Source organism: Lampetra fluviatilis, chromosome 4, assembly GCF_964198595.1.
Source record: "Lampetra fluviatilis chromosome 4, kcLamFluv1.1, whole genome shotgun sequence".
NCBI lineage: Eukaryota > Metazoa > Chordata > Hyperoartia > Petromyzontiformes > Petromyzontidae > Lampetra > Lampetra fluviatilis.
The window spans coordinates 8,696,734-8,920,144 of NC_136278.1; the positions used below are offsets into that span (position 1 = coordinate 8,696,734).

The following is a 223,411-nucleotide window of genomic DNA, read 5'->3' on the forward strand; positions in this document are numbered from 1 at the left end:
ATTAAACAAATAGATTCTTTATTATCATTCTGTAATGGTGTGCAAAACACAAAGATAAAATACAAAAACAGGGGGCTCACTTGGAATTTATTTGGAGGGAATTTATTCTTCTTGTAACAATTAATAATGTTACAATTTTAATCAGCCTTTCGTGAAAAACAAACATTTAAAATTGCATGAAAATCCATGTCGCCTACCCAGCGTTATAGACAGCGTGCAAAGTCAGGCATCAGATCACCAAAACTATATGAATGAGTGTATGCTGCTATGTGAGTATAAGTGTGTGCTGTGTATGTGCTATGTTATATGTATGCGTGCTGCGTATGCTATGTATGTATGTTGTGTATGTGCTATGTGTGCGTGCTATGTATGAGTTTGCTATGTGTGCTGTGTATGTATGTGCTATGTATGAGTGTGCTATGTGTGCTGTGTATGTGTGCTATGTATGTGCTATGTATGTGCTATGTATGAGTGTGCTATGCATGTGCTGTGTATGTATGTGCTATGTATGTGCTATGTATGTGCTGTGTATGTGTGCTGTGTATGTGTGCTATGTATGTGCTATGTATGTGCTATGTATGAGTGTGCTATGTATGTGCTGTGTATGTATGTGCTATGTATGTGCTGTGTATGTGTGCTGTGCTATGTATGTGCTATGTATGTGCTATGTATGAGTGTGCTATGTATGTGCTGTGTATGTATGTGCTATGTATGTGCTGTGTATGTATGTGCTATGTATGTGCTGTGTATGTGCTGTGTATGTGTGCTATGTATGTGCTATGTTTGAGTGTGCTATGTATGTGTGTATGTATGTATGTGCTATGTATGTGTATGCTATGTATGAGTGTGCTATGTATGTGCTATGTATGAGTGTGCAATGTATGTGTGCTGTGTATGTGTTGTGTATGTGTGCTGTGTTGTGTATGTATGTATGCGATGTATGAGTGTGCTATGTATGTGTGCTATGTTTGCGCGTGCTGTGTACGCGTCCGCCACGTGCGCGTGGTGGTGGTTTCTGCTTCGCCTGCCGCTGCTCCCGCGTCACGACCCAATCACTTCCGGGTTCTCGGCGCCCTCCACCACCGCCTCCTCCTCCTGCCGCCTCTTGCCGCCCTCTCCGCCGTCTCTCTCCTCGACCCCCTCTCAACTTCTACACTTCTACAGGCGAGGAAGAACAACAACAACAGTAACGATACACGAAGGAGAGCGACAACGAGCCGCGGAGGAGGATAGAGGGGATAGAAGCGAGAGGGCGAGAGGACAGCCCCCCCCCCTTGGGCCTGCGCCGTTCGCACAACGCCGAACAACCACAACACAGCACACACGTGTTTGCTTAAGCCGCCTCGCCTCGCGTAGCATTCACAGAAACACACAGCACACATCACAGGCGTGTTAAAGGAAGCTTTGGTAATCGCAAGCAGCAGAAGAAGAAGAGGCGAGAGATGGCTGTTGTGCAAGACGCGGCGGGGCCTCCCCTTGACAGGTGAGTTGTGTGATGTGAGATGTTCATGGCAGAGGGTCCCATGTGTTGATGTGTGTGTGTCTGTGTGTTACAATAGACAGCACAGCTGGGCACAGCTTGTGTTTGCAGGACAGTAGCAGCTGGATATAAGCACACCCTGAGATTTGGGAGCGAGGCAGGGCCCTGCTTCGTGTCGGAAGTTGCCTTTTTGCCTTCCCCGCCACCGCTTTAATTGTGCCGACGTCGTCACGAACACACAGAGAAGCTTGTGCTTGTGCTGTATTCGGCGTTGTTTATTAGGATTATAAGATCGCCGTGTATAGCGCGAACAGTTCAAACGACGTTGCGGGGTGAGTAAACTGCGTGCTAATTGCCCCACGGTAAGTTTATCGCCCTATGAAGAAGTGTTGTGGGTCGTGGCGAGGTTGTTTGTGACACACAGACACACAAAACAACAACAACGACGAGTCAAGGATGCAACGAGACGTCGTGGTCTGCGACACGTGCGTGCGGCATTGTGAATGCGGTCATGATGTCATTGCACACAGAGCGAGCAGCAACACGTGCTTGTGGACATGGCTTACCATCGACTACACACACACGTGTGTTACTCTACACATATACTATTGTAAACACAAGATACCGATGCCTTTATGCGGAATACAACGTCGCGTGGTGTAGTGATGATCCGTAAAGTGTACACGTGAGATGTGACAGCTCCGTTGTTGTGTGGCAACAACACTCACACCGTGTGATTTTGTGCTGTACGGATACTGCATTAGAGCATTACACATTGCTGCTTTCGGGAATAGAGTTTACACCTTTGTACACACACTGGCATTGCAATGACATGTAATCTCATGTACATCTTCTTGGTTATTTCGGTAAAGTCACGTAGAAGGGAAATAATACAATAATAAAAATGTTTTATTACGGAAATAATAAAATAATAAAAATTAAACATATTATGTTACTATGTTTTATTATTTATTATTTTATTATTTCCCTTCTACGTGACTTTACCGAAAGAAACAAGAAGATGAATCCCTGCAGTCACGAAAGCTTTAAATCGAAATCTCATGTACACTCTTAATGTGCATCATTATCATATATTATTGAATCCACTGCTGGATGAAGGGCTCCCTAAGCCATACATAATCCTTGATATCCATACCTGTCAGCCCCTTATCAGTGCCCTAACTTACTACAGACCAATTCAGACCTTACTGGTCACCCCGTGCCCTTATAAATCTCAACGTTCATCCTACAAAGCCCCATCATAAGGGAGAAACACAAATACATGTACTAATATATCTTTTTTAGCCCGTATTTAAACGGATGTATGCTGTATGGACCTGAAAACTAAATTTTCCTGTACAAGAATACTGGTAAACATGTGGGTTGACAGCTATGGATATCACTCCAGCGAATGGGATCGTATACTCCATCAAAGCATTGCATTCGACTGCACTCTGGTATTTTTTACACTTAAATCCTAACAGTCGTACAATTTAAGTTTATGCAAAACAGCATTGCAAGGTATTGTACTGCAGTCCGGTATGTACGACTGGTACATTTCAGTGCAACAGTATGTAACGCTGTAAAGCCTTTGCAACATTCTTACAATACTGTGTATACCATAATTTGGTTGCGAAATACTGTAAACAATACCATATACCGCCGTGGTATTTTTTGTGTATAATATATCTCACGCGTCCATATAATATGTAATACACAAAGCCGTAAATAAATACATGACGAAATTCTATCATATTCTTTGGGTCTTTCGGTAAAGTCACGTAGATAGAAATAAAATTACAAATATCACGACGTTTCGATCGCAACGCAGGCAATCGTCATCAGGCGCAAGACGATTGCTTGGGTTGTGATCGAAACGTCGTCATATTTTAATTTCTACGTGGCTTTACCGAAATACCCAAAGAATATGAATTCCTGCAGTCACGAAAGCTTTAAGTCAAGAAATTAGATTGCATGTACAACATGGTATATTTAAATCATACTGCATATAATGATCCTGTTAATGTCAAATGACACAGTATGTGTACTATGTGTACCATACACCACGAAATAGTACGTACACTTACATATATTACATGATATCCATTGCACTAAAGTACAATGCATGCAATGCATTGAGGTTTGTATGAGCTGTCCAAGTGCTGAAGGTCTGAAGTGTGCTTTTATCCATCATACAAGAAGACCTCTAATTACAATGTGCAGTACAAAACTCTCCATGCAGCATTGATTTACTCCTGCATTGTGGGTTGTTAAAGTACTCTACTTGTGTAATTTCCACGTGTTGTATTTGTTTTATGGCAAATGCTTCGTTCACTACAGCACTGGCAGAACGTGTGTATGCAGAGGTATGCCCTTACAATTAAAACGCCTGCTATCTTACCCAATGTGTAAAAAAAAAGAAAGTATGTTTATATACAGGGCATACTAAACTCCTGCGGCATGGGCCAGAAACGTGGTCACAAACAAAAAACGGAATAAAACCTGAAAAATGCACAAGTGTGGTGAGACGTTTGCTTGGCATTGCATCGAGAGATAAAAAGAGGACACATGCTTTAGATAACATCGTTATGTGTGTTATATTCACTGTTTAGAATGTTAAGTGGGCTGGAGCTGAAACAGCTCGAAAGTTTGGAGAATGGTGGATGGTCAAGACTAACGTCAGATTGGTAGCCAGAGGAGGGAACGCACCCAAGAGCATGTCCACTCCAGAGATCTCATGGTTCTGCTGAATCTCAGAACCATGAGAGATGGCGACGGCTTTAGGAGGCCTTCATCCAGCAGTGGATGCCATGATCATGCTCTTGAAGAGCCCTGCTATGTCCTGGCCACTGTGTAGATATGTAATTTATTGTACAGGTAGTCCCCGAGTTACGATGATCCGACTTACGATATTTCGATCTTACGATGGCGATAGCGATACTACAAAATTGTAAAATATTTTAAATTTCGCGCGGCAGGCAAACGCAGCAGCGTACGAGGTCCGATACGTTCAATGCATGTTAAAAGTTTTTATAGCAGATAGGATTGTTTCCTATTAAATTGCAGTACATATAGGTAGGCTAATAATTTATCATGTTTTATTACTTTACATTTTGCAGTGCAATACAGTATTGTAATTAATAAATACATACAGTATATAGTTTATACAATACGGGACTGTAGATTGCTCTGTTTTACTAAATTATCACCATTCTTTAAGACTCCTGGGTATGCTAGGCCATCTTCGACTTAGGATATTTGTGACTTACGATGGGGTCGTCGTAACGCATCTCCTTCGTAAGTAGAGGACTACCTGTATATTGTATATCCATGCATGCATAAAGCTTCATTAACCATCTTCTTGGTTCTTTATTATGTTTTATTTTTATTATTGTATTATTTCCCTTGTACGTGAATTTACCGAAAGAACCAAGATGATGAATCCCTGCAGTCACGAAAGCTTTAAATCGAAACTTCATTAACAATGTTTTTGATTTGTTTACAATTCATCTGTGTTCAGCATTCTAACATAACATCAGTTTTGGAACGAATTGTCACGATTCAGAGTACTAAAATATGTTTTTAGTTTTGTTATTTAAAACATTGTGGCAATTTACGTGAACCCAATCATCGTCAGCCACTGGCTATCCACTGCTCGATGAAGGACACAATCGCGCTCTTTCCATCCCTCATGGTCTGGTGATTCCACAATCCATCTCACTGCTGGGCATGAACTCATCCGATTGCACCATTGATGTGGTGGTTGCCCTCTCATGCGTGTTCTGTCCTTTGGTTGCCATTCCATCACATATTGTCAATCGGCCATCATCCCTCCGAGCAATGTTTTCGGTCCAAACCCACTTACTTTCCGTAACAATCAATACGATGTTTGTGATTTTGGATTCGTTTCCAGATCTGTGTGTTCCTCTTTCTGTGCCTCGGTTGCACTCAAGCACACACGCCTCCACGTTTCTTTGTACACTTTTCAGTTTCTGTTCCGTTTTTTTGCCATTGTTAAGTTCATGATCCATACGTCACATCGGTTAATATGCACCGATTGAAAAGTTCTTCTTTAGACAAATTGGAATTTGTGCTGCTCGATTAAGCTGCTTTCCAAAAGCACTCCAACCATATGCTCTTATTTACCTATTTAATCATTGTATCCCGATATGCTTCAATAACTACCCGAGGAATACATACTCTCACGTGGGTTTTCATATATTACAAACATCTAAGACTCAATATTTTATACAGTACGCAATGCATATGTCATGAGCTTTAGAATTTGTATTAAAATATAAGTTGATGAATGTTTTCACCCGAAACATCTTGCGGTTCGAGAGAATGCGCCACTGTGCATCTTGTTAAGAGAGGGTGCACAGTGCCTGTGAGTGTTTACTGATGGCATTATAAAGAGCACTGCCTCCAGTCCTCTTTCATGTAATTGGGATGCACTAGTGGGATCCTCGGATTACTCATTGATCCTGATATTTACCATGGGACTGAATGGGGAAAGGTAAGTGAACATTTCGATTGACAGGCCATACTCAATACCCACACAAGACAGAACTCTTGAGAGAGGTCTTGTTGAGAATTTACTGTAATGCATTTTGAATGCACAGATATGTCCGTTGTTTAATCTTCAGTCCTTTGTCAATCCACACCGGTGTTGGTCACGGTTTTATTTGTTATCATACTTCACGACGCACGTCAGCGCAGATTGATGAAGTGGGACCCATGGGTGGTGCAGATGCCACTCGCTTCTAATGTTCGCCGTGGCTTGGAATTGCGTTCAGGTTGCCTGGCTGAGAGCCCAGTGCGCTAACCACTGTGCCACCACTCTAACCCCTGAATTGTACTATGCTGTAATTACACTGCTGCCTCTCGAGGTTTCGTAGTGTTGTTTTTATATCAGGATAGTGTGCTGCTCAATTAAATGCAATTATGATAATGTATACCGTATTATGCTAAACTGAGGGCAATTTGACCCATTTCAACATCAGCTGTTGGTGCATAATGCGCATGTTGTCTGTTGCTGGCAATAGCAACTTGTGCTCCAGGTCCGCTTGATGGGGTTCACAGTTTATGATAAATGGACAGCATGATTCTTTCACACCATAATTATCTTTGTGAGCCCTCATTTTTTTCTGTGTGCCGCCTTTGGCTTGAATACAGTAATTTTTCAAGGAAATTACCAAGTGCAGCCACAAACCGTCAGGGAAGGCAGCGTGACACATTGTGAATTAAAAGGGTGGTTATGTATGGGGTGTAGATAGAGTGTGTGGTGCACAGAACTTAATTTTTCTTCTTTGCTGTATTATTGAACATACCCATTAAGCAAGTACATGACTCACACAATTATATTGGCTTCTGGAGTTCCACTTTCTCAAAAAAAAATTCATGACATTGATACATATTTTAGAATTTTAAGAAGTTTTTTTTATACATTTAATGTTTGCTGCTCAGTATCTGCCAATAATAAGCTAATGTCTATCCGTTGACTTTTATTTCAGAGCACCACAATAAGAAATGTGGTCTATAAGTTTATGAAGACAGAAAATTTTCAAAATATTTTGGTATATAATATATGGCAGGAAAGCATTATGATTCCTGTTTAGTCATAATACATTATATACATATATTTTCCTTGAAATTTCTGTTCTCTTCTTGCTTTTTTAAAATATATATTTGTGGTCTTTTTCTGCATTGAGATTTTTGTTTACCATTCTTTGTTTGAATTGCAAGTCTCCCTTGCAGAAGAGACCAAGGTGTCAGTTGGCTCTTACCTGGTTATAAAGTATATGTCTATGACTCATTCTTTCTAACATTTCTCGGTTCAGAACAAGGACCATTGCCCAACACGTTAGCTTACTATATATCCTGCAAAAATGGATGAGGTGTCATTGTGGAGGATTGTTGGAAATACTACTATAGAGGACTTCTGAAAGGCTCTTATAATTTTGTTGACTGACAAATGGACAGACAAATGGAACACCGGGCTTTTATAATAGCTTTGTATTTGTGTATATATATATTGTTATGTTTTTTAAGAGAAGACAAGTTTTGAAAAATATTTTTTTTTCCCAAAGCCAGGTACTTCCTACTCGTATCATATAAAATAAAATCACATTTTAGTCTTATTAGCCAATGGGCCTTTTCGACCGCTGTTTTCTTGCATCATTTAAGCAGGCAAACTCTGGATCGGTTTTAACTTTTTACATCCTGAGATTGATCAACAAAGTCAGACCTGACTGCCGATGACACTAAGGATTCACAAGGTTAACTTGACCTTGATTTCTGATTTAAGACCATTGTGACCCAATAAATGTGTGGTCCTAACAGACAAGCAGACACAACGTTGCTTATGAAACGCTGAAAGAAAAAAACTGGTTTAGAGTTTTCTTGATTAAAACATGCTGCTGTAAAGCATTGTGTCTAGGCTGTTGAACCAAAATGTTATTTTAACTTGGAGATACAGACGTTTGTTTATTAGTTAAATCACCCATACTCATCCACGATGACACAGATTTTTTGTACAAATGTATCTTTCGTCACGATGACACAATGATTTTTTGTACAAATGTATCTTTCGTTTTATAAATGTATGTATACGGGAGCTGCACGGTGCAATGCAAAAAAAAGCATGGAGAGATGCATGCTTGGAGTTACATTGGGAGACCATAAGAAAGCCATATTACTGTTTAGAAAAGTAAAGGGGGCTTGGGCATAATACATCGCGAGAAGAGATGATGGCCGGTGGTTGAGACTAACGATTGCGTGGCAGCCAAAGGAGCTAACGCACACGAGGAGACATTTACCGAGAAGATGGAGCAACGAAAGCCGTTTGTGTGCAGGTGACAGATGGATGCCTACGTCAACGATGGCAGCGGATTGGGGAGGCCTTCATCCAATCGCGGATTGATTGTGGCTGGTAATGATGGTGAGCAGCATAGGTTTTGGTGGATAGCTCTTGCATATAATGGAGCGTTTTATTGAACAGCTTGAGACTGTTGATGAGGCTCAAAGTCAAAACTGCTCCAGAGTTTGTGCGATTAAATGCACAGGAGCTGCTGGACTAAAATGTGTTTGATACTCTTTTGTTCTTTCGGCAAAGTCACGTAGGTAGAAAAATAAAATAAAACAAAAAATAATATATCACGACGTTCCGATCGCAACACAAGCGGTCGTCCTCAGGCGTAAAAAATAATCCAGCAGTGGATCTGCTGGACCAGCGAGAGAGCTGTTACAGCTGTGGCTATCGAAACATCGTGATATATTATTTTTTGTTTTCTTTTATTTTCTACCTACGCGACTTCACCGAAAGGACCAAAGAGTATGGATTCCTGCGGTCACGAAAGCTTCAAATCAAGATTAAATTGTGTGTTATTATGTTCATTAAGTTGTGAGATCGATCATGAATGATGATTGTGCAAACACAGCCCCTTTATATGTTTTTTTTTAAATGGTAATATTGTTACTATAACCCAGCATGGTGAGGTCTTGTCAAACAAACCCCCATTACTGACATCATCCAGCAGTGGATTTACAATTGGCTCCAAATAATTATTAGTTCATTACTCTTGCAGCGCAGTGGTTTTATTTAATTTCTGGTCTCTCTGTGCTCTAGGTGAGACAATCAATGTGATTGGCTCATCATGCGGCTGTGTCACTTTGAGTCGTCAAGCTTGAGAAACCTACATTTTGAAACTGTCGTGCAGACTAATATGCACGCTAGCACCCACACACTGCAGCCGTGATGCCACCCAACCAATGGCATACTTGTTGCCATAGTAATCCATTATCGCTGGTAGCCTGTCTGCCCTTGGCTTCGTGCTGTGGTTGAAAAATCTGCCGAGTGTAGCGCTCGAGTGGCTGCTGTGAATATACTGTACCACGTAGACAGAAGAGGGTAGGCACAAAGCAAACACGGCCGCATCACTTTCCCTTCCTAAGCCAAATGTGCGATAGCGAGGCGCGAGGTTAACGTGACCTTGATTTCTCTGGCCCAAGACGATTGTGACTCAATGGATACCGCGAAGTGGGACCAGGAAAAAAACCATATGTGATTCAAATCCCACCACCTATTGTAGTATTAGATTGTTTCGTGTTTAATTATATCCACATTTTGCCATCGGCACGGTCATGCCAATAGAGTCACATGTTCGGTTTGGTAATGACCCTGAAGTGGCATAGACCTGTGCCCTAACATCCTTCCAGGATGTAATAACATACAACAACCTTGAGACTGTGCTCTTCACTTGTGCAATTTTCTGAAATGGTTTATGGTTTCCCATCTCCAAAACCATTCGTGGAAAGGGCAAATTTTTTTTTTTACATGAGCAGCAATGTGTGTGTGTGTCTAGTCTGAGCCAACCAAAGTGACTGTGAGGACGTCGTTTAATCTCAAGTGACTGCCCAGGTTAGAACCCAGCGTCTCGGCGATTCCGGCTTAGTGCCACGATGCGCACATAAGCGCTTTGCCCTAGAAACGGCCAGCCTTGCTGGGAAATATGGTGTTGTTACCGCTCGGGGAAGTTGTGCATCATTATTGTCAACGTATAAACTCATTGAAACCAAACATAATGTTTTACGCATTACGTATTCAGAAATACGAATACTTTAATAAAAAGAAAACTAAAGTAGACACATTTATGTGATGTTTTCTTTATGATTTGTGTTTTTTTATGGAACCACAAACATACTAACATATATGTTCACCCCAATGGCTACCCCCATTGGCTAGTGCTTTACTAACCCGCCGGCCTTTCCTGATCTCCCCTCTGTCATCACTCATCCTTGCTGCTGTCACAGCTCTTTATCGTCACTGTCCTGCTCCACTTGTTGTTGCTGCTGTTTTTGCCAACTCCTCACCCTGTGTCTCGTCCCATGTCTCTCACCCGCGCTTCTCGCCACGTCTCTCGCTCTCTCTGCCCATGCCTCAATCACCTGGCTCTCTCTCTCGCTCGCTCAATGTGTCTCTCGTTGTCTCACTGTGGTCTCACTCTCGTGTGTCTCCCTTCCACGTTTCACTCGCCCCATGCATCTTTCAACTCCCTTGTCCTGTGTGCCTCTTGCCCATTGTCACTCTCGCCTTGTTTCTCCCTTACCCTTTGTCTCTCTCACCCTTTTATCCTGTTGTCCTTCCCCCGCACCTCCGATTAGCACGGTTGGCTACGTACGGTGGGAAAGATGTTCAACGTACATACGTACATCTCTCTTCTCTTCGTGTCTTATAATTTTTTCTTTCTCTTTCTCCATGTGTCTCTCGCTTCGGGGTCATTATCCTCAAACATGTTCTAATAGTGGGGTACAGCAGAGGGAAATGTAGGAAATTGCATTGTTGTACACTCTGTTGTACTTCAATGCTTCCGTGTCGATGCTACCCACCATCACCAACCCACGCTGACCATCATGTTCAAATAACCCCTATGAGACCCGCACAGTGTGGGGAGGCCCTGGCCCAGCAGTGGTTTGACAAAAGGTTAGGACTCACACATTCACAGAAAGGGGGGGGGGGGCATCTTCATATGTGATGCAAAGTGACTCTCCAGCATTTGTGATTATAGTTGGGGTTTTCCTGTTTGGTATTACTCTGCAATACATGCATGCACTTTTTTTGTTACGTATTTATACAATATTGCATGATGGTGTGTGGGAAGTTTATTCTTGTAAATGGATTTTAAACACGGAAATTAATTCAAGAAATACATGGCAAATGGGCATGTGTCTAACGCTGCAACACAATCACATTTATTTGTAGATTAAGGAATCCTAAGACAGTGATTACATTTGGGGACTCAATCGTGAACCGCTGTGGCTTGTTTCCTGGCCAAATAAGACTAATCCAATTCGATGTCACAATTTTCCAGTGTCATCCTTATTTTGTTTTCCAGCCCCATTGTTTATTTTTACACGCGTTACTCATTTGCTGTGCCTGTAAAGTTGAGCTTTTCCATACTTCACATGGAGAAACCAATCAATGTTCACCGCTGGAGAGAGAAGCTTAGACGATAAACAAAGTTCGATGCTATTTGCCGTCTCGTTTCATTCTACTCTCTTTGGGATCATATTGTGACCGGAGTGCACATCTGATGTGAATAATAGCACATGCCATGAATGGAATGGAGCGTTTCAAATGAACACACTTGGACTGCCCCCCTCAACACTCCCCTAATTTTCAGCAGTCCACATGCAACGTTGCCCAAATTATCTGCCCATCTGTCTGCTCGTATAGCTGTTGTCTATTGATTTATATTCTTTCGCATTCATATGGCTGTCTGGTGTAACAGTGTCTAGCCTTCTGTCTATCTGTTCCTTGTGCATGCATCTGTTTTTTTAAGTATTATCAATTCATATCTGTCTTTATAGTAATTCCAAGGTACATATTTATGTAGTTGTGATACTGTATGGAGTTAGTTATGTATATGTGGAGCCTTTTTTGGTTGAAGGTGGACGAACATCGAGGTGGGTGTGGAGAAGTATAGTACAACAGTGAATTCTGCTGCCTTGCCCTCTGCTGCCCACTGTGTCGAGTAATTAATTTTAACCATTTCTGAGTTAATTAAATTTTCCAATGTAGATTTCGAAGTGGCTTTAGTGGTATCTGGCATTTTATTTTTATATTTCCGTGTAAATTGCATCTTATTTCCAAGATGCTGCTCCATTTAATCGTATGTAACGTAAGGATACGTTCTGTTAGTCAGCACCTGTGATGGTCAGAATGACACATGACCACCTTCATCTTTAGTGCTGACATTGACACATTGTTCAAATTGCGTACTCGTTTTTAGTTTAGCCCAGGCAAGCAAAATATAGTCGATGCATTTTTAACCACGGTCAGGAATTGAACTTGGCTTGCATGCATTGCAGTGCAGAGCTTTAATCACTGTGAAATGGGCTTCCTAGATAAGAGACATTGCACCCACCCACACAGATGTTCACTGGAAGGAGCCTGGTCACATCGCTTTAATGTAAAATCCAAGGATTTTTTTCTAAATATCAACTTTAATTATGGCTTTGTTCTCTACATGTCAAATTTAATTGAAATAAAGTTTGACGTATGTAATGAATACCTTCATATGTGGGCTCTTTCATGATAGACTAGGATGGGCTGTTAACATTATGAATATTGCTATCACCATTTATTACCAATGAGATGCTCTCCGTGTTCCATTATGGAGCTGTCTTAATCACAGCTTTCTGAAGGGTGAGGTCAAAATAAAACTTCAAATCATCACAACCTTCCCTTGGCTCCCAATCGACCTCAGGACTCATTGAGAGGATTGCCCTCTTGGTCTTCAAGGTCCGACAAGGCCTCATCTCTTCCTCGCTCACCTCAATGCTCCTGCCCTTTCCGCATTATCCGCTCCAGCAACCACTTCCCCCTCCCCCCCCTCTTGCCAGTTTCCCCTTCACTGGCCTCCAATCAGAGGGTCATCACTGCTTCTCCATCTATTGCCCCCACTGTTTGGAGCCCTCACTATATAGCAAATAGTGCAAATGGAAACTTGACAAACCTTGTCTCCATTTGCCATGGTCAACCTCATACACCACTTGGCCCACCATTTTTCAGTCCACCCTATTCTGGATTTGAAGCTTTCGTGACTGCAAGGATTCATACTCTTAGTTTTTTCGGTAAAGTCACGTAGGTAAAAAATGACATTAAAATGTTATTGTTTTATTTTTATTAATTTTTATTTAATTTTTTACCTACGTGACTTTACCGAAAGAACTAAGAGTACCACCCTATTTAATTGATGTAAGTAATAATAATGGCATTGCATCGGTTTGGATGGTGAGATCTCAAAACACTTAGAGTATGGGAAGGTGATTAACTTCTCTAAAGGATATCATGATGTCGGGTGGCTAAGGAAAGCCTGCATGGGCTAACTGAGCTACTTTAATCCGCTATGAATCTACAATTGATAGTTCTCCTCACCAGCCCTACCGCCTCTGATATTTACACTGCATTTAAAGGGTAAATTATGCATGACCCCTCTCATCCACCTTCCTATTATAATTCTTCCTCATATCTCTGCCCCTCAGGATTCTTTAACCGGTGGCCCATAGGCCATATGAGGCCAGCAAAGGGCCAAAGGGCCTTTGCATGACCTCCCAAGCAATGGCTCACTGGGAGATATATAGCTTTCCAAGATATCGAGAGATACAGATTCGTGAGATGAAATATGGACAGATGAGGGGATCTGTAGATGAGAGATTAACAAGAGCCAGAGATGGGGGACCTGACATGCAGACTGCTAATCAATCTACAGAAAATATTATAATCTGCGCGCCAATTCATCCTGTTACAAGTGGATATTAAGCATCATCCATAAGCGGTCCCAAATTCATATATCTGTGCATCAGAAGTGGTCTCCCATAAACACTGCATTCAACCTACTATCCGTGGCTTTTTCGATAGCAAAAAAGGGGCGGCCCGAAAGTGGTGGCAAATGAATGCTGCTCTGTTATCCGCTTGCCGCGTGGATTGCACAAGTAATTTCTGCGGATGAACGCGGATTATAGGATCTTTCAATAGTGCCCCTTCCTCCACGTCAGCAGATCTGCTGTTAATTGAACAGTTTTTGTCCACTATTTTTTTGAATGGTGTACGTATGTTTATGGCCTGTTTAATTTGTACGTGCACACAGCCATCTCTTGATGGTTATGATGGCGACTGATAAATAAACTTCATAGCCAAGAGACCATTGGGAAAAAATGTCTCCCAAGACAAACAGAGCACGGTGGACATGCAGAGTATACAGTTCATAAATGTATTACTCATTGCTCAAATAATGTTGTTGCGAGTCTTTTTTGTGCATTTCTTTGTGCATCTCGAGATATCCATGGATTCAGACATAATTCCAAATTGTATTGCAAAATTTGGTACGTATTTTGACGATTTAGCTGCCCTTGATGATGTTCCAAGGGAAGTTAAATGTGGCGCCTAGCGTTTAAAATGAAGGGATAATGGTACGCGTTGGGTACTGCTCTGCTTGTTTAAAGTTTTTATTGCGTTTTTATCACTTTAGTATTTTTAATAAATATTGTGCTGCGCAGGTACACTTTCAAAAGATCTTGATCCTTTTTACATAGGGCATTGAATGTATCATATCCCCATTATTATTTTCGTGATCCCTCGGCGCGCATTTTCTATTCATAGAAGCACCGATACAGTGTACGTTTAAAAAACATTTTCCTTTGTGTGGGTATAAATAATGACATGGCGTATACAGTAGGTACATGAAAAACATCGTAATGTGTTTCCTTGCTTGAGTAAAAGCTTATGGTAATAATGGGAGCAGATGAGAAAAATACATTCACTAGCAATGTTCATGCTTAATAATAATAATGCACCTAAAACATGAGATTATAAGCTACTTTGAAAGAATGCTGTATAACATCATGTGGCAGATGGGTGTCACGTATGATTTAATTGTCCTCTGACAATTCCAATATCTTCAAACTATACAAAGGAGCGATTAAAAAAAAACTAGCTGCATCAAGATGGAGTGACCTGTTAGCTTTTATTTTATGGGTTCTGGTAGTAATTGAAATACTATGAATAAATGCAGTACACACTTGCAATCCAAACACAGCGGTCTGTATCCCATTTTTTTGAGGCTACGGGGATGTGAGGTCTCATTTTCAAGATCAGTGGTGTGAAGCTGTCTTATGTCGCTAGGACACATATTTTCCAGCCACTTCTCGCATGTTACGCCTATTCACATATTTTCATTTGCCGCTAAGGCAATATACGTCTTAATAAACAGTTAAACAAGAATTATTGCAAAACATGAAAAATACAGTGTGGAAACTCAATGGCGTATTGGGAACCCCCCCCCCCCCCACATAATATCCACTCGCTAGTTTACCAGATACATCTTTATATGTTTCCTTAAAATAGCTACGATTTGAAAAAGCAACAAATGTCTATACTACTGATCTTATGGCCTGACCTATACTAGGTTAAAGGAAAACCTTTAGAAAAACCTTTCAGAATCTGCATTACAGGGAATTGATTAAACTTCAGGTGGCTGTAAAAATAATAATAGATTAATGTAATGGGCATACATAAACGCGCTTGGTATGGGTTTTTTTTAATAATAGGAGAAAGGTTATTTTTTAACGAATGTCAGTGGAGCAAGAGTGTTGCCCCCCATAGGGCTCAGAGGTCCATGTTACAGGAATAATGGAAAATGTTACAGTGGATGGGTAATAATGAAATATTGAAATGTGGTGGATGAACAAAAAAAAGAAGTGGGAATAAAGTTTGGCAGTCAGTTTCAGGGAGTAATGAACGATGTGTCAAACTCGGCGTTTCCAGTTTTAATATGTGGATGTCCCAACACCCGCTGACGTGTTCAACTTTTGAACATCCCTTTTGAACTTTGTGCTGGTAAATCGCTCGTGTAACTTATCACAGTCATTTACATGTGCAGACTTCTCTTTCACCTTAGCCAGCGACAAAACGGAAATAAATTATAACCCTGTTTGAGGGCCTGCATTGTTGTCTTGGGAAATGCAGCTGGTAAAACTGCATTGGTTAAAGGTGCACGCCTGCAATTGCTTGCTCACATCGCGTCTGGCCAAAGGGTCTCCGTTAGAGGGAACTGCAGAGAACCCATTTAGACAGTATTTTGTCTACTCTTCCATGCTGGCGAGATGTTTTACATGAGGTGGGAGGACCCACACTCTTACACACATGCCGATTGACTAAACTTGCAAACACGGGATGGACAGACGCGGGGCGGCGGGGGGATTTTAAGAAACTTACCCAATGTTTGAACCCCCACTTTGGAAGACCGAATTAAACCAGTGCCCTCTGGATTGCAAGTTGTGTGTTAACCATTCACCCCACGGCATCATCCCATGCAAGCTTTTCCCTTGTGCAGGCTGCCTCATCATAATCCATCGGGCGGGTGTGTCGCTTACACGTTGATCTGAGCATGCTCAACCAGCCCAGCTCTGAAAGTGGTGGATCACACACAGGTGGCCGCAACTCTGCACGTTTGTTTCGGTGGTGGGAGAGTCGGTAACAAGCGCAGCGGGAGGAGCTTGGTGGCGTTTTGGGGAAACACGACGTTCCGTGGGTCAGGTTTTTAGTGCTTGCCCGTTGGACTTCTCGACAACATTTATTTTTAAGCTCGCACAGTCGAGACATCCCAACTAAGTGTCACGTGGGTGGCGGCTGGACACGATGTGAATGTCGCAGAGGACACGTGTTAATAAGCAGCTGAAGCAAGACCGTAAAAAACGTTGCTGCACATGGGATCTTTCCAATCAGTCATCCCTGGTTGGTGTCAACCCAGGATGCCAGTGGTTACTTCTGGGTGTACGACCATAACTTTGATGGCTCCAGAATTCAAGTTGCTTCCTCTTTTACCGCATAAATGAGAGCATGCCCAGTGTTGCTTTTCGCAAAGGGCACAAGGACCAGTGCTGCTAATGAGCACTTGTTTCTTGGCCCGGCTTCTATCCTCGGCAAAAAAAAAATGTATTTACCCTTCCCTCGTGGTCATGCCAGGTTGCTGCAGATAGTGGAATCTTTATATTGAAGGTTCCATACTGGTTTTAAACCAATTACACGAATTCCTTATGTTTCCAAAGGTTTGTCCTTGGTGAGTGGAATCAAACCCAGGTTGCTGTGTTTGGAGCATCGAGTTTGCTTCGAATGACGGCAGCCTCTCTTCACTTCTGCCTGAGCACGGCGATTCGTAAACCCGTCCCTTCTCTCGCAGGGCATTGCCAAGCCAAGCACGGAGCTTTAGTGGGGGTAGGTCAGCGTCCAGCTATTTGAAGTGGCTGGATGTGGGCCATTGGTATGAGGTTGTGTAACTAAAGCCATCAAGTATAAAATCCAATGCGGGTCCCCAAGAACTACAAAAACACATGTTGGGTCATCTCCAATGCACTCCATCAAGCGGGACTTGGTACATTAAGTTTCAACGAAGACAGAATCTAAAAATGTGTCATTCAGTGTATACTCTTAGGTTTTTTCGGTAAAATCACGTAGGTAAAAAATACAATTAAAAGTTAATAAAGTAATAATGGAAATAAAATGAAATGATAAATCACGACGTTTCGGAGGCAACACAAGTCTCGGTCATCAGGTGGGACCGTCACAGCTAAAATTACTGCATCAAATGCAGTAATTACTTTTATTAACTTTTAATTTTATTTTTTACCTACGTGACTTTACTGAAAAAACCTAAGAGTATGAATCCTTGCAGTCACGAAAGCTTCAAATCTATAATTCATTCAGTGTATGTCTATTCGAACGTGTGCCATGTTGTGATTACTAATCGTTAACAAAATGAATGTGTTGAAGAAAAGCTCTCCGATGTGTTTTCGGGTTGTACCGCGTGTCGTTCTACACGGTGTTGTCCGACGTTCCGCTCCACGTGGCGGTTGGGAGCTTCTTCATTTGAGTTCCTGGTACCTCAAAAACGCATCAGAGAGCTACTGTCACAATAAGTTACACAGAAGTATGTTTAATAAACGTTACAGATAATTAAGTTGTGTTAGTTGAATTGCTTTGTGTACCAGTAGTTATTCTTGGAAAAGAGACATTTGTTACGTACATGATGCACATTTTAAAATATCGAACTATTTTGCAAATGTAAATTTTTATGGCAGCAATGTAAGGAAATGTGCATTTGTTAGCTAAATTTAAGCAAAACTTTGAATATTGTCAGGTGAGTTGTCGTATAGAAAAAGGAAAACAATTATCTGATAGTAATACAAGCCTTGCAAATAATAAATCATTAACTAAGTCTCCTATTATCACTTGGGGTTTTTAAAACATTGTCAACGCATGGCAGCGTGGCTCCACGAAGTGAAGTACTGGACACATTTAACAACCCGGAGTGGCACGAGAGAGCCGTGGGGATAAAACTCGAGCGTGTTGCAGTCTTAAAATTCTTCTTCAGATAACACCTAGTTAGTTTCAGCCGGCTTTTTGGCCCTAACATTATCTGTACATTATAGCGAGCTTGTTGTGCACTCACGGAGACTTCCGCTCGAACGGTGATGCATTTTTAATGGGGTCTCCATTACAGGCACATTACATCATCATATCACCTCTTCTGTTTCATCCGCTCAAGCTTATTCAGCTTCCACCAACCTCCTCGAACCGCAGAAAGTTGACAACTGTCAGCATGTTCAGGATTTAGTTTTTTTAATTTATATAACTTTTTGAGAGAAAACCACCCCCCCCCCCACACTTTTTTTACGTTGAATTCTGCCGGTGTTATAAGTTATGTGCTCTGTTGGTGATTTACTCAGCTGTGTGTTGAGCATTAATCATTGTACATCCATCTTGCAATGTGTCTTGACCGAGGAGTGCCAGCATTACTTTTATAATCATCTCCAAACTTCGTACGGCCTCAATGTTAAAATGAACATAAATACTGAAATGTTTTAGGCTGGAGCTGTGGACCAGTGGTTATCGCGCTACCCTAAGTACCTGGCGATCTGAGTTCAATTGCCAACCATGGCTAACATCCGTGGCGAGTGATGTCTGAACTGGACCTGGCTTGTCCTGATACCAAACCGTACTAATCAGTTTGGTCAAGTATGGTGAATCAACTCTGTGATCGATGTGGCGTACAGTGCCTTTCGTTCAGCAGCGGATTGTAAAACGACTATGTTATTAATGGCGACTAAGTTATTAACACATGGTTCGCGCACAGTAATATTTAACGATTCAAGTATGTGCCACTGCTGATATGCAAAATGTTTAAACGTACGAGTTTGACAATTACGTAAAAATGTTTCAATGTCGACACTAAATGGCACCATTGTGAAGGCTGTTTATATTTAAGTAAAAAAAAGGGTCGTGTGTTTTGACTGGCATGAGTACCCACTGAGGTCCTGAGCCTTTTAAAATTAACAATTTATTGACGGACGTTAGTGTTGCCATATGCTCTTTTTGCAGCTGACCAATCACACTTTCCTGTGCTGGCATTCTCCGGTGCAATGTCAGCATTGACCCAGCACATTTGAAACTAGGAAGCTGGGCTAATAAAGGAGTTTGTGGGGAGGAAAAAAAAACATTATGATACGTATACGTACAATAATTGAAAGTGACACTTGGGAACAGACAAAACCGGGGTGGGGGGGTGGTCGTGGCTTCGCTTGTTTGTATTGTGAGGTTTACTCCACCGCTTCCCAAGGCACAAAGACGCCTGCCAGGTGTCTTCATTTAAGGCACCTCGGTCCCTCGCGCTGACTCGGCAACCTTGCCTCCATCTGATGCCGTCGTTACGCCCACTGGTCTGTGATGTTTTATTAATTAACCCGGGCGGTTAGGCGAGAGGCTTTTATTTCATCCCGTTCACAGCTGCGTCTAAGCTGGGCCTCGTGTGCTGGCTCGTGCGTGCGTGCGGGACACGTGGCAACATCGGAGCGGCGCTTCACGTTTGCTCGCTGCCGGCGGGGTTGAAGGAGGTGCTCGTTAGGGCGAGGATGAGTAACGCTGGATAAAGCGCCCGATTAATGTTAAACCTCTGGCTCGGTGCATCTTCTTCCCACGTGAGACCAATCCCGAACGGGGCCAGACGTTTTGAACATCACGTACGCGTCAATGCGCAAAAAAAGAAAAAAACAACTCACAGCCTGCCTGTGCCTCCTCTTAGCAGCAAAGTGGACCTTGCCCGTGTCTGCATCTGAGCATTATTTATGGATGAGGCTGGTATGTTGGACGGATGCCTTACGAGGGGCAACTGATGACCACCAAAGTCTAACAGTGCCGTGGGTTTTCTGCGCATTATACGGCAGCTCGCTGTGTTGCGAGTGTTGAGCTCATGAGCACAAGCTCCTTACTCGTGATGGCGAGCCATCACATGGGGTGACCCAACTAGAGCATTGCTTGGCCTACTTTTACCTTCTTGGAATCGGGCATTCTTCAATGGATTACTGCCTCTCTGCAAGATGCTCACCGTGCGCAGCGTCCTGAGATGCTGTCGCATTGAGGAATGCGCTATGAATTAAACTTGCATTGTGTTGCCTCGTGGAAAAATGTTGAAGGCTTATGTAACATGCTTATGCTACGCAGTGATACTGTGTTATTTATAGATGCTGCCACCACAGCAAAGATCTAGTGACACTTTTAATAAGAGGGTTATGCCCCTTAGGTGCTGATGTAATGGCCTAATTGTAGATCAGCCACAATTAAATTTCGAAATTCATCATCTTCATGTATCGTGGTTTGTGCATATCATTGCTTAATTGAAAAAATATGTTTGTACATTTGTGCATCCAAAAAATGCTTCAGTGCATTCACGTAAAACTTCAAAACCCCCTAAACCATAAAGCTTACCGCACAGATTATTATTAATACCAGCATGGTCTTTGGACAATACCAGCATTATTGTCTGCAGACTATACTGGTCTTTGAACAGTAATGGCTCTGAAACACTTTTGAAAATATGTTGTAAATGAATATTCTGGGTACCAGCAAGATTAATGGGTACTCACAAGTCGACAAGTATCTGGGTGCTAGGGTATGCAAGTGCACTCCGCACTTTGTACTGTCCCGCAAAATCCCCTCGCAACAAAGAGGCTGCCTTCATAGAGACAGGCCTCGGCAGCTTGTTTGTTCATTATGTCTCCATTTAATACACTACAATTACACACCGCTACTACGGTCATCAAATTATATGCCGACATATAAACGCGGAAGCTTCATATTAGTTGCGTGTGTAAATCACGCGAAAACGGCTGTGAATGCTAAAATGTTGAAATGGAGTGAAACTCTTGCCACCTGCGTTTGTTTCTTGGCTCCGTGTAATGTCAGCCGCGAGTGATATTTGGAACCAGTTCTGGAACTTCCCGTTCACCTACCCTCACTGACCAGCGTGGTGAAGTATGGTCAAACAGCCCTCACAAGCGATGTGATACTGGGAGGCCTTCGTCCAGCAGTGGATTGACAGAGGGCTAAACATTGATTACATTTATTATGAGAGTAAAGTACAGTCGTGTCCCATGCTGGTACTATATTGCACAACCACATGGATAGCAATCCCTAATCTGCTAGGCTGTGATATCAGGTAAGTAACCAATCACAAATGCCAATTTAATCATGCAGTCAATCATTTGCTCTTCCAATGGATTTCTATTGTTCCCTCACTTAACTTCATTTATAAATTGTTCAATGGCAAGCCTCGTCGGTTTCACGTAACCCTTGTAGGCCGAGCGAAATGAGACCTCAGTAGTCTAGTGAATTATTTGAATAATCAATAGCCTCACAATGAATTCAAAATACATACAATACTGAGAGTGCGTTCACCGAGGACATGGAGCTATGTATTCCGCTCAAGTGCTGGGTAGGTTATGACGCTTGTTTACCCAGGAAAGCAGATGGGAGGAAACTGGAGAGAGCCTGGAGCAATACCGTGCAGAACAAGGGGAGACCACACAAACTACATCCAGAAAGGCATCCGAGTGAGGAATCGAATGAAGGCCCTTCTTGCCATGATGCACAAGTGTTTTTTCCCACTGTGCCACCCTGCCGCCCAACTAATCTGGGAATTGGAATTTTTTGATCCGGAAGCGGGGATAATCTCATCTCGAATTTAAAACTGTCAAATCCAGCCCCCACTGCACAGGCTGCCCATGCTGGCACTGACTATAGGCACCAAGAGAACAATATTTAAACGTCATTACACACTGTACCAACCTCTAATCACGATATTATCGAGGCCGACTGAAAGCGAATCACAATTATCTTGCTTTTAAATGGTGCTCGTGCACAAGCTTGATTGATTTTTTTTATCACCAATATGAAACCCAAATAAAAACCTTAAAAGCGACAGTGGTCCGCCACCCTTAAACAAGGTGCGGGACGCAATTTTACACACCTCAGTGTCCATTACTGAATGGACATTGTGTATTTAGAGCGGGCTTGCCTTCAAACGGTGCCTTGACCACTGGGCCACCCGAAAAGCCGTAAGCCTAATGACTGCAGCTGGGGACAATTTAGGCTGTAAAAACCATCATGGGCCCCCCCCCCCCCGCCGGATGGCCCGTTTCAAAAAGACCTCTCCCTCAAGATATGGTAACGCAGCATAAATGGGTTCAGTTGTCACATCTCAAAAAATGTCACATTTGTCGGTTGCTCGGCAGGCAAAGTCTTGATCCTCGTGCAACTACATGAGTGCCGCTACTGTGCCATGTAATAGACCTGTGGTCGTCCATTAAACGGCACGGGTTTGGTGAGACGTTTGGCTTGGCTAATTGTGCACTTGCGCACCGTGCCCACCCAGCAGTCATCATCAGCCATGGTCGGTCCACTGCTGGCTGAAGCCATCTCCAAGCCGACGCTGTCGCTCACGGTCCTGCTGTATAATAATAGTCATTGCTTGTGTGCGTGGCGTAGGCGGACTGTTCGCTTATTTGCAAAACTTGTTTGATTATATTATATCAGGTTTTGTTTTTAATGCGTGAAATGTGGTATTGGATTTACAGCATTCTTCTATACAGCCACTGTATTGCTCTGTTAAAAATGCATTACAATTCTTTTGAACATGGTGTAGAAATGCAAAGCTCTTATCGCATCATCTTTGAAGGAGTCATTGAAGTTAAGCCATTAGTTGTGATGGGCTCTGATTAATTGCTTTCGTTGGTTAAACATTCCTCTTGGGGTAATTTTTGCATCGTTTTTAATTTTTTTGTCATTTAGAAAACCTGAAACGTCAGCCAGTTGTAAATCATGGCAATTCCATAAAGTTACCAGGTCTGTAATTTCCTCCATCTGGCAATTACCCAGTTTCATAAGTCACCTCCAAAATGACAGAACTGAGCATTTTTCAGAAACCCGTCTGGCATTATGGTTGCTGTAGGTCACAGTATTATATTGTTTGTTGAGAGTGGCTTAGCCTTGAAGGGAAGAGGATACGGGAGACAGTTTGACATTTTATTCAGCCCTCTTGATGTGCTAATGCTCGTGCCTATCGGCCGAACATTGAAAGGCCTGAAATATAGGACACACGTTCCCTGAAAGGTGGGCCAGAGAAACTCCATTGTGCCTCTGGTAACTGTGCTAACTAGAAGGATATATATTTTTTGTACGTGGCACGCGGTTTTGATGTGAAGGTCGGCTGTGGCTTCTTTGGTCAGTGTGTGTCGACCATGCAGGAGAGTCCTTCTAAGCGGCAGTACTAATCCTTGGGTAAGGGGCATGGCCACAGGACACGATATTGGCAGGTGGTGGTGGCAGTTGTTTTGACTAATGGTGGGTCAGCTGTCCAGTTAGTGTGGTCGTACGGGATGGTGCGTGTGGCTTTGGATGGTTGGGGGAGCATGAGAGTGCTCTAGGCACTGACCAGCTGCCCGGCGTTAGACTCTGCTATTGTCTAAAATCATGGCCTTATTAGGATTTGCCAGCTTATTGTCTGGCATCAGACGGGCTTGGCTGTGGGGAGGGGGGGGGGGCGGTGGCCGTCAGACAAAAAAAGACATGTGTCACTTTAAGGTTGATTTCACATCCACTGGGTAGAAGAGAAAGAAATTACTTAATAATGTAGAATATGAAATTCTGAATATTGTTGCTATTTGTGTGGGCTATGGAACTTTACTTAATGCTGGTTCATATGTGTTTATGAACATAATTTATATGTTCTTGCTTACAGTGTATATGCTGTGTTGACAAGGACTGTTGTCAACCATTTTGTTAATAACCCATTCTTGTTGGTTGCTTGCAGAATGCTTTTCTACTTTTTGTTGTAAAATAAAGTATATTGGACAGTTGCGTTTAGGCCCCAATTCACATGTTGGCAAATTTAGGGTTGTTTTATTCCAACATTTTTTCGTGAAAATGTGCTGATGTCTCCATTACCAACAATGAGGCAAATTAGCATATCATTGTGCTTTGGCCATTTTGTCAAAGATATTAATCTGGTTGTCAGTGTAAATGTCTGACATTTGTGTTTTATTTCTTTCACCCCAACCGATAAATATAAATTAGTAAACATCCTTAGCAAGTTAAATTAATTGAAAACTTCAGCATACCATAAAAAATATTTTTACCTTTCAAATGTATAAGCACACAAACCAGAACTTGACTAAACCGTTATTATTAAATGTATTCAAGAAACTAAAATAATATTAGTCCTGTATTTACAGTTGTCCAGTACATTTCATTATTTATTTTAAGACATGATGCATTTATTTAGATAACATTTTTTACTTATGAATGTTTCAAATGGACATTCCAAAGTAAAACGAAATGCATGGCTTGAAAAAAAACCCTCCAAGTCATTGTTATCATTGTAAATTTTTTAAAATGCTTGTACAATGTGAACCAACTAATGCAACTTTATCTCAAGCTTTGCATCGCTGGTCCCTTCAAACGAGTTGTTCACTTTGCTTGCGTCGATACAATCAGAACCAATGAGAGCCATCATGGGGCAAGGGTGGCTGTTTTGTCCAATACAGTGACGTGCTTTTTTTTTGTAACAAGGAGCCACGTTCCTCAGAGACTGTTACCTAAAATAAACTCTGTGTGTTGACGTGTAAAGCATCGCATGAATTTGTGCAATGAAAGGGGGTCAGGGACAGCGGTGTTTGCGTATGAGGCATGCCCATGTGTTGTTCCTTTTTTTGTCCCGGACTCTAACGATGACACAATGACGTGCGGTTGGGCAGGCTCGCTGTCTGCCACTCTTCTGAATTCCCTGCTGGCCTTTGTTAAACCACAGTCTGATAAACCCCTGCTGTGCTGCCCTCACGCCTGCCCTGTCTGATTGCTGTTTGTCCCTCTGTCACAGGCGCACGGATCGCGCAGATTTACATCGAAAACCTCATTCCGCACGCGAGCCCGGTGTCTTTAACCGTCGGGCGCGCGTTTTTGGAAGTGGCAGCTGTGCGATTGTATTTGAAGAATGCGTGAATAGGACGGGAGGGGGGGCACGCTATGAAGCCGCCCCAAAACACGCGGCACACTCGTGTGTGTTTTTCCCCTCCCGATGGTGTGGGCAATTTTTTCCAAGTGCAAAAAATACGCATTGCAGTTTTCGTGCACAACAGTTTTTTTTCATGCCTTTAAAAAAAACTAAATTCGATGGAAGGGATTACAGACCCACAGATTTACACACAATGCAATGCTGGCGGGACTCTTAATAATGTGGATGTTTATTTGTTTAGAGCGTTTGGGTCAGGAAATGCTCGCCCACATTCAGTGAGTGACAGAGGCTATATTCATTAAGACGTCTGAGCATCTGTACGAAGGCTTTCCCCCACACGTTTGTGAGTTTTGTGTGGAGTCGTTCTACATTTCAACCTGTGTAACCCTAATCCAAGACCCACATGCAACCGCAATTGACTAGATGGCGCAGTGGCCATAAATTATTGATAATTTAGTTGGCGAGGCTTGCGTATATAAACACAAATGTTTTACGTAATGCCTCTCTTCGAAGAAAGGCCACCGCCCAAAATTATATTTTCGTTTATTTTTCATTTACGTGGCATTATCAATGAATGCTTACATTGATCATGATAACCATGACAATGGAAACATAATTTTCAGCCTGCTTTAAGGGTTATTTGACTGTGACGTAATGTGTTTTTTTATTAACACAGAACATAATTTTCCAGTAGGAGTAAGTGGTTTCATCAATAAACTTCCCAGCCTTGTTGCTCTTGCAAGGCACGTGGCCGACCATTTTGTTACTGGTTTTCCCCGTTCACTTTTCTCTGTTCTGTACCGGCACACTGATGCACATTGGGTAGCTGCGCTGGCTTGGTCTCTTGTATCACTGCAGCAGGATTTGTGACGAAACTAACCATATGATTGGCTGCCACTGTTGGATGCATCTCGCGAGTCATTGGTCGGCAGGACACTGGTGCTACACTGCTCGGAGCGGTTTGATACGTTTTGCCGTAGGGCATTTTGGGTCTGCCCGTGGGTAATTACGCATTATGCTATGTTTATAAAATTTCTAAAACAGAAATACAGCTGCTCAAATTGTAGTTCTAAGCCGGAATAGAATAATGTGGTTTTACATAAATAAAAATTACAGGCGACAAAAAAGATGTTTAACTGAATATATTTTCTTCGGTTTTTTTGTAAACAAGTAGGCAATGGACTTACGTTTCATATATATAGGAGCCAAAATGGTATTTATATTTAACCTGCAATGAAGATGTTCATCGGCCACCCCAAGGAACAAGGTATTTTGCTGCAGTTTAATCCAGCAGAGTAGAAGACCTAATTATAAATGTCTCCCGATGAGTTTTAAAAACCTGTTAACTTCTTCATCCTTGGCATCATCATCTGCAATAAATCCAAAGCTGTATGAAGGACTCCGCCAGCCTGCATCTTGCACGGTCTCACAATGCAACAATACATCCAGCACATGTGTTGATGTTATCGGTCCCGTTGACTTATGAACGTCAAATTGGGTTTGCCTATTCTCATGTATATTTGAGTCTTCTTTGGCTTTCTCACACACGCAAACATAGTCAATCAAGAATTATCCAGACATTTTTCAAGACCCTCTCTTGAAAGAGAGTATGAAGGGTCAGTGTTGAAAGAGAGTATGAAGGGTCAGTGTTGCTTCGTACATTAACAAAGACGCGAACGTTATTTCTACTTATAACCGTATCGTAACAAGAGCCTGTTTGCTAGGCATTGATTGGTCCTAACACATCAATTGGCCTCTGCTATTTAGTCTCAACACATTGGATTACAACAAACCCTGTGTTATATTTTAAAAAGGCCAAACATGTTGCATCTGACTTGTGCTTACGCAGGTTGATTTTTTGTTTTAGTTGGATTGAGCGGGAGATGACTGCGTGTTTTTGGAAGGCGTTGTGGGCTCGTCCAGCCATTCCGAGCTCTCAGAAGACACATCTTGAGCTGAATTCGATCGAATCGTTTGCGTATTGATTGCACAGCATCAGCTGATGCATTCTTCCATGGTGCATTGCAAGGTCATGTGAGTTTCCTGTGAACACGCGGTGCTATGTTTAGATTTAATGGGATCGCAAAAAATAAAAATACAGAAAGGACGAAACGGTCTGTTTTAGTCGCCACAATACAGCTTATTTAAGCCGCCATTGGTGATTGTTGTTTACAAGAATAATCCTTTCTGCTCCAGTTAAAGAAGGGTTACATGCCGTGTCCAAGCAGGTTTTTAACATGTCCTCTTATAAAAAAAAAAATCAAGGTCTGCAGTACTTGCCCAGACTAAGTTAATACGCCTCCTTCACGCTTCTATTCCGTCCCATAAATCATAAAAGTATTGTTTACACATCACATCATGCCATGTCTAAAATAAGAGGGTCCTTGCATATGAACACCTGGCAGTTTACCAACATTGGTTCAAGCAAGACTGATTCTGCTGATGAGACACGATATGTCGAAACCGGTCCAAAGTTGACTTGTGTTGACCAATATGTTGCCGAATTTGCACACTTCCAGAAGACCCTGTGGCTAATTGGCTGTGCAATTTTTTCGTACGTGAAGGGGACAGAAGCACGATGGGAGTGAATTGTCTGCTTATATATTTCGTTACTTGCATTCTACACAACGACGCGAAGTATCACTTTGTGTCACAAAACTACATGAGGCATTTAAAAGCAGTTGCCACACACGCGTGTTAAATTGGACGGATAATATTGCGCGTAAATACACGATCGTTAAAATTGCCGGTATCGGTATAACCTCATTGTAGCTATAAGGGACTCGATTGGTTGTGTCCATGCTCCCATTAACAAAAGCCAGCCCCGCCCATCACCAGTGCTTCATTGAAAGAGGCGACTTACGTTTGGCACATTTTCATCACACGTGCATTGTGTGTCGGGCAGATACCATCTGACATGGGTTCAATTTCCAAAACAAAACCCGGGCGGATCAGACCGCCCTTTATTCTCTCTCACGTTTTGTATAAACTCAAGAACTTTGCCAGTAAGGCTTGTGTTTCATATTTGTTCTCTCCCGCCCGGTCAAGTATACAATGCGTATTCAAATGGGCATAGCAACAAAGCCAGCACGTGGTGCAATGGCGCTTTATCCCATGCCTCCTACCGGTATCCCGTATTTATGATCCCATTAATTTGTAGCTGTGGAAAAAAAATGCAACCTGGGCGCAGTTTTGCCAGAGCGCAGAAAGCAGGTTGATGTATGGGCCTGGAGAAAGTAAAATTTTCCTTTCCCATCTAAATATATTCTCCTTTTATTCCCAGCAACAAAGTCATGCACAATAGTTTAGTTTTTTATACCTTTCTCACAGTGACCGTAAATTTTCGATCACGTATGAATAATTATAAGTCACACAGTATTTGTTCGTGACTTCGATATTTTGTAGCTAATGCAACTGTCACGAAGCGTTTTTCCACACCACCAGACTCGTGTTGTTGTCTGTGTATTGACTTCATTGTAACTATAAAAATTCACAACCCTTTGTCAATCTACTGATGGATAAAGGCCTCGCCCATGCCCTGTTGGTCATTGGGATTGTTTGACTAAAGTAAACCATCGTGGCCAGTATGGACGTGGAAGAGGAACTGGTTCAGTTCAGATATCATTCACCGCTGATGTCAGTCATGAGTGTGAATTAAATTCAGGTCGCCGGGTTCATAGGGCGCCGTTATTCTACCGCTGCACCCCATTGCCTTAATTAAGTCGCACTATTAGTAAATCCGTCGTCTCGGATGATGTTGTTTTGCTGGTTAAATGACAGGCGTTTTTTGTTGTGATTTCATATGGAACACGGCTTTTAGATTAATCTGTCTAGACTTGTTTGTGGGACGCTGATGAGGGCGATGCTGACCCAGTTGTAAGCCAAGGCGGCAGCAGCGTGGGACACCATGCTCAGTGTTGCTGGAACATGGTGGGTGCTTGTGGTTATTGTACGAGAAGTTTTTATTGACTTAAATATAAAGATGTTGTGGGGATAAAACGTAGTAAACCACCTTTCAAAATGGGAGCTTTTTATTGTGTTGGAGCTTGCGCAGAGCTCCACGCAGTAAACACAATTATATCCGCGTGATATTTGTGCCATTGAAACGGCCCTGATTAGGTCATCTAAGTTGTCCCGTTTTTATAATGGAAATTGTACACACACCCATGGATGGGTTGAAGAGTAATGGTGGAATGATGCATTGATGAATCCATTAATATCGATTTTTAAGTGCACGATACACGCGCCAAAACGTGTGTCAAAATCAATATCTTTCGTTTTGTGTCATCATCATGATCGGCCAATCAACTGCTGGCCTCCACAAGTCATTGCAATCTCTTACGATCCTGCCATGTAGCACTCTGTTTCCGCTGTTGTATTTAATGGGTTCGCGTTACCCCTGCAGCTACCGTTTACCGTATTGGTAAAATTATTGATTCTTGAATGGCGTCGTGATCCCGAATCGACCGGGGAGAATGGTTCCATACCTTTTGTACAGTATGAAATGGGCAATAATTAACAATTCATTGCTCCTGAACAATTCACTTTTGAATAAAGTTTTGTTCACATGTGATCCAGCATGCTGGAGAAAGGGTAAGTGGATCGCACTGAGATCATGGGAGTGAGCCACCTGCCCGCAGTCCAAAACGGTGATTGTAGAAGGTAGTACACGGAAGGTTATTGAATTGTGTTTTTGTTCTCCACACTTGCCTCTTGTTTGTTTCCGCGTACTCAAGTTACTTTTTGTGTTATATCCAAAACAATGAAACGAGAACTGGCCAAATGTGCCAAGCAAGGCTCTACTGGAAAACATTTTAGAGCCTAATTTTTTACCTTTCTGTATATGTGCAGAACATTGTTTTATCATCCTATTAAATTATTTGTTATGCCTCGCGATGCCCTGCTGTTTTATTCTGTTCTCTAGATTGCGCATCTTTAGCGGCAGTTCTCACATCGTATATAAATTCCCTTCCACGGTTGATCTCAAAGTCACTTCCTACCCTTGACTTGTTGTGAATGTGTGTAATGAAGGTGTAGGGGTCAGGAGCAACGGGTTGCAGGAGGTGGCGCGATGACTTGGAAGCTCCAGCTGGCAACATTGACATGGCCTAGCGTGGTGGCGCATTCGCAGACGCTTCACGGTTCAAATCCAATCGCCGCTGTGATGAATGCTGCAGGTGTAATGCTATAATAATATACGCCGCCTGCTTAAACAGCGCACGTTTAAAGATCCCCCCGACGTCATTCCAAAGAGTGGGGGCCTCTGTGTGCGCCAGCGTCAGGGGTCAAATTTGCCAAATTAGAAAATTACAACCGCAAATTACTCAATCGGGAAGCACCCATAGCAATCATCACCGCCTCATGGCAGAAAAATGAGACTATCCTCGTCCCGATCTCTTGAGCTTCTCACCTGGTTAAGCAAAGTAAACTGTGAACTCGAAGGTGTTTGAAAATAGAGGCTGTTGTGCCACCCTGCCCTTGAAGACGTACACCAGCCCTGTTGTACTTGTTACAAAAATAAGGGGGAGTGGGTTGGGGTAGGCTTGAAATGTATAAACGCACGCACCACGGCAATGACTTTGGTTGGTGTGACGGTCACATTTGCTTAAGACCTCAGCCGTATTCTTTCAGTGACGTTGCCAAGCGAACGAAACCCGGACACGTTTCCAGGATACTTGTGGGGCCGCCTCCTGTATGACCGGCAGTGGCAAATGAGTCGCTGTGTCATCTCTTCTCAAAGAGGAGGAAAGAAATGAATTGCATGCGTGTTGTTGTTGTTGTTGATACGTGTGTTTATATGTGGCCGTGTATATGAATTGGATGTAAATAAGGTCAATTTAATCACGTTGTGCTAAGTTTGACTCCTGGTTGGTACACGTCAGGGGCGAGTGATATGGCCCTACCCCTGGGTAAACTCTGTATTCAATTGGTTACCTGGTTCTACGTTAGGATTGTTACTGGGAGACAATGGGAGCCAGGCATGGTGGTGTTGGCTTTATCACACAAATGTGTGCCATGCCAGCCATAATAGAAACCCACTGACAGCACTTTCCCCTACAGTCCGTAAAGCTTAACTGGTCATGTTTGCACACTGCACACAGTATGTATAAACACCCACAAAGATTCCGTCTTGAGATTTAAACCCGTGGTGTATACACAGTTGGGACAAGTGCTGTTTGCGAGCGCCTATGAAGACTGGGCACAGTGCATGAGCAGAGGGTTCGAGTCACCAACGCGCACCATCTCAGTTTATCCACCACCCGTCTTCCCAGCGATGATGATGATGTTGACACCGCTGTACTTCAGGCTGGGTTGACCTCGGGGGAGGCCCAGGTCACCGTTTGTGACGCACCCACCATTTGCTGCAACGCACAGAATTCCGGCGAGGCTCATTACGGGCAACGCCTAATGCCTGCGTCCAGGGGTTGAGAAAATGACGCCCATTACCCACCTGTGCACGACACTTTTTTTGTTATTGCAGGTTGCGTCTCTTCAGGTGGCGGGATAGATCTTGCCCTCCTGTTGGACATCACGGGTCTACTCTACTCATAACTTACGGCTGGTTGGAGGGGTGGGGGAAATCGTTAAATTCTTCTGCACACAATGCTTTTGTCGTAGCGATAGCAAAACTCTGTCCGTTTTTAGGGGGGTTCCCGATGAAAGGGGAATTAGGGATACGGAGACAAAAGATTCCCCCTAATCACGTGTCGGTTTTACAAGGATCCGCCGCTGTATGACTAATATCAAAACATTACAAGGGATGGAACACACATTTCCAGGAATTCATTGCGTCTGCCATGTAAGCACACACACACACGCATACGTTTCCAAATTAAATACACATTTACAGCGTGCGTAGAGACAGGGACTTTCCACAATGAAGATGTGGGACCGGGGGTGGACTGTGTTTAGGTCAACTCGGCTACAAAATGAGTGCCTGGTGCGGTGTGTAAAGATCGCCACTGGGGAGACAAAGGCGTCTGGGCGTGGTGCTGTCCACCCACGCCCCCGCGTGCTGTTCTGGCTCTTCATAGGTGCTCGCTAACAGCACTTGCCCCAACACTCTTTTACAGGCTATAAGGAAGGGGGGGGGGTCTTTAAAAAAACACCGACATCTATTTACTTGATTTGTAGCTTTCGTGACTGCAGGAATTACTCTTTGGTTCTTTCGGTAAAGTCACGTAGAAAGAAAATAAATTAAATAATAGAATACGACTCTTCGATTGCAACACAAGCAATCGTCATCAGGTAGAACTGTGTCTCTGTGTTGTCTCTCTCTGCTTGTGTGTCTGTCTGTGTGTCTATGTTGTGTGTCTCTCTCTGTGTGTCTCTGTGTTGTCTCTCTCTCTGCATCTGTGTCTGTCTGTGTGTGTCTGTTGTGTGTCTCTCTCTGTCTCTGTGTTGTCTCTCTCTGCTTGTGTGTCTGTCTGTGTGTCTATGTTGTGTCTCTCTGTGTGTCTCTGTGTTGTCTCTCTCTCTGCTTGTGTGTCTGTCTGTGTGTCCTCGTGTCTGTGTTTTGTCTCTCTCAAATTTAGTTCTACCCGATGACGACTGCTTGTGTTGCAATCGAAACCGTCGTATTCTATTATTTAATTTATTTTCTTTCTACGTGACTTTACCGAAAGAACCAAAGAGTAATCTCTTCACTTGTTTGAACATATTTAAAACGTGCGCTCAGACGCGAAGACCCGGGCGGAGGATCCGCATGCCCCCGCCGGACTGTCCACAGGGCTGGTCCAGTCCGTGCAGATTTCGGGGCTTGGCAACTGACCACGGATGGTGGTGATTGGCCCACTTTCACCGTGTCCGGGGTCGCACGGCCAGTAAGCAAGTCAGTGGGTTGCGAGACCGGCGCTGACCACGCCTCGAGGCCCTCATGTCGTCGCCTGCTCCCCACCACCACCACAATAACAACTTGTTGACACGAGCACGCAACTTCTGCCGTCCATCATCATGTCCGGGTTGTGGGCCGTTTGCAGGGCGAGCCCACCGCTGTTTTTCAGATGAAGCCACGCCGCGTGCGGTGGGTTAAACTGACCAGAAATTGTGGCTTACTATCCATTACTGCTATTAATGTGATCCACCCGATGCAATGTTTGCAGATCTACGTGAAGTAATACAATAAATCGGCAGACATGAATACGCAGTCCTTCACATATTTGGCCCTTCACACATTTTATTTTACACATCCCATCGGATCGGCCTTGTGGCAGCACGTACATTCTGCAGCATTGGTTCCACACAATCAAGCTAGTTTTCTGATCCGTGTGGGTTTTTGGAATGATGGTTAAACTCTCGTTTTTGAGCACTTCCATTTTCTCCCACGTGCAACGTCCGTTGAATAAATTGTAACTCTCATCAAATAGGCAACGTCAAGTAGATATTCAGTTTGCTTTCATATCGTTTCATATTTAGATTACAGAGATAAAAGGCAATGGATGCGGGTGCAGTCACTGCACTATGTGCAGTCACCGTATACATTTGGACCCCTCTTATCCGGGTTGATGTGAGAGTCGCTCGTGGTGGATTCTATTATCTGCATTCATCCATTAATCGATATAGTGTAGGATGAATTTAGTACTCGCGACGACTTCATCATGTTGCAACAACAGCTTGACAATGATGACAATCATCAACTATCATAATTATCATCATCAGCAGCAACTCGAATAGCTGCAAATAGCATGATCATCAATCATCATGATCAGCTGCAGCAGTGGTGGTGGTAGTCCCCGTGGTAGTATTGACCAGAATTGCGAGTGTAAGGTGTGGCCGATGTAATCCGTTGCACTCGGCTGGCCGAGCCCTATGGGCCCCCCTTTATTACCTCACGCCAGGGTTCACAGAACCCCCAAGATTCCACGATTATTCATGATGGTGACCAACACGCTGCGATCATATAAACAAAACTATTTTTTTTATTTTACCAGATAAGGCCCACTGAGCTATAATAGGTCTTTTTCAGAAGCGACCTGGCCACAAATGATAGCTCAACAAAGTCGCTATCACGTGGAAATGTATAGCAGCCAAATACTCAAAACGCACGTTGATTTCAAATGTGGAGGGGAAAAAACTGGAAAAGTCGGAGATAAATCCACCCGACTTCGGGGAGAACACGCAAACTCCATATATACAGGTGTCGGGATCGAACCCACAACCTCCTGTATACCAGGCGAGGTAGTTCACATCTTGCGACCATGGTGCCACCATGTACATTAGAACAGAGTATGTCGTGAGCACTTATGAAAACTAGATTTAACTTAAGTACTAAAATATATTTTCCGCTGATCGCACAATCTCGATTGGAAGCGTATTCGATTCCAAGAGCGAAATCGCCATTCAAGGTTCGATTAGGAATCGTGAGTTTTAATCGATAGACACACCAAATTAGACAGCTTAAAACGCATCACATGAAGGCATCTTTGTGGATTCTCGCGTTCATTTTAATAGTGCACTCACAATTTTCTGTATTGGCATGGATGAGATAAACCACGGAGTATGCAATATGGAATTTGCTCAACATCCCAGCACGACATCCTCCGGAAAAAAACTGCTGACACTCATTATGATGCTTTCTAGATTAAAGAAGCAGTCGTTACATTGAAAGTAAAATTGTATTATAATTAACCAAACTCATAAGACGTTTTTAATTTTCCATGAGATTTTTTGTTTTGACAAATTTAGTCGAGAAAAACAAATCCTCCAAACAATTGGGATATTAACGGAGTGTAATGTGTCATTGTTTAAAAAATGCAAGCGGGAAATGGTGAAAGCCCCAACAATGCATGCAAGCCAGAAACGCGTAACGAAGAGTTTGACAATGACAATGATTCACGGTGGGGTTGTTTTTTTTATAGCTCAAACGAGCATTGAGATGGTGCTCATCCCTACCTCATTTACAGCCCCTCAGCCTGTGAAAGAAATTCCACTTTCATATGGCAAGGGCAAGTCTATTCATATTGACCCCCTCACACACTAATTTTTAGGCTGAGTCAACCCCCAACCAGGCTTTAACCACTAAGCCGCCAGGCCGCTTACGTTATTACTCTGCACTCACTTATGGGTCACGCTTCGACATATCGTATATTGCTATTATTACTACTAAACTTAAGCCTCCATGACTCTTGTTCAGGAGGGTTCTGTCAAGTTTTCACAGTAGGGGGTGATGATTGCTACGTACAGTATGTTAAAATTGAATCATTTGTGGGGTAATTTGTTAAATTTGGCAAATTTGGACCACCAGCACGTTGAATTTCCTGCTCTTACAACATCACGGGACCTGTAACATTCGCTGTGAATCAAACGGCGTGTAGAATTTTGAAGGTTAATACACCCGCAGTATTAATCGGGGCAGCTGCTGGATTCGAACTGTGAACCTCCACAACAAGAGCCAAACTAAAACTAAACTTTTTTTTATTTTACCAGGTAGAGCTCGCTGAGCGACATCGCGCTTTTTCAGAAGCGAAGTGGCCACAAATAATAGCTCACCAAAGTGGCTTATCATGTGGAAGTTTAAAGCAATCCGTCGATTAGCCGAGGTATGCCTAGCTCTGCGATCTACATTTACTTGCAAATTCCATCTCTAGCTCCGCCCACTTACCCTTGGGTTTTACCCACCTCAAACCTTTATAACCTTTGACTGCAGGAGCTCTCACGCTACATTTCTTTCTGCCTCAGCAGTCCGCCTGCTGTATTGTTTCACCTGAAGATGATTGCTTGTGTTGCGATCGAAACGTCGTGATCTATTATTTATTTTTCTATCTACGTGACTTTACCGAAAGAACCAAAGAGTATGAATTCTTGCAGTCACGAAGGCTTCAAATCAAGAATGTTTAACAAATTCCCCCCAAAAAACTATTGGTCAAATGCTCGGTGGTGAGTGAATTTACATGTTCCATGGTTCTTTCGGTAAAGTCACGTAGATGGAAAAAAATAATAACAATACATTTCGATTAAAAGCTTTCGTGACTGCAGGGATTCATCTTCTTGGTTCTTTCGGTAAAGTCACGTAGAAGGGAAGTAATAAAATAATAAAAATAAAACATAATAAAATAATTCTCACGACGTTTCGACCACAACGCAAGCAGCCCTTCTACGTGACTTTACCGAAAGAACCAACAAGAATAACAATAAAATTATAAAAATGAAAATACGGTGAATAAAAAGTAATAAATTGACATGGTGACGCGTGAGTGGGAGATTGCTGCAAAGCGGTTACCGCGAGATGGGACGTGGCGACTGTATTTGCTTTTCTCGTTTTCATAGATAAATAGTCACGAGATTGTTTAAATGTCACTGTTGTAATGGATTATGGAAATGAGAGCATAAAATGAAAAGCATGCGGTAGAAATATTTGTTCGATTAACTTTAAACAAATTTTAGCACAAGTGATGGCACATTGATGACTATCAATGTTATTTATTTTATTTTACATTTACACTACTTACTTGGTTTAAGATTTAAACGTGCGTAACCTTTAAATTGTGATTAGCCTCTTCTTTAAATTGGTTCCTGGTAAGGTCACACATTCATCATTAAACTCTTTTAAGTTGGATAACGTGTAAACTTGTAATGCATTGTAATGTAATTTCCATCACGGCGCTCCTCTTCATTGTTGAGGTGTGCCCGCTCGGCCACGTTATTCCACTCGGGGTGTTCTAACGAAGACAGCTCAAAAAAACTGCCGTTACGTCTCGTCAAGAGCTAATCTTATTTTAGACACAATTGTTCAAGCTCACAACTGGAAAACATTTTTTTTTTAAAGACCGAGCAGTTCCAACGCCTAATAATAGCGGTGTAATTTGCATGGCTGGGCGATTGCTCGGTTTACAGATATACCCAGCATGCCACCGTGGACATGGCTGTTGACTAAGTTATTAATGGCCCCAGCCCCGCACCGTAAATGTATATGCTCTGTTGGACATAATTTAATAACCTGACCTTTTTTTTAATATACCAGAAGTAATTGTTACACGCCGGTGTTTATTCATAAGCTGTATAGGCAGTGTTTTTTTATATCAAAGATAATGTCGAGTGAATTTGTTAAAAAAAGAAAGTTAATTTTGTAGTTCAAATGGTGATATGTTTGAATACTGCCCTATATTAACGATATGGTGTGCTGAACTTGAAATATAATGACCATATGTGTTGAGTAAGTAGATGCTGGTCTTACTCAGATAAGTACTTGCCATGAAAATGAATGGATTGGGTATGCGAACAATTACTTGTTATGGACTCCTTGCTTTAGTCAGCCAGCTCGAAAGAGTAATTTTAAAACCTGTATAAAGAGTAAATTGGAAAACAATGATTTATCATTTTTCAGTTGTTAAACCAGTAATTTAATACCGAGCTTTATGGAGGTTATTTGTTTTTAGCCAAGTGCATGGCCTCTGTTTAGGACACTTGCTGTAAATGTTTTTCTATGTGAGTTTGCAAGAATACATAACAATATATTATACGCAATTTCTACTTGCGTTGTGGAATTAATCATTTTAAACTAACGAGCGAAGTATAATTTACGAATTAACTTCAGAAATAACAATACTTGTGCATGGATTACAGGCCCTAAAATACATATTTTTTCCGTTTTGTATTCTGCTATATTCTCATGTATGTGGTGCAGTCGATAAGTTATTGCAATGGGATTCCATCGCATGTCACACTGACCTCGTGCAAGGCTTACGTTGAGGCACTAAATCTCTGTCCTTTGTAATGATGGACCGGCGGGTGAGATTGCATGTAGAAAGTAACAAAACACAAATCAGATGAGCCAGGAGGCAAAGAAAGTAATGTTCCCACCAAGGCTATTCATAGTAACATTAAAATATGTTTTCTGAAAATGTTGTATTGGTGAAATAAAGGCTTTGGCATAATGGAGAAGGTCTCAACCATCTTCAGAATATTGTCGCGACCAAAATGAATGGACTGCAGGATGTTGTTGAAGACCTTGGCAAGTTGAAGTTGAATGAGCAGAACAAAAGTTTTATCCGACAGGTTCGCTGAACGAAAGAAAATTATATTTGTATGGACACCGCTCAGACACAGTAGATTCTAAGACAAATATGACATGAAGAGGTGAGCAGGAATAGGTTGGAGTGTTTTTTTTAAACTTGCATTTGTGCGCCACAGAGCAAAGTTGTAATCACTCCAATATTGTCTTCTATGACATGGACCTTGTAGAGATACAAGCTGAGAATTACATTGCACGACATCGGAACATATAGATCCAAGAGCAAATGCATATCGGAAAACATCATGTTGCGTTTAGAAAAACAAGTGGGCTTTGGCAGGACACATCGCGAGAAGACGTGAGATTGTTGACAAAATAAACTAAATTATTTTATTTTGCCAGGTAAAGCCCACTGAGAGCTGTAAGATATTTTTCAAAGGCGACCTGGTCACACATCATAGCTCAACGAAGTGGCTTGTAATATGCGGGAATTTAACAACAGCCAGATAATCTAAACGCATGTTTCTAAAATGTGGAGGGATAAAGCGGAGGACCCGGAGAAAAAAACCACACGACCACCACGGGGAGAAATCGCACGAACCCACGACCTCCTGCGTACCGGGCGAGGGAGATAAGATCTCACCACCGCGGCAACCAAAAGAGAGAAGACGCCTGCGAGGGCGACCACCATGAATATGGAGCAATGAGATCAGCTCGTACGCAAGAGCGAGATGGATTGTGCCATCGCAAGACAATGAGGGGTGGATATGGCAGGGGGAGGCCTCCATCTGGCGGTGGAGAGATCAGAGCTGCTGATAATGATGAAATCTGTGTTACATATCACGGTACATCTAGTAACACATGATGTGTTTATCAGCATGTTGTTCTCCTCTAATCACTATTTTGTTCAGGGAACTTGTTGTATATGACCAGGGATCGGCAACCAAAATAACAAGAAGAGCCATTTTTTTTTTCGAAATCGGTACAACACCCAGTATTTCAAGAGCCGCAATTGCACGTGAATATGGGACGGTGGTCCTTAACAAATAACGTCACTAAACGGTCCTCAAAGAGCCGCATACAGCTCCAGAGCCGCGGGTTGCCGACCCCTGTAACGTGACTTTTGTTTTACGCGATTTTAAGCCTTCAGTTTTACGTTTTTCAAATTTTCCCTTCATTTTAATTGGTTATAATTACTATCAGCTAACTTGACAGGGATAATACTTCTGGCATTTATCTACATACTTTTATTTCTCCATGCAATTTTCCTATAATACCTTCAGCTGTCACTGTCGGTCTCCACTTACGATTTGTATCCTGTTAATTTCCTTACGTAGTCTTGGTGTCATCTGTCATCAAAGAAATGGGAGACCAGCCGTTGTCACATTTATAGACCTATTTATTGAATGTTTGTGTACATAAATGAAAGATGGTGTACCTCAAAGCACTATTATATTCAAAATGGATTTGAGGAATTACAGGCCCATTCGGGTCTCATCACATGGATGTCAAGTGTTCATGGAAATGATAGAGAACCGAATAATGGTCACTTTCGAGACCAACCAACCACTGGAGCAATCCGGTTTCAAAAAAGGTTTCTCTACCATTGTCCACATACATTCAGTACTATCAATCATATATTAGGGAAAGCAAATAAATGTCAAATACGATATGCCCAGCTTTTCTAGACTTTGAAAAGGCATCTAATTCAGTGGAAACATGATAATTGGTTCTTTACCCTTCTATCTGGCAACAAAACTGACACCTTTTTACAAGGAGTCATGTTTGCATAGACCGCAATACCTGCAGTCATAATACAAACAAAAGAACATAACTCTGATAATGTGCACTGTCCTTGAAGTTGATTGGTCCACACCCGAGACAGCTTTCCTTAGAGCCTAGTCTCATATGGGTTGGACCAGATGACGCCAAAAGGCGCACAACTCAAGGACAATGCACCATCAGAGTATGAGAGCTCCGGGCAAGCATCTACACTATGGGAACCTCATTTGCCAGTTAAAATATGATAATTGGTTCTTTACCCTTCTATCTGGCAACAAAACTGACACCTTTTTACAAGGAGTCATGTTTGCATAGTCCGCAATACCTGCAGTCATAATACAAACAAAAGAACATAACTCTGATAATGTGCACTGTCCTTGAAGTTGATTGGTCCACACCCGAGACAGCTTTCCTTAGAGCCTAGTCTCATATGGGTTGGACCAGATGACGCCAAAAGGCGCACAACTCAAGGACAATGCACCATCAGAGTATGAGAGCTCGGGGCAAGCATCTACACTATGGGAACCTCATTTGCCAGTTAAAATATGATAATTGGTTCTTTACCCTTCTATCTGGCAACAAAACTGACACCTTTTTACAAGGAGTCATGTTTGCATAGACCGCAATACCTGCAGTCATAATACAAACAAAAGAACATAACTCTGATAATGTGCACTGTCCTTGAAGTTGATTGGTCCACACCCGAGACAGCTTTCCTTAGAGCCTAGTCTCATATGGGTTGGACCAGATGACGCCAAAAGGCGCACAACTCAAGGACAATGCACCATCAGAGTATGAGAGCTCGGGGCAAGTATCTACACTATGGGAACCTCATTTGCCAGTTAAAATATGATAATTGGTTCATTACCCTTCTATCTGGCAACAAAACTGACACCTTTTTACAAGGAGTCATGTTTGCATAGACCGCAATACCTGCAGTCATAATACAAACAAAAGAACATAACTCTGATAATGTGCACTGTCCTTGAAGTTGATTGGTCCACACCCGAGACAGCTTTCCTTAGAGCCTAGTCTCATATGGGTTGGACCAGATGACGCCAAAAGGCGCACAACTCAAGGACAATGCACCATCAGAGTATGAGAGCTCGGGGCAAGCATCTACACTATGGGAACCTCATTTGCCAGTTAAAATATGATAATTGGTTCTTTACCCTTCTATCTGGCAACAAAACTGACACCTTTTTACAAGGAGTCATGTTTGCATAGACCGCAATACCTGCAGTCATAATACAAACAAAAGAACATAACTCTGATAATGTGCACTGTCCTTGAAGTTGATTGGTCCACACCCGAGACAGCTTTCCTTAGAGCCTAGTTTCATATGGGTTGGACCAGATGACGCCAAAAGGCGCACAACTCAAGGACAATGCACCATCAGAGTATGAGAGCTCGGGGCAAGCATCTACACTATGGGAACCTCATTTGCCAGTTAAAATATGATAATTGGTTCTTTACCTTTCTATCTTGTAAAAAGGTGTCAGTTTTGTTGCCAGATAGAAGGGTAAAGAACCAATTATCATATTTTAACTGGCAAATGAGGTTCCCATAGTGTAGATGCTTGCCCCGAGCTCTCATACTCTGATGGTGCATTGTCCTTGAGTTGTGCGCCTTTTGGCGTCATCTGGTCCAACCCATATGAGACTAGGCTCTAAGGAAAGCTGTTTCGGGTGTGGACCAATCAACTTCAAGGACAGTGCACATTATCAGAGTTATGTTCTTTTGTTTGTATTATGACTGCAGGTATTGCGGTCTATGCAAACATGACTCCTTGTAAAAAGGTGTCAGTTTTGTTGCCAGATAGAAGGGTAAAGAACCAATTATCATATTTTAACTGGCAAATGAGGTTCCCATAGTGTAGATCAGTGGAAACATGTAGTCTTCCAAGCTTTCGGAGACAACGGGCTTATTAAAAATATATAGAGATCCGGGTGGGTGAATGTGGTCACAAATATAAAATATTAAGCTTCACTCTGCGTGGTTTACATTTTCAACTTTCAAATATTCTTTGCAACTTGTACTTTTGCATCAGTGTGTTTGCTGAGCTCAACTTTATAAAATAAACGAGTGGTTATCTGCGGAGAAGGCCTCAACCCCCTAAACGTTTCATTTCATCATCAGCCGTGATCAATCCACAGCTGGATGAACCCTCCTCCAAGTCGCTGCCACCTCTGACAATTCTGCGGTGCAACAATCCATCCAGCAACTGCACTTGAACTGATTTCATCACTCCATCTCCTTGGGGTCATCCTCTCGGACGCGTACCAATCTTTGACTGCTGCCCTGCTATCATTCTTGAGCATCCGTCATCCCTTCGAGTGATGTGTCCTGCCTAATCCCATTTACTTTTCTCAATAGTTGGTGATTTGTCATTCACCTGCGTGTGTTCTCTAATTCATGTGGTCCTCCTCTCTTAATGTAATTCCAAGCTTGCATCTTTCCATGCTTCTTTGCATACTTGTCAGTTTATTTATTTATTAACGACCACGTTTCTGAATAATATGGGTAGTATGCGCTGATGAAAAACTGTCTTCTTTCGGCACTTGGGAATGTTACTTTTAATTGTGTCACATCAAAATACATCGAATCACATTTGGTTTTCAGCAGATGTTTACTATCATCTGAGGATATAGTGCACGTAGCTTCTTGTGCCATGAATATCAACGATTTGCGAGGTGAACGTGCAGCTGTGCCTCCAGATGTACTTATTCACATATTCATGCAGTCGTGAGCAAGATACTGAAAGCCGAGTATGAATTATAGTCTTTATAGCGTGAATCTAGACACGTCTATTTGCAGCTGACTTTGTGCGATGGACATGGTTATTAGAGCCTTATTTTGGCTGCGCTCATTTTGCATTTCTGAGAATGGATGTCTAAAATTTTTGAGCCGATGCCATTTGATATTGGACTAAATGTTTTTTGAAATGGTGTTGATGTTTTGCAAAACTGAGGTTGCAAAAACATGTTGCTTTAAAGGGACCGTGAGCCATGTTTTATAGGTCAACTAGCGGGAAGTACCCAGTGTTGCCCGGGCAAAAAAGACACAGACACATCGACTTACACACACACAGACATCGACCCACAAACACATCGACTTACACACACACAAATGGACTCAAACACACATCGACTCACACACACATCGACTTACACACATTGACGTACACACACAGCGACTCACACACACACACATCGACTGACACACACATATCGACTCACACATGCACAGAGAAGCCACACACATCGACTTACACACAGACATATCGACTTACACACAGCGACTCACACACACACACTGACACACACACATGGACTTACACAGACACACACACATCGACTTACACATCGACTCACACACACATCGACTTACACACACACATCGACTTACACACACGCACATCGACTTACACACACACATCGACTTACACACACACATCGACTTACACACACACATCGGCTTACACACACACACATCGACTTACACACACATTGACTTACACATACATAGACTCACACACATCGACTTACACACGCACACACAGCGACTGACACACACACATCGACTTACCCATACATCGACTTACACACACACATCGACACACACACACACGGACAAACACAAACACAGAGACTGTCAGACACACATTAACTCACACACACACACACATCGACACACACACACATCGACACACACACACCACGCACACGCATATATGGACTCACACGCACACATCGACTTACACACATTATTATTTTTATATTTACTAAGTTTTTAAATCATAGTTTTCTATCTACGTGACTTTAGCGAAAGAAACAAGGAAGAGGAGAAATGCACGCGTGTATAAGTAATTAAGAGCGATGACGATCATGTTCCGACATTTTTGTTCAAAAATCTCCCGTGAGCAAAAGCGGTAAATAAATTAAAGTAAACGAATAATAAATGAACTTATCCTACCTGTAACTATGAGCAGATGCGCACCAATTAAGCGTAATTGACGTAACGTCACTACTCAACCCCCGTACTGAGGGGGCAAGTGTAAATATGTTAGAATGAAGACGTAATATCATTCAGTATATTTATTTGTTTGTCCCTGTGCAGTAAGTGATATTGCGTGGCTGCTGATGCCTCAAGAGTACAGAAAAAGGCTCTTCCCCTAAAACGTGGTTTTTGTGAGCAGGACAGTGATATTTAGAAATGTACCTATTTTAAAAGAGAAAACGTGTACATAAGTGTCATTTCCTCACACAAAGACGTGGTCACAAACGCAAAGTTTGTGTGGAATAATATCCATTTTGTACATAACAATTTTAAAGTAGCACAGAGTACTCGGGGAGAAATTTTTTTTGCTTAGATTAACTATTTTCAAACATTGGTTAATCCCTATCATTTAATATTAAATAACAGTAATAGTAATGAGTAAACATTAATGGTAATACATGTTTTAAGGGAGCTGTAAATCTGTCTTACCTTATACAGTGTCCACACCGAACGCGTGCGCTCGGAGGCGCAATGTAACACATAAATAACAATAAACAGCACAAAATTCCTAATTAAAGTACTTTAAAGGGGACGGACGCGAAATCGGAATAGCTTCTGGCTCACCACGGGGCTTATGCCGTGCTACCTGGGTATTTTAAAAAAATGTAAACCCCACGGTTCGCAAGCCAAATCCCTCTCAAGTGTCGGCCCCACACAGACAGACAAAAATGCCTTTTCTAGGTAAGAGAAGAAGATTTGTACATGCCAATTTTAAAACAATAAGAATTACTATTATTCTAAGTGATTGCAGTTTTGTGTTGTAATTGTATAAAGTATTAATTCACTGCATTGGGCTCATAGTCCAGCAGTAATTGTGGCAATGAGTTTGGTTCCAGACAAAAACCTTGGAAACATGAAGCAAGTTTCTTTATTCACCATTTCTTCTGCCAAACCTGTGGTAAAAAGATACGCCTGTAAAAAGGTGAGCCAGTTGTTTGATCGTTTGCGGTGTTTGGCAAAGTAAATTGTGGCCTAGAAGAATAAAAGGCAAAAACATCCGTTGAAAGAGGGAAGCTTTCTTCTGTTGTAGATGTCAAAGGTGTGCCTTTCATTGACTTTTTCCTGTCTTTATAAAGACGTCAGTCTTCCTCTGCCTCGAGATCCCACGAATAACAGGGGTGAAGTGTCGAGGGCGGTTGCCCCCCAAGAGAAACAGAAGACCTCGGTCAACTAGATACGCATTTGCATAGGGCCTTCTGGGGTCAAACGGATGCTGCTGCAGCGTAGATTTTCGTGGTTGTGCTGCATAGCCTTCCGATGTGTGTATGCGTTGGACCTCGTGTTTGTGTTGCACGTCCTGGTATTGAGATCTTAACTACCTTACCTGGTTTCCAGGAGGTCATGGCTTTGATCCCGACCCTGAATCCTGTATGTTTGGCGTTTGCGTGTTCTCCCCGTGGTCACGTGGATTTTTCTCCGGGTCCTCATTTAGAAACATCCGTTGGAGTATTTGGCTGATATAAATTTCCACGTGATAAGCCACTTGGTTGAGCTATCATTTGTGGCCAGGTCGCTTCTCAAAAAGCTATATAGCTCAGTGGGCCTTACCTGGTAAAATAAAAATAGTTTTGGTTTTATAGTTTCGCCTGGAGTTTGAAGAAGCTGCTGCCGAGGTAAGGGAAGCGAATCATCGCACGGTGTGCTGAACGACCACACGGCATGATCCAAAAACACACCGGAGTGCCACTTCCCCAGTGATGGTTTGGGAAGTTCGAAGTGGAGGAATCGCAATGTAAAATAAAATCGGAAGGAATACATTGGTTATTTAATTCATTGTGTCTCTTAGATGTTTAATTGTTTAAAAATGTCAAACAGCATGGAAATGTTATTCCTTTAGCTATTGATTTTATTTCGCGTGTACAGATGGACATGCCACGCGTGGAAATGTCACAATTGGGTATTTAGCCTGACAATCTCATTCTGTGAACTTCTGCTGTACTTTTGCGTCAAGTAGGTTGATGCTCGCAAATTATGGATACGTTTTTAAAACGCCTCTGCTCACCTGTGCAAGTTCAAGTTACTATACTCGTTATATTTGACTGTTTCTCTTTTAATCCAAACCACATTTTTTCGCGCTGCTTTATAGGCAGTAATACAGCTACAGTCGAGCCAGCCTTTAAACTTTCAATACTGTTTTCCACATAACATGAATATAATCACAAAGTGCGCTAATAAATACGGAATTAAATGTTAACTTACCAAAGGGCGCTTTAAAAAAAAACATCCACCTATGTTAAGATGCATATTCTTAGGTTTTTTCGGTAAAGTCACGTAGGTAAAACTACGTAACTTTACCGATAAAACCTAAGAATATGAATCCTTGCAGTCACGAAAGCTTCAAATCTAGAATTATGTTAAGATGCCTTCTCGCCAGGTAAGGCCTTCGCAGCGCAAAAATAACCCAACCCCTTGCTTTTAATTAGCCTCTTCAATAATGTTTTTATTTGATGCACCAGATACAAGGGTACATTTAAGATTTGACATTTAATTAGCATTTGTTGTGAAGACTGCTGGGGGTTCACAGAGCAACGCAAGGTAACCTTGGAACGCCCTCAATGCACAGCGCATGATATTAACATGATTAACCCATCTGTCCTACCGCAGTCCCCCCCTACATACCTAGCCGCCTTCCTCGCCTGTTGCCACGGTGACACCTGGCTCCTCTCGGTGTTGCCAATAACGCTGAGTTTACCTGTCAGCAGTGGAAAATTGGCTTTGTTCAAACATGGGGCTTGGTCCCCCCCCCCGGCTCAATCTCCCTCCACCCTCTCGCCTTTCCCCTCCCCCCTTCATCCTAAGTCACCCCCAGCCCTTCCTCCTGTCCCCACTCTCTTCCCCCTCAATCTGCCTTCTTTAATCCAATTAAATAGCCATGGAAAGAGAGCTGCCTTCCTTTCCATCCCAGGGCTTGCCCGGTGCAGTTGTTCAGCACCCCATTGTCGGCTGTAAATAATTAACTTTGGTTGATTAGCTGTTTAATATTCTCAAAGTCGGGCGCGGTCCTTTAAGGGTTGTTTTGCCGTTTTGTTGGTTAAGTTTGGTGTCTGTGATGAATTCAAGTGTCATTATTATAATGTTGATGGTGAGTGATGGAGAGCATTGTAGACAATTCAAGAAATAGGACTGCTTCTTAATTGTCACTTTTATGTACGGGAACATTGCTATAAATAAATGTGTAAGTAAGGTAATTGAATATATTGTGATTTTTGTTCTGTACACTCGGCATTAACATGATTTAGTAGGACAGCAAGCTCGTTGAGATGCGATGGTGAGCATCAATTTACCTGGTTATCGTGATTGATGGGGCCGTAAGGAAAGATACATAGAAATGTTTGACATGTATCGCATTCGACTCCTTTGACTTAATCTCTTTCAAATAATGCGCATTGTTACAGAGATGCTCCATTTGTGAGCGCGAGATGAATGCGAAATGTTCTTAACGCGTGAAACAATCGCAGCCTTCCTGCTCACTATTTAAAAAAAAAGTAGTGAAGGCTGATGTACATTTCATGCTCGCCAAGAAAATAATTATAATTAAGGAGAGAGGAATCGTGGCAGAAAGCAGAACACCTCGGATATATAAAAAAAGCATTAAACCCAGGACCTGCAACATATCGGGACGTGCAGTACTGGTGCAATACATGTTCAAAGAAGGGACTGGTGCAGGTGTTTTCTTTACACATTTTTTGTGTCAGTTTTCCCGATTCTTGCCGATGGGATATTGAGCATTCCGCTAATTGAAAATACGTCCGTGCGTCGGAGGGGGCTGGGCTCGCGCGGCACGAAATGCGCGTGCGTGTGTGTGGGTAGAGGAGGGGGGGGGGCACAGCTGCTCTTATGTGTGGCCGTGTCACGTGGCAGATGGGGGTCCTCCGCCGTGGTGCACATGGGACCCGAGGGCGGGGGGGTGGGCAGAGTCGGCCAAAGCTACGGCAGGGGAGAGGGGGGTTATGGGGAAAAGCGCACGTGGCCATGTGGCAGTTCCCATGTTGTGAATGTGCGTCTGGGCGCGACGCTTAGCTTAGCGCACGGCGACTCGAACACCGCTACCCGAGTTCAATTCTCGCCGCTCGCGACCCAATAAGTGTGGCGAATATTTAAACTGGTTCTGGGTTGACTCAGCCTCAAATGAGTACCAGGTGTGGTGTGCAAACATCATCACTGGGGAGACGAAGGTGGCCGGACGTGGTGTTTTGGCACCCACCCCATCATTTGCCATGCCAGCCATCATCGGTGGTCACTCACAGCAATGACTCAACAGCCTATTATAGGCTATATGGGAATTTTGCCTTTTTTGTATGCACAGTCCCTTTAACCCACGGAATGATAGGTGGGACTTACCCGTGTCGCTCCTTACACATTTATGTAGCTATTTGCTTAACTTTAAATGTCGCAGTTATTGAAAAGTGTACCAAAGCGAAGTCTGTAATAGTTACCAGCAGTATGCCATGTAACAACACTTGGGCCTGTCCTGCGATGTCAGTGTCATTAAAGTGCACCTAGCCTGGTGCAAGAATTGTAGTGATGTCACCGCCACGTATTTACAAATGCCAGTTGTAATGTTCAACACGCGTGTGGTTTTTATACACGAGTGTTTTTTACGACTATCCTTTATCCGTATGTGGCATAGATGTTCACAGACTGTGCCCATGACACCAGCAACCTGGGTTGGATTACCAACCAAGCATATCTGTGGCAAGTGGTATCTGGGGCTTGGCTAGGAGGTCAACTCAGCCTTGAATGATGGTGTGGTGTGGAAATAGCCAGCAGTAATCAGAGGTGGCTGGGCTTGGTGCTGGCCACACCACCCCCATTGTGCGCAGTTGTCAGCCTTGACAAGTGCTTGCTAACGGCACTCAACCGAAAGGTTTATAAAGCTAAACGAGCGATCTACGTCTTCTGAGTATTTATGCATTCCCCAATACACTGGTTTATAGACTGCGTTTATTTTACGAACTTTAAAAGACTTTATTATTTCCATATTATATAATAGAATTTCCAGATTAATTGGAATGTATATACGTAGCTTATTTTGCACTTTTTTTCCCCATATGCAGTATGTAACAAGTAAATGACAGCCCTTCGCCTATTGACTGCTGGATGAGGGCCTCCCCACACCACACGGATTGTTTGACTATACTTCACCACGCTGGTCAGTGTGGATGAGTGAAGGAGAGGAATGGTCGGCAGGAAGGGTCGTTAGTCAGGGCCAGGAATTGAACTCGGCTTGCTGTGTTCTTTTACAGCGCGGGTGCGCGCTAAGCACCGTGCCACTGCTCCGCACCCAATATCCGTCATACATAGCGAAACGTAATTCTACAGTAAGTAACCGTGCCGTTAATCTTGGGACTCATCGTGTTTTTTTTAATTGATGCCGTTCTTGACAAGCTGCTTGAGGCGCTGTGACGAATCCGCTCCAGAGTTTGCGTGTAGCCGGCCAATGCTGCTGAAGCCCCTGTGCACTTCCCAGGAAGCCTTTGTGTTTGATGGAGTGTTAAAAATACTTGTATTCTCGAAGCGGACAGATATATTAATGAGATGTACCGTTTCCGTGTTTATTTTGTCACTTGTAATTCTCTCACAATGATGCAGATGTTTATGGTGCGCTTTTATCTTTGCATTGTTGACACAGCTATGTAATACTCACTGCTGTCCGTGGCTGCGCGTCCCCGTTGGAGTAATTTTGCATGTGACAGGAAACTGTAGTTCCCCGGGAATAGCCGGGTATTTGAAGGGAAAAGATCAACCTGTGTGATGCTAGTTTCTCCACTGCTGCTGCCCTTCATTGTCCTTGAGGGTGATTGTATAACACCCAAATATTTAATTTTATTTTACCAGGTAAGGCCCCACTGAGCTATATGGCTCTCTTTTCAGAAGCGACCTGGCCACAAATGATAGCTCAATGAAGTGGCTTATCACGTGGAAATTGACAGCAGCCAAATACTCTAAACGCACGCACGTTTCGAAATGCGGAGGGAAGAACCGGAGGACCCGGAGAAAAATCCATGTGGCCACGGGGAGAGAGAACATGCAAACTACAAATAAACCGGCGTTAGGGTCGCGATCGAACCCACAGCCTCCTGTATACCAGGCGAGGTAGAAGCTGTCTCAGCTGTGTGATCCACCAGCTCTAACACTTACCTTCGTGTGGTTGATTGGAAACATGTGCTACCATACCAGACATTATATACTCCTGCTGACATGACATCCATATTTTGATCTTGTGGTTTATATTGAAAACAAAAACACTTACCACCGTGAACTCGGGTGGTGGGGGAAGAGGTGGGTGACAGGATGGGCTGAGAAACTGTCACGTTTTGTCCTTTTATAATTTACCTGTTCTGAACTGTGTTGAAAGAAGCCAGGACAGTTTGTTTTGTGATTACAGTAAGTCCCCCTCCCTCATTTGTAATGCAAATAATCGATCTACGGGAGCATTAGGCAACAACTCTAAAAGTACGGTACGGTTTGTTTGTTTTTCCCTGTCTGCTGCACACTACTTAAAGTATTGTTCCCTGTGTAAATGAAACAAGTGAAAGCTCGCCATACATTCAAAACATCCTATTATCATTCTTAAACTGCTTCAAGTTCTTTTCATCCGCATCATGGCAATCAATAGAGTTAATGAGACTCTGCAGCCTTCTGTGCCGATAGCATCCTAATGTGATGCAAATGAGAGTGAGTGGGAACTGCTCTGTGTTTTGATTTAATCAGTTGCTGTCAGGCCGTGATTAGGAACCGCTTATTGAGCACAATGCTGCGACTGATTTGTAAATCCGGACTTTGCTGCTGTCGGGAGCGATCGCAAATTGGGTAGCTGGGCGTTCGCAGAATTAGGGCGCGTAGAATCCAATAAGGCGGGATTCTCGCAGAGGCAGACTAATACATTTTGACAGAATCAAGGGCGGACAACCCAACGAGACGATGGGGGGAAAAAATAAAGTTGAGATCGGCGTCGTTGGCAGATTAAGACGGATGGCTACAAGATGACAACGACTCGTACCCTCTGCCTGGCGCATCGGTTTGTTTTGGGTGTCTCGGACGTGCTCTAAACGATTTGCCACCTCTGCGGTACACAACAAAAATACCGGATATATCGTGGGAAGAAGAATACCTGGCAGTACCGGAAGAGTGGAGACCGACTTGCTTTATATACTCTTTGGTTCTTTCGGTAAAGTCACGTAGGTATAAAATAAAATACATCACGACGTTTCGGGCGCTACGCAAGCGTCCGTCATCAGGTCGCGTATTGTTACTTGACCGACCAAAGCTGGGACTTTCAATGTCCCCGGGAAGACTCGCAAACTTCCCAGGAGAGCCCCCCTGAAAAAGAGGAAGATCCTGGCAAAGACCTGACCAGGTGGCAACCCGCACGCAACGGCCTTGGTTGCTTGCGCCCACCTCGGTGCCGTGAGCCCCCCCCTCCCACCGCTGTTCTTTGTGCCTGTGAGAGCAATGAGAGAAGACGCTTGAGTGAGTGCCACACGCCTGGCGCGGACTGCTGAGAAGTGACTTAATGGAAAAGAAGACCGCCTAATAGAGCGCACGTCCTTGGCGTCCAAGGTGGATCACGGCATTTTGTTACGCGGCGACTCATGAAATACCCTGCAATTTGTGCCGTGAATAGATCTGACCCTTTGTGCCTAATGTTTGTTGTAATTTATACAGTTTAAAGTCGGTGTGGATTACGCAGCCTGTCCGGTGCTTATGGTACACGTTGGTCGATCTGCTACCGGGTCTGGGCCTTCATCATGCCATGCAGTCCTTGCTAGTTAGTTTGACCGTACATCACCACACTGATCAGTGCGGGTTGGTGAAGGCACCTCTGATTATCGTGGTTGACTACGTACGGTGCGAAAGAAGTTCTCACAAAGTGCAGTGCAAGAGTGGATTTTTGCTGCACTGCCCATGGTAGCATACAGCGCAAGTTGTTTTGCACGGTGGTCACCCACTCACAGCGCTATCCGGGCACAACCCCTGCTTAGCTTTCGAGATCTTACGATATTGGGCGCACTCCCGGGAGATTTGGACATTTGCCGCATGCGCACGGCTGTGCATTGGTGAAACGGCGCCGTTGATGCTCTCTGCACCAGTGAGCCGTGGTGGAGTGTGTGCGGCTTGCTTTTAGCTGCATCCTCGCAAATGTCTGCAAGCCTGAAAACAAAGGGCCTACGGAGCATCCTTTTGTATTAAGTCGCAAAACAATAACACCTGGATATCTGCGTACTACAAAACCAGGATATGTGCCCCTGTGTAACTTCCATGGCTTTAGTTACTGCCGCACTGTGAGTCCTAACGCCCACATTCGATAATTATTGACGGTGCACAGGGAAATTGGTACCAAAGCGTGACTTGCCCCCCCCCCCCCCACGAGGTTGACTCTGTGTAAAATAAGAGCGTGGTACAATGTGTGCTACATCTGCAACTGGAGAGGCAAAGGTGGCCAGAACTGGTGTCGGTCATACCCCACCCCTTGCACGTGCTGTGTTGGCGTGAGCGAGTGCTGGGGGCTAACGGCCCGAGTCTCAACGGTGTGAGTCTGTAAAATGTGGTGGCTAAGCACGTGGCCTGCATTCCACCTGATGACGATCGCTTGCGTTGCGATCGAAACGTCGTAGTTTTTTGTAAAAAAAATGTTGAACCTATCTATGTGAAAATCAAAATCTATCTACGTGACTTTACCGAAAGACCCAAATAATATGAATTCCTGCAGTCACGAAAGCTTTTAAGCCAGCAAGTATGGACTCAATCTCAATCAGTCCCATCTGTAATAGGGACATAGTGTTGCCCCTCTTGCAGATTTGTTTTTTTTAGTGATCTGGTTTTTTCTCACATCTATAAACACTCATTGATTGGCTGAAAATAATAATTTAAATATATATGTATTGTGTGATGCAATTGCAAAAATTACGCCGTGTAAAAACGAAATATGCAACGTGTAACTTTATGTATAACTGCGACAACACTGTGCTTATAACACACTTGTTATATTAATTGCAGTTTTCTTTTAAGTGCAGATAGCTCTCGGCACTATAAATATGAACAGATTCCAAGTGTTGCATTAGCAATGGCATATTAATGCTTGAAAACAGTTATACCTCCCTGTTTAAAAAAAACAGTGACTCTAATACTCGGATATGGTGAGAACTAGCCCACATGTTAACCTGCACACCGAATAAATAATTAATTCGAAAGGCTCTCGTGGTTTTGCGCACCCTTCGTACGACTGACCTTGCAGAATTCTAAATACAGTGCGGTGGAAAGATAGCCTTGCGAGAACACAGAACAACGCACGGGCCTCCCTCGCAAAGTACCACTCTCGCGTGGACGTCAATCCGCCTCGTGCTGGAACAGCTTCTCCCCAGTACAGCGAGCGGTCACGCACGGGCACTTGGTTTCCATACGCATCGGAATAACGCAGAAATAACAGCGTTGCCAAACATTTGGGTGGCAGGGTGGTAACGCTTGTGTCGCCTCCCCCCCCACCTCACGCAGAGAGAAGGCTCCTGGGTTCGATGCCAGATTGTGTGCCTTTCTTTGTTGAGTTTGTATGTTCATCCCCGGTTCCGCATTGACTTCTTCTGGGTTCTCTGGTTTCCTCGCATCAGCGGAATCTCCCCGCCGGCCTCCTGCTCATTCAATGTAACTGGAATTGGACAAATATCCCAGTGCTCGAAATTTACTTGGATATTATTCCATTGGCATTGCACACAGCAGTGACATCGCGCACCCTCCACACCCTCTACTGCGAATATTTGGCAGGACTCTTTTGAAAAAAGGGTCTTGAGACTCGGTGAGGCTTTCCTAGGCAAATAAGCGGAATGATAATACCGGTCACAATAACACAGAAATAGTCACGGTACAAATATATTTTCCGTTTAGCTTTAAATGTTCTGTAACAATTTGAAATTCCCCAAACGGTATGTTCTTTTTACCCTTGCAGCTGTCTCAGGAACGGTCTTTAGTTTACTACGTTTATTGATAACGTTGCTGCGATAAGTTGTTTGCTGTGGTTTGTGATTGCGATAACAAAAAACCCAATTGTTACTGAATCTAGCCTGAGAATGCTGGGAATAACGGCATGGGATGCATTAAAATAGGTTATGAGAATGAGGTACAGCACTGGGAAAAATACACAGACCCCAATCTAATATTAATCTTATTTTCAAGAGCAACTTCACATGCCGATTGTATAAACGAATTAGTGCTTTGAAGTTGGTGGGTCCCTTCTTTGAAAAATAAAGTGGTATCATGTGCGACAGCCTACGCATACCTTTTTAACATCCCGTTTTCAAAATTGTTTTACCACCCCTCCCCACCACCACCATCATGACCATCCCACCACCGGATCGCATCCCACAATGCTGCCCCTCCATCAAATCATTTTGGGAAAGTTAAAGAAGTCAAAATAGTTGCGCGTTGACCGGCTTAAAAAAAACTTCCACGATCGACAAACTCAATGTTGGTACAAAGTTTGACCACAGCCGTCAACATCCAAATTCTCTTCTCACTGCCGTCAAGTCCCGCAAATGTGCAAACACCCACTCCCCTCCTCCACCCCTCCCGAGGGCCGCCAACTCTTTATACGGCCGTACCACGCGCGCCGGGCACAGCGGCGGACTCTCTTTATAAATCCCGAGGAACGGGCTGCGTTACTTAAATCACTCGGCCACGTGCACCTCAAGCACGTGCGCTCTGAACCCTGCGACGACTGGGTGTGATTAAGAATGCCACGCTGGGCATTTAATATTCTCCGGGACTGGTAACTCTCACTGAGCCACGACTGCGAAATGTGTTAGCTTTGTATCGTACTGACACGTCTTTTGAATTGTAATCGGTTTACGTGTTTACTTTTTTTTCCTCTATTTAAAAACTATTGATTAATTTCAAGGTCACACAACTGAATTTTTTTTATTTACAACGGTGCTGCTCAGTCTCTCTGATCTGAAGAAGAGCCAGTGTGTGAAACGTTCGCCTACAAATGTACACTTTTTTTCAATCTACTACTGGATAAGGGCCCTCCCTATGCCGTACAGGCAGTAAGAGTTACTTGACCGTACTTTTCCACACTGGTCAGTGTTGGTAGAAGGTGGAGGAAAACATAACAACAATGCATTTCACGGTACTGCCCTCTACTGCCCACAATGCCTAGTGCACCTGTTTAGTGTACCTGGGGTCACCCATGCATGCTTTTCCTTTGAACAGTCATTATTGCATTCTTACCGTGTGCCACAGATTCATCATTTGATTCTCATTATAGTTGTCCAAGTGGAATGAAAGGTTAAGTTGATGCTGGCTGGCATTTAAGCTCAGAATCTTATGATTGTAATATTTCAGCTCTGGGCCCCATCTCAGCCTTTGTAAACACAGTACTGTGACACTAAGAAAATAAGTGCATAGGTTCGTGGTCACATGTGCATTTATTCACCTTAAAACCATTTCCGGTGTTTACTCCTTCATGAAACGGACGGACGGGATTAATGAACAACATTTACATGGCACAACTTTCCAAATGCTACTTAATTTACATAGAAAACAGCGTTGCAGTAAAATTCCATTGACATGGTTGAAGTGATTTGCATAATGGAGTTGTGCAACTTTAGCTGAGTTTTTTTTTTGTAACCTTGCCCGGACGTTTTCGACTGTTTTTCTTCTCAGCATTGCATTTAAATACTTGGCACCACGGTCATAGCAGCTCCGGATCTCTTTTGTTCGTTGGTGATGCCTTGCCCACCGCTGTCGATGACGCTGTCTCGAAACCATCGGAAAGGCACCATTTTGTTCACGGGGCCGCACGTTCGTCGCTTAGCATTGGCGAGCGTTCAGATGGCTGGAGAGGAGAGGACTTGTCAAGCCAAACTCTGAAAATGTCAGCCCGGCTATCGCCGCACGTACCATGAGTGGGTGGCTTTTGCCCGTTTTCTCTTCTCCCTCCCCCCCCCTCAGCCTTGCGTATAAAAAGCGCCGGGGCTTCTTCGTGAAGATGCGGCATTGAGCGTGCGAAGACATCGGGCAACATCAGCAGAGTGCAATTAAATCAGGCGTAGGTTTACCCGCGTGCGCCTCGCGTCACGTCAATAAATAAGGGGCCGCTAAGTGCCACGCATGCGCACGGTGCTCATTCGTCTATTAATACCTCGTGGCTGATTTTGGTCAGGAGTAGCTCGCAGACGGGAAGGGTTTAGATGCTTGCATGGAAAGCGGAGAGCAGGTGCATAGCTAATCTGCTTGCTTCAGCCATACCAGCAATTCGCGAGCAGCACTGTGTGTGATCCCTGAGGCCCTGTCACGTCGGTTGTCCTGGGGACCAAAGCGGCTACAGCAGCTGTGCGCGTTGCTTGATAGTTTGGCGGCGGACGGCCGCATTGGCTCAAGCGCTGTGTCCGCAGGCAGTCCTTCCCCCATGGTCGAGTGTGAATTGACGAAGGGGTTGCATGTTTTGTCCAGCGCCACGCGGCTCTCTAAGATGTAGGGGAATTCCGTAGGTGAGCAAGTGCTTTCGGTCGGTGTGCCTTCCTCATTGCCGAATGGAGTCGGTTGTGTGCAGGACAGAGGGAAGGGATTGGCGTGTGATGATCGACGATTTAAAGTAGAGAATGCATTGTCAGCCCCGTGCCCTCTGTGGATGATCACAGTGGGCTGATGAGTCGATTAGAATACGATGGGGGGGGGGGAGGGGGAAGTGATTGCAGTCGTTTGTCTACTTTATTTTGGGGACAAAATATGTATTTTTTGCAAAACGTCACCATAATGCAACTTCTATAGAGCACTTGCAATGCATTATTTTTGAAGCATCAAAAAAATAATGTGGGCTTCAATGAAAATGACTACGGCTGGCCCAGACCTGAATGCCACATGCGAGCACGGTAGCAAATTTATTATTTTCAATTTTGGTCTCGTAAATAATTAGGATTAATTAGGTTGAAATAAAAACAAAACACTGCACGTAAACACCAGCTGATTAAAGCATCGGCTTTAATGCATTCTGTGTGAAAGGCGTTTGAATGCTGCGGCTATAAAACCCGGCGGAGTGCCGTGCTGCATGCAGAGGCCGCATGCTGCGCTTTGGCTGCAGTGCAAAAGTGCGGTCTGCATGAAGACCTGCAGGGCTGATTTAGAGGGAGTGGCTTTCTCTTGCTTTCCGACTACGAAGCATCTGCAACCCCGCTTGCAATTTGTATTTTGCGATAGCTTTTACCGGCACAGTGCCGTGGTTGAAGATGATGATGATGATGCCGCCGCTGCTGCTGTTCATGATGATAGTATCTATGGTGGTGATGATGAGAATAATAAGGGTAATTATGATGGTCCGGATAACAGTGATAATTATGATCATTATGACTCGATAACAATGGTGATAGTCTTTATAATGGTGGTGATGAGTTTTGATGTTATTTTGGTAACCGTGACGATGTTGGTGATAGATTTGATGACACTAATGAAGCTCATGATTATGTTAATATCGGTGATGACAAAAAATATTCTAGGTAAGTGCTAATGTTGGTCCTGGCGATGTTGATTGTCTTTATTAATGGTCATGATGGTGACTGTTCTGGATGTCGATGTTTGTGATCATGACCTATACTCTGAGTAATGCTGACGAGGGTGACGATGATATTCTAAATAATGGTGATGTGCTGATAATAATGACGATTATTACGATTATCATGATTTTAATGATAAAGAGTCGCGCTTTTTTTGCACCACTTATGTTTTTTTTATTTTAAACAATTCAAAGACACCGGGGCAAGGGTCCCCCTCCCACCCAGTCTCTCCCATCCCCTCATCCCACCCCCGCTCCCCAATCTTCCAGTTCCTTATTGCCCCCCCCCCATCTCATTTCTGCGAAGTCATATGACCCCTAGTGCTACAGCAAGGCCCACAGCTGGGCTCTGGGGGGTCGGGGCGGGGCCTCGAAATGAGATTCTGCACCGGCCTCGCAAAACATCTCGCGAAAATAAACCGACACCGCACGCGGGCGCGACGGGGGTGGTGATGATGGCCTTGGGGCTGGCCATCGCACCGCGTCGGGCCCTGCGTGGATACGAACGCCACGCGGCTCCAGCGGCCGGCGGGGAGTCCCTGGGCCGCTCTCTCGCTTTGGGCTCTCTGTGCCGCGCGGCGCTTTGCAAACGCGAGCGCGCCGGCCCTGCCTTCGATTTGCTGCTGCTGCCGCTGCTGACGGCGCAGTGGTGTTTATACGTCCAGAACAATTGGCAGCTTATTCGTGGCCTCTTTATTCTTCACGCACCGGGGATAAATTTGGCATATCCTGATGTAACGAGACAGGCGGGGGGCTGACGTGGCTCTGCGCAATTGTGCAAACACTGTCGCACGCATTGCGCGAGCACTCGCTCGCTGGGCAGAGCGAGCCGCCGCCCATGCTGAACAAACACGGTTAATATTGCAGCGTCGTTTGTGCCCTGCGATCAGCTCTCCATATCTGGCCCCTTATCACCGCGAGGTGCGCATGTTGAAATGTACGGCCATGTGCAATCAAATTCGTCGAATTGCCCGAATAAAATGATTCCATTTAGCTCAGAAATTAAATTGAAAATAGGTTACAATTTTGGCTGAAAGGTTTCCAACTGTGAAAATGTTTCATCCGCCGGTGTAAATGTTATCATTAATTTGCGTTGATATTTGTTCTACTTTAGACCCACATTTTGTAGCGTGCTTAAAAAAAGCCACGCATTAAAAACAAAACAATCTCATATTTAGTCTCAAGTAGGCATGTGGAATTTTTAAGAGGACTGCTTTGCATGCAAGGGCTATGCTCGCTTGTTAATATGCGGCATGCAGTGTGTTGTTTCTTCCTGGCCTTGCTGCTCTCATCATTCTGTGTGGGCTGCTAAAGGCTGCTGAACGACTGATCAAGGTGAAACGCCACCCTTCCCGGCGACCCGCGTCATGACGCCCGTTTTATCTGAGGACGGCGCCATGGATCTCTCCATTGTTTTATTCGCTAATCCATTAAATTTGTCGTCGGTTTGGTTCTGTACTGCGTGGATGTTTTTTTTAACATGCACACAGATATAGTCTGAATAATTCAATTTGTCTTAACCCACGGGGATGCTAAAATTATCCTTTACGTGCATATCAGCTGAGCACGGAAGTTAATATTTAATATGAGACCTGTCTTTGCTAGGGCCTTCTGGGTAATCTATACTACTGAATCATTAATGCGGAGGAAGCAAGAACTGGGCATGAAGCTAATTACTTTCCCCCTGACGTGAGCAGCGTAGGTCAGTTTGACATTGCCGAATAGCACTTTGAGGGCATTTGAATCGCATTGCGGACATATCAGCTGATTGTCCCTCAAAGGCTTATGGGAGCTGTCTGGTTGCCTACAGTCTAGCTCCGGGGTAGAGGAGTGATCGCAGACACGTGATCGTTTAAAACAAATAAACAGGTTGGCCGAAAATAATTACGTTCCCGCTTACTCTAAAAACAATTTTAAGGGGGATAAAGTGTTGACTCGTCGATTAAGCGTGATGTTGTGGCGATGATGACAGTTGGCATATTGTCTTTGTGAGATCTAAATTTAATTCCCCCCCCCCCTCCTTTGCCGCCAACACCTTCTAAACCCGGACAGGAACAATATAAACATTTTTTTAATGTGTTTAAAACATGTGACCCCCCAAGCGCCTCTTTCAATCGACGACACGTGAACACAGGAAGCGCAATGGCAGTCAACAAAAGCAGGACGTGCTGACATGACCATTTTGTGCCTCCTCAGATGTCTGGCTGTGCATACGCCGCACGCACTCGCTCGCTCCAGACTGTCTCGTGTCCGCCCCCAGTTTTTTGCGTTGGAGTTGGGTGACCTGGGCAAGCTCGCTGTACAAAGTTCCTCCCGCCCTGTTGTGGCAAAGGGTGGTGGCGTTTAGGATCCCGACATGCTGGAAGGAAGATTTTTTTGATTGCTCTGCCTTTTATCTGTTCTCTGAGTTTGGAGGTACTGCGCCACTTCCTAGCAGGCCATTAATGTTTGTGCATCAGTGTCAACATGTATTGAGTCTTATTCCCAACAAAAAAAGCACAGCTTTATAAACAAGATTTATGCGACTTAAGTGAGCGAGCGTTGTATGGGGACAGTATGAATGGATTAAATAAATGAATTAACTTGGTAAATAAATGATGTGCCTGTGTTCCAACAATGCATCTTCCTTTACCATTTATTAATGGTACTCGTAATGCCAAGAGAGAAATAAAACATTGCATATAATTTTGATATTGCTTAATCATTAATATATAAAGTCTGGCCTTGGAAAGCCATTCCCATATCAAGTCCGGTACACATGTAGCTAATTTATTCAACTTTATTTTATATTTAAGTCAAATGCTCAGTGCAATATTTGACCTGCTGCCTAAAATAATAACGACACTGTTGTAGTGAAATATAAATCAACCCTTTGTAATGGAATATTAATTCACAGAAATGATGTTGAATCCGGCAATGTGGCTCGCTAACAATGTCAAGTGACAGCCATGTTCTGCCTGCGTATTGCGGTCACATCTTCGGTTCAACGGTGCCTCACCGGGCCTTCAAACGCGCCTCAAAATGTACGGCCGACAACGAAGGAAGCAATGTCTCAGTCCGTGGTCTGCAATGGGGTTTTTTTTGTGTGCTCCCTGTATATACACGAACCGCGCGCTTTATCAGGAACTCGCACGCCCTGATCAGTGGGTGTTGCGGGCTGGCAGAGAGGGCGGAGGAGCGGCTCGTTTCTAATTATCAGCCCCCGTTACGTGAGCAGGATGAGAGTTTGGGGGCCGATGGGAGTTTAGGGGGCGACGCGGAGGTCAGCGGGACTATTTGCTGTGCAATGATTAAATCGGGAAAGGGAGGTGGCTTATGGGAAGGGGGAGGCGCAGGGGGTTTGCGGCTCCTACAGTTCATCTCGGTGCAATGTGCGGAGGGAGGTGGCCGTACCGCTGCAAGCCGTCTCCAGTCAGCCCGAGGCCTGACACCACTAACCTGGGCTGATTGAATAGGCTGAATGGTTTTGTCAATTTTTATATATTTATTTTCCCCCCCTCCCCACCCAGAGTAATCCCAACAGATGCTTTTAAATACAGTAACCCCTTGGTGGTGTTCCAGGTGCTGACTGCAGAGCCCAGGGAAACAGCCATTTGATTTGTTATATATATATTTTTTTTCTGAGCACACGCTCCGGATTATTCAAATGCCGCACATGACTGTGGTGTGTGTGCACACACGCGCTCACCGGCTAAGAAATACGATGTTTTGCGCCACCGCCATGAGTGTGCTTGCGAGTTTGAGGATGTGAAAGTACCGTAAATAACACAGAGCAAAATCCGCTCCACTTTTACCATTAACTTTTCCTTGCAACAGAAAAGTATACAGTGTGCTAATGTTCTCGGGCAATGACCATTCTTCAAAATCCTTTGCCCGAAGAGATAGCTCACAGCATATGTGTTATGCTATAGGACAAACGTGTTAATCGTTCAGGCTGTGAGTTTTGTTCACGCTTGTCCACCACTGCAGGTGCAGTCAGTCCTGCAATGCCTTATTGAGTACGGTTCATGGTAGGGTCGTGGTGCCAGTGGTAACACATGTGCCTCACTGCATGACCAGTGTGGGTTCAATTTCTAACTAGGGCATCTTTCTGTGGGGAGTTTTATCTTCTCCCTCTGTTGATTTCCTCCTAGTTCTCTGGTTTCCTCCAATGGCAAAAACTAAAAAAAATGGTATTTGTTCAACATCACAATGTTGAAAAAATAACCACAAATTACTCAATTGTGAAAACGAAAAGCAGCAACATCGGCCTCATACTGCTAAAACTTGGCCAGGACCCGCCGGACAAAGAATGTTGAGACTCTGTGACGATTTCTTGGGGTGTAAATGTAGTGATAGTGGAAGAAGTAATTTAAAACGTAATTGTTTTATCTCTGTGCTCCCACGAGTGGCATCTTAATAACTGCGTAAGGTATCGAGGCATGGTCCAACCAAAATTGGTTTCCTTGTTTCCCCAGCGGATGCTCTTCGAACATGCGATAGTTAACCTCTGAGTTTCTAGGGTTACTCAATTCCCACAGCAGGGGCACAGGTGGTTATTTAAACAATAGAAAGTTGAAGTTTTTTTTCCCCTCTCGTCACTTTTTAGTGTCTCCATGAATGCGAATGCAAGTGCATATTATTTATGCATTAGGCATACACGCAGTTGTTCCCGTTTAGAACTGAGCTGAATATCTTCTTGTGACGGGAGACATCAGCCGGTGTATTTATTCGCGCGACATTCTGAAATACACTGTCGATAATGAACCAGTGGTGTTTAATGCCCTCACAAAAAGAGAGGCTTGATAACCAGATGATCCTTGATGCTCAAAATCTGGCCCCCTTTGATGGGAATGTGGAATGAGCAACATGGGTTGTTTGAGTTTGGAGATGCTGGACTATTGGGTAAGTTCCACATATTTTGTTCATACAAAATGATAAATATCTTGATACTGGTGAATAGCTGAAACTGCTTAAGCTGAGCTTTTAATGTTTTGCGTTTGCATTGTCCTTTTAGCGACCTGTGGTCAGCACTGGTGAGACAATGCCATATAAGTTGCTGTCTCTTGTGCAGGTCAATCAGTTTCAAGGACAGTGCATACATCATCAAAGCATATTTGTTTGAGTTTTTTTTTACCACAAGTATGTGTGTTTAATGCAGACACAATGCATTGTAATTGGTGTCTATTTGGTTTTTGAAAATCTTCACACCTGTATTTATGCCAGAAAGGGTAAATCCATTCTTTTAATCATTCAACATCACTGTGTTCCTTTACCAAAATGATAGAATTAGAAACATGTATTATAGACTAGCTTAAGTAACAAAAAAACTTGACCGGAGCCAAATGGTCACAGAACATGCAACAGCTACATTAAATGCGCTATTGCACAAACTCTCCAGTTTCCCTATTTGACAGGTTCCTATACCAATGTATGTTTATTGCGTAGACCGTCCTCTAATCCTTTCACATGTATTAAGGGATATGGAAAGGGATCAATATAGCCGAGAGCAGCAATTATTAGGGAATGAAACGATGGCAAATCTCGTGCGCTTGTACCAGCAGACATTGCAGTTTGGCTCAATTCAAATCGTCTCCTGCGCGTTCCCTCCTGGATGATGGAGCTAAGCCACATTTGCATGAACACTTTGAGATTAGTGATACATCACATTTGATTCACACTTTTGCCAGCACACCCTCAACAGGTACAAAATTTCGTACCGCGTAACTTTAACCTTTTTAAAGCCCGGCTTAAAAAAAAATATACAGTGGTACCTCGGTATACGTCGTTAATTCGTTCCAGAAGGTAGGGCTTATACCGAAAATGACGTACAGTATACCAAACGAATTTTTCCCATAAGAAATAAAGGGAAACGAAATAATCCGTTCCAGAGGAAAAGAAATGATATTTTATATGGCATATTATACATTAATGGGGTTGTATAAAATAATTTAGACACTACTTATTACTAAAATGCACTTATAAATTAAAATAAATGCATAAATAAATTAAAATAAATTGAAATAAAAATATAATTTAACATCACTTTACCTTGGTGAGAGGAGTTGATAGCAAGGGTTGTGCACTGAACGAGATCTACAGGCAGACTGAGGAGCGGCGCTTTGTTTCAGTTGTGAACGGGGTCTACGCGGGTACGCGGTGACTCATCCTGACCCATACAAGTTCTAGCAAGCGCGTCGTATCCCAAGCAAGACGTCGTATCCCAAGACATTTTCTCTCTCGTCAAAACACGACGTATACCAAATTCGACGTATTCCAAAGTGGTCGTATACCGAGATATGACTGTATGTACGGTAAGACCTCGCTACACGCATGCTCACACAATGCGTTTTCGCTTTTAACGCTGTTCTTCCATTAGGGGACACTTGGCGCAATGGTGAACGTGCACCGTTACAACGCGGTACGCGCACCGTTATATTGCGGTTTCCGAGTGGTCGACGACAAACTACTCCCTTGAGCTGTGTGACTGAGCGGAATGATGCAGTCATGTGGTGGCGGACCCTCACTTGTTAATCCCGCCATCTCACTGTGTGCGCGTAGTACATCGTATTTCGCCAAACTTTATCATTGCGTTAATTGTAGGGAAATTGTTTTCGCTGAAGGCGACAATTTTCAGAAGCACATCTACTGCGTTTAAACAAGGACTTGCTTTATTCTTTGAATTTAAATACAACTGGCAATTAAGCACACCATTGTCTTCTGACCCTACTGCAACCGAGTGTGAAGTGAGAGGTTAAAATTTATTTTATATTCTTGGTTCTTTCGGTAAAGTCGCGTAGAAAGGAAATATTAAAATAATAATAAAATATTATTTTCTTGCTACGTGACTTTACCGAAAGAACCAAGAATATGAATCCCTGCAGTCACGAAAGCTTTAAATCAAAATTAATTTCATGCTTGGTATTTGGCCGAGTTGAGCCTGGATCATGCCCGGACGGGGCACCCACATGGGCCCCACGCGCTGGTCATCAGAGGGCAGCGCACCAAAAGCGATTGTCATGATACACTTCTACGCTCCCGCATCTTCGCCGTCCTCCTTCAGCCCACACTGATCGGCCTGGCGAAGTGCTGTCAACTGACCCCCACGATCCGTACGGCGTGGAGTGGCCGTCATCCAGCAGTGGACGTAAATCAGGGGGGGCGACACCTATTACGGGAGTAGCTATGATTTGCAAGGTTACAAATCATTTGGCCCAGTCACTTCCAACCCCTTTCAGCCAATCGGCCAATCTTGCCTATTCCAGCTGCTTTCCAATTAGAGCTCTCACGCTCACCACCATTGCTCTCCGAAGCTCCACGTGTCGGTGTCGCACCTTTTTTTGTTTTAACGGAGCACATTTTGCGCGATGTTAAGTTTCCGTCGCGCTCGGCGATGCGTTCTGATCGTCACCGCGTGTGCCTTTTGTAGCGACAGCCCATTCCGGTGTAATACCGCGGCTATTTGGCTCTGATAGACGTGTCCCCCCCCCTCCCTGACTCAGCGTGGGAGATTTTAGCCCCAGCGAGCAGTTGGCAAGGGGACTTTTATTTTTTCTGGGCTTTTTTCCAAAGATGGTTATGACATGTGGGGCACACTGACCTAATCTAGGGGACGTTTTCTGGACATTTCTCTTGACATCGCCACAATTTAACAGATGGTTGATGCACTTGTTTGATAGGGTCTCCGCACCACCTTGACGGGGGGCACGAGTTTGCATTTTAATAGGCAGACGCTCTCGTTCGAAGCATTCACTTACTGGGTCTGTGATCTCCAGCAGCATATATTTTTTTAACAAGCCTAACTCTGCTCGTGAGATACAGAATACCTAAACCAGTCTTAGAGTTTGCTTGCTAAAGCAAAATGCTGCTGGTATAATATTCGTCTGGTAAGCCTATTTTTAGGCAGATGGACTGAAACATTTATTTTTATATTTCTGTGGCTAAATGGAAGGGATTTCCACAACAACAAATAGTCAGAATCATCAGAATCGGTATTTATCCTGGAGAAATCCGATGAGCTTTGATGATGATAATAACGAGTGTGCGTGTATGATGCACTCTGACTTGTGGGGGCCTGCTTGCATCCTCCCACCGTGGGGATGAGGGGAGGGGCAACTAAAGAAAACAAATTTCCTGGTTCTGTACTCTGGAGTATAAATTGTGTGCCTCATGCAACTATCCAAACAGCGTATATATATCATGTGCTCTTTAATCAGCAACCCCACCCGCCGGCTTTAAAACCGAGTGCGTGCCGTGCAGCAATGTGCCGAGAATAATACTGATTCGTTTTAGTTTAAGGATGTTTTTCAGTACGGCTCATCAGCAGAACGTTAAACCGTGAGCAAATATGCCAATGTAAGGCCAGCGCAATTATCAACTCGACGTGTTAAGGTCATTCCCTTCTGGTTTCTCGACGCCACTGTGCTCTGAATGGTAATCGGCCGCCGCTCGCCCACGCTGGAGACTTTCCTTGCTCTCACGAGTCGCGCATCTTTTCATGATTTTTCACACAGACGCTCCCTTAAAATGCTTAAAAGAAGAGGGAGGGGAATGAACATTAATACGCATAAAGCTAGGGGTGATTTAAACTTACGAAAAAATTGATTCCCGAAAATAGACTTTTTTTCAGATGGGTTTGTTCGCGCACAACGTTGTCGCCGATGCCTTCGGATCGTTCCTCGTCTCCTTCTCTCTCTCAGCTCTGTGCCGCGAAACATTGAGGCAGCGTTGCGCGCGCACTGCTCCAGCGAGACGTTCCACCCCCCCCCCCCCCTTTGTTTTAATGTCACATTGGCCGTTTTCCGAATTCTCAAGGTGAACATACCAATGAGCGCTTGCATTAGAGCATTAGATCGTTTTGCAACCAGAAAAAGGCCATTCATTCCTTCTGGGTCGTCCCTTTATGAGCGAGGCTCTTGCAGGCTGCTCGTCTTTAATGCCCAATAGACACAAGAAGCCTTACTGTTCCTCTGCCCGAGTGCGTTGGCCATATCCCCCAAGCAGCCTATTTACCAAGAACAAGTCCTACCGCTTTTTAAATGGTTCTTTTGATTGTCTTCCAGTTTTACTGAGCTGCCCCGACAGACTATTCCATTCATCCGGAAGCCTTTGAGCGAAAAAAAAGCAGAGCAAGCTTACTTAATGTACGCATGTTCGTACACAGCATCTAAACATGACCTCCACTGAAATGTTACCAATTGGGTGCGTATGAATTAAATGCTGTATTTTGCACGTCGCCGATTGATGTGCTGCATAGAGGCTGTGCAGTGACTCCGAGTCAAGGGCCGCTATGGCCAAGATCTGCCTGAATGTTGAACTAATACTCTTGGGCAGCAGCTGTGATAATTTCAAAATCAAAAGTCTTAAGTGCTCATACCAGCATTGGCCCAGGTCTCTTTTGCCAGGCCTGTTGCCTGTGGTGTCGCTGATTCCCCATTCCTATGGCAGTGACCAGTCCATTTAAATAATGGCTACTGCTGTTGGCCTCCCACCAAGTGAATGAGAGAATGTTTCAATCCCCGATAGGGGTTTGAACTAGGAACCTTCCGATAAGTGCCGTGGCATATTACCTCTCTGCTGACAATAGTAGCTATTATAAGCTGTCCTTTTGAACATGTTTTGCATGTCACGTGGCTTAGCCCTGCTTCAGTGATGTCACTTCTCACCTGCACTGTTTCCATCGAAAAAGAGCCCTCGCTCTTTTGGCATGTAATTGTGGTTTTATGATTTTTGCAGTGACACGCTGTGTTTAGGTTAGAAGGTTCTCTGGCTCGATAAAGGCCAATAAATAGCTGATCATGCAGGATGTCATGTGTTTTTTTATTTGAATTAGTAGAGGTGAAGGTTAGCATTGCAGTAAATGATGCAATGTCGGGCCTTTTTTAACACTTGCTGAGGTTGTAATTCTGCCCGTACACTAATATTTACGTAATAATAATGCTCTCTGTTTATCCAGGAAAGCCTCATTGACACTTGAGATTTGTATTCAGTGGGTTCTATACTGGGATGTGTGGCCAAAACAATGAGTGATGTGGGAGGAGATTGGAACACGCAGAGCAAACCCATACAGACGAGGTGATAAACACTTTAATGCTCCGTACAAATGGATTTAATAATTTTTTTGTTCTTCCATCTTCTAGTCACCTTGCATCCCGGGGCATTTTAGCATCGCGAATGTTTAGTTCAAATGTTTACAAGTGCTTAAACTGGGTGCTTATATTAGGTGGTTAAACACAACAAAATTTAATTGTCTGATACTATAGTTGGAAGAGGATTCCCACGATGACATTGACTCAGTCCATTCTTGTACAAGTTTTAAATGCTAGTTTAATTAATATAGTTAGCATATGGAAATATTTTTGTTTGTTTTTAATCTCATGTTCTACAACATTTAAAAAAATATATAGGTTTTAAAATGAGGACGACATGTTGCTAAAGTAGGCATTACGCATTTTGCGTGAATGTGCGTTTGCGAGACACGTGACTTGCTGTCGTCGTGTTGCCGCGTGACGCTCGCGAGGGCATCGCGCCGGCCCCGGCAAGGGCGCTCGCCGTTTCACCTTGGCTCATGTGCCCGCAAGATTTTGGACCAGCACGCAGCACAGACGGGCGGTAACGTTCCGCTGGAGAAACGCGCTCGCTCTCGTCGTGCGTCCGTGGGCAACGCTGCCATCACGCTTGCCTCTCTCTCTCGCGAGCGAGTGTGCGTGTGGAGGTGTGGGTATGCCCGCACCTGCGTGTACACGCTTGCCACCGTGCGTCTCCCATCCCAATGGCGCCTCTCGCCCATTGGCACGAGTGACCGACGGCTCTTCCGTTACCGGCCTCCGCCGCACTTGAGACATCTTTGAAGCGTTGTCCACGATGGATTGGGCCCCATTAAAATTGACGTAATAGCCACGACCTGACTTTACCCTTGCGCTCATGTGCATTTGCGCACGCGCTAGTGTGCGTGCTCCGTATTTTATGTGTGTTCCTTGTTTGTTTTTATGTCGGTAATTGGAATGACGGTGTGGTTTGAGACATGCGTGTGGTGTGTGTTTCTTGCGTGTCTGCCGACGCGCGTTGGTGGGTTATGTGCGCTCTCTGTGTGTTGTGCATGCACTTAGGGGGAGGGTGGCACGATGCTAAAGGCACTTGTACTGCAGGGCCGGCCACCTGAGTTCAATTTCATTGCACAGTGCTCTGAGCCCCGACAACCTGAGTGCGATTCCTGGTCACGGCCTACAGTAATGAAAGATATCTGATCTGGTTCTGTTCCCCTCACTTCACCAACCTGCACTGACCAGCATGGTGAAGTATGGCCATATATAACCCCTACATCCCACAAGGTTAAAGGGGTCCATCGTCAAACAGTGGATTGACAAGAGTGCTGTATAGACACACATGATTCAGGACACCCACTGAAGTTGAGCAGTGACCAATCTATGCCCAGAGCTCACACTTCGTAATACAGGTTTTTTGGGTTAGATCGCGTAAATATATAAATGTGTCGTTAAACCCACCACCGCCCGACACAGCCAATTAGTTAGCTTTATCACGTAAACAGAAAATGCCAATTCGGTACTAGTACAGCACACCGGTGTGTTGGAGAGCAAAGCCACAACATTTATAGTCCGAGTAAGACGTTTCGCCAGTAATTACAACTAGCTTCACTATTATGGATGATATTGGTCGCGAAAGCCTACGTGTTAAACTCACACTTCGATTTTAATGTTTCCATCAGCAGTGTGTCCCCCGAAGCTCTGCCCCCCCCCTGCGCAGGTTGCGTTTGCGCACGTGTGCACACGCGCGTGTGCGCCGTGTTAACGTTGGCGGTGTGCGCCGCGTGCCGTGCAGGAGCTGCTGGGTGTGCTTCGCGACGGACGAGGACGACCGCGCCGCCGAGTGGGTGCGGCCGTGCCGGTGCCGCGGCTCCACCAAGTGGGTGCACCAGACGTGCCTGCAGCGCTGGGTGGACGAGAAGCAGAAGGGCAACGGCACGGCGGTGGTGGCGTGCCCACAGTGCAACGCCGAGTACCTCATCATGTTCCCCAAGCACGGTAACGCCTGCCGCCAACGCAACCGCCACCACCGCTATGCTGTGGCGATGCACCTGCAGCGCTCCTCTTTTACCTTTCCCTTCCCGTGTGTCCCTTCTCACCTCCCTCCCCCACCCCCTACCCCACCCAAATCACGTTTAACCATCTTCCCGAATGTCCCTCGCATATGCACGGTGGGATGGCGGCTGCATTTAGACCCCCTGTGTGTGTGTGTGTGTCTGTGTTGAATTTGTTGTTGGCTTATGGCCCCCTCCCGCCGGTTGACCCCAGACCTGGCGATGTCACCGAGGCACGGGGGCCTGCGAGTCGTGACGCCGCTCGGCTCGCGCGGTCACGCGACCACATTGAAAAAGAGCACGTGGGCAACCTACAAATATACCACGGTTCGTTTAAACGTCGCAATCTACCCTCGTAGATTGGCGAACGTTTTTCCAGCGGGAGGTCACACATTATGTGGACACTTTAGAATATGTGCATGTGTGACCAGGCATGCTGGTTGGGGTCACCTCTGCCCATCATTCCTCCGGGGTAAATAAACTGAGCACCATTTTGTGTGGGAAGTCAACAGTGATTACACAATGCAATGCAGACGCCACTGCAAATAGCATTATATGCAGTGGCGTCTGCAGTTAATGTAACAAAGTTCAAGGGCAACCAGCGCCAAAGCAATTGTTTCCACATGATTACACTCGCCCCCGTCGTAGGAATGTGGAATATCCTCCGGCCTTCGGGCTGTAGACATCAGGATGCCCTTTGTTTTAACCACAAGCAGTTTCTACAATTATCCACGTACGTGTGCACGTCCTGCACGTAAGTATACACGGTGTGTGCGTGAATATGTTGTTATCCCTTGAAAAAAACCACACGGGTCATCGCCATGAAATGGTGCGGTCAAGGTAAGACACCACGAGCTGTTTCTCAGATCAACGATGCGGGTACACGTGAATTTAATGTCGGTAAATAAACATTCACATTGCAAAAATGTGACTCTAAATGCATCGCAACGATTACATATATTTGCATGGTTGTGTACGGCCCTTTGTCAATCCACTGCTGGACCAGTGATACCACTGGTCACTGTTGCTAGCTGTGCCAGGGCTCGTAGTGCAGTGTGCGAACCACTGTGCTCAGAATCTTTACAACTATTAAACACATAAAAAAAAAAATGTTTTACCAGGTAAGGCCCACTGAGCTATGTAGCTCCTTTTCAGAAGCGACCTGGCCACATATAGCTCAGCGAAGTGGCTTATCAAGTGGAAATTTATAGCAGCCAAAAACCAGTGGACCCAGAGAAACATCCACGCGACCATGGGGGGGAGAACATGCAAACTCCAAATATACAGGCGTCAGAGTCAGGATCGAACCCACGACCTCCTGCATACCAGGTGAGGTAGTTAACATCTCACCACCGTGGTGCCCCTTGCCATTTATCTCGTATCTCCACAAAAAAGGACCTGAAATTTCAAACGTTTTCAATATGGCTCTATACTATAGTAATAAATAATCAGTGTTTTTTCTTTGGTAAATATCTTTAAAATGACAAATTTCGGGTTCTTGAGGGTGGGTGGGGGTGGAAATCGCCTCCATTCCCCCCACCCCCCTGAATCCACCACTAATTGTGCCACTGCTCTATCTCGTGTACAAAATAGTCGTGTGTTTCGCATCTATTCGCTGGCCTGTTGTGCGGTCCGACTATAAACCTCTGTTTTAAGTGTGCTTTTAAAATTATTTTGCTCTTTTCGCAGACACTGCATGTACAATATACAGACACGAGAGTGTGACAGCTGGAAATGGCAAAACATAAATATAAAAAAAGCACGAAGGAAACCGAGCAAAATATTAGTAAAGGCAAAATGTTGGCATTTTACCACAGCAGACTTCCAAACAACCTGGGGCAGAAACAGTTGACACTTACAGCGCACTTTTTATATATATATGAAATCCACGATTTTTATATTAAACAAACATTGCAAATGTCTTGCCAGCAGTGTTTGTAAAATAAAGTCATATGTGCATTGTGGAGGATATTGTTTTGTCATGCGATTGAAAGGCCCAACAAGGTATGTTATTTCTAGATTTGAAGCTTTCGTGACTGCAAGGATTCATACTGTTAGGTTTTTCGGTAAAGTCACGTAGGTAAAAATTTGTTTTTATAACAAATAATAGAAATAGTAATAGAAATAAAATAATAAATCAGTAAATCTAGCTTTGACGGTGCCATCTGATGACGGAGACTTGTGTTGCCTCCGAAACGTCGTGATTTATTATTTTATTTCTATTTTTTTTTTTTACCTACGTGACTTTACCGAAAAACCTAAGAGTATAAGGTATGTTATCACGGACGACCCCAAGTGAATGCATCAAATGCAAAATTGCGTGATTGCTCTTGGCAGAGGCTGCTCATATGGGAAATGTTGCCGACTATTGGCGGCGCATTTCCAGTGCGGCAAGGGGGGGGGATGTCGGCGCCTGCTGCCGCGCAGTCGCATGAACGCACGACGGGCAGGAGGAGGACAAATGGCGCTAGTGTAGTGTCTTGCCCATCAGTAAATGAACGGGCGGATCCCTTACTGAATGAATAGACGTATGAATAAATCCTTGGTTTAAAAAAAAAAGAAATCGGCAAATGAATGAATGAAAGATGTCCTGCTCCGGTTTGGCGGCATATTGGCAGGCTCGGCATTATGAGGATTAGCGGAGCGTGACCCAAGCTAATTGTGGACATTGTCGGCACACAATACATCAGTGGTCGCATTAACATGGGCAGCATACTTAAGAGGTTTTCTTCCGCTGCCGAATGTATAGGAACTACTTGTAAATACATGTGCTGCACATTGTACAACCACAGTCCTCCCATTCACAAAATACGACGTTTGAAATATTACACACCAAAAAAAGACATTTACTTTGGTTAATTAATAACAATTTTTTTGCACATTTAAACTCTTCTGATTTAGAGTGTCTCCGTACACTTTTTACGTTCCATGCTGCCGTCACACAGATAACAACGTATGTGGTTCCACGTGCAACGCGAACGATGTGACGCCGGTCATTTTTTCCTTCTCGACCGAGGCACACCACACCTGCTCATCTATAACAAGCGACACATTATAAGCCGGGCGATGTACGTTACTCATCAAAGCCCGCCTGTGTAGTCAGGTTAATGAGATGCTGTGACCATCTGCAGCTCCTGCACGGAGCATCTGGTCGCTCGCTCTTTGTAAACAAGGTCACTCAAGGACGTGTGTGTGCCCACCATACCTGGAGTACGGACGATGGTCAAGTGTATTGTGCGGAAGCCCGTGCTTGCTATTTGTCTCCCAAGCACGTTTCTGTGCTGCGCGTGCGTGCGCATACGTGTGTGTGTGTGTACGTGTAGCGGTTAGCACGCGCTGCGCTACTAATCCGGGGACCCGAGTTAGATTCCCGCTCATGGCCATTGGCAGTGACAATTATCTGAACCGGTCCTGGGCCTCCCCTAGGTTTACTCAGCCTCAAATGAGTACCTGATGGGGTGTGTAAACCTTGCCACTGGGGAGACAAACGCGGCCAGGCATGGTGTTGGCCACCCACATCCTTGTGTGCTGTGCCGGTCTTTATAGGTACTCATACTTGTCAATCCCTTATCAGTGCCTACCTTATTACAGACAAATTCAGACCTTATTGGTCACCCCGTGCCCTTAGGAATCTAAAATGTTTATCCTACAAAGTTCCATCACAAGGGAGAAACACAAATAAATAGACAGAAAAATGTTGTTCAATTTCCCTGAACAAGAATACGGGTAAATTGTATGGGTTTACAGGTATGGGTACTCGCTGACAACACTTGCACCAAAAGTCGGTTACAGGCTATAAGGGCTGTGTGTGAGCACAAAATAATCAAATGCTCAAAATCAAGTGCTCAACAATATCAGCCACCTGGATTCAACGCCACGACTAGCCACGCACAAAGCAATAGCATTTGTGATCAGAACCACGGGTTTACTCAGCTTTAAAACAAGTACAGTACTTGGTGCGGTGCTTCATCATGAGCTCTGGGGAGACAAAGGTAGTTTTAGTTTTGACCACAGTACTCTCTTGTGTACAATATCAGCATTCATAGGCCCTCACTAACGGTGCTTCTCCCAGCAGTCTGTACACCACTCGACCGGCTCTCTGCGTATTGGGAGCAATGGTGTACCGGTAAGGCAATTACATAGGCAACCCAGTGACTCCGGTGCAATTCCTGGTCATGCACTTAAGTGGAAATTGGTGTCTGTACTTGGCATGGGTCTTCTCAAAGGTTACACAGCCTAAAAATGATTACCCAGTTCAGTGTGTCAACATGGGCGCTCGGGGAGACAAGGGCAGCGGCGCGTGACGTTGACCCCGCCAACCCCTCGAGTAGGCACACTGCCCTTAATAGATACTCGCTAACAGCAGCAGCTGCACCGGTCTGATCGGGCTATAACAGGCACCCTTGGTGTATGTGTTCACACGTGCACGATATGCCGTAGGTTTGTAACGTGTATCATCCACTGCATGTGTTGAAGACGAAATTAAAGATGTAACTAATGGCGTCATTATAGACATCAGCAACGACATACTTTTGGCTTTTAATGAAAACAATGTTGGCTTGGACAGGACATCTAATTAGAAAGGATGTTGGCTATTGGTCGAGACTAACGATGGAATGGCAGGCAAGGGAAGCAGCGTGGCCGGCATAACTTTCACCGTGGAAATGGAGCGTGATACATCAGCAGGTTCTCGGTGGAGTTTTACATCACAGGCTCTTGAGAGATGGCGATGGCTTGGGGGAGGCATGCATCCAGCAGTGGATTGATCACGGCAGATGGCGATTTGTATTATATTTTGTTATTAAACAATCTTGAGTGGGCTTGCGTGTGTTGTACCGTAATTAAGCAAACGGGCGGTATAGGCACAATGCTGTGAACGATGGCTTAGTTTTGGTTAATCAGCATTTTGTCAGGCCCGCCCTTAGCAGGATTGAGTGCTGGGAGACATGGGGGGGATGGATTTTTACTGCCCTTCTCGCGTGTTCGCTTTAGTTATTGCGCATTCTCGCCGAATGCCACTGCACAAGATCGGTGAGCAGCTTACATCTCTCCTTGCATCTCCTCGATGCCGTTCTCATCCCCACCCCCCCCCCCCCAGATTCTAATCCCCAACCATTAAGATGCGCTGACGCCGCCGCGCAGAACACCAGCGTGGATCACTCTACCCACCGCCGACCTTTACACTGAAAGCCCACCGCGGGGTTAACCCCTTCGCGTGGCAGCTGATTAATGTTTCCAGCATGCGCGCGTGATGTTCTTCTGTTCACCGCAACGGTGAACAACACGTGATTGGGCACACCACGTGCTAGGCCCGTCGTTGATTGACTCCGCATTAAAAGTGTCTCTTTCTAAACGAGAAATCACTAGGTTTGTTTTTAACTTGCAAAGTATTTAAATTTGAGTCGATGGACAATTCACTTTGTTCCTGTGATCAAGGTAGCATCGATATTTACTCCATGATATTAGTCATCCAGCAGTAGAACTGGCAACACAGCAGCTAGCCGATCGATAGGTTGTGTGTGATGGAGTAAAGTGTGCTGACTCCCACCTCTTCCAAGATGTCTGGCCAGGGTGGAAGAGGTTCTCTCGGCCCTCTTATACCTGTGGCGGTTTGAGCTGCTTGTTGTACGGTGCATTGTATGAATTCAACATGTGAGTGGTAATGGGAATTCTGCATTGTTGGTAGGTAGCCAGTGATTATCCCAGGTTAATCTTAATTGCGTGTTTGCTGGTTGACGCACTTATTTCACATTGAGCATGGCCCTGAGTGAGGTCTCGGCAGAAAAGCATGCATGCACAGTCTCGTCAAGGCCCGCACAACTTGTCACTTGTTTAACCAATCCACTGATTCCTGACATAAATACGATGCCAATACGTTTGCATAAAACCACATTGGCATAGGCAGTTGGGTGACTCAGAGGGCCATAATGCCAGCAACGGAGCGAACAATTTTATGCATGCTGCTGAGATCGTGGGTTCAAATCAAGGTCTTGTTCTTCTTCAAAGCCAACAGCTCTGTTATTGAAAGGGGTTGGTTCCGTGTACTTCCATTCTGTGTCCCTCTTCTATCTTCACATCCACGATCTGCATGTCTCATTCTACCATATCCATTCATCTCACCTTCAGTCTCCCTACCTGGGTTCCAATAAGGCAGTCACCCTTAGTTAAACCAGTTTTGTTCATACGGTGGTCACCGACATGCTCCGGTTAAAGTACTAATGAACTACGTCCCTGTGTCGAGCACCCAGCGTTACTAGAATTTGATTTAATTCATGATTACGTACGCGCAGAGTCTCTATAATCTAGTTTTCCCCAGGAGCACAGGTTTGATAGTCCCAAACCAATAAACTGCTGAAAAATAAAATCCTCATCGAGATTTTTTTTCCCCCTTAATGCGGCCGAGCTCAAAATCGTAAGTAGCAACCGTTACATAACTGGCATGCGATGAGCGCTTTATAGAGCGTGAAGTGATGCCATTGTTGGGTAAGAGAGGCCCATTGAAGTGACTTCAGAAGCATTTCTGTGGCGTCATCTCCAGGGGCCCTTCCTTTGACGCGATGTAAACTATTTATCTTTTCTTTTACCAGGTAAGGCCCACTGAGCTATATCGCTTTTTTTTTGTATGTATGTTGAACTTTTTTCACACCATACGTAGCCAACCGCGCTAATCGGAGGTGCGGTTCAGAAGCGACGTGTCCGTACATGACAGCTCAACGAAGTGGCTTTTGTGGAAGTTTATAGCTGCCAAATACTCTGAACGCGTGATGTTGATTCTAAATGTGGAAGGAAAAACTGGAGGACCCGGAGAAAAATCCAAGCAAAGATGGGAAGAACATGCAAATATGCAGGTGTCAGGGTCAGACATCAAACCCCACAACCTCCTGTATACTATACTCAGTGGTGAGGCAATGAACATCTCGCCACCATGGCGCTCCGATGTGAGGCTGTGCTGACTCAAGACACCAACAGCAGGGCTCCTTTGCGTCATTACATGCGTCCGGTGGCACATTTGGGATGTGATTTGTGAGATTATAGGAAAACATGGGTGGTGGCCTACTTTACAGGATCTGCATTTGAGATGATAACAGTTTGCCCACATGTTATTTGAGACAACTTGGATGCATCGCCCATACTAAGTTACCAACTAATTCTATCAATCAGCATTTCATCTCATAGGCCTTATATCACGACTGTCTGCCGTAATTCCCTTATGTCTTTTGCTAAGTATTAAAAAACAGCTGACAGCCTGTATAAATTAATTACAGTGCGCTATATGAAGAGCACTGGTAGAACTTATGAATATTTCATGTAACGTGCGTTGTCGCTAGATAATGATAAAGGCGTTGACATCAGCATATATTTATTCTTCATCAAACCATCTGTGTTTGTAATCAAGGCATTTGATGTCTGATGGGGGGATATATTTTGATGAGCATACCAGAACTTTTAACTGCATTAACATTCTTTTAATGCAATTAAAGCACATTTTTTTGACAAGGCAGCGAATTCTGGTGACCAGCTTCTAAGTGTATGCCGTATTGACGCGTCCCAAAGCCGTCCGCAATGGCCGTGGTTGTGCCAGTTAGAAGCCGTCAGTATTTAAAGCACGTTCACACTCGCCCACCGCTAACTAACCAAGGCACTGCAGCGCGAACCGGTGCGTGTGCGCAAAGCGACATGGAAACAGATTCATATGGGGTGATCATGGCTCGCGCGCCAAACTCATGGCTGTTTATTATTATGCACGTCCGTAGCAGATAATTACGCTGATTTAGTATGGATATTATCTCCATTATGTCTGCATTCTCACCAGGTTACATAAAGGACACTACAGTTATTATTTACATTGTTTATGTACATTGTTATTGCTCAACAGAAAGGTTATTCCCTGCATGTCATGCTAATGTCAGTGCGAATGTCCTTGCCCTGGTAATTTATTATTTCAGCTTAATATACGCATATATACGCGTGCAAACCCTGCCGATGGTTTTTATTCTTGTTCATGCCTGAAGGCCAGGGGCCGGCTTACATAACAGTAACAGCAGCAGGGAAGCCAACATGAGAGCTATGTTGTCATAAGTAATTTATATAATTTTACAGTTCACATTTGAGATATTTTTCTTCTTCTTCTTCTTCAGATATTGGGCCCCCCGAGAGGTTACGCACGCAGATCAAAGCGGCGGGCCGTCGGTGGCAGCCCCGGTGTTCCCTGTGACCGCAGTGTAAAAGCGGGGGGTGATCTCTCTGCAAGAGCGAATGTCTCCCGTGGCAAAGCGAGCCGAAACGTGTCGCACGCTGCCACGTTTCCTCGGAGCCCTCGCGTGTCTCTCTCGTCGCGCCGCACGTCGTCGCACTGCGCCCAGCCTCGTCCGCGATGCTCGATTTGCGTTTTTTTTCTCAAACGTGCCGTGGCTGCATATAAATTGAATGTAAACGCGAGGCTGGCTCCGTCGAGGCGTCGGCGGCAGGTTTCTCTATTTGACGGTCAAAGAAAAAAAACATGGCGCCACGAGACAAAAGCAAACCGATCGAGATGCGCCGGCTGCGAGCCTGCCCGCCCACCTGCCCGGCCGCCCGGCCGCTCTCGTTGTGACGAACGGTGACGGGGGGAACACGGTTGTGCCGTTTGCAAATGTGTGGCCAAGAATGGAGTTTACAGCCCAGTGCGATTTCACCTGTAGCTACAGCGTCTTGCGGCGGGGGGAAAGCATCGCACCACGTGGACGCCACAACCTGCACGGTCCTCTAATCCTATCAGAGCTATATTTCTGGGGTAGAGCCCTGACAGAATGTGCTGCTGCCCTTTACTTTTGTTTTGCCTCCGCTGCAGATCGTGCTGCTGCTGCTGCTGCATCGCGCTCGCTCTCAAGTAGCCGAGCTGTACACGCTTGCAGGCAGGCTGCTCAGCGTGGGAGTTGAGACACTTAGCTGTGCACATTGCCTGCAGCCCCTCCGCCCGTGTGATCTGCGCCTCCTTTGCTTTTATGCGTCATCGTGATGACGTTGAGAAGCTGAGGTTAGGTGGGGGGGGGAGAAATATTATCGGCGTGCGTCATTCGTATGTCGGCGGTGCTTTCTCGTGTGTTTGCACCATGGAGGTGGTTGAAGAGGCTTTGGCGCGGAGGCGAAATTCGGCACAAAATCGTGATCGGACAGATTTTAGTGTTCGTGGCGCTGGATCCGTCGACTCGGCCTGGCTTGCTCGCAAGATTGTTTGTGTGCCCGCGCTCGTGCACGACTACGGCAGCGTGGTGGAGTGATGGTGCGATGGCACGCGGAGCTGTAATTTGAATAACTCGGGTTAAATTTATAACCACAGATGTGTCGGTGGTTTGACGGTGTCTGTTTGTGCCTTCTCTGGCCTATGAAAAATAACTTATTTTAATATTTGTTTAACACGTAGCAGGCTTTCGTGACCAATATCCATAATAGAGGTTTTTGGGCTAGATTGCGTAAATATAAATGTGTAGTTAAACCCACCACCACACGACAGCCAATTAGTAGGTTTGTCACGTAAACAGAACGTGCCAATTTGTTACTCGTACAGCACACCCGTGTGTTGGAGAGTAAAACCCACATTTAAAATCTGAGTACGATGTTTCGCCAGTAATTCCAACGTGCATCATCAGGCAACAGCTAGATTTGTGGAGAAATCCTGGTTCGGTCTTAAATGCAGGGATAAATGTGATTTCTAGCCGAGGGCAATTTGCTCGTGCCAAACTCTGACAATGAGCACGTGATTGCAAAGCAAGCACACATTTTAAAAACGCTTGTATGTGCAAGCGCTTCATTGCATTGTGGTAGATTATTGCACTCGTATTTGTCAAGATCGTTGGTCATTACTGTATGTGTCCGAATTTTTTTAACGGTGTATGTGTTTTTTTTATTAAATGTAATGTCATCACGTGCGTTTGCAGTTTGGCAAAAGGTGTTGAGCTACCTTCATTAAACGAAGTGCTTTTACATTCGACCACAGAAGCAGGGGTGGCTGCATAGAAAATTTATGACACGAGGCACGGGAGTTATTTTAATGCTTTTTGCATGTTTCTGCATTCATATCTTCGCAAAAACTGTGAGGTGCATACGTATACGTATCGGAAAGGTCACTTTTGCTAATTGCAAATATGACATTTAAAGCTCGTGTGATGTACTCGCATGCAATAAGCGGATTTGTTTCTAAGCCCGGAGTGATTTGTCTTGCATATATCACCACAAAATGAAATGCACCTGCGTGCTTCGTGTGTTTATACTCCACACAGGAATTATATTGCACCTCGTTTCAGCCCTCGCACCGCTGGCCTGTCTCGCACTCACAAAATCTTGGCATTTGGATGAGAAGCTAAAATTACTTTTGGGCTAAAGCGGTGACTCACTACCGGTGAAACTGCGCAATAAAACTAGACACACACATAATGTGTGATGGCATTACCTGAAACTCGTATGAAAAAAAAATCACGTACATGTACTTACAGGGTTTTTTTTTTCTTCTCTGAGATTGGCAGGGCCTTTTTAATTGTACAATATTCCAACGTTGTGATGAGGCACCACTGCCGTTGTCATTACAATGAATGTAGCACCCATGGAATTGCTGCCATTATTACCCTCAAGACCTTTACTGTGTTTGATTTATGTATAAAGGTGTATAACAAACAAACAAGCAAATATCCCCGTCTAGCCTAAACAAACTGTTGGAGCGAGTGCTGTTAGCGAGCACCTATAAAGGCCGGCACGGCACACGAGGGCGTAAGTGGCCATCACTAAGCCCGGTCGCCTTTGTCTCCCCAGTGGCGATGTTATTACACACCGCACCAGGTACTCATCTGAGGCTGAGTCGATCTAGGGGAGGCCGATGACTGGTTCAGATAATCGTCGCTGGTGTTGGCCGAGAGCAGGAATCGAACCCAGGTTGTCAGGTTTGCAGCGCAGCACGCTAACACACACATATTGTACACACACCGGATATAAAAATACTTAAATGTATCAAGAGATATATAAAGAAAAATATATTAAGTATCTATCAAGAAAATAAACTTTCGAGTTCTCTTTTTGTGATATATTCATGAACTAACCACATAATAAGCAATCGCTTTGGAGATAAGTACATTGCAAAGTAAGGCAATATGCCGGAGTGTATACATTTAATATCCTGTAAAACTTTCTAGCCATTCTCCGTGCGTATATCATAATTCTGTAGTCGCTGTCCTTTCGCTGACATTGAATTTTAAGCAGCACGTCTTTGTGCGATCACTGCTGGGCCCGGGAACATTTCTTCAGCAACCTTTAATCACAAAAGTAACGTTGCTGACGGGGCCGTAAATTGTGTACCTGTTGACGTGAAAAACAGTCTGGCCTTTCCACTGACAAAAAAAAGAATTCATGGACACATCCGCAATCTTGTGATCTTCCCTTGCTGAATTATCCCCATGCAGGCGAACCTGCTGAGGATTGAGAATCGCTTGACCATGAGCAAACAATGCAAATGAAAAGGTCGTCTGTTTGATAAGATGTTGGGTGGAGAGATCAGGTTGAACTGAATCCTACACGAAAAATGTCATTGGATTTTTTCAAATTCCCCTTTAGCCATATACGAGACTTGACAGATGATCAAATCTCTAAACTTGCGGCACTCTCATTGAGGATCGGCGTCCTTCAGAAAGAGGTCGTTAATGTGGCGGCGCGATTGACGCGGAGTCGGCTTGCACGGGTTTCACGGTTTGACGCTCGCATTGCAGCTGCTGCAATTACTGGTACACGCTGCTTGTTGTGAGAAAGATGTTGGGGGAAAAACCGGCGTGACTTATTTAACACGTACGTCTTCCGCAGTGCCGCTTGTGTACTGCAGCCTTCGCCACGCACTGCTGCGTGCATCTTCGGGGAGTTAAGTTTGGCTTGAGAGAACAAAATGCTGAACTCACAGTCCAATGTGGAAAACCGTACTTGCAAGACAGTGTGTGCCTCGCAGTGTTCGTTTCGTAACACATTTGTTTTCATTAAAATTTAATGAAATAGATTCCCCCCCTTTCAGTATACTGACATGCAGGTCATCCTCGCCGGAAAATAAAATGTACCTCTCTTGGCACTAATTAGTTCAAATTCAGGACATCGATGCATGTATCGATTTATTGATTATATATGGTCCAATACGACAGTGAACGTTACTCTGAGCACAGGTGATGTTGTTGCACTGCCAGTGGCATTTGCCGATGTTGCTTAATTTGCGACGTGGATGCACGTGACTGACGAGCATTGACTAAACTTGGCACAAAGTTGCCTCCGGTGGAGTGGGTGGGTGGTCTCTGCCGTCCTGTTTATAACGATTGCGTTTGAGTAGACCGCAGATAATGTTATTTTCTGCTGATGCACTTGCCGCAGTGGCGAAAAAAATCAGATGACTCACCGTGCCCATGGTGTCTTGCTCTTGAAGCAAGCAAGGAGGTGGTAATCGTCTCTTCTGGTCGATCTCGGCTCATGGTGGAAATGTCACATTCCTATGGCAGGGGCAAGACTGTCTTTTCGACAAGCCGCTGTTGACTTTGCACAAAGTCAACAGCGGTTTTATGGGCCGAGTCCACCCTCAACCGGGATTTTAACTCGGGTCCTTGCAGCTTATGAGTCGAATGATGAAACTTACAGTGCCATCTGGGCACATCGTTCCTTTTGACATTTCAAGGTTATTGTGAATGACGTAGAGTCCATATCCTGCTGAATTGCCTTGCGTAGTCTCTGGCGTTGCGCATTAACGCGCCACTTCACGTCATCGGTAGAAGCGCATAAAGGAAGGAGACAAAACAAGCAAGGGGACTCTTTTTTTTTGACGCGAGGAAACATTCATTAAATGGTTTCGTGATAACCATCTTATTAAAAACAACTGTTAAGCTAGATTTGAAGCTTTCGTGACTGCGCAAATTACTCTTTAGTTCTTTCGGTAAAGTCACGTAGAAAATCAAATCAAATAATAATAGAATACGACGTTTCGATGGCAACACAAGCAACCATCATCAGGTAAGAATGAATGATAAAACACAGACACGGAAGCAACACAGGCAGACAACATGCAGAGAGAGACACAAAGACACAGCGAGCGAGACACACACCGAGGAAAGACAGACACGGAAACAACATAGGCAGACACACATGCAGAGAGAGACGCACGCAAAGACACACACCAAGACAAACAGAAGGACAGCGAATCTGTGCCGAGGCCTTAAATAGAGAGAGGGGGAGGGGTCGGGGCAGAGAGAGGACTGGGGAGGCGGACAAACGTGGGGACAAGGAGGGAGCAGTGTGGAATTCCGGACCACAGTGGCCAGAGGAGAGACACTGGTTTAGAGCAAGAAAATCGAAAGTTTGAGAAAGCAAATGTATCTTCTTGTTTCTTTCGGTAAAGTCACGTAGAAGGGAAATAATAAAATAATAAAAATAGAACATAATATTTTATTATGTTTTATTTATTATTATTTTATTATTAAGTCACGTAGAAGGGAAATAATAAAATAATAAAATACAACAATACTGTTTTATTATGTTTTACATTTTATTATTTTAGGGAAATAATAAAATAATAAAAATACTACATAATATTTTCTTATGTTTTTATTATTGTATTATTTCCCTTCTACGTGACTTTACCGAAAGAACCAAGAAGATGAATCCCTGCAGTCACGAAAGCTTTAAATCGAAAAGCAAATGTAGTACAATTAAGAAGTGTAATGCAATGCAACACAGAGGGCCGGTTAACACGCAGTCTCTCCTCCTGCCACTGTGGTCTGGAATTCCACACTGCTCCCTCCTTGTCCCCTCGTTTGTCCGGCTCCCACAGTCCTCTCTCTGCCCCGGCCCCTCTCCCCTCTCTCTATTTAAGGCCTCTGCACAGATTCGCTGTCCTTCTGTTTGTCTTGGTGTGTGTCTTTGTGTGTGTCTCTCTCTGCATGTTGTCTGCCTGTGTTGTTTCCGTGTCTGTGTTTTATCATTCATTCTTACCTGATGATGGTTGCTTGTGTTGCAATCGAAACGTCGTATTCTATTATTTGATTTTATTTTCTACGTGACTTTACTGAAAGAACCAAAGAGTAACTGTCAAGCTATGCTAGCGCCTGAAATGTTCATACCTTTGGCATGATGCAAAGGGCCAATACATTAATTCAGTGCACTGTAATAGGCAGCGGCTTGCTCCATGCAATTTTAGAGTAACTGTGTAAATACAAAAAATACAGCGAATGTCATACTTTTTGTTTGCGTTCAAACATGTTTGTTAGTTATCACACAGCACTGCCAATCATGTGGTATATCCTGCAAAGCAAACAGAGTCTGCTATGAGCAGGCATATTCAACTCGCCATGGGCTCAATGTGTGAAGATATGGAATACAACAAAACTTAACCATGCTGTAAACAAGTTTTCTGACACAAACAAGGGATAGCAGTTGTAATTACTTTCCTCAAAATGAATGTTAACAAAGTTATGCTGCTTTCACCTTCGGTAATGCTTTCTCATCAATGTACTGCGCAATAAGAATAGCTTTTGAATGTTAGAGTACATCCATTTAAACATTGTTTTACACTTCACTCGTGTCAGTCGCTTTTATTGTAAAAGGGAAAGGTGCAGCCCTGAAAGCGCTTGTACAGGCTACTGCTGTGAGAAGGGTCCCCCTTGGGCTTCCACTGGAAGAGAAACTCTACGAGAATGTATTAGGCCCTCCGGTTTCACATTGACCAGAGGTCTTGGAAGAGGTGGCAGTACCCCCACCCCTTTTCCCCCACGACACGTGACCTGCCGATCGGCTAACTATGCTGTGCTCATGTTTTTACTGCTGGGTGGACGGAGGCAATGGGGGGGTGGGGGGCTTGAAAAACATTTGCTCATCGTTCCAACTGCTGTGCCGGGGTAAACAGTGAACCAAACGAGTGAGTTCGGGGGTTACAAGTCCAGTGCTGCTGGCTGATGCGCCATGGCACCAGCAGCAGTGCTTTGATTGGAGAGATGTGGCAAAGCGCATTTGGGTTTTTTCCCCCTCCCCATAAAAGTTAAGCATGCATTTTTTAACTACACTTTTTAATGAGTTGTCATAATGGGAAAACTCTGTTCTGAATCTATTTGCAAATGGTGTGAATGTGAAACATTAATGCAAAGTCTTAATCAGTACAGGATAACAAAATCCACCGTTGTGCTGAAATGTAATCCATTTTAATTTAAGTTTATATTTTGATAGATGGGCATTAGTACGTTCTTTTTTGCTGATACATTTCCAAAAGTTCAATTGTATCAGTGTGGTCACTACTTAGTGTAATCACTCATCATAATACTTTTTACACGTGAGTCTGATTGTGTCTCGTGAGTAACAGGCCTGCTAATGTAGCTGTAGCCATCAAATCAGGATGCTGGGCTTCGCATTGAAAGACATTGCTAAACTGAAAGAAAAATTATCTTTATTTTTGTACGTGGCTTAATTGTACTTCCAACATCCAGATACTAAATAGGGTTTCCATTTGCCAGAGTAACATTACCGAATGACCTCAAAGTGACGTCGTGATATGTCTCCTGACATCCTTAAGTATATGCTCGACTTCGTACGTATGTATGTATGTATGTTGAACTTCTTCCGCACCGTACGTAGCCAACTGTGCTAATCGGAAGTGCTCTCCCTTTGATATCATTGCACTGGTGGGGGAACACGTTTCAAACTCAGGGCCTCCATGGAATGTTTTGCGCGATATTTACTCCTAACCATGGTCATTGCATTTGACTCCTTCAGTCACCCAGCCCATAAAAAAAATTGTGGCTTCTTTGTCAGTGACCTTGTGAGAATATTTTCAAACACATGCCCCGCCGGTGGCAAGGAAGTGGCAACGTCTCCAGCTGCTCTGCCGAAGCAACAATAACGACGGTGGCATTGATGATGACGACTCTAAGATGATGTGACACTTTGTTAATGGAGTTTGTTCCTTCCGCGGCTTTCTGCAGTCCCTGATTATAATGTATGCTAGCGGAACAGATGGCAAATCCTCTGCAGAAATTTTGACCCAAACGTCCTCTGTGTTATAGTGTTGTTCTGGAGACACAGAAGCAGTTGGGTACTTTAATCGCCTGGGTGAGTGCCATATTTGGGGATCCATCTAGCTTGTGATGGGCCCTGTCTTTCAGTCGGGTATTGGGCTGGCCCACTTTACACGCATTAGTATTAGAGATTGTATTTTGGGTCTGTGCAGTGCACACTTTAAAATGCAATTCCTATCAAATTTAAACCAAGTTACATGCGCCAATCAATGAACATCAATAATTGTAGGCATGATTCATTTTTATATTTTATTCCCCATCTGTTGAATAAAAAATGTCTTAAAATATTATCACGCTACTTTCTTTTTTTGGAAACAAAATCAAATTCCGCAACAGGACCGCTCATCAATTGATCACGTCATTTATTGATTTACTGTCATCAAAAAGAGGACACAGAATATCCGGAACAGTTAATTGACCTCGGCTGTCATTTTGCAGATTCATTTTTTTGTTATCTTGCGACCTGGCAGGTCCATGGCAGCACGCGGCAGCCCCCCCCCCCCCGACAGGTGACGACCACTGTTACGCAAGTGACAGTTCCTGTTTGCTCGGCCTTCAAAACCACGGGCAAGAGCAGGCGTTTATCTTTTAAGAAAATAGAGCCACGACATTCAGCTCTTCTGCGTGTGGAGCTCAGCGAGGAGGCGAGCAGATTTCGGTATTCGCAGTGGCATGTTCGGCACCGCCGCGGTACAGTGTGCCCAACCGTCTGTACCCCCCCCCCCCGCAGCCCGCTGTGTTGCGATGCGCACCGCGGGCGCATGATGCGCGTGAAAATGAGTTGCGCTGCTAGTGTGCTGGGGTGAGGAGGTGGGGAGGGGTGTTCGAACAGAGCCAACTCTGTTGGCAAGAACGGTGGGCATGGGAAAGTGGGGGGAAAAAAACATCATGTTCATTGGCAGAAGGGAACGGTGGCCTCGATCGCCATGTGCTTTATGCGTGCAAGCGTCTGTTGGGTTTTTGAAAGTTTTTTTGCTCTAGAATATACGTGATGATTCTTCTTCGTCGTGTCAACGTCCACCGCCTGATTTAAATCACGTAATAAGGAAGGACACGGTCCGCGGACATGTAAATTGTACGTTGTATTAATCAACATGCCGTAATGGTGACTTTTGTCGGAGCGATTGGATATTTTAACGGTCAAGGGATTTTTAACACTTGGTCACACGTTAGTAGTGCCCGTGTGCAATTTATCTCCATTTAGATTCCCCCTCCCCCCTGCTAATGGAATTAAGTTTTTCCATGCGTTACAACCAAATGAGGATGATTCGAGAAAAAAATTCAGAAAAGTTGGGAACTTAATTTTTTTAAATGGAAAATCCATTGTAAGTTGCAAATCTTGAAAAAAAATATATCACAATTCATATTTCATTTAGCATGCCTTGCCCATTAAATTAATCTGGCCTTTCCATTACCACTGTGGCCCATTGTTTGTAAGTCAGCACAGCAATTATGCCAGATTGCATAAAAACCCAGCATGCACTGTTGTGGAGGATCATGGGTAAATTAAGACAAAAATCTGTCTGCAATAAAAAGTAAATATATTTTTTCCCAGCACAGCAGACTATGGGCCTTCTGGAACCAAATTGAACAGCAGAATTTTTAGAAGCAGATTAAATCTGCAGCAGTTTTGACTTTCTGAGTCTCTTCAGCATTCAGGTCTGTTAAACAAATGCTGCTGTGTTGCCAGATGTTATTGGCAAGAGTCATTATGCAAGAGCTGCATGCAAAAAGTACTGTGGGTGCTGTGTCGTTGGGCAAAACCATTTTTGGCCAACAGAAACATGTTTGTAAAAATTGTTAAGTTGTATCGGTTGGGTGGTGGGTGGCTACATGGGATGCTGGTTGGTTGGTTGGTTTGATGGTGGGTGGGTGGGTTGGCAGTTAAGTTGGTGCATGGTTTCTGTGGGTAGGTGGATGAGTTTGTGGGGATTGTAATAGGTCGGCAGATAGGTGTGTGGCTGAGTGGGTTGGTGAATAGTTGATTTGGTGGGTAGGTGGACAGGTTAATAGGTTGGTTTGTTGGTTGGTAGGTAGGTGGGTATGTTGGGTGAGTGAGTGGGTGGGTGAATTAGCAGATTGGTGGATTCGTGGATAGTTGGATCACTTGGAGGAGGTGGGTGGTTTGTATAATAGGTGAAAAGGTGGATAAGTTGATAGATATGTTGGTTGGTGAGTGGATAGGTGGTTGGATTTATGGGTAGGTGGGTTTGTGAGTATGGTAGATGGATAGGGGCGGGTCGGTAAGTGGGTGGGCTGGTCTGCAGTTGGGTGGATTGCTGGGTAGGCAGCTGAGCTGGTGGGCAGTTAGCTGGATTGGTGATAAGGATGTTAATAATTATTAATCATATTTCGAATCAATTTTCAATTCCCAAATCCTTTGAATCGATAAGCAGACCTCGTAAAAATGTTCCAAGGATTGAACCGTTTGGCACGCTTAAAACTTTCAAAGGGCACTTTGCGTTCCATTGTGATTGGTCAGCGGCAGTCATAAGTCACCGACTGCAGGGACTCATCACTCGCCACGTGGATCATTCCACCACACACAGGCTGGACCTATATGTTAATTTTTAGACATTTTGATATGTGCGGCAAACTGATAATACCTTTTTTTTTGCATGTGATTATTGCTAATAATCAGAAGAATTGAAATTATCAACCCTAATTGCTGGGGTAGGTGAGTGGGTGGGTGGAGTGAGTTGGTTGGTGGCCTGTGGAAGAGGCAGTGGCTGGCACAAGGGGATATTTTGATGGGAAATGTTTGCCACGCTCTATGAGCATGTATTTATCCTTACAGAACCATGAAAAAATGCAAATGGATGACCGCAATGATTAATTGATTGGTAGATGCATATTGATCTCCTTAATCTCTGGGCAGCAATTCATGATCGCGATGGCCTGCATGGGATTACTGTTTTGTTCTGAAGGTCGAAGGTTGAGAGAGCGAGAGCAAAGGTTGCTTTGCTATGAAAGTCCGTTTTGGCTGTGTGGAGTTGCCTGTCCTAAAATATCCCATGAATGAACCGTTTGACACGCCCCCAGTGCAAATAAAAATTTGGATCGTATTTTCTGAAATGCAGCTCGCTCACAAGCCCGAGGTTGCATAACAAGGCCGCACAGAACTTCGCCAGAGTAGAGAGATCGCACGCAGTTAACGAGAGCCGTGAATCACACGACGCTGGCATTTAAAATGCGCGAGTTGGACGACACCATTCAAGTGGGTGTGATTCTAATACTGTAATAGCTATGTTTTTGTTTACAGCGCTTTAATGGCACGGACATCATGACATTTTGACTCTAATGCCCTTGCATGATGACGTCTATATAATATGGGAGAAATATCAAAACAAAAAAACAGTCCACTCATCCGCCATTAGCGTGCCTGAGCCAAATGAACGTGAATGTAGTAATGGTAATTCTTAAGGGCTGCATGCTCACTCGATTGACTCTTAAAGAGAATGGGCCATTATTCAACAACGGGACCTATGAACAAATTACGTTGAATGCGCCTGATGTCACCAGATCTCAGAAGCTAAGCAGGGTTGAGAGCTTTGATAGTGCTCGGATGGGCGACCACGATATATCACAGGTGTTATAGGCTGTGGGGCGACGAGGTAGGCAGCAGCGTGCCGTGCAGCAAAATACATGATCGCACTGCCCCTCTAAACTCCCACCGGTGCTCCCTGCCTTTACCAACTTGCACTATGTATGGTCAAATAACCCCGGGACATTCATTGCATGGGGAGGGCCTCATCGAGCGGTGGATTACCAACAAGCAGAACGTGTACAACCGGGGGGTTCTGCTCGTGTACTTATGGATTCGTTGCCGAGTGTAACGAAATGCGTACGGCTAGCGTATTAAATGTTTGTTCATCATCATCATCATTAGCCATGATCAATCCATGGCCGGATGAAGGTTTCAAGCTGTCGCCATCTCTTGACGGCCCTGCGGTGTTGAAAATCCACCTGACGTGAAGACACGAGCTGATTTTAATCCTCCATGTCGTTGGTGGGCATCCTGTCAGATGCGTCCCGTTCCTCCATGGCTGCCACACTGTTATTGTCACATATGGTACGTACAGTGAAGAGGAACACCTTCCACTGGCTTAACGTGCACAGCAGCATACCATTGTGATCGTCTGTAATGAGGTATTACATAATTTGTGGCAATGACGCAACTAAAACGATATATTTTTTTCCCAAAGTCAATTGCCAGTGCCCTCAATCCTGTCCTTTACAACTATAATTAAAGTAAACATTTTAGCGTATTCGTATTACGTCTAATTAACCTTTGCTGTAATAAGGAACTGAATGGAAGACAAACTTTGTAAGCACAGAAGTATTGCATGTAAAGAGTAATCTGTGAGTGCTGGGTAAGAAAACACGTAACACTTTATCGAGGCGACAACAGAAATAGTTCTCTGGCATTGTTTTGGAGGGCGGTGCCCCCTTGCACAATGCAACATAATGCTCTGTAGGGAGCTGGAAAGAGGAACACACGGATTCGAGAACATACGCGCATTAAAGACTTAATATCGATCGTAGGTAAAAGGCAAATAGGCTTGGGCAGGAAACGGCGCCAAGAAAGGGGGGGGGGAGGGGGGAGGTGGTGGCTGATGGCGAGGAATAATGATGAAGCGGCAGGCAAGGAATGGAACGTGCATCATTGGATGCTCATCGAGGAAATGGAGTGACCACATCAGCTTGTGTGCAGGTGCGAAGAGGATTCTCATGCCAGTGGAGTGTGAGAGATGATGGCGACTTGGGGGGGAGGCCTTCATCCAGCTGTGGATTGACCATGGCTGCTGATGATGTTGAAGTGCTCTGTGGATTTGTAACGTTTCCCAAAGGAAATTTGTGTTACATGCCTCATCTGTACAATTTGTTTTTTTACAATATTCATCCCACACATCTCATAGGTAAAACATTTAAATACAACTGTATCCATTGAATATTTCTAGATGTATACGGAATGGAAGAGTAAGCCAAATACACTCTGGAGGAGCTCTCCAGCACTTCCTCTCATGGAGGCTCTTCCTCCATCAATTGCTGTTTTACCATTTATACATTAAAAAAATAACAATAACAACTCAATACATGACCTATTGATCGTATTAAAAACCAGTGGTGCTTTAAATATTTTAACTATATTAACTTTTTCATGACCTGCCAAGACTCTTGGCTTGCAGGTGAAGCTTCTAAATATTGATGCCTCATGCCGACATTAATAATAATAATCAAAGAATGACCGCTTTCAGTGAAATGCCATTCATTATTTATTAAAGCAATGGCTTTGAATCAGTAATAACAATGTGTTCACGGTGACCTGAATTAAATTCCACGCCGGAACGGTTTGTGAAATTCTCTCCGCTGAATGAAATGCTGTTAACGGGATTGAAGCCCATCCACAAATTACACTCCGCTTTACGGTTTAATAATCTGGCCTCGTGGCCATGTGGTCCAAGTGCTCGACACAAAATCACAAAGTTGCGAGTTCCAATCCCGGTTGGAGGGTTGACTCAGCTCTTCATTCCTCTGGGGTTGCTCCAAAATAAGCACCGGTTTGTGGGGAAATGAGAAGTGGCAGTTGCATCGGCGAGATGCGTTTGCTGATTGTACCACGTGTTGCTGGGCTTTAAGCCTGATAGTTCTTCAGGAAATGAATTATAACTGAATATGAATTTCCCTCTGAAGTAGCTGCCAGCACATGCAGCGAAACGTCGGTCGTATTGCCGAAGAATGCGCGATACAACCCCGAAAACGGAATTTTAAAAATTATAATTCGGTTCCAGTAGATCAGTGTTCTTAATTGCCACAGGCAGACCCTTTGTGGCCTTTAGTGCGGCGCCCCGACAAGACACAAATGTGCAAACACCCCCATCGTGCTGTCAAACCCGAATGGTTTCAGATGTGTGGTGGCCCTCACACTGATGTCTTATCGGCGAAAGTTCCCCCCCCCCCCTTGAAAATGAGCGAAGAACCCTGGTGATAGACGCTTGCGGAGCAACCCGCCGGACACCACGCGGCACAGCGTGAAACTCACCGAGGGAGCTATGCTGCACAGGCACGAAAAGCCTCCACAACGGTAGTGCTGGCAATTCTATTTGTGACCAATTCGCGTTGCGGGAACGTGGAATCGTTTGCACTGGCTCAGGGGCACCGATGGTGATGAGCGTGGCCCTAATGGTCAATTGAGCGAGAAGGCACTTTAACCGCACTCATTTTTAATTACGTGCTATGAAGAAGGAATGCCGGTACCCAAAGCATCACCAATTCTATTTTTAATTTTAAGGTAATGTTGTCGACAAATACCGCGGTGGCGAGATGTTAACTCCCTCGCATGATATGTAGGAGGTCGTGGGTTCAATCCCGACCCTGATGCCTGTATATTTGGAGTTTGCATGTTTCTCTCCGTGGTTGTGTGGATTTTTCTCCGGGTCCTTCGCTTTTTCTCTCCACATTTACAAACATGTGTTTAGAGTATTTGGCTGATATAAAATTCCACATGATAAACCACTTCGTTAACCTATCATTTGTGGCCAGGCCTGCTTTTGAAAATGAACTATTTAGCTCAGTGGGCTTTACCTAGTTAAAAAAAATAGTTTTAGTTTAGTTTGAATCCGTTGAGACGATTTTTTGTTCATTCTGGTCGTGCACCACTGCCAGCACAGCAGCGTCTACTAATTTTGTTTTTAATATACGTTAGCTTCGGTGGTGTTTACTCCAGTGTAATCGAACTGTACTGTTTTACATATATATATGTTTTACCCTTGACTTCCATGTCAGGCACAAACTGTACTGGTGTCCCATCTGCTGTGCCCGTCACGCGTCATTATAGACGCGTCGCGATGCGGAGATGGTGCGTAGCGAGGGACTCCCGTGCGCGTGGTCTGCCGCCCGACGCGATGGGAAGACGCTGCAAGGGGTCGCCCCGAATTTACATCCCTCATAGAGGCAGGCGCGGGACCTGGCAGGCGGGGTGGGACGGCGTACCTTCACAGATTAAACTTTCGCACACTCAGGATTTGCTAAAGCCCTACTTGAATTGTTGCCACTTTATTGTAAAGTACATGCGAAACAATACATGGCCATTGTTCCTTGAAAATGTAATTATAGCGAATAGGTTTTGTTGTTGTTGTTGTTAAGTTTTACAGATTTTCAGTGGTTGGATTGTTGTGCATTAGCAACAGGATTAACGTGTTTATGCCGCCCTTGTTTGTTGTGATGGCAGCTTTAGTCATGTGACTGCAGGATTGCCACGTGAACACGACATTTAAATGTTCCACTAAAAATGGAGCAATTATATTAAACGTTTGCCTCCAATGTTTTTCCCCTCATGAATGTCTATTTACAGTCCTTTCAATTGTGTGTAAAAGTGCACCTATGTGTGTAAACAATGTGCATTGTTACATACTGTGTGCGTCGACATCACAGTGGAGATTAAGCCCTCACTCGTGTCCTTCCCCATCACCTTGGCCTCGAGTTGCCTGTCCATTTCTCTCAATGCAGCGCTCCACATAATCTGCGTGCTGGGAATATGTTGGTGATGAAAGTATGACTTTCACGTAAACGGTTACATTCAACGTGTTAAAATGATAATACGAATTTTTTTTTTTGCTGCATACCACATGAAATATGAACATTGCCCGAAATGTTTTCTATGCATATTTTTTATTTACTTATTTATATTTAGGCAGTGTTGCTAACAAGTGTTGTTGAGTTTTTTCGTGCATTGTGCTTGTGCTCGCTGCCTATGCAGCATCACCAAATAACCATGAGCAGCACTCCTTGATGGTGTCTGAATTATATCAGCTTTCACTGTCACCCTTACCTAAAATTGTACAAAATCCTTTTGAAAAATTGTATAAATCCATAAAATTGACTTCGACAATTATTGCTTCTCCCCTAAATCATTTCTATAACCATAAAAAGACCTTTATCTTGAAGTACATAAAAGATTTTTACATCTTCGCCAATGAAAAAAATGCAATAAGCTCGTGGCCTAGCGATAGCACGTTCGCCGCTTTTTGCAGAGGTTTATGGTTCAAATCTAGCGGCTGCCCTGGTTGTTACTGTAAGTGTAGTAACCACAAAAATACGTGTCATCTGTTTCACAGTTAATGTTAAAGATCACAATAACCTACTCTTGCTCATGACATAATTCGCAAGAGGAGGCCATTGTGAGCTGACATCAGGTCCAAAACCTTACCTGTAGTGATTTTTATTATTTTATTATTTATTAATTTTAATTTCATTTTTTACCTACGTGACTTTACTGAAAGAACTAAGAGTATGAATCCTTGCAGTCACGAAAGCTTCAAATCTAGAATCATACCATCCTTCCTACCGTCATCCTCATGACCAATCATCACCATAGCTATAACTGCTTCATCCGGGCTGTTAATACTTTCGTGTTGGCATTTTTGTTGTACTGCTTGAACATCTTAACACTTGTATTTATACCAGAAATAAGAAAGCTTTTTTTTATCAGAACCTCTCTTTCGAACACCCGTTCCCCGCTCTCGTGAAATCCGGTTGCATCTCTATGCTTCATAAATCCCAACTGTTTATTGTCGTACGTTCCGGCTTTGCGTGCGTTCCTTAAAGCTGGGATAACTCGTCCTGCCAAAGCATGGGATTGGTGGTAATTGAGGTTATGAGTTGATATGGTGATAGAGCACAACAAGACTGTATAAGTGCTTTTTGGTTCTTTCGGTAAAGTTTTTTTTGCCCACTTCAGCAATTGTTTCTTGCTGTGGTTGTTCCACCTGATGACGGGCGCTTGTGTTGCGCCCAAAACGTCGTGATTAAATTTTTTTTTTTATACCTACGTGACTTTACCGAAAGAACCAAAGAGTATGGATCCCTGCAGTCACGAAAACTTCAAACTGTACGAGTGGCTGGACAAAGTGAGAGCCATAGTTAAGTCGCAGAAAGTAGGCGAAGGAGGAAGTACTGAGTGTTTGTTTCAGCTCTTTGAACCAGATTTGGGGTGAGGAGGAACCACAAGACTCAGCGGATTTGCTACGATACGTATAGGCAGCAAGGGAAAGGTCACTTACAGAAGGCTGAGAATTCTGGAGAGCTTGGGAAATAAGCAGTCCAGGAAGAGGTCGAAACAGATGTAATACGATTGGAATCGGATAAGGAAGTGGGGGTATGTGGTGGATTTGCTGCCGGTTGGCTACATACGGTGCGCAAAAAAGTTCGACTTACATGCACACGTTGGGAGGGGGGAAATGCTGACGGAAATGCATGGGTCAGCTCGCACGCGTTTCGCTCTACGTGCTGCTGGTACCTTCTGCCGGAACCCAGCACTCGGAGCAAAACGTCGGCACTGTGCCACACAACACGCTGTACATCCCATTTCCCGCACCTCCGATTATCATGGTTGGCTGCGTACGGTGCAATGAAAGTTCAACATACATGCATGTGAACAGTCAAGTAAAGACAATTTATTTTTGGTTAACGTATGGTGCCTTTCTGACACAAATGTGCCACCCAAAGCGCCATTACATGATTCAAAATAAAAATTCCATACATTTGAACAAAATTAAAGTAAGTTATGGCTGTGAGTTGTAAAAACACCAGGGAGCTGTCCAGCACAACTGCGAAAACCTCCGCGGTAGTGCTGCATGATCAACAAGTCGGGAAATCTTGGTTAATGAAAGCTGCCTGGAGTAGAGAGTGCCATAGAACAGTTAAATGTTATCATTGTACCATCGCATAGTAAAGGGGATCGATAGATGAGATGTGCTAAACCTTAATAAACTTGCGTTCAATAAAGAAAGGAGTAATGCATATGCGGGTCAGTGTTCTAGGCCGTAACAAGGAAACTAGAAAAATTATCACCCGGCTTTTGAGTACAGTTGTATGCTGGGGATACTAGGATCTTAACAGCATAAAAATGAAAATAACTTTGAATTTTCAGAACTCATTGCGGCAGGTAAGCGTTGGCAACTTTTAATCGGGAAGAGGACGTTCGAGTGGATGAAGCGTGCCGTATGCAGGGTTGGAGGAGGGCCAGGTCACAGAGACGGGCATTCCAGTGGCACCCAGAGATCGGCGACGGGAGGAGAAGAGCTAAAGCCACGTGGTGGGGTGAGATAAAAAGCAGACATCGGGGGCGGGGGGCTGGTGTCGACTGGAACAGTCGTGAGATCTGGAGGAAGGAAGGAAAGGGGGGGGGGTGTAGGGGCTATTGAGATGTGGGGACAGAAGTTTTTCACTTACACTTGACATGTGCAAGGTATCACCACATGGGATTTTACTGGGCCCATACCATTACCGTAATATAACAGCAGAACATGACAACACGCCAGCGAATAAATTAATCGATGTCAAGTCAAGCCTTCAAAACATTCATATGCCTATGTCCCACAATCTAGCCAAAGAACCATGATTATGTATTTGTTTTAATATAAAGACACAAATGCCTCCTAAACATTTTTTTTCTCTTCTGCCTACGCTCATGGAGCACAATTGCAGCCACATTGCTGTGGTATATTTTACCGTGTGCCCTGCAATATTTCACAAAAGCGTTAAAAGATTACCGAGGAAACGCCGTGCTTGGCTGCGGCCCCTGAAAATTATTGACAAGCGAGGCTTTGTGCAAGTCAGATGCCTCTGCCACCTCCCTGTATTTTCTAGACACTTTTTAATAACACATTTCTTTATTTATTTCGCAAATTGCTTGTCCTCCCATTGCCTCTTTAATGGCACCCCATTTTGTATAATTATTGAGTTTAAAAACGCTGACACTGCGGCAAAAAAACCACGTTGTCTTTGCCAGTCATGTTTTTAGCCTGCTAGGGTACAGTGATAGATAAATACAACTTTTTTTGCATTCGTGCTTCCGAGTGCTTACGCCACTGATTCTGGGCGAACTATCGCTTTCATCCTGTCCAGCCACCGTGCACTTTTCCGTAAACAACATGGAAGTTTTGAAGCCCATTGGGGTTTTTTCCCCCCCTTTCTCCCGTGCCTAAAGTTTAGCGTCTGGACACTTTGCCATGTGTAGTTTCACACAGCCCCTGCAATGGTCGCAAAAAAAACACTGGCATCAAGCGTTATGGTCATCACTCGCACAGGAACTGCTCTCCACCGGCAGAACGGGTATCAGGACATTGAAGGTGCAAGCCTCTGTTTTACGAGCAGCAGACGCGCGCTCGACTCTTGATGAGTGTCGGTGTGCAGCGGCGGGTTCGAGAGCAAACTGGGTTGCGATGATTGTGGCCACTCAGATTAAATGTTGCCTCCGTGCGGGCAAACACCACCGAGTGATTAATCTGCCTCCCTGCTGCGTTCAGACTTGAGCAGTTTAATTTATATCAAGTTTGCGACTTGTAACCGCCAGCAGCCTGCTTGGATGGCTTTTTGTTTCTCCTCTTCCTCTCTCAATTTCGTATGGATTGACTACTCATCCAGGGTATGGCATTCGTATTCATTTATATGGCACCGAAGGTTTGTTTACTTTTTTATATCCATCCCAGGATTCTCGGAGGTAGCTGGCAGGAAGTGAGCTTCAGTGAAATCCTAATTACACTCTGCTATTGTGTGCATCGGCTTAGCGCGGATCGTGTGTGACAGGTCGTGACATTTACGAATGCATCTGCGCGTCCCATTATGCTTTTGTTTACTCTAAAAGCTGGACTGAATGCACCTCCCGCATGTAGTGGAGTAGCCACTGTGACAGGCATGCACAAATACCTCCACTGCAGCATGCGGTTGGTTGGCGGCTGCATAGTCACATGTATTTTTTTAGATGGAACTGACGAGGGCTTGTAAAATCTGGTTCACGCTACTTACTCCCCGCCCGAAGCGAGCTGTGCAGATTGCCAAGGTCAGGTTTTTTTTACAGTACAATTAATGCCCGGTTTGGATCTCACAACACAGCAAAACATTCACTTGCCATATTTACAGCACACGCAATGGGAACAAGTCCGAGAGTACGTACAACGTGGAGATGGAGCAACGAAATCAACTTGTGTACAGATGTTAAATGGCTCAAAGGGCCATGTAAGATGGTGATGGATTTAGAGAGGCCTCTCACCAGCAGTGGACTGATCGTGGCTGATGATGGGTATGGCTTTTATATTACTTGTTGTGGAACGAAACGACACACCCTCTTGAAACTTTTGAAACATTTTGAAGAGAGCCGTAGTCGCCGGCCCTATGCTGCACAGTATTGGGGATGAGTTAAATAAACATATGCCACTGTTGCGAGGACTCACTGGAGCCATGTAATGCTTTATAAACAATGCCGTCCTGTGGACATTCTGAAACTGTGGCTCGGGGAGACCACGAGGGTTTTGCAGGTCGCTGTTTGCTCAAAGCACAGTCGCTCGTTTTGTCGAATCTGCACTCTGGTCCACAGTCCTGCGCCAATTGAGCATGCATGTGCTTCAACCCTCCCCCTTGCCCGAACGGGGATGGTCAATTATAAACCTAGTGGCCAAACTCGTGAAAACATTGTCACATGACGGCCCCACTCCCCCCCCCATTCTTTACAAAAGCTACGTTTTCTCTCTGGGCCCACTCTGCCTTCAGCGCCTGCCCAACCTCTCATCCCTCACATCCAGCCTCGTTTCCGAAGCCTGCCACGGCTCTTACTGAACCTCCCCCCCCCTCTGCTTGGGCACCGTGGTGGCGAGATGTTAACTACTTCGCTTGGTATGCAGGAGGTCGTTGGTTCGATCCCAACCCTGATGCCTGTATATGTGGAATTTGCATGTTCTCCCTGTGGTCGCGTGGATTTTTATCCGGGTCCACCGGTTGTTCCCTTCACGTTTATAAACATGTGTTTTAGAGTATTTGGCTGCTATACATTTCCACATGATTAGCCACTTCTTTGAGCTATAATTTGTGGCCAGGTCACCAAGACCTATTATATCTCAGTGTGCCATATCTGGTAAAATAGAATTAGTTTAGTTTTGTTTATTTTCTGACATTTCCTGATTTCTTTTCTCCAACCAGCTCATTCCAATGAACTCCTGCAGCCCACTCTCCCTTCTCTCCCAGCAGTTTCCCCAATAACCCTCGAGCTTACTTCCACCAACTACCGTGCTTCACCATAGCAGTGCACGTTATATAACGGAAGATGTATTTTTTTTATGCCATGTGCTTACTTCAGCAGTCGGCTCATTGGAGAATGATTTATTTTAATATGTATGCAGAATTCCTAAGCGCAGTTGATTTGAGCCAAAAAAACATTACTATCACTCTTAATATTCAATCTCGCTGAAGACAACTTTGCTGCATTCGTTTTGTAAGCTCATTCATGTGATAAAGATTTCTCATACTCTTCCACAGAATGGCACCTGGACATATTCGTTGTTTCCTTTGTGCTGATAGACAAAGACAAAGTTCCCTTGTTTTAGCCTTAACAGGCTGTTGGGGCAAGTGCTGTTAGCGAGCACCTACGAAGTCCGGCACATGCACGCGTACACACACCAGATCAGGTAAAACTATTTTTAGACTAAATCAACCTCGGACATGCCCACGGCTGGTTCACATACGAACCAATTGCCAAATGCTGTGCACGGCCTTTAATCAAATCTGGGTCACCAAAATGCTAAATCGGTGCGGTAACTACGGCACCATCACTCCCACGTATAGGCACAAGTGTTAGGACACAAAGCACTGTGACGTGTTGTTATAGGACCTTGCTGATATGAATGTGATGTTGTCGGCAAGAGGTACATTCGTGTGATCAAAACGGTGCGACCCCGTGCGTTTGTGTATCTTGCTTCTCACTGCTCGAGAAGGAATTGTTACGCAAAACATTAGGAAATGCCTTTGATTGAATGCGGCAGCGCCGCTTTGTCCTTGTTCCCAGCACCCCGTGACGTCCCTGCATGTGACCTTGTTGTTGCGGCAACGTCTTAACGTCAGCGCCACTTACCGTCATTCGTTTTTGGAGCGCCCGTGAGAATTGAAAAATAAAAATGTCCCAATCTATTCCAATAATAACGATAACGTAGCGGGGTCACGCTTGCACTCCGCGGACACGATCTTCGTTGAGTCTGTTCGCGCTATGCTGTCCGAATAATAGCCTTCATGTTACGAGAGTAACAACGTGGAATGCCGCTTTGCTGTTGTCGTATGCTGGTGAGAGTGTTTTCATTCTTCCAGGAAAGCCCGTGTCAGTCTTGTGACTCTCTGACATGAGGCTCTTGCTTGGGAGTTGACCAAGATTACCTTTCTGTTTTTTTGTGTGCAGGCAAGCACTATCATACCAGGTGATATCATTAGAACTGTTATTTGAATGTACACGTACAGCCGCTAGTTATTCCACTGCTGGATGAGACCCTCTCCGTGCCATGCAGGCCACGGTAGTTATTTGACCATACTTCACGCAGGTGAAGTAAGACGGGGGGGAGCATAGATGTACAATTAAATAATGGATCTTGCTGCACTAGCTTCTGCTGCCCACCGCATCGTAGTTATGCAGCCTACAACACCTGCTATGCATGCTGGTCACCTATCCAAGCACTATACAGGCTCAACCGTGACTATCTTCCTTTAATGTGATGAGATTTGGGTTGAATTTTGGGTGATTTGGTCAGAGCTTAATTATTATGCTAATACCATACCTTCACGTGCATCGTGCTCTCAATTGCATGTTAGCTGAGGCAGGCGATGACAGATTCGGCGACGGCGCTATGGGTATCCTTGCGTGTGTTTACCACTCCAAGTGTGTCACTGCCACCGCCGCCCGCACCCTGTAATTTGTGACACTTCCTCGGGCGTCCTGCGTAAACAGGGACGGCAGGAGTCTCCCTGGCCCCTGGCAACAGCTTGCGGCCTCCTTCTGCTCTTTCCTCTCCTGCTCCTGGTCCTCGTGCATCTCCCATGCCAAAGCGTGATATCCCCTACCACCGTCATTGCCACAGGCGTTGTGGTTGTGTTGATGACGTGAGGAGGAAGTGGGGGGGGGCACTGCTAGGAGCTGGTACTTATTTTTCTGGATCCTCCCAGATCGTGCGAGAGGCTTAAAACAGTCTCATAAAACCCCGTGAACTGCATTTGATTGCATTTTTGTGCAATGCCAAATTAATTGGCTTCGTGTTGCACACCGAAGCGTCTGCATTATCGTGCCTTGCAAACAGTTTGTGATCTGTGAATGAATGAGTTCCTTTATTTTTTGAGTCAAGTGTGAACACGTCGATATGCAGCAGTAGGAGTGGCCTCGTTTATTTCGCAAGGGAGACCGAAATTAGTATTTTTTTTTAATTGAGAAATTATAGTGCAAGGATACTGACTTGCATTGAGAAAGCGACAGAAAGTAAAGTACGTATTATAAACAAAGATACGACAGTTCATTATTATTACAGCATATTCATTAACTCATCAGCCAAAGCTCGGTGCTTTGTTGCTGCATCAAATAACAAAAATATTTCAACGAGAGCTATCAATGTCTTGTTTGTCACATGAGCATCTATCTTCAGCAGTCAATCCTACTGATGTCACATCTGCACGTGTTTGTACATTTTTGCATGTGTGGGCATGGGTCTGCATTGCATGCAGGGGGGGGGGTGACGATGGTATCAGGGAGTGCGCTGTTAACCAGAAGGGAAGCAAAGACGGTTAAAACACATGTGCGTTAAGAAACAGCTTGGCCCTTTGGTGTGTGATTTCACGGCAAAATGTAACGTCACGATGTGAAATGAAGACCAACCTTTGCAGTACTTAAAATATTTACTGTTTGACTTGTTTGTATATCTTCACTATGGACTAAGACCCATGATAATTCTCTTATGTCAATGTTCACAGCTTACTCTTAATCACCGAAGCAGGAATGCACAAAAGTATGCAAACAAAAACCTGTCTCGTGACTTAATGGAAAGCTCTTGGGCAATCCATACTGACCAGCGCGGTTGAAGTATGGCCAAACAACATCCATAACGGACAGCGCGAGGAGGCCTCCATCCAGCAGTGAATTGAAAAGCTACAAATTGTTAAAATAATGGAAGTGGTGAAGCAGTGGCGTAGTGGTTAGCGCCTTGTGCTATGAACCTAATTATCCGAGTTCAATTCCCGGCCATGGTTAACATCAGTAGTGAGTGAAGTATGAATAGGTTCTGCCCCCCCTCCTCCTCCCAGACCTTCACCAGCCCGCACTGACCAGCATGGTGAAGTATGGCCAAACAACCCCCATGACCAACACAGCACAGAAGGGGGCTTGCGGCCTTCATTCAAGCGCTAGATTTAACATGGCCTCAAAGTGAACTTTCGTTTTCTTTATTCATGGCAAACTAGACAGCTGCTTAATAAAGGGTGATCCAATTATAGATACACCACCTCCCTCTAATGACCACCTTACGTTCTCCGCGACAGGCCCATTGGATATTGTGAAAGCGATGGCGCCCATATCTTACAACAACAGGACTTGGAAGGGAGGTGACAGCATGGATAGAGACCCACGGAGCCGTGGCGCACGAACAGCATCTATTTCAGGAGAGATTAGGACATGCACCACCACAAAGGAAAATAAGTCACGAATCGTGTCACAGATTCGAAAAATATAAAGAAAAACGGAACAGTGTCTCAGAAAAGAATGTGTTGCGTGCACAGTATCCCATGCCTAGTGGTCCTCAATTGCAATCTATAATGGTATAATTTCTCACTGTTATGTTGTTTGTGGGTTATATAAAAAGGATCACCCTGTATTATGTGCACCCACACGATACTGCATCTTCATTAGCTGTGTCTGACCCCTTTCTTTGGTTTTTGCTAATGGTGTCAAAGAAAAGCTTTGCATGTTCTGACATTGGACAAAAAAACCCACCATAAATTCAAGATCATGCTGTACTGACATTAAAAGGGACGTGTCCTCTATTTGTGCTTTGTTCTTGCTGTCAAGTCTAATCAAATACTTTGTGTGTTGATATGATTGCCCTAAGTACACGCGCGTGGGTGTGTATGTATGTTATGTATGTGTGTGCTTCAGGTAGTCTGTGCTTTAAGATCAACTGTAATTGGATGAGCGCGGTTTGAAAATACACCTTCCTATATCGTACGTGATGTCGTATATCTGCCCTTGATAGATTCGACATGCATTGGAAATTCAAGGGTGTCTAATTCATTTGGACAGCTGGGTAGTTCAGCGGCTAGCGCAAACACCGGTGAGCCGGCTTGCGTGGAATTCACGCCGATTCCTGCCCTTGCTTGGTTTTGTGTGGTGGGACAGTACCACAGCGTGCAATCTGTTGTAAAGTAGACGTGGAAACGTCAGAGACTTAGGTTGTAATAGTAGGCCATTGACCGTCATTTCCAAAGTCCCAAATTAGAAAATTGCTTCCAGTTCATCATCATCATCATCGTCGTCAGCCATTGCCTTCCATTGCCAGATGAAGGCCTCCCAGCCGTGCACCAGTGAGACTGTGGCTTCACGAACCATTAGACACGGTGAAGCCTCAGTCTCACCGTTGCATGTGAACTGATCTCATCTCAGTCCTTTTGTTGCAGTTCTGTCGCCAGTCTCTCGTCTGTTAGGCATCATCCCTGCTAGCAACGCGCCATACACACAAAGTCAAATTACTTTCCTTAACAGTCCATGTCATGTCTCCGATTCGTGTTTGCTACATGATCCACGTGTTCAGTGTTCTGTGTCTCCATGTAATTTCCAGCGTGCAATTAATAGCAGTCGTCAATGTATAGTCAAGTATGCATCTATTACTGAATGGATTTTCCATTTAAATATGTTCTCACCTAGCTTATAAGGCATAACAAAAATTATGATTAGATTTTGTTATTCATTTGACATGTGCTGAAGGTTTGGTGGTGATTGGTAATCCATAATTAATCACAGTTCAAAAATAACGTTGTACTCATTCTAATGCACAGACATACGGCATAATGTACCCACCATGTATTGTACGGATGTAAAAAAATGATGTGGGGAAATGCAAAAGGAATATTATATTTATTTCAACAAAATGTATGTTGTAAAGATCCCCCGAGATGCATAAATCTCATTTACAGAGATACTAGGCCCGTCAGGGATAGCACTTGCTTTGGAGAATTATCCAAGAAGGGCAAATTTCGACACACCGGAGACATTAGTGAAACCGTGGAGGTATTTCAGCACAGACAATTGAGCCTTTAACACTTCAGTTAAATATCACATTGTGACCAGGTTCTTTAATCTCTGCACCTCGGATGGGTCCCCAGTTTAGAGTTGCCGTTTGAAGAACCATTGCGGAATATATATCTTGCCCCGAGCGTGACAGAGGGCCTTTCTGCTGGCCTGTCACCCACACGGGCGATTGCTGCAATTGTTCTTCGAAGAGGAATTCATCACTGGCCAGACAGGGCAAGTAATATTGTGGCTTGCCACATTACAAAACGTCAGTGTCCTCCCAGCTGACGTGTGCATAGGGTAGCGCGTTTCTCTGTTGGTAGTCTTGAGCCAATGTTGGCAATTCCACATTACACATGCAATAGCCATATTCCATGTAGGTGAACCACTGTTGATTTACCACGATGTGGTTCTCGTTTTTATCAGTTCCGAAGATATGATGGGGTTTGGTCGACATCGAATTGTAATTTGAACTTGCAACCTGTGTATTGTGAGTTCGGTGCTCTTAACCACAGCACCACCCAGTCAGCTTTACTCGTATTACAATCAGGGCTGGAAAGGGGAAGAAATTACTGGGGGAACTCGTCAGTGCCAAGCGGTGATTTGAACTTGCAACCTCTGTATTGTGAGTCCGTTGCTCTTAACCACAGCACCACCCAGTCAGCTTTACTCTTAGTTACAATCAGTTCTAGAAAGGGGATGAAATTACTGGGGGAACTCGTCAGTGCCAAGCGGAAGCGAAGTGGATATGTTCATACCCAGGGTTGAGAGACTCCCCCCCCCCCCCCACAAAAAATACATCTTTATTCATAAGGGCTTCTATCGAGAGACACCACGTTTTACAGGTGCTTCCTTTGAAATTACCTTTTAATAGAGCCGTTACAACACCAGAACCCTCGTCTCATCCAGTACAGAACCATTGCATCTACAGTTTGCGCACTATTATAACGTATTTTTAAATCCTTTATTTTAAGTTTGCTTGCTTGCTTAGGACCGTGCAAATCTTTCGGTCGTTTTTTAACCCACTTCCCGTGATCCAATCGAGCTGACATTTTGCACACAGACTCGTTGTGCGTGACAATGCATTTTCGTGAAAAAAAAAATTCCTAAATTTTACACTGTTTAGAGAAATTTTTTAAATATTTAATTACCAATTGTTTAATGCTGCCAGACAATCATCTGACCCATAGGTGGTAGCCATCTCAAGCCAGAAGACGAGATGACTCTAGCCGCCCCGATGCCACGCATATAAAGGATTTATAGTGAAAAACTTTGTTTTTACGGGTTAATTTTTTAACTCACGTTGTTTAATGGCCATTGCTAATCCACGCTATCATTTACAATTGGTTATCTCAGTTTAACACGTAGGCTTTCGCCTACGTGTTAAACTGGCCACATGGTAAAGATACACTTAACGATTTTCTAAATCATCTCAATGCACAAAACCCGGCCATTCAGTTCACCATGGAAATGGAGGTGAATAACACACTCCCGTTCCTGGATATTTTACTTGGGCATGGCCTAAATGGTAAAATAACACACAGCGTTTACAGAAAGCAAACGCACACTGATGCCTATCTGAATGCGAAATCGCATCATCACCCAGCTCAGAAATCCTCTCTAATCAAGACGCTCATACATCGGGCTAAAACAGTGTCAGATGATGAAAGTCTAGTGAGAGAGATTAAACATGTTAAAGAAGCACTAAGACAGAATGGCTACAATAATGCTCAAATTGACAGAGCACTAAATGGCAAATCACGATCGCAAAGCAACACTGCTGAAAGCGATCAGATTATTAAAACAATAAAAATACCATTTATCTCAGGAGTAACTGACAAATTAGCCCGTGTTTTGCAAAAGCAAAACATTACAGTAAGATTTGGTACAGTACACAAAATTCAACAACTAGTAACGTGCACTAAAGACGAATTACCTAAATTATCAACAGAAGGTGTATATCGGATTAATTGTGTATGTGGCAGATGCTATATTGGACAGACAGGGCGTAACGTTAGTGTAAGACTAAAAGAACACCAGAGAAATATTAAACTATCGCAAACACAACTGTCGGCAGTGGCAGAACATGCTTGCCAACAGGGACACTCAATTGATTTTGACAACGTTGAAGTGTTGTGTAAAACTAGTTACTACTGGCAAAGACTAATTAGAGAATCCATTGAGATTGAGAGAAACAGAAATAACTTTAATCGCTCAGACAGCTACAGGCTTAGTGCGGCCTGGAAGCGTATTATTAAATAAGATGCATTACAATTCCTTATAAGGGAGACAAGCACTAACTGATTATTAATGTAGCACACATTCCAAATGATTACTAATCTACAACTCGCATCGTAACAATAGCCTTATTACTAATCAAGTATATCATTACAATAACCCCCCCCTCAAATCTTTGCACCTGATGAGTTAATGAGTTAATGATGACGTCACCCTGCTGCTGCTCTATATAAGAACGGGAGACACAGCAGAGCCTCACCATTCTGGCGAATTGCCCGATGATGCTGGATGCAATTACCAGCGAAACGTCGTACTCAAATTGTAAATGTTGTGGTTCCACGCTTCAACACACCGGTGGGCTAAAGCAGTGAACTATTTGTCTTTTGTCAACGTGACACTTTTTTACTGATTGGCCGTGTCGGGTGGTGGAGGGTTACGACACATTTATAAATAACGCGATCTAAACCCAAAAATCGTTGATTATGAATTGGTTATCTGTTGGCAGAATATTTTTTGTAACAATTCTCGCTGCTTTGCTCTCAATTCTAAACTATTACATTGCTGCACAACTTTACGTTAAATTGTATTCACGATTTGTGACGAATCATCTTTCCACCCATTTATAATATAACATCCATGAAACCTAGTTATTTTACCTCCTAATTTATAAATTACATTCTACAACACATTCTAACGTATGTTTCGGTTACTTTATGGCTTTGTACAATTTCTACAACACGAACAATTTACACAAATTACAGTCGTATTTTTTATGCCAACGTATCTATTCATAGTTTTGTTGCGCTCATGAAATATGCGTTATCTTTAACACGCTTGAGACTTTGATCTCAATGGGCTTTCACCTGCGTCTCAATAAATGTCTTGAAATGCGAGTAAGGTGCACAGTCCATGCCCTCATACATTAATTGTTTGTTTCTGAATGAGCAATATTTATGCATATCAACAAAATATGGGTAGAACGCTTCAATACCCTTCTCCATTGTCGTGATTTATGTATTACCATTGGCTGGTAGCACCTCTGTTGGCTGCAGGGGTAATATAAACCCATTGCTTACAACATAAACATACATTAATAATATTACACGGATTCTTATTACAAATGTTATGTTGATATTAAAAATAAATATAAATCGAAGCATTATTCCACCCCTAATAAAGAGGCACCACTTTCCATTCGAGGAGTAATTCCCGTCAAGACAGGTGAAAATGAAAACAGCATCCACACAAACTGCAAAATATGGCACCTGGGGTTTGCAAAGTCGTCACAACAATGGTAAGGATATTTAAGCAGAGGAAAAGTGCCTTTTGAAAACAGACAATGCTTTCAAAATAGAGCCTTTTCACCGTACCACAAAGGCTCAAAGGTAAATAAACTAAAATAGCAGGTAATGTTTTTGGCGAATGCTATGAATGACGTGTCATAGCAGGATCAGCAGTTGTGTTCCAGCTGTGCTAATTGTGGGTAAGGTGAACTCCCAGAATGCACCTCGTCGCGGTGCCTTCGTGTTTACTCCGCACGGGGTGAATGGCTCCGCGCCTTTTGTGAAGGCAGCGAAATGACGGTGCGCATGCAATAGGCTTATTTTAATGTGATTACATTATCAATAAAGTAGGCTCTTAACAATATTGAATGCAATATGTAATCGTGTGAAATATTATCTTGCGAGTCTCTCTTTCTTTTGACTCCGTTATGATCGCACGGCTTGGTCCTGTGGAGCCAAGGATAACTTTAGTTTCTCGTTAATCACGAAGGAGTTTAAAAACACCAAGATACTGTGAGCTGTTTATATGATTTACATTGTAGCAGCATTGGATGTCGAGTAAATGAAACTCAACAGTATTCGCTTGTTAGAAATGCTGCAAGTAAAAAATTAACACAGCGCGTGCCTTCGACCGCAAAGCTAGGCACGTGGCGCCATGATCCCATGGCTAACGTACAAATCATAATCGTAGGGGACGGTCACCGTAACCTCAAAGCTGTCTGCTATCAGATAGGATCGGGTCAGCACCGCCAGTGATTGTTGCTCAACGCAACGTATACTTTTCCCCGGGAAATTCGAGCATTTTACAATGGAAAGTGACCAGAAGCAGCTGCTTTGTCCTTTTCATTGATCTCTCAGGTTTCACGTTGGTAAATCGTTTTTTTGTCTAAATTTCACAGTGGTGTAAAAAAAGTAATTTCAATTCTGCAGTGCTACTGACGGGCATTTTTATTGGTCGATTGCACCCCTGGTGTCAAGGCCAGTGTCCCCCGACATGGCATATAGGTGGCTAAGCTATTGCATTGTGTGAAGTATCTCTTGTTGGGTGCACAGGCTCGAAGCAAAAACAGGCAGTGCAATCGATAAAATATACTTTGGCCATTCAGATACTGTATATTATCTCAACAAAAAGAGGAAGAAGAAAAAACCTTGTGCTGTTGAGATTGGTAAAAAAATTACAGTGAACTCAACAGGAAAAAAAACGAAGGCTCTGGCATTATTTGTATTAATTTTGTGTCACGTGGATCCCCGGGGCACCCACTCACAGTGTCATCATGGTGAACCGGGAGTCGAGGGGGCTGAGGGATTGGGGAACTGGTGTCCACGATTGCAACACAAATTCCAATTCCACTCGTAGGCGCTCGGACTCTCTTTCCCGTTATTCTCTGCGTCATGGCTCTACCATCCTGACGTTTATTCGAACCCGTTTATCTCAAATTTCCATTTGCGAGCAGACAGTGCGCGTTCCTGTTTGTTGCCAAACGGCGCAAATTTCTGCTGGCCTCGTAATTTGTGCACAGAACAGTAGTCCTGTTTATAGAAACGAAGTGTATTTTTAAACGTCGTGGCTGCTGTACATATACCGGCGGTGGAACGACTCGCCCTCTCGCAGCGGTTCGACCAAGTGTCGCGATTCAGGATCATTACTCGATTCGGGAATAGATTAGATTTCTTTTAATATTGCCGTGAGCGGTAGTGCCTCTGGTAGCTGCAGGGGTGACCTGAACTCATTACGTACATCACGTATGAATAACAAAAATATATTGATTTTCACACGTGAATCGATACATGTATGACGAGCTTAAGAATCAATTAATCCACGGATTCTCTGCACCCCCAAGTTCAAAATGTATGTTAAAGTGAATAGGTCAATGTTGTGGTGGTGTTTCAAAAAGCCCCGGGATGCTCATCTCTCTTGGCAGACTGAGCCCGTGGTGGCAATTCCACGTTACCAAGGTTGGGGCCAGTCGGTAATCAATGTAACAAGCTCTTTTGACTTCTCACAATGTAGTGCTTATTTTACCAACTCTGAGAGATGATTTGCTCAGTAGACCCTGACTGGGATTTAAACTCACAACCTTCCATTTGTGAGTGGAGTGCTCTTTAAGGTATATACCCTTATAATTGTTGTTTGCACAGGAAAGCCTGACTGAGAATTAGTTTTTTTTTCAAGAGTGCTCTGCTCAGGATATTTGGCCACTTATTGAGAAGTTTGCGTTTGAAGATTAATTCATCATCGGTCCATCAGGCCTACCAATGTACATGGACTACCCTTTTTATCATATCGGTTAATGAGGACGAATTAAAATCGTTCTTCTTTAGGCACATTGGTTTGTTACTGTTTGCATGATCAAGTTCAGATTTCCAAAAGTACACTTATTCTGACTGATCTCTGCACATGTGGACATCTACTGCCCTTTTTGTCAATTCACTGCTGGATTAGGGCCTCACTACTCCACATGCCGTGCGGGTTGTGGAGGTTAATTGACTGTGCCTCATCACGCTCATCATCGTGGGTTGGTTGAAGGTGGGGAGCGTAGACGTAGGCAGAGTAATCCAGTACAATAATGGCTCTAGCTACACTCCCGATTCGCACGGTTGGCTCCGTACGGTGCGAAGGAAGTTCAACATACACGGGCGTCTGCCAACAAGGTCCCATACGGCCTGTTCATCTTCGGGAGAAGTCTCGCCACTGGGTGTAATCGGTTGTTTTGCCTGTCGGCCGCATCACAGCAGTGGGGGGGGGGGGGGCAGGAACTAGGCCCCCCTCGGCTGGCGACTTGCTGCCACTCGAGCCGGTGGCAGCGTCATGGCGCTCGCGGGGATGCACGCGCACCCAACGCCGCGCGTAACAGAAACGGCTGACCTATCGGAGCGGGACTGCGCACGCAAGGTTAACGCGATGAATTAATACGTTTACGCCTCTCTTTGTTGCCGCAGTTCCATTAGGCGCGTGGCGAATGAATGGACGTTCTGTGCAAGTACAAATGTCACTTTGTTGTTGTTTTTACTTAATTTTCTGAAATTAACCCCCCCCCGCCCCCCCCCCAAAAATATATTATACCCTATGAATGAATAAGTTTTAATTAAAACTGTTGCTAAGGGGAGGTTTCTCATTCCAAAAGATAATGACTTTCCCTTTATGGGAATGGACTGCTTCCATGAATTTCTATCAGCCTTGGAAATGACCTTCAGTGTTTTTGGGAAATGCTTTCAGAAGTCATTTTCTAGTTTATCAGTTGTTGAGGACATTACTCAAACGCCCACATACACCATTGCCAGACGCATGAAATATCAATGAAGTCATGTTTGTCCCAGAGAAGACTAAATCACCCACTGGTGTGTGTGTGCCCGTATGTGTCTTGCGTGTGGGTGCGTGTACCGTGTGTGCTTGTGGGGAACAGCTTCTTTACGTTTATCACTCTGTTCTGTGATTCCAGAGTCCAGGGTTTAATACCTGTCTATGATCCACACCATCAGCAGTAGGAATCTAAGTTTACTCAGCCTGAGATGAGTGGTAGGTTGTATAAAAAAAACATCAGCACTGGGGTGACAAAGATGGCTGGATGGAGTGCTGATGACCAGAATCTCATGTGACGTGGTGGTCTTCATATGTGTTCGCAAACAACAGTTGCCATGACAGTCTGTGAATTATAAATTGGGAATATTTACACATTTGTAAGGAGTGATGGATCTAAATATAGACATTGGTTTCTTTAATCACGTCAACATCTTAAAGTCAGCCTTTTGAGCTTTTGTACAAATCTTTTCTCGCAGAATGCGTTTCATCATTGGCCTCAAATTTTGTATAAAAACATTTTGTATGAAAATTTGAGGCCAATAAAAAAAATGTTTGCGTAGGCTTTTTTTACGGGGTGACGCAAACATTTGCGTGTGTTGTATTTCATCGTTTTATTACCCACAATTCACAACAGCACGTGATATTAAACGTGGGGTAGGCAGCTTTGCTTTTTAATACTTAGTTTTTATAATGACCAAGAAAATAAAAAAGACGGCTCGCGTATTTATTTTGAATTGCTGACCGAGGCTAGCAAACGGCGTCTTTGGTGCATCGTGAGTGATGTGATCAGGCTAAAGGATCAGGGTCTAGGTGCATTCAGATCAATAACAGTGCAGGAAACCCAGCAAAATGGACTGCTTACGTTGCTCTTATAACAATTTAATGTCAATCAGGCCCACGAGCGAGCAAGCCTTATCTGATTTAAATGCGCGTAACTTATACCCAGCACGGACAAATTCCACTACTCAAAGCAACTGGTTTGTGCAAATTCGTCATGTAAGGTTTGCGTGCAACATGTCCAGCTCTGAAATATATTGTTCACATACAAACAGGTGAATTTAATTTTGCGCACAGTTCAAATTTGGCCAATGCTTGTTCTGCAGCCAAAGCTTTTCATCCTGGTGAACAGTGGTGGAGCTGGCCCATTGGGGGCCCTAAGCATACATACATACATACATGTTTTTTGGGGGGGGGGCTATGGGGGGGGGCTCCTTTCTACCTCTAAACTCGTAGTGCGATGAGAGCAGAAACATATACAGGTAGTCCCTGAGTTACGATGGTCCGACTTAGGATATTTCGATCTTACGATGGCGATAGCGATACGACAGAATTGTAAAATATTTTAAATTTCGCGTGGCAGGCAAACGCAGCAGCGTACGAATCTTACAGTACAATATGATACGTTACGATACGTTCAATGCATGTTAAAAGTCTTTTTTTTAATAGCAGCTAGGATTGTTTCCTGAAAAAAACTTTCTATAAAATTGCATTTCATATAGGTAGGCTAAGAATTTACCTTGTTTTTTTACTTTACATTTTACTGTGCAATACAGTATTGTAATTAATAAATACATACAGTATATAGTTTATACAGTACGTTACTGTAAATTGCTCTGTTTTGCTAAATTATCATCATTCTTTAAGACTTCTGGGCAGGCGAGGCCATATTCGACTTACGATATTTTTGACTTACGATGGGGTCGTCGTAACGCATCTCCATCGTGAGTAGAGGACTACCTGTACAAGAGATAGTGGTGTAGTGAGATGAGAGATGTGAACAGAAGATAGAAATGCAATGAGATGAAAGAGATGCAGGTGAATAAAGTTTAGTAATAAAGATGTAGATAAGAGCCAGGGTAGAGGAGAGAACAGAGCTGCAGACAAGATAGATATGAGAAAGATTACTTCGTTATTTTATGTCCATATGTTTTGTTAATTGGAGTGTGAATTTGAGCTGATATTTAGTGCGTCAACATTTTTTCGTCAAGTCCAGGGCCCCTTGAGTTGCCTGGCCCCTAAGGTTGTGTGCCACCGCTGCTGATGGGCCCCAATGGGCACGGCTCCTGCGACGTGGGTGACACACGGGCTCGGCTGAAATTGTTTTAACAATAACCAAGACCAGTTGTCACTGCAGCCAAACAGACACAGCTCAGCAAACTTCTTGGGCAACTAAATTTTAAGTTTTGGACTGAAAATGTTTAACCTACATGCTTCGCTGGAGGCTTGGTAAAAAAAAATTAAAATGTTCCCACATTGACACTTAAGTAGTAATTCACATGCCACTCACAAAGCTCACTCTACCTGCTCAGCAATAGCTGTCTCCAATCCCGGCCCATTCAGTGGTCTATAAAGTTTATATGAACGCAGTGATGTAGAGATGCCATTCAGCTGCCTCTATGCGGCTTTACATGGCATGGTAAATCTCACAATCTTGCTGAAGATCACCCTGTCCTCTGCCTGTGCATTTAAGAGTCAGCCCAGGCACGAGCCCAGCAGAGGAATATCTCACGTGTATTTGACGGAAGCTGTCAAGGCCCCTTTTATTTATTGTAATGCATGTATCATCTTCCCAGAGGGCCCCCTTCCCAATAAATGCAGCTATATAAACAGGCCTCAAAATAACAATTACGACTCAAGTGTTGTACGGCTTGTGGAAATTAAAAGTGCATACCTGTCTTTGGAAATTAAAATATGAGCATGCATGTTGTATTTATTAAGCATAAGCCAAAAAACACCTTGGTCACCATCACTCTGACACGGCCTTAAATCCTAACTACACATAGCTGGTAAGCTTTCAGGCACTTGGCCAGTGGCTCTTCTTAAGAGCAAAGTATGCATTGTGCTGCCAAAACCCCCACTCTTTGCAAGCCACCACATTGGAAAATGTTGTCTTCAGTTAATGTCATTGTGTGTCTCCACCTACAAATGGGTGTTTGGAAGTACTCGTAGCCCTGAGTCAGTGGTGGCCATTCTGCATTCCGATGATTCGCAATATTATAACTGCCCTCCCTCTGCTTTGAAGAGAGGCGATTTCCTTCAATTATCCTATTAAGCCATACCACTGTGTTCATGACTGCAATTGCGAGGTATTTTAGTGTGTCCACATACACTACTGCCAACACAATCACTGACATGTTAATTATCTTGCAACTCGTGAGTTTGCAGTTGAGCATGTGTATCTGGAAGTTATTTCCAGCCATATATTTATATACTTAAAGGATGGGCGATGGCCATGCGATGACCAGGCTGCTGCAGGGCGACGTTGTCAGCAGGGGGGCCATGCAGCCAAACTCATTGTTGTACTGTACTATTCTCCAGCGTCTATGCTGCCCATTGCGACCAACCCCTACCGTTTAGCGTGGTAAACTATGGTCAAATAACCCCGGCAATCCGCACGGCGTGGGAAGGGCCTCATCCAGCGGTGGGTTGACAAAAAGGGGCTGTCCATGTGCATATACACAAATACTATTTACTTTGATCCAATATTTTTTTTCTCGCCATCAGATAGCCCAGCTAAGATGGTGTATGTAGGGGGACACTGAATGGCTCAATGTTAGGCTTAGTATCAAAGTGGCTCCACTGGGGATTGGTGCTCGTGGGAACCCAGGCTTGATTGCAACCCAGGGAGGGTTGATTGGAGAGCATTCCACTCTGGGTGTCTTATTAGTGAACGTCGTGCACTGAGCGCTTGACGTTTTTAGCACAGCCACTCGATATTAGTCACAACACTGTCCCCAAATCTCATTATTCACACTCCATTTAATGTCCTCGGCTGTGAGAGGCTCGCTGAGGGACAGGGGAAGTGTGGATGATCCGGTGGAGGGCATTCGCCGAGATGAGATCGGGTAAAGGCTCAATGGATCGCTGGACATGGAGTGGGCTCCTTCAGTGGCAGCCTATTGTGATGTCGAGGTGAGGCTTGTACTCTTAATAAGTAATAAAAACAATTTTTTTTTACCCAGGAGGGTCTCACAGAATTTTAAAGCTCCTTTTTTTCTCATGAGCATGCCATTGGGATATTTGGCCAATTATTTTTTGCGTGAAAGTTCACACTTATTTGGGAAGAGGAATAAACACATCCATTTGTATAGGTCGATAGCCTTGCTGTGTCCAACGTAACGGTCACTTTACATCCCTACAACGTTTGTTTAACACGCCTGCCTGCTGATGCGACCCAGGAATGTTTAACTGGTCCAGAGATTGCTTGCTTAATTTTTGGTGGATAATTAATGTTGGTCTGGATAGCCCAAGGCTGATGACTGAAGAATATTGTATTTGTATTAAATGGAGACACGAGACGGAGTTCAAATTCATATACGTTATTACCACGATGCTCCACAACAATGCATACTGAGTTTATTTACGTCCTTGCTGGTGAATCTATTGCGACATGTTGATGTCTCTATGATCCACCAATCCCCACCCTCAAGGCGCAGGATTTACAGGCGCTGTGCCTGAATGCCCTGAAACAGAACTTGCAGCGACGACGTAAGCAGCTCCCAACGTTTGTTAATCCCCCTCATCCACATCACATTCACATGCATCGGCTGTAGAGTTTACGAATTAAGACTACTGCGCCTGCGTGAAACAATGCGTCTAGCCATGAATGGCTTCTTTCAGAGACCCGGGCCCAGGGTTTTTGAATTATGAGCCAGTGGTCCCAGAAGCAATAATGTTCCGAGGCCACTTGTCATCTCAGTCAGGGGCCATTTGTCACCAGTCAGGAGCCACAGCGATCCACTCCACGTCCATTACCAGCAGTAAAGTCGATGTGTTCACGTTGGCTTACAGATAATAATGGTGGAAAGTGTGTGGTAATTCCCTATTACATTTGGTAAACTATTTAATGTTTCGTGTGCCACTTTGACCATTTCCCAATGCGAGGCGAGCAGATTGAAATATAAATCTCCTAATTCTTCCGCTTCTGCAAGTGGTCCTTGGGTGTGGAAAATGTAGGCGCCGCAGCCCGCTGCTTCCAAGACACCAGGTGGACAATCAAAACCCGAGCATGAGTGAGGACACAGTGGCCCCAAAAGCCGCACAATTCTGGGGCCATTTGTCATCAGTTAAGAGCCCATTCATCACCAGCCAGGAGCCACACTGGCCCACTGTGTACGTAGCAATTACCAAAGGCTCAGTGAAAGTTTTTGGAACTGGGCTGCAGTGGCCGGGATCAGTGGTGGAGTGTAGCTGCATTGAATTCGGTAACCCTGTTATTTATGTGCTGCCCTGGAAAAAAATGAGCACTGTGCTGTAGTGTGCTAAAATGGGGAAACAAAAAAAATACACCTTTAAATTTGTTTTCCACTAATGGCTCCCTGGGCAATAAGCGTTTATGTGCCACTTCTCATAGGTTACGTACCAAGTGGCCAATGTGTCTTTTCTGGTCTTGGCCTATAGCTGTTTTCATCACTCATTATGCTCAGCTCATTTAATGTAATGTAAATGAGCCTTGGAGTCATAAGCAAGGGTGGGTCCTGTTAAGTGAATGCTACTGGCTGGCCTTAAGTTATACATGAGCGCCATTCACAAGCAATGTTGTGTAACAGGCCACATCCTGCTGATGAAATTGTTAAATTGAAATCATTCAACAGTTTACTTTGTTTAAACAAATGCTACTGATATGCGTTGAACCATAATACTCATTGGTGGTTCGACTAAATGTTATTTTGTCTTGGAAGAAATATGGTTATCTGTTCTGTCTACTGATATTAATTGCGGTGTTTGCACGCGTTGTTTGTTATTGTGAATTTAAGTAATGTAAGGACATTTGACATTTAGCGAAGGGCTTCTCTTGTTAAGCACTGTTAAATGGCAACAGTGGCAAGGTGCTATTCAGTCAGTGGTAGGAAGAATGCAGTCTGAGCACGTACAGAGGTTTTATAAAAGACACGCACATCACACCACACACACGCGTCACCTATTAGACTCGAAGTTTGCAAGCCTCTCCATTTTGGCTACTAACACAATACGGTTTTGAAACAGGAAGCGATACAAGGTAACTTCATTGTCAGCTTGCATTGATTCTTCAGTCAATAGTGGCTGATAACGTTGTGCAGAAGAAAACGGCCTTACAAACGCGTACAAAAGAACCCACGGACAGACCAACACCAGCGGTGATGTGCCAGATGCACGCTCCACTTTGAGCATGCCCCTCTGAAACTGTACCATTGCTCTGCCAAAGAGTGCGCCGAAACCTTGGATGTCTCTTCCCACATGGGTCGGCGCTGAAAGACATCGTACCTCCGTCTGTGGTACATCTCCTCCGCCCACCATTTGGTTTTTATCCCAGTTAGTTAGCTTTATCACATCTCAAATGGGCTCCTGCCACTCCACAGAGCCCCTCCGATTCTCTCATCTCTAGACTCCAGGCAATCCAGGATGTAGCTGCCAGACTCCTCACCTACACCCGTAAACGAGGCCGCATCGCCTCGATACACTCCAATCCCTTCGCAGGCTCCAAAAATCCTGGGTCAATCTCAAGATTGCACTCACCATCTTCCAGATCCTTCAAGGATTCGCCTCTGCTTATCTGTCTTCTCTTAGCTCTCCATACTCGCCTCCACTGCAGAAACCAAGGCTTTTTGTCAACGTTCCTAGTCAACTTTCTCTCAATGGGAAGAAGTCATTAATTTGCCTTTGCTGCCCCTATAGTCGAGAGCTCCTTTCCCCCAGCACTCTGCTCCTGACTCCCTGCCTCCTGTTCAAGTCCAACCTCAAGACTTCTTTTTTAATCTGCCTATGTCTGGCTGCCTCTCTATAAAACAAAATAGCCCCACTGTTTCTGTATTGCAAATTGAGATGCGGTCACATGTTGCTGCTATACAAATCCACTTTTTATTGTGGGTCGGCACAGCGGGTCTGCGTGCACAGGCACACGAGTCTCACGCTGGTATGCGGTGCTGAACTTGGCCTCCTGTAGGTTCTCACCATTTGTCTACAGAACACTGGCTGTGTGTGTATTATAATTTTTTTTCACAACAACTTTGTCCCCAACCCGGCAGTAAAATGTGTGGGCCCCGCCACCCAAGCGAGTGGTCCTCGGGCTCTATGCATCTGAAATGCAGCGCCCAGCCTGGTGTTGTGACATTGCAGGGAACGTGGGCCGTGTCACGCGGTGGAGCGAAGGTAAGCGTGACGTTGTTGCCTGGCGCACCGAAAGCCGTAAGCCGTTCAACAGACGTGTCCCGGGCAACGGCCTCTGTGGCCCTACCTGCAGCACGTCCAGACGTGTAGTGAACACTGATCCCATTGGGGATCACGTTGAAATGTGTATTGACTGCAATGCAGAATACAATATATGTGTCGAGTCACATGTATTGTATTCTACAGCCGAGCTTGCTGGTTGGGTGCTTTAAGGGTGTGCATTTTACCCTCGCTTCGGAGTCAAACAAGATGCTGCTGCGGTGTATTGGTTAGCAGTTCACTCAGTGGTGCAAGTTCTTAAATAGCCCATTCACAGTATTAATGGCTTTCCCACAGTCAGTCGGTCGTATGTGGTGGGGTAAAGTGTGGGTGCTCCCACGTCGTCTGGCCAGTGTAGAAGATGACGCCAAAATACCCTCGAGGGGGCTTCTCAAGAGTCCCCTCTAGTGGAGGCCCTTCTGCAAGCAGTGGTGTGAACAACGCAACTTGTGTGGCCGCACCGTCGTCACCTTTACTATGCACACAGCTAGAACACCATCGGATTAATTTCAATGCTCTGCACCTCCGATTAGCCCGGTTGGCTACGTACGACGCGAAAGAAGTTCAACATGCATAACAAAATAGGTTATATTTTAAGACAGTGTTTTTGTCTAACGGCACAGTACTGTGAGTTACAATTCCACTGCCACCACCTACTTTGCATTTGGGAGCAGATCCTCACGACGAAGTGGTTTCGAGTGCTGTGATTTTACATCCAGCACGCCACGCTTAGAAATTGCGATTACAGATGCGAAAGAAAATAACTGGATTCCCGGCATCGCCGCCCGACAGAATGAACAAATGAGCGATGTGGCGGGGGCGTTGAGAGGCTCTGAAATGAAACCACCCTTTGGCATAACCTTCCCTATATTCCACGGCTCAGTTATGTGTGCATTGAGTAAAATGCCACCCTATGTGACGCATGGGCCCAGCTTCAGTGTAGGCATGAATAATAACACGTGCATCTGCTGTGGGTGCAATGTGTGCTTTGGTTACCAAGGGTCAAATGTTGGTCAAAGGCATCAGGACATAGCGTGAGGGTCTGCAATATTAATCCGAAACCTTTCAAATAAGCTATTGCTGTTAGACCTCAAGTTTTTGTGATTAATGATTCAATATGTTTTGGTTTGTAAATAAATTATAGAGGGTAGGGGGATGGAGGGGAAACATTTATGCGGAGATTTTTTTTTTTACAAAACTTTAAAATTATTGCCGAAACTTCAGGTTCCGGGCTTTTGTTTGTCAGAATGACGTCCGTAAGTAAATTAAGCCATCTACGTTGTATTTTCGATTCGGACATGACAGAGTGGGTGTGGAAGCACGTGACTTTTATTCAGAGATTTTGGTGGTGGCTCACGCAGAGTTCTGGGCCCTGCATTTCTGGTTATGACTTTGTGCCCTTATGGCAGAGTAGAGCACAAGCAGGTTTCCGACTTAGACGGGCCACGTTTGAGTTTAACCCTTTGCATGCACGGATTTTCTCAGGGCACTCCAGTTTCCTACCAGAGCGAACGCTTTCCACAATGGATGGGCCTAACTTGCACATGCAAAACATTTAAAACTCAGTAAAGCTTTCATAGGGATTAACAAAAAAAAATCTATTTTACATTCGGTGTAGTGCTATTTATGAGCAAAACACCTGGAATGCATCCGATCTCAACAGATTTCAGAAGCCATGCAGGGTTGAGCCGAAATAGTGCTTGGATGGGCTACCGTGTGCTAACGCCTTGGACGGTTGTGGAGCTGCTTGGTCAGGGGAGGGGTGTGCGACAAAAATACATTTTTGTACTGTATCATGCTCCCAACGTCTGTGCTCGCTCCCCACCTTTATCAACCTACACTCACCAACGTGGAGAAGCATGGTCAAATAACCCCTGCAAACCCACACGGAGTAGGGAGGCCATCATCCTGGAAATGCGTAGGGAGTCCTATATATAGTAGCTGCATGGAGGCAATTGCATATGTTGGAAACATGTACATGCTAACCTTTTACATATGTTGGAAACATGTACATGCTAACCTTTTACAAGATATATACGCCTCGACTGTGTCGCAATATCTTTTCCGGCAGACATGGTGTGAAGAGACCTCCATGCATTGGTGGATTGAGAATTCATCCGATTTATTTTTGTAATTAATGAAGCTGGAGTGTCTGGAGAAAGATCATCGTGCACATCAGGAGATGAGTGAGAAAGCACTGTCCGTGGCCTGCTTTTGATGTGTTACCTTGCACCTGTGCATGTCATCTTAAATGAATCCATCCAGACTCGCCACGTTGGATGATTCAGAATGTCAAAGTGCAGTGGCACAAGCAGGTCGTTATTGTGCAAAAGCCGTATGCGTTTTTGTTGGAGTTGCCAAAAGTCGAGTAAAGATCCCCCGTATAGCCTGCATGCATCGTTGGGGCAAGTGCATTAGCAAGCACGAATTAAGGCTGACACGCATGCGCAAGAGGGGGTGGTGTGATCAGCACCGTACCAGGCCACCTTTGTCTCCCCAGTGCTGATGGATTTTGTTTTAACACACTGCAATAGGTTACAGTTCTCATTTAAATCTGAATTAACTTCAGAATCAGAATGTTTACTTATCCTGGAGGAATCCGATGCGCGATGAAGCTCGTTTTCATAGATGTTCAGGATGGGCGAGTCAGCCAGTTACAACAAGAAACAAAATAAACATCGGAGTGCAAAATAGAGAGAAGGTAAGCAAGTAGCAAGTCACGAAAATTAAATAGGGGAAGGCCGAGGGTTCATGGCTCCGCTCTAAGTTTCCACTAACATGTGGCTGTGGCTGGGATTCGAGCCCAGGTCTCTTGGTTTGTAGCGCGGTGTCGCAAACCAACTGGACGACATTAAAGACAAAGATACCCCGTATAGCCTTAACAGACTGTTGGAGCAAGTGAAGGTTAGCGAGCACCTACGACGGCTGGCACGGCACACGAGGGGGGTGAGTGGACAGCACCACGCCCCGGCCGCCTTTGTCTCCCCAGATATGATGTTTACACACCGCACCAGGTACCCATTTGAGGCCGAGTTGACCGAGGAGAGGCCCGGGACCGGTTCCGATCATCGTCACTGGCCTTGGCCGTGAGTGGGAACCGAACCCGGGTTTCCATGTTGGGAGCGCAACTCCACCGCTCCCCACAAAACACACACGGGGACAGACACGAGGCGTCGCTGCACCGTGCGCTAAACGTGGAGGTTTAAACACGCAGCTGGCTGCAATAGCAGCAGGAGGAACATGCAGTGAGAAGCAGTGGCGGTAATTCAACAACTGCGCCATCACATGCCACACCAGGTAACCGTACTTAGCCAGTGCAGGCTGCAGCCACATGTAATTGGCTTTCCCATCGGCGAATGATCAACCTGCCAGCAAGTCCTTAACAACCACACCTCATTTGCTGACACGCCGCAGCTGATGAGCCGGTTTCGCTGCCCCCCCCACCACCCCAACCACTGCCGTTGCAAATGAGGACAAACCGGATAGCCCTTTAATCTGGTTAACACACAGTTGTGTGGCCCGTGAAGTCCTCCTCGCTGGGCTGGTTTGGCAATAAGTGCACCTGTGAATGTACACCGCCAGCGGGCGTTTTACATCGTGGGGGGGGGGGGTATCGGGGTCACTGCTCGAACCAATGAAGGCCGCATGAATGCGCATCTTTACTTGGCATTTTGCAAAGCAAATAAAAGCTCATTATAAGCCTTTTAAAAAAGGGGCGAATGTGTGCGTGCGCACGTGCTGTGGACCAATGCTCGTGCACATCACGTGAAACGGTAATTGTCATCGTGGCAAGATGCGGCGGTGGGAATGTTGAAAGGGAGGCACAGAGATGAAGAAGGCAAGCGTGAGGCTCTCTCGGCATTGTGTCGTGTGGCCAGTTATTGTGATTAATCGTCCACGTTGACAACATTTTAATTGCAGTCATTTATGCGTGACAATATATTCTGTAAAAAGGGGCTTTCGATTCGTTACTGGCAGTTTCAAAATGCTCACGTCCTCATTCTCTGTCTGCAATCTCCCCTTTTCTGTCTGTCTCTTGGAATCTCATTAGCTCATTCGCTATTTGTTTCTCCGTCTGCCGCATGTCTCGGTCCCCTTTTATCTGTTTTTGTTTTCGCGGTCCTCGCCGCCGCTCTGGCTGTCTCTTTCTGGCTGTCTCCACGTCTATATCTGTCTCTCCAGCCTTGGTGCCTCCCATGCCCCCACTGCCTCTACATCGTCTGTGTGATTCAGGCTGCATAGCTGGCTAAACATATCTGTGGTGACTCGCGGGTGTTGGTGTCGCGCGGGCTGCTTGTTGTGCTGTTCCATGAGTTGGCAGTGCTGCTGGACAGGCATTTTAACACGTAGGCTTTCGCAAACAATATTATCAATAATAAAGGGTGTTTTTCGATTTAAAGCTTTCGTGACTGCAGGGATTCATCTTCTTGGTTCTTTCGGTAAAGTCACGTAGAAGGGAAATAATAAAATAATAAAAATAAAACATACCTGTTCTTCATCTGAGGACGGCTGCTTGCGTTGTGGCCGAAACGTCGTGAGAATTATTTTATTATGTTGAATTTTTATTATTTTATTATTTCCCTTCTACGTGACTTTACCGAAAGAACCAAGAAGAAAAATAAAAGGTATTTTATTTCGATTTAAAGCTTTCGTGACTGCAGGGATTCATCTTCTTGGTTCTTTCGGTATGTAAATTTTTTGTTATTTAATTATTTCCATTCTACATGACTTTACCGAAAGAACCAAGAAAAGGGTATTTTATTTTGGGTTAGATCGCCAGCGCGACCTTAACAAGAGCCCTGCTCAGCGCTGCCAGCGTCACATTTAAATGCCTTGACTCTTAAAAAGCTATTTTTCATTTTACTAGGTAAGGCCCACTGAGCCTAATAGCTCATTTTCAAAAGCGACCTGGCCACAAACGATAACCAACTTTAGTGGCTTATCGTGTGGAAATTTATAGCAGCCAAAGACTCTTCACGCATGTTTCTAAATGTGGAGGGACAAACCAGAGGACCCGGAGAAAAGTCCTTGCGACCATGAAGAGAGCATGCAAACTCTAAACATACAGGCATCGTCAGGGTCGGGGTCTGGGTCAAACCCATGACCTTCTGTATACCAGGCGAGGTAGTTAACGTCTCGTCACAGCGATTCACTTTTAAACCATCTGCAGAGTCGTCACTTATGGGACCTATTTCATTCACGCAATGATTTTGCAACAGTTGAGAACTCATTTTTATTTAGCATCAACACCAAGCAGATAAATATACATTTTAAATAAACACCCTGATTTAGGTTTTCACAGATACGCATATTTATACCTTAATTATTCGGTCATTGCAACAACAACAAAAAACCCCACGATTTTAATTTTCTGTTCGTTGGAGCATTTTGTGTTGCGGATAGGACGGTGTGTGTTATTGACCAAAGCAAAGCGCAGAAATTACAGTTGTTGAAATGGTGCTCGGCTGCCTACAGACTTGGTAGTTCTGACGCAGAGCACGCACGTGTTCCCAAGCAGATACCGACCCAGTTAGAGATAACACGCATTGAAGTGCCTTCCCCGGGCTGCCCGTGTGACTGCTTTCAGCCGCATTCCTTACCACCGAAAGGTTTGCAGCAAAATATAGCCGCAGTTCTCCTGAGCGCTTCCAAACCGCACGCGTAAATATTTTTTTCTCTCCCTCCATTCGGCTCAAAAACTGACCTTCAAAAGCAAAACGCTCGTTCTGCGTTGCATTTTTTTATATTGTCAATCGCCGCACGCTCGCGTTTCCTCAGTCGAACTGCGCAGTTTTGCTCTCGCGCGCCCGGCGAGCGCCCATCTCGGTCGCGGGCAAGCACACGCAACGTTCTGGAGAATTAACGGCACGATTAATTGCGCCGGCCGCAATTATGCGAGGCGTGTGTTGCAAATGAGCACGGGGCCTGTAACGACGACCAGCGGTCGCGGTCGGCGAATGCAAATTTCCCGCGCGGACAAATAATTCCTTAAAATAATGCGACTCTACCAAAAACGCGGTAGGCGCGCGCCCACACGCACGCACGCACGCGCGTACCGCGGCGGCTGAGCGTGCGCGGTTTCGAGGCGCGGGGCGCGTAATGCAAAATTGACGTGCCACGGCAAAGCAAGAGCATTGACATTTATCAGATGTAATGCATTATCTGCAGCCTTTTGTCCGTCCTTGCCCGCGCTCTGGTGACGCACGCTGCGTGGGCGGCTGATGCCGCAGAAGGTAGCGCCCGCTCCATCCAATAAAAGCAAAAGCATTAACTGCATCCACCCGCGCCTCCCGGCCATGCCTGATTGACGCTCCTCTGCCGCAGTCCCCTCTCCGCCGGCGTGCGTGCGCGCGCATTTGCAATCGTGGCGTCGTCATGGGGTTTCTGTTTACGTTGCTTTTGTAGTTTTTCCCCGCCTCCTGCTTCACCTTGCGTGTGGATGCTGCGCGTGGCTTCTTCGCCGGTGTGGAGGCTGTGGGCGGGCGCGGTGCGCTGCCGCCACTTTGCGCTCAGCTGCAACGCATCTCGAAAAATGTGCAAAACGATTGAAGTTCATGACGGTGCTGATCTGAGAAAGTACATTTATGTGTACACACGTGGCCCACACTTCAGATTAGTATGGTTGACCATGTACATTTGCGAGAGGTTCAACATACATGCATGCATACACACGTCGTGTGTAGTTAGGATTTATTTAAAGCAGTCAAGGTCACAAGGTCATCACAGTTAATGCCTTTAATGCCACCATGCCTGGCCGTTACCTCCTTTATTCCGACATTGCAAAGTCGACAACTGACCTTTGACATCTGATCGCACTCGCAAGCATTCGCCGTTCTCTAGCCGCTGTTGCTTTTTTCTTCTTGGTTCTTTCGGTAAAGTCACGTAGAAGGGAAGTAATAAAATAATAAAAATAAAACATAATAAAATATGTTTTATTTTATTTTTACTTCCCTTCTACGTGACTTTACCGAAAGAACCAAGAAGATGAATCCCTACAGTCACGAAAGCTTTAAATCGAAGCTGTTGCTTTTGTCATAGTTCAGCTCTTTAGTCAACCTTTTTGTGCATGTTCTCATATTCATGAAAATAAGTTCATTCCAAGCAATTACCTTTCCATGCTTTCATCATTTTTATGTTGTACCCACTTATGGATGGAAATCAATACAATGTCTCTTAACCTGCGTATGTTCTCTAATCACGTGTCCTTCTGTGCCTCAGTGTAATTCCAAGCATGTACCTCTCCACACGTCTTTCGCCGCTATTCAGCTTTTGTTCCACTTTTGTTGTTAATGCCGTCTGGCCAGATAATAAGCGTACGACACACACCAACCATATTCGGCTACACGAGAGAGAGGCCGTACCTGGCAAATCCATCGCTCTACGGGACGTGTGGCTCGACACAGACGCGTCACCATTGAGGCCGCGGGCGGACCTCAAGGGCAGGCCGCTGACACTAATCCGACGCGGTGACAGCCTCTCACGTGTTTAAAACTCCCGGGGAGGTAAATCTCCTCAGTTGAATTAATAACGAGAGCTGTGCACAGGGTTGCCGCGCTACTTTTTAGCCACCGATCAAAACGTTTTGATTTGCTACGCGTGTCTCGTCTTGCAATTCCGGTTGTCAAGCACAGTTTGATTTAAACGGCACGAGAACGAGCCGCTAAATCGATGGAACATTAAACATTTGACGTATTGCTTTCATTACAATTGAAGCTCCATTGTGTACTAATGCAATTATAACCCATAATAATACATTTTGTATTCGGAGTTCAAGAGGAAATGCAAAACACAGTGGTATACAAAGCCTGCCGAGAGAGTTGTTGACGATCAATGGCAATCTTGCCTCTCTTCAAGGACAGCTCGCTCTAACCCAAGACCGGGTGATGAACTGCAGAAACTACATCAGACACAGAAACCCTGGCGACTCAAACATTTTTTGTGATCATAAAAGATCCATTGTTGGGAGCAGTGGCACAGCGGTTAGCACACTGCTGTGCTAGATTTACAGCGACAGTGAAAGGCGGCGACTTGTGATGTTCGCACCAGTTCTGGGTGCCCCCTTCACAAATCCGCACTGACCAGTGAGATGATGTACGTTCAAATAACAACGGCACGATTGGCACGCCGTCGGGAGATCTTCATCCTGCAGTGTACTTACAAATGGCTCAAATTTACGTATTGTTATCAAAATACCCATCGATATAACATTGCAACTGATTGGCACGGTTGGCTACGTACGGTACGAAAGAAGTTAAACATACATGCACAATAATTCTCAAAACAGGTTAAGGCACATTACGTATGTATATCTTACAGTGGAAGCATGCTTAAAATCCTGCTAGTTTGGAGCCGTGGTTGATGGTACTGTGCATTTATCCTCATTCTGTTGCAAGACTCACAAATAGCTGGATTTGCAAGATGGGGGAGGAGGTGGGCAGCACATAAAGTGGGATTGTGACTTGTCTGCGAACATTTGAGCGGCTGTTTCCCAAAATGTACGTGGATTGTCTATGGGAGCCACATTTTCTTCCGAACATAAAACGCTCGTCAAAATAAGAACTGTCCAAACCTCGGAACACATTCGTAATCACCTATGATCTCTCCACTGCTGGGTGGTGGCCTCCGCACATCGTTGCTATCCCTTGTGGTCTCGTGGTGCAAAAATCCCCATGTCCCTCTGCACATGAGCTGATTTCATTGCTCCATGTCTGCAGTGGTTGTCGTCTCGGACGTATATCCTCCTTTGGCTGTCACGCCATCATCAGTCTCATCCTCCCTTCGTGCGACATGTCCTGCCCAAACCCACTTCTCTTAACGGTCAATATGTCCAGCACTGTCCTGAAAATGTATTGAGACTTTTTGAGGCTCTGGTGGCCAAATAAAATATTACTATTATTTTCATTATTTTCAAAATTGAAAGCTGTGAGCTATCCCACAGGGCAGAATTGCTGACAGGCAATATCGATCATGTTTTTATATATATATATAATTTCAGTTTATACAATAACTTAAAAATTTAGTGTCCCAAGGCTCTAATGAGCATTGAGCAGTGTTTATCTGAGCTTGGTGGTCATGCGCTAGTGGTGGAAATTTGACGTGTAGGGTTTTCATGATGGTACTCTATAGATTTGAGTACCAGCAACACAAGCAGCAGCCGGCAGCGCTGTTCAGTATAATCAAGAGAGTGAGCCGCTCGATTCCATCCCTGAAGAAGCTAAACTACAAAAATATTTATTTTTATTTTAGCAGGTAAGGCACACTGTGCTGTAAAGCTCATTTTCAGAAGCGACCTGGCCACAAATGATAGCTCAACGAAGTGGCTCATCGTGTGGAAATTTATTGCGGCCAAATACTCTTAAATGTATGTTTCTAAATGTGGAGAGAAAACCCGGTGGGGCCCGGAGAAAAAATCCACGCGACCACGGGAAGAATATGCAAACTCCAACTATACAGGTGTAGTACCGTTGAGGACGCGTGGACACCCGAGTAGAGGCACACGTATTTATTTCACAACAGTCACTGGGGACATACAGTACTGGAGGGGGTATCGGCCCCCTCACCCGGATATCTGGGAACACACGGCTAGCTACCCCTAGCCTGCCTCCTAATCCTCCAAATACTGGGCTAGGGGAAGCTGTCTGGCCCGACACTGGTCAGTCGGGCTACGGTACCCGGAGTCCCAGAGTCCTGGCTCTGGTTCACGGGACCACGCCGCTGGCTCGGTCCTGCGCGGCCCTGACGAGGGCGGCGTCCCAGGGGAGTCCAGGGCTCTAGCTAGGCAGTCTTCGGTCTTCAAGAGTTTACTTAAACATTCCCCCTTTATACTCCACCCCCGCTGAGGGGTGGGCCCCGGGCTGCCTGGTGCGGACGTCGTTGAGAGCACCCCCCCCGTGCACTCACGTAGCCCCGCCCACTGTGTTTGTTTCCCATAAGCTGCCATGCATAACGGCTCTCTCTCTAACACCCCTACACATACAGCTCCTCCGTAACACCCCTACATCACCCCCCCCTGTACAGCTCGCAGCCGTCCCGGCTGCAACCTTGACAATAAAAGTTTATTCACCCCTCGATCCCCCAGCGTGTGCCTCATTTTTACAACAATAACGCAACGAGAAGAACAACAGGAAGGGAAAATAACCCGACGCACCCCACCCCCGAATAAATACGAAATCCGTACAACCAACGTATATACATTTTTTCAGGAAACCCCCCAGCACACACACAACACACAGCGAACACAACATTCGTACAATGCAATGTGCCAGGAGCACACCACCGACGCCGCACACAGTGAGCATAACATGTGAACGTACACAGGAAAAAAAAATATTTCCAAAAAAAAAAAAAATTCTTTTTTTTCCTTTTTTTTTTCCATTTTCACTCCGTGCGTCACAAGAGTCTGCGCATTTTTGCGCGCGTCCTCGCCGCAGGCCCGTCACACGGGATAACCCCGGCCGGCAGGCCGTCGGGTGGCAAGTGTCCATCTCCGAGTGAGTCTGTTGTTGACGTCGCAAGACCCTCGGCATCCCCCGTGGGGGTCGTCGGGCGTGAGCCCGTCACTCCCGGTGCACCTGGGGGCGGGACAGCCGGCAACGCGTCAGGCGAGAGCAGCGGAGACGAACTCTTTGAGTCGGTCGCCCCCCCACATGTTTGGCCACGCGCGTGTGTAGTGGGACCTCGCACCGCAACGAAGGGTTTGAGCCTGGAGGGGTGTACAAACCACCGGCGCTTCCCCCATTTAATGCGTACGCACTGAGGTCTCAGGACCTCAACCACCTCGACGGGGCCCCGCCACGGCCGCACCAGTTTTGAGGAGGTCGCGAGTGGTACCTGGGGACAGTGCAGCCATGCCCTGTCCCCCGGCTTCCACTGTAGCACATGCGGGCGACCCAGTCTGAGGCGCTCATTAGCCCTCTGCCGCATGTCAGAATTCTGCATGGCAGCATCCCGCGCCTCTGTCAATTTTTCCAGGTTAAATTTAACATGTTCGGCCAATTGAGTTTTTCCCTGTGGCGCTGGGATCTGCAGCTGGGCCCGAACAGGTGGGTCAGGTTCGCGGCCATACATAAGGAAGAAGGGGGAAAATCCCGTCGCAGCATGGGCGGCCAATCTGTACGCTGCCAGGACCCCCTGAATTTTCAAGTCCCAATCTGTCTGTGAGTCCGAAACCTGCTGTGACAACATCGACGTGATTCAAGTTTCAAGTTCATTTATTAGGTATAGCCCTGTGAGCCATTCAGCTCTTGAATCGGGTGCAACCGCAACAAACAAAAAACAAAAACATGAACAAAAAACATCTTTAAGTGAATATGTGACTAAGTGCAAACAGAAAATCCAAGAAAAGACATCCCGTCGGTTTGTGGGTGATATGGAGAGGTACGAATCTTTTTCGTGCCCAGGATCTCACAGACCTGTTGGAGCAATTTGCCAGAAAATTTTTTACCCTGGTCGGTCAGCAGCCGCTCGGGAGCACCTTTGTCAAGGACATATCCCTGGACAAAGGCCTCCACGATGGCTGCTGCCGACTGGTTGGCCAGGGACCAGGCCATAGGCCAGCGCGTGAAGTACTCCACCCGGGTTAACAAATATCTATTTCCCCTGGGGGTGGCGGGGAACGGTCCCAGAATATCCAGCGCGACAAGTTCGTTCACCCGGGAGACCCTGATAGACTGCAGGGGCGGGTTCGACTCCCTCGCTGGTGGTTTCCGCTGCGCACACCTAGGGCACGACCCTAACAGATCCCCGACATCCCTTGTCATGCCCGGCCAAAAAAAATCAAGTTGGAGCAAGGCCAGGGTCTTTTGGGTTCCCAGGTGGAGGAGGCGCTCGTGAGCGGCCCACACCACCCTACCCCGTAACCCCGAAGGGACCACCAGCCGGTGTCGATGGGATTTCCCGTCCCAATGCATTAACAACCCACCGAGCATTTCCCATGCGTCGGCATCACCCCTCCCCCGCCCCCGGTCCCTGATGCGGCGGCGCAACGCAAGGAGGGAGGTATCTTCCATCTGCAAACGCCCCCATTCCGTGGCAGGCAACCCCAACAGGGAATCAGATCCCTGTTGTGCGATGGAATTCGTCATTGACGCTGCGTCGTCAGCAGCCGCCAAGACCGGAACAGGCATTTCACCAGGATGCCTGCACCGACCCGACCCCAGGAGGCATGCGCATTCGGGGTGGTTGGCATGCGCGACAGAGCGTCCGCGTTGGTGTGGCGAACGCCCTTACGGTACGTGGTCTCAAAATCAAAATCCTGGAGAACCTCCAGCCATCGAGACAATTGTCCCGATGGTTGTTGGACTCGCAGGGTGTACTGTAGCGCCGCATGGTCTGTACGGATGGCGAAACGCTGCCCGTACAGATATGGCCGGTACTGCTGGATGAAATAGACAATTGCCAGCAGTTCCCAACGGGTGACACAATATCGTTGCTCTGCTGGAGACAACACTCGACTACCGTACGCGACCACCCGTTCCACGCCCTCAACCACCTGGGAAAGCACGCCCCCAATACCTGTGTTGCTCGCGTCGGTATCGAGCACAAAGGGTTTTGAAAAATCGGGATAAACCAGGGGAGGGGCATTAACCAGAGTGTCCCGAAGGGAGCGGAACGCAGCCTCCTCCTCCTGTCCCCAATGGAAGCGGACCCCCTTTGACGTCAAAGCGTGCAGGGGCTTAGCAATGGTGGCAAAGTCCGCGACAAAGCGTCGGTAATATGACGCGAAACCAACGAAGCTCCTGACCTCTCCCACCGAGGTGGGAGTCGGCCAGAAGCTGACGCACTGCGTTTTGGCGGGATCGGTAGCAATACCCGAGCGTCCAACGATGTGCCCCAAATAACGTACCGATTCGTGCAATAAATGACACTTTTGGGGTCTAAATTTCAAATTAGCAGCCCGCATTTTGAGGAAAACGGCCCGCAACCTCTGGAGATGCTCGTCAAATGTTCTGCTAAAGACGATAACGTCATCCAAATAGATTAAACACGAATCCCACTGCAATCCAGCCAAAACCAATTCCATCAATCGCTGGAAAGTCGCCGGCGCCGAGTGTAATCCCATCGGCAACCGGTTAAATTGGAAGAGACCATGTGGTGTACGGAATGCAGTTTTAGGCTTAGATTCATCGTCCAGAGGAAGCTGCCAGAATCCCGAAAGCAAATCCAATGTGGAGAAGAATCGCGCCCCCGCCAAGGCGTCCAGCGATTCATCAATACGGGGAAGCGGGTATGCGTCAGCAACGGAAATTTTGTTGAGGCGGCGAAAATCGACGCAAAACCGCAACGATCCATCCTGTTTCTTAACCAGAACGATCGGCGCTCCCCACGGGCTGGTAGAGGGAGAAATGATGTCGGCGGCTAACATGTCATCAACAGCCGATTTGACATGGTCCTTCTCGGCGGGACTCAGCCGGAAGGGATTTTGGCGTATGGGCGCGCTGTCACCCGTATCAATATGGTGACGCAGCAAATGGGTACAGCCTAAATCGAATTTGTTCTGACTGAACACGTCGGCAAATTCGCGCAGGAGTGTCCTAAGTTTTTGACGCTCTACATCCGACAGGTCCGTCGATCCCGCACAAAGCGCCTCAAGCCACCCTTCATCGGTGTCCGAATGTGGAAGCGGCAGAGTGGCAGTGCCAACGTGATTGGCTACAGGTTCCTCGCAGGGCACCGGCGTTGCGTGAGCAAGCACGGTCCCTTGAGGAATTACCACGGCCTGCAACCCCACATTGAGGACCGCGATGAAAGGGTCCCCGTCCCCCCTTACGATGGTCTGGGCGGGAATTAAATGCGGCCCGCTAACCCCGGCCCTAGATGGCCCCAGCAGGACACCCTGGTCCCCAACACCCTTAGCGAAGGGCCTACGAAGTTTTAGGGGCACCAACATTTGTGCCCCCGGCGGCACGCGAACCGTTTGAACGACAAACGCCGGTACCGTCGCGAACGCCGACCGAGCCGCAGTAGGGGAAGGCAAAAACGCCATCTGTCGTCCCGACGGGAGCTCAATGCAACCTTGATCAATCAAAATCCGAATTGGCATTTTGCCCAAGAAGTCCGTCCCCAGCAGGCACGGAACCGCCAGCGAGGAGGAAACAAAAATGGGGCCGGACAATTTAATATCACCGATCGAAATTTGTGCGCGAATCTGACCCATGATACCCAATGAGCCCCCGTTAGCAGCGTAGAATGGGACATTAACCGGTAGCAAAGGACGACTCTGGACGGGGAGAATGTTGTATATGAGTTCCGAAATGATAGTCGCCGACGCTCCTGTATCGACGAGGATACGCACTTCGACCCGTCAATGTGCCCTACTACGGCCGACGACCCCGACGACGCCGCCACAACGCGGTGGGCCAACACGGACCACTGCCTGGGTTCGATTTGGGTCCCCATAGTGGTGCGTGTTGGCCCGACGGTGCGCAATGTTGGCCCCCCGTTCGTTGCGGTGTGCTTGTGTGTAACGGGTGTGTGCTTTGGCCAAACGTGGGGTGCCGCGACTCGCCGGGTCATCTTGATGGAGCTTGGAAGGAGGAGGAGGGCCGGCGTCCCGGCGAGGCGTCGTCCCCCGCTGTCGAGGAGAGCGGCACCCCGAGGCGACGTGGCCCCGGATGCCGCAGTTATAGCAGCGCGGGAGCGCAGGCGGTGATAACGGACAGTCGGAGCGGCCCGACCCATCTCGGCCCGCCCGTACTCCCACCCTCTGCTGCTGTCGGAAGTCGGCGGCGTAGACCTCCTCCACCGGGGGGGTGACGGCAGCCACCGTACGCCCGGCCGCTGCCCTGCTGGCCTTCCGTCGCTGTGACAGGAGGTTAGCGTGGAGGATCCGCGCCGCCTGGAGGGAACCCATCTCCGTGTCCTCCTGTGCGACGATGGCGATGTCCAGGTCGTCCGCCAGCAGAAGAATTTTCTCAGTGACCATCGCGTCCACGCCTTGGTCATCCATACGAGGGAAGGCCGTCTTTGCCAACGCCAGAAGGGTCGTACGGTAGGCGAGGGGCGACTCCTTTGCACCCCGCTGGCGATCATAAAGTCGCTGTCTGCATTCCGCCGAAGGTCCGTAGACCCCAGCCAGCAACTGCAGCGCCATTTGAAGAGTGGAGCGCTTGTCCCTCGGTGCCGACGTAAGAGCGGCGAGGGCGTCGCCGTCGAGGAGCGCCAGCAGCGCGCAGAGGGCTTCGGCGTCCGACCACCCCGCCATTTCTTGGTGCGCGAGGAAGTGCCGCTGGAACCCCCCCCAGTCGCCCTCCTCAGCTACAAACTCTTTCAGCGGGGGCAGCCTTTGGTGTAGCGCAGCGATCGCCGTGGAGGCCCGCGCTTTGCTGTCCCCGCAACTCGGCTGAGCGTCGGCACGAACGACAGATGGAATCGCCTGTCGCGCTGATGGTGACGCTCCGTCCGTTGGTGGTGACGCGGCAGCCCCTGCGAGGCCGATGTCGGACCCCAGGTTGAGGCTGGCCACGCCCTCGGCAGCTGCTGCGGCGATGGCGGGAGATTCAAAGTTGTAGTCAGTAGAAATGGCGGGAAGGCGCAACGGTCGTCGGCCGTCCTCGCCCCGCGGCGGTCCAGCAGCCCCCAGCCGAGTGATGCTCTCGAGTGTGGCGGCAGCAGCATACAGCAGCTCCGCCAGCCTCGCGTGCGCCAGCCGAAGTCCGTCGGATGGCGACTCCCCTTCCTCCCGATGCCCCGGTAAGGATGCATTCGGCCCCGGCTGCTCGTTGCCTCCATCAGCCGTCTCTGGCACCGCACTTCCCACGGTGTCCTCCGCCTCCTGCACCCCGGCCCGAGCTGTTCGGCGCGTGTCCATGTTCGTTGTTGTTCACTTCTGTCACCAGATGTAGTACCGTTGAGGACGCGTGGACACCCGAGTAGAGGCACACGTATTTATTTCACAACAGTCACTGGGGACATACAGTACTGGAGGGGGTATCGGCCCCCTCACCTGGATAGCTGGGAACACACGGCTAGCTACCCCTAGCCTGCCTCCTAATCCTCCAAATACTGGGCTAGGGGAGGCTGTCTGGCCCGACACTGGTCAGTCGGGCTACGGTACCCGGAGTCCCAGAGTCCTGGCTCTGGTTCACGGGACCACGCCGCTGGCTCGGTCCTGCGCGGCCCTGACAAGGGCGGCGTCCCAGGGGAGTCCAGGGCTCTAGCTAGGCAGTCTTCGGTCTTCAAGAGTTTACTTAAACATTCCCCCTTTATACTCCACCCCCGCTGAGGGGTGGGGCCCCGGGCTGCCTGGTGCGGACGTCGTTGAGAGCACCCCCCCCGTGCACTCACGTAGCCCCGCCCACTGTGTTTGTTTCCCATAAGCTGCCATGCATAACGGCTCTCTCTCTAACACCCCTACACATACAGCTCCTCCGTAACACCCCTACACAGGTATCGGGGTCTGGATGGAACCCACGATTTCTTGTATACCAGGCGAGGTATTTAACATATCGCCACCGTGGCACCCAGCATGTGGAGCGAAACATCAGACATTATGCTGAACAACACTCGGTTTGACCCGAAAGCACGTTGGGAGAGCTCATTCTTATTGTGGGGGTCAACTGTTCTCTTGGGCAACAGCCGTTGGCCTCCCATCAACTGGTGCTCTCTCACTGTGGTGCTATTTTTTTTACGAACCAAAGAAAAATTACGATAATAGGACCAAGTCACAACCTTGGCCATAATTTGTATTCAGGATGTTTCTCTTGGGACATAGTCATCACTATCAACACAAACTTTTATTTATAGAGCATCTTAAGGATTTGTGGCAATAAAACGAACGACATATGTCATGATGACTATGGAATATTTTCTGGGGACTAAGCACAGTGGTTATCGTGCTGCGCTGTGAACACCTCTGATTAGCACGTTTGGCTATGGTGCGAAAGAAGTTCAACATAAATACAGCACGCTGACCTGAGTTTGATTCTAGCCCATGGCTAATATCATTGGTGAGTGATATCTAAACTGGCCCTGGCCATCCCACACTAACCAGAATGGTAACGTGTGGTCAAACAACTTCCATGACCGACAGGGTGTGGTGAGGCCTTCATCCAGCTGTGAATTAACATGTTACTGCAAATTATTTGCGTTACTATTTATTACACGCACATGCAATAGAGTACAGGTAATCACGAAAATGCTATAACATGCATTTAATCAACCAATGGGCCTTCCAGGTCAATCTTTACAATTAGCATTCATTTAAATCGAGACAAACTCTGGAACACTTCCCACTTAACTGAGTCTCATCAGGAGGGTGCGGTCTATTAAATGGTGGCTGCTGACCCGATACAATGGGCGATAGCCATCCGTGATGAACACCATGAGGCCTCATGAATAACGCCAACCTCGCGAATACAGCGGCGTAAAACTGTGCAAAATGTAGCGCGCGGAGATTGACATCTCAAAGCAATTATGAATGCTCACTGTTGTGATCTTGTGTGGGGGTGCAGCTGAAATAAAGGCAGGATTCACATATCTCTGGGCTTGCTCTGCTGGCTTAATCGCCGATGCCCTGGGTGCTGGCCTTGTGTAATGAGCTGTGGCACCGAGGCTGTGTGCTGCATGCGAAGGAGACGTCTGCCCCCTTGAAAAAAAAATCGCTACCGCCCGGTTTTCTGAAAGGTACAAACGGCGACATAATGAAAATGTAAACACTCGGAGGGGTCAGCGCAGGCAAAACATGAACCGATTTCACTCTTGCTGTCCTTCATTATGCGAGCAGGCAGCCTGGATTTCCCAACGTGACATTTTAATGTTAATCGTGGCTGGTCTGTGCACCACATTTTATTCTGGCTTAGGAATTAAAGGTAAAGGGAAGGTGCAGATATTAGATTTTTTTTAAACCACCACTGCCTTCAGGAGAATGACAGATTTTGTTTTTGTACAGTACTGTACGAGCAAAGAAATGGTTATGGTGCAGTCCTGCAAGTGCTTGCTCAGGCCACTGCTGCCAGAAGGAGGCCCACGAGAAGGCGCTCTAGAGAGTCCCTTAAGAGGGTGTTTAGCCAACTCTGCCAAAGTGACCAAATTTCGTGCAAGAGGTTGGAGGTCGCACACTTTTTACCCCACCACGCGAAACCTGCCATCGACGGACTGTGGTTGACACATTTATGCTGCTGGGTGGACAGAGGTGAGGGGACTTTAATAAACGTGACTGTGGTTTCAACGGCCACATCGGGAGATCGAACCGGCGACGACCTCTGGACGACATTTAAAAAAACTTTTTGGCTTTTGAATAAAAAATGACTGAGGAATTTAGCTGTAATCTTCAGAGTTGTTTATTCTCGTACAAAAAGTTGTATTCTTCAAAAGTCTTAAAAGCTAATCAACTAATTTCATTAGCCTATAACATGTCCACAATCACACTGATCCTGTTGAGACTGCATTTGTCTTTTATGTCGTGGTAGAAGCTTGTGCATCGACACACAGACAGAAGCACACAAAAGGCATTTCCTGTCAGTGTGGCTGATGCAATGTGTTTGTATGTGGTCTGCTTTTTTAAAATAAACTAAATATAAATACAAATGAATACAAATACAGCTGAATCGGTTGAGCGGCATGTCGTGATCTTTACAGGGCCGTATGTTAAATTTTGGCTCGGGGGTCAGCTTAACTCATCATCCATTCTGGTTGCTAAAATAAGTATCACCTGGGGAGCACCAAAAGATTGGTACTCACCACAGGAACATTTGGGTTCTTAATGTTGACTCGTGACCACCAGCAGAGAGAAGCACTGCCCAGTGCTTGAAAGAGCAAGAAAAAATATTTACATCGATACATGCCAGCTATTTGTGTGACCATTGGTATAAGAGTGATATGTATTGTATATACACGCACACACCCATATTGGCTGTTCACTCCCAGAAATAGAGGTTTCTGCGTGTTATACCTCTGCACTATACTACACAAGCGTGCAATTTGTTTAGTTAAGTTGGAAAGCGGAGACCGCTTTCCGAACAGTGTCCCACGGAGTAGCTTCTTCTTACCATTTCAAAACCCTCTCGCTGTGGGAGCCTGTGGAGACACATTCAGCAGCTAAAGCTGATAACCTGCACGTGGTAAAACACTGTCCATCAGGCTCTCGGACCTGCACAGGGAAAACATTTTATTCATGCGAGTTGTGGTACGCGTTGTGCAAAGCTTGTGGTCTTAACTTGCCCGAATAACAATGTAGACTACGGTATTACAAGTGAACCTGATCACTGCTAATTATAGCCAATTGGTAGGTTACGACGTTTATACTGATGCGTAAATGATGCGAATAATCTAGGAGGCGATCTGGTTCATAAACTAAGGCAGAACAACGTGCATGTTGTTCTCGTTTCCTAGATATTTAGTTTGAAACATAAAGATGGACGCACAAATGCGCGTGCAAGCCGGCACACAAGCCAGCCGTGTCACCGCATGATATGCTGACTGTTTTTACATTAAACAAATTGAAACCGGACACGTTTCTGGGCTCGCTACAGGCCTTAACGCAAATTGACGGAGAGTGACACGGTGAAATGAAGCAGGTGAAAGGTCGATGTCGCTTTGGATGGGCCTTGATCACGCCACAGCGGGTGGGAGATGAGATGGGATATTTTCATGGCGACAGAAATACATACAAACCGTTAACGAGGCTGCGTTTGTTTTCTCAAGGCCTCGCGTGAAATCGGTGGCTGATTTAACTTCATACTTAATGTTCGGCGTATACATATATCACCGGCGTTTAGAATGTTTTGAGAATGAGGGAATATGAACGTTTTACTCGCTGACAAATACAGCAGCTCAATATTTAAATGTTTCTGTCACGTGACTTCCCAATAGCCATTAATCTATATGTACTAATAGAATACGAATATTAATGTAAATGGGTTGCTGTATTGAAATATAAAGAAGAGTGGGTACTGTACTCTGTGCCTCATTGGCACCACTTTTTGATTAACCAGCATACACATTAATTTCCCTTGAAGGAGCCGCTCGCTTTTGGCACTAATTCTCTAATTGCGTACTGACATTCATTCTTTCTCTGTTCCAACTTTTTATCTGAATATAAAAAGAAAAATTGCACGTTGATGGAATTTGCATTTGCTTGACCCCACATTGTCAGTGGTCACTCCTCTGCCTCATTGTTTTAGCATCGTCCATCTCTTTCGCGCAGACTCTCATTCCTGTTCAACTCAAGGTGTTTATTTTACCAATATTATACGCCGCTGCCGTGTGTGGACACTGGGCCAAAAGCAAATTCGTCGGCTTGGGAAAATAGGGGAGCGGAATTCACCCCTGGGGAAAAAAAAGAACATGAAGGGAAATGTCATTCATCCAAGTTCCACCTCAATTTAACCCCTGCTTAGAATCGTAGTGTTGTGTGGCCATCAGCGTACTATGCTATCAGATGCCAATTTGGCTAAGTGTGGCTTTCATTGTGCTGGTATTTTCTAGTAAAAAAAAGTAACCTCTCAAAGATAAACATCCTTTGGTTCAAAATACAATCGTTTGCTCATAGGAAGCCCTTGTAAAGAATCCAAGAACGCTTCACGTCCAGATTCCATTTAAAGTTCTGAGCGCCAAGTATGGCGCTTTGTACCCGGCCAAAGTCTTAGCGCATGCCGTGTTTATTTTTAAAGGTTTTAACGTTCTTCTCGGTGGAATCGGTAGAAGTGCAGGAGAGATAAAGGCCGCGGATGCCATGAGAAGTTTCATGGTAAAAATAAACAGATTTTGCTGGCTCGTGATTATAGCTCTGCTTGGCAAAGGCTCGATAACAAGCAGCGCATCACAACAATGTTCTAGCCGTAAGAGTGCATGTGTTCGCTTGGCAATTGCAAATGGACTTCAGTGGGCTCTCAAAGTACCCATTTAAAGTATCGCCAACACGTAATTCAATAGCAGGCGTTTACAAGTGCTTTTACCCATACATTAATGCCATTTTGTGCACGTGAAGTTTATGTTTGAATTAACTAACGAAGTCCTTCGTTCAAGTAATCCCATTTGAATTTGGATTCGACCGTACAGAGATACGAGCACATACAAACGGCAGCACACGTTAAGCATGTGAGCTTACGCCGACAAAGACAAAGACTCCCCCCCCTCCATATAGCCTTAACAGACTTTTGAGGGCAAGTGCTGTTAGTGAGCACATATGAAGGCCTACAAAGACAGACACACGTGTTCTAAATCACATACATTGATGTAGCTGGTATGCAGCATAATAAATAAAACATATCTTTTGAAAGTATTTCAGAGCCACTGTTTCCCAAAACGTATACAGAGCCGGGCATTGATATTGAAAAGCTTCATGTTAAGTTTTGTAGCAATTAAATTATGGATTTGGTAGATTGGTTCAAAACCTGATGGATGTTATAGTTAACCCACGTATGTAGCAATACATAGCCCAAAACGTTCCTTAAAAAGTGATCTCAAGTTCTACTTTAGCCCCTGAGCTCTCAGGCTTCGCTAATTATTGAGCCTCAACAGAGGGTACGTTTCAAGTAGGATACATGCTCTTGTCTATTCTGTCTCCCTCACAAGCCATTCAATATTTCCTTTAAAGATGGACAACCTCGTTGTTGTTTAGAGGTGGCCAGTAGGTGGCAGTTACATAAAATAAGCTTCTGACCTGCACTTATGGATCTTTTAAGAGTCATCTCCTTTGTCTGAGCATATTTGTACGCTCAGACAATTTTATACAAGAATATTGGCCGATGATCCCAAGCCATGCTGTCTTGAAAACGTTTTGAAGCTCACTTGTGAAATTCCTATGTAAATCAAGTCAAGTCAAAGTATCGGCCTGTTCAAATGGGCTTTGGGCTGTGCACATTTCTCTCTGTTGGCATACCTGAACTCATGGTGGGAATTCCCCATTCCTGTCGTCAGGACCAATCTGTCCATAAGTCAACCACAGTTTACTGATGCCAGTTAGGTGGTGGACTGGGTGCACAGTTATTGTTAGCAGATCCGTGGGATGATTGAAATGCATGTCGACCGAATAAACAAAATCGGGGGACAAGCGAGTGCTGAAAGAAGGAATGAGGGCGAGCTGTGAGAATCGCTTTATCTGCGTGTGGGTCTTCACAGACCTATATGCCTTTTATTTTAATGTAACTTTTAACTCGCATAAAGTTCACCGCAGGTAACCCTTTCTTTGATAGTGCAAAGAGCCTTTTTTCTCTGACCCGAGTGACCCCGAGAACACATTTTTTCTTGATGTCTCACAGCAGCCGATATTTATTAGAACACACAGCATTATTTATTTTTCTGTCCAGGCTCAGGCATACTCCGGTTATTCACGGTACTTGAGATTTGCTGCTCCCTCATTTTGATAACCGTACACTCTGTGGCATAATGACACCGACGCGAAGCTATTTACCGCCAACATATCAAGACAAACACATTCTGACGTTGCTCTTGGCTGCAGTACAAGTGCCTAAAATGACACGGACCTTATCCGGGATACAAAGAGAACTCTGCAGCACGCTTTTCCTTTTGGAGGCAGGTTTTGTGTCCAATCTCTGTAGCCCGGCAAAGGCGAAACTTTAACCCCGCACAAGGTCACCTCACGAGTACGGAAGGGGAGAAGAGACGGCGGTGGTGCCTTCGTCATGTCTGGCACCCAGAAACAGGGGCTCGCGAAAAACGCCGTCCCGTCACAAACTCCCAAGGGCCTTCAACGCATTCTTCAGCAGGTGTTTAATGTTCTTGACTTGTACGTTCCTTTTTTTTAATCGCTCTTATTTACGCACCCTTTGTTTTGCTTATGTTCACGGGAGGGAAAAGTTTCAGCTTTACAATCGGCCGCCGCATTGTTGAATCGCAAAGGCTAGTGAGAGCCGAGCGGCAGCATTAGCATATAGATGTGCGGTTAAAAATCCACCAAGTGGGTTTTTGGCGACAGGCTACTCTAGACGTGAGAGTAATAATTGGAGGTGTTAAGAGCAGGTTTTAAAAAAGCATTGTAAGTAAACAAAGCAACGCGTTTAATATAAATCAAACTGGCAATGTGATTACACCAAATACAAATTGCGCCTCCAAACGAGTCATTTGGGCCCCCCCCAGTGATTCATTAAAGTTTTTTGCATTGCGCTAAGAGGCAGAAAAACTAAATTTGTTAAACAAACAACCGAGTCTAATTGCTCTTCCATTTAATTATGCTGTAAAACACGATACTCCAATCAACTCGGCTTTGTCAGCAAATGCGTCTTTGTGTGTTCAAGTTTGTGTGCCTTGCTTAAGCAACAACATATTAGAAATGAGCCTGGGCTCTTAATCGACGTTTTAAGTAATGCCAGTACCCAATCTGGTCACTGAGCCCCTTACCCATATACAAATAGCTATTAAATGTAGATTTGAAGCTTTCGTGACTGCAATGATTCATACTCTTTGGTTTTTTCGGTAAAGTCACGTAGGTAAAAAATAAAATAAATGAAAACAACTAACTTAAATCACGACGTTGTGGGTGCAACACAAGCATCCGTCATCAGGTCAGGTGGGAAAGTATGGCCTACTGCTGATGCGGACTGTTTTAAAGGCCTACTGCTGATGCAGACTGTTTTAAAGGCCTATTGATGATGCAGACTGTTTTAAAGGTTTGCATCAGCAGCAGGCCATGCTTTCCCACCTGATGACGGATGCTGTTTTTAACCTACGTGACTTTACCAAAAAACCCAAAGAGTATAGTTATTAAATGATTGAACTGTGTGAAAAATATCCAGAATCTCACGTATCGTTTCATAAACCGAAGTTGACCCATACATTCTGCTGTATTGTGTGCGGAAAACAAGGTTCCAAAGTTGCTATTTGCTTTACTTTGAACTCTTGAATCAACTCTTCAGTGATCACAGACCCTGAAATATATACCTGTCAGTATATTATTACTGGTAGGAACCTCCTGGTTACACCAGCCCACAGGGGATTATTGTGTCTATCGTGCAGGGAGGGGCTGGGTGGGGAGGGAGGGGCTGGGTGGAGAGGGGAGGGTGGGGTGGGGCTGGGTGGGGAGGGTGGAGAGGGGAGGGCTGGGTGGGGAGGGTGGGGCTGGGAGGGGAGGGTGGGGAGGGGCTGGGTGGGGAGGGTGGGGAGGGGCTGGGTGGGGAGGGGCTGGGTGGGGGGTGGGAGGGGTGGGGCTGGGTGGGGAGGGGCTGGTCACCCCGTGGTGCCCTTATAAAACTCAACGTTTAACCTACCCACGCCGGCTTGTGCCCGCCCTCACAGTCGGGCATATTTGCGGAATACACCACGCCGCCGTTGACCCTGGCCATTGACCGAGCAACCCAACGTTCCTACCAGCTCCCTCCGCAGGAATGTGTTTCATATTGTAAATCTTTTTAATTTGCACCACCCTGAATTTGTCAAGCTAAATGAAGGTTCTAATTAGAGCCCAGCATTGACATGAACAAGCGTGTGCACGTAGTCGCTAAACATCGCGAGTTAATTGCGAACACAGAAATTTAAAATGGGAACGCAGAAATCACTGTAAAGGGAGTGACGGTGAGGATCGCCAAATAATGGGAACTCGATTGGGAAGGCGATGCTGCTTGTTTGTGTGCACGCTTGGATGTTAGTGGAGTTGGTTGTTTGTGCGCACGCTTGGATGTCTCTGTAATCTGATACATTTTTGTAATTTGGAGGCACGGCTTTATGGAAGCCTCAATTGCGTTTTGTCTTGTTTCTATTGTCTGCCTTATCTGTCTTGCTGTCTCGTTTGGCCGATTGGTATAATTTTCTTATAGTATTCCTAATACATAAACATAATACATTTACAGCCCCTTGTCAATCCACCGTTGGATGAAGGCCTCTCATTAACATGTCAATCATGGGGGTTGTTTTACCATACTTTACCATGCTGGCGAGTGTGGGTGGTTGAAGGGGGGGGGTGGCTCAGGGTCCGATTGAGATATCACTCACTCATGATGTTGGCCATGGCCAAGAATCGAACTCGGGTGATTCGGTGCATTACGAGAACCACTGTGCTACTGCTCCAAATCATGAATCACTGATAATAAATAATCGAATCTTCCATTTGTGATGAGGCTGGTGGTGATTACCTGCGAAACGTCGTACTCGAACTATAAATGCTGTGGGTTTATTCTCCAACACACCGGTGTGCTGAACTCGTAACGAATTGGAATGTTTTTGTTTACATGACAAACCCTACTAATTGGCAGTGTCGGGTGGTGGAAGGTGTAATGGCACATTTATATGTACATGATCTAACCCTGAAAAAACCTGTGTTACGATTCTTCCATGCCTGATCCGATACACGCACCACCAGTGTAAAAATAGATTTAAATAAATCCATTAATTGTTCCATAGCAAGTGAGTTGGCTCGGTTTTCTTTTTTTCGGAAAGCTGCTCAATTCCTGGTGGCGAGAGTTTCCTTGCACTTGCTGGGTTGAGCAGCATTGGATGACCCCTCTTGGGAGCCACCGTATCCCTCGTAATGTGAAGGGCTTCATTGTGGAGGGATGTTGAAAAGATATTCCAGCTCCTGGGAAAACATCTTGGTCTCAAGATGAACCCGATTGAATATGGAGATGACTGGCTGTGCCAAGTCAAGGGGCCCTGCCACTTCGGTTTGCTAGAGATCTCTCTCTCTCTTGCTTCTCAATTCAGCGTCAGATGAATAACGAGAGGGTTGGCGAAGGATCGTCAGAGCTTCACGCATGTCTTGTGACGTTTGGAACTTTAACAAGGGACATTGCTGTTGATTCGTGCGAACCAGTTGGGGTGCATGAACTGTGCCGAGGGCAACCGTAAAATGTTGTAATCAAGTACAATTTTGTAAATGGCCTTATTGCAATAAACTCTTCCTTGACCTTGAACCATTTCCAAGCCATACTGTCGCATGCTTACGACATTATTAGATAAAGCCTTTTTGTTCTGCGAGTACAGACTGTGTCAGTGATTCTAGGAACATAAATTAAAACCGAATGCAATGTCAACCTCAATGGAGAATTCGCAGAGCGGTTTGAGGTTTCAAACGGCCAAGTTTATTTTTTTTTCGGATAAGCAATAGACTTCAAGGTAGCCAGACAATCAGCAGTGCTCCATTGGTGAGCTGAGTGATTGTGACTCTCCAGACAATAATACATCCTCAATTTCAGAGTCCTTTTCATTGCAACGATAAAAAAATGGCATGTCAGATATCGCACGCACAACTATTGACAACACCGCCAATTTGAAAATCCTTGAGGAGCAAACTCTAAGTTATGATTGTTGGGTGGGGAATGTTTGGCTGATTCCGTATAAATGTCAATGTCAGAAAGATGGTGGTGTGCACTAAATATTCTTCATTAAAGCTGCGATGTTAAAGCACTTTACGAGCCAAATCTGTGCACGGGGGAAAAAAGAGCCAGTGATGTTGAATTGGCTGTGCACTGTCTGGAAGCGATGGTTAGAAAATCAGTGCCACGTTAAGAATGTTTAATTCTTTAGATGTGTCGATAATTGGATATGGGACAGAGAGCTAGACATAAAGTTTGGAGAACAAATGCATGTAAGAGCTGTTGTCCATGTCTTTCAGATGTCTTGCATTCATTGGATTTATAAAGTCAGATAGCAAGAGCATGCATCAGATGATGTCCTCGGTGATGGATCAGAGCAGACACCACTTACTCTAAGAATTTAGAGAGAATTACTTTATTGAGTTGGTCATGTCTCCCAAACGACAGATAGGAGGCTCCCCAAGGTCACAGTAATCGGCAAACCATTGGGGAAAAATAAAATAGCCAAGGCCGTGGTGTAGATGGGAAGATGTTGTTAAAATGGATTTCAGAAAACCGTCTCTTATGGAGAAACCATGAAAAAGCATCCTCGCGTAACCCAAGGGATCCTTTGCATTTCCTACATATGATCTCAAGAGTTTGCATCGAGATTGTGACGGTATAAATCTGCTTTCATAACGACAATGATGATTTAGGATCAAACCACTCATTTTATTTTAGCTTAGGGAATTTTAATTACAATGTTTATTTTACTCCAAACATTGTCTTCTGATTCTCCCCAACACTCTAACAACAGCAATTTGTCAGAATGGCAGAATTTTTGCTCCGACAAAGCACCCAAAAATGTCTGCAATGGTAACGCTCCAAAAATTTTGAATTTCAAATGGCACACGCACAAACATAGGTCCATCCGTAAAGCTTAATCGTTTGAAAAGTGCAACGTGAATACATGCGGAATAACCCAAATATCAATGGCTTTTACATTTCACTTTTTAGCTGGACTTTATGCAAATGCGTGCTCTCAAGCTGCAGAAATGCGTGTTTGCTCGTGATTCTGTTTATTATATACTTGAACGGTTATTCTATTCCATTGTGTCATTAAAGTTATAAACATTAAATGTACTTTATGAGATCTCTTTTACCAGTGGCAAAATATAATAGTAGGTTTTTACCCTTTTAACTGGTACAAAACTGACACCTTTATTCAAGGCATCATGTTTGCAATGACCACAACACAAGTAGTCAAAAAAAGCAAACAAAAAGAAGCAACTCTGATAAGGATGATAATATGCACTGTCCTTGAAGTTGATTGGCCCACACCCGAGACGGCTTTCTTTAGAGCCTAGTCCCCATTGGTGTAGGGCCAGATGACACCAGAAGGCGTACAACTCAAACACAGTGCAATATCAGAGTATTGAGAGCTCGGGGTAAGCATTTACACTATGAGATCTCTTTTACCAGTGGCAAAATATAATAGTAGGTTTTTACCCTTTTAACTGGTACAAAACTGACACCTTTATTCAAGGCATCATGTTTGCAATGACCACAACACAAGTAGTCAAAAAAAGCAAACAAAAAGAAGCAACTCTGATAAGGATGATAATATGCACTGTCCTTGAAGTTGATTGGCCCACACCCGAGACGGCTTTCTTTAGAGCCTAGTCCCCATTGGTGTAGGGCCAGATGACACCAGAAGGCGTACAACTCAAACACAGTGCAATATCAGAGTATTGAGAGCTCGGGGTAAGCATTTACACTATGAGATCTCTTTTACCAGTGGCAAAATATACACCAATGGGGACTAGGCTCTAAAGAAAGCCGTCTCGGGTGTGGGCCAATCAACTTCAAGGACAGTGCATATTATCATCCTTATCAGAGTTGCTTCTTTTTGTTTGCTTTTTTTTGACTACTTGTGTTGTGGTCATTGCAAACATGATGCCTTGAATAAAGGTGTCAGTTTTGTACCAGTTAAAAGGGTAAAAACCTACTATTATATTTTGCCACTGGTAAAAGAGATCTCATAGTGTAAATGCTTACCCCGAGCTCTCAATACTCTGATATTGCTCTGTGTTTGAGTTGTACGCCTTCTGGTGTCATCTGGCCCTACACCAATGGGGACTAGGCTCTAAAGAAAGCCGTCTCGGGTGTGGGCCAATCAACTTCAAGGACAGTGCATATTATCATCCTTATCAGAGTTGCTTCTTTTTGTTTGCTTTTTTTGACTACTTGTGTTGTGGTCATTGCAAACATGATGCCTTGAATAAAGGTGTCAGTTTTGTACCAGTTAAAAGGGTAAAAACCTACTATTATATTTTGCCACTGGTAAAAGAGATCTCATAGTGTAAATGCTTACCCCGAGCTCTCAATACTCTGATATTGCACTGTGTTTGAGTTGTACGCCTTCTGGTGTCATCTGGCCCTACACCAATGGGGACTAGGCTCTAAAGAAAGCCGTCTCGGGTGTGGGCCAATCAACTTCAAGGACAGTGCATATTATCATCCTTATCAGAGTTGCTTCTTTTTGTTTGCTTTTTTTGACTACTTGTGTTGTGGTCATTGCAAACATGATGCCTTGAATAAAGGTGTCAGTTTTGTACCAGTTAAAAGGGTAAAAACCTACTATTATATTTTGCCACTGGTAAAAGAGATCTCATAGTGTAAATGCTTACCCCGAGCTCTCAATACTCTGATATTGCACTGTGTTTGAGTTGTACGCCTTCTGGTGTCATCTGGCCCTACACCAATGGGGACTAGGCTCTAAAGAAAGCCGTCTCGGGTGTGGGCCAATCAACTTCAAGGACAGTGCATATTATCATCCTTATCAGAGTTGCTTCTTTTTGTTTGCTTTTTTTTGACTACTTGTGTTGTGGTCATTGCAAACATGATGCCTTGAATAAAGGTGTCAGTTTTGTACCAGTTAAAAGGGTAAAAACCTACTATTATATTTTGCCACTGGTAAAAGAGATCTCATAGTGTAAATGCTTACCCCGAGCTCTCAATACTCTGATATTGCACTGTGTTTGAGTTGTACGCCTTCTGGTGTCATCTGGCCCTACACCAATGGGGACTAGGCTCTAAAGAAAGCCGTCTCGGGTGTGGGCCAATCAACTTCAAGGACAGTGCATATTATCATCCTTATCAGAGTTGCTTCTTTTTGTTTGCTTTTTTTGACTACTTGTGTTGTGGTCATTGCAAACATGATGCCTTGAATAAAGGTGTCAGTTTTGTACCAGTTAAAAGGGTAAAAACCTACTATTATATTTTGCCACTGGTAAAAGAGATCTCATAGTGTAAATGCTTACCCCGAGCTCTCAATACTCTGATATTGCACTGTGTTTGAGTTGTACGCCTTCTGGTGTCATCTGGCCCTACACCAATGGGGACTAGGCTCTAAAGAAAGCCGTCTCGGGTGTGGGCCAATCAACTTCAAGGACAGTGCATATTATCATCCTTATCAGAGTTGCTTCTTTTTGTTTGCTTTTTTTGACTACTTGTGTTGTGGTCATTGCAAACATGATGCCTTGAATAAAGGTGTCAGTTTTGTACCAGTTAAAAGGGTAAAAACCTTCTATTATTAAATGTACTTGATCAACTTAAACAGACAATGCCAATTCTCGCGAAAGTATTTCAGTGATAAAATTCTATTTATGCTCAAAGTATATTTCTCAATTTTCAGCTTAATATAGTGTTGATAAGGCCTGTGGTTGGTGGCTAAGAACATTTGTACATTCAGCATTGTAACGTAAAGTGAAAACATTTGACATTGAATCACCTGGTCTCTTGGGGTATAAGTTTGTTCGACTATTTTTTTGTACAATCGAGCACTGATGCTAAATTGATGACCACATATGTTTCAATTGTTATTTTGTGGAATTTACCTATCGATTGCAAGATAGTTTATGCAAATGACACACATCCACACGCATATTAAAATATACTTTGTACAATATGCACTTATTCGGTGCTCAATTTTTAAAAGAGGGTATTTACATATGTATTATTTGTTCAACGTCTTAATTTCAAATGTAGATATGTAATGTCAGTAAATGTTATACTTTATATGATCAAGCCTTGCACATGCAGCTTCAAATAGTTTACAATTAAACTGGCATATTCAAGGAATCGCCTTCACACATAACTTAGAACGTGTCCTCATTTTTCACAGCCATAACTGCAAAGCATTTGCGGTTGCATGTGGGAGGGTTTTTAAAATAATTTTGAAAGATGTTGATAAATTAGTGCCTTGCGTCCAGACACTGTAACACTTCTTGTACGGAACACCAAAAAAATATAACAGGGCTAAGTTAATTTCTCATTACAAGCATTTTTTTCATATTTTTCTGAGCCGCTATTTGCCCCACACACAACAGAGCATTTGTCCTCACCGTGAGTGGCGCTCCTTTGTGAGCTCGCATAACCCATCCCCGCCACCGCCGAAGTTGCGCAAAAAGACCACCTAATTGCGCTTGGACATCGCCTCCAGTGCCCGTGCCCTTCTGAATGAACAAATTGGCACGGCCTCACAAGGGCCCTCCCTCCAAACGTGGACGTGTGCGCCAGCGCGTCGCATTCGTGGCCGTCGCCGTTGCCGCGAACGCCGTAAACATTTATCAGGTGCGAGGCGTAATTTACGACTAATGACCCTAATAGCGTGCCTGCTGCTGTCTCTCTGAATTGTTGGACGCGGCCAATGATGGGTTATACTCAGCGGAGGCTGCGAAGAGTAATGTTTTTTTTTGTCTTTAAGAAAAAAAAAATACGAGCTCTGTGTACGCATGCACAAACGAGTGCACCTCATGCATCTGTACATATACACGCAGTATCGTATTCCACTATTTGCTAAGCCGTTAAGAATAGGAGATATAAAAATGAAGGGATTCTGTTGGCAGTATAAGTAAAAAAAAACCCTTCATCACTTTTGTAATTACCGCTACCTTCTAACAAAAAAGCGTATAATAGGGTAATCTTTCAGGTGTTGGCCTTCAGAGCTAATTCCTGAAACTCTAAGCCTCTTATGTATTTTTCTGAGGTGAGTCGTAATGAGGAAGGTAAAAGTGTTTTTATTTATGCTATAAGAAAAGTACTTTTCTTTTGCTAAGTATTTACTATTTTGACTTAATACTGAATGCTATTTTTGTAAATACAGCCACTTATAAAAGTAACTTCTAAATGCGTTTACTTCATATAGATCCATGAGGATTTCATCAGCACTATTGCACGCAATATATTTACTAATAAACAATACAAATGTGTGTTGTCATTTTGCTAATCAAAGAATAGACATTTTATTACCCTGTGCTTTCCATACTTGACGCTGAAATGCTGTTTCAGCAATAACAACATATTTTGAATCGACAGAAAGAAATAAATGATCAAAGCACCCTTTGTAATGGCCATGAACTGAATTTTACGTCCAAGAGATCAATACTGTTTAGTAAACAAGATGGATATGCATGCAGAAGCAGGGTTAAGGCAGTCGCCTGATTTCAGTAATGTATTGACCTGAAATTCTTAATATGAATTCATCAATCATGACAGTTCGGGCCTCGCTGCAAAAGGGCACAAATCTGGGAGCTGTGTGGCCTCAGTGACAGGCAGATATAAAAACATCAGGATCTTCAAGTCCCTTGTTTCCGTGAGTGATCCTTGTTAATTGGATGTGCTTATAAGGGCTCCCTCGAGAAGCCGGGATGAGAAGATTGGATGTGTGGGGAAGGAGATTGGTATATTTTACCACAAAGTGGTCAAAACTGAGAGCACGGATGACTCTCGACGGTGACAAATTACGACCTGGCAACCAGAGCAATCGCTTGTGTGTGTGTGTGTGCGTGCTGACGCAGGTGAAGTGACGTGCGATGCCTTTAGAGCTGAAACACGTGTGCAGCACTTAGGAGGAACAACGAAATCACAATCAACTAAAGTCACACAAAATCATACAAGGCATCAAGTCAGAACAATTTTGCAATTGCGGGGAAATTGATAGATCGCACGTTTGTAATTGGGGATGCCATTTTGGCTGGGGTCAATGGATCGCAGGAGGATGAACAAATCATCTCATCAGGCTGTTGATGTGTGCCTGTGTCTCTAAAAGCATTGTATCAAATGCGTAGATTGTATAGAAGTGAATAGTGGGGAGCGATAACGTAGCTACTAGCACGCTGCGCTATGAAGCCGGCGGCCCGAGTTCGATTCCCGTTTACAGCCAATACCGGGGATGATTATCTAAACCTGTTCTGGAGCTCCCTTAGTTCGACTTAGCCTTAAATGAGTACCTGGTGCGGTGTGTAAACATCGGCACTGGGGACACAAAGGCGGCCGGTCGTGGTTTTCGCCAATCATCCCCTCGTGTGCTGTCCCGGCCTGCATAGGTGCTCGCGAACAGCACTTGCCCCAACAGTCTGTCAAGGCTATATGGGAGATATTTGTCTTAATTTAATTTATTTCACACCGTACATAGCCAACGGTGCTTATCAGAGGACACGTCGCTGGAACGGATGATGGCCCGTGGCTGAGACTGATGATGGAATTGCAGCCAAATGAGGGAGCACGCCCAAGATTACGTCCATTCTAGCGGTGGCGTGGATGAAATTGACTTGTGTGCAACTACTAGGTAGATTGTTATAATGCAGGACCATTAAAGATGGCAAGGGCTTGGGGAGATCTTTATCCAGCAGTGGATGGATCATTTGTGAATAATGATGATGGTGCATAGACATAGCTGGGTTGCTCAGAAGTCATTTAGATTTTTTTACATAATTTGACGAATTCCAGCTCTGAAAATTTAAATATCCCTCTCACGGTCATGCTGCAAATGCCAGTCTCATAGCAGTGTGTGGTAAAATGTGCCCCTATTGTGTGAATATAAAAGGGCCATTTTTAAGGGTTTATCATAAGTTCCGTGAAAATCTATCGCACAAGGTCACACTGGTCTGGAGATTTCCTCGTGGATTCTTTGACTCACGCCGATAGTGCACTGGGAATAAAATTTGAATAAAAGACGCAACAATGTTTAATGACGGTGTCTTATGTGTGTGAGGAATTTATGTATCTCAGAACATGTATCATGTTAATTTGCAGGTCATGTTTGAATTTGGGGATTTTCATTGACGTTAACATACCTCGCAATGGCCTGCAATTTCATGTTGGCCTGATGACCCCAAAAGTGATGGGAGTACCCACACTTTATCCTACCACGACCTGCCAATTTTTACTGCTGGGTGGACAGAAATTTCGACAGAATTTTAAGAAACGCGTCCTTTGCATGTATGTCTGTTGAATTTATTTCGCGACCGTACGTAGCCAACTGTGCTAATTGGAGTCCATGGGAAGGACAACATATTAAACACAAAAAGCAGTTCTAAAGAAATTAGTTTTCAATCTAGATTTATAAAGTACATAACTCCAGTGGCTTCCTAATATCAGAAGGAAGAGCGTTCCAGACGACTGCAGAAGTGTGCATCTGAAAGCGCGCTATACAGTTGACCGTCTTGGTGTGATGACTAGCCAAAAGGCGCTGCGAGGATGACCGACCGGCGTTTGCGTGATGGTTTATGGTCCATGACGAGGTCAGCAAGTTCTTGTGGTTCATTTGTGGCAGGCACTTTGTGTGTAATGAGTGTTTCAGCTGCCGTGCCGGGAGATCAAACCGGCGAACTGCACTGTGCTAACCATTTCACCACGACGGCATCAGCCAACGTTATTAATGCCCACTTCAAAGCGTACCACAAACTTAAAAACAGTCGTGCCACACACATCATTACTGGACAGATGGGAGTATTGAACCACAAAAAGCCCCAGCAAACTGCCTCTGCGGTAAGGGCGTTAACCACAGCCTGTTTGAAGAAAAAACACTGCAGAAATAGTACGTGAAAAAAAATTAATCTTGTAATGAGACCCGTCACCGTGTTTTTGTGATCACCTGCTTAGAAAGACTCACAAGTGACTATGTTTAGCTGGGGATGTCGAGGGGTGTGATATCACTGTGGTCTCACATCTCGGAGGCCGCTGTCATTCCCCTCGTAGACAGCGTCTGCGCTGAGTTGTGTTCAGTCCAGCCCAGGAGCTTACGCCATGTGCTTTATGTTGAAGTCATTAAGCAAGTCCAGCTGCCCTGCTTTCTCTTCTCCTAATATCAGAGTTGCAGGGAGCCATCACAGCAGTTACGCGGTGGTCTTCCTTGAACCACGAGGCACGGCCAGCTCGTCCGCTGCCCGATGCCCCGTAGTTAGCAAAATGTCAAACATAGTGCAGTGTTCCTGCCATAAATCTGGCCGCTTATATAATAAGCACACTTTACAAACATTTGCTTCATTAACCTCACAGGCCTGGATTGAGCCCCACTTATTTTTGCACTCTTGTTATGGTGAGGTGCATTTGCATGTGATCACATTGATAATTGGCCAACGTCGTGCACAGTCGACTCATTAGATAAAAATACACGTCTTGTTAGCAGGTAAATAATTGATTATGCTCACATTTGTTCTCACAGTCGATTAGCTGCGTTTTAGTACATTGCGTGCACGTTTTAAGAATAGCCTATGACCAAATCACCTCGTCTTGTCAGGATTTCGGCACAATTTAGCCTGGATAGTATTTGGACGGGCAACCAACTGAGGCATGACACGCATGCATGTATTGTAGGCTATGTATTGTAGGCTGCTGCGGGGCTACATTGTAGACAGCAGAGGGCAGCACTGTACGTGTATGCTCTCACCTATATGCTACACACCTGCAACCAGTCTGGTGAAGTATGGTAAAAAATAACCCTTTTCAACCCATAAAAGTGTGCGGATGCCCTCATCCAGCAGTGGATTGTGCATGTTCTAAGCAAATAAGACACATACATCACCACATTCTCATTGCCAGGACAGGAACGACTTGGCACTTCGTGCAGTGGGCTTTGTTCATGTGATCTAGACAGCATGTACGCATATATACGTACGTTGATCGTTTATTAACAATATTCATTTATTGGGTTACATAAACGCGCGCGTAGTGGGCGTATGCACTGCGGTGTGTGCTCATTGGAATGCTTTGCATACGCGTGCTTTTCATGCGCAGGCTGGCCTCGCCACAATCCCTGCTGCCGGGGGTTCCTTTCTACACGTTGCCACTGCGGAGATTTGCGCGCAGCCCGGCGTACCAATGGGGGTGCACCGGGGGCCAAAGAACCCTGCACGGAATGCCCTCCGCCGAGCACAGCGCACACACGCAGCCGGCTCGAGGCCTAGAGTTGCGCGGATGCATGAGTCAAATTATCTCGGCCGTGACGACCATTGGGAAAAGGCGGCTTGGCTTTTCGCCTTTGGCCGCGGTGGTGCCGAGCCGGCGGTGGAAATTCCACATTGCCGAGGCGAAGTCCAGTCCATCCATAGGACGAGCGAAGCTTAAATAGATCGGTATATATATAGGCATATAAATAATGAAACACACGGGTGATTCCGGAACAGAAGGCAGGAGGGATACGGAGGGTAATGAAGCCAGACATTGGCGACAGCGGTGTATCACCCAGGAGTATAATCAAGAAGACCCAACCATCCCCACTGCCTACGCACATGCACGCTCGCACACACGCGCGCACTGCGCATCCCACCCCCTCCTACGCAAAAACCCCCCCTCACCATCTTCACAGCACAGCTCTACACCGCCCCCCCCCCCCCCCATTCATTCCTCCTGCTCCTCCCGCCGTCCTCCCAACACCGCCACCCCCGGGGCCCATTTCCATCCCGTTACCCGGCACCAGATGGGCTCTCCGTCGCCCAGCGACTGTCGCTTGGAGACGCGGGCGGCCGTGGAGACGGTGAATCTGCCGCCTGGCGATGGCGGAGGTGCGAGGCGCGTTGGGGGGGGGGGGGGACGTTCAGGCGCGAAACGGCTGCACGGTCCGTCCCAGGTGTGCGTCCGTAATGAATTCGGCAAGGTTACACCGAAAACGGATTATGGCTTGCGGCAAATTGGATTTGTGAATATTTTTTTCTCTTACTCTGCCCCCCTCTTCTTGAATGTTGCTGCAGGTGCGTGTGTTTGCCAAATGGCATTGTATGGCCAAAGTCTGTGTGTGTTTCATTTTGAAGGGGATGCCTCGCCGTTGTGTGTTAATTACCCAGTTCAAAAGTCGCTCCCCCCCCCCTCCTTTAAGTGTGGGAAAAAAAACTGAAAATGGAATTTGTGATGATACTAATGAAAAAGGATGGGTTTTAATGCCTTAATTCTGCCATTGGGATTAAAGGCTGTGCCGCTGAAACAATTTGAAATGCCCGTCGTGCAAAAATATCCTTCATAGCGATTCTGTGCATTCAGCAAACCAAAGCAGAGTCCATTCAGCACTAACCGGATCTGTCACACTAACTTAGCACCTCTTCAGTGAAACGACCGTCGACATTTGTAGTAGGTTTTAATTAGCCGGTGATAATTACATCTAAACAAAGGGAACAAAAACTTAAAGAATACCCAGTTTATTGTGGAAGGTCATGCATTGCCCCAGGGTATTATTGACAAAAATATGAAATGTTACAAGTACTTATTTAATAGCTATTCTTGCAATATTAAATAAAGTTTTACCTTCAGTTTTGTGCTACAGTTGGTATTACCGTATGGCAATAATAGCCACCAACGCAGAGGCACGTGTTTAGGGTGGTCGACAACAAATGTTCGATACAACCACCTTCCAGCCCGCTTTGCCGTGTAAAAAAACAAGATAATTTGAGAGCCTTCAATGAGTAATGAACTTTATATAACCCCCTCCTAACATTTCCATTCCGAGAGGCCCGGCTGCAATGCTTGCAAAGCTCTAAGTAGGGCATCGTTGCGATGTTCGTGCGATGAGATTTCAAAGAGAGCCGTGTCCCTGAGAGAGCGCGCTGATCGCACCCAAGCAGCCAAACTTGACTTGATTCTGTGGCAGAGATAAAACAAATAGGCTCTCTTTTTTTTTGTCTGCGGCTACTTTTGCCCAACAGCTTAAACGATCATCGTTATTACCATCATCATTATCATTGTCGTCATTAATGTGATTTCTTCTCGGCGTAGTGGATTTGCAAGCTCGACATTGATGGCTGTCTTATAATTTTCGGGCACCTTCCCCCCCTCACCCCCTCGTTTTCCCATCTCCGGCTTGAGTCTTCTTTATGGGGGTGCCTTGAGTCCTTACATCTAGTGTCGTGCACCCTCTAACATTAGTTCCTTTGACTTGTTAGGGGAATCAAAGCCCCTAAAGTCATCGCCTCCCTGCACAAACGAACGTGAGGGCAGTGATCATCTCCATTGGTGGCCCGGAGCCAGTGGTGGAAAGTCCTCATTTATAAAAATAAGAGCTAATCGAAAAATTGGTAGAATAGTTTACTCTGGATGCTGCCATGCTGAAATGGCTAGCACACTGGACTTGCAGTCCAGAGGTCGGCGGTTTTATCTTCCGGTGTTTGGAACGGTTAGGTAAGTACGGTGGAAAAGAAGTTCAACATTCATAAAACAATGGACACATTTCTGTAATCCCCTCTACCTCCATCCATTCAGCAGTATAAATGGGTACGCACCACAGTCAATCGTCAGCTCGCATGTGGTGAGATAAAGTCGGTATTTCCACCTCTTCTGACCCATCTGGTCAGTGTGGAAGAGTAGGCCAAATACACTCCAGTGGAACGCTCTAAAGCTCCCTCTAGTGGGTGGCCAGTAGTGGCATAAAAAGCAATCGCACAGTACCTTCAATCTGTACCTTCAACCATTATTTCCCTCCAATACAAACATTTATTATATTTCTTCAGTTTTATTCTTGCACAAATATCGTTGGTGCCTGTATCCCATAAAAAAAAACGACGATGGTGATTGATTTATTCGACAAGTTGCAAGAAACCAACGCGAAGCGATTTGGCGTCGTGCAGCTAATGGTACGGGGTGGATGGGTGCCCTCCTTTTTTGACGGACACATTAGACCCCACGACATTGTATTGAGTGCCCAGGTGTTAATTGATCCACACGTGTATGTTAATCCCTAACACCGCGCAGCCCCGCGGCAAATAATCACCATTACGGTGAACATTTCCTTTTCCCATGTGTGCACGGCTTTGAGAACGAGCCACCACCTCTGGCAGGAAGGGTATTCTAATGCACATTGGCCTTTGACTAAATGACACATTAATGGACTCGGTGAGATGTATTGTTTTATTCACAGCAGTTGCATTTTATAGTTACTTTTTGCAATGCTATCTTTAACACACACACGCCCGCAAAAAAACCTGCATTCGCTCATTCTGATATTGTCGTTCGTGAAGACCGCGATGCCCAAACAATTCTGCCTGTGTTTGTCAGAATAGCCTCGCAAAGTTTGTCTATGTAGAGCATTTGGCCGACCTCCAGTTGCGGGTTGGTCTAATGAAAATGGAGCAGCGGTTGATGAAAGGACATTTAAAAAGAGAGTCGCGTTTTCCGCCGATGGGTGGCCAGTGCTTTCAGCTTCCCCTAAACAGTTTCAAATTACCACTCTCATTTGTGAAGGCGCAGTAAGGCTATTACAGTGTTTTATATGAAATAACAATTTGACGATTAGGCAATTTCCATTTATTACTTTTTAGTTAGATTTATGAACCGTACCAACTGTGTACAGTAGGTAATAAATTCCTCGCCTTTTCATGGGAAGACGGAGTTTGCTCTAACTGAGCACACAGTGTGCTGCTGGGAGCCCAGCGGAGAAAATTAAACGCTTGGGATGTTTACCCTGCATCGCCCAATGGACAGCGTCGCTTGTGATCTGCGTTTAGCTTTCGTTCCACATCCCGCTGCTTCGGGCACGTAGAACACAAAATGCACCACTCTGTACGTGCGTGGCATCAAATGCGCCCTTTATTTAAAAAAAAGCAAGAATATCCTGATGTTGGTGTTGGAGTTTCATCGGTAGGCAATGAGATGCCCTTTTGGAGCTCCTGCAGGCAACGGTAGCCATCACATCAAGCCAAGAAACGGTCTTGGGAAATGTACAGCGTGGACCTGGCTCTGAAGCCACTTCACGGAGCCTCTTTTGCCCAACAACAGGCGAATCCTTCCATTATCCTCTCAGTGGTTCACCGCATATCACCTGCTATATTCACACATTTACATTTCAGACCTGAGCAATACCGAATTAAACTTGAAAAAAACCTTTATGTATTTTTTTTCATGAATTTATCCGAGATCATATAACTCGGCACGCTGATTTAATCACAGATGGCTGGGACCCAGAAATACATTCATGCCAGTGACTTTTGAGATGTGAATTAGCAATGGTGCGATTGTGAGTCTCCATGTTTAATTTCACAAAACCTTGTGTATGGTTTCGCTGCAGTAAGCCATTTCTCTGCGACAGGTTCAGTTGCTCTGTGCTTTGACCATTTATTTGCCTACAAAAACAATCTGTGCTCAATTCCTGCAGAGCCCACCTCTCCTTGATGACAGAGTTCAAGAGATACCGTGGGTAACCGGCATGCACCGAGGGAAGGCTTTGAAGCATTTCTCTTGAAAATCAATCCCTCGTGAGATACACTGCGGCCGTTGGACATCTTTAAAATTCAGTGAAGATCGGTCAAAACTATTACTTTCAATGGATTTCTATGGATCGTTGCATCTGTGATAGGGAACATATACACAGTACGGGCCCCGATGTCCATGGGTTTGCACATGTTCATTTTTGTTTGGTTTTTGGTGAGAATCCGCCGGTCTCTCGTGCCAGCAATGTGACAAATCACCGAGGTGGTTTGTTTGAGGTATATCGTCAATAAGTGAGTCTGACTGAATACACGTACTGTATGGGTTGTAATCAACAACATCACCAGCAGCAGCTGTTGTCTGTCCAGTGTTGGATGAAGGCCTCCACATGCTGCCACCATCCTTCTTGGGCCTGCGATGCCACAAATCGTCTGCTGCTTATGAACTGATTTAGTTCCTATATCTTCACGGTGGTCACCCTATCACTCGCTTTCTTCTTTCGCTGTAATCCTGTCACCAGTCTCGTTCACTAGCCATCATCTCTTGTTTGTGATATCTGTGATTTATGTTTGCGATGTCTGTGATTCATATTTGTAATGTCTGCGATTCAAGTTTGTTCTGTGGAGTTAATTAGCTGTGCCAGTTTAATACGTAGGCTTTCGCGACCAATAGTATTCATAATAAAGATTTTTGGGTAAGAGCGCATAAGTGTAATGTGTCTTAACCCTCCACCACCCGACACAGCCAGTAAGGTTTGTCACGTAAACAAAACGTGCCAATTAGTTACTACTTCAGCCCACCGGTGTGTTGGTGTGTTGGAGAGTACATCCACAACATTTACAATTTGAGTATCGTGATGTTTCGCTGGTATTTACATCAACCAGCATCATCGGGCGACTTTCAAAAATAGTGAAGCAATCCACCTGCTTCCGGTCTTAAGTAGAGCAAGGTGACATCATCACTGTGAGCCAATCAGCTGCGGAGAGGGGAGGGGGGTTGTTGTAATTATATCGCAATAGATTGTTATTCTATGGTTCTTTCGGTAAAGTCACGTAGAGAGAAAAAAATTATAACAATTCATCCCAGAAGAATTTCCTCATCAAAACGCTACAACCATAGAGTTCAATGAACACCTGACCAGTGAACTCAAACACGTACACCAAGCTCTCAAGGCGAATGGATATTCTGACTACACAGTCCGCAAAGCCATCACCCCAACCGTGAGGAAGGAGCCATCTGAAGCTCCAATCAAAACTATCACCTTAACTTACATAGCAGGAATAACCAAAAATATTTCCAAAATCTTGAACAAACACAAGATCCAGGTTCGATTCAACACAGTGCACAAAATTCGTGGCCTGATCCCATCTGTGAAGGACAAGATTCCTGACATGCAATATCCCGGCGTCTACAAACTAAGCTGTATCTGCGGCAGCAGTTACATTGGAGAAACTAAACGACATATCTCGGACCGTGTTCGTGAACATAAGGCAGACCTGAAACATGGCAGGACCAATACTTCTGCTGTGGCTGATCATTACTTTAATGCGGCTGGCTCACATGAAATTGATTTCTCTAAGACGATGGTACTTTGCAAGCCGACTGGCTATCAACAAAGATTCGTTCACGAAGCCACCCATATATACACACAATTTCAACCGAGACGACGGTTTTAAACTCGGCAATCATTGGAAATATGTCGTCAACCACTTTGGGTCATGACTTGATTTGTGTTTTCTTGTCCACCTCCACCGTCAGCAGTGTGGGTGTGTGGAGCGAGGTGCAATGCTTTGATTGGTGTAGACCTACTGCCGGTGTCGGAGACCTCTCCCACATTAACATTAGCTGCCCCGCCCATCTCTAAACCTTTATAAACAGCTCGCCCTCAGAGGCTCACCTCCCTGTTCCCGATGACGACCGCTTGTGTTGCGATCGAAACGTCGTGATTTTTTGTATAATTTTTTATTCACTTTAGTTTAAATTTTATTATTTTTATTATTATTTTTTATATCTACGTGACTTTACCGAAAGAACCATAGAATATGAATTCCTGCAGTCACGAAAGTTTTAGTCAGAATTGTATAGATTGTTAATCACAGTTGATTAGCATGTGGTGCCTTTACAAGGAATACAGTTGTAAGGTGTATTACTTAATACAACGCTTCCAGGTGCACAAATCCTGTAGATGTCAGCGCGGTTAAAGTTATTTGTATTTTTTCGATTTAAAGCTTTCGTGACTGCATGGATTCATATTCTTGGTTCTTTCGGTAAAGTCACGTTATTTGTATTTCTCTCAATTTAAATAAACTCTAGAATTAGTCTCGCCAGTAATTAGTTTTGCACAAGACTTCAACGTTATCAAAATCAATTGAACGTCCTTGTTGGCGAGTATGTTCTGCATCTGGCAGAATTCCAACTTTTGGAAAATGTGTATGGACACATTTGATCTTTTACACGTATGCAGTTTTATGGTTTTGTAATCATTCTCATGCTTTCAAGAGGAGTTTACGGTTCCCTTTAAAACGCCTTTGCCTTGATTGCCCGTAGTTGTTTGTTTTGGAGTTCTGATTTGTACTTTAGAGGCGTGGTGAGCAGGTTGTACCAATCAATCGGAACCATTAACCTATTTTAAAAAAAGTTAAACTCACGTCCTATCAATTGTTTCCTTTTAGCGTTGAAAAAAAATCAATGCAATGACATTTACATTTCTATGGTTTCCATTTAAATAAGCATGAGTCACAACTCCTGACTGTCAACACAACTATACGAATCCCTTTTCTTATTGAACGCTTTTCTTTTCGGTTTTTTTGTTTGCTCCAAAAGTACCACACAACACACACAAAAGGAACTCACTTTTGGAAATTCTGGCAAGGTGCAGGGGGCAGGATATATATAAAAGAGAAAGAAAAAAAAACTCCCACGGACTGGATGAATTCCTGTGAGCTTGCCGCAGAGTTTGGCGGAAACAAACCCCATTGAAGTCGGAAGTTGGCAATGCCAGCTCATGCAGCATAGAAACTGTTCTGTTGCTTGTGTTACGGGCATGCGGTTTCCTTGAAAGGCCGGTATTGTTTGTGTTTGTGTGCCGGAGGAGGGCTCTTGCCAGTGTCAGAGCGAGCACACCATTCCCGGGTTTTGTTTGGCCGGTAGCTTCCGTGCTCAAAAGGTGATGTAATGTCTCATCTGTCACGGGCACCGTGAATGTGATCATTCATTAAATGTTGCTGTAATTTATTTTCGTTTGTGTTTTTTTTATCCTCCCTTTTTTTGTTCTTGTTGTTGTTGTCGTTGTAACGGCAGCGGTGGTTGGTAGTGGTGGTGGTGGTAGGGAGGTCTGGAATGGTCGCATGAAAATTGTGGCACAAAAAGCGTTCTCCAATCCATTGGAACTTGTCAAGAGCGAGTTGAAATCCAGGTCAGCTTGTGCGTTCGAGTCATTTGCATTTATAGTGGCACAACTGCGAGTGTGCAAAACAAGCCGTTAAAAGTTGCATGCTGTTTGAGACGTACAAATGAACCCGTGTGCAGTTTCACATTGCAGCTTTCCCAAGTTTGTGCAGTCTTCATAAGGAAATAAAAAATAAAAACAAGCCTTAATTAAATGCGTGGAATTGCAAGCTAGGCTTGTCCCTGCAGCCTTGTTTTCAAGCGTTGCACGGTTTTTTCTTCTCAAAACAATACTTTACAGTATGATTTCAGCTTGTAGCAGTGCATTCTATTTCGTGCATACAAAAATAACATTTAGACGACAGGAATTAATAATTTGCTGCATGTAATAATAATCTTACTGGGAGGTGCTGTGCCAAAAAAGCTTTCTATCCAAGATTGGAAGATGGTGACTTCAAATCCCAGCGTATTTGTCAGACTGCACAGAGAAATGTGGAATTTGCAGTGAGGGCTTCGAGGTGTATGACCTGCCTTCAAGTTGCACGTTGAACATTTTCAAACAAAGTTTGCGTGTGTCTTATGCAGCGACAGAGCGATCATTCAGAAGCGTTAGAACGGCTCGCAACATCGCCGATTAGATATTCAGCCGAGCGGTGTGACGCACGCGATGTTCGCAGAAACTTTAACTTCCATGACCTCTGCTGGATTGAAGAGGAACTGTGTGGAGGTGAAATCGTATACAGTATTGTGACCTTTGCACGGAAGGCTTTTGACACGTGCACGCACAGCAGCACATACAGAGAGATTTCGGCGGTAAGGGGAGGGAAGGGGGGGTCGCAGAGTGTTAAAAAAAATGCTAAACGGGTTGCTTGGTGGCACGTGTCTACCATGTGACGCTCAGCTGCTGCTTTGAGAAATGCTACCCATGCTCACGATGGGGCGAGTGACAGCAGTGTGGGTGGGGGGGGTGATTTTGATGAGGTAGAGGGGATTGCGAGAGAGGCTTGGCAAACGCCAACTGCATGACCAGAGCACGCAGGGGGGACAGCAACCCAGACTGACACGGCAACGGCATCAGCGCATTCTCAGCCCGTGGCATTGCGTGTCGTCTCATTGGAATTCTCTGGGCAGCGCTGCTCTCAGTGCACTCGGTGTTCTTAGCCGTGCCACATTTTTTTTCAACATTGGACGATTTTTCTTTGGTGACCCAGCGTTTGCCGGGGGTAATTTTATTGGCGTTTCTACTAAATTGTCACACATTTTCCCCAAATCTCACAAATTGCTTGTTTTAGTTGGAGGTCATTTCGGTGTTGTGTACGGGGTACTAACCAGCGTGGCGAAGTATGGTAAAAGATAAACGATAATCCATCACCGAGACAGTGTTGGGTAGGCTTTCATCCATCAGTGGATTGACAAACGTCTATAAATTGTTGTTTATTATAATTATATCAGAGTACCGATGACATTTTCCTATGGATAGACTGGCATCCTGCCATGCGAATGTGGATGTTTCACCACTGGCTCCGGACCCCACCGAGAGACACGAGTGCGTTCCCATTGCTTGTTTGATCAGGGAAACATGTTGACTTTATTTGGCCTGGAGTGCTTTCTGAAACATCAGTACTGGCTGCTGGGTGGAGATATTGATTCTCAACACAGAAATGTGCATTGTTTGTCACTGGAGCGAAGTTGCCAGCAGAGATGACCACCAACAACAGTTCCTCGCGAGTAAGAAGATACTTGGAAATTAGCCCTCCGATGTGTTTTCGGGTTGTCTGTCGCGATGTCCGACATTTCACTCCCCGTGCTGCTGGGAGCTTCTCCACATGCGGGGAGAGGAACGACGACATCGTGCCAACCAACTCGCAATGCAACCTGGGACACATCGGAGGGCTGTGCAGCACAACCGCGAAAACCTACGCGGTAGTAACGCTGGGATATTTAATCCCCGTTGCATTCCTTTTAAAACATCTTTGCTATGCACATGTAGTGTAAAGGCGTATTATGGACACAATATCTGTTCTGTTTGTGTACATGAGCTCCAAGGAATTAATAACAAACACGTAAAATATAAGTTTCATCCCCCATGGGATTAAGTTGAATAGTTAGCGCACGTTCCAAGTGCCATTGACTTAAGTGACACTTTCTGATCATGAAACATTAACATCGTCCCTCTGCCGTGATTGCCCGCCCTCTTGACAATCAAAACTTTCCAGCGTTAAATTACCTGCTCGCCTTATTTGTGCGTAAAGTAGGGCATGCAAAACAAATTGCCCGTGCAAACTCAGAAAACTTATCATCTCCGCCCCAAGGATATAATCCCACAAGGCCGTGTTTCATTCGCATCCCTCAGTTTGGAAAAGAGATCGCATGAGCGCAGTGTTTCAATTTATATGATAATCTGTGATTTAATCAAGCATTGAAAGGCAAACCAAAACCCTGTTTTATAAATTACCGTATGAATTTTATTTACTTCAATTTGGGTTTACGTATATAAAGTATATGCGAACGGCAGTCAAATGTACATGAATTTGATAATAAGCATACATCTAAACTCGCACAGCTTCACTTATATTTGTTATATTGCCATACCTAACACTCATTTATTCTTGGTGTCTTATGTGCAAAGTAACCCTGGTATTAAATACATATATTCGTATAATATTTTTCCCACATCCCTTACCATCATCCCAGCACCCTCACCGTTAACTTAGGCTGGGTTTGAGTGTTTGATCGTCCAGTTGCTGCAGTAGAATGCAGACTTTAGGAAGCCATCGGAATGTCAGAAATAATCGGTGACCATTTGCTCTTCCAAAATATCGATACTGACACGGCTCCTTCAGCTGATATGGCAATAACACGTTGCTGCATGACATAACAGGGACACTGCTTGAATTTATATTGCACCCATAACGTCGCAAAACGTCTCGGAGCACAGTTGTCTGGGGTACCTGCTGATGGTGGTTGTTCCTGTGCATTACAAGTTGACTCAGAACCAGCCTGCAAATGGGCCTTAGTCTGCCGGTAGGGGGGCAACGCCTAATTTGGCGAGTTTAGACAACGAGAGCATCACACACAATGACCTACTGTTTTGGAATGACATCTCAGGATCTTTAACTTTCCCCATGAAGCAGACGGCGCACATCTTCTGGTTAATACACGCGTAGTATTAACCAGGGCATCCTGCCGGTTTCCAATCATCAACCTCTGCTGTAAGTGGCAAATGTGCTACGGCTGGGCCGTGTCCACTGCCTCCTGTATGTTTTTTTAACTCATTTTGCACCGTACGTAGTCAACCGTGATAGTCGGAGGTGTGAGGATGTATGTCCTCATAATGCCGACAAGTGTTCCTCATGTTTGTTTTTCATGTACAGATTGCTGTGTATGAATAGCCATACACAATCGGCGTAGATGTATTTGAGTGTGTTGGGTGCATGTGGGGGCAATGGCTTTGGTTAGTAAGGGGTGAAACAATGAATAGATTAACCAGAATTGATTCTTAAGCGCACACAAACACAGGCATGGAATCATGTGTGCAAAAACTGGATTTTTTCTTTCTTCTAGATTTGGTTATGTTCCATATTTATGATTCACATCACCCCAGCACCCACTGGTAGGTGCTACCAGAACCTTGAATTGCAACAATTAATTACATTTTTGTGTTTGTGTGGGAGCACGGGTGAATTGTTCCACCATTAGTGGTCGTGTATTAAACATCAATTCCATCTCCCCGAGTTAATTTCCGAGCCGTGGTGGCCCAACATCAGTTAGAATACATGTGTAACCGCAATCGGGTGACAGGGTCGGACTGTGATAACATTTGAGCCTCATACCAAGAAGAGCCTTTCTGCGTGGAGTTTGTATTTTCTCCCACTGTTCGTGTTTTACAATTTCCACCCATAGCTAACATACACACAGTGTAACCGGTATTGGCCAAACATCCCAATGCCGAAAACTTGCCTCCAAATAATTCAGGTGGGATTACACGCGGCAACATCACCCACTAGTGTGAAAACTTGGCAAGTCCCTCCTGAAAAAAGTGTTGAGACTCAATTAAGTTTTCCTGGATAAACAAACAATAATTATAATTGTAAAAAGCAAAATAACACCCAAGGACTCTACTTGGTTGGCTCAGACATGGACTTTGCACTGTTGTGTCTCAACACCCACATTGGGAAGACAGAGGTGACTGGAAATTGTGTGGTGCCCATTCAAACCGTCGCATTGTGTACCGTGCTGGCCTTAATAGACGTTCGCTAATGTCACTTGGCTGCAGCAGTATATTCGGGCGGAATGCAGCTACATGTAACTGAGGATCTTTGTCTTTCTGTGCTTTGTATGCGTGTGGTTACAGGCCCAGTGGTGTACATCCTAGACCTGGCCGATCGCATGATCTACAAGGCATGCCCGTTTGCAGCCGCAGGAATCATGGTGGGCTCCATCTACTGGACAGCCGTCACGTACGGCGCCGTCACGGTTATGCAGGTATGTATGTACGTACAGTACATATGTTGAACTTCTTTCTCGCCATACATAGCCAACCATTCTAATCATAGGTGCGGGGGAAGGACAACAAACTAAACACGAAAATCAGTTGTAAAGAAATGAGTTTTCAATCTGGTTTTCAAAGTGCACTGCTCCATTGGCTTCCTAATACATTGAATGGATAATGCATATTTATGGAAAATGTTATTTCCTGAGTTTTTATTTTATATATTATTGAACCAATAGGATGTGTCAGTGTGTTTATATATGTATTTATGGAGGGACAGGGTATTTGTCCACTTGTGTTATCTTGTGACTCCGCGAGTCACTGTACACGTGACATCTGTGCCTGGGTGGTGGTGGTGGTGGCCACGCACGTGGCTGCTGTAACCCAGCACTGTGGAGGCAGCAGCAGCAGCGAGGGTTGGTGGTTCACACACATGTTGGTCCAGATACCGTGCGATTCTAAAAATCACAATTGGAGCAGAAATCCGTTCCTAGTTCCCTCCAGAAAATAATATACAATATCTTTTCCACTGGCCTATTGGCCTTCCACACCAACATTATCTAACATAGTTTGTTTAAGTGAACAAATTCTGGACTGGTTTCAGCCTTCGGGGTCTCATCAGCAGAGTCATGCTTGGTTACCGGGTTATTATTGGCTTGAGCGCTCCATCTAAATTCAAAGCAAAAAAATATGCTTGTGATTGTGGTCTCTGGAGGGCTGGTGACCAGGACTGCATTGGGCTGGAAAGCAAACCTCATGGGGATGGGTCCGAAGGGTCATGGCAAGGCAGGTTCGACTGCACCTGTACGTGGGTGGTGTTCCTTACATGAGTCATTGCGCGTGGCCTCGCATCAGCAGCAAAATGCACGAATCCAGCGAGAGGCTGAACACATCAACACAACGAGTGGTTCTTTGTAAAGCGGTTGCATGGAGGTTGCTCGTTGCAAACGCGTATGTTTTTACATTAAGGTGTACAGAATCTTTTCAGTGCCAGTTACTTTCAGTTCAGCATCATCACATTCTCTCTTGTGCAATGCTGCATGCGCGAAACCATTACAGTAACTGAGCAGTTTAGCGTAAAATAATATAAATATTTTAAAAACATCTTGCAAATTATACAAGGCAGGAAATGATGCGATCATTTCGGGAACAACTCTTCACTTCACACTTCACAACAAGCAGTACTTTGTTATGTTTAAAAAAAATCTGTTCCAACATCATACATACTTAATTTTGCTTAATTGCAAAGGAAAAAAAAAACAGCGTGTGTTTGTTTGGCTTCATTTGCACGTTATAAATAAATAGAGCGTTTATGCTGTCGCGCTGAGGTGTCTGAGCGCTCGGAGTGTGCCAGTGAAAATTCATGGCCGTCACAGCGCTCGGCCCACTTGAGATTTGAGCCCATCTCACACTTGCCAATATTTCTGACAAATTTCTTTACGGGCAGATGGTTTGCGCTATCGTCTGTCCCATCTGCTATTAGCATAGGGGCTTTGCATATGCGGCGCACAGTAATGTCCCTCGCACATTTGCAGACAAAAAAACCTTAAAGCAGATCGCTTCACTGTCTTGGCCTAGCAAGGTCAGCTGCCTTGTCTTAAATCGAGTTTCTCTTTGAGTGCAAAGGAGTGGAAGCCATTGCTCAAGCTGAATTGTGTCACTGTAATGCTAACGTTTATTGGCTTTGTGGCTACGGTGCTAGGCATTCTGGAGCACGATACTCTGTGCGCATGCTGGAAATGGACATACCTTCCTATAATGTATCACTCGATGCACTGCGTGCAGCGGCGGGGATTTACTTTATTTTTTAAACATTCGTCTTTGACTTAGCGTCAGCTTTACTCGTGCAGAGGAACATCGTTAATGTACAGAATTATTTTTAAAAAATTACTGGCGGCTCATTTCCAATCTGCTTTGGAGGTTGAGTTGATAACAACAGTGACTCCTTCGAGGGAGGAATGTAATTTATTGTCCGGGGCCAGGGATGGGTCTGCCCTTTCGTGATGAGGCCTCTCAAAAAAGGCACCGGCAGATGTTGCGCGCGGACCTGCTCTTAGTCGCCACCCTGCGCCCGTAATGAATTTCATTACTCATCCCGCGCAGATGGCCTCGTGCAGTGGCACACGGGAGCAATGAAAACATTAGCTCTGTTAATTGTACGAATCGCAGGCAGAAGGGCACCAGTGCCCGCATTTGATTTGCACCTCCGCGGGCTGCCTCCTCTAGATAAAAATACAGTATGTCAAGAGACTAGAGCGCTTTTTATGATTTTTTTTATTTTGGTTCTCCAGCCTCTTGTCTTTTCACCCCCCCTCCCTGCGCACCACTGCTTCTACTCCCTATTCTTATTAATTTCTGTGCCATCTGTTCGCATAGTTGTGCAGACGTAGGGAGCAAGTGTTCCAAGTTAAAAATGTCATGGCTTTATGTAATGTGTGCATATGCGTACGTATGCAGATTTGTGTTTTGTCCGTATTTTGTGTACATTGTACATACCCACGCGAATATGTGTATATGTAGGCGTGTGAAGTGGCATAATGGTTTGCATACTGCGTTATCATTCTAGCGACCTGAGTTAGATTCCTATCTATGCACATCCTTAATTATTAGAATCTGAATCTTACCTGGATCTCTCAGAGGTTAATTCAGCGAAAAATACTTGAAAATTGGTTTCTTGAGTTCAAATCAGCACTGTTAAGGCAAAGAAAACCTGGTGCACCACTGGTCACCACCACTTCTTGTTCCACGTAGTTTTAATAGGCGCTCACTCTCCGCACATGCCCCAACAGTCTTTGTGTCCCAATGAGGTTCCCTATTTTTGTGTTTTAAGTGCCAGTCTTGTATGCTTCGCTGCTCACTTAAACACAGGGATGTGATGACGTGCCCTGGGGAATGGCTGAACTAGTGCCATGCGTAACTCAAAATAAAACTGAAAACTTTTTTTTTATTTAACCAGATAAGGCCCACTGAGCTATATAGCTCGTTTTCAGAAGCGACCTGGCCACAAACGATAACCTCAACGAAGTGGATTTGTCACGTGGAAATGTATAGCAGCCAAATACTCTAAACGCACGTTTCTAAATTTGAAAGGGAAAAACCGGAGTACCCGGAGAAAATCCACACGACCATGGGGAGAGCATGCAAACTCCAAATAACCAAGCGACATGTGCATGTGTTGGCCGCGATAGGTATTAGGCCACAAGGAGGGGCTGGACATGATGGAGCGAGCAGACCCCCTCTTCCTGCTCATTGGGCTGCCGACGATTCCCATCATTCTCATCCTGGGCAAGATGATTCGCTGGGAGGATTACGTGCTCAAGCTTTGGCGCAAGTACTCCAGCAAGCTCTACATACTTAACTACATCTTCCCAGGTGAGCTTTGGGGGTGGGAGTATTGGCTGTGACGACTTTTTGGTACGCAAACCAGGTGGCGCTCTTACTCACTGCATTCTCTCCCTGCTAGCTTTGAGCTTCTGTCTCAGGATTTTGGACAAATTGATGCTATTTCTTGCCGATTTGACAATTTTTCCACGGATTTCATTTCTGCCATTACAAGAATAATGGATTCATGCAATCAGGATTTATTTAGGTCTAATTACGACCGTATTTCAAGATGTACTACGAAGGGGGACACGAGAATTATGAGGGCTAGGAGGCGGTGAGATTGAGGTCAGGTAAAGTATCAGTAAAACGCAAGCTCCAGAAATTATAAATGTAATGATACAATCTGTCGATTGATAGTGATATGAAAACTTGTGATTAAATTCTCAATTTACGCTTTTGATTTCCTATTGGCAATAAACAATGGATCCCTACTGCATGGACCTAGAGATGAGCCTTTGTGGTGGTTGTCTCTCGTTTAAATTTACCCCGTTGGAGCCAGTCATGGATATTCCCCAAGGATCACGTCACATGTTGACACAAGGTGGCATAAATATAAATTAATATAATTGTTATTTATTATCTGAAAGTTAAGACCACCATTAAGTCTCTTACACACGTGTCCATTGCTGTATGTATATACATACATTGCTTTGGTTGCATCTCTGCAACATTTCCATCGCCAGATTTTATAATCTCACACTCATCGCTTTCACGTCGTCCGTAGAGGAGTAAACCGATCTGCGAATGGTGTCAGCGCACATTGCCCTGTTTTTCCGAGGAAGTCGTGCAGACTCGTACACAATGCTGGTGTCCCTGAGGGTGTTTTATTTTTACTCAGAGCAGCGCCAGCACTTGTGAAGAGTCTGTGCCCTTGATGCCGTGTGTTGTAAGAAAGCGCCGCGTGCCAGTCTCTCAGCGCGCAGCGTGGCGCACACACGTGTACAGATTGCATTGGCGCCGTAAATCAAAATTAGAGGACTAAATAAATAGAAGGTAATGGAAGTGAATTAACAGATGAATAACTAGAACCATCACAGTTGGGCACACTGCATGAGTAATAAATCATTGGTTGTACAAGTCGCTGTTTTCTTGTGGGCACTTCCATTAAAATAAATAAAACACATTTGATATAGAAACGTCGGTTAATGGCTGTGTGTCGATCACCGAAACGTTTTTGGTAATAGCTGCTCAAAATAGGTGTCCTCTGGTGGTGCGGTGATGAATCAAATTTACCTTGGCAATAATGCCTCCTTATTTCCATAATTAAATCGGGCACCGCGGTTATTTAAAAACTCTGTTGCGTACGCACCTGTGATGAATGAAGCTTGGGGAGGGTAATGCAAACTGAAGAGGCGGCTTCGATAAATCAGCCTCGGACCTGTCCCGCATCGAATGGGTTGCTGCGAAACAAATGAGCTGGAGCGGCCCATGAATTCTGCATGGAAATAAAACCCTCTGGAGGCAGGAGGAAATGTTTAAAGCCAGCGTGGGCGGCAGCAAGGGGGGGGGGGATGATTTGTTTGCGAGCTGATCAGCGGAGCCTACGCCAGGAACAGTATTTTGCAATGCATCACCGGTTTGATGAGTACTGTAGAAGGTTTTATTGTAAATTGAGAATTCACTAATATGATGTGTGGTTTGTATGTTTCATTGTGATTAAAATGCCAAACCCTTCCAAAATCAAATCAGTTTGGGGTACGGAGTTGTGGGCTGGGGAAATACTGTGGCAGTTTTGGAGGGAGTTTTTTTTTGCATTGCCTTTATTGTTTTATAGGCATAACGGCAAAAGCAAAATTGACTACAGAAGACACTCAATGTATGGACCCAGACTAATTGGAATTTGCTTTGGGGCAGGCAAAATGTTCAACAGAAGCAAGACCTGGCTCTTATTTAAATGTATGTAAAAGAGCTTGACTTTGAAAAACAATGCATTTCATAATCTCACTCTGAAATCACCTCTCCACCATCTCAATTAACACTCCCAAATAATGTGTTGGAGCAGCAGCCCATCAGAGTATAAGGGGAGATTGAGGTCACGTTAGGGTGCAGGTGTATCTGCCCTATACTCGGAAGCATGCTGGTGAAACTCGGCTCTTGTGATTGACTGGTTGAAAACCAACACCTGCTTTTTTTTTGTTACTGTTGTTATTAACATTTCGCCAATGTGTGATAGGCCTTCAATGCTCCAAGTACTTGCAGAAGAACATTTTATCTCCGTGGACTCTCACCTAGTTCAAAGTAAAATCAATTGACTGGTTCCATCGATTGGATGTTCCACAATGGGTAATTAAAATACATTACCGTACACCTCACAATATAGTACCGTGAGTGTGATTAAAGAAAAACAGTTTAGTCACTGTTCACATGTACTGGAATGGTCACTTGTTGGCACACCTCCTATGACGATCAATTATAATTACAATTCCGAAGCAATGTTAAGTGAAATTACATTTTACAGTGCGATCTAAATTCATAGCAAATTGCACAATTGGTAATGGCCGTAGGTCTGCTCCAGGGAGCCGAGTAAAAGTGCCGCAAGAGAGCGGGAGTGGGCACAACACGTGCAACGCGACGAACGTGGAGGGGCGGGACGCTGGTTCACACGCGGGGGCGGTGATGGTTGATGGCGCGGGCGATGGTGAGGTGATGGTGACGGTGCGGTCGCGGTGAGGGTGACGGTGCAGGTGACGGCGCGGTGTCGGCGAGGAAGACGGTATGGTGACGGTGCGGTTGATGGTGCGGTGTCGGCGTGAGAGACGACGTGGTGACGGTGCGGTTGCCGTGTGCCCCAACGCCGCAGGTGTGTGCGGTCCCGTGCCGCGGATCCCAGCCGAGACGAGCCCCCTGGCCGACCACGTGTCGGCCACGCGCATCCTGTGCGGCGCGCTCGTCTTCCCGACCATCGCCACCGTGGTGGGCAAGCTCATGTTCAGCCGTGTCAACTCCAACCTGCAGAGAACCATTCTGGTGCGTAGCAAACACATTGCCGTGGTGGGGGGGGAGGGGAGGGACTGTGTCCGTAGCTTGAAATGAATTTCTCATTGTAATCATCATCCTCATCATCATCTTGAACCTCATTGACTGTGATCAATCCACTGCTGGATGAACGCCTTCTCCAAGTTATGACAGCGCAGAATCACAATCAGGATGTTTATTCATACTAGAGGAATCCGATGAGCTATAAAGCTTTATGCCACAGATGCCCGGTAGTTGTACAGATGTCCAGTAGCTTCACAGAGCTACTGGACAGTTGGCTACGTAAGGTGCGAATGAAGTCCAACGTGCATACATCTTTCACGGACCTACGATGTAACAATCCATCTAGTATCTGCACAGGAGCTCGTTTCATCGCTCGTGTCTCTGCAGTGGACGGACTTTGGAGCGTCTTTCCTCCGTGAGCTGCCACCCTGTCGCTCGTCTCGTTAAAGGTCGCTTCATATCAGAATCACAATCTTTATTTAGACTGAAGGAATCCGATGAGCTATGAAGGTCTTTTTCACAGCTGTCCAGCAGGGACGGGTCGGAAAGTTACAACCACAACAATAATAATGCAGCACTTTAAAAAGCAAAGTTGGTAGCACACGCAGATTTGATTGTGCACTGTGAGGTGGACCCATGATTGCAGTACAGCAAGTGGGTTCGTGACCTATCCAGTAGATTATTCATCGTGGTTATTCTTTGAATTCCTTTTAATTTCATAAAAATGTTCCTGAACACAGATTTGTCCAACTTCTCAATGCTTGCAAGACCCATGTGATGCTTGCTAACAGCATTCCTGGATAAATGAAGATGCTCTTAATTTATTTATGTAAAAGCACAGCCAACTCCACCCACTTAAAATACCACTGTAGATTGCTCAATATAGACCCATTTACCCTTGCGAAATTCTTTACTGCGCGAGTTTAGTCGCAAACGATTGTTTTTCTTTGGGCAATGAGCAGCAAGCTTGTTAGAGGTGGGACATTTCACACCCACCACCCCAGAGATGTGATCACGTGATTATGATTCGATTATTTTCTGTATTACATTATGGTGAATTGGGGGTGTGCCTCCGAGTGGCAGCAGAGGTTATTTGAACCAGTTAACCATAAAATAACTAAAAACATTGATAATTATTACAGATGTGGTTCCATGCGTGTATTTTGCATTGGCATTAGCCAAGTAATTGATGCATCATTCCACCACTGGCGTTCGTGACTACAGCCAGCTTAAATTTCACTTCATGTCCTGAAAGTCAGTCTATAAATAATGCCGCTGCATATGCCATTAAAAAGTAGACACAAAGAAATTGCCGACTTATAGCCCTTGCAAAATTTAAATTTCATACATGCTTAGCTTCATGTGATAGCACAAAATAGTTGTAAGGAAAATGTTGCAGATGCAATTGAAAATTTGGTTAGTATTACAAGTTTCCCATTACATGACATTTCCCTCTTAATCATATTATATTCGAAAAAGTTTCAAAGTAAAATAATTCACGGAAATAGGAAAGTACAAACAACTGATACGTATTGTTTGTGTTTTTTAAAACAACAAAAATGCATGTTCTTTGGGTCTTTCGGTAAAGCCACGTAAATAGAAAACATAATCAAAAGAATAACAATATTACGACGTTTCGATCGCAACACAAGCAATCGTCTTCAGGTGAAAAAAAGAGGGGGAAATCTGCTGAGGCAGGCTGTTTACAAAGGTTTAGAGATGGGCAGGGCAGCTAAAGTTAATGTAGGAGAGGTTTCCGTAACCTGCAGTAGGTCTACACCAATCATAGAGCTGTTTACAAATGGTTTAGAGATGGGCGGGGCAGCTAATGCCAATGTGGGGGAGGTACTACGAAGCTGTGGGGGGGTGGCCATTGTATTGTGAGAGATTAGCATGTCAATGTAAGACAGCGCAGTGGCAATGTATTTATTATTAAGTTGTAAATTATTCATTTGTAATTTTTTGGTCAACAATTACATTTTATATAAATGTTGGCAAAAGGATTTTCCCCACACAGTTTTAATGTCGATTCCCTGTGCTTGTCGTCGACGATGATTGTCGTGTTAAAGTGCTATTCTACAAACATTTGCAAGAGCCATAAACGGTTTTGAAACAATCAGACGCCAAAAAGGCCAAGCGTCTTCGTGTACGTCCTCAGTGTCGCATATCATTGCCATGCGTGGAGGTGTCAACAGATTTCATTATAGGCCATTGATCGCCTTTTGCCTCTCATTGTGGGGATCAATCCCACGCAAGAGTGATCTGAACTCTCGCGTGAAACAAGGAGATGAACCGGCCGCGGTTTTACAGCCATCTGGTGCGACATGCATGCATGCTGCGTTGTTTGACCGAACATCAATTACGTGTAATAGTTCACAAATCTGCCACAGAATTACTGCACGCTGCATATATATATATTTTGTTGAAAACATTGGACCAACATTTATGATTCTGAGAAGGTAGTAAATAAATAACCTTGTTAGTACGGCCTGAGAATTAGACTCCGTTGTCCCTTGCCGACAAATGTTCAGAAGGACACAGGTTGCAATACAGTGCATAGATTATGTGCTCACTCTTGACTGGAGTGCGCTTTGAAGACGCATACTGAGATATTATTAATAATAAAGTACGTATAGCTGTTTGTAAATCCAGTGCTGGATTACGGCCTCCCCACACCATATTGGTCTTAGGGGTTGTTTAATAATACATCAATGTTGATCAGTGTGGGTGGCTGAAGGTGGAGAGGCCCCGCCACCTTGTTCAGATATCACTTGCCATTGAATTCGGGTCGCCGGGTCGGTATCGTAAAGTGCTGTTTTGCTGCCCGGTTAAGGTTTCCATTACAAGTTAACGTTCACAAATATTCCAGGTTTTCCATGGCTGTGTCCCACAGTGCCATGTATCCAATGTGTTCACACGCGCCACTTAGTGCAAAAGGACACATTTGATCTGGGTGGACTGGGTAATGGGGTTTGAGAGCAGGTCATTTTCTCATTTGTTACGCAAGATAACCGATTGCTTCGCTCCACCCTGGCAGGTTTCTGAGCTTTAATTGAGGCAATTAGGACATGTGCCAATAGGAGTTTCACAACTGATGTTGTTTCCAACCGATGGTCTGTCTGCTGGCGTCAACACAAGGGGGTAGTCGCCACCTGGATTTAGGTGGCATTGCTAGAACAAGCGGATGGGATTCCTAGGCACTTGGCCGAGTTCCCACAGTCTGTTACAACAACAGTCGTCATTCACCGCTACGTGGTGGCGACATCTCCACATCGCTTGTGCACTTTGAGGCCATGTGAAGTGTTGAATAGTCGCCGGCTGGTCATGGGACAGACCCAGGTGTTAAGGGTTGCATGTATGTATGTTGAATTTCTTTCACGCTATACGTAGCCAACCTTGTGAATCGGAGGTGCGGGCGTGGCACAAACTAAGCACAAAATGCAATCATAAAGAAATTAGTTTTCAATTTAGGGTTGACTTACTGAGATGACTGGCAGAGGCACCATCTGTATAAATAAGATTTTTAAAATATAGAAAGAAAAGTTGTACATAATGGGAGTTGCCATTAACTGGCACGGTCATTAAATATTTCCCAATCATGCACAGCAGTTGTGCTCACCCCACACGCACCCCTCGTGTTGACCCAACAGGCCCTCCTCGTGTGTATTTCGGGGGCACAGCTATCGTCCATAGCAGACTAAATTTAACCACCGCGGCCAGGTTCTGCACTCAGTTTTGAAACCTGTGCAGAAAGTTGGACTGACTCGGGCATTAATAATTCGCTGGATGCCTCAGGTTTACTCGTTCACACCCATTCATGTGGACATCCGCTGACGTCTGGCTCGGCATTTCATACCGACAAATCCAAAGTAATTAAATTGGCTCTAATAGCGCAATATTTCTCAAAGATGGGTTTTACGCTCAGTAGCCATTATTACAGCCTTTTTCCTGTTTGTGTGTGAGTATGTGGCCGGAAAATGTTGTGGGAGAGCGCTTGGCTTGCGCTGGGAATGTCGTGAATTTAAATCCCAGTCGGAGGCAGTTGAAAGGGCTCAGCATTTTTCCCAGGCTAAATAAACTATGGTGCCACTTTTGTGAAAAGTCATCAGTGGATGTTCTATTTTGATGAGACTGGACCCCTGCCCATTGGACTGTGGCATATCCACCACAAGCTCATGGATGTCAACGCAGATGATCACTGCCCTGTGCTCCTTTTTTATTCACCACGCTGGTCAGTATCGGTTTGTGAAGGGTCAAGATGTGGCCTGAAATCGAACTCAGTTTTGTCATAACATTGGGCATACTGTGAAGAGACTGGCCACTGCCATGGGAAAGTGTAATTTCGAACACAGGGCCCATGGCGATGTGGAGTGACACGTTGTAGGTGCACACGTACACACTTGTGTACGTGTGCACCTACATGAGTTTACCGTATCATTGCAGGCCTTTGTCAATCCACTGCTGCTTGAAGGGCTCTCCATGCCATTTTAGGTGAAGGGGATGGTTTGACAATACTTCACCATGCTGGTCAGTGCAGGTTGGCAGAGAGGTTGAGTATAGAGCCAGGACATTTCTAGTTACCGCTCATCACTGACGTTAGCCATGGCCTGGAATTGAACTCATAGCGCCGCATTCATAGCGCAGTGCGTGAACCACTTCGCCTCCGCTCCACCCCACGCTTTTGAATTTTACGTGCACCCAAACCTGACCTGGCTGCGTACATAAATGCGTAAACACACAGCGTGCACTCTCCATGTGTAAAAGGCCAGAAGTAAAAATACATATCTAAAAGCTGGTGGTGGAAAAGCACAGCGCGTCCTCGGGAAGCTGCTTTATCAGCTCTGATGGGATTGTCCTCGCCTTGCCTTGCTGATAGCGCTGTCGACCTCGCGTGAACCTGCAGTCACTGCCGAGCGCCATCCAACCCCCCCCCCGCCACCAGTTTGTAATTGCTAATGGCGTACACCACGGCGCCGCTAAAGGTTTCCTATAGCTCGATCGCCCCACGCGGCTATAATGTATACAGATGCTCCAGGACCTCATATTCATGGAATTAATCGACTGCCATTATGGCAGAAAATCTAACCGGTAATGCATTTTAAGTGATTTGCTGAAATGAGCGGCAGTTTATTGGGCTGATGTAGATAGAGTGTTCCTTGGAACGGCGCCGCCCCATGCATATTTCACGTCGTTCCGTGTTTGTCCTGTTTCTTTGGGAGGAACTGAAACTTTTACTGCAGACGAATGCGTGCCGATTTCAAATGCCTTATCATGAGCGTGGAAAATTATTCAATGGTCTCGTTGTCCATTGTTGACGTTTTAATTTGAAGCTTGTGTTATGTTCACTTTCCAAGGCGCCGAGGCAGAGCGTCTCCCTGCACAGATTAGCCACGAGGCGACGCTCACCCCCCACCCTCCCTTAACAGCCCTGAGTGAGCAGCCATTTAATTCCACATTCCCATGACGGGGACAGGCGTATCCAAAGGGTGGCAACATTTGAATGTCCACCTATTATTGACCACGAGGGCACGATTGGTCCAGTTGGCCGCAGACTGCAAATTGACCGCTCTGCCTTCCAATTGCGAGTCAAGTGCTTTAACCAGAGCACCCACAGGGCTCGTATATTTACTGCTCGTGAAGTTATTGCATGATCTCCACTTGTGAGTGGGGTAATATATAGGCGTTGCCTGCCCTATATTTGCTTATTGACTAAAGACATGAAGTATGCCTATGGATGACTTTATCTGGACAAGGTCAATTTATTTGGCTTCGGTTTAGTACAACATCTCTGTGTCAGACCACTGTGGTTTCAAGTGTAGCCAAACAGCACTTGCAAGAGTTGGTGACCCCTAAACAAATATCAGGCTTGCGCACTGCATGCATGAGTATCGCACAAAGACAACTATTTCTCATTAACTTGGAATTTACTTGTACCGGTCGTGTCCTTTAAGTTGCGCGCAATTGAGTGTTCTGGATGATGCGTGCTTGTTGTAAGGAATGGTAATCACATTAATGTAATGTGTAATTTAAATTCATACATAATGCGTCCGTGTTATTCAGGCCTGTTTAAATTGGCCACGAATGATACGACTGATGGCCATGTCTCATTGAAGCGTGTCGTGGAATATTCGGGGGCTTGCACCTTCTTTTGAAACGTATATAACGTGGTCTCGCGACATTTTAATTGATGCACAGCTCATTTGTGAACAAGCGCAACAGCTATGAATTAATTTGTCGTTGGTATAAATCGCCTGAAATGTGCCCGACCTCGTCAGATCCCGGAAGTTAAGCAGGGTTGACCTTGAATATGGTTTTTTGAGTGACCGCCATAGTCGCTAGGTTGCCCTAGGCAGCTGTGGGTGGTTGGTGGTTGGGAGAGGGCAATGTAGCACAAGCCACTGTTATACTATACTTCTGTGCTCCTTCATCTGTGCTCCCCAGCTTCACCAACCTGCACTGACCAGCACGGTGAAGTCTGCTCAAATAGCTCCCACGACCCACCCGGCATGGGTCAGGGCCTCATCTAGCAGTGGGTTGAGAAAAGGGCTGTACTTGCACTGCTTCGTGTACGTATGCTTCTGAAATTGAGAGGTTTTTGAAGCCATTGTCAATCCCTCGGGCTCTCACCGTGAGCTGTCGCATAAAAAAAAACAAGTCTGTTTAAAAAGTATTTACGTAATTTTTTTCTGCTGCAGCAAGTAGCTGTTGGTTATATATTTATTTCTGTTACAAAATTGCACCCACTGGTTTCATGGCTGAGCCAATAGGCTTTCAGTATGAATCGTACAATTCTACTGTGTAAGGAAACAATATGGGTTGCTTGCACAGCGGGGAGAAGCCATTTGAACATGCAAATCCAATATGTGCCCTGACGTACCGTTGCTCTGCCATGTGGCCTCCAGCGATTCACATGGTGCATCGTGATGTGAAAGTTAACGCTCGCTCTGATGTGGCAGCACACAGGCTATGCATCAGATGAGCCGGGTGGTGGCTTGTGGGATTTGTACTGTGGCTGATCGCCGAGCCACCGTTGCTGAGATGCTGGGTTTGAGTCCTTAGCAAGCACCCATGTATGGTTAAAACGAAAACACAAAATAATCATGACCATCGTTGTGGAGAATATAACAAAATAGGTAAGCAGACATCATATCAGACTATTTATTGATACAGGAGGAATCCGATGAGCTATAAAACTTTTTCACAGATGTCGAGTAGGAGCGGGTAGAACTTTACATGAACAAACAGTACAAAAACAGGAATGTAGTACAAAGTTCAAGAAAGGTAAACAAATCACCCAAACACATACAAATAAAACTAAACCTACCAGGCAAAGCCCACTGAGGTATTAACGTTTTTTTCACAAGCGACTTGGCCACAAATGATAGCTTAACAAAGTGGCCCATCATTTGGACATGTATAGCACCGAAAAAAATCTAAATAATCTCAATGCATTTTGCTAAATGTGGAGGGAAAACCCAGAGGACCCGGAGAAAAAAATCCATGCAACCACAGTGAAAACATGCAAACTGCAAATATACAGGCGTCAGGGTCGGGATTGACCCCCCCCCCTCCCACGACCTCCTGCATACCAGGCGAGGAAGATGAAGATAATATCTCGCCACTGTGGCGCCCCTTAAATAAGTAAATAAAGTATATGAGTTCAAATTGCATCATCAATTCCCAAGCTTCGGAAAGGCAGTAAAACAACAGCAAAAACACTCCCAGACCACACCATGACGAGACACAGTGCCTTAATAAAAGATTGTACATTAAAATTGAACCCTCAATACATTGTGAAGGATTGAATTTAGCAATCACATTTGCGAATGTGGCTGTATCTAGCACTAATCGTCTGCCTCAAAATATTTTTTGAAGGAAGATTTATGATGTTAAGGGAGGCAACAAGGTTGTTCCAAAACATTGGTGCGGCAATGGCTGACTCTCCACGTAAAAAATGCTAATTTATTTTACACAACCATCAGCTGTGGAGCCGATGTTTGGAATGCATCCGAGGAGACGTCCGCTGCAGAGGTGAAGGCCGTGGGATTGGGTTGAATTAAAAAAATATTTTTTACGTGGAGAGACGGATTTATAAAAGGGACATTGTCTGCTTGTCCATATTATGAAAAACAGGTTCTCAAATACTCTTTCGTTGGCTGATGTTGACAGCCAGGTCGCCATTGACTGCACACATAATAAAAACCCCTTGCGTTAAAAAAATGCAATCAATATGAGAAGATTTTAGCTTTGTTTTATTGCCATTTTATGAAGACTTTTTGCAGTTTAACACATCTATCTAGATATTTTATAATATTGTTGTAGGTGTCTAATAATAATCATCATTAGGCATATCAATCCACTGCTGAACAAAGGCCTCAACAACCCATCGCCATTTCCCATGGTGCCACGATGCTACAATCCACCTAGCGCCTGCACACGATCCAATTGAGGTGCTCCATCTCTGTGGCGTACATTCTGATGTGTTCTCTGTTTGGCTGTTACTGTGATGTTCTAGCCCACCTTGTAGAAACGTGCAGAATACCAAGCTTAATAACAACACCGGGTGTTGGTAGGCTTGGGCCCCTGGGTGGTGAGGAGATTAAAAACAGAGAGAAATGTATTCTTTTAATTCGTCTTTGCAGAGCTTTGAGTATTTCTGGGTTTTCTTTTCACACGCAAGCCGCTCAATAATAACATTGGCCAAACATCTACAACAAGAGACCCTCCTAAAAAACAGAGGATTGAGAGGCAATGAGACCTTTACGAGTAAATAAATGGTAAAAAAAACATTTTACACAAGAAAGGGATGACACAAGGGATGACGCTGAGCCAAGGCTGGGGGCGAATGGCGGGCCACTTGGGCATAGAGGGCAATGTCACCGTTTGGCCTCTGCCCAGCGAGGCCTCGTCCACAGTTTCAAAGTTCAAAGTTAATTTATTAGGTATAGCCCTGTGAGCCATTCGGCTCTTGAATCGGGTGCAACCGTAACAAACAAAAAACATGAACAAGAAAACATCTTAAAGTGACTATGTGCAAACAGAAAATCCAAGAAAAGACAGCAAAATATTGCAGAAAAATCACCGTACAGCAACCCTGTGCAAATATCCCAGTGGGATGCAAGTCAAACAACAACAACCACAAGACAACTTAGAATAAGGCCATCAGTCTAACTCTGTACTACAACAAACAAACATGGCCAAACCAAAAAACTTTTCGAAAATCACCAAAATAAAGCCAAAAAAGCAATGAAACAGTGGTAAATTTTCACAATAAACGACGTAAACAACATGTACTACCAAACTCTGCAGCCATAGCTGGTTGCATGAGTCACTCCACAACAGTAGGAGCATCAGTCGGAGTATCAACATTTTTCAATGCACCTTTAAGATCAGCACACTAAATCAAAACACAAATCATACTTTGCATACTTGGGGCCGCTGGGGCCTCATCAGGAATTGAATTGATCAAACGATGCACGAACTTGCGTCGTCAATTACTTTTCATATTATTTTTGATTTTTTTTATCCAGAAACGATTGTAAAAAACTATAAAAATTGGAAAGGAGCATCTTGTACAGCTTGGGTTAATGCCAGGACCCCCGGATGAAATGCACCTAGTGAGAGAGTGTGCTTTCAAGTCTCCGATTGTGGTGTAGTGCTGTTAATATTCAATACAGTATTTGTTATTTTCAAGAAAGTAATCTTAACATTAATTGACTTTGTTACATTACTTTTAAAACGCCAATTACCCGAAGGCATTATGTTGCTTAGAAAACCTTGAGTTACCAATAATCCGACTGATTACTTCTCAAAGTAACTGTGCCACCAGTGAGGAAGTCAGTATAGTAATGATGATGAAGCGAAAAAGAAGACATATCCAATCATTTGCAATACTTTGAGGCCCCTTTTGTTTGTGTTTAAGCCAGTGGTTTCCATCATGGCAGTTTCACAAGAATGATGATTATTATTGGCAAAACCCAAGTTCATCCAGAACGGTAATTTGAAAGCTCCTCTCCTGCTGTGGCATTCCGTGCTCTGCCGTGCAGAGTTAATTGGGGGCTTTGAATTTGCACAATGCTGCAGGTCATTAAGATATCCGTGATTGATTACAGTAAAAGATGAATTTGTCATGGGCCAAAGGTCAGTAATTAAGGGAGTTACTGTTTGAATTAGGACGGCGAAAAGCTCGGCAACAGGATGCGTGCACGTGCAATCAGAGCATCCTAATGATATCAATAACCCGATTATGTACACTTTGCAACTGCGCACACTGAACAGAGGTTTCATTGTTGCACGGTTTCCTGCACTTGCACAATAGCGAACCGGCGGAGGCTTGCTTGGGTGGGCGGGCAGCAGTTCATTCATATGCAATGCCGTGGTCACGTGGGGGTGTCAGTACCAATTGGGCTTGATTAAAGCACTCCCTCCGTATATGTCTGACTGTGCCCGCCTTCCGAGTTTTGTCCTGTGTCAGCGTGAGCGACACGTTGACAAAAGTGGCAGCTTAGTGTGTATGCTCTGGTATTTATTTGAACTTGGACCAAGAGACGACCGTGTGTTTTTTGATGAAGCAGTGATTCTTGTTTGGAAGTTTGTCTTCACCTCCAGCGGTCTTTGAAAGTTTCGTCGAATTTTGAACGTGACCTTCAAGCTGTTTTTAGGAGCCAAGGCTAGTTTATATGGAAGAATTGCTTGCCAATTGCTTTGAAAACAGGCGCGTAATGTATTAGATGATGTCAGATAACAAAAGAATCGCTTAGTCTGTTGAAAGTTGATTTTGTCTTTTGCCTTTTATTTCTGTGCTGGAATTTTCCATTGGCTTGTATTATTTCCAATGACACAGTCATGTCATAATCCCACAACACAAAATTTTTGATTAACTGTTTATTTAAAGCGGTGGTATTGACAAATGTATTGAATTTTTCTTATTTTAGGAATCTTTGTACACTCCCCTGAAAGGGCTGCGGTGGCGAGACGTTAACTACCTCGCCTAGTATACAGGAGGTCGTGGGTTTGATCCCGACCCTGACGATGCCTGTATGTTTGGAGTGTGCATGTTCTCCCCTTGGTCACGTGGATTTTTCTCCGGGTCCACCGGTTTTTCACTCCACATTTAGAAACATGCGTTTAGAGTATTTGGCTGCAATAAATTTCCACGTGATAAGCTACTTCCTTGAGCTATCATTTGTGGACAGGTCGCTTCTGAAAGAGAGCTACATAGCACAGTGTGCCTTATCTGCTAAAATATAAAGTTTAGTTTGAGTCCGCAATTGGTGGCAGTGAGCACCCCTGGCACCCTGTTCTGTGACGCTTACGTGAACACCATCGATCTTTCCGCACATTCTTTCATACGGCACCAAGTGGGATCCAAGTGAAATTAATTAAATAAAGGTGCGAATTACACGTTTCGGGCAGAGGAGGAGCACCCCATCTGCATGTTCCCATGGTGTCCACCGAGGCTCATCGTTCTTCAAGGCTTGAATGGCCACCTATCAACGTGTGACATGTGGGCACAAAGTGTCTCTACTCTCTCATGGCAGGGACCAGTCTCTCCTCCATATGTGGGTATTAATTTTAAAATGTTTCAATTGGTACCCATTTTAGATACTGCGCGGATTGTCGCAGTTCTTCTGTATAGCTCTCTGAGTGTTTTTTGCCCGGTTTGGAATGCATGTTTTGTTCGGCCATGATGTGGAAGTCAATTCGGTTCCTGAAGAAGCTCCCGGCACGTGGAGCAAACCGTCGGACATCACGCCGAACAACACGTGGCGCAACCCAAAAACACTTCCTGGAGCTGGTAACCCGTTGTGTGTGACCCCCAGTAGCAATGTGATCAGCCGAGCCAAAAGCTCACCAAGTCAAATGTTGAGAAGCCTTTGGTATAAAATGCCTTTCACTATTTTATTATTATTTTTGCTAAGGTCAACCTGAACGTCAATATCCGAGCGCACGCAATTTCCACCGCTCGGCACGAGCGGTGGCGCGCCGAGATTTGACATTTCTTCGTCGCTGACACCGCGGCATGGCGCGCATGCGTGCCGTCTGCTTCTCCTCCGCCACCGCGTTTGTTCTGCGCGCAGGGCGGCATCGCCTTCGTGGCCATCAAGGGCGCCTTCAAGGTGTACTTCAAGCAGCAGCAGTACCTCCGGCAGGCTCACCGGCGCATCCTCAACGCCCCCAATGAGCAGGACCACCCATCCCTCCCACAAGCTGCCGGCAACCAGCTCGGGGAAGCGCAGTGAAAACACTTTAAAGTCGATATGTTTGAAAGTAAGAGCGTCTCAAACAAGTTGCTCAGTATTTTTTTTAACTCTTCCCATCTATTTACCCTTGATGAATGCAACTTTATTGCCAGGGCCATGTTGTGAATTTGCTCATTGTTTCAGTCGAAATACTACGGTGCATTTTCAGTTTGTTTTTATTTTTATGCATCTCAGTAATGTTACGAGTTGCTGACAGCGCTTTTTGGAATTAGCAAGCGATTTTTGAAGCGGAGAGACGCTGTTAACAGAACGACTAAGTGAATTAGTGCAGACTTTGTATTGAAAATAAGCTGGTACATTACATTGAAATGAAATGTGAATAAATCTGGACGGCTTACTCAGTGTAGCTTCAAGTTATAAAGTTTTGCCACCGCATTGACAAGCATATATTTTGATAATTTTGGGAGAAAATGTGGGATTGTGTGTAGGCAGGTGTAAAATGTGTAAAGCTTAATTAAAATACGGTATGTAGATATGTTATGAAGGAAAAAGACATGTTAAGAGTGCCAAAAGCACATTCACACTTTTCTTTTTATGCAAGGTTCTACTAGCCTTCACCTAACTATCACAACTTTGTGTAAAAGTATCAAAATTACTGACAGGACATCGATGCATTTGCTCTTAAGCATTATTTCACGAAAATAATATGACTGCTTTAAACATGTATAATCAGTTTGTTTCATTTACATAATATAAACGTTCAGTATCATTTGCCGTATAAATTACTTTTTCATATGTGGATGTACACGATATGATCATCATTAAACGAATACCTTCAACAAATCTGTTATACAAACAGGGATTTCTTTAGAGTCTTGCTCACATTTAAATTCGTGATCAACTGGCGTCGGTGCACAAGGCCCTAGTGCATCGCATTTACACAACAACGGTATGTGCGTATTGCAACCTTTTTCCCCCATGATGCATTGCATGCCCAACTTGATGACATAAATGGTCTTTAGTTTGGTGCCTACTCCAACGTTTTGAGTGAAACGGTACTCACGAGGCGCATCTGAGTCAGATCCTGCTTCACATTGAACATTGTTCAGCATGTTTTTGAAAATGTTATTTTTGGTAGCTCAACATCTGTCTCAGCATTCTCAAAGGTTATGTCTCGTACCTTTGGATTTCTCTCAATTTAAATAGTGTACTGGCACCTGCAGAGAAAAAAGCTAATTTATAAATATTCTGGGTTAATGCTCATGATTAAGTTAATGTCTGTATAGTAGTCCTGTGTCAATCCACCTCTTACGCCTACTAATGCCTTGTTGGTCTTGGGGGTTGTTTGACCATACTTCACCATGCTGGTTAGTGCAGCTTGGTGAAGGGTGTGCCCAGGATGGGTTCCGATGTCACTCGCCACTCGTGTTAACATTGCCCAGGAATCGAATTAGTTTTTTTTTGGGTTCTTGGCCCAGTGCAGTAACCACTGTGCCATTGCTCCCCCTCCCATGTCTGCATAGCAGTATAAAATATTAAAACGTTTTAAAGGCGGTAAAGTTAGTTGCTTAACAAGTACGAAGTAACGTATCAATCTTATTTATTTTCACATTCTGGTTGACGGAATGATATACTTTATTGTACCAGATGAGAACCAATGGAGACTTGAGGTTTATTTTGCAGGAAGGGTGATGTATGCATTACAATACTTAATATTCAACCAAAGATTTTTCGTGCGCTTTTTACAATTTGGACACGACGGTTTTCACTGAAAGCCGTTATTCTCTACTCTGACCAATTTGGGCATTTTTAATGTGTACAAAAGCCTCAGTTTAAATTTGCATTCTAAGTGGAAAGCTCACAAATTCTTCTGATTTATCGTTCTTTGCAGTGTGTTTCCTTTGTTAATTACATTTAATGCATGCTTTTCTACAGTTCTTTTTCCCAGCAAATTGGGTAATGCCACTTAGTACATCGACCATTCAGCGAATAATTGGCTTTGATTTCGAGTGTAAGAAAAAACAGAAAACAATTTATACATCTATAAGCAAAGACAAAGATCCCTCATTTAGCTTAATAGACTGTCAGGTACAAGTGCTGTTAGTGATTACCTATTAAGGCTGGCACGACACACGAGGGAATGGTGGATCTAGGACAATTCATGGCCGCCTTTGTTGACCAACACTGCTTTGAGGCTGAGTTAACCTAAGGGAGGCCCACTCAGGGTTCACGTGCCACGTGTCACCGGGTGTTGTGCTTAACACACATAACAGCACTATCATAATCTTACACATCTGGACTAGGATAACGGCGTTCTTCTGACTCATAAAACTCAGAAAATGTGCATTGGCTCACGTTCACAGGAGGAGGCGGCAGTGTCTAGAGTAGAAGGAATGCGTTGTATAAATATTGCTCTATTACAGCTGTTGCAATGTTCTCTATCCAACTTTAGAGCATGGGGTGATACATTCATGTTCAAAAAATTATGTCCATCCTTGCATTTATCCCCCTCCCCCACCACCAATTAAAAATGTTTTAATTACTTTTTTGATAAGTGCTTCATATTGATGTTGATAATAAGCAGAGATCTGGATTATCCGACCACGTGCTGAACATTAATAGTATTAGGTGATAATTCAGAATCACTCTGGCTGATTTTGTTTATTGCAGCATCGTTTGGAAAATACCCATTGCAGTCATCACCACTTGTGCCCTTGAAATTCTGTTTTGTTGCTATAAAATCTGTTTCACACAAGTCCATGGTGTTTATAGGGTAGTGATATGACCATTAATTTTGAATTTGTGACGCTGCTAAGTGAGGGTTTAAGGTAGGAGTTAGTACTTAAGATCAATGAGTAAAGTAACTGTCACTTAAATCAAATTGCTGTTAGGAAGACCAATCAAATAGATGTTTTAATGTGGCAAGTTGAAGGTCCAGCAGAGGGAGAGGGTGGTTAAGATCTTTTAAACGTTCTCAAGGTCATAGCACAACACCCGTGGCAACCCTGTATTAAATTTCGATTTATAGCTTTCGTGACTGCAGGGATTCATCTTCTTGGTTCTTTCAGTAAAGTCACGTAGAAGGGAAGTAATAAAATAATAAAAATATTATTTTATTATGTTTTATTTTTATTATTTTATTACTTCCCTTCTACGTGACTTTACCAAAAGAACCAAGAAGCTGAACCCTGTATTACACGCTCGCAGATATGTCTTATTAATTCCAATACAGAAGCAGTGCGCTGTCACCAGCGAAGTAAGTAAATTATCAGTTTGACACGTAAGCTTTCGCTCCCAATATTATTCATGATAGAAGTTCTTGGGTGAGATCGCGGAAGTATAAGTGTGTCGTTAACCCGCCACCACCCGACACAGCCAACCAGTAAGGTTTGTCACGCAAACAACAAAACGTGCCAATTGGTTACTACTACAGCCCACCGGTGTGTTAGAGAGTTAATCCACAACATTTACAATTTGAGTAGTACGACGTTTGACTGCTAAAATCGCCCGATGATGCTGGATATAATTACCAAGCGAAACGTCGTACTACTCAAATTGTAAATGTTGTGGATTTACTCTCCAACACACCCCTGTGGGTTGAAGTAGTACATAATTAGCACTTTTTGTTTACGCCACAAACCTTACTGGCTGTGTCGGGTGGTGGTAGAGGGTTAACGACACATTTAGACTTTCGCCATCTAGCCCAAAAACTTGTATTATGCATAAGTAAATTATATAAATTAAGGGTTAAGCAACGGCTCGTTGTCTACAATTTAATTCCGAGTACCCCCTTTAACAGTTAGTTGACTGTTTAAAGATAAGCTATGAGACAAATCATAGCCATGTCGTTAGATGTATATCTATGTTTTTCTTGTGTGAGCACACATGGCAAAGTGGTTAGAGATGGTGGAATTATGTTGTTTTACATGTGTGTACTCTTAGGTTTTTTCGGTAAAGTCACGTTGGTAAAAAAGAATAATAAAATAAAATGAAAATAACTACATTTAATTTAATAACTAAATTTCATTTTATTGAGTTATTTTCATTTATTATTATTTTATTTTGTTATTATAATTATTTACCTACGTGACTTTACCAAAAAAACCTAAGAGTATGAATCCTTGCAGTCACGAAAGCTTCAAATCTAGAATTACATGTGTGTGCGCGTTTGCCTTTGTTGTCGCTCGTAAACCATAAATATTCGAGAAGCTCGAATTATTTTAAATGTATTCGAATCACTCCGTCTCAATACTGTTTGCCATTTCAGAAGCTGCTTCAAATGGATGCCATATGTTAGACTTATTGCCTGAAAAGAAAGTTCACCGCTACATGCAATGTTTATCACAATGAGCTGCAAAAAACATAGGATTTGATTTTTTTTTAAACGTACCCACATATTTAGGTGTCAAACATACTTTTAACAAATAGTTGTATGAAAAATATATAAAATTCAAATGTTGAAGGAATCACTCTCAATTAGAGGTTACTAAACATGTACCGCTTGTGATTTTACAATACAACCCAGAAGTATAATTCGATGAATATGCCCATGGCCAGAAATTAGGCAAGTGTAGCCAAAATTATTTAGCAACTCAAAAGTGGCAAAATGTTGTCAAATATGTGGATACATATAAAAAAAAACTGATTTATTAAGATACATTTTCAAATATAAATCAATATTTGCATGTTGAACTTATGTTGCACCGTACGTAGCCAACCGTGCTAATCGGAGGTGTGGGGGAAGGACAACAAACCAGTTAAAAAAAAAAGAGTTTTAAATCGAGATTTAAAAGTGCACGATAGGGTGAGCTTACTCCTTCTGTTGTTGCCTGCCAAGAAAGTTGACGTGGGTTTTTTTTCTGCAGCTCTCCGCGCATGTAGAGACGACGACGTTGGGCCCATGTATAACCAGAGGTGGGACAAAGTCATTGTTATGCAAGTCCAAGTCGAGTCGCAAGTCATCAAATTCATGACTCGAGTCTGACTCGAGTCCAAGTCACATGACTCGAGTCCACACCTCTGTGTATAACAATATAACAATAGCTGTTACCCTTTCTGGCAATAAAACAGGTGCTAAGATTTAGATTTAAAGCTTTCGTGACTGCAGGGATTCATATTCTTGGTTCTTTCGGTAAAGTCACGTAGGAGGGAAATAATAAAATAATACAAATATAAAACAGTCAAAATTCTCACGACGTTTCGACTGCAACACAAGCAATCATCATCAGGTGTGAAATCCACAGCAAGAAAATTGGAAAAAAAATCAACGTCGTGAGAATTTTTATTGTTTTATATTGTATTCTTTTATTATTTCCCTTCTACGTGACTTTACCGAAAGAACCAAGAATATAGGAGCTAAGATGTTAAAACACCAAACGGAATCCTTTTTCAAGGAATCTTGTCTGCATGAACCACACACTTGTGGTGACCTTGCAAACAAAAAAAACATGCTCTGGTAATATATACATCTTAGCACCTGTTTTATTGTCACAAAGTGTCAAACCTATTGTTATATCGTTATACAGGGGACCAACGTCATCGTCTCTACATGTGCGGAGAGCTGCAGAAAAAAAAACTCACGTCAACTTGATACTGGCAAGAAAGCTCCCATATTTGTCCCCTGTGTTCGCTGCTCACGGATGGTCGGCTTTAGCTCCACGATGCGTCACTGCGGGAGGTGGCAACGCTATATGCTTAGCAAAGATGAGATTAAAAGAATGCAAAATGCATTTATATATTTTTCTGTGCGCATTACACCATATAGAGATTACATTCAAATGCGAGTGAAGATTATCGGTCACCGCTGATCCTCGCAAATTTTCAGACGCGAGTAGTAACTGCACGGAGTTATCAGCACGTGCTCTTTCACCAAAAATTAAAAATTAATAAGAAAGCCTCCAAAGTTGGCGTGACGTACACTGCGATTTTACCTGGAGATTAATTTGCAGCGGCTGAATAGCGCAAACAGACCGCTAAATTATAACGCCGGCACTGACATGCAACGAACGTACATGCACCGCAAACTTTAGTTTCAAAGGCACATTGAGATTCTTTGTAATCGGTTAAACGAATGACTTGCGGCTTGCGCGCGCGAAAAAGAGGGACGAGGCTCATTTTCTGAAGAGGCTCTTGGCAGTGGGCAGTCGGTAATATCCACCACGCTGGGTGTTTCTGTCGTTCCGTAGCGGTCGCAGGTAACGGGCACAGTGGGTGTAAAGGTCCCAAATATCCCTTTACCTGTGCAGCCACGCTCAAGCACTTTGCGGGGTTTACTTATTTCGATCACTTCATCTCGCCGGGGCGGGGGGCGGGGGAGTAGGTACAAGGAGGACTGTGACCTTTTCTATCCCCTTCCCGGCAATTGAGCGGGGTCGCACAACGCCGCGAAGTGTCGACCGACGTGGATCCGCCGTGGTCACTTGCACGCGGGGATTATGGGGGGGGAGGGGACTTGCAACTCAACCGTGTGCAGTTCTGCCGTGGAGGTTAGAGTCGCGCAAAGTGCATGCGCAGAAAACGCCGGCTCCGAAGGGGAGCAGCGGGAGCTTTGCATTTTGTTTGCGGGTTGCTGTGAGAATGCCTTTTATTGACTGCCTGTTCCTAAGCGATTATATCTTTTAGTTTGTGGGCCCCCCCAATGTCCACGTGTTTGTGCCATATAGCACAGGGGTAAACAAAAAAAAATCATTTTGTTCTTCCCATTGAGTACAACATAGCATAATAATGTTCGTTCAAAATTCTTTGAACTGCATTTCATAAAACAATGTGCTATTGAAATCGCTGCCTTTTGTGCTTGTCCTTGCAAAAGTGAAATGCTGCACAATCACTGTCACATCTAAAACGTAAAAATCAGTGTCTTGCAGAATTGGGAACAAAAGGATGTCAATTTATGAGCATCTCTTAGTCTTTTGTATAAGATTATAATCATTTGTCAGAAAGGGCAGACTCCAGTTATGTGGTGTTATCAAGAATAAAATAACTGCGGTTTTCAAATTAGCTAGAACCTGGGGCCAAAAGTGCGTGACGGAGCCATATTTATAACACGATATTTACGCATCAGTAATCTTTCCTGTGCAACAACAAATACTTATTGCTATATGCCATTCGGGTCATCCGCATATACTCCATCAGTTTTCATCAATTCCAAAGCGGTATATGATATGGGTATTATGGTACTAGGGCCAGTTAATTACCTAATGCATCAACACAGTACATTTTGGATTGTGCAATTACAAAGAAATAAGCAGCCTTTCCATAGCATGCGCTAATACTATTGTTGGCATCGTAAAATAATAACACCGCAGTAATTGGAACATTAAAAGAGAAGGATTTTTTTTGTAGCTATAGCGTGTTGTTACCTCCTGCCCCCAACTGTTTTCTTCATTTCCCTGCCTCTCCACACGCAGCGAACTCAAGAGCTGCGTCTCTTCACACAGAGCAGCCAAGCAGAAATGCCCTGTTGTGTACCCCAGGGGGGTGGGGGTGCGGTAGGTGGATGGGTAGCACTCCTAATTACTGCTGAACCTTTTTAAGACCTCCATAAAGCACAAACGGTCAGCAAATGCGGCGGGGAGTTAGGAACGGGGAGATGAAAAAAAATTCGGCGAGCTCTACAGCAGGCTGAATTCAAGGGGACTTGGCTAGTTTGATGTTATTGCAAGGCTTTTCGGGACTTTTGTTGAGGTGCAAAGTTAGACCTTGCCCTTATAAATTGGCCTTGGAAGTTTGCTGCACCGCTACTCTTCTGCGCAAGGCATTGATTTGTCGACTGAGTGGAAAAAGGATACGGTTTGCTGTGCACTCGTGGGGATGTGTCTTATGTAAGGACTGTTCTGAGAGACAAAGACCTGGCCAACGTAGCAGTTTCTTCGTCCCATGATTTCATGCCACAGTGGCGGGTTCGACATGTGTTTTTGACCAACCACAAGTCAACGAACTATTGTGTGCATTTGCTTAAGCATTTGTGAGGTGACCAGGTGGCTCAGAGTCGAGGGCGCGGAGCTTGCACGGCAGAGTTCCTGGGATTAAATCCAAGTGTAGCAAGTTGATGGTCTCAGCCCTATCATCAATGACTGCACACACACACAAAAACCCATAACACATTTGATTCTGCACTTAATTTGGCTTAATTTCAAGCTCTGAATATGAAAATGATCGGGTTTCACTGGAATGCAACGAACATTCGTCTCGGTGGCGTATGGATTGGCAAAGTGCTGCCACCTACTGCGTAGGTGACAGTTTCTTCCGGTGGATTTCAGAGGCGATATCTGGTGCCGTGGGCTGTTCTCTAAACAATAAGGGTTGTTGCACTGCTCCGTGAGATTTCCGAACGGATGCTTCGTTTCGCGACAAGAGGCGCAATGGACAACCTGTGGGAAATTGCAACAACAACGCTTAATCATTATCTGTGTGGCTTAGCTTCCTGTAGAAGCCTCTCACTCTCAACTCCATCTAATACTGTAAGTAGGCTAGCATGCTGCTTTCTCAAGGTGACCTTTCGGTCTCTTTAAATTGTGTGTGCACAGCCAATCACGTTTGACTCGTCAGCATATGTTTCTTAACGAATTGGCTGCAATGAAACAGAACAGCCTTAATGTCCTGTTATCTGTACCCACATTTCTGAAACACCCATGTGATTATGACTGGTCGCACGTGATTGGATTTGTATTTAAAACTGAGTACCATTGCCTATTTTCTTGCACAGTGTAAAGCGTACCACCATATGCTGTCATCATAACTTTTGGAACGTCGACGCTTGTAGTCACTTTAATATTTCAGTTTGTTTTATGCATTTGTATTTTTTGTTGTAATGTTCATTCAGGTAATGTATCTAGCAGCAAGATAATAAAATGTTGATTCATTTGGCTCTGGATTTTATTTCGGCGTGCTTTGTTTTGGTTGGAGCCTTTGCGTGTATAACAGATGCTCTGGATTTTTTTTTATTCACTTGAAATTTATTGTCACAATTTTTTCGGATTTTTCCATCTTACATTGCCACTGTTAATCTCTATAATTTGTTCCGTGGCTGATTTGTTTAACAACAATAAATCTCGAACACTGCCTTTGTACGCTGCCTCGGAATTGTGCCGTAAAAATTAAAGTTAAATTTTAAGAGAATTTGTACTTTTGACAGTCGATTGTAATTGCGACTTGATGGTGCCACAGGAATTCGCAGAGTGAAATCTGCACAGTACTTGTATTATTGGAAATTCGAGTACAAATTAAATTAAGGAACTGCTTTTGATTACACGTGTAAAAGTCATGTTTGTCAGTTTGTATAAATTGTGGAGAGTGTGTTTTGCAAACGGCATTATACGCACATTCGTATTTATTAAATGAATTTCTTTGGTTTATTTTTATTGATTCGTTTTTCCAGACGTTTTGTATGCAGTATAGGCAAGATCATCATTACCACTACCACTAAATCACATGACAAAATAATGAGTGTGGTAAAAGTTATTTGTAAAATATTTGTTGTTTTGCAAAAATGTATCTCCAAATCAATACGTAAAGAGAATCCCAGCATGCTTTGCAGGTCAAGACGACATCACCATTCTTGCACATGCTGTATTCAGCATCTAGTGTTCTGATGATATTATGCATTGCTAAAGCTGAGCCAAAGCTGTGGCCTTTTTAATTTAGGCAGCTGGAGGACACCATATCTGTTACAATATAGCCAGCTACTAGGGTGTATTACAAAATACTGAAATACAAATAGAAGTATATTTTTAAAGGCTAACTTAACACATGCCCTCGTCAGTAACCTGACAGCATAAATGTTTTGCAGATGGGGGCATTTAAGAACATTTAATTAAAGTGGCTGGTGGAGTGTAACAGGGTGGATTTTTGTATTGCCTGGGTGTGTAAATTCCTGTTTAGCCCTTTGATTTAGCAACTTGAGACAAGCAGGGGGCTTAAGTTCTTAGGCTCTCCACTGCTGTTGCACCCATTAATACGGTCTGCACCACTGCGCTGCGCACTTGTGAGTGCTTGACTGCTTACTGCATTCATGAGCGTATCTGTCCTTGAGATCTATAAATGCAGAAACACGCTACTGGTGTCTTATCCCCACTTTCACCTTTGCCTGCTGTTGAATACATGTAAGAGTTTCGAGGATTAGTAATATATGGTGGTGCGCATGCATTAATTGATTTGATCTGCCAACCAATTGCATACTATACCTTTTAAAAACATAACTCGACGTGAAATATTGGAGGAGAAAATATTTGTTCTAATCTCATTAGCAAGACGAGCACACGTATTGCAATCTGAGTGTTTATATGTCATTGTTGAATATTGAGGAGTCCAATTTGATTCATTGAAAAGGTCAAACAAAACGCCTGGTATTTATAGTCACATTGCAAAATGATTGATAATCATTTGCAAATTAGGCAAGTATGCTGAAAATGCAGTAATGAGAAAATAAGCCTCTAACAATTATAAAACATGCATTTATGTACATGTGAAGATGCCGGTGAGAGTATTGCAGATTTTATTTTTTGTACAAAACAAAAACCAATGCAATGACATTTCACAATCGTTAAAAAAGTGTCTGACTTGGCACAATAAAAAAAAGCCTGTAAGTTGAAATGTCCATCACTTTATTTTTGTTTCTTTAAGTGCTAAAGTGCATTCTCTGAACCAAATAGTCGCTGAAGCAGCAACATCTTGTTTTAATTGATATTGTATTTACTCGGGCCTTATGGGCAAAAAAATCATCGGGAGTGTGAGCAGTGACTCGAAGCTGGTGTGGGGCCTTGTGTTAAAGCGTTTTAGAATGTAACAGCTGTGGTCAGAATCGAACGATTGATAGACGTTAACGCGATGTGAAATCCAAGAGTACTGATTCCAGTCATCTTGAAGTCTTCAAACGAGAAAGGTGAAGACATGTCATCCCCCAGAGCTTCAAAAACCAAGGTCATCTCGCCAAGGTCGGCAGTACGTAATTGTATATTATAAAAAGAAAGGACTTTTAAATAGGAAATAGCCCAGGATTTGGCATGCGTGCAATGGTGTAATATTCTGTGGCCTTCAACCATGACGCTGTCAGTAAGGATACTTTCATCATCATCCTCGTCGTCAATATCAGCCATGCTCATTCCACTGCTTGATGAAGGCCTCAAGTTGCTGCCCATCTCATGATCCTGCTGTGTAATATTCCACCTAGTATTTTACCTGAGCTGGTATAATCACTCCCATCATCTCTTTATCATGGAAATTCCTCTAAATTTTTCTCAAGAATGTCCTTTCCGGTATCATATTTGCTTTCCAGAACTGCACATATACCGTGAAGTGTCACTTTCCTTAAACGTAATTTTACTCTCAAATACCCTTAATATGTTTTAATTTGTGTACATTTTCACTTTTGTGACATTCAGAAATGCAACTTGTCAGTTGGAGTGGAGCTAAGTTTTTAATTTTTTACGTAAACTGCCATCCCATCCGGCACCAAAGGCCTTCATTTTAATGACTTGCAAAGAAAACTCAAAATTCTGGCATTGCCATAAAACTGTCTTGGACATGCCGATCAAATTTGACTCTTGTGTTTTTTTGGATGCACTCCAAGTCATGCGCGCGACGCACTCTGCTGTGGCCCTGAAAGGTGATTTCTGTATGTCGTTTATAACAATGAATAATTTACAGACATTTGTCAATCCACTGTTGGATTCGGGCCTCTCTATGCACTGTCGGTCACAACGCTGGTCAGTGCGGCTTGGTGACGGTGGGACCTAGAACCAATTCTCTCATTACTCACCGCTCACCTGAGCCATCGCTGGGAATCCAACTCGGGTGGCCGGGTTCTTAGTCCATCACGCTCACAACTGCGCCGCAACTTCACCCCGTGGCATTTTTATTGAAGGTGAAACATTCAATCGGTGCCTTTTCACTTAACATACGGCTCAAAATCACAGACACTTCCATCCAAGGTTATTGTTTTCAACATAACATCGTTTCACTGTAACTTAATTAATGACCATGACACTGCCGGTATTCTCTTGCGTGCGGTAAACTCTGCGATAGAATTTCACTTTATTTTAAGGCAGAGTCTGTCCCGTGTCGGGAGCGTTGTCTGGTGTGGTTTGCTTGAGTGCACGCGGCTGAATTCCCAGGCTCCCTCGACCAGCCTTTGATGTGATAGCTGGCTGGCAGCGCTTGTCTTAATGATTTTATAAAATGTACTGAAAGCTTTCAGGTTGTGTTTTTATTGAAGACTGACCTTTAAAAATAAAGTGTTTCTTCCCCCAAGTGTGGAATCCAGTGAAATTGTAAGTTCTATCTTAATTAGCAATAATTTGAATAATAAATATATAACCTTTGGCTATTTTCTTTTTTACGAAGCAGTCATACGGATGACTCATGAATGGAAGTATACAAGTTCAAAGCCCTGTCTACGCAGACACGGCCCATCATCCCTTCACGATGGATAAAATAACGACCAGTTTTTGACGATTGGCCCCTACCAGTGTGTAGCGATGTGTGTGTACATGTAGGCAGATCATTAAAAATGTGATGACTCGAGCAATCCGATTGGTTCGAGTGAAAAGCCTCATTCTCACAGACACAAGAGCCCTTCAACATTATAATCCGCGTCACCGGACAATCCAGCTTTCTCTGCTCACAGTCACACTCAGGCTCCGTGGTGTTTACAGGGACTTTATTGGCAGCCTGTCTTGACGGTGACTACCGCGTGATCAAATAAGCGGTTTTTTTTTCGCAACGCATTGCGTTTAGTGCCAAAAGCCCGGTCATTGAGAGCCGTTGTTGTGGTGTTTGCAATGAACATATGTTTGTTAAGGTGAAAACAGAGGCGTTCAGCTGGATCCCAGTTCAACGCGTTCACATAAGTAGATTGCTGCTCTTCTTGGTTCTTTCGTTAAAGTAACGTAGAAGGGAAATAATAAAAATAAAACATAAAATAATTATCACGACGTTTCGGCCACAACGCAAGCAGCCGTCCTCAGGTGAAGAACAGGTCTGTCGTAAAGACATTGTTTTATTATTTATTATTTCCCTTCTACGTGACTTTACCGAAAGAACCAAGAAGATGAATCCCTGCAGTCACGAAAGCTTTACATCGAAATTTAGATTGCTGCTGTTGAAGTGAGTGTTGCCCATGCTGTCGTGGGGCAAGTGAGGTTAGCGAGCACCTATGAAGTCCGGCACGGCACACGAGGGGGTTGGTGGCCAACGCCACGGCCGCCTTTGTCTCCCCAGGGGAGGCTCAGGACCCGTTCAAATCGAACTCGGGACACCGGGTTTGTAGTGCAGCGCGCTAACCGCTACACTACCACTCAACATTCTGTTCAGGCTGTACTGGGGATCTTTGTATTTGTTGCCCATGCCCTTAATGAAGGAGGGATTTACCCAGTCTTCATGGAACGTTGGGCCAACAGTTTTAACCGCATCTCAACGTTGGTCCAGTGTTGCATGTGTACTGTGTAGGGACTATATATATCTGTGTAGATGTGGTGTAACTGATAACCCATTTTTTTACGAAGTTTGCCCCATTAATATTTACTAATGCTTTCAACGGGTAGTTTATTAAAAATGTCAAGGTATAAATAATAATGTACGAATGTAAACAGTGGAATATTAAATATTCACTAACAGAATCCTGGTAATGTTTTTCAATTTCAATTTAATGTGATATCACGTTTAATATCTGTTTTCGGCATATTTTGCCTTGCAATTCTTAAGTATTTTTTGCATTTGTTTTAGTACTTTACATACATTTTGGTTTTATAAGTCTGGTCTCCCTCGAAACAGAGATGTCTTTAGTCTCAATGATCTACCAGCTGGTCATATATAAAGTGCAGCAATGAATTAATCTCTTCAAGACATATTTTCATCTCTATTCAAATGTAATTTCACAGATTGAATCACACTGATAGACAACCCAGGATGAAAATGTGTACAGTATTTATAAACGGATGATGGCAGGCAAATTTAGCAGCGACTTTTAGTCTATGTAATCTCCTTAGAATGAACTCCACTCTCATCTTTTATTTAAATGTACAGTGCAGTGTTTTTGTTTTCATAGTTACTGTTTAAGTTTATTTCACATTCATTTTCCAAAATTTGTCGGACCATATTTTCTTGGTAAGCTAACGTTCCTATATTTACTATTTTTTTACAAATCCTCTATCATCTCCCTACAGTTGCACGAATACTGCATGCATTCTCTTTTAAGAGTTTTATTTCTGTTCTTTTGTATATTTGTATTCACCCCCACGTCTTCATTGTAAAATAAACAACCGCCTCAATGGTAATATAAAGAATACTGACCACATCTGTTTTTCACTGAAACTTACAGAGTGCAGCATTTTCAAAATAGTATAAACTTGCTGAAGTTGTATTTATTTCCTAACGGTTACCATCAGGACATTTGTGTTGTTTCTTTTGCGTTTTATAATGCATTACACTGACAGACCAGTCTCTGCTCAGCAACATTTCCCTTTAAAGGTATTTGGTCTGCACATGAAATTCTCCAGTAAGCAGAAAGTACACAGCACAAGGGATGGGTCTGATGTGCATGCGCCCTCATTTGAAATTCAACATTTCAATGAATTTGCCGCGTTTTCAATTACCCGCCTCAGTCCAGCCAGCAGTACGAATGGACAACACCATAATTAGTCGATTAGCAGATCACGTACGGTGAGGTAAAGTGTGGGAACTCCTACCTCTCCCAACATGTCTGGCCAACGTGAAAGAGTTGGCCAAATGCCCTCTCGAGCAGTGGTTCTCAGAGTGTGGTCCCAGTTAACCGCAGAGTGGTCTGCCACGGTCCTGCAGGTGGCCCAAGAGGCTGTGATGCAAATTCAGCTTGATCCGCATAATAAGGACATTCATATTTAACTCATGATATAATTTAAAAATGAAGTTATATGTAAGCTACCCAGATTGAACTACCCTAACCCCAAGATCGAAATGCCCCCCTACAAAAAAATATAGCTGTAAAAAAGTTGTTTATGTCCCAGTAATATGACTAATGTCGTATCCATTTACAGAGACGTGAATGCGTTCTGACACCAGAGGTGGGGGGCTGGGTGGTCCGCGGAAATGTTTACATCGGCCGAGTGGTCCGCGGGCCAAAAAAAAGTTTGACAAACACTGCTCTAGATAGGGAGCTCTAGAGTACCCTCTCTCGAGCATCCTCCAGTGGAGGCCCTTCCGCCAACGATGTGAGGAAGCAATTGTTGCAGGGCTGCACGTCTACCTCACCGGCTCTATAACAGCCCTGGAAGCAACTTTGTAAGCAGATCAATTGCCATGCAACTTTACAAAATGTCTCTTTACTCTTTGTTTTTTTTCGGTAAAGTCACGTAGGTTAAAAAAAAATCACGACGTTTCGGAGGCAACACAAGCTTCCGTCTTCAGGTGGAACCGTCACAGCAAAATTACGTGACTTTACCGAAAAAAACAAAGAGTATGGACCCTTGCAGTCACGAAAACCTCAAACCTAGAAAAGGTCTCCTATCGGATTGCAGTTGTCACCTCTTGGAAGCGCTAAAGAAAATTAAAACGTGGCGCTGCCTTTTGTTTTTCTCCTGCTCCTCCTCCAGAGGGCTCATTCCAGCGAGGGCCTCATCTCGTACGGGAGTTGCCGCTCCTTCTTTGTTTTCAAGAAGTCATAATTGGAGCGGACAGGGCAGACCATTGTGTTGCCATCTTGTGGGCCAGATGGCATGCAGAGCGAATGGCGGAGCTGTTTATGATGCCTGAAATTGCTTGAGACAGTAATTTTTTTCATTGTTTATTTTTAAGTACTTAACCAAATACAGCAGCAATTTCCCATACCTCTTTGAAATATTGCTTTTTATGCGTATAACTATATACTTGTTTTCATTGTATGAAATTCCTAGTCGGCTATCTAGAAATGTAAATGGGGAAGGTAATTAACCAAAGTCTTTGAATGTCGTTGCTTTATGGTAATGTGCGTTTGTCCATATGCCAATGATCGCATGGCTCAAATGAATCATACAGAATCATGAGCATTCTTCAGTGTAATTTACATTGTCATTATTTTTATAGAACAGTGATGAAAAATAATGCTCGTGAGAAAATAAATATTTAAAGTGGATAATTGCCATATTTTTTTAAATTAATATTTCCTTTATTTAATTTTTATCATGAACCAAATGCTAATTTGGAATTATGCTTTTACCAAACTGTGTTCATAGGTATGTCGGTAGCAATATATGTTTTCCAGCATCTGCTTGGCAGTCGTATCATCTACTCGTGCTGAAATACCAAAATCAAGGCTCAGAACTCCTTGTGGTTGATTTTTCGGCCTTTGTGTAGCTAAGCATAATAGCCCCATTAACGGCCCTGTCTATACTCAACCCTGTATTTTCATCCGACGTGTCTCAGCGTCCAAGTAATTCCAGCTGCATTCTATCTCATGTCCAGTGCCTACAAAATTGCGAGCAACCGAACCCGCCACTCGATTGCCTGCCCTGTGCGAGCGCGCCGTAAACTCACCTGCACTCAGCACTCCGGGCTCATTTGAAGGCAGGTCGTGTGCACGACAGCGTTCAACCTGGGACGTGAGGTACAACTTGGGGCACGACAACTGCCAGTCGCATTATTAAACGTGGAGATTGACAACGAAGCCGTATTGACATCCCGATTAAAGGGGTAAACACGATTCTGGGTAATTATGAGGTGGATTTCCCTTGCGAGCTGACTGGCTCATCGTGTTATAAAAAGGAGCTTATTTGAGCAGGGATGCCTAGCCGTGTGGAAGAGTGAACGTAAGAGAGACAACTTGGTGTAAGTGGTGTTGTGACTTAGGTTGCATAGATTGCGTTTGTTTCTGCACTGGAATCCTCAGTGTGTGAAACGCATCGCAAATCTTACCCTGATTGCAATTGCCAAGCACTGAAATATTGCTTTAATATATATAATATTTGAGAAGAATTTGTCTTTTTTCCAAATTTTATTTTAATTGTGCTGTCCGCATCATGTCATTCGATAAAGAATCCGTTTGGAACTGAAGACTTATCTTCTCTGATGGGCAACAGAAGCACATTTTCACATACATTTCCCTGAAATCGCTTCAAGTGCTCTTATTAGCCGCACATTTTGGTGTGCACTTTCCCACACGCCCTGCTACAAGAGAAATGTTAGATGATGAACCAATGCTTTTCAATTTTCAAAGACGGAATTTAGCCAAATTAAGTGTGCAGGTATTAGTGATCGGACTGAGACGATATTCTCACTGCACTTGAGAACCCATTTTAATCACTTGTGGCTGAACCATTTTGAACGTTCCATCTCAGCGAATCGGCCACTGATGCACAAGGTTGGTTCATTTAATGCCCCATATTTTGTGATCTGTCTCAACACTTGTTCAGATATCATGGGACCTCCTTTGCCAGTACCAAAATATGAGAATAGGTTTTCCCCTTTTTTCTGCCAACAAAACAGGTGTTAAGATGCTAAAACACCAAACTGAAACCTTTAACAAGGAATCATGTCTACATTAACCACAATGCTTTTTTGGCGTCCTCTGGTCTAACACCGTTTGAGACTAGGCTCGAAAGAAAGCTGTCTGGTGTGGACCAATCAGTTTCAAAGACAATGCATATGCTATCAGAGTATGTTTTTGGTTTGCATTCTGACCACCAATATTGTGGTTAATGCACACATGATTCCTTGTAAAAGGTTTCAGTTTGGTGTTTTAACATCTTAACACCTGTTTTGTTGCCAGAAGAAAGGGGAAAACCTATTCTCATACTTGTTCAGTTTGTGTAGCCAGCTCTGATGTTGATTTCAGGTCTGTGCCGTGTGTTGTTTTGGTTTGTTTACCAACGTTTTGCTCGGCGTGCTGGGGGCTTCTTCGCATCACGCAGGAAAGACGACCACTCCGCACTACTTGAGTATGTGTTGCCTTCAAAGCATTATGGTTATTCTACATTATTACTCACCAAGCACTATTATTGTATGGAGATTGTTAAATTCTCAAATTTACGTAGATTGCCATTAATTCATGAAGCCCACCACTAGTAGAAAATGTTTGTATTCTACCCGAGGGTCAATGAATGCACAGGCAGTCACACTGTTGTGGTGTGGTTTATGGGATTAATACATTTAAGGAATGTTGGTTCAATCTGGAAATTTAACTTTAGCAATTTTTTATTTATTCTGGTTCAGACCTTCCCAAGCAGTTGTTAATCTTAACCAGTAAGTGGCACTGCAGCTCAAATGTAAATCAGCTATGTGGCATTTTTCACTTACCTTGAATACACTCCACATTTATTTTCCGTCAAATGTAGATAATAATTATCGTATAGCCACGGGTGGAGTGGTGGCGCAGTGGTTAGCGCGCTGCACGATAAACTCCATTCAGTTCATGGCCACGGACATCAACATCTCGGTGGCGAGTGATATCGGGACCAGTACTGGGCACCCCTCCGTCTCCCCCTCTCCAACAACCTTCAGTGACCAGCGTGGTGAAGTATGCTACAAAAAAAACACATTGCCAACATGGCGCGGGAAGTCCTTCACCCAGCAGTGGATTGACATTCAGCTGACAATCACTGTTATAACTTCACGGCCACATTTTTTCATGCCGCCCTTATTCGTTTTATTTCAGTGGATATGTAAGATAGTTGTGCCGTCACTAAATGGCATCAACACTTTTAGGTTGCCTTCTTGACGAATAGTGAGAGTAATTACCAAATGCCTAAGAACGACACTTGTGATCACTTTGAAATTGTGATACCGGTTGTTGTTGTTTTTTTACTCCATTTCAAAAACACCGAATAGACATGTTAGAGACTATTGATGAACTGTGAACCCCTGTTGTTATCACCAGCAATGGAAAACGCAGGCTTAGCACCAGTGTACTTAACAAACAACCTTCATCTTGGCTGTATCACGTTTAAAACATACATTCAAATCATCAATCCAGATGGTGCTTTCGAAAGCCAAGACTCATGTAGATGTTTAGCGATTATTGCTAATCTCAGTTTTCTGTGTGTAGTGGGATACATTTCTCATGAACATGATCGTTTCACAAAATAATTTGCACCTTTCATAATGTGTGTTTATGCTCGCGCTATCATCGGCCCCTTGGGTACATTAATAACAGTTTGTAATAACAGTTTGCAATAATGTACATAACATTGCGTGTTCTTTATTGTGTTAATTTTGAAATGTGGCAATTGTAAGGTGCCGTTTGTACTTCGATATTCCTCTACGCAGCCTGCATGGCCGTCTTTTCATTGCGCTTTGCAATAGAGGTACCACAGTACTCTGGAACGCGTCCGCGGTGCAACCCTTCACGTACTGGACTCGCAACCCAGAGGTCGCGGGATAGATTGATCTCCCGGTGTGGCAATTTAACCAATGGACGCGTTTCCTACACCCTGCTGCCTCTTGTCCAAGCAGCACCGTGTGTGGGTACTGCCCAGTTCGTCAAGTGGCGTGTGGTGGAGCTAAGTGTGGTGGGGACTCCCACTACTTCCAAGACGTCTGGCCAGCAGGGAAGAGTAGGCCAAATACCTCCAGAGGCGCTCACTAGATTCCCTCTAACGAATCCCTTTTACTAGCAGTAGGGTGAGTAAGCAATTGCAGAGCTGTACCTTTACCTTTGTTTTACTCTTTCTGTATACATGATTGAACGAACTGTGCTCTGTCGCCTATTGCTGTGCAGTTGAGAAGCTGTATATCACCACACGCCACATATCCATTACCCAGACTCCCCCACCTTCACTTTCAATTCTTCCTCTTGACCTTCAGTTCCACCGCAAGTGGCCTGCAGAATGAACTTTCACAAATGTGCTTGGATCTGTGTGTGTGTTTACGTCCTTGAGGGCTCACTCCTTCGCATAATAAATATGCATTGTTGCTGTATTCCATCCAACGTTTTCATCTCGTAATATTTCGTTTCAAAAAGCACAATTCGTATAAATTGTATCTCATAATCGCCGAGGAATCACTGACCAGCTGGAAGGCAACCAGCAGGGGGTGAGCCGGTGCCAACGATTGCCCAAGCTCGACAGTCCTCTATATATAAAGATGTTTGTAGCCAATTAATGAGTTTATACATAGGAAGACACCGGAGCATCGGGAGAAAACCCACGACTGAGGGGTCAACACGATCTCACACACGAGACAGATGGCATTCGTCCGCACGTTGCTGTACTGCCACCTCCTGTCAGTCCAGGGTATTTGCACCTCGACGCCGAGAGGAAAAGGGAGTTTGCAACATTTGTGCGATCTGCCGACCCTCGCCTCTGCATTGTTGGGTTGCAGGCGTGTGGCACCACCGCCCAGCCAGTAGTGTTGGCATAACACTGACCTCTTAGGGCTTGGAAAGATTGACAAGCAAAAGTGACGCGTGGAATGAAATATTATATAGAAATTTTATTTTGAAACATTTTGGGGTGCGGTACACTACTAGCCTTTTGCTCTGCCTTGATTAGTGGGTAGCTGTGTAAGTATTTAATGATTTGCTTTTTTTTTACAACTGTTCAGTCTGCTCCGCCAATTGTGCCAAAACACTGCTTTGATTAAAAAATAATCTACAGAGAGGAGTATTGTACAAAATCATTCAGCTATGCTTTACTTCTCAAGCTCCATTACTGCATTATTTTCTTTTCTATAAATGATCGAAAATTACTTTAAAGTAATTGAAGGAACATAACATAATTGTGCAGCATGTCGTACTAACCGGATGGAGCCCATTGAATTCTTTTGTATTCATAATCCAGTGTTTAACAGCCCTGTGTATGCACTTCCAGTAGAGTACTGTTTGATGGCCACTCTAACAGGTTGGCATGGTAGCTTTTTTGGGAGCTGGCTGGAATGCGTGCGGTACAAAGGCGAGCCACTCTGAAACTAATCCCATCCTAGGGTCTCCGCTGGCGACAAGGGGCTTTGCCGTCGTTGTGAACACCCCCGTGACGTGTGCCATTTACGGTCGAGTGTACACGAATTAATAACGAGTCCATCGCGCTCGCTCCGGCAGGCGCTCCGTTGGGGTGCGATGCTTGGAGGGCACGAAGCCGGGTGGCCGAGAGAGTTTCCACTTAATACGTTCGTAGGTTATCGCAGCCAATATTGCAATTCATAATAGATTTTGGGCTAGGTCACGTAATGATCTGGATTTTTTTTGTTAGTCTTAACTACTGGACCTCGTCCTGATGCGATTGGATGTAGTTTCAAATTAAATTTCGTCATATCTAGATTGCGAAATTGGGTTATGAGTATTGTTTCTGAACTCACTGGTGAGCTGCAGCAGAAACAAATTAGCGCGTGAAACGCTTGTACACATGATCATTACATTATTTTTTGCTGTGTCGGGTGGTAAAGGGTCTTAGTAGTACAAATTTGGTCAGATCATTACGCGGCCTAACCCAAAAATCCGGGTGGTGGTGGCCATGTGCGTGGTGCGTAATCCAGCAATGTGCAATCAGCGAAGATTGGTGGATCGTAACAAATTTTGGGAAACTTTCTTCCCATCGGCATTGAGGAGGTGCCATACCCTGGCTCACCATGAGATGGCAGTACAGCAAGTGGGCTAATCACCTTCTGTTTCCATCTATAAGGGAATTTTGGTGTTGTCCCACTCACGGGCACGTGGGTTTTTTTTTCCGGGTGCTCCGGTGCCCTCTTACATGTTTAAGCCCTCGTTTAATGGCTAAAAATACCTTTATAAAAATAAAAATCCAATGGAGGACCTTCCTGAAAAAAATAGCTACACCTCAGTGTGGCTTTCCCGAATAAATTACTCAATTATTATCATTGTCATTACGTATGGGAGAGTGCCTCACGGAGAAGGTGAAGCGATGACATTGAGACACATGCACTAGGAACGTTGTGCATTGATTACCAGTGTACAGCCGCACATAAGGGAATGTCTTTTACGAGTGGGCATTCCATAACCATCAGCTAATCCTTAGTAGATGGTCTCCAGATTGACACGTGATCGAGCTAGCATCATTAATGTACTGGGTTCGAATTTGGGCAGCCATCAGTGATTAATGTAGCTCAAATGTAGCTAATTTGATGGTATAATTCCAATCTCCATTAGCTGTGCACAAAAATAACATCATCGTTGAACGTGATTTCTCACTTCATTGGGCATTTTCCAGCACTGAGGACTAAACATCAAGATCTTGTTGTCATGTGACGAGCACTTTTTACAGGACGTTTTGTGTTGCCCGACACCATGTGATGCACTGCTTCCTGTAAGAGTTCCAGAAGGACATTTGTTTTCCAAACAGTGTGACCGCCATGGCACAATCGCAATGCAAGTTGTGGATTAAGATATCCAGCTAACAGATGGACGTACATTCCAAATCACTAGCCTACCCCTGAACAAAATCCTTATCATCACTTCAATGCTGGCATGGCACTATCTTACATTACAGCACAAATACTTTTTGGCCTTCATCCTTCAATGGATGAAGAATGTCTTGGATGATGCATAGCGAGGTGATAATAACATGATAAATCTAGAGACGTGATTGAGTTTGACAAGTTCTGAGTAGTGAAGCAGATGGTCCGTGTATTGGCACACCAATCCCAACATGCCTAACCTAGATATTACGTAACACTACCAAGCATTATATAAGATATATAAATGCATATCTTGTTATTAATTGGGATGCTGCCGTGGTATAATGGCTATCACACTGGACAATTAACCCAGAGGTCGCTGGTTCAATTTGATATTTTGAGCGCTGTGGTTTAAACAATCAAGCGAGTTTTTTGTTGTTGTCCATTCAGCAGTATGAATGGGCATTTGGCCTAGCGTGGAAGAGTAGGCCAAATACCGTTGATATGGGCTCGCTTAAAGTCCCTCTCGTAGAGGCTTTTCTGGCAGCGGTGGCATGAGCATAAAATTTCAGGGCTTTACCTTTACCTATTTGCTATTAAAGTAAGTAAAAAAGCATCAGTGATATCACATATCACATAAACAACTTTTTTCGTCTCAAATTTGTATATATAAGATGTCGTATATCACGGAAAAAATGTAAAACTTGAAGTTCAATTAATGCAGAATGCATAGTTATCTTTACGTCTGTATTGAATTGTAATTTGCAATATGCAAACCTCGTGGTCAATTAAATGTTTTAATAATTAAATGTTTTAATAATGAAATGTTTTAATAATTAAATGTTTTAATTGACCACGAGAATGAATGTGTCTTTGGTAACAAGTTATTTTTTTTGTTAGAACGTTTAAAAGAACAATACTTACGTTTCAGCAAATTATCTTTCATTATCATACGCGCACGGGGGAATGAGAGCAAGCGGAGAATTTCACGATGTAGGCAAAAGACGATCGCATCGTTACTCATTAAATGTCGTGTTCAACGTTTGTTTAAAGTTCGTGAACACAACGCTCTTCCAAGTCGCTTCTTATGTTTCTCTTTTCTTTATGTCAGGCGTGTGTTTCGTTTAGATCCCTCTCTCTCCTTGTCATCCCCTCTCCCATACCTGAAAGAAACACGACCCTTTCCCCCTTTCAGTGGGACCCCGTATGGTTTCGAGGCAGCGAGTCCGCTCCCCATCTTTCTATCCCCTGCTTTTCATAACCGATGTAGGTTTTATGTCGACGGCGTATACACGTGCGTCACGTGCGTGATGTAACGGCCCCGCACATTGCCTCAATTAAAACATATATAAATATAATTTCTTAAAAAGTTAATCAACACCGACTGTTTGGTGTCGCCCCCGAGTTTGTTTGTCTTGTTATATGCCCCCTTCTCATTGAGACAAGGTCACGCTACAGGAATGGCGCTCACTCGTGGCGAGATTTTGATGGCTTTATAGTCTCTCCTCCACAGATTGGCAATGCGGGGAAGGAGGAGTGTGTAATCCGATGTTTGTTTGCGCTTTGTGCTAAACTCGGCAAGGAGAGTCCAAGGAGCGATTTGAGACAGATTGAAAATTTCCCCGCGGTAAACTTTTGTTATTTATTTGATCACAATTAACTGTGCAGATCCTAAAACTCCCCATCAAGGGGGCCCTCTTTACAGCGTCCAATTACTTCTGAGGCTTTTGGATTGCGGCGTGCGAGCGTAAATTAAAAGCAAAGTCTATTGCTCTGCACACTTGCAGTGAACACCTGCATGCACACACACACACAGGCGCACACACAAAGACATGCACTGCCTCCGTGGGGTAGTACAGGTGCCAGCGGTGAGCTCCAGGGTCTTAAACGTGTGTATTATTTAGCGCCAAGGTTACTACCTGTGTCTGACAGTAGGCACATTAGCATACATAACAATCTGCAAATGTCAACATATAAATCGCACGTGTGAGACGTAACTTTGTGTAAAAGATTTCCTGCTTTGGCTTCGTGTTTCTTGACATTCAGTGCCATGAAACATAGACATTTGTAGCATGTTAGCCCTTCTAGATGGTTTAGAACACATGCCTTTTACAAAGTAATTATAATGCACTTTTCGCTAACCGTACAACAGGTGCAGTGCATTTCAGGTCATTATGACAAACGAATTGCATATGGGACCGCATTACCCAGTGCGCGCATATTCAATAGATTCTCTACCTACTTTAAATTTTAACTACCCGCGATAAATTATATCAACTACTTAAAGAGGTGCTTTTAAAAAAATGTGATAAAACTGCACCACCGGGCACCCCAGGGCCAAAGATAAGAATTTCCAGCGTAAAAATTAATGACTGTATAAATAAATGAGTGTTTCGAGTTATGTTAATCCCGCATGCAGATATGCCCCACACCATATTTTTGGCTTCCATGAAACCATTTTTTTACGTTAGCTCAGAGTCTCTAGTGCTGCGAACTGCATGAGTGTTGTTGTCAACAACATTCATGGCCATCTGGCAAAATGCACGTTTCCTTTTGTACAGCGTGACTATGTATGTAAATACATGTAGCGTCATTTGTATATGTAAAGCTAGAACATAATCAGTTGTGTCGTTGTGGAGAATATAAGCATTAAAGTAAATAAGCAGTCAATACTGTCTCCTTTCCGTATGGGTCACTCCTCATTTTGGTTGTGCATCTGGTTGTGCATACGTTCAGGAACATTGTTTCAATAAAAGCAGCCTCTGGACTGCTGTTTAACTTTCTATCGTTTCACCAGCATATTCAGGCTTGCACAAATGCTGGTGAACTGCCTGATATTTATATGCAACTGATTCATATTCATGTTTGTTTATGTATATGCAGTAATTATAATAGGTGCTTATTTGTAAATCACAAGGGAATGGTCTGTGTAAGATATGAAATTCAAAGAGCAGCATTATTGTTGTTGTAATTTTCACGCTTTTTAAGGTGATAAGTAAGAGCCATGATCCACTGGGGCAATTTTAGAGAAATCGTGGTTGGCAATAATCAATAACGGTTGCCACAGACTTTCCCATTTTCAAAATGTAGTTTGCCCAGAATTTGAATCTCATCGTTCAGGCTCCCGAGTGGACAAACTTGGGCAACAACTTCGAATCATTTCGCAAGACGAGTCACGTTAATGGCCCCGACGTACGCTCTTTCCATTCGAAACGACGACAGCTAAATTTCGAGCGGGGTCTGGGAAAGACGGCGCGCTATAGAGAGACGGTGCGGTGAGACGGTGCGGTGAGATGGTGATGGTGTGGCGCGTCGAGCCGCCAAACCATTTCAGCAGATTTGTTTCATAAACAGATTTCATTTACAAGTCACCCATGGTTGCTCAGCAAACACGCCACTGTGTTGGACAGAGATAACTGTGTCCCTCCATTCTTTTGCCAGTCAAGATGCCACAGTCGCTCATCAATGTGTTGCTGGTGACGGTTGCAGGCAACGATTGTCATAAAATTGCCCGAGTGATTCATGGCCTTCTTTAAGCATGAGATATCAGATAGTTCAGGCATCAAGGTAAAGGGGGCTGATATGATACCTGTACAACATGAGCAAAGGACACGGATAAAATCCAGGACACATTAATCTGACTTTTCTCACTTTCGTGATCGAACGTAGTATTTACAACCTGCACTACAAAACCAAAGACTGATACATCCTAATATATTCTACATACACGAGGTGAACGTGTGTAAGAACCCGAGTCAACACGACCCAATTGAAAATGTCCCGCTTCAATAACGCTCTGCGTCGTCGCTCAGTCTACTCCGCACTACCGCTGATATCCGTCCAATGAGACCAGGAGCACGAAGCGTAAACTGCGTAACTCGAACTCGTGTTTGCACTGTGCGCACCGCTCGAGAGGTCCAGGATGCCAATGCGAGACCATGCACTCAGACGAAGCCACGAAACTCGAACTCCGAAAACCTTCTGAGCTTCTCGCCATTGAAACCGCTTGCTCTTTCCCCATTCCTTCCTTTCACCTCAACCCCTTTGACTTCTTCACGGCTACCGACCCTCTCCACATACTCGAACCTCGGTGGACCGATTCGACCCCGCCACACTTCCCAATGACGCCACGGGTGCTCGGTTCAAGATCTCGAACCAAGGCACTCTGGCGGGCGTCAGAACAATGGCGTGGGGCCCTCTCGATCCCGAAACTCGAGGCAGCATGACCATTGCATCTGCATCGCACTCACTCGCGCTCCCTTGAGTCTTGCTGCAGCTTACACCTTGCACTCTACAGCCAAACCCGCCCGCCACTACTGCTGCCTCGTTCGCAATCTCTACTCTACTACTCCGCCGCTGCAATTTGCGCCCTCGGTTCCCCGTGGTTTTGGTTTCCCTGCGCTCATCCGCTTCGAGGTTACGCTCATCGGCTGCCCACTCGGCCCGGTCCTTTGGCTGCTCCCAGCGATTCCATAAGTCGCACGTCTACGCCGCCTTGTATAGCCCCGAAACTCAACAATCGCTCACGATCCACAACATCTGCATGTCCAGGAGGGCAGCGCGTCTCGGCTCCCGCCACTCGCTCACTCGCCTCCCCGATCGCAGTGCATCTGAATCATCGCACATTTGGACAAATAAAAAAAATGCGCTCTGTGCCGCGTTGGGCATCCCTGCCGCGCTTCTGCGGTAACATTTCACCATCTCTCTCTCATTGGCGGCGAGGCCACCTTGACCTCGTGCACGCGGTCGCACACAAAGCAGCAAACGCCACGCTGCCACCCCTCTCACCGACATTCTCAGTAGCAGAGGCACTGAGCTCTATCCTGGTCCGGGAGCTCGTACACAACACTGCTAGATGCACAATGAAATAACAGGAATACTGAAACCGACACCAATCCCCTTGACTCCCGGTTCTGGCGAACATTCTGTCACCAAATATCCGCACACAAGTTTGCACGTTTTCTTGCCAATGACAACCAGCTACCCATCTACCCAGACCTTGACAATGCCACCTCGCCGCCGACTCAAGTTCCTGTCCCTCTTCTGGGATCATGCTGCTGCTGTCACCATCCTGGAATCTCACCCAGATCCGGCAGAACGCTGGCGAACAAAGTGGAACGACGCGGAGGTCAAAAATAAACGCCTCATTCGAGACCCAAACATCATCGCATCTCCTGCCTTTGACATTCCTCGAAGACGACGGTGTAGCCATCAGCTGCATCAGAACATCAACAGACCGATGCGCACATCTCCACCATGAATGGACAATTAAAGACAGGGCTACACTTAATAAATGAACTTGAACTTGAACAAGCCAGGGTCGTGGTGCGATTGTGACCACGCAACCTCAGCTACGGACAAAATGGTAAACCTCTGTAGTCTGGGCTCATACCAATATAGGAATAACACAACTACACGGGTTCTCTCCTGAAGTCCCGCCGCGGCTAGCGGATCTCGACATCGGCATTCAGCTTCTGAATACAAAGCCACGCGCAAGAATAGCATCTAACACCAAACAGTGCATTTCTGACAGCCGCACGTTATTCCCTTTGGCACAGTGTCATCTCCCCTCGTGACTACATGCTCATCTTCACACCATCATCATCAACCTAAATACATTCCCTGGAATCCCATGGCACAATGCAGTCACACAACACAAGCACTGTGGGGGGGGGTTACCTATTGCATCCGTTATTAATGGCAGCCCGGATTGCAGTGCACTCGAGTCATTTAAATGCAATCCCGGTGTGTGCTTTATTAAGCCAGTGGCGCATCCGGAAAGCACTGCACGCGTGCTCAAAGGCCAATTGGGACGACAAATGCGTGGAGTGTGCTTGTGGTGTCCTTTTAGAATCGTCGTCTTGTGCGAGACTAAAGTCACATTTGGTGCTGACTCCTGAGCACGTGGTCTCAACACGTCGCTGGCAATCGGTTGCTTTAGTCCTGCAAGGCAGGTGTCATACCGTAGGCAGGTGTCATCCCGTAGGGTATTGCGACGGCAGCCAATTTGCGCATTTGAACATTTTGCAAATGGTAATCGGCTTAGGTTCCGAAAACAAAGTAAACCGCGGAGACGTTTAAACGAGGGCCCGGACTGATCCGACAAGGAGTCGCCACTCGAACGTCATTGCCTTCATCTGTCAGCGCCGTCGATAGCCCCTTCGGAATCGGGACGGCAAAATGAAACTTGTATCGAGCCAAAATAAATCAATTCAAAAGGTGCCGATGTACAGGGCAACCTTGGCATCTTATTGATATCGCAGCAGGGGCTTAGCACCAGTGGGGTGGTAAAATGCCACGTGATGTCGGTCTGAGTGCCTGGCGCTGTTGTATGTGGTTTCCCATCTGCTCGTTGCACTTGTGGAAATTCCGCCTGTCTAAAGGGAACAAGATGAATACAGCTCTTTTCCGTAAACCCCCCACCAGCAAAGCCCCACGCAGCTGTGTATCTCTAATGAGTTGCTCATTGAAACTTTTATGCAAGGACAAGTGTCGAAACGGGCCACCGATAAGTTTGGGAGCCAGGAATCCCATTTTTGATCTTTTCTCAGCATGCAATGCAAAGGGGCGCTTAATGGGGGTTTTGGCCAGATTTAAAATATTTCGTTCATCTCATTGCGACGTTCCTGTGAGATTTAATAAATATTCAAATAGGCAACATACATGCCCGCCCATCCAAAGGCCCACTCATTTATATACAGCTCACGGATATATGCTTCCCTTAGAATGTATGGATGTATTTATATTTACTCATTATGTATATATACACGTTTATATATTCAGTATTTGCAATTTTGCATACGCTTCATTTTAATGGATATACATAGTCAACGTATGTTAAGCCGAAGTTAATTATGCATATGATGCATGGCCGTTGTCTTTTCAATGTGGATATATAAATGGCTCGAACAACACAAGCTTCAACATTGCGTGTATGTTAAGCAGCGATATACTGGGTGACCAGGTGATCCAGCTTATAAGAATTTAAGACTACGGAATACAATTCCCTGCAATAGAATGAATCAGTTTGAACCCGTGTCTCAATGCGTCCAATAGTAAAATTTGCACGCACGATCGGCACAGCAGGCTGTCAGATTGCTGGCGCAACCAACCTATCAACCTACCTACCAACCTACCTACGATGTTCTTGAAAACACGCCAACGTGCGCAGGCCTCGTGGATAAAATTTACAACCCTGCAATAAATAACAAATATTCCTTTGAAAAAAAATGAGACCTCTTTATATACATAAAAACAGGCTGTATGTAGATTAATGGAACTACCGTGTATAAATAAATAAATATTGTTTTCGACAAATAAATAAATGGCTCAATTGCTCAGCAGACAGCTGGTTTAAAATAAGATACTGCATGCAGTGTTCATTCCAGTTGCTTGCACGGTGGAAAATATGACACCATATTATTTCCACAAACATTTAAGGTTCCAAAAATGAAACCCAATAGCATTACCAAAGTGATACAAACACTTTTTCTCGTCCACTTCATTTATCATTTCACTTTAGTGTCCAATACCCGATATATGCGTTTGGAATAAAATTTTGTATATTTATTTAAATGAAATAGCACTGCAAATATTGTGTTGACAGCATAAAAGTTAACTGCTATCATATTTAACCACGCCCATTCCAGCCTCACCCCTGAACAAATTACCATTCTGCATTAGTGTGAAGAGAAGAAAGAAAATTCAAATTGTTCATTACAATTTCTGAATTACATCTCTGTGGGACAATTGCATGAGGGAATTTGTGAATTTTATATTTGCTTTTCACGGCCGCACTGAAATTTTTGTCAAATTTTTATGAATTCCAGCTTCCAATTTCAGCGGTAAACCTCTCGCTTATTTATTATCGTGTATGTGGGTTTTATTTGTATATATCCGTGGTGATGAGAACCCAGACTTAATAATTTTCGCAGGGTTTTGCACGCGTTACCAAACATAACGCTCGCAAATCCGGCCCCATTACTGCACCACCACCACCACGACCGCCGCTGGCATCAGCGTAGACTGGGTACGAGGCTGCCTGTCTCTGTTTACTGCGGGTCAGATGGCAGTGCAGTTGAGAGGCTGACCAACGATGGATCATTTACAAAAGGACACCAGATCCAACTCGGTTATTTATTTATCGGGCGTTGGCACAATGGACACGTTCCATTCTACCATTTTTTTCTCTCTCTCTCGCTCATTTAATGTATTATTCAACGCCAAGGTGCGCTGTGTATTTCAAAAGCGCACGGCATTGCAGACTGCGGACTCGTGATGTTTATTATTGCAAACAACACCGTGTGGACACTGGGCAGATGGTGAATTGTTTGTTTAAAAACACACCCGCTCGTGCATGCGATGCACATCCCCACGCACTGGAAAATGTCTTCAGCTCCTCCCTCTCCAACCGCATCTAGGCCACCGCTCTCGCAATCCGCCGCTTCCACCAATTCAACATTCGTAACATTCTCTCCCCTCGTCTCACTCTCTTCTGCTCAACTCTCCCGGTTCACTCCCTCGTGTTCACTCACCCTGACTACTGAAACTCGCTCTTCTTCTTCTCGGCCTTCCTGTCTGCGCTCTCACCCCTCTCCCAACAGATACGAAATGCCTCAGCCCGGATCATTTTTTTTACCCTTCCGCACAATTCCCAACACTTCTGCTCTACTTTCCCAAATCCACGGGCTCCCTGACTACTATCGCCGTCTTTTTAAATGTCTCACTCGAGTCTACAAATCCCTCCATGGTCTTGCCCCACATTATCTCGCTTCTCTCATCTCTCACTGTGCCCAATCCCATCCTCTACGCTCCCAGTCTCTCACGCACTCGTTCCATTTTGCCTTCACGCTCTCCTTTACTCCAACAAACTCCCCCTGCACATAAAACAATCATGCTCGCTAACCTGCTTCCGTTCCTCCCTTAAAACAAACCCCCATATCTCTTCTCCCTTGCCCATCCTGCTACTGCTACTCCCTGCCCCAGACCCCGCAGCTACAAATAGACTCACCACAACCCCTATCACTACCCCTGTCACTACCCCTATCACTACCCCTGTCACTACCCCAACCCCTATCACTACCCCTATCACTACCCCTATCACTACCCCTGTCACTACCCCAACCCCTACCACTACCCCTATCACTACTCCTATCACTACCCCTGTCACTACCCCAACCCCTATTACTACCCCTATCACTACCCCTGTCACTACCCCAACCCCTATTACTACCCCTATCACTACCCCTATCACTACCCCTGTCACTACCCCAACCCCTACCACTACCCCTATCACTACTCCTATCACTACCCCTGTCACTAACCCAACCCCTATTACTACCCTTGTCACTACCCCCTATCACTACCCCTATCACTACCCCAATCCCTATCACTACCCCTATCATTACCCCTATCACTACCCCTATCACTACCCCTATCACTACCCCTATCACTACCCCTGTCACTACCCCTATCCCTACCCCCATCACTACCCCTATCACTACCCCTGTCACTACCCCTATCACTACCCCAACCCCTATCACTACCCCTATCACTACCCCTATCACTACCCCTGTCACTACCCCTACCACTACCCCATCACTACCCCTGTCACTACCCCCGTCACCACACCGACACTTAAACCTGACTTAACAACTCCCACCTGTCCTCCTTACTGTCACCATAGCGACACCACCACTTTTTATAACCCCACTCTTTATTTTAACCACTATCATCTAAATGTACAATTGTAAAGCGCCTTGGTCTAAGGCGCCACATACATCTATATAAGATAAAGATATTTAATACTGCCATTCTGAATTTCGACCGTAAATCTGCAAAACACAACGGATGTTTTGTTATTGTTGTTGTTGTTGCCATAGACCTCTGTGTCTTTTCGACTGCGTGCGCCATCAATTTGTCTCACATGGCTAACGAAACTGAGTGAATTCTACTCACACAAAACCCGGAACAAGTTGTTCCAATGCATAAAGGAGTACAAATTGGCACCAATTGAGAGAGAAGAACTTTCATAGTCACGGCAACCAAACGCACGCATATGGGTGCGCACTGTTTTTAAATTTACTTGTTTTTGTAAACAGGCAGAAGCTGTTTTGCTGAAGTCATCATCTGGCTGTCGCCTGATGAAGCTAGTTGTAATTACTGGCGAAACGTCGTACTTAGATTGTAAATATTGTGGCTTGGCTCTCCAACACACCGGTGTGCTGTACGAGTGACGAATTGGCCACGTTCTGTTTACGTGACAACCCTTACTAGTTGGCTGTGTCGGGTGGTGGCGGGTTTAACGACACTTTTATATATTTATGCGATCTATCCAAAAAAACCTGTATCATGGATCATAATTATTACCACCACCATCAGCACCACCATCCATTATTTGCTGCTTAAAGGCCTTTCATATTTTGTCTTAATGGTTTTACTCAATTCCGTGGTCTATGCAAGACACACCTATTCAGACTCGCCTTCACATAACATCTAATATTTTAAATAAAAATTCTATTTACTTTTCATTTATTTTATTTATTTTCATTTACCACTTACCTTTCTTATGCTATTTGTTGTGCACGACTGCGCTTTATTTTGCGCGCAGTTGCAATTTACTCTCCTCTGTCGGTGTTAGCCGCCGAGGTCGTGACGGGTTTATTTTTAATTTCTGTTGCTCTGTCCCCCCTGTACCGTTCCCGTTCTGTTGTAACGTGCACTGATGCCCACTTTTCTGAGGGCGATATGGCACGTACAATAAATATTGATCGATGGATTGACATGAGCTAAATTCATTGCTCTATCGAGGGCGTATTCTCGGGTGTATTCACTACTTTGGCTGCCGCCCTGTCATTTGTCTCATGCATCGGACATCATCTTTGTTTTTGTCTGTAGAACTTCTTTCGCACCGTACATAGCCAACCGTGAAACGATGCTAATCTATCGATGGTGTCACTTAATGACTGGGAATTGAACCCAGGTGACCGGGTTGTGTGGTGCAGTGTGAGAACAGCACACACAGACATTACTCACAGGCACAGCAAGTGCTATGCTGATGCAAAAACAGGAAAAAAAAATATTTTTATTGCCGATGTAAATTCATCCACTCGAGTGTCACGAGACATGGAATGGCACTAACTCTGAGAAAAAAAATGTTTTTCCAAAGAGCAGGAGTTTGAGTGGTGTGTAATGCCCATGCCCTCTTTTATGAAGCCAAAATAACTTCTCCAAATTGTGCTTGTTCTAACATCCATGTCTTCTGTCTCTCAATGCAAATCCCAGAATGCACCTTTCCACAACTTCTTTGCACACTTTTCAGCTAATGTTCCATATTATGTTAAAGTCCATATTTTTTATCCATATACTTTCACAGATAATGCACACTGATTAAACATGTTTTACTTTTGTCACATTGGTATATTTTTTATAATCCAGTTCAGTTTTACAACAAAACTTCCAACCAGCTCTCGCCTACCTCTTTATTGTATAATTTTGATCCCAGTCCATCTTCTATAACTGCCCTTGGTATATTATACTGTGATGTGTTTTCCAGTTGTGTCCCTCCAAAATATATCTTGTCTTTGTTTAGTGAACTTATTTTGTGGATACAGTATTTATCTTGAGCTCTGCTTTGCTAATCGAAGGTGTGGTTAGCTAAGTATGGTGCGAAAGAAGTGCAACATACATACATTTGCAGCATTAAGTTATTGTATTTTTCCCTGTAATTCATTCCCATTGGACATTATAATGACAACTTTGTCAGAAATCCTGCCATGATTAATATTTTCTATATTTTTTTGTAAAATGTCTTCTAATGTTGCTGTGAACAATGAAGGTGCATCACCCAACTCCCCGTATCGCTATTCTGCGTTTGTAAAGTGTGCATTACTTTACTTCTAAATATGTTTTATTTAGGCCTAGGCTTGTAAGAACCTGGAGTGACTGCTTCAATTTCTATTGATTCAAATTGTTTTTCAGAATCTACAAAGCCTAAGCACAAAAAAAGTATAATTGAAGGTCACTCGTCTTTGCTAGGTTCTGATGTGGTCGAAGGTAGAAAAACCTCTCCTAATCCTTGCTTGCTCATCTGGCTGGTTCTCCTCTAAAACATTATCATTAATTTGTTTCCAATGCGGGTGTCATGTTCGGTGAAAGCAAGCTTCCAGGTGACCAAGAGCCGTGTTTCAGGCTGACACTGCCAGGTAGTTGTCCACACTTGTCCGTGCGAGTTGCAGATAGTTTACATAAGGTGCACCGCGCATAACTCACACAGACGACCCCGAACCACTTGGAGGGAGTTAGCCAAGCGCACACTTAGGTCACAGCATCCCGTCGTCCAAGAACACAGCACCCAGTCGCCCAGGCACAGAGTACATCATACACAGTTAGCCAAGCACAGTTATCCATCCTCATAGTTCATGCAGCTTTAATGATGCACAACGAGACTGTATTTACCATTCGAAAGTGAGCCGGAAATCTATTATATTTTCTATTACTTAAGTATGTTATGGTAATTAATTATGTTGGCCATATGTCACTGTGTTACTATAAGGAAATTTGATTATGAATCCAACTATAATTTCACCTTTTTATAATAGCTGCTGCTGATAGAAGACAGTTGCGTGATCTGAGTGAATTATCCACTCATTTGTTTAACGAACTCTTAGAATGTTGTAGAAGGCCGTGTATATAAATAGATACGGTTTAATTTAGTAAACAAAAAAAATGTATTACATGAATACGCATTGCATTGCTCTCTATACGATATTTAATCACATTAACAATGATCTAGTTAATATGTTACAGTTAATAATGAAAATAACAGATAAATATCACCATTAACCACTATTAATACTGTAATATGGCATTTGCAAATTGTTACAACAATAAATGACTGAATGTTATTCGCTTACCGGTATTTTTGCCCCCAAAGTTGGCTTACTAGTAGCTATAAACTCAAACAATCCATATACCGCAGTATTTGCGACGGAACACATTAATAAATGCAATTTCTTTCATTGTTCGTTCGAAATGTCATTTGAATAATTACGAAAAATGACGACGGTAAATTAAAATTTCAAAAGAAACAATTGGGTACATTTATCGTATTATATTTCAATTACAGCCCAACTTACGTTGACCGTAATGCTCACCCTTCCTAGTATCGAAGGGTAAAGTGCCACACATTTACATGTATATGGCATTAGGGCAGTGTTGATCAATTTCATGCAGAGACGTTGCTTCAGGAACATATACACATATATATAATCATACTCAAGAAAAATCATAGTAATAAACTGCATCAAGCTTAAATGGGTTCACTTTGACAGCTCTTATTGAATGCACCTAGCCAATTAAAAATTGGTTTAATATGTCCATATATTGTTTCATCAGCAATATGCACGTTAAATTACTGACTTATGAAAAAATATGGATATTACCACACAGTCATTGTGTATTGTTTACTACAGACCGCTGTGATTCTCAAAGGTTGATACAACATTTATTACAGTGGTTTTATGCACGTGGTGTGACGTGGCATGTGTTTAGATGGATCTGTAAAAACGCAGATGAAGCTGTAAAGAATAGGGAATACCTTGACCTTTAAGCAAAAATTGCGGCTCTAAGCAATAGCGCCATCGAGGGTAGGTTTGGGTTCACATGTCTGCAAGAGCAGTGCACTTGCGGTGGCGAGATGTTAATCCGCTCGCCTGGTATGCAGGAGGACGTGCGATCTATCCCGACTGCGGCGCCTACTGCTACTGTATATTTAGAGTTTGCATGTTCTCGCCGTGGTAGAGTGGATTTTTTTCTCCAGGTCTCCCGGTTTTCCCTTCATTATTTAGGAAACGCACGTTTAGGGTATTTGGCTGCTTTAAATTCCCACGTGATAAGCCACTTCGTTGAGCTATAATGTGTAAGCCAGGTCGCTTCTGAAAAAGCGCTATATAACTCAGTGGGCCTTACCTAGTAAAATGAAAACAATTGTTTCGTTTATAAAATTAGGAAAATCTGCAGTAAAATGCTTTCAGCCTCTGCTATAAATTGTGCTTCATCGCCACCTGCTGTTCGTTCCTTCATTTCAGCAACATTTGGTGACATGGCCCGATTTGCAATCACAGTACAATCGTCGTATAAGTATAAGGGGCCGTCCATAAATGACGTCACGCACCTAGGGGCGGGGGGTCAGACATTTGTGACGATGTGTGACGAGGGGAGGTTTAGAAATGTGACGTCACATCAAAATGCGCAACTTTAAATAAATATAGACAACACGTTCTACTTAATTAAATATACTTTTTAATAAATGTTTTCTCCTACAACATCAGAGTGCAGCGCCACATTAAATACGCACTACAATGACAATAGTTTAAAGCGATTTGAAGCATGTTTTATGGTTTGGGGGTGGGGCAGAGCTTTGTGACGTCATATTTGAGGGGGGGGGTCTGACTTTTTGTGACCCCATGTGACGAGGGGGGGGGTAAAAAATCGTCCAAAATCGCGTGACGTCATTTATGGACGGCCCCTAAGTGTGGGGTTGAGGCGACGCCAATCAGGGAATACAGTGACGACGTATTTGCGAAACTCATACCGTATCAACCCATACGGTTTAACCCCATATTCTTGTGCAGCGAAATTGAGTTTTCAGGTCCATACGGCGTACAGCCGTTTTAATAAGGGCACATTTTTTTTGTCTGTTTGTGTTTCTCACTTGCGATGGGACTTTGTCAGATGAACGTTGAGATTTATAAGGGCACGGGGTGACCAATAAGGTCTGAATTGGTCTGTAATAAGGTATGGCACTGATAAGGGGGTGACAGGTATGGAAACTTTGTAAAAGGGGTAGACGTACATTCGTGCATTGCTCTACTCTACACCACAAGTCGTCTATCTAACGAGTCCGGAGGCCCCTTTTTTAAGAAGAAGGAAAAGCTCTTGCCTAGAATGCGTCTCTAAATTCGCATTGAATACTTCTTGTATTTTTGAATCAAACCAGGTCATATAGCGGTAGTTCTCAACTATAGTTCTTTCGGGGGAGGGGGGCTGGGGACACAGGCCGTGGCATGGAAACTGTGCAGGAGATAATTTGGAATCAGCATGGGGATTGCCAGCGCCGATTTGTATCGACGAAACAAGCAACCAATTAACGTCGCCATGATGAGATGCGTGGACACGTGGGCACTCAGTAAATTGTGCCTTGAGTAACGTTAGTTGTGGTTTTGGGGGGGCCGCCGGGGCAAATTGGTCTTGATTAGGGGCCCATACCAGTACGGTTGGGAGCCACTGGATTGGAGGGATGAAGCCATAATGTGTTAACAAATTGGGCGTCCATTATTTATTTATTATTGCATATATAAATATTTTTGGCCTGGAACATCGACCTACCCTTGTCCACGTTTCTGTGCGGTACACTGATTAAAAACGTTTTCATCTATACGAGCGTCGGCGTGTTGTTTCTCATTACTGCTTCAAGTTCACATTTACAAAAATTCTCAAACCCTCTTTTGCCCACCTCTTTATTTCATCCTTTGTATCTCCTCAGTCCATCTTAAAAAAAAAACTACATCATATATACGCGCACTCTTCGCTGTTTTCCAGATGCGTCCCTGCAACCGATATATCTGATTGTTTAGCAAAAGCATCGTGCATGATGTTTTATTTGGCAAACATTTATCTTCAGTGCATCTTTGCAGACTGATGATTAAGTGCTTCTAAAATTTCCTGTGGCTCATTCCCATTGGACGTCATAATGACTGTATCGTCAGCAAAATCTGAGATGGTTAATGTCTCCAGTTATATTTATGTGTTTGTGTCCCCAATCTAATGTCTCATAATGTACGTGTTTCTTTGTCTAATCCAGGACAGTATATAATTTTGGCGAAAGCTGACAACTCGCCAAAGTGATTCACAGTTACATTGGAAGATGATTTTATGCACTGCATAAAAACATATTTTAATTATTATTTCCCCAAGGAAAATCTCACCGAGTCCTCTTTTGGATGTTGGCCAGTTCCATTTTGAGTAGTTCTACAGAAGGGAGGAATGCAGAGTACCCTGGAAAACCTGGCACATATTAGGGGATAATTAAAAAATCCACACTGGTGCAGAATGTCAACCACCTGCTTGCTGTACTGCCTTGTGTTTGCCTCCACATTTCCCTAAAGACACGTTCCCCATGTTAAAGATGGCCTCCGTGTGATTTACCAACCCTGCCATCTAAGAGATGGATATCATGGATGTATCTTTAACTTCTTTCACACCGTACGTAGCCAACTGTGCTACTCATCACGTGCCACCAGGCCCAACACTCAATTTAACCACCATCTCAGGGGCTATTCACTTTCGATATGTTCCATTTAGTAAGGATGTATCCTTTATTTCATGCGTGAGACATTTTTGCTATTGTGTCCTTACTCGTGAAAGCATAAATTCACTGGGGTGGAGCGGTGGCGCAGCAGTTAGCACACTGCACTATGAACCCCAGAAGTCTGAGTTGGATTCCTGGCTACGGCTAACAATGGCGAGTAATATCTGAACTGGTATCGAACCTCCACCCCCGTACCCCTCCGCTAACCAGCATGGGAAAGTTTACCTCCACAGTGTGGGCGAGGCCTTCATCCAGCAGTAGACCTTTAAATGACTAGATATTACACGGGTGAAATTTTATTTTAGGAAGATCATAGTTCTTGGATGGCCAAAGGTGTTTTTATTGCCCCGATCCTAAGAGCAACGGATTAGGCTGGCTTCTGGGAGACGGGCACAGACTTACAGAATGTGCGCTGCGTGATTTAGGAATTTTCATCGGCAGTGGCAAATTGGGGCATGAATCCTGCGCAGTGTTACGTTATACCACGAGGTCATGTGTACAGTTCAGTGTCCTATTGATCTACAGCTAACTGTAATTCAAGGAAGTGCATTTCGTTATGACTATAGTTTGCGTTGCCTTTCGATTAACGTCAGTAAGTGATGTTCCGGAATTTAACTGGGGCAAGGACTTTTTAATGTCAAATGCATTTATTGTAGGGCGATGTAATTGGGTAGTAGAGTAAACTGAGCGATGCATTGACTCAAATGGCCATGGACTG

At 44.4% G+C, this 223,411-nt stretch overlaps 1 protein-coding gene across 1 annotated transcript; it reads left to right on the forward strand.

Annotated features, from left to right (window-relative positions):
• Positions 1-1,050: 1,050 nt before the first annotated feature.
• On the forward strand, positions 1,051-192,899 carry MARCHF5 (membrane associated ring-CH-type finger 5). The gene is made up of 6 exons (XM_078855518.1): positions 1,051-1,483; positions 69,534-69,736; positions 165,331-165,461; positions 168,657-168,840; positions 171,653-171,819; positions 183,912-192,899. The coding sequence occupies exons 1-6, from the start codon at positions 1,443-1,445 to the stop codon at positions 184,071-184,073; spliced, it is 888 nt and encodes a 295-aa protein (XP_078711644.1). The 5' UTR covers positions 1,051-1,442; the 3' UTR covers positions 184,074-192,899.
• The last annotated feature ends 30,512 nt before the right edge of the window (positions 192,900-223,411 follow it).

Excerpts from the sequence above, each read along its gene's own strand:
- MARCHF5 (XM_078855518.1), top strand. The coding sequence starts at position 1,443 with ATGGCTGTTGTGCAAGACGCGGCGGGGCCTCCCCTTGACAG. Across the intron at positions 165,462-168,656 it reads GCGCCGTCACGGTTATGCAG|GTATTAGGCCACAAGGAGGG; the intron begins GTATGTATGTAC and ends TGGCCGCGATAG. Across the intron at positions 171,820-183,911 it reads ACCTGCAGAGAACCATTCTG|GGCGGCATCGCCTTCGTGGC; the intron begins GTGCGTAGCAAA and ends TTCTGCGCGCAG.